The sequence below is a fragment of the Haliotis rufescens genome, unplaced genomic scaffold, assembly GCF_023055435.1.
Source record: "Haliotis rufescens isolate VD_foot unplaced genomic scaffold, xgHalRufe1.0.p SCAF_17, whole genome shotgun sequence".
NCBI classification, from domain to species: domain Eukaryota; kingdom Metazoa; phylum Mollusca; class Gastropoda; order Lepetellida; family Haliotidae; genus Haliotis; species Haliotis rufescens.
The window spans coordinates 3664222-3884945 of record NW_025963857.1 but is presented as its reverse complement, the minus strand read 5'-3'; the positions used below and the strand labels follow the sequence as shown (position 1 = coordinate 3884945).

The window sequence follows — 220724 nt, the reverse complement described above, 5'->3', positions numbered from 1 at the left end:
CCTCTGCAGCTGTATAGGGGGACGCATATTTGCAGCTGTACGGGGAGGGTGTGTGTGTGTGCAACTAGTGGCCACTGGTTTAGCATGTCACAGATAAATGCTCCCTCCTGTAACCAAGTTGCTTGATTACTCTCTTACACAATCCCCGGAACTATTTCCACTAGAGGAAATGTAACACCCCCCACCCCCATATCACCCCCACATTCCCACACTCGCGTATACTTTAAATTACACACAATGTACGGGTTTGAATATTTTCAACGGAGTTTGCCTCGCCGTTATATAAAACCCTTTCCATTCCATAAACATAAGAAATCTCTTTTAAATCCGACTATATGATGGACATTTCCCGTCTCTATGCCATATATTGCCTTGAGTGTTCTGTATGAGACTGCTGTGAGTGTTCTGTATGAGACTGTTGTGAGTGTTCTGTATGAGATTGCTGTGAGTGTTCTGTATGAGACTGCTGTGAGTGTTCTGTATGAGATTGCCGTGAGTGTTCTGTATGAGATTGCTGTGAGTGTTCTGTATGAGATTGCTGTGAGTGTTCTGTATGAGATTGCTGTGAGTGTTCTGTATGAGATTGTTGTGAGTGTTCTGTATGAGATTGCCGTGAGTGTTCTGTATGAGATTTCTGTGAGTGTTCTGTATGAGATTGCTGTGAGTGTTCTGTATGAGATTGCTGTGAGTGTTCTGTATGAGATTGCTGTGAGTGTTCTGTATGAGATTGCTGTGAGTGTTCTGTATGAGACTGCTGTGAGTGTTCTGTATGATACTGCTGTGAGTGTTCTGTATGAGATTGTTGTGAGTGTTCTGTATGAGATTGTTGTGAGTGTTCTGTATGCGATTGCTGTGAGTGTTCTGTATGAGATTGTTGTGAGTGTTCTGTATGAGATTGCTGTGAGTGTCCTGTATGAGACTGCTGTGAGTGTTCTTTATGAGATTTCTGTGAGTGTTCTGTATGAGATTGTTGTGAGTGTTCTGTATGAGACTGCTGCGAGTGTTCTTTATGAGATTTCTGTGAGTGTTCTGTATGAGATTGCTGTGAGTGTTCTGTATGAGATTGCTGTGAGTGTTCTGTATGAGATTGCCGTGAGTGTTCTGTATGAGACTGCTGTGGGTGTTCTGTATGAGATTGCTGTGAGTGTTCTGTATGAGATTGTTGTGAGTGTTCTGTATGAGATTGCCGTGAGTGTTCTGTATAAGATTGCCGTGAGTGTTCTGTATGAGACTGCTGTGAGTGTTCTGTATGAGATTGCTGTGAGTGTTCTGTATGAGATTGTTGTGAGTGTTCTGTATGAGATTGCCGTGAGTGTTCTGTATGAGATTGCCGTGAGTGTTCTGTATGAGATTGCCGTGAGTGTTCTGTATGAGACTGCTGTGAGTGTTCTGTATGAGATTGATGTGTGTTCTGTATGAGATTGCTGTGAGTGTTCTGTATGAGATTGCTGTGTGTTCTGTATGAGATTGTTGTGAGTGTTCTGTATGAGATTGCTGTGAGTGTTCTGTATGAGACTGTTGTGAGTGTTCTGTATGAGATTGTTGTGAGTGTTCTGTATGAGATTGCTGTGAGTGTTCTGTATGAGATTGCTGTGAGTGTTCTGTATGAGATTGCTGTGAGTGTTCTGTATGAGACTGCTGTGAGTGTTCTGTATGAGATTGCTGTGAGTGTTCTGTATGAGATTGCCGTGAGTGTTCTGAATGAGATTGCTGTGAGTGTTCTGTATGAGATTGTTGTGAGTGTTTTGTATGAGACTGCTGTGAATGTTCTGCATGAGATTGCTGTGAGTATTTTGTATGAGATTGCTGTGAGCGTCCTGTATGCTTACATGTACCTGTTTGTATGCTTTGAGCGGGATTTTAATGCGGATGTTGGTGTGGGTGTATGGGTGCGAGTGTGGGTGTGGGTGTGGGTGTGGGTGTGGGTGTGGGTGTGGGTGTGGGTGTGGGTGTAGTAATATACAAAGTTATAACTAATTTTTCTTTTTCTTTTTCTTTTTCGTTTTTATATTTTAAATGTACCATTATGTAATTAGTGTCTCGTAGGCCAACTGTCCGGGTGCTGTTTTTTTAAATGAAATGTTTATATGTCCATATATTTTGTACTGCAGCATGTGACACTCTAATAAAACAATTTTCTTCTTTCTTCTTCTTCTTCCACATATCACTGTCATTGAGCCGTTCCCCAATGCCATTAAATAAGAATAAAATAATAGTGAAAACGTGGTAATAGGCTCACGGGTTTATTATTACCAGATAGGTGTAAGCAGAGATGACAATGAAAAGGACCACAAACCAACTTTACACTGATTAAATCAGAACAAATATACATTCAAGCTGATTAGCTAAACAGTAAGGCAAAGAGGATAGCTAAATCAACACTTTGACAAGATGCACAGACAGCCAATTAGGTCGGCTGCGACCAATTAACTTCGGCTGGGTCCCCCAAAAGTACCCAAATTGTACTTTTCTAAGAAAGTGTTATCCTAAATATAACATATGGGACATGTTGGATATGGATCAAGATGTGGATTCCAGTGTTTATTTGTTTGTCGATGTACGAATCTAAGCGAGATATATTTTTCCAGCTAATTACAATTAAATAGCTAATTAAAATCCCAAATCCCAAATATTGATATAGAGCCATTTATATTTGTTTCACGTATTTGTATTAAGAAATTTTTAAAATGTTGAAAATGTTATATGAGCGCTGTGAGTTGTACCAGTTCCACTGCCATTACCCAAGAAACGTACCACAGTCCCGTGTTTTCATAGAACTTCAAATGAAACCACCAGCCTAATATTGATACCAGCTTATACATCTTTATCTCTGTGACGTACACAGTCCGCGTGGCATTTTGGTAATTGATATTGGCACTTCGTGGCACCAGAATTTGCAGTGCTCACGTAGTACAGGTGCTCGCATGCAAGTCACGAACTGACTTAATTGCCGCAGGTGTCACCGACTGGAAATCTTAGGACAATATGATGACTCAACAGATATCATTTTAAAGATATATTTGATTGGATAATCTCGCCGGTGACGTCAGAGAATCAGCAAGCGAGGACGACGCCCAAGGGGAAATAACTTTGCTGTATTTAAATAACGAGGATATTCGCGGAAGGAGATAAATGTTGTGCTTTCAGAATTCTTAGACTTACTGGATATTCGATGTCCCGACAATTAATTTGGATCTGATAAGTATTCGTCAAATGCCGTATATAACAGATGAGATATTCCAATTTGTTGCAAATTTGGGACATGATACAACAGTATTGAAAGCAATGAAAAGTCGAGATGATTCAATCCCATTAAAACAACGTTATTTTTAAAAATAGATAAATGCAAAGCACACTCCAAGGTGAAAACAAACAACTCCCAATTAAGATACCGCATACACATGGCACGTAATGGACACCTCAATAAGACTAGATAACGAGAATGCATGGAGATTTGTCGTGATTGGAAACGGATTTATTTCTATCTGCAGGAGGAGCTATTTCCGTGTGGCGTTACCGAACGGCCTAGGTATTTCCCCGAGGTGACATTGGGGATGACGCCATCATATCTCCCGGACACGCAGGCGATAACGGCAGATACTGCAGGGTACGGACGTTTGACGTCACCGGATTGTTGATTGGTCTTGTTTAACCAATCGCCTCAAATAAACATTTTATAATGAATGGGTGGGTGTGGTGCAATCGGATGGTTGAAAAACGTTGCCTACACAAGGAAGGATCCCATAATTTATTTCTGACGTTTCACAGCGTATAAATACTTTTTTGATGGGTCTTGTTTTCTAAAAGAGGCGTCTCGGCCACACGAATACGATATGTTTGTTTGTTTGTTCTTTATCGCCGCACTCAGCAATATTTCAGCTATGTGACGACGGTCTGTAAATAATCGAGTCTGGATCAGACAAACAAGTGTCTGGCATCACCAGCATCGATCTACTCAATTGGGATACGATGACATGCATCATCCCGTGAAGATCCGGGTTAGAATAGGTCTTCAGCATCCCATGCTTTCCGTAAGAGGATCGGGTGGTCAGGCTCGCTGACTTGGTTGATGCTTGTCATCATGTCCCAATTGCGTGGATCGATGCTTATGATATCAATCACAGGATTGTCTGGTTCGCACTCGATTATTTTTCAGACCACCGTCATGTAGTCGGAACATTGCTGAGTGCGGTGTTAAACAACAAACAGACAAGGTAACGGTAAACATCAAGCATGGGACTTATTCACCATTGTTACCCCCACCCGGGATACCATGAGATATGCTAGACTAACGCTTAGTCTCTGAAAATATATAATCTTGACAGAGTCAAACAACTAAATGGGAAGTGAAAAGGAGTCCTAGGCCTATAGCATGACAGTAAGGACTGGGCGAAAGGGAAAATATTATGGTTCAGGGACTGTGAGACAGGCTAGATACATAATGCACACATTGTTATCATAAAGTGCATACTTTACAAAATGACAAAATGTCTATGCAAGGTGATCTTTTCATTTTAAAAGTGAGTGAGTGAGTGATTTAACGCCACTTTTAACAGTATTCCAGTTATATCACTGGAATATCAGCTTAAAGTGGGAGGAAAGCCCGAAGTGATGCAGGTCTCAGACGTTTACCACTTCGGTGAAACCCATGAGCACGGGTATGGTGCTGACAAACCTGTAAACATAATCGGGGCGAACCGGGATTCGAACCCACAATCATAGGGACACAACTCTGCACAGCGAATCGCGGTGCCTTAGACGACTGGGCCGACCTTGTCCCCTCATTTTAAAAGATTATTGTCAACCAATTGAATAATTGATAAATACCTTATTTATCTTGAATAAACAAGCAAATACATGTATTTAACATGTCGATGTCCAAATGAAATAGCGGTGAGTGAGCCTGGTGGTTCAAGTGTTCGCTCCTTTCACTGAAGACCCGGGTTCGATTCCCCGCATGGGTACAATGTGTGAAGCCCATTTCTTGTGTTCCCCGCCGTGATATAGCTGGAGTATTGCTAAAAGCGGCGTAAAGCTATACCCAATCAATCACTCAAATGATATTATAATACAATAAACTACTGTTATAACGAACTCCAATAGACTACTTATTTTTGTTCGTTATAAGCGTAGTTCGTTATAAGCATATGTATAGCAAATAGACAGCAAATGGCCGGGGCAAAAACATAATAAGTTCGTCATAGCCGTCATTTCGTTATAAGCGTGTTTGTTATAAACGTAGTTAGGTGTGGGATCGGATTGTTGCTGATGGAAGGCTGCACGTACTCGTTGTACACCTCTATATTATTAGACCACTCTTTGTCTCTTAAGAATTCTTTACATACCTGAACACGACTACCTTCCGCCCATATAGAAAGGTGGTGTAAAGTATGTCACGGGAGTTAAGTGGGTCACGGAGTCAAGGTGAAGGGTGCTTTGTGGAATGGATGTGCTTTCAGTCAAACATGTTCACAATGACTAGATGTTCCTGATATGAACAGATCCGTTAGCTCAAGTTTTCAAATTCGGTCATTCGAGGAGGCTAAAGAGGTGCATATTGTGAGTATAGTTGATCATATCAGATAACGACGTATCGACACGCATCAGTGGAGCCTGTCGATAACAGCCCTACAAGTGTGTGAGTTCGGTACTTGTGCACTGAGACGTGGAGAGTCAACATACCACGTATGGGTATACAGTGACACCCCGTTATTCCGGATGTACTGTGCAAATTGAACTCTTCCAGATTCGCAAGTTTTCCTTTTAACGAACTCGGAGCGCTGAATGACGGTCATCATATATTCAGAGGCGGGTTCATGATTTAGAAATAAAGGTGGGGTGGGTACAGACACACACACAGACACACACAGACACACACAGACACACACACAGACACACACACAGACACACACACACACACACACACACACACACACACACACACACACACACACACACACACACACACACACACACACACCTACCTACCTACCTACCTACCTACCTACCTACCTACCTACCTACCTACCTACCTACTGACAGACAGACGGACACACAAACAAATACAGACAGAATCATACACAAACAGACAATATCACCACACACACATGCACACACATGCACACTCACGCACGCACGCACGCACACACATACACAAACGCACGCACGCACACACACAGGATCAGATAGTGAGTTCACATGTACTCGCTCGTTGTCGCTCCCATACACCGACGTCATATTACTTTAAATCCGTTGTTGACAACGTGGACATGTTTTCACGTAAGGCGTTGTCATTGTCAAGTATGGGTTGAATGCATGTACTTCAGAATGTGAGCTGCGGTAACGTTGCGACATAACTCTAATAAAGTCACCTGTCTGATTCACAAAGGCAAAGCCTGGCCATATTCAAACCGAACGGCCTTGAGAAACCCAGATGTTCAACCATTACGACGGGCCAAGACGTTAATGTTTCTTTAGCATAGTCAGCGTGGTTATATCTGTGCTTGTTTACTTCGAACACACGATGTAATAGAAGTAAAGAATAAATGCCTGTCATAGGAAATGCATGTTTAAGGATGTTTAACGACTTACCGATGTAATCAAACTGTAATAAATCATGTAGCTACTCACAGGTGTGAGAAATCACTCACTAACACACTCACATCGAATTAGAATACAGCTGCGAATGGTTGACTGTTCCACTATAGTTATCTGTGCCCTCTGTGGAGATTCCAGACAGACTAGGTTTCTAGTCTATGATGGGTCCTTAAGGTGAGTGAGTGAGTATGGTTTTACGCCGCTTTAAGCACTATTCCAGCGGCCGGGACATCAGAAATGGGCTTCACATACATGTATTGTACACATGTGGGGAATCGAACCATGGTCCTCGGCGTGACGGGCGAACGCTTTAACCCCTAGGCTACCCCACCCCCACCCCCAGCCCCCGCCTAAAAAAGGCACTTAGAATGACGTGAATACATGACACTTGAAAGCAACTTCTATGTTCTTTGTAATGACGTTTCAGGGCTACATTTGTGTGTGTGTTTGTATTTCGTCTGTCTGTCTGTGTGCCTGTGTGTATGTGTCTGTTTGTGTGTGTGTCTGTGTGCTTGTGTCTGTTTGTGTGTGTGTGTCTGTGTGTGTGTATGTGTCTGTTTGTGTGTGTGTCTTTCTGTTTGTGTTTGTTGGTGTGTCGTCTGTCTGTCTGCCTGTCTGTCTGTGTGTTTGTGTATCGTCTGTCTGTGTGTGCCTGTGATTGTTTGTGTGTCGTCTCTCTGTCTGCCTGTGTGTTTGTGTGTTTGTTTGTGTGTGTGTGTGTGTGCTTGTGTCTGTGTCTTTCTGTTTGTGTTTGTTGGTGTGTCATCTGTCTGTCTGTGTGCCTGTGTGTGTTTGTTTGTGTGTGTCTGTTTGTTTGTGTGTGTGTCTGTGTGCTTGTGTCTGTTTGTGTGTGTGTCTTTCTGTTTGTGTTTGTTGGTGTGTCATCTGTCTGTGTGTGTGTGTGTCTGTTTGTTTGTGTGTGTGTCTGTGTGCTTGTGTCTGTTTGTGTGTGTGTCTTTCTGTTTGTGTTTGTTGGTGTGTCATCTGTCTGTGTGTGTGTGTGTTTGTTTGTGTGTGTGTGTTTGTTTGTGTTTGTGTCTGTGTGCTTGTGTCTGTTTGTGTGTGTGTGTTTCTGTTTGTTGGTGTGTCGTCTGTCTGTCTGTCTGTCTGCCTGTGTGTTTGTGTGTGTGTGTATTTGTGTTCGTGTCTGTCTGTCTGTCTGTATCTGTATGTCGATAGTTGCTCATGTTGTCATCAGTTGCGTCCCTTGGGCACGCACGAAACCTATGATTGTGGCTTCGAATCCCGGTTCGGCCCGATTATGTTTCTAGGTTTGTCAGCACCATACCAGTGCTCGTGGGTTTCACCGAAGTGGTAAACGTCTGAGACCTGCATCACTTCGGGCTTTCCTCCCACATTAAGCTGACACTCCGTGATATAACTGGAATAATGTTAAAAGCGGCGTTAAACCCAACTCACTCACTCACTCATGTTGTCATCCACTAGGTTGAGGGGCTTAGGTTTGAACACACTGGCCAATGGTAAGTTGGGTAAATCTATTGTCGCCTGGCTCAAGGGTTGACCCACTGGTCAAATAAAATATGTCTGAATATAGGGGTCCGTTATGCTCTCACTGTTTCCAGGGTTAATCCTCTGGGCAGTGATGACGCGGGGGCGGTGGGGTAGCCCAGTGGTTCGCTCGTCACGCCGAAGACCTTGGTTCGACTCTCCACATGTAAAGCCAATCTGTCATTATTTTGCTTTGTCAATGTGGAACTAACGTAAAAAGGGCGCCAACAGTTTGTGTACGGGCTTGACATTTCCGCTAAAGGAGATAATTTAAGGGGAAGTAACCCTTGTATGACAATAGTTCCGTCAAAGTGTTATGTTCACTGCAGTGAAATATCAAGTGTTATGTTCACTGCAATGAAAATATCACTTTTCTCAACTTCAGAAAACTCAGTCTTTCACACTGAAGTACATGAAGCATGCTCTACCGGCTTAGTGACCGAGAGCTTATCCACTGAACAAAAGTAACCCGGATGTGCTTACGGTGTCACTGCGGCCAAAGGTATACACATGGTCAAAAGTGACCCGGATGTACCTACGGGCATATTGTGTCCAGGGTCAGTCCACTGGTCAATGATATCAAGGATGAATCTACAGGACATCTGTTCCCGTGGTCAATCCTCTTGTCAGTTTTACCGTAAGATGTATCTACGAGTCACCTGCAACAGAGGTCAGGTGACGGACTTGGACAGACACTTGTCATCGTAGACCTCATCGACAGACGAGTCCTGGTCCCGGGCCCTCGGGGTAGTGTCACAGTATGACCCCAGGGTAAGTGTGTGGGGAAGGGACCTTTGTCTTTCATCTGACTCGAGGTCAAAGTTGTCGCGCCAACTATGCATGTGCTAATGACAGATACTATATCGCATTGCCTATTGTAGCCGGAGGTAACAACTATAAAACGGACGTCTGACCACAAACATGTCTCTTGAAAATAAATATATGCCCACAGCAAACTGTAATTGAATTACATCAGACCAGCTGACTCTTCAACAGATAACATATCAGAAGCTGATCTAGGATTTTGAGAAGCCCAAAGACATCACTTGAAGCAAGGTGGGTAGGTTTGGTGACCGGTTTCGGCAGCCTAACTTTGCCCCACACAGAAGCACGTGCATCTTCCAGTGGCAAGAGAGTTAACTTACTATAAAAGTCCAGTTTCCACCCTTGCCTAAATAGGCTGGTATTATGGAGTTACATTGTGGCTGGACTAACGAGTCTATGCATAGTCCAATCAAATTCGCGCACCGAAATCGAAATCCGGTTCGTAAACTGTCGTGCAGATTTCGATCGATTGCAGGATTTGCAAAACATGTGCACCGCCAAATCGTTGTCAACAGATATTTTCGGAATCTTTTCATGTTTTTAATCAAGGTGCTCACGTGATTTGATGCATTTCGCGATGTAAGACCCGTTTTATCACAATATAAATCTTGATTATCGATCAGATCGTTTTGACTTGGCGCCACCATATTGTGTGAAGCAAACGCAAGTGATACGAGGGGTGGAATCTGATTGGCCCAAATGAGAGGCTTAGAAGGGACATAACTGGTAATAGCCACTGGTGGCACTACGATCGAGCCCAGTAATTACAGCCATATTAGGCAAGGGTGGAAACTGGGCCCTGTTCCACAAAGCGATCTTAACGGTAAGATGATCGTAAGTCCCATACTTTAACAGGCTTACGACAGTCGTAGCGCTAAGATCGCTTTGTGGAACGGGTCCCAGGTCTTTTATAGTCACTTAACTCTATTGCCTTGGGAAGATGAAGCACATGTAACTTTGTTCGAAATATGCCTCTGTTCACCCAGCAGTGAATGGGTACACGGTAGATGGTAATGGGACTTTTAACCTTCTAGCGCTCAAATGAAGCTTTAGTTGTATACACTTGAACATTCACACTTCACTCTGCTCAGTATACTGCGAAATTGCAAACCCCATGTTCCTTGAGAACACACTACCCCACGTCCTCACGTGCCTGTTACCTGTTGTGAAACACTCATTGATATGAAGCATATAATATCGCCTTTGATACCTTTTATTCAAATGCATCACCACTGAATAACCATATTCATGTTTAGCCACCACCAAGCATGGGTGTATAATTTCTTTTGCCCGGATGTTTATGTCGTAACATTCTGTTCACAGCGGCGATAAAGAAAATTTACACCCTTGTTGATGATGGCTAAATATTAAGCACGGACTCGCCCACGACATTCCATATGGGAGAAATAGATGTAAACTATAATACAGCCATACAGTGAGTTGGGTTTATCTCCGGCTTGAACAGTATTTTACGTCATATAAAATGATGGCGTTACATCCGACCTTGGTGAGGTGAGGTGAAATGGGGTTTAACGTCGCATCCAAGATAATTTTACACTTATATAGCGACGTGCATGTACATGTGTGTGTTTGTGTGGCTGCTTGTACTAGTCCGGACTGATGCCGATTTATAGTGCTAGCTCACTGAGATACCATGCCGCAGTTTAACATGAATACCCCACTCAGACACAGTATACTGACTCCGAGCCGACCAGTCCTTGTTTCAGCCCCTTAATGCCGAGCGCCAGACAGGATAACAACAAGTACCATCTTTTAACGTCTTTTGGTATGATGCGGCCGGGGATCGAACCCCGGACGTTCCGCTCTCCGGGCGGACGCTCTACCACTAGACCACGGAGGCGTACACATCCGACCTTGGAGCCCGACTTGTTTACATCTAGAAGCTACGTAAGTATGTGTCGTGAGTGAGCAGGTTAGTGTACTCGGTGACAGCTTGTACAGCTTGTTCAACAACAAATGCGATGTTGTATAGTCGAGTTTTAAATTTCTTAAGTGTCACTTCACTGTAATCTAAAAAATGACATGCATCTATTTCGCAAACTCGAAACTACGACATCGGCGAGTGAGTATACATTGGCTCTGCCTGTAAGCTATTACAGCAATATCACGGCGCGGGGCATCAAGAATAAAGTTCATAGTGCATTGGGAGCCTAGATATAATAAAACAAGGCAAACCCACTGCGTTTTACCTATATGGGGAATCGAACCCAGGTGACCCAGCGAAGGCTGTGACCCATATGCTACCCTAACGCCGCCTGCCTTAAAAATGTTATTACCGATACCAAGTTAGATTATAATAAATGTTATGCCAGTGCCAAGTAATACCCTATACATGTTGCTATATGTAAACAATGTGGATCGGATGACACCGGTGTATATGTAAAAGTATGTACAAATATCTAATACTGCGGTTTATATCTTGTTAAGACCAACTCGCAGTATGATTTAGTACCGAAGTTAGCGATGCTCATATTATCAATCACTGGTTTGTAGAGCCTCCCTCCATATGACAGAGCGGGGGATAGCCTAGTGGTTAAAGCGTTCAATCGTCACGCCGAAGACCGGGTTCGATTCCCCACATGGGCACAATGTGTGGAGCCCATTTCTGGGGTCCCCCCGCGGTGATATTGCTTGAATATTTCTAAAAGCGGCGTAAAACCATACTCATTCATTCACTGACTCCTCCAACATGAAGCAGACACGCCGTGATCTCAAAACTAATTCACGTGCAAGAAGCCGCGTGGAGTGAGTGAGTGAGCTGTTTTTTTTAGACAATTTTAGCCACAGCAATATCAAGGCGTGGACACTAGAAATAGGCTTCACGTATTGTACCCAGTACAATATCCGATCAACCTGCGTGGCGAGCGAACGCTTTACCCACAAGGCTACCTTGACGTCACCACTTCGGTGAAGTTGAGGGCATTCGTAAACAACTCGTGTTATTCCGGGACAAGCCGGATAGCCAATCGGGCCCCTCTCATTGCAGTTTTTGGGCTGGGTTCCGTCTAAGCGCAAACGGGCATAGCTAAAAGAACAGTCAACTCGTTGCGTAATGATTCACGTATATTTTCCCCCATATATCATATATATTCCAGATGATATTGAAAACAAATCGGGATTAACAGTATTATACAGTATGATTGAACACATTTAACTGTATCATGGGTATATTTTTAAATGCAAGACGTATGTAAAATACAAAATTATTCTTTGGGAATTCTTTGACCGAGGTACTTGAAGTCATACGCGCATTCTGATTGGTTTTCTCGTAGTTTCGCACTTCTCATTCATCGATAGTGGTGACAAAGGAAGTTGAGTGTATAGGTTCTACTACACTTAATCAGAACTGGTTGTGACAGTGCGGTTTTCGTAGGGAGCCTTCAGTACAGATCAAGAGACATATGCAGGCTGTGATTGGATGATATTGTGTAAGATTTTTATGTCTTTTAAATGCACATCCATCCAGTAATTAAAACTGCCCATATTTTTCAATATTTGGTGCTGACTTTTTGAACAAGATGACTTGTGCTTTATGTGAGCACAGATATTTTCAAGCAGGTGATATTTGGTGCGGAACTGGGGTTGGTGTGTTCAGCTTCCTGTACTCGGAAAAGGAGCTGGGTAACCTAGCCAAAATTTGTGTTTTTATTGCAGCTTTAAGGCCAGACTGTGCACATATGTAAATGTTATGGCTGTTGAATGCCTAGTTATTTTTTAAAAAGCTATAACGTTACTATAGAAGTCTATGGGAAAACATTTGGTTGTGTGTAACCTATAGTGACCTTCTATTGACAATGTTATAGTACTTTCATGCAGCTCCCAAAGCCTCGGTACCAAAGCGTGACCTGGTGAATGTGAAGTGTTCATAGGGTGTGAACAAACAACATAGTTGAATGTGTCAACACCTCGGTTAAACAGCGTGACAGGTCAAACGCATTGTATGACACTCAGACAAGCCGTTCTATGGTAGCACTGACGACGGTTGGGTTACCCACATCAAAGTGGTTTGGTTCAGGGCTACTTTTGTCACTGCGTGTCATCTTTATGTTGTTTGTTTGTTGTTTAACGCCGCACTCAGCAATATTCCAGCTATATGAAGGCAATCTGTAAATAATCGAATCTGGACCAGGCAATCCAGTGATTGACATCATGAACACCGACCCACGCAATTGGGATACGATGACATGCATCAACCAAGTCAGCGAGCCTGACCACCCAATCCAGTTAGTCGCCTCTTACGACAAGCATAGTCGCCTTTTACGACAAGCATGGGTTGGTGAAGACGTATTCTATCCCGGATCTTCACGGGTCGTCAGCTTTAAATAGGAGAAAGTCAAACGTGATGCAGATCATGTAGATGTTTACCAACTGTTTGACAACCACGACAACCTGGCAGAACGGACAGCACATGCTTCATAAACAAGTCGAGTCCCGAACCCACGAACGCCGGATCCTGGTACGACTAAAGAACGCAAATCTGCAAATTTGAGTTCAGACGCATTTGACCACTGGGCAAATCGTGCTTCAATATGTGGCGCTAAATTAAACAGTTTGGGTTTACGCTGCGTGTTCGGTCCCACATCCAACTTAGCGCCGTCAAATCTAAGGCAACATAGCTCATTGCTGAGTTTATCTCCGAATTCTTAGGGGCGGTAGGGTAGCCCAGTGGTTAAAGCGTTCGCTCGTCAATCCGAAGACTCAGGTTCGATTCCAAACATTGGTATCATTCTTGAAGCCATTTTCTGGTGTCCCCCGCCGTGATATTAATGGAATTAAAACCATGCCCCTCACTCCTAATTCTCTACAGAGCCAAACATGAAGTACATAACTGTGCCCCTGTTGATAACCCCGCAGTAGGAGTCCAGATAGTGACCAAACAATTATCATGGCTAGAGTGGGGATCAGGTGATCACATTAGCTGTAGATGACATAGATCACAATAAATGATCGTCTTCATTTTAAGTTACGTCATCACAAATCAAGGTTGTGGTTCTATTCTCACACCAGCCACTGAATCCATGGCACTTTTTGTGTGGATAGCAACCTTTAGTCTTTGTCACGTTTCAGAGCTACTTCCTGCTCCTTCATCAGGTGAATGCTTAGTAAGTGCATCGAGTTTACATACATATATACATGTATATACAAATCCAATCATGACATGACACAACACAAATTGTGATGAATGTATAAAGATAACAATACAATGACGAAGCCAATGACATGGGAATAATGTTAAAAGATAGTATAATGATCAAGCCAATGGGATTACATGTTATAGGAAAAGATTCAAATACGTACACTGGAAGTATAGTGATGACAAGGTGCTGGCTATTGTAACATAAGCAACAAGACAATCAAGATGTACATAAAAAACACACGCACGCACGCACGCACGCACGCACGCACGCACGCACGCACAGAGAGAGAGAGAGAGAGAGAGAGAGAGAGAGAGAGAGAGAGAGAGAGAGCAGATATTCGTGGTTGTCAAAACTATACATATAATGAAATAATAAAGTCCACGTTAGTCCAACATCTTCTTTATTTATATCAGTTTCAGACATAGTACATATATATATATATATATATATATATATATATATATATATATATATATATATATATATTTACTATGTCAACTCTATGCACTTATAAAGCATTCACCTGGTGAAGAAGCAAGAAGTAGCTCTGACACGCCGTGACATAGATTAATGAAGTCAATAAAAGGTGTCATGTATTCATGTATCTAACTTATAAATGCCTATCAAAGACTGGATAGCAACAACTGATTTGCCTGATCCACTTGATGTTGTAATCTCACCACGGCGTCGAGCCCCGTATATTCACTGCATCGATTTCCAAGCTGCGAACAGTATTTCAGTTTTATCACAACGAGTCAACTGAATGTTGGAAGGAAGCCAATGTGACGCAGATACGAATCTGGGATTTGTACACACGATCAGCGGATCCTGGCACGACAAAGGGGCTTAACTCCCCACAGCGAAATCCGGCGCCCATCCTCGCTCCCCTACATCAATGGTGTTTGAGGTACACTGTTATTTATTTGATCCGTACCAGACAGCGATAAGGTCGATGGGTGGGACTCTCTCAGCTATGAAAGCCCGTTTGTCACTTTACATTGACGGTGATTATTTATATTGGATCATGTATCGTACACATTGACCCAATTTAGCTCAAGTTTCATCTTGGGGGCAATGGGTCAAACGGATAATACCAATAGGGCATCGCTATTACATGGTATCTTTCTGATATTCATCGCCCTTCTTGATTCGGCGGTCGGTTGCATAAATACAATTAAAAAAGGTTTTAGTTCAGGCTGATGGTCTGATATTTTACATGCCCAAAACATATTCATGCTCACATCCAACTCCATGTCATCACCTGTGAATGAAATATTTCCTTGAAGATATGTATTTAATATTGAGGTGTATCTCTTAAAATATTGGGTAAATGTTTCCATTTAGAGGCATTCAATTTTGCGAGGTACAAATACAAGAATCTGTTCAGACAAGCCCCTCTCACGTGAATATACAATCAATAAGAATTTAAAAAAATGTTCCCAGCACGTTATTCTTGTAAGATACGGGTTAATGTCTCTTTCCGACATCTTCAGTTTTATCTTATCAGCTGTTCGTTGTATGCTTCCGATTGTCAATATAATCGACCGTGTTTATAACAAAAAATTGATATATATATATATTTTTAACACGACCACATATACAACAGTGCGATGGATATTTAAGAAATATATGAAACAAAATAGATTTAATCATCGGGCGGCTGGAGAATATACAGACAGCGGGAGATGGAAAACAAAACAATTTACCAGAGATATCATAAGAATAATGTGCAAATTTGGCCTGGTAGCACATATTGCTTAGAAATTGAGGGCCATTCGTTCTTTCCGGGGAAATGACTTCCAAATTATTGTTAAATGTATCTTCATAAGTCTTTGAATGGAAGATCTTAAATTTTTTAAACTATTTACTTGTGGTATTTTCAGATGATAATCATGCCGCGGTAACACCCTGCGTAACATAACAAGTTGTACATAGACATCACAGAGTTCTTTCCCTTTGTTATCGGCAACACAATACTTTTATAACGCTTCTTCTTTATCAAGTTGGTCTTTAAAGATGTATGTGTAGAACTGACAAACATCTACTTCTGTCTGCTTCGACAGCCACTCTGATGTATATATATATATATATCACTGCCGTGACTATTTCTCTCTCTAGAAAATACTTCGAAGCACAGTTCAGGGTGTTTAATACTAGCAGTTCCACATTTGCAGGAGGAAAACAAATGACATTTTGGTGAATGCATGTTCAGTCCGAACAGCATCACTTGATAAACAAACTTCATGTGTGACAACCTCTGACCAATATCTACAGCATGAAGAGAACAAACATTGGAGACTATTCCCGTAAGAATTTATTATTGTTCAATCTGTTCAAAGTCATGTCAAGTATGTTTCTTTAGCTTCCCCCAATCAGGTAATATATCATCTTCCCGAAGCAAGAGAGTTAACTGACTCTAAAAGTCCAGTTTCCACCCAGCCCAGTCGTCTAAGGCACCGCGATTCGCTGTGCAGAGTTGCGTCCCTTGGGTACGCCAGAAACCTATGATTGTGGATTCTAATCCCGGTTCGCCCCGATTATGTTTCTAGGTTTGTCAGCACCAAACCCGTGCTCGTGGGTTTCACCGAAGTGGTAAACGTCTGAGACCTGCATCACTTCGGGCTTTCCCCCACATTAAGCTGACACGCCACGATATAGCCGGAATACTGTTAAAAGCGGCGTTAAACCAAACTCACTCACTCACTCACTCACTCATGTTTGGGAATAAATCTAAAACCAATGTGTGAGTGAGTGAGTGAGTGAGTGAGTTTAACAGTATTTCAGTTACATCACGGCGTGTCAGCTTGAGGTTGGAGGAAACCATGAAGTGAGGCAGGTCTTAGATGTTAATAACGTTCATGAAACCACGATCACAGGTGTAGCGACTAAAAGTGGGATACGACCAGACCTTGGATGTCCACAAATTAGTAAAAACCCATTTTCTGCGATTTAAAGCTTCCGGTTTATACTAAACGATATCGCGATCTCTATGCGGAATATGATTTAGTTTCTCACAGGTATGGTACCGGTAGACATAGAAACATAATCAGGGCGAATCTGAAATAAAGGAGAAGTTTATGTTGACAGCCTTGACAATTAGGTGACAATACTGGCAGTGTGTGGGTAAATTGGACGGTAATCCTGGCGGTGTGCAGGTAAATTGGGTGGCAATACTGGCAGTGTGCAGGTTATTTGTTTGTGTGTGTGTGGGGGGGGGGGGGGGGGGGGGGGTAATACTGGCAGTGTGCGGGTAAATTTGGGGGTAATACTGGCAGTGTTGGGGTAAATAAGGTTTAATACTGGCCGTGTGCAGGTAAATTGGAGGGTAATACTGGCAGTGTGTGGGTAAATTAGGGGGTAATACTGGCAGTGTGTGGGTAAATTAGGGGGTAATACTGGCAGTGTGTGGGTGGTAATACTGGCAGTGTGTGGGTGGTAATACTGGCAGTGTGTGGGTGGTAATACTGGCAGTGTGTGGGTGGTAATACTGGCAGTGTGTGGGTGGTAATACAGGCAGTGTGTGGGTAAATTTGGTGGTAATACTGGCAGTGTTTGGGTGGTAATACTGGCAGTGTGCAGGTAAATTGGGTGGTAATACTGGCAGTGTGTGGGTAAATTGGGTGGTAATATTGGCAGTGTGCGGGTAAATTGGGTGGTAATACTGGCAGTGTTTGGGTGGTAATACTGGCAGTGTGTGGGTGGTAATACTGGCAGTGTGTACGTAAATTGGGTGGTAATACTGGCAGTGTGTGGGTATATTGGGTGGTAATACTGGCAGTGTGTGGGTATATTGGCTGGTAATACTGGCAGTGTGTGGGTGGTAATACTGGCAGTGTGTGGGTAAATTGGGTGGTAATACTTGCAGTGTGCGGGTACACTGGGTGGTAATACTGGCAGTGTGTGAGTAAATTGGGTGGTAATACTGGCAGTGTGTGGGTATATTGGGTGGTAATACTGGCAGTGTGCAGGTAAATTGGGTGGTAATACTGGCAGTGTGCGGGTAAATTGGGTGGTAATACTTGCAGTGTGCGGGTACACTGGGTGGTAATACTGGCAGTGTGTGGGTAAATTGGGTGGTAATACTGGCAGTGTGCGGGTTAATTGGGTGGTAATACTGGCAGTGTTTGGGTGGTAATACTGGCAGTGTGCAGGTAAATTGGGTGGTAATACTGGCAGTGTGTGGGTAAATTGGGTGGTAATATTGGCAGTGTGCAGGTAAATTGGGTGGTAATACTGGCAGTGTTTGGGTGGTAATACTGGCAGTGTGTGGGTGGTAATACTGGCAGTGTGTACGTAAATTGGGTGGTAATACTGGCAGTGTGTGCGTAAATTGGATGGTGATACTGGCATCGTGTGGGTAGATTGGGTGGTCATACTGGCAGTGTGTGAGTGGTAATACTGGCAATGTGTGGGTGGTAATACTGGCAGTGTGTGGGTGGTAATACTGGCAGTGTGTGGGTGGTAATACTGGCAGTGTGTGGGTGGATTGGGTGGGAATACTGGCAGTGTGTGGGTGGTAATACTGGCAGTGTGTGGGTGGTAATACTGGCCCTGTGTGGGTGGTAATACTGGCAGTGTGTGGGTGGATTGGGTGGTAATACTGGCAGTGTGTGGGTGGTAATACTAGCAGTGTGTGGGTGGTAATACTGGCAGTGTGTGGGTAAATTGGATGGTAATACTGGCAGTGTGTGGGTGGTAATACTGGCAGTGTGTGGGTGGTAATACAGGCAGTGTGTGGGTAAATTGGGTGGTAATACTGGCAGTGTGTGGGTGGTAATACTGGCAGTGTGTGGGTAAATTGGGTGGTAATACTGGCAGTGTGTGGGTGGTAATACTGGCAGTGTGTGGGTGGATTGGGTGGTAATACTGGCAGTGTGTGGGTGGTAATACTGGCAGCGTGTGGGGAGATTGGGTGGTAATACTGGCTGTGTGCGGGTAAATTGGGTGGTAATACTGGCAGTGTGTGGGTGGTAATACTGGCAGTATGTGGGTGGTATTACTGGCAGTGTGTTGGTGGTAATACTGGCAGTGTGTGGGTGGTAATACTGGCAGTGTGTGGGTGGTAATACTCGCAGTGTGTGGGTGGTAATACTGGCAGCGTGTGGGTAGATTGGGTGGTAATACTGGCTGTGTGCGGGTAAATTGGGTGGTAATACTGGCAGTGTGTGGGTAAATTGGGTGGTAATACTGGCAGTGTGTGGGTAAATTGGGTGGTAATACTGGCAGTATGTGGGTGGTAATACTGGCAGTGTGTGGGTAAATTGGGTGGTAATACTGGCAGTGTGCAGCTAAATTGGGTGGTAATACTGGCAGTGTTTGGGTGGTAATACTGGCAGTGTGTGGGTGGTAATACTGGCAGTGTGTGGGTGGTAATACTGGCAGTGTGTGGGTGGTAATACTGGCAGTGTGTGGGTGGTAATACTGGCAGTGTGTGGGTGGTAATACTGGCAGTGTGAAGGTAAATTGGGTGGTAATACTGGCAGTGTTTGGGTGGTAATACTGGCAGTGTGTGGGTGGTAATACTGGCAGTGTGTACGTAAATTGGGTGGTAATACTGGCAGTATGTGCGTAAACTGGATGGTGATACTGGCAGCGTGTGGGTAGATTGGGTGGTGATACTGGCAGTGTGTGGGTGGTAATACTGGCAGTGTGTGGGTGGTAATACAGGCAGTGTGTGGGTGGTAATACTGGCAGTGTGTGGGTGGTTATACTGGCAGTGTGTGGATGGATTGGGTGGTAATACTGGCAGTGTGTGGGTGGTAATACTGGCAGTGTGTGGGTGGTAATACTTGCAGTGTGTGGGTGGATTGGGTGGTAATACTGGCAGTGTGTGGGTTGTAATACGGGCAGTGTGTGGGTGGTAATACTGGCAGTGTGTGGGTGGTAATACTGGCAGTGTGTGGGTGGTAATACTGGCAGTGTGTGGGTGGTAATACTGGCAGCGTGTGGGTAGAATGGGTGGTAATACTGGCTGTGTGCGGGTAAATTGGGTGGTAATACTGGCAGTGTGTGGGTAAATTGGGTGGTAATACTGGCAGTGTGCGGGTAAATTGGGTGGTAATACTGGCAGTGTGTGAGTAAATTGGGTGGTAATACTGGCAGTGTGCGGGTACACTGGGTGGTAATAGTGGCAGTGTGTGGGTAAATTGGGTTTAATACTGGCAGTGTGCAGGTAAATTGGGTGGTAATACTGGCAGTGTGTGAGTTGGGTGGTAATACTGGCAGTATGTGGATGGTAATACTGGCAGTGTGTGGGTGGTAATACTGGCAGTGTGTGGGTAAATTGGGTGGTAATACTGGCAGTGTGTGGGTAAATTGGGTGGTAATACTGGCAGTGTGTGGGTGGTAATACTGGCAGTGTGTGGGTGGATTGGGTGGTAATACTGGCAGTGTGTGGTTGGTAATACTGGCAGTGTGTGGGTGGTAATACTGGCAGTGTGTGGGTGGTAATACTGGCAGCGTGTGGGTAAATTGGGTGGTAATACTGGCAGTGTGCGGGTAAATTGGGTGGGAATACTGGCAGTGTGTGGGTAGATTGGGTGGTAATACTGGCAGTGTGTGGGTGGTAATACTGGCAATGTGTGGGTGGTAATACTGGCAGCGGGTGGGTAAATTGGGTGGTAATACTGGCAGTGTGCGGGTAAATTGGGTGGGAATACTGGCAGCGTGTGGGTAAATTGGGTGGGAATACTGGCAGTGTGTGGGTAAATTGTGTGGTAATACTGGCAGTGTGCAGCTAAATTGGGTGGTAATACTGGCAGTGTGTGGGTAAATTGGGTTTAATACTTGCAGTGTGCGGGTACACCGAGTGGTAATATTGGCAGTGTGTGGGTAAATTGGGTTGTAATACTGGCAGTGTGCAGGTAAATTAGGTGGTAATACTGGCAGTGTGTGGGTAAATTGGGTGGTAATACTGGCAGTGTGTGGGTAAATTGGGTGGTAATACTGGCAGTGTGTGGGTAAATTGGATGGTAATACTGGCAGTGTGTGGGTAAATTGGGTGGTAATACTGGCAGTGTGCGGGTAAATTGGGTGGTAATACTGGCAGTGTGTGGGTAAATTGGGTGGTAATACTGGCAGTGTGCGGGTACACTGGGTGGTAATAGTGGCAGTGTGTGGGTAAATTGGGTTTAATACTGGCAGTGTGCAGGTAAATTGGGTGGTAATACTGGCAGTGTGTGAGTTGGGTGGTAATACTGGCAGTATGTGGATGGTAATACTGGCAGTGTGTGGGTGGTAATACTGGCAGTGTGTGGGTAAATTGGGTGGTAATACTGGCAGTGTGTGGGTAAATTGGGTGGTAATACTGGCAGTGTGTGGGTGGTAATACTGGCAGTGTGTGGGTGGATTGGGTGGTAATACTGGCAGTGTGTGGTTGGTAATACTGGCAGTGTGTGGGTGGTAATACTGGCAGTGTGTGGGTGGTAATACTGGCAGCGTGTGGGTAAATTGGGTGGTAATACTGGCAGTGTGCGGGTAAATTGGGTGGGAATACTGGCAGTGTGTGGGTAGATTGGGTGGTAATACTGGCAGTGTGTGGGTGGTAATACTGGCAGTATGTGGGTGGTAATACTGGCAGCGGGTGGGTAAATTGGGTGGTAATACTGGCAGTGTGCGGGTAAATTGGGTGGGAATACTGGCAGCGTGTGGGTAAATTGGGTGGGAATACTGGCAGTGTGTGGGTAAATTGTGTGGTAATACTGGCAGTGTGCAGCTAAATTGGGTGGTAATACTGGCAGTGTGTGGGTAAATTGGGTTTAATACTTGCAGTGTGCGGGTACACCGAGTGGTAATATTGGCAGAGTGTGGGTAAATTGGGTTGTAATACTGGCAGTGTGCAGGTAAATTAGGTGGTAATACTGGCAGTGTGTGGGTAAATTGGGTGGTAATACTGGCAGTGTGTGGGTAAATTGGGCGGTAATACTGGCAGTGTGCAGGTAAATTGTGTGTGTGTGTGTGTGTGTGTGTGTGTGTGTGTGTGTGTGTGTGTGTGTGTGTGTGTGTGTGTGTGTGTGTGTGTGTGTGTGTGTGTGTGTGTGTGTGTGTGTGTGTGTAATACTGGAAGTGTGTGGGTAAATTGGGTTTAACACTGGTAGGGTGCGGGAAGACTGAGTGGTAATATTGGCAGTGTGTGGGTAAATTGGGTGGTAATACTGGCAGTGTGCGGGTAAATTGGGTGGTAATACTGGCAGTGTGTGGGTAAATTGGGTTTAATACTGGCAGGGTGTTGGTAAATTGGGTTTAATGCTGGCAGGGTGCGGGTAAATTGGGTGTAAGAATGGCAGTGTGCGGGTAAATTGGGTTTAATACTGGCAGGGTGTGTGTAAATTGGGTTTAATACTGGCAGTTGGCGGGTAAATTGGGTTTAATGCAGGCAGGGTGCGGGTAAATTGGGTGTAAGAATGGCAATGTGCGGGTAAATTGGGTGTAAGAATGGCAGTGTGCAGGTAAATTGGGTTTAATACTGGCAGGGTGTGTGTAAATTGGGTTTAATACTGGCAGTTGGCGGGTAAATTGGGTTTAATGCAAGCAGTGTGCAGGTAAATTGGGTTTAATGCTGGCAGTGCAGGGTAAATTGGGTTTAATACTGGCAGGATGTTGGTAAATTGGGTTTAATACTAGCAGGGTTTTTGTAAATTGGGTTTAATGCTGGCAGGGTGCGGGTAAAGTGGGTGAACGAATGGCAGGGTGTGGGTAAACTGGGTGTAAGAATGGCAGTGTGCGGGTAAATTGGGTGTAAGAATGGCAGTGTGCGGGTAAATTGGGTTTAATACTGGCAGGGTGCGGGTACATTGGGTGTAAGAATGGCAGTGTGCGGGTAAATTGGATTTAATACTGGCAGGGTGCGGGTAAAATGGGTTTAATACTGGCAGGGTACGGGTAAATTGGGTTTAATACAGACAGGTGCGGGTAAATTGGGATTAACACTGGAAGGGTTTGGATTATACAGGATAAAGAAAATCTGAGGTGTCAGTGATCAGAGAAGAAGTTAGAAATCTGAGTTTGTTCTACAGTAACATATTTTGCAGTTGGGTCCCGACAGATATATTTGAATAGTGTCATCATTAGATGAGAACCGTCTGGTAAGAATTACCTCAGCAAGGCAGTCACAGTGACAGCGCGTCGTAATACATTCAAGCACAGGACGTCAAAATGGCCAACACAATAAGCGTGACATGATTTCCGAAGTTGTTTATGAACCTGTGGCGATTGTTAGTCACCATGGAAAGGTTATTATTACGATGTGCCAATGAGATGCTGGGGTACATTTATAGACTGTCTTCGCCTGTCACTGTCAGTCTAGACACGGATCGAGTCGATGTGCATGTCTTGGTTCTGGTCACAACGATGGGTCGCTGCGAGGACATTCGTGAACGGGCATGCGGTCGATCTCTCACAATCTATGCCAAAACGCAAGATAGCCTTGCTTCAAGGCTGTACTGAATGGGGAATCCATTGGTGTATAGTAATTATATCCTTATAATAGGCAAGTCCAGATAAGTAGACAGTCTAAGGACGCCAGTCTCTTATAAGGACAACGTGTTCTTAATATTTATGTAATCAAGAAATTATGATTTAAACTAATAATTATTGCCCTAGGGACTTGTGCAAGTCTAAGTTCCTGATTAAAGCTTCCAAATGACCAGAAACAACGCTTCTGTATGTATTCGTGCTGGGAAATTCCCAGAGGTTTCCCAAGAGATGTGTCGGTAGTCTGTCAGTGTTTACGCTTCATGAAAAACGTAAGAACGTCAAAATGTGTCGTTCTTACGCTTATGAACGTCAGTTTCGCGGTCATGTAACCGAATTCCCGTCCAACGGAAAATCCGTATATCGTGTAAACGTCATATTAATGACTTGAATAGAATCAAGCACGTTCATAAAGGTTCGAACTCGAAGTTCGAAGTTGTCCGACGAAATGGCAGACTGTCGCTTTCGGATTTGTCAATAATGTTGTTTGATTGACATGTGGCGATGGGTTATTTGATCAGGAAGCACCCACTTTGTCAGAGTTGGTTTGTGGATAGTGTGTTCGAATTCTCAGAAAGTCCGGGGTTCTATTCCCACCGTAGATACACTTTGTGTACCTATTGGATAAGTCGCCCTTCTTCATTACTCTAGCAACAACAGACCTTATCAGAAGATGTAATAAAGATTTATTAGACAATATCAAGATGTACAAATGTGATGTTTACATAGTGCGCGTGGTGATCACGTGAAAGATGTGCGCGCATGCAGATCATGTGCACGGTTCATACACAAACCTACCCGCTAAACCCCATCTACATCAACACGGGCATTAGTGACAACTCCATGTCCAGCAGTAAGAGTGTACAACAACAGACAGTCCTGGCTTCAGGTAGGCTTATACTTGAGTAAAGGATTCACGTATACGTCGGATGGGCTTATACCAGAGTGACGTATACATGTGTACGTGAGACGGCGATTATTCAAGTATACGCCAGACGGGTTGGCATATACTGTAACCATTTAATCAAGTATACGACAGACGGGCTTATATTGGAGTATATACATGTACAATTAAGACATAATATATTAAGTCATATATACATGTTTAGGTAAGACATGATTAATGTAAACCAACACAGCCATCAGTTTTAAGGAATCACATATACATGTAATTGTCAGACTGGTTTAAATACATGAATTGATTAGGAAACGTATACATGTATACGCTAGTCTGACACATGCGCACATATTTTACCACATGGGCTTATACCGGAACTTATACATACGTACGTCAGATGGTCTTACATGTATATCAAATGTGCTTATACTGGATCAGTAGTTTAAACATGTACATATTTGGGGTATATCAGATTAACATATATGAATATGTCAAATGAACTGATACCGGACTAACATATACATGTATGCGTACGATTGTTTTAGTCGGCCGTGTAGACCAAATGTGACCGGAGAAAATATGCCACGTGAGCTTGTGCTTGTCCAGAAAAGCGTATACAGATCATGTGTATATAGGTCAAATGCATATCCACATGGATAAACCCCAAGATGGCCTTACATAAAAATGCCTCTTAAAGTCACGTGGTCAACGGGTTTGAAGTAGCAATGTCATCGCGCATGAACGAATAATATTCTTAGAATATTTTTCTTCATTAATATCCTTAGCTTAACTTCCGACTAAAAATGTCTTTCAGCTTAGAAAAATGCCTTTATTGGAATATGGACTGTAGCATTGTCGTCATGGAAACACAGGTTTGCATTTTATCGAGTTAAATACAAACCAATATACAACGAAAACTGTGAAATCTCCAATGTCCCGAGTCTGTGACTGTCAATTAGAGAACTCACTTACACAAACCAAGGAACTCGACATCTACATCCTGGCAAAACATCACTACTAACTACTCCAAGACCTCCCAGAGCTGTCTGTTACTCGGGTCAATTCCGGGACGAGCCGAGTCATCCATTGGATAACGTAAACATTCGGCCATTTGTCAGCACTCGTTCCATTCGCCACCACTCGTCCCTTTCCGTAACCTGCAAGAAGACTCGTCCCCCTATCGATGAATGTTATGTGCGAAAATACGACAAACCAATCAGAATGCGCGTATGATTTCAAGTTCTTCGTCAAAGAATCTCTCAGAAATAATTTTTGATTTTACATATGTCTTGCATCTAAAAATATACCAAAGACACAGTTAAATGTGTTCAATCATACTGTATAATTCCGCACGTCCCGATGTGCTTTAAATTGCATCTGAAATACATATAATATATGGGGAAAATGTGTGAACCATTACGCAACGATTTGACAATTGTTTTAGGTATGCCCGTTTGCGCTTAGACGGAACCCCGGTCGCAAAAATGGCCACGAGAGGGACACGAGTCGCTATTCGGCTTGTCCCGGAATAACACGAGTTGGTCACGAATGCACTCGTTCCTTTCCGTAACCCACCATCGGCTTGTTCCGGACTGAAAGAGGGTTGTCGGTTTTCGGGCAGAGGCAAGGTGGGTGAGGAGTACCAGACTCCTGGGTGATGAAATGGCATCTACTGTATCAACAGTCGCGTCATCCAAAGTCGACCATGTCATTTCATTGACTAGCTATCCACACAGGGAGGGAAAAGGGTTGGGACGATGTTTGATAAAAAGGAAAAAAATAGGCGACTTCAAAAGTGTCTCTGAAAACGTCTCTATTATATGTACAAATTATTACATAAACAAATTCATGCTCGCATGGATTTCAGAGAAATATATCCTAGTGCAAAATGACAATTAAAAAATGGGAACATGTAAACGAACGAAGTCATCAGATAATATAAACTTTTACTGTGACTATTTTAATAAAACACAACCGTAAGAGTGGCAACGAGACGCTATTCGAGTTGACGCTGTCTATGGTCCTAAAAACCGATCACACTGCTACAAAATCAGACTAGATACTCACTACTGTTTTACGGAAGGAGACGGAGCTATACATTGTCTAATGCTTCCTTTAGTCTCTAAGCTTTAACTGCTCGTCAGCTAAATATGGAGGCACGCTGATAGCCACCCGAGTCGAAGACGTTTAACCTCTTGTGGAAACCGACCAGGGATCAAAATCCGAATCTGGGCTACCCATGACCAGCGGATCCTTCCATGGCTAAGGGCAATCACTCTGCAGTGAACAGCGGCGTCTTGGGCACAGGGCCACCCGAACACTATACGAACTACCAAAATATGTTAATGTGGGCCATGATAAGTGGGGATGTGCTTCAGTAGTACATGGGTCAATGTTTGAATAAAAGATGCAGTGGAGGGATACGTTATTCGTTATGCTGCAACTCAATGACGTCATCATAAACATCATGGATCAAACAACGTACTGTTTATAGTACAAAACGTTTTGTACTTTCTGGCGTCGGATGTTGGTGTGAGATCGCCTGACAATTATTTTGACATCGGTGATTCAAACACACTTAAGCGACAACAAAATAACCCCTAGTTCGTCAGATATATGTTCAGTTTTTTTGTTAAATTTGTTTATTCCCAAAACTTGGAGTGCCTTTTCAGGAATCGATCGCGACCTCCTTATATTTCATTATGAAATGAAATGACGATATTATATTATATTATGATAAAGTTATTAAACTTATTGGTTAGAGATGAAAATAGGTTTGTAGATACGTACAGTAATATGCCACATTTTTTGTGAATATGGTTAAGTCACTATAGAGACGGCTGGCACCAAAAAAATGATCTTCTTAGCTAAACAATAGGAGGCAATTCCGACAAACAAGAATTATATTTGTTTTGACCTCATGTGTTAGAAATGTTGGCATTTGTTTGGCTGCGATGAATGCATGAATTATGTGCAGTAATATTTACATTACAAGTATTTACACAAATTATGGGAAACACAATGTTAAAATGAAACACGAAACATAATGAGATCATTAACAAGGGAGCAATAAAAGAATGATGGTATTTCGCGTTATTCATAGGTATTCAAGCAACAGGAAGTGACGTCACGCAGGAAGTTCCGGCAGATACCACACATTGCGCATGTCAAATATCGTGGAATGATCAAGGTATACACGGGTCAACTTGTATAGTATTATTGGCTTCAGGTACAGAAATCTTTCGGAAATACCCGGTATGGGGAACATGGAAGCTCTATACTCATCCTTACTCAGTGTGTAGGTGTGGTTTCATAACTGGGTAAGACACAGTCGTTTTCAGGCTACCAGTGACACGGACGTTATTCTCAGTTAGTAGAACACACGTATGGGACTACAGCCAACCGGGGGAGGGATAATTAAATTACTATAAACTACACACTACTTTATTGTCCAAGATACTCTTAGAGAGTTGAACATGCAATTTTGAACACGCTGATCTTGTACTAATATACGGAACACAAAAGTTAGGTATAACACATATTAATATTTTAATATTATTTTGTAGTGAAGACTGCGTTTCTTTAAATGGGTACGGTATATTAAAATAACTTTTTTGTTCAGTATGTCATGTGCCCTAAGCACGCCGGCATTGTCGGGCGCTAAATGAGTTGTATTGGTATTATCATTGTTGTTATAGTGGGAAATGATTATCCTTCTCAGTACAACTGATACAGATGATAGGGATATAACGCCCTTGTTGCGGGTATCTACTTGTCTGGCTTGTATTAAGCAAGAGGTCATCTAACCTTGACGTACCACTACACAGGGATAGTTGTATCCGGTATACAACTTGTACATCTGCTTGGGCACACGTTTAACACAAAGGGTATTGCAAGATAGTGTTGCGCCACTCGGCTGATACACACCACAGGCTTGTATTACCACATCGTACAGCGCACCTTGCGTTAGCACGCTGTGCCGCTGCTGTGTACCGTTTCTTTGTAAGGACTTCGGCCTGTGACACTTCCACAGTTGCTCCGACACAGATGTGACATATCATGGACCTATTCCTTACACTACGACGTGACATTGTCATTTAAATACATGAATAACATTTTCGTAAGCAACAGTTCATTAGCTAGCATTGACCCCTGAGAAACGCTTGCAGTAATGTTTATATTCTTGTCTCATATCTGCCGTAGTCGCCGCTAGCGGTGCTGTCGGCGTCCCCTTCTCGTTCCCTAGTGGGCGCTTCCTGGTCCAGACCATACACTGGACCCTCGAGAGTGTCTGAGTACTGCTCTGGCATGGAGCGTTCAGCACCCTCTCTCAAACTGTGCAGCGACTCGGTTTCAGGGAAGAAAACAGTTGCCCCACGTGGACTTGTAGACCTGCTGTCTATCCATTTAGGACTCAGCATACTCATCGCTTGCATCCCAAGATCCCGAGAAGGTGCTTCACGACGTGTATGCACTGGGCTCAGGCCCATCAAATCGGTTTCGCTGCCCTGTCTGGACCGAGATGGGCTTCTTGTCCCTGCGTCATATCGAACTGGACTCAAATTCCTCACATATGGCTCCTCCGAGTCAAACCGAGATGGACTTGGCCCTCGGAAGAACCTCGGGTCTGCTTCATGCCGGAGCGGACTAACACTTCTCATCGTCCTGTGGCGGTCATGGTGGCGGTGGCGGTGACCACTGATAAATGCTGCATGATCAGAAATGCTTGGCCTCCGGTACATATCCGAATGATCCGAGATGCTGGGTCTCCGTATTGGGAAATCCGAATGATCCGAGATACTTGGTCTCCTCAGAAGATCCGAATGGTCAGTGATACTAGCTCTTCGCAGCTGGAGTTCGGACCCGTGGCCATGCTCGGAGATGCTAGGTCGGCGGTGTAGGGGCCCAAGCCCGGGCAGTGGGCTGAGCTGCATCATGCGATTGTCGTCAGTCAGCTGCGCGGTGGCGGCGGCGGGGGAGATCTGCATCAGCGGGTCTGGTTCTGTGGGGCCAGGGAGACGGGCTCGACGGCGGAATGATCCCAGACGATGTTTCTGCTCCCAGATCTTTTGACGCATTTTCTCTTCGCGTCTCTTCTTTTCCAGTTCCTTGGAAAGACAGAAACCATGGATGTAACATACGAGTATGTGACGGATAATAAAAACATATTTAATATCTAAAATTTTAAAATGACACCTTAATATACAGAATACCTTGAATATGCAACCTATTAGCATAGCATATATCGTGTGCTGAATACATAACCCATGAGGGCTGATCATTATATCTACGGAAGCTGTATGTATTGGGAGCGACATACGTATTACAAAATACAAATGGTAATACACTACTAAAAAAAGTTAAGAACCACCCGATTATGTTTATTACTACAGTTAATAGATCATGCGATGACAGATTAACTATAGTTATGTAAAACAATTGGGTGGTCCTTAACTTTTTTTGCGTAGTACATCTTCTGAATAGTAGGAGAGATATTGTAAACACAGAAAATAACAAGAGAAAAAGAAAATTATTTACCATTCCATGCAACACGTGTACCAAAACTAAATGAAACATCACCTGTTAACGATGAAAATGTTGAAATTATGTGACAGGCGTGAGTCATTTTAAACTGATATCTCCATGTGAAGAGAGATCTCCCTTACCTCCGTCCTCTGTTTTTCAACTATCGAGGTGACTTGGTACAGGAGGTCGTCCAGCTTGGTCTCCGTGGAGTCCTTACCCATGGAGGCCAGCGACAGGGCGCGGTCCAGTGGGAAGAAGTCGAAGTTTTCCTTACCAAGCTGCAGAAAGAGGGGTGAGTGAGTGAGTATGGTTTTACAACGCTTTAAGCAATATTCCAGCAAGTTCACGTCGGGTGACACCGGCAAATTGGCTTCGCACATTGTACCCATCTGGGGAATCGAGCCTGGATCTTTGGCGTGACGAGCCAACGCTTAAACCCCTAGGCTACCCCACACCCCGTAGACAGAGGAAGCAGGGTTGCATATTACCATGTAGTGGGAGAGGGGAGAGTCTGTTCTAGGAAATAAGCGAAATGTACATTGTTGGTGGAAAATGACACCATTATAATAATTCTTGTGCGTTTCTGTGTAAACATCCAGCTCCCATTTTAGTCGACAAGAATGCAAGGGACTTTGTCTGTCTTGGGACGCCCATCGGGAGTGAAGGTTTTGATTATAGAAATGTGAGTGACGGTAAATGGAAATCATGTGCTTGCTGATGTGATAGACAAGGGCCCAATTCCACAATCGACCGTAGCCCTAAGGTGATCGTAACTCCCATACCTTAATATAGACGTACGACATTCGTAGTGCTTAGGTGATCGTAACTGCCATTCTTTATCATAGACGTACGACATTCGTAGTGCTTAGGTGATCGTAACTCCCATACTTTAACATAGACTTAGGACAGTCGTAGCGCTTAGGTGATCGTAACTGCCATACTTTAACATAGACGTACGACAGTCGTAGCGCTTAGGTGATCGTAACTGCCATACTTTAACATAGACGCACGGCAGTCGTAGCGCTTAGGTGATCGTAACTGCCATACTTTAACATAGACTTACGACAGTCGTAGCGCTTAGGTGATCGTAACTGCCATACTTTAACATAGACGTACGTGGGTCGTAGCACTTAGGTGATCGTAACTGCCATACTTTTACATAGACGTACGACATTCGTAGCGTTACGATCACTTTGCGGAATGAGGCCCAGTAGTGTAATGTTAAGGCTGTTCTTATTTCAAATTCTATCATGATTTGGAAAAGACACAATTCTGATTTGTCAAATCACAATAACCACCCCTGATTGATACAACTGCGCGTTCGGTTCCAAATTCAATTTACCGCGGTTAAATCTCCAGGCAACTTTGATCTTCATAGAAAACACAGTATTGAGCTTTGAAGTTCAAGCGGGGCACCTACCAGTTTATAGACGTACATCTCCATGGCGGTGTAGTCGTTCACCTTGGTGCCGTTCAGGTGGATGAAGAAGAAGATGTATGCCCACATGTTGTGTTCCTGGCGGACATGGTGCTCAAATCCCTGGGAGTGCACAAAACAAGTTGTGTTATGTAAGACACTTCATTGACTGTGTTGCAGAAGGTCAAGTTCAAGGACGGAGGACCACCATGCTGGGTGTGCCCATACAAACACGCCGAGTGTCTCATGGACGTCTCTGATACAACATTCACTATAAATGTGTTCTTTATTCTCGAAACAAGTTATGTTTATGTTGGGCTACTGTTCTCACACGTACTTTTCAAAATTTAAAACAAACTCAAGAACCATGAGCGGCATATTGTGAAAACAAAATGAAACTTGCTGCTATTTTGAATTTGAATCGGCCAAAAAGGGATTTGTTTATAAATCACATGTTATATAGGGGAATGAAGGTTTATAACTGCCAGCTGATTAATATCGACATAACTTATAACTTAAGCTCAACGAAACGTGGTCATTTTGTTTTTGATTATCGTCATCTATTGATTGGAGCGGAGGAGTTACTTCCCTTACACAGCAATTCCGCAGCTTGTGGAACATTTATATTTTTATATTTGTCTACTCATTAAAATATCAACCTAATTGTATTTAGAGATTGAATGCTACTCGATGTCTGACCCAGAGGTAGATTGATGAAAGGGGCGGGATATGAAAATAGCCTCAACACAATTGGAAAAAACCACTATGCGACAATTACAGCCATACCTTCCCATGATGCTCGAAGTCGTAGCTGTTCCGGCTGCAGATGAAGCAGGTATCGCGCATGTCTGACTCGGCAGTCCACTGTCAATACACAATACATTATCTGTGTGAAGTGAATAGTCAATACACAGTACACGGTACATGACGTGCGCAGTCAATACACAATACATGTGACCAAGTTGAACGTTTTAGTAAACATGGAGAATCGAACTAGGTTTCCATGGTAACCAGCAAGCGCCTTAGCCTATTGGCTACCACTACGGCTACCACTGGAACTATTCCGTTGCTTATCCATTCAATATTCAAAACGTCATGTCTAATTTCACATCAAACGAATGTTTCATTATAACCGTTTGGCACTTGCTTCATACATGCACATACTACAGTAGACACACAGGTTATCTTCGGCACATCATGCTTTTAGAACCTTAATGCAGTCAGAGAAGCTTGAAATTGTTCATAATTTAAGCTTGTATGTATACAGTGTTCAGAGTTCATGCAGGTAAACTCTTCTATGATTTTATTATGGACTAGTAGCCCTATACCGAATACATTGTCTGTCTGTCTGTCTGTCTGTCTGTCTGTCTGTCTGTATGTACAGCGTTAGAAATTGACACTGGTCCTGTAGTCCTTGCCAAACTGCCCAATGGTTAATGTATCACAAGGACCAGTAGAAATTTGCCCTTTATAAGGCTTTAGCTACGTGTTATCATGATAAGGTCTAGTGGACTAAAACTGTTAATTTCTTCCACTGATGTATGTTTGTCTGCCATTGTAGTAGTGCATCAGAGCATGTGGATTTGTTTGAATATTATTTCAGTAATATCATCGAGGGAGGAAGTGATGCAGGTCTCAGACGTTTACCGCTTTGGAGAAACCCAATAGCATGGGCACTTTACTAACTGACATAGAAACATCGGATTCGAACCCACGATCATGTGTAAGGCACGCCTAAGGGAGACAACTCGGCCAGCCGGGCCCCTAAAAGTCATATATGCTAGTAACCCAAAACTGATCATGACAAACAAATAAACTGTGTGCGGATACCTTGAGATCTCTGAGCTCTGAGAAGGTGTCCACGATGATACCGAAGATGATGTTGAGACCAATGGTGGTGATGAAGATGAAGAAGGAGACGTGGTAGATGACGACAAAGCCGAATTTTTGGAATGTCTTCTCGTTATCGTGTGGGATGAGCACCTAGGAAACCAAACAGAACATTACCCGCTGAACAACACATTTAACACTAAACAGAATACAAGTGTACACTCAGAATAATCTTGACAATAATTAGATTTATCTTATATCTATATACATGATAACTCGGGGCAGAAATGATTAGCTTCCCAGTTTTTTTCTCAACAATGCTTCTTTGTTCCTTAAATACGTACCGTAAGTCAATAATGTTTTTAGTGAGTGAGTGTGGTTTTACGCCGCTTATAGCAATATTCCAGCAATATCACGGCGGGAGACACCATAAATGGGCTTCACACATTGTACCCATGTGGGGAATCAAACCCGGGTCTTCGGCGTGACGAGCTAACGCTTTAACCTCAAGGCTTCTCAACCGCACCAAGAAAGTTTTGAAAAATATTGCAAGTTATAATGGAGTGTCAGTTAACTGTAAGAAGTAATCCCAAAATGAAACTGCTTGTATTGAGGTTTCAGTGAAAGTCTTGAGCACGAGTAGGAGCTGGCCGACCTAGGATTACAGTCGGCATCATATTGACGACCAGCGGGTCCTGGCGCGGTTAAGGGAAGCTACTCTGTACAGCGAGTTTAACGCCTAACAGCACTGGCCCACCCGTCCCCGTATATGTCTGAAGTCATCCAGTCAGGGTACCTACCTCGAAGAGATCTCCTATCAAGCCGTATCGGATGACGGTGATGGTACATTGCCATAGCGTGTCACAGTACAGGTTGCTGTCCGGGTTGAACATACTCCTCATCAGCGCGAAGCCAATTATACCATACAGGTAAAACACCACCAGACCCAGGATCGCCACCCACACCAGGGACTTGGCTAAAACAGACAGTTAGTGAGGACATTTACACATTTACACAATGACCAGCTGGATCATCCTCGATCATCCAGGGTATTATATCTCCATTACGTTGTGATAAATATCTTGGACCCATCGCCACTATAGCCTCGTTTTGAACCGTGTTTGAAAGGCTTACCGCTAAAAATAGCTGCACAAACAGATTGTAGTGAGTGATAAGAGAGGTGGAGATGGTGACGAATTTCATCAATTAAAAAGCTTAAAAATAGGTCAATACAGGAAGCAAAGTAATCTTCTATTTCACACCACCTACGTATAAGGTTTGTGTGAAAAGTATTCCACCCAGCTACATTAATCAATTCCCCCATTTCAAGGGAAATCAACTTATCTACGTATTTATTCTTCTGAAAGCTGACTAGGTATGTTACAGACTGTGTGACTGCAGTGAGACTGGGATTTTTTGGAAAAAAAAAAAAGATGTCCCAGAAAATGCTTGAAAAATATTTAATATGCTTCAGACTACATTGTTGTGTGACGTCTTTGTGAAAAAATATATTCAGACTCATAGTTTTGATAAAGAAAAACAGGTGTTTTTTTGCAGCTGTAGGTCAGAATATCCAATGGTCGGTCTCTATGCAGCCTCAGCATACCTGGATGCGTGACTGCCTTGATGACTCCGCTCAGCAGCTGGTTGTTGTTGACGATGTTGAGGAGATGGAAGGCGAAGCAGTAGCCGTTTGAGAACGTCCCTCCTATCGACAACGCCAAGAATGCCTGTAGAACACAATGTAGTGGTTCAGAAGGTGTGTGAGTGAGTTGGATTTAACGCCGCTTTTAACATTATTCCAGTTATATCACGGCGTGTCAGCTTAATGTGGGAGGAAAGCCCGAAGTGATGCAGGTCTCAGACGTTTACCACTTCGGTGAAACCCACGAGCACGGGTATGGTGCTGACAAACCTAGAAACATAATCGGGGCGAACCGGGATTCGAACCCACAATCATAGGTTTCTGGCGTGCCCAAGGGACGCAACTCTGCACAGCGAATCGCGGCGCCTTAGACGACTGGGCCACCCGTGCCCCCTGGATCAGAGGGACCATCTTATAGAAACATAGTGAGGAGGACTTTCTTATAGAAGCAGTGTGAGGCGGGCCGTCTTATAGAAACAGACTGAGGAGGACCGTCTTATAGAAGCAGAGTGATGAGGACCGTCTTATAGAAGCAGAGTGAGGAGGGCCGTCTTATAGAAGCAGAGTGAGGAGGGCCGTCTTATAGAAGCAATGTGAGGTGGACCGTCTTATAGTAAAGACTGAGGAGGACCGTCTTATAGAAGCAGAGTGTGGAGGACTTTCTTATTCAAGCAGAGGGAGGAGGGCCGTCTTATAGAAGCAGAGTGAGGAGGGCCGTCTTATAGAAGCAGAGTGAGGACCGTCTTATAGAAGCAGTGTTAGGAGGACCGTCTTATAGAAGCAGAGTGATGAGGACCGTCTTATAGAAGCAATGTGAGGTGGACTGTCTTATAGAAGCAGAGTTAGGACAAAACTATCCCCGTCTTCTGTCTGTTTCAGTTATATCATGGCGGTATATAGTCTAAGGTATCACTTGAATCAACACCTCGCTCCTATTTAAATCTAACTGCCAATGCCTGGTGTTTAAACTCCCTACTGGTTGTTCAATACAGGAAGAATTCACCACGCATGCGCGTAGTAGAAAGTCGTTGTCATTGTCATTTGATGTCTGCAGATTCATATGTACCAGGCTTATTTGTTGATTAACGCCGCACACAGCAATATTCCAGCTATATGACGGCGGTCTGTAAATAATCGAGTCTGGACCAGACAATACACTGACTGACCACATGCACATCGATCTACTCAATTGGGATACGTTGACATGCTCCAACCAAGTCAGCGAGCCTGACTCCCTGATCCACTCTTCCCGGGGCAAGAGAGTTAACTGACTATAAAAGTCCAGTTTCCACCCTTGCCGAACTAGGTTGGTATTATGGAGTTACATACAGTCCAATCAAAATCGCGCACCGAAATCGAAATCCGGTTTGTAGACTGTCCTGCAGATTCCGGTCGAATGCAGGATTTGCAAAACATGTGTCCGCCAACTCGTTGTCAGCAGATATTTTCCAAATCTTTTCATGTTTTTAATCAAGGTGCTCACGTGATTTGATGCATTTCGCGATGTAAGACCCGTTTTATCACAATATAGATCTTGATTATCGATCAGATCGTCCTGACTGGGCGCCACCATTTTGTGTGAAGCAAACGCAAGTGATACGAGGGGTGGAATCTGACTAGTCCATAGGGGAGGCTTAGAAGGGAAATAACTGGTGATAGCCACTGGTTGCGCTACGATCGAGCCTAGTGATTCCAGCCAAGTTCGGCAAGGGTGGAAACTGGACTTTTAAAGTCAGTTAACTCTCTTGCCTCCGGAAGATGCCCTGATCCCGATACTCTCCTCTGTCAAGCCTTGTCACCTCGTACGGCAAGCATGGGTTGCTGAACTCCTATTCTAACCCGGGTCTTCATGGGAAACTCACCAGGTAGTAGAAGGTGGTGAAACTAAAGAAGCGGGCATCTAGCTTGGACTGGTGCTGCTTCTTCTTCCCATCCTCTTCTTCATCGTCCTTCTTCTTCTTCACCGCGCTCCTAAAACGTGGCACTGATTATAACACATGCTGCTTTTCTTAACATGAAATGTAATCGTCAGGATAATCAAAATAATTATGCATAGCGCAATAACAAATCGATATTGTATCAACTATGATGGTATTTCGTTAACATTCCGCTTTTTAAATAAGAGAATCGGTATAATACATTTTTGAAAGGGAATAATCAATGTTAAGAAAAATAAATTCAAACAAATTTAGAGCATATGGGCACATTCCGAATCACCTGGGCCCACTTGCACAAAACGATCTTAGCGCTGAGATGAACTCGCAATCTTTAACATAAACTTACGATAGTCGTAGCGCTGAGATCGCTTTGATGCGAGTGGGCCCTGAACCTTCTACAAAGCAATCTGAGCTGTTCGACGATCATACCTCTATTTTGTAGAATCAGATAGTTCCTGAATAAACGTGTAAACTAAATTCCATTTACATGTGACAAATTGTAACAAACTGAAAGTAGCGTTACAATAAAAACAGCCGACTACTGCATATGCGGGCCCTCATTTCACAAAGAGATCTAAGATCGCTTTCGGGAACAAAGCCTAAGACCTTCCCACAAAGCAATCGCAGGGCTTCTGAGATCCTAGAGCCACGATTATCTTAAATCTATTTCAAAGCATGGGAACTACGACAGTCGTAGAACTAAGATCGCTTTCGGGAACAAAGTCCTAACACCTTCCCACAAAGCAATCTCAGGGCTTTTGAGATCCTAGAGCCACGACTATCTTAAATCTATTTCAGAGTAGGGGAATTACGACAGTCGTAGAACTAAGATCGCTTTCGGGAACAAAGCCTAAGACCTTCCCAAAGCAATCGCAGGGCTTCTGAGATCCTAGAGCCACGATTATCTTAAATCTATTTCAGAGTAGGGGAATACGACAGTCGTAGAACTAAGATCGCTTTCGGGACGACCCTAACACCTTCCCAAAGCAATCTCAGGGCTACGACGCTTGCACATCTATGTTAAAGCATGGGACTCGTATTGATTTAGCGCTAAGATGTTTTAGCGGAACAGGGCCTGGAACAATCCGAACTACACCAATAATTTGAAGAGGAACTTGCTTGAGGCTAAGGAACATGGTCTTAGGGTTTGGCAGCCGCGGGTGGTTGCACACGAAGTAGCTGACGAGCACGAGGAGGCAGAGGACGTTGTGCGTGAAGCCCATACTCTTTAGCACCACGTCGTATGTGTCCGCACCGAGGTTGATGATTGCGGGCACGGGGCTGAAACAGACATTGCAGCATCCCCGACATTAGACATACACACAGGGCAATAAAGTGCACCCGGGCAGTGGAAGAACATGCTGATAGCAGTGTGGGTTCCAATCAAGGATTCGACCCAAATAGGAAATAGTATCTGTACTTTACTAAGAAAGTGTTATCCCAAATATAATATTTGTTACATTTGACCACTTTCTAAATGGCATTGTGTATTCATGCTTATGAAATCTATTGATACTGTTTATGGTGTTCAGGAGGTGATGAATTTATAACTACTTATTCATATGGACATATAATCAAGTCAATGTTGATACTCCACCAGGAGGAGGCAGGTAAACAAGGCAATACTCTTACCTTCTTACTCATAAAATGGCCGTGTGTTTGTGTGTGTTTGTGTGTGTGTGAGTGTGTGTGTGTGTGTGTGTGTGTGTGTGTGTGTGTGTGTGCGTGCGTGCGCGCGCAATTTAACATGGACACTCCACACAGAGTAACATTATCCTGACTCCGAACCAACCAGTCCTTGTTTTATATCCTGACTAACATGAGGGAATGTCCTTACTCTACAAGGAGCGGCGGTATTCCCGTGGCGTTTGGAGGGAAGATGTTCGGCGTCTCCATCGACCCCTTGGCCTTCCACGTGGCCAACATCAACATGTTGATGCCAAAACTCAGCAACGTCACAGCGTGGTTCCAGATCAGCCTGAATTGTTGAAATCGAGAGGCGTTATGCTGGTACAAAACTCAAGGAAAGGCGTTATTCTGGCACAAAACCCAGGAGAAATAGAGAGGCGTTATGCTTGTATTGAGGGATTCCAGATCAGTCTGAATTGGGGGAAATAGAGAGGCGTTATGCTGGTACAAAACTCAAGGGAAAGTGTTATACTGGTACAAAACCCAGGGGAAATAGAGAGACGTTATGCTGGTAATGAGGGGTATTTCTTTTGTCCATTGCTATTACCAATCAGCGCTAAGGAACCCCGCCTTCAATTTGTCCCTTGCATATTACCAATCAGGGCTAATTTAAGTCCTGGTTTCAATTTGTCTATTGTCAATCAACAATCAGCGCTAATTTACTGCTTCCCTTGTTAAGTTTCCACCTTTTGTTATCTTACAACTATTGTTTTCTTTTTACATGTACGTATATACGCTCTCCTGGCATTAATTCACCTCATGAAGGAGAAAGCATATACTCCAAAACGTTTTGTTCCTCATAATATTTAACATCCATTAACCCGCTCTCTTAGTTTCACGATAGAATGAAAAAAAAACCACACGAGTATTCAGTTAAACTTGCATGTAACTGAATAAATTTCGCTTCCATACCATATACTAGTATATGAATAGTTACGTAAAAGCTGCATGTTGGACAGCACTTGAGACAATACTCCATCGATGCTTTCTTTTCAAACTCTTAACGGATATATTTCGGAGAAAAAACCTACTGTGTTTTGAAATTTGATGTAATCCCACTGTAGAGTAGATAACTCTTATTTTACTCGTTTCTAAAATTTGCATGTTGGACAACACTTGAGACATCAATGCTTTCTTTAAAACTCTTAATATATATATATATATATATATATATATATATATATATATATATATATATATATGTGTGTGTGCTTTAACGTACCATCCCTTGGTGATGCAGAGAGCGAGGAAGTTGCTCAAGATCCGCTGCTGGTATGCAATGTCCTTCATGATGTCTTTACTCCACGCCATCAGGTCCCTAATCTTGTTGCTAGGTGACGATCTGTCCACACTCCATTTGAGTTTCTCCTTAATTTCTTCTCTTAGTACCCTCTGTCGGAGAAATGAAATGAAATTTGGATTAAACTAAATCTAAATTAGATTATTTGATTAATAAAGCAAAGATGAGACGATTCAACATGGATACCCTACCAAGCCGACCTGACCTTGTTTTAGCCCCTTAATTCCGATCGCCAGGCAGGGTAACAACAAGTATCATCTTTTAATGTTGGTATGACGCGGCCAGGGATCAAACCATTGACCTTCCGCGCAAACGCTCTATCCACTAGACCATGGAGGCGGTAATTAAAGATAGTGGTAAAAAGTGAATGAGTGAGTGTAGTTTTACGCCGCTTTTAGCAATATTCCAGCAATATCACGGCGGGGACACCAGAAATGGGCTTCACACATTGTACCCATGTCGGGAATCGAACCCGGGTCTTCGGCGTAACGAGTAAAGATAGTGCCGCAGACACATATAATGGGTTATCCTTACCCTTGTAGTGTTGTGTGGTGTAAGATTAAACATATTATGCATAATAAAAAAGCATTTAGAGAAAGAGGGGAGATAAATACGATTGGACGGTGAGTTAAAGCGGTTGCTTATCCCGCAGCAGAACAGGGTTCGATTTCCCATTAGGTACCTACTTACGTAACCGATAAACAATACTGTTTTGGGCACGATATTGACCTGGTGATATATGTAAAAACAAACATTCTGTTATATCATGAATTGCATGATTTAGTGTTGTCTTCTGTGTGACATGGTTTCGTCCCTCACCTTGTTCTTGACCCGGAAGTTCACCTTCTGTAGCTCATCGTCCTTCACGACCTCTATTGACATGCAGTTCTTCCTGTAGAAGGTGAAGGCTTTTTGTTGCAGGGGCGACATGCGCACTGGAACAGTAACACACTTCCTTCTCATATGTCGCCATCTTGGAAACATGTGTCATATGTATGTATTGATATTCGAATGACATTCAGACAACTGTTTATACATTGTATATCTAGATTTATTCATGCCTACCAAGTGCTTCAACGACGTATATGCTGATGAAATAAAACGATTCCTAGACCAGCAGAAGCATTTGTTTGACATAACACATACCTATTGGTGCCCGATATCATGTGACGGCTGTCAACGCACCAGTCATTTCACTTCAACTGATTTTAAGAAACTATATCTAACGCATCTGTAAGCTGTCGTCTGCAACAAGCGTTCCGTTATTAACACACGAGTATATGTGGGACAATCGGTTATTACGGTATTGTAGAAGAATGTTTGATAGTGCTACATGTATGTGCGTCTTTGTTTTCCCTGTATCTGAAACGGATACCTCACATACACGATAACGGTCATGGTAGACAGGCGAGCATCTTATTTCCCTAGACAAATCACCAGTTAATTCTCTTGTCTCGGGAAGATGTAGACAGATGTAATATAGGACGAGATAAAAATAACGAATGGGAGAAAATAAGTTAATTCTTGACACGATCGGGTGACCTTGATTTCACGAATGAATGGATGACTTTATGTGTGAATGAATGCTGTTTTACGCCGCACCAAACAACATTCGGTACGGCGGCCTGCTTGTAGTCGGTTCTGGACCAGGACATTCAGAGTTTGATAATGTGAGCCAAGACCCCTGCAGTCAAAGAATAATGACTCAGTCAACGTAACGGATTTTATGACACGTGGGATGCAATGGACCTATTGTCCCATTTGCGACCAACTCGTGTTATTCCGGGACAAGCCGAACAGCGATTCGTGCCCGATTCGTGGCCATTTTTGCGACTGGGTTCTGTCTTAGCACAAACGGGCTTAGCTAAAAGAATTGTCAACTTGTTGCGTAATAATTCACGTATATTTCCCCCATATATAAGTATTCCAGATGATATTTAAACACATCGAGACTTTCGGTATTATACAGTATGATTGGACACACATAACCGTATCTTGGATATATTTTCAAATGCAAGACATGCAAAATCAAACATTATTCCTGAGAGATTCTTTGACCGAAGTACTTTAAGTCATACGCGCATTCTGGTTGGTTTGTCGCATTTTCGCACATAGCATTCATGGAGCGGGGGACGAGTCTTCTTGCAGGTTACGGAAAGGGGCGAATGGTGACGAGTGCTCACGAGTGGTGGGCATACCCCCATCAATAGAACTCTACGTGTTCGGTGGGACGCGCCTGGTGTCTTCACTTCTTTGATAAGTATGAGAGGGCATTGCATTATTTCGCTTTCAGTTCAGTATGTCACATTTATATTCCATATGGATAAAAGAGCTCGTATTATATTGACATCTACGTTCCCTGGTGAATAAGTGTTCTCTTGTAACATACGCATGTCAAGGATCTTGGGGTCAAGGTCGACCATACGGGCAAGGATGAGGTAGAGGCTGAACCCGACGTCCATGTAGTCATCTGCATACTCCATCTTCTTCTTGTTCTGTGAAATAACAATGTCAGCAGTGAGTACATATTCCCCACCGTTGTGAACAATCTAATCATATACGCCCCCCTCCACTGGAGTGAGTGAGTGAGTTTGGTTAAACGCCGCTTGAATGTATTTCGATTATATTAGGACTGTCAGCTTGGCGTGGGATAAAAGCCTGAAGTGATGCAGGTCTTAGACATGTAAGGTGACACCCACGAGCATGGGAATGGTGCTGACTAACCATGGATCATAATCGGTGCAAAGCGGGGATTCGAACTCACGACCAGCGGATCCTGACACGCCTAGAAGGTGCGTTAGTCCACTGGGCCAGCAGTGTCCTGTACGGACACGTATCCAACAGCCACAGCAGGGAATGTCAACTGACTAGAGTACACCTACCTTCTCCCCCGGACACTACATCACTAGACACATCACAGACATCACAGCCATACGGCACGGCAATACACACATATTGAAATACAAGCGCAAAGTGACTAATATTAACCAGCAATAAATCAACATGTTTTCCAAAAATATTTATCAACATATTCATAAAAAAATACAGCATTAGAATGTTTCACAATTTATCACAGAGATATAAAAAAAACACCCGTTATGAAAATGAAATGTTTTTGCTCTCAAGATTTACTCACTATCAAACAATAGAGCTAAGGACAGTGCGGGTTTAGAACCGCCAAATGTACAGTGGCATGTATACAACCGAAAGGGTTAAATCAGATGACCTTATACCACGACTTCATTCTCATTCTTATATAATATATAATTTGTTTGTTGTTTAACGCCGCACTCAACAATACTCCAGCTATATGACGGCGGTCTGTAAATAATCGAGTCTGGACCAGACAATCCAGTGATTGATGTCATGAGCCTCGATCCAGGCAATTCGGATTCAGCAATTCAGCGAGCCTGACAACCCGATCTTGTTAGTCGCCTCTTACGACAAGCATGGGTTGCTAAAGACCTACTTTCTTCCTGGGTCTTCACGGGGCATGCATAATAAGTAGTTCGCTATAGGTTAGGAGTTTTTCTACAAGACAACGACAGTCACCATGGGCACAAAGTGGAGAAGAATGGAAGGCTACATACTCAGTGTTAAAGTGAGCCTTGTACATCATTCAGAACAGCAACAAATCCTCAGAACACATAGACTTGCCCATGTCTGTTTGGTCTAGTATATACTACACAAAAGAAGTTCAAGAACACCCGATTTTTTCATATGATTAATTTGACAAGGCTTGTGTGTATTGCAACACACAGTCTTCCAACTGTGGGTATTCTTAAGCTTGTTTGGAATAGTATATAACATCATTATTTCTTAACACTTCGTCCCTTCGCCCTTAATTCCCCTAACTTGCCGACACGCAGAGCTCCCAAGGGGCCCAGTTCGGAGGCAACAACGCACATTTTATTACGCTTCATTTCGTTTTGTCAGCATAACCTGCAAATCGAGTATAAGGGTTATCTCCCTTCAACAAAATATTGTTGTTAAGAAATATTGTTTACCAAACAGACTTGGTCAAGTCTAGAGAACACGCAATCAAATGCATGATGGTTTTGTCATATACACGTTTAACACAGTTGAACGTACTTGTACATGTTAGTGTTGTTGTAAGGCGATTATATGGTACAGGTGACTGGGTACAGGAAATATTATATGTGTGAGTTAATGGTTTTAGATGTGGATTTGAAAGCACGATAAAGCGTGATCACAGATGGTTAGTAAAGCGATGTAGATACACACACGTTCATTTGCAAATATCTATGGTCGCTTAATTAATTGGTTTAGGGATATTTTCCTAAAAAACCTACAACAAAAATGTGGCCTGAATAGTATTTGTTGCTGTCGTTATCTTTTAAAACAATGGTGTTTTCAGTGAAACAAAATTACAGAGTGACGTACGTCCCTTTCCAAATGGATTTATAAAGATTTTTGTTTCTCCAATATATTATAATTTCTGAATGTGAAAGAGGAAACTTTCATAAATTTAATGTATATTGTTTTTCTTGGTAGATCCGTAAACCAAGTAATTAAAGCAGCTTCATTTACAGAATATTACTGTTTACAGTATAGGAACCCGAAGCCATTTGAGCTGAATCAATAACTACACATAACCATTACTTCAATAATAATCATGAATGGATGATGTTATGAAGACTGCTTTATGAACTGGAACGATAAATAAATGCACGGTATAGGCTTTTGAAAAGCTTATTGAAGTTTATGTACGAAATATAAATGCAAATATATTTTAGTATTCCTCAGTGTAAGTGCCAGTGGCTGTATATCATCGTGCTTCATTAAGAATCAGACATAGTGATGACAATCTGGCCTCGTTCTATAAAGCGACCTTAACGCTAAGAGTGTCATAACTCTCATACTTAAACATAGACTTACGGTGGTCGTAGCGATGAGGTTCTACTTATCGAACGAGACCATAAGCGTGAGGTTACATCAACGTGAGACCGATCGTCGAAGTTGTATCTGAGGCTGAGGTTTTGGGACAGATATATGCGATTGGGTTGGACAGAGGGTGAGGTTGTTTGACATATTGAAAACAATGGCCCCGACAGAGGGTGAGGTTGTTTCACAGAGAGAACATATTTGGTTGGACAGAGGATGAGGTTGTTTGACATATTGGGATGACTGGCCCGGCCAGAGGGTGGGGTTGTTTGACATATTGAGAAGATTGGCCTCGACAGAGGGTGGGGTTGTTTGACATATTGAGAAGATCGAGTTTTAAAAGATTGTCGAGGTCCATAGTCAGAGACTGGCATAGCGATTGCTATATTGACAGTACAGGAAGTACACGAATGTGCGTTAGTGACGGTAGGGTGACAATTAGTGGGTTTACTTACTGCCATATACCACGTTGAACATTGTAATTTGTCCAAACATATCAACATTTGGTGTAAAAAGTGAGTGACTAATCTCCACATTGGAGGCATGACCTATCACAGTGAGTGAGTGAGTGTATCACGTCACAGTATACCAACACTACTACAATGGACAGCATCATTGTATTCAAGCTTGTACTCATGTAAGGAATAGACGTTATGAATTCTGCGTGACGAGCGACCACTATCCTCTGTCATCGCCTGTCGGCCTCTTACGAAGGAAATGAGTGAGTGAGTGAGTGGGGTTTTACGCCGCTTTTAGATATACTCCAGCAATATCACGGCGGGGGACACCAGAAATGGGCTTAACACATTGTACCCATGTCGGGAATCGAACCCGGATCTTCGGCGTGATGAGCGAACACCTTAACCACTAGGCTACCCGACCGCCCCTTACGAAGGAAAGGTGCAGTGATAACACATAATGTATGCTCTCCAGTTCTTATTGAGGGTGGGTGAGTGTTAATGACGATTGAAACAGTATTTCAGTTATAACATGGTGTGTCAGCTTAATGTGAGTGGAAAACCCAACATTGCAACGTCAACCACTTTGGTGAGATCATGTGAAACGGATTTAATGTCACGTTCAAGATTATTACACTTACCGTATTTGACGTAATAAGCGCCCAGGGCGCTCTCAAAATTAGAAATAGGGGGCTCCTATTAGAATATTATATTGGTGGAAAAACAGAGTTGAAAGATAACTTTCGTGGTTTATGCTGACAGACTAAAATGTTTATATGCGACAGATATATTTTTCCAGAATTTAATTGCCCATAATTAAGAATGCATATAACACACGAGTGCGTATTATACGCGAATAAATAAGTCTTGTTTACACTGATCACGGAAGGGGTGCTAAATGGGATTGTTCACAAGCCAATATATTAGCAAATATCGCAGTGGGCGCTTATTAGAGCGGGGCGCTTATTACGTCGAATACGGTATATAGCGACGAGCATGCACCGACCTTCCAATCACCAGAGAGCCACTCTGTACACTACACTAAGCAGTTTACCACTTTGGTGATACCATATGAGCCCGAGACAACCTCACAGGATTGTGAGTCCAGTTATAAGGTAGGTGATTGCCCATTACTTGGTGGATTTAGTATCTAATCTATACACCACAACTACACACGTCATCTCAACTAGTCGGTTGTACAGTCCCTAGAATACAACATGACACGGAACACAGAACACAGCCCGAGACAGCTACCCATATATAGAGACATTTAGAATCTACCACAAAACACACCCCGAGACAGCTACCCATATATCAGACATGGTGGAATCTACTGCAGAACACGAGAAACGGACGGTCTAAAGATTAGAACAAATGTATTTCTCGGAGATTTCTGTTAATATGTTTGTTGACATATTACTTACAGCTGCATCCTGCAAACACAAAACGAGAGACATTACACGTCTAGATAACTTCTGAACAATGAGACCACGACAGACACACACAGTAACACATGTAGAGTCGGAAGTTGTACAAATTAAGTTTCTACATATATGTCAGTAGGCGTCTTTAACCCCTGAGATTAATGGTTGCAAATGACATAATAAGATACGCCACTGCATATGAACATAATAGTCACAAACTCCATCGTTATTACAGTTCTACATCCAAACATAGAAAAAACAATGAAGTTGTTTTCCATAAAGTTGTACGTTTTCTTATTTTCTATAATAGTCACAAATTAAACTAAGCACGTCTCCATGATGCGCAGGCTAATATTGCGCTACTAACGATGAGCCATTTTACTGGTAAACACAATGCTTCGTTATCTATAACAGTTTGTTAGGAGTTATGAAGAGACTTAATTGATGAATTCCTCTATCTAATGAGAGCTCGAGGAAGCATGAGTTGTTTAAAAGAAAACTGAGACGGTTAGACTGTGGGTATATAGAACCCCCTTACGGGAGTCAGTCCATGCTAGGGTTATGATGGGTCTATTCAGATGCTTTTGGTCTAGTAAATGGGATGAATCAGTTAGTTCGAGTCACGGTAATGTAGTTAAAGAAGATGAAGTGCAGGGAAAGATGTGTACTTACTTTGTCCTTTAAAAGAACAGTAGAACAGACAGTATCATAATAGTATCAATACTGGAACACAGTATAAACACTAGACACATTTAAAAAACGGATTTCCAGTGTTGTGTTTTATAGATCTAGCTTGAACAGAACATTGATGATATGAAACAATATAACAACACGTACTGGTCTCCTTATACTGGGAGACACTATGCATCTAGTTACAAAGAAATAATAGCATGCAATAATATTCTCGTCAAGCATCAGGCCATGCATTGTTATCATTTATTCTTTTTGAGCTTTTACACAAGCATGCTGCTTTGAAATTAACATTTTTGATAAATAAATCAACAGCTTTCGAATAATCTAATATAAGCACATGCTTTCAATGAAAAAAACGCAATACATACCATGACCCCTGATAGGAAGCTGCCTCCAGCAATGGCGAAAGATTTTGCCGTTGCTAGGTAACTCTGGGACCCCGTCTGCGGCGCGCCCATTATCGGCATGTTTTTCAGTTCCTCAATGGCTTTTTTGTCAGTCACGTGATTCTCGTAGCACTCCGTCATTAAGGCTAAAACTGCTTTCTTGTCCAAAGTATCTTTTACTTCCTACAAAGAAAAATGTGTTTTTATGTAATGAACATAGCATCGTCCCGAGGCAAGGTAGTTAACTGACTTTAAAAGTCCAGTTTCCAGTTTCCTTGCCGAACAAGGCTGGAAGTCTGGAGTTATATTTTGGCTGGACAAACGAGTCTATGCATAGTCCAATCAAATCCGAGTAACAAACTAGACATCCGGTTCGTAAGCAACATGGATTTTAACGTGCAGATTTCAGGCGACCGCAGGATTTGCAAAGCAAGTGTACCGTCAATTTAGCGTCAACAGATATTTTCCAAATCTTTTCACGTTTTTAATCAAGGTGCTCATGTGATTTGATGCACTTCGTGAAGTAAGACCCTTTTTATTACAATATGGATCTTGATTATCCATCAGATCGTCTTGACTGGCCGCAGCCATTTTGTTTGAAGCAAATGCAAGTGATCTGAGAGGTGAAATCTGGTTGGTCAATAGGATGGACACTAATAGGAAATAACTCGTTATAGCCACAAGTGGAGCTACGACAATTCTAGCATAGTTCGGCAAGGGTGGAAACTGGACTTTTATGGTCAGTTCACGACCTTGCCTCGGGAAGATGTGAACATAGGAGGTATGTACATTACATGGGTATTAAAGGGGGACTACTCTATGCAGCCTGGTACCCATTTCCGGTCTGCATCTAGAGGTAGTTATTAGTGACTTGTGTCAAACAGGTATTGTCTGTGTGAATTGTTGGTAATCACCAGTTGCCACAATGAAATGTTTTAATTAAGTTGGTGTTTTAAGAAAAAAGTAAGATGACTTGGGATGTGTTAAATGCCGATTATATAGTGAATGCATGTCCACTGAGATAACACGCCCAAGTTTAACATGGACAACCTACTGAGACACAGTATATGGACTCCGAGCCAAACAGTCCTTGTTTCACCGGTAACAAATACCACCCATTAACGTCTTTTGGTATTACACGACCGGGAATCGAACCACCGACCTTCCGCTCTCCGGGCAGATTAAACTTTCTAGCCCCTACCCCCCTAACCCCCATCCCGCAACTAGGACGAGCCTAGCGTCAGTTTAAGGAAAGGAAATCCAGAGGCGAAGAAAGTACACTTCTAGAGTTTCAGTGCAGAAATCATAAATATTCAGAAGTTACGTCATCGACGAGTGAGTTGGTTATAAAGTTTATGAAACATAACGGTATGTCGAGAACGAATTTAATCCTTGACTGAGGTCGAAGTTGAACCATCGCCATTTCGTGACAACACGTTAAAGCCCTGACCTTGGAATCCGTCGTCCTTTATCGTTTCGGCTTGGATTGTAATTGTCCTTGACAACAAGGTGTACGCTTCAATCACTTACCTTTGCGACTTGTGAAGCACCTGGTCCATTTTCTTCAACCAGGGACATGACCAGGTTAGCAATACTACTCCGCAGTTCCAGGATCTGTAAGGAATAACACACACATTGCCATCATGAATGACACACACATTGCCAGCATTAATGAAACATACACACACATTGCCATCATTAATGACACATAAACACATTGCCAGCATTAATGACAAATACACACATTGCCAGACTTAATAACACACACACATTGCCAGCATTAATGACACATACACACATTGCCAGCATTAATGACACATACAATGTACACACATTGCCAGACTTAATGACACATTCACACATTGCCAGCATTAATGACACATACACACATTGCCAGACTTAATGACACACACACATTGCCAGGATTAATGACACATACGCACATTGCCAGCATTAATGACACACACACATTGCCAGCATTAATGACACATACACACATTGCCAGCATTAATGACACACACACATTGCCAGCATTAATGACACACACACATTGCCAGCATTAATGACACATACACACATTGCCAGCATTAATGACACACACACATTGCCAGACTTAATGATACATGCACACATTGATACATTGCCAGCATTCAGGACACATACACACATTGCCTGACTTAATATAACACACACACTTTGCCAGCATTAATGACACATACACACACATTGCGAAAATTAATAACACACAAACATTGCTAGCATTGATAACAGACACACACACACTTTGACACACCGCCGTCACATAGCTGGAACAGTGCGGCGTGAAACAACACACACACACACACACACACACACACACACACACACACACACACACACACACACACACACACACACACACACACACACACACACACATTGCCATCCTCCTCCCCCTCTGTATCTCCAAGGCTTAGCATTTCGGTAAACGTACACTAACTCTGGATCCATTCCCGTGCTTCTCGTGTTCTCAAATTACCCGCCCTAAAATTTTCCTGAACCAATTTGGGTTGTGGAGCATGGACAACGTTTTACGTAACAAACAAACAAAAACAAAACACTGATGGCAGTGATGTACATTGCTGCTTGTAAAATAGGTTTGAACTGATACCATTACGATCATACATTCAGTTTCGCTCTTTCTTATAAGTTGCATTCAAGTTCTTAAACAGTAACAAAATCAAACAGAAGAATAGTTCCAAGTTTTCATAGGTTGGGACTTTGGTCACAGACAAATACACTGCTGGGCAAAAGAAAGTATACACCCATGTTTGACGGTGGCAAAATGAAACAAACAAGAAATGGTTATTCGATACTGACGTATTTGATACGGTATCACAGGCGATGTTTCATGCATCACATCGATCAATGAGCATCTCACAACAGATCAGCCTCGTAATGTTATGATAACGTTTGTAATTTTTGAGTCAAATCCAATTGTCAAGTGTATACTTTCTTTTGCTCGGCAGTTTACATGATTTGGTTAGTTTTGTCAAATTACAGCGATTCATAAACACATGCTTATTATTAAGTCAGGTGGACTCGCTTTTAGCGGGGTTTCCTTATGAATATTGAAATGATTTTTCTCCATTTTGTTTCCGTGAGGACGAACAAATATGTTTATCATATGTAACAATTTTATTGATGTGATATTTAGTGGTGAAAGTGGACATTTGATTCCATTTTCCTTTTGACACTTCAATTAATCGGAAAAAACGTGAAAAAGAATAATTATTTCAGATTCCTCAACAATCGTCCAACCTTCTCAATGGAGCAGTTCTCGAAGTCGCCGGCTCTTAAGATGAAGTTGATATAGTCGATGATCTTGTTGTCGTAGATGACGATGCGGTTGTCCTGGTTACCCTAGAAGGAGAGCATTTAACATATACATGACAATTTTCTGTGGATAACAACTCCTTCATTCGATGTAACGACGTTTCAGGGTTACTTCTTGACCTTTCACCCCATGAAATGTTACACTTAGAAAAGAGTCATGTATTCATGTTCTTCCAACTTCTAAATGCCTATCAAAGACCTCATTGATTGTATATGCCGTTATATCCCGTTATTCCTGTTTGTTTGTTGTCTTAGTATCAACAACATTTAAGTTATGTAACGTGGGCCTGCAAATTATCAAATCTAGACCATTCAAACCAGTAATTGATATCATGAGCATCTACCCGCGCTGTCGGGATAGGATGACACGCAATCAACCAAGTCACCGAGGCTGACCATCCGATCCCATCTTACGACCACCATAGGCTGCTAGGGACATATTCCATTCTCGTTACGTTGGAGTGAGTGAGAAAGTTGGGTTTTACGCCGCTTTAAACAGTATTCCAGTTATATCGCGGCGTGTCAGCTTAATGTGGGAGGAAAGCCCCAAGTGATGCAGGTCTCAGACGTTTACCACTTCGGTGAAACCCACGAGCACGGGTATGGTGCTGACAAACCTAGAAACGTAATCTGGGCGAACCGGGATTCGAACCCAATCATAGGTTTCTGGCGTGCCCAAGGGACGCAACTCTGCACAGCGAATCGCGGCGCCTCAGACGACTGTGCCACCCGTGCCCCCCGTTACGTTGGAACCGTTTCCAGCTAAAGCATTTGTTTTCATATGATTTCGTATAAACGAAACAATAATACTTTATAATATTTATATAAGTCTTCTGCAGTAGTGGTCCGAACAGTAACGAGATCAATATCTGTTTATAACTTACGGCAGTGAACTCATTCATGGACTCAAACAGCTGAATAACGAGGTCAATGCTCTTATCGTTGATGTTGGAGTACACGACGTTGAGGAAGCGGGTCACCTCTGCGATGATGTCAAACGATTTGACGTTGTCAGGTTGTTCACGGAGATAGTCCTGTCAACAAAAAACCCCAACGATTTGTAGTTCTTAACGACCTACACGAAGAAAACGATAATCGTGAATGATATTACCGTATTTCCTCTATTAGGCGCCTGGGAGTCGATTAATTTCGCACAAGTCGTTGACCCTGGCCCGGCGTGTCTTCTGTTTAATGTTGGCACCGAATTGATAATTCTAGCCATTCAAATGGTACATTTGCAGGAAAAAGTCATTATTAAGCGAGGGAGTTATCATCATACGCCGTAAATTTAATGTGATAGGGATCATACATTTCATCAACTAATGGACCCTGCTTTTGTTTGTTGACGTTGCGTATAACCTGGGGTCCATTAAAGGCCGGTGTTTATTAGAGAACCGGCGTCTAATAGAGGAAATACAGCATTGTAATTTATATACAATAGAAGCAAGAGGTCACATTTCAAATTAACCTTTGAACTACCCTAAAATGGTTTGGCAATGTAGTTAAAATAAATATAATGAAAAAGATTTTTATTCAACATCGAAGTTATAAATCTGTGTTAAGTATTACGTGGTCTATGGACTTATGTGAGGATGAAACGTGAAAACAGTGCCATGTCTGCATGAATTAATCTATATGGTAGACATGGTGCATTATTAGCACCAGTGATTTCGACGAAGGTCGGAGTGTTGTCGGAATGATGTTGTCGTTATCGTACAGTGGACCCTGCTTTTGGTAGAGAGATTTCTTATGAATATGTAAAGGGTCTGACGCTAATATTTGCAAGTAATGAACGGGAGACTTAAAAATATTAGGATGAATATTTCATAAACACGTGTTTTGTACACCCTGAAGGGGAAAGAGGTACTGGAATCGGGATCAGTTGGCAGGTCCAGACAGTATACCTCTAGCTATTCAAACACCTATTGTGTGTCTTGTCAGGGGAACAATTGACTTGCCTTTGCATGTGTTTGTGACGGGTGACATCGATAGGACAGGATACGCTCACCTTTTCGCGAACATCTGGTGTCATCGCTATTTGATAGTGATTTACTAACACATGCTCATGATATGGTCCGAATCGTAAATCGACTCTGCTTTAAGCAGATATTTCTATTGGATATGGAAATGGTTTTGTCGCTTTATTTAACTAATCGCAACCTATGAAAAATGTCACCGTTTTTGTAGACAGGCGCCCAGTCAAGGAGCCATACCTGCAAGAGCTTGTTCTGCCCGTCACACATCCGGGCCATCACCTTGAGAACCAGTTCGATGTAGCCGTCGTTCCGGTACTCCATGGATGTGTCACCCTCCGCCGCGTCATCCTCCTTCACTTCCGGTTCCGGGTCCTTATGGGAACACAACAGACACAAATATTAGGAACGTAACTATTACTGATGGTATTCTAAACACTGAACACAAAGAGGCGACTATGTTTGTCGTAGGAGATGACTAACGGGGTCGTGTGGTCAGCTGACTTGGTTGATGCATGCTATTGTATCCCAATTGTGTAGATCGATGCTCATGCTGTCAATCACTGGATTGTCAGTCCCACATACGATAATTAACACACCGCCGCCATATACAGTAAACTACGGTTATAACGAACTTAAAGGCACCACTGATATAAGTTCGATATAACCGTAGTTCGTTATAAGCTTATATACAGTAAATGACGTGTGTGTGTGTGCGCGTGCACAATGGGGATTTACAATGGTTTCTGTAGGTTTAACCTGGTTGTTGTGAGACGCGGCTATGTCTACTCCTGTCTCTAACGTCATGAAAATCACAACAACAACTACTACTACTACTACTACTACTACTACTACTACTACTACTACTACTACTATCACTGAAACTACGCCATCCAATGTTTACCGTGACCAGTATTTCAATGACATGAACATGAACAGGTCTCTCTCTATCTCTCTCTCACAGACTCTCTCACTCACTCTCTTCTTCACTCTCACTATCTTCCTCTCTCTCCTTAATACTCTCTCATTCCCCCTCTCTTCCTCACTCACTCACACACTCTCTTCCTACCTCACCCTCTCTTCCCTTCCCCCTCTTTCTCTTCCCCACTGTCTCTCATTTTCTTCTTCCCTCACTCTCTCTTCCTCAGGGGCGGTCGGGTAGCCTAATGATTAAAGCGTTCGCTCGTCACGCCGAAGACCCGGGTTCGATTCCCGACATGGGTACAATGTGTGAAGCCCATTTCTGGTGTACCCCGCCGTGATATTGCTGGAATATTGCTAAAAGCGGCGTAAAACCATAGTCACTCACTCACTCACTTCCTCACTGTCTCTCTTCCTCACTCTCTCTCTTCCTCACACACTCTCTGTCACTTTCTCTTCCTCTGTCACTCTCTTCCTCTCTCTCTCATTCTCTTCCTCACTCCCTGTGCGTGTGTGTACGTGCGTGTGTGCGTGCGTACGTGTGTGCGTGTGCGTGTGCGTGCGTGTGTGCGTGCGTACATGTGTGCGTGTGTGTGTGTACGTGCGTGTGTGTACGTGCGTGTGTGTGTGTGGTTGGAGCTGGGTTGTAGGTTGTGGAACACGTGTACAGGACGGCACGCTCACCTCTACCTTGACAGTGAGTTCCATGTCGGTGTCCTGCACCGTGTCTATCAGGGCTTCATTCTCCTTCACCAGAGGGTTGGCGAAGTTCACCTCCTTCTTGATGCCGTTGGCCTGGGCTGCATCCTTCTTCGACTTCTTCGGCTCCTTCTTCTTCTCTTCCTTTGGTTTCTTAGGCTTCTTGGCCTTTTTTTGCTTCTTCGTCGAGGCTGATGCCTTCTTTTTCGTCTGTAAACATGATACTGACAGATGACTCAACTGCTTTTGATGAGTAGGTGAGAAAGTTTGGTTCAGCGCCAGAATGAACACGCGACGCAAGTCGTGGCGTGTTAAGTAATGGCGTAATTATGAGAATATGTTGATTCCGGAAGTGGAATCAACGAGCTCAAAGGTGATTTCTCTGACTTCTACAACACACCTCTACTCCTACTCCACAGCGTTTGGACTACTGCGTCACCCACGACCGAATTTTATGTCAGAAACAGTGAGATGCCAATGCCATTACTGTGACCACTGTAAAGCCACTGAGAGGATGGTGTGATACGTGAGTATACGTGTAAGGATAGGAACTTCAACTGAATAACAGACCTCTGACTGAGAAATTGAGAAAAAATGTAACGTTTGGCTGACAGCCAAGGATGCCGTTGTGTATTTCCTGTGACTAAAGGGGGCTGCGCTAATTGAGAATTCTTAAAAGTAACTGACAGTGTACAAACCTACACATGTTCCGTGAATGATTAATATGCTGTTATAATGAAACATGACAAGTGGTTAAAGCGTCAGTAGAAGACCCGAGTACAGGCCTCTCAATGGGGTACGGGTAGAATGAGGATCTGGGGCGATTGGGAACAGGGGAATGAGGATCTGGGATAATGGTGAACAGGGGGATGAGGATCTGGGTCGATGGGGAACAGGGGGAATGGGGATCTGGGGCAATAGTGAACAGGGGGATGAGGATCTGGGGCAATGGGGAACAGGAGGAATGGGGATCTGGGGCAATGGGGAACAGGGGGAATAAGGATCAGGGGCAATGGGGAACAGGAGGAATGATGATCTGAGGCAATGGAGTACAGGAGGAATGAACATCTGGGGCAAATTGGAACAGGAGGAATGATGATCTGGGGCAATGGAGAACAGGAGGAATGAGGATCTGGGGCAATGGGGAACAGGAGGAATGAGGATCTGAGGCAATGGGGAACAGGAGGAATGATGATCTGGGGCAATGGGGAACAGGAGGAATGATGATCTGAGGCAATGGGGAACGGGGGGAATGGTGATCTGGGGCAATGGAGAACAGGAGGAATGAGCATCTGGGGCAATGGGGAACAGGAGGAATGATGATCTGAGGCAATGAAGAACAGGAGGAATGATGATCTGAGGCAATGGGGAACAGGAGGAATGAGCATCTGGGGCAATGGAGAACAGGAGGAATAATGATCTGGGGCAATGGGGAACAGGAGGAATGAGGATCTGGGGCAATGGGGAACAGGAGGAATGATGATCTGGGGCAATGGAGAACAGGAGGAATGATGATCTTTGGCAATGGGGAACAGGAGGAATGATGATCTGGGGCAATGGGGAACAGGAGGAATGATGATCTGAGGCAATTGGGAACAGGAGGAATGATGATCTGAGGCAATGGGGAACAGGAGGAATGATGATCTGGGGCAATGGAGAACAGGAGGAATGATGATCTGGGGCAATGGGGAACAGGAGGAATGATGATCTGAGGCAATGGGAAACAGGAGGAATGATGATCTGGGGCAATGGGGAACAGGGGGGATGATGATCTGGGGCAATGGAGAACAGGAGGAATGATGATCTGGGGCAATGGGGAACAGGAGGAATGATGATCTGAGGCAATTGGGAACAGGAGGAATGATGATCTGGGGCAATGGAGAACAGGAGGAATGATGATCTGGGGCAATGGGGAACAGGGGGGGGGGGTGAGGATCTGGGGCAATGGAGAACAGGAGGAATGAGGATCTGGGGCAATGGGGAACAGGGGCAAGGAGGATCTGAGGCAATGGGATCAGGAGGAATGAGGATCTGGGGCAATGGGGAACAGGAGGAATGAGGATCTTGGGCAATGGGGAAGAGGGGGAATGAGGATCTGAGGCAATGGGGAACAGGAGGAATGATGATCTGGGGCAATGGGGAACAGGAGGAATGATGATCTGGGGCAATGGGGAACAGGAGGAATGAGGATCTGGGGCAATGGGGAACAGGGGCAAGGAGGATCTGAGGCAATGGGGAACAGGAAGAATGAGGATCTGGGGCAATGGGGAACAGGAGGAATGATGATCTGGGGCAATGGGGAACAGGGGGAATGAGGAGCTAAGGCAATGGGGAACAGGGGGAATGAGGATCTGGGGCAATGGGGAAGACGGGGAAGGAGGACCTGAGGCAATGGGGAAGAGGGGGAATGAGGATCTAGGGCAATGGGGAACAGGAGGAATAAGGATCTGGGGCAATGGGGAACAGGAGGAATGAGGATCTGGGGCAATGGGGAACAGGGGCAAGGAGGATCTGAGGCAATGGGGAAGAGGGGGAATGAGGATCTGAGGCAATGGGTAACAGGAGGAATGAGGATCTGGGGCAATGGGGAACAGGAGGAATGAAGATCACGGGCGATGGAGGACAGGAGGAAGGAGGATCTGAGGCAATGGGGAAGAGGGGGAATGAAGATCTGAGGCAATGGGGAACAGGAGGATTGAGGATCTGGGGCAATGGGGAAGACGGGGAAGGAGGATCTGAGGCAATGGGGAAGAGGGGGAATGAGGATCTAGGGCAATGGGGAACAGGAGGAATGAAGATCTGGGGCGATGGAGAACAGGAGGAAGGAGGATCTGAGGCAATGGGGAAGAGGGGGAATGAAGATCTGAGGCAATGGGGAACAGGAGGATTGAGGATCTGGGGCAATGGGGAAGACGGGGAATGAGGATCTGAGGCAATGGGGAAGAGGGGGAATGAGGATATAGGGCAATGGGGAACAGGAGGAATGAAGATCTGGGGCGATGGAGAACAGGAGGAAGGAGGATCTGGGGCAATGGGGAACAGGAGGAATGATGATCTTGGGCGATGGGGAATCCAACAAGGACATGTCTTACCCATCCACTGAGCCTCTGCTGGCGAAGGGCGTCCTCATAACTTTGTATTTGCTGCAACAGATCAAAGAAACAACTTGTTTAGTTGAACTCGACAAGTTCAAACGGATGAAATCTATCATGCAAAGGATGCAGAATTGCAAAAATAAATAAACAACCAATGATGAACATATCATTTCCGTTACAGCTTCTCTTAAATCTCCTTAATGTTGCATTTTCTAATACACTAGAGTACACATTTCTGACAATACTGAAAACAATGACTGATGTATCTTACTCCAGTGATGCATGCGGAAATTGAAATCATACATATCACATGTGAATTATTGATACCAAGCAGCAGCGACTCATGTCTTTCATCTGCATAAGGTCAAAGCTTCCCCCGAACACTGAACCATGCTTAGAATTAAATTTACTGCCATGGGAAATCCATTTATGTAATTGTGAAGTTTGATGAACACAAAGTCAAGAGGTAATAGTCACCTGGGGAATTGTGATTTATAGCAGTGTATTAGTCTGCACTGGCGCATTGTTGACGTATACTCGTGGCTCCTTTTTCAATTAAGCCAAGTGAAACTTTTCACCCGTGGTCATTTATCAATTTGGAATTAAAATGTTCCATGATTGTGTGTTGAACTGTCAATGATTATCGGGATGTAGACTAGCTTACTTCAGTGATGGAGGGTATATTGGTACGTATACATGAAGCAACGCGAATACGTTTGCCCTGAAAGTTAGTTCATGTTCTGAACGAGAGTATATGTACTATCGCGATCACTGAACTTTCATACGAATTGTCTTGCAATACAATCGTTTAAGGTTCCTGAGCTACATTTGATCTAGTAGACGAACGCATAGTCTCTGAAAATATATGATATTGATAGACACAAATGAATCCATTAAAATTGAAAAGAAGCCCCAGTGAGATGGGAGATGCATAAGCAAATCTAGACTTGCTTCATTTAGAGATTTTGCATGACAGTTAGAGACGGGAGGAAGGGAAAGATTATGGTTCAGAGACTGTGAGACAGACTAATGATCTACATCTAGAACTCTGGACAGGGAGAGAAAATAGATGTTGCGTTGCATTTGCAATTAACACTAAAGTGAATGGAGAATTAATTTGCCGCTGGAAATGTTTCATTTCAATTCAAATAACCCATTAAATGTAACTGTGCACTGATATTCAACATGTATTTGCATAGGTATTGACTCAAAGTTGCTTTGCTTCAGTATGGTATTAAGATTAATCGAAATAACCACGGAACAATGTTTTGTATTTCTGAACTAGGATACAACATATTAACATACCCTAGCATACATGGATAGTAAGGATAAGCTACTGTTCTACTCTACACGCCTAATAATATAACATCTCACAAAGAAGATACTACATACTTCACGGACCATGTAACACTGGTGCTGTGTGGAAAATTATGAAATGTTGGAGTTGGTTTCAGTACCGAAACTTAACATACAGATCCGTCGTGTGTAACATGAACTACCTTGAGAGCCATGAGACTGACGACGAATGTGTGAGTTGCCTTCTTGGCAACGGCCTCGGGAGTGTCCTTCATCTTGGCATCCTGCTGCGCCTGCAGGGACCGTCTGCAACAACACGGTCACCATGTGTGAGAGAGGGACAGTTTAAAGATTTGAACAGTTTTCTGTCACAGAACGGGGTGTCACGTTCTGAGGGTATGATGTGACAAACCAAAGATTACAATGTGTATAAAGTGAGATTGTTTTTTATCAGCGGATACAAGACTCTGCAATATGTTAGCGTTTGTCTTTGACCATGTTTTTGTTTGTTTGTTTGTTTGTTTAACGTCGCACTCAGCAGCATTCCAGCTATATGAGGAAGGTCTGGAAATAATCGAGTCTGGACCAGACAATCCAGTGATTGATGTCATGAGGATCGATCCACGCAATTGGGATACGATGACATGCATCAACCAAGTCAGCCAGCCTGACCACCCGATCCCGTTAGTCTCGTAAAAGCATAGTCGCATTTTGCGGCAAGAACCAGGATCTTCACGGGTCTTGACCCTGGTGCCCCACCTCCCTTCACATAATTATATGATCCAGTACAACCTTGTGTGATATATCATGGCACTGACCCACCCCGGATAGTCAATACCTTGTGACAAGAGAGAAATACCTAAAAAATACAGTACACTAGATTACACAAGAGCGACTAGCTCACCCATAGAGGTGCTTGTTTTCATCACCCTAAACAACTAGTTCCAGTATCAATACAGAGCAGTATACTGTTTCACGGCATTTAACAATATTCCAGCCATATCACACCACGGAAACACGAGAAATGGGCTTCACACATGTTGGGAGTCGAACCCGCGTTTGGCCTGGCAAACAAACGCTTTAAACACTAGACTACCCCATCACTGCTCTGACGGTTTGGTATTTTGGGGAATACTATACAGTAAATTACGGTTATAACGAACTCAATGGGACAACTAATTTTAGTTCGTTATAACCGTAGTTCGTTATAAGTACATATACAGCAAGACTACAGCAAGTAGTCGGGACCAAAAAGTAAGTTCGCTATATCCGTCAGTTCGTTATAAGCGTGTTCGTTATAACCGTAGTTTAGTGTATATATTTCAACTTGTACTGAGAGTGTCTGATGTTATGTCCAGCCCTTACTTCTCCTTGATGGAGTTGGTGGACAACGCCATTCTGTCTCTGACCGCCATGAAGAATACCTCCTCCCTCGTCGACAGGAAGTACTTCAACATTGATTCCTGGAAATAATACATTTACAACGTCAGTGCACAGATATTCTAAAAACTGATTGTCCAACCTTTTCGATTATCCAGTTTATATATCCTTATGCTCACAATGCAATGAATATCTGATACACTGGATTAACGAGGTTCAAGCCAACAATGTGGGTTGGTGAATTTTAAATTATGTCATCATCAGCAACATTCCAGTTATCACCAACTTCCTCCAAATGATGAAAATGGTAAAACTGTGGATGACTGAGTGAGAAGCCCGGGCACAATGGGGCACAATGGGGCACAATGGGGCACAATCGCATACAGAAAACCACGCCACATTTTGTAACTACCATTTTAGCGAGCTCCTAAAAAACATGGAGTTCTAAGTCTGCTCGAGAGTCTCAGTGGGTCTAGCAATGATGGAGACGACAGTCACGTTCGTGATGTCCAATGCAAAACGAGTTTCTGAAACTTCCATCTATTTTGATGATGTCATAGTGGTATTTTATCTACATAATTAACTGTTTATATTCCCAAGTATCATCTATATATATCAGTATATATCTGTTAATGTTCTCGACAAAGCAGCTGCAGTATAGTGAGTTAATGTGGTTTAACGCCGCAGATTAGTGTGTCATATCACGGGGTCTATATGTAGGAGGAAAGCACATCAGTGACAAACATGATGTCCGATGCAATTCCCTATTTTCACTTGTACCGTATGTTCCCGTGTTTGTTTCAGGTGAACAATTGATTTGCCTTGGCATGTGTTTGTGACGTGTGCCACCGGTGGGGAAGGATACGCTCACCTTTTCTAGAACACCTAGTATCTTCACTATTTAATATTGATTCATAAACACATGCTCATGATATAGTCGGAATCGTACTATCGACTCTGTTTTATGCAGAGATTTCTATTGGATATGGAAAGGGATGTTGCTTTATTTAAACGAGCACCACTTTGGTGAAACCCACAAACAGGGATATAGTGCTGACAAACCAAGAATCATAATTATCAATTTGATCATCGGATTCAAGCTGACTCATATTAAGTAATCATATTAAATAATCACGTAAAAACAGTTTATATAAATATTTTTGACAGAAGCAACATACACATATATCACCAAACGAAACGTTAATGGGCTATCTGTATTATTAATTAGTAAGGTGAGTGATAGGAATGTTTTGCGGTGACTCACCTGAACTTGTTGGTTGGCGTTGAACAGCATGATGCAGAGGAAGCCAAGGACTTCCTTGGCGATCTCATCATTTCTGGACGCCAGGTGGGGAAGCGACTTCTTCATGGCGCCGTTACACTCGTAGAAGTTCTGTACACAGGCTATGAGCTTCAGGGATCTGGGGACACAGATTATGTCATGGTAATTGTGGGGTGAAGTGTAAGGAGGATTGACGTGGCGTCCAAGATTATTCCACTTAGATAACTACGTGCATGTAGGTGTTTGTGTGTGTGTGCGTGCGTGCGTGTGTGTGTGTGTGTGTGGTTGTGTGTGTGTGTGCGCGTGCGTGCGTGGTTGTGTGTGTGTGTGCGTGCGTGCGTGCGTGCGTGTGCGTGTGTGTGTGTCTCTCTGTCTGATTGTCCGGACTAATGACGGTTTAATAGTTAGCCTATGAGAACAATATTGGAATATTGGAAACGCATATGTCAATGCAGTTAATGCTTGTTCAAAAGCACCGTGAACCTCTTTATGATATATATATATATACACAAAACAAGTTAAAGAACATTCGACATTTTCATATGACTAAAGTCAATCTGTCATGTCATGAAAGATTCATTGTAGACATATGAAAAAAACTTCTTTAACTTCTTTTGAGCAACATATATGTACAAATTAACCTATATTTTTATTGTTATACATCATAAGGATATTTTGATTTTTGCATTTATCTTTTGTATCGGGTAAACTCGGGTAAGTCATAGAGGTTACTGTTACATGTTGCTTCTGACCTGAGGATCTTGGTCTCTGTTGTTCGTGTTTCCCAGTCCTCTGGTAGCTTCCTCTCCTCGTTGTGAACCAGGGCCCTGAGCACCTGGAGACACTTGATGTTCAGGTCGTCCATCTCCTGTCGGGCAGCCTCCGTCAGCCTCTTGTAGTCAAGCGAGATTCTGTAGGTGGACAGATGAATGATCAAGTGAGTGGTGTGTAACGCCCCAGTCAGAGGTACGCCGGTCGTATCCTTGCGGTCTGGGAATAATCGTGTCCGAGACAGACAAAAACCTGTGACTGATAGCATGAGCAACAAACAACGCCGTCAGGGTACCATGACACTAATGGGCCACGTCAAACATCATAACCATCAGATCTTCATTTTAGTCGGCTCTCATGACACGCATAGGACGCTCGTATGGCGAGCCGTTTTCACATTTATTACGGAATTACAGATATCTTCAATTGTTTTAAAGATATCGGTATTTTATTTAAAGATATCACTAAAGTTTATAAGATATAAAAAAATAATTAAAGATATCTTAAATTCATTTCTGATATCCGTAATACAATTACTGATATCTTAAAATGTTACGGTGATATCAACAAATTAGTTTGTGATATCTCTAAATGTAGTTAAGATTTCATTAAACAATTACCAGTACATAAATATATTAGAAATAAATTCAAGATATCTTAAATTCAATTCAAGATATCTTGAAATAAGTTATACATATCCACAAATGAATTACAGATATCTTTAATTCAATTAGAGATATCTTTAATTCAATTCAAGATATCTTTAATTCAATTCAAGATATCATTATTTCTGACCGTTACTGATATCAAAAATCCAATTAAAGATATCATTAATAATTTTGATGATATCTTTATATCAATTATTGATATCAGTTATCTAATTTAAGTAACATTATTAATGTAACATCTTTAATAATGGCAACACTTGTTATTTATTTATATCTGTATTTAGTTTCAAGATATCAGGAATTGAATTATTGATATCATAACAAAACATGACATTTGATATCTATAAATTATATTTTGATATCAATAATCGAATTTAAGATATCAGCAATTCTTTTCAAGATATCAGTAATACGCTTCACCATATCCTTAATTCATTTCGTGATATCTTAAATTTTATTGCAGATATCTACAATTATCTGCATTTAAGATATCTTCAATTCAATTCAAGATATCTTCGATTCAATTCAAGATATCTTTAAAACAATTGAAGATATCTGTAATTCCGTAATATAAGGGAAAACGGCTTGCCATACGCTCGGACCCATTTATCCGAAACAAAACCAAACAAAAAATCTTCGTGTTAGTTGGCTTTCACGACAGGCAAGGGACACTCGGACCTGTTTTATCCGAAACAAAACAAAAAAATAGTCTTCGTGTTAGTCGGCTTTCACGACAGGCAAGGGTCGCCCGGACCTTTTTTATCCGAAACCAAACCAAATAAAAACTGTCTGACATATACAATTCCATAAATGCAGTTACATTACACTTTCTTGGTTTTGACATATGAACATATCTGGTAACTCCGACAATCCTTTAATGGTTTTCTGAATGATGTTTTGCAATATCAGTGGAACTTACGACAGCTCCTCAATGAGTTTCCCTGACGGGAAGAACTTCTTCTCCGGCTTCTTCTCGTGAGAAGCAATAAAACAGCGGACCAGGCTCTGGAACTCCTCTCCCAGGGGCAGCTCCTCATCTCCTCCGAGGATCGTGTATTCTAGACAGGGACATGCGAGACACTTTACTTCCGGATAATAGTGTGCTGACGAAGTGCGGGCTGATACGTGTTTAAACTGATTGTTTCCCTAACTACCATAAATAGTTAACTCTATTTTCGTTTCAGCTGGTGATTATTTTTAACAATATTCTAGTCATATTACGTCTGCTACTTCAAGAATGGACATTGTTTCAAAGTAGGAATCGAACCCGGATTTTCAGCGTGACGAGCCAACGCTGTAACCCCTAGGTTGTCCCATGGTTCCTCTTAGAGCTTTAGGAGTTACAAAGACTTTTAAGACAATTACCAATTTGATAACCAATAATATATGATTACGTCTATTCATGTTTGATGCTTGATGTTTTCAGATGAACACTTACAAAATTTGGAATTCGAACCCTCCACCAGCGTCGCCTGATACTACAAAGGGGCATAACTCTGCCTAACGAGTCCCCCATGTACCTGTCTCTTGTATATGTCGAAATAGACATTGATTAACAATTCACCAAAGAAAACATGTTCCTGCTTTCCAACTGACCTCTCTTTGACTTGAACTTGAGCTGAGCCTGGACAGTGTTGTGTCCGGCGAACACAACAGCACACCCTTTGGCAAATGTCCGGAACTTGGCGTTCAGTTCCACCTCCGACGAATAGTACTCGATATTACCCTGAGACGGAAATGATGTGATTAAGGCCAATTCTGCGAGGTCAATTACAAGGAATGTAATATCTGCACCAGCTGACCGCCACACAAACAGGACAAATACCAATTATTCGAGTGACAACGCATCACCTAGGTGCGTTCAGAGATCCGAAATATACCACCTTTAGTGTTTCCGTGCTGTGGCTCGGGTCTATAATAGACTTAACATTAGGATCGTTTTATTAGAAATGGACTTTTGACATATTACAAGGCTATGTGCAACTGAATCAGTGACACGCCCGGAGGCTGGTACACATCACAGGTAACATTCGTTGGGTTGGCATCGCAGTGGTTCGTGCGGGTTTATATTTGGTTATTAATTTTTAATAATTTGAATATTTATCTTGATTTCACATATTACTCATACGCTTACCCTCCGGATGGCGCTGGACGTGTCCTCCACCGTGATGCCAGACGCAAACCTCTCCAGGATCACCTCGAGATTCTGCAGGGAAAAGGACAACAATGTTTACAGTAAGGTGGAAGCGTGAGTGAGTGAGTGTGGTTTTACGCCGCTTTTAGCAATATTCAAGAAATATCACGGCAGGGGACACCAGAAATGGGCTTCACACATTGTATCCATGAGGGGAATCGAAACCGGTCTTTAGGCATGGCAAGCGAACGCTTTAACCATAAGGGTACCTACCGCCCCGACGCATCACGGCAATCTCGAATTCAACTACGGAAGAGTGTTGGACAATTGGAGTCACCGAGTTGGGCATGTTGGACACGGGGACTCACCGAGTTGGGCATGTTGGACACAGGGAGTCACCGAGTTGGGCATGTTGGACACGGGGGCTCACCGAGTTGGGCATGTTAGATACAGGGACTCACCGTGTTGGGCATGTTGGACACGGGGACTCACTGAGTTGGGCATGTTGGACACGGGGACTCACCGAGTTGGGCATGTCTGACACAGGGATTCACCGAGTTAGGCATGTTGGACACGGGGACTCACCGAGTTGGGCATGTCTGACACAGGGATTCACCGAGTTAGGCATGTTGGACACTGGGACTCACCGAGTTGGGCATGTTGGACACGGGAACGAGGACGGTCAGACAGTTGACCATGTTCTTCATGTGGCCGGGCTTGTACAAGAGAGGGCCGACGATCTCGCTGAACATCTGCAGCATAAAGAAATATTGAACATCTTAAGTAATTTACATTTACCATCTAAGATATATACACCTATATGTACATTGGCATTCATCAAGCTTTGCTTCAAAACGGTAACATGTTTACACGCACGCACGCACGCACGCACGCACGCACGCACGCACGTACGCACACACACACACACACACGCCCGGACTGCTATCGTCATGTGACCAGATCAAACTACCAATACACAACGCTAGGCACAACCTAAACAGAGGAATGCCACCGTTACACAACACACAAAAAACATCTATACCAAGCCCCTGGAAAAAGATAATGTTGTGTGACATGACGTTGTACAGGAAAGAGACGTGACAAGAGAGTCACAAAGTAAACTGCAATGTCCTCACCACTCCGGCCTTGGCGAGATGGTCAGTTTCGTCTATTTCATTCCCGGCTGGGTTGATCTGGTCAGGGAAGTAGAAGTCACGGTAGAACGTCTCCAGGAACGGACACACTCCTTCAAGGATATACAGCACCGTGCCGTAGGCCGAGGACTCGAAGAACTGGGTCTGTGCCGTGCCACTGTCAGGGAAGGAGGCATGGGGTAGAGGGTGACACTTTGACTCAATATAAATTAACACCACATTTTTTTACTTATCTGGGGCGGTCGGGTAGCCTAGTGGTTAAAGCGTTCGCTCGTCACGCCAAAGACCCGGGTTCGATTCCCGACATGGGTACAATGTGTGAAGCCCATTTCTGGTGTCCCCCGCCGTGATATTGCTGGAATATTGCTAAAAGCGGCGTAAAACCATACTCACTCATTGTTTGACTTATCTAGTACAAGCACAAGCGGGTTAACAGATAAGTGATAATTGCGAAATCAAAAATGAATGGATATTTATAGTTCTGCTCAGTCAGGCTATTCACTTGACACGAATTATATCACACATCAGTATGGTGATAGATTTAGGGTCATTCTTAGCATCGAGAATACATTAAGTATTACAACGGCATGGACCGAACCCTCATTAATCAGTGATGACACCAGGTGTTCGCGAAGGGGTAAGCATGTCCTTCTCTAAAGTAACTGCAAACAATCAGATCTAAGCTGCAACTGAGTTTTTTTCCAGATGAACACCGCACCCACCTTTTCTCAGGTGCAGTCTTGAGATAGATGGCAATCTTGTCCGGATCCTCCTTGATGCTGTCAGTCAGTCTGTTAATCTCGATGGACAGGGAAGACAGGTAGTCCCACAGCTCACTGAAGGGACAGAAGCAGGTTTCCACATTTTGCACAGACAACACATATCTACCACTAAGGCCATGATGTCAACACCGGTGCTTTATTAACGTCGTAATGAATATGATTCACATCATTATGTATTTTAATGAGTATATTGAAAGAAAGAAGACATGCGATAATGAAATATATAATCATAGTAATGCGGACACGTTAACCTATTTTTCTACGCCAAGCTGTGAAAATATCTGATAAAGTACTGAAGATACTCCCTACGAAATCAAGTCAAGATAAATGGTAAATATTTCTTCAACAATCTCAGAAAGCGTAAGAAAGCAAACTGCTGTTCTATTCAGCTCAAACCTGAAAATACTAGGACTGGTAACTCAACAAAACGTCATACCTAGCAACTAGATAATTCCTTCTCGAGACTAGTAATGTCAGTTCAATTATTATTTTGACTATAGCCTGCCATGCAACATTGTTACATACTAGAAGTTAATTTCAGCACTGTCTACCCTAGCCAAGACATGGTGTGTCTAGATGAAGTCACACAGCGAGTCCAAGTCCTACTCTACAGTTAGTGAGTAAATGGGGTTTACGCTGAGTCAGCAAAATCACAGCTACGTGATGGTGACCTAAACTACAATCAGGTCTGAAATGACCAACATGTCGGTAACGTCATCTAGCTACCTAAGCGACTGCCACGACGGCGTGGTGAACAGCAACATCATCTACTCGATGGCGGCCTACAGTGTGCAATCAGATCTGGAGCGGACAAACCAGTACATAGCAACGTCAGCATCGATCCTCAGCAAAACAACCCTCACCGTTGATAAATAACCTTCACGGTGATTATCAACAATAATGTAAATCAACCGTGTCTTGGGTTCTTTTTGGGAAATATCTACTGGGGTCATCGGTGATGTTTCGAATGAGTATGTTATCGGGTACTTAATGCTGTCTGGTGATCAACCAATTCTGAAAAAGAGTTCGTAATGGCGTTACATACCAAATCTAAATAGAATTCAGAATATTACCAACTATATGGAACCATAATCTGTTCGTTGTATACAACGATCGTTAAAATGAATATTATCAGTGACTGCCACTGGAATTGGGTTCACTGTCATCGACCATTCCTATATACGACTAACCTATAATGCCGTTTGACCGTAGTTCGTTGTCCCGTAACAACTTCTTTTATTCGGCATAACCGATCTGCGGTATATCAGATTTCATTACATCTAGAGTTGACTTGAACCTTCATAAATTACCCTCTCTATTACCGATTATTCGCTATATCAGATTGAATTATATGGTTCACAGGAATAGAAAGGTTATTCTTCCAAAGTGTTTAATCATGTCCCGAACAGTTCCTTATGAATAAAATTCGTTTTTGAAATCCTCAAATATCTTTGATCACAACTGAGATGAAAAGGAAATAATTTCGTTACAACCAACTATTGGTTATATCTGAAGTTGATATGTTCAAAGTACGTAAGTTCACATTAACATAGTCATGCGCCATGACTGTAGCATTTATATGTTTCAGGTATTTTATTTACTAAACGTCTAGGCAAGTCTAGATCAAAGTAAACCAAAAAATATATAAATATTTTCAAGAAATGTTTTCAATGACTAAGTGTTAGTCTAACATTAACATAATGGCCTCTCTGGGCCGTATTGCTTCAAGATGACCATAACTACCAATACAAAGGCTAGGCACAACCTACAGGTCTAGGACGTGTCCGCTGTGGGTTGTGCAGGTGTGACGGTGTACCGCCGCTACATAACACTGGAAACAACTATACCAGGCCTGGCTGCTGACTACCATGCCAGGATTCGCTGTGCCAGGATTTGGTGTAATGCCGGGGAACAACGGGATGGGGAGCGTACACACATTCTCAATGAAGCAGTCTTACAACCGCTGGGCGTCACCTACTCTGGTATGCACAACAATGAGTCTGCAGTGATGGTTTGATGCATGCACATTGATTGCACTCGGGTAACATTGCATGATAGTTGCATGCGTTGTCTGCACACATGCACAAAAAACACTCAGATTTACCATCGGAAAAAGTCGTGTGCAGGTCGTGCTTTCTGTAAACTGTTAGAAAATGTTAGTAAATAAACGTGGGTTCAATTGTGACATCTTGGTTCATGGCATTTCCGGGAATATGACGTTCTTATTCCCCTTCATCCATGACCTTGAGTTAAGGAATGTAGGTCGTGCTACTGGTTTCTTCAGCAGTTAAACTGCCATCGAACCGGAGCTGGTATCAATACACGTGACGTATCCCTTAGGAGCCAATAAAATATATATGCACTTTTGAGAGAGGACAATGAAGATAATGTTAAAATATGAAACACTTTAGTTTCTTAGACATAAACGAGATTCAAATTTGAGTCCAAATTTATCATAAATATTGATAACAGCTCTCTGATGACACGTGGTGGGTGTTACCTGTGGAAGGTAAGGGGGTGGTAATGGTGTTAGGGGAGAAAAACACGGGTGAACACGGGGGAGGTGGACAGACCAATGCAGAATGAAACTATGTCATGTGTGTCATCTTGATGGCCGTGCAGCGAGCACGCGTGGTCATTGTAGAAAAGTATCAAGACACATGTTTTCGTGATTCCCGAAAACCAAACATTACTACCGGAATAGAACATGCTTATGAGAGTCGTGAACACCTGGTGTTATGTGAGTTCTCTGCCGTGAGAGTGTTTCATGTAATACGCCGCACACCGATGTGTCAACGATCCAGTTTACATACATCTTTAGGAATGATTTTTGAATTGCAAAACAAATGCTCAGTTATAAAATAATGAATGTGTATTACTAATTTTTCAAAGGATTGTTTTAAAACAAACATGATACTGAATAGTCGACCTTTACGAAAGTTCCATTACATACTGTATGGTCATTCTGCATAGTTCTGACAAAAGGTTAATTACAAGGTCAGTGGCAAGGTCATTGGCAAGGTCAGATACAAAGTCAGTGGCAAGGTCAGTGGTTCAAGTACCATGGGGACATCTCACAAACGCCGTGTAAGTTCGGGATAACTGTCAAACACATAGAACTCGGAAGCATTTCCAGGGCGACGACTGTGTTATATCAGAGTGTTATAAGACTTGAGTAGTAAGGTGAATACAAGTCCTACCATACCATTAAAGACAAACAACCTAGAAATGCTTCTGCAACACAACACTGAAATATGGTAGGCACACATCACAGGTGGTAGGGGTCATAGGGTTACTCCAACAGGTCAAGGTCACAGGGGTCGCCATCTTACCACGGGTTGTCAAGAATAAGAGAGGGGTTGCCCTCCTGAGGTCGGCTCTTGAATGAGGGCCTGGATCGGGTTGGGGTCCTTGAGATTAAAGTGAAGGATGGTTTGACGTGGATAGGGAACTAACCACATAATGACCAAAGAAAAGAAATTTCCAAACGAATGTTCACAAAAACTTTGTTGTTTTGTAGATTTACTGTTTGTTAGTTTAACATTAACATTATTCTAGCTCTTCACGAAGGCCTGAATATAAACGCCAGGCCAGTGAGTGATAGCATGAGCAACGATCCGCCGTCAGGGTACGATGACACATACTCACAAAGGTCACGCATTGTGACCTCCAGATCCTCATTCCTCGGTTCTTACGACAAACATGAGATATTGGTGAATATCATTCTTCCTTGAAACCCATGGGGTAACAATCATGTTGTTATTTTTAATCGAGTTCTTTAATGAAAAAAAACATTGCAAAGATAAGTAGGTAGAAGCTGGGCGAGTAAGAAGCAAGTTATTGAAAACGTGGCGTTTCGGCGCAACTTCTTGCACCTTCATCAGTGAATGAAGGGACAGAAAGTAGCCATATACCGTCGTAATACAGAACCAATAAACCTATTCATAAAAGTTAATGTCTTCATATTCCTCCAACTTGTAAATGCCTATGAAAGACTTCAGGTTGTTTTTGTCAGTTCGTAGGTAAACTTTATATTTAATGAACACATTTTTTACAAGATCACAGTTACATACATATATGTACAGGTACATGAGACGGTACATCACAGGCATTGAGCGCCAACATTACGGAGTAACATTAATAAGAGCAAAGACATGCATCTATTGCTTGAACATACTTTAAAACGGTGTAAAAGTGGAAAGTTAAAAAATCCCTTTGTACTAAATGCAAAGATGTAACATTAATTCCTATTGATGAAGTGTATCACGATTAGGATTTCATATCGCCATGCAGAAGTGTTAATGGAATTAGGCATGAGTGTGTCTATAGGCCTGCAATATTGGCAAGTAGAAGCGATGTTATAGCATAGAAGGTAGAATAGAAGATGTCGGTGACTACAGAGGAGACGGAGGAAGTAGGTGTCATCAATGTACCTGTCGTGCGGGATCTCGCTGTTGGCCATGTCCACCGAGGAGCCGTTGCTCTTCATGTAGACGTGGTGGAGGCAACGCAGGAACGGCTTCTTCTGGACGTTGTCGACGTTGGGGTTGTTGAGCACCCACAGGAGATCTTCCATGGGGAGGATGGTCTGGCACAGGGACTCAATGAACATGTTCTCCCCCTGAGAAGGAACACGTCATTTCTGTTAGCAGTGCCACGAGGTCAATATGTCTCAAATGAATTTTGGAAATGTGAGTTCAGTTCATGCCAGGACACATATATTAAACAGGTACCGTATTCGACGTAATAAGCGCCCCGCTCTAATTAGCGCCCACGGCGACATTTGCTAAGATATTGGCTAGTGAACAATCCCAATTAGCACCCCTTCCGATTGATCAATGTACACAAGACTTATTTATTCGCGTTTAATACGCACTTGTGTGTTATACGCACCCTTAATTATGGGCATTTAATTTTGGAAAAATATATCTGTCGTACATAAACATTTCAGGCCATGAAATGTATCTTTCAACTCTGTTTTTTAAAATAATATTCTAGAGCCCCCTATTTCTAATTTTGAGAGCGCCCTGGGCGCTTATTACGTCGAATACGGTATGTCAGCCATTCAAGGTCACCGGTTCTGCACGGCTAAACTGTATGCCGGTTAATAAACTGCTGGGCGAAAGAAAGTATACACTTGAAAATTTGATCAGACAAAACAATTACAAAAGTTAGGAGAACGTAACGTGGCTCTAAACAGTCGCAGAAACACTGCAAACCCAATGTCCAAAACACATGTGTAACCTGGGGCAAATAGTTCGATTCACGTTTTTAGAGGTAGCCTAGTGGTTAAAGCGTTTGCCCGTCACACCGAAGGCCCGGGTTCGATTCCCCACATTGGTACAATGTGTGAAGCCCACTTCTGGTATCCACCGCCGTGATGTTGCTGGAATATTGCTAAAAGCGGCGTGAACTCCAACTCACTCACGTTTTTAGAACCATATGGCATACTGTTCCATGTAGTGAGAATGAGTGTCATACAGGAACTGATCCAGGCGGTACCATTCCTGGTCATAAACGAATTTCAGGAATCACGAATCATGGGTAGATAGCTATGTTCATTTAATAATATCCAGACGTTGATCGTAAACATGTAGAGTCACAGTGCTCTATTCTATTAGTGCCCTGTGTCACAACATGAAGTACAACACGTCGTGGCCAAGATCTCACCTCAGCGCATGCTGCCAGAAGATCCAGGAGACTAAGGTAGTACCTCAGCGTGGATATACGGTCTTGATCTGTCAGGATCTTCTCCCTGTAAGACATGAATATATAATAATAATAATAATAATAATAATTACCAGCCTGACTGTGCCAGTGTTATAATGTTAATCTCTCTCTCTCTCTCTCTCTCTCTCTCTCTCTCTCTCTCTCTCTCTCTCTCTCTCTCTCTCTCTCTCAAACAAGTTCAATGTGTTTGTTAAAACGGTGAGGCAGGCTAGCCATGTGGTTTAAGCACTTGCTATGTTAAGAGGTAGCATAACACACGGACTCATTCAATGTGCATCATGTGTGGCCTTCGCCATGTAGAGAGTGGGCCGTTACTTCTGTGTGCACCCCAATAAAGCACAACTTCACCTTTCGTCACGAGACTGATCAAGCACGTAGGCCAGCTTCTTATAGTTCTGCATGATGTACTTCATGACGTAGGCCTGGTTCCGCTTCAGAGTCAGTCCGGTGCCCACGACCTTGACAATCATCTGCAGAAGGTCCAGGAACTCGGGAGCCTTCTCTCTAAGTTCTGCCGCTCTGTTGACCACCTTCTGGATCTGGCGGGGGCTGATCTTCAAACACGTGTTCTGGTTGCCGTAAAACACCTGAAGCAGACATAAGTAAAACGCATCTGAAGACATTGGAACACTCGATAAAAGTATCAGAAGATCATTATTAAGCTTCACTGTTGGTCCAGGTATGATGTCAACAACGGTGGAAGCTCAAGACAGATTTTTTTCCGGCCTATGAGCTATACACAAATATATTCACTTGTCTGACTGTGTCAAAGCAGATCTACCTACCGCTCTGACTGTGTCTTCCACCTCTCTTCCTGTAACAAGTCAGATGTACCACCTATCCGACTTTATCAAGACAGATCTATCCACCTCTCTGACTGTATCTACCACATTTCTGACTGTGTCAAGGCAGATGTACCACCTCTCTGACTCTGACTGTATCTAGGCTGATCTACCCACCTCTCTAAGGGCTACAGCTAGGTCAGACTCCACGACTCGGACCTCGAGGAGGACGTCCAGTCTCTCGAAGATGTGATGCTGCACTCTGTCGTTCTCCTTGGCCAGCAGCTTGAGGAGGTAGAGTGTCTTCCTGAAGATGTCCCGCATGCCCTTGTATTGTTCCTGGAAGATGCAGTGACTGGTTAGGATGTAGTTTCAATTTGTACCTCATACACTAAGGCCTTCTACATAATGTGAGAGAGTAAATTGTGTGCAGTATTCCAGCTGCATATTCCGATGTCTGGGACAGGCAAGCCGATGATTAAAAAAATATATACTTACCAGCAGTTTGACGTCGATATCCTGGACCAAGATGTCAAACAAGATGTTCAGTATTCCTGGAACAGTGAAGAGTGAGTGAGTGGGCTGGGTTTAACGCCGCATTGAACAGTATTCCAGTTATTTCACAGCCTTCCAGCTTAATCTTGGAGGACAGATCGACGGTTTAAATGTTTACCACTTTGGTGAAACCCACGAACATGCGTGTGGTGCTGACAAACGTAGAAACAAAATCAGGGCGAACCGGGAATTGAACCAAAGATCACAGGTTTCCGACATGCCAAAGGGAGGCAATTCTGCATGGCGAATTGCGGCGTCTAAGGCGGCTGTGCCCATGGAACAGAAAGTCCACTTAAAGAGTTGAGGGTTCCAACTGATACAACTATCAAATGTGAATGCACGGTTGGGATTTGCTGTTATTATAAGGATGATGGGGTGATTACACCAACCGTTACTGATGAGGATGTTCTGGTTCATTGGATGAGGTTCATCCGGCGTCATAGGCAGATGGCAAAACCTGCAGAACACAAAAGAGTCAATTTCTTTGGAAATGGTTGGTCACAGACTTTTGGTTTCTAAAATAAAAAATCTAGTTTTCCAAATGCTCAAATACAACTTTGCAAATTTAATAGGGTTATGTAAGGTCCTTTAGATAACGGTCGAGATGGACACTGTTTCAATTTTCTAGTCGTGAGTGAGTGAGTTGGGTTTAACGCCGCTTTTAACAGTATTCCAGTTATATCACGGCGTGTCAACTTAATGTGGGAGGAAAGCCCGAAGTGATGCAGGTCTCAGAACTTTACCACTTCGGTGATACCCACGAGCCCGGGTATGGTGCTGACAAACCTAGAAACATAATCGGGGCGAACCAGGATTCGAACCCACAATCATAGGTTTCTTGCGTGCCCAAGGGACGCGACTCTGCACAGCGAATCGCGGCGCCTTAGACGACTTGGCCACCTGTGCCCCCTCAATTTTCTAGTCACTGAGTTTATCTCGACATGATAATATTTTCTGTTGATATCAATCGCTTAGGACAAAACCTTTCTATCCAAACTGGTTCCTATTTTCCGATTCAATACTTGATTATGTTCTCACTCTGCTAGATCGTCCAAGATATCGCTCATGAGTTTGACCTGCTGGGCGTCCAATTTTGCACGTGCAAGTCGCCGAAGGATTGGCATATTCTTGAGGACCTCTCGGTGGACCCGTGCCGAGTCCTGGGTCAGAAGCACCTGCAATATACACACACGTGCAAATCACGAGGGATACTGTCAGTGTCGAGCGGAATATAAATATGCATTTAATTGTGTGTAAAAGAAAAATTGATTGTATATAGAAAGGTTTAATTGGAGATGACTCTAGTTGTATTATCGTTTCAACAACGTACCTGAGCTTTGCTGGAGAGTTTGAACATGTTGGTTTTAGAGGAGTAGACTTTATTGAGGATGTTAAGAGACTTTGTGATGATTTTGTTGTACTTATACTGCGACAAGTCCTGAAAAATAAAAAATGCATTTGGGATGTACACTAAAACCTTCAAGTCTTGGGAACAACCGATAGTATGCCCACTTTTCGAGGCAAGCGGAATGTCGATTTATTAACCCGAAATGCCGATAGGTATAATGAGTGAGTGAGTGAGTGAGTATGGTTTTACGCCGCTTTTAGCAATATTCCCGCAATATCACGGCGGGGGACACCAGAAATGGGCTTCACACAATGTACCCACGTCGGTAATCGAACCCGGGTCTTCGGCGTCACAAGCGAACGCTTTAACCACTAGGCTACCCGACCGCCCCGATAGGGATAATGATGGCACCATAATTGCCTAAAACGGTTCATTGAGATAACGGAGTTCAAATTGATGAGTCACTGTATGATAGGACATCTCGCTATGCCCGAAACGGATTATACTAAAAATGTTTAGACCGATAATGTCGTTTTCTTTACTTTTCTTAATCAGGTGACAAATTGACTTGCCTTTGCAAGTGTTTGTGACGGGTGCCATCGGAGAGCCAAGATATGCTCACCTTCTCGCGAACACCTATTTTTATCACTATGTGATGCTCATGGCATGGTCGGACTTGTACAATGGAATTCTTGTAGCCATGGAAACGGTTTTGTCGTTTATATTTAGAATGAAGCTGTTTTTAAGTTTCATTTAATACATTAAAACCATAAGCCACCAGAAGCCAAGTGTATTTCTAAACGCGTACGTGTACACACATATTGGAATTAGTATAAGAACTATGGGTTTCTATGGTAACAAAACATTTGTATTGTTTCGTACGAAAGTGTCATGTCAGAAGTTCTAACAGAGATGCATAAAACAATATCTTGTGACGTCAGGGAGACGCGTGTTTTTCGGGATAATGACCATTTAATAATCGACCACAGATCGAGGAGTAGGTCTATAATATATGCAACGCAAATAAACACGATCTTTTAACCAACGTTGTAGACTGGTTTGGCGGCGATGAGCCGCCAAAGCCAAAGCCCCGTACTCCTACCTCTGTGATCACACAGGGTGCTTATAACGCAAAGAACGCTTCAGTATTACATTACATTAATACGCTTTAAATGCAACATGGCTTGAGGAAATTAGAAGCCGCGCTTGATCTGAAAGCTGGTAATTTGACACAGTAGTGTGAGTGGTCGTCCCCCAATCACAACTCCCATCCCCGCATCAGATCAACCTTGCCCCAATCCACCAGAAATACAGGGGATAGAATTCAATATAACGGGACATAACGGACGTGTGATTTAATGACACAATCGAATATAACCAAATATTTGTTAAATCAGCCGTTATGCCAGCACCGAAACCCAGGGATTGGTTCTCAGCAAAGTAAATGTTATTCAATAAAAACCAAAAATCGTTGCGCTTTCTGATAAAGTTATTACTGATAGATTGCACTTAATTAGGTATATTAGAGATAATATAATTCAGATTAAAGACGGAACAAGTCAAACTTTCAAGCTCTGGCTGTTCTGTTGTTTAACGAAACAATAGGTTTACAGGGATATTAATGTGATACAATATACTCGATCGGGGCCCAATATCGGCACGGCTTAGCCCTGATTAATCGCCGTTTTCATACGCTAGCTAAACATCGGGCGTACTCGGAGGGAAGGTCGTATTGGTGTGTGCTTGTGTTCCAAGTCTAATCCGGCATCAGAAGCAAGGGAATCCATAACGATAGGAACGTTGGATCAATTTAAAATTACACAGCATGTTTACTTTTCACAGGATTGTGCGGTACTATTGGGGACGCCCGGATTGGGGTCCTTTAATTTGTGTTAATAAAACAGAAACATTAATTCAGTAAGTTGTAATATAAACGATTATAATGTTGATGAAAGAAATACGTATGGAACAAGACGGTTCGCGTAGATGAACTCTCTATTCTAGACTGTCAGCCATTTTGCAGAAATATTGCTTGTGGGTTAAACTGCAAACATATTTTCTTAAACAGTCTAATTTGATTTATGCAGCTTTCATGTTCTGCATATAGAAAGAAAAATCAATATATATGATTTCGTTTAACCGTGGGTATAGTTTATAGGATAAGACGGAACTCGGTACCCTTTGGCATGAAAGTAAACTAGATTATCAGTGACCCGGCGGTAATTCACATTCGACTAATATATACCGATAAATTAGTAAAACGAACATGTAATAATATTATCACCCGTCATCTGTCAGCTCTGGATACATAGTGACCTTACATTCAGCTCAGGATATAAAGTGCCCTCACATTCAGCTCTGGATAAATAAGGACCTCACATTAAACTCCGGATATATAATGACCTCACATTCAATTCCGGATATATAAAAGCCTCACATTCAATTTTTAAGATATAATGACCTCATTGTCAACTCCGTATATATCATGTCCTCACATTCAACTGCAGATATATAATAAACTTTCATTCAACTGCGGATATATAATGACCTCTCATTCAACTGTGGATATATAATGACCTCATTGTCAACTCCGGATATATAATGACCTCACATTCAACTCCGGATATATAATGTCCTTACATTCAACTTTGGATATATAATGACCTCACATTCAACTGCGGATATATAATGGCATCATTGTCAACTCCGGATATATAATAACCTCACATTCAACTGCGGATATATAATGACCTCACATTCAACTGTCGATATATAATGACCTCACATTCAACTGCAGATATATATTGTCCTCACATTCAATTGCGGATGTATAATGTCCTCACATGCAACTGCGGATATGTAATGGAGTCAATAAATCAGCACTGATCATACAATAGCCAACAGCAACAGCTTCGAGAGGTCCGTTCCAGAGATTGATACATACATGTTGAATTCTAATAATACTATTGTCAGTTTCAGCTGCTGGTGGAGTCGTTATAATGTAATAACGGATTTTTATACCCGGGTTGTGGGTAAATCGAGGTGATATATCCTACCATGAGAACTTTGGTGAGAAGATCCACATCAAATATGGCTGACACATTAAACATGTCTCTCAGCTCCTTCGTCACCTTCTTCTGGTGGGCCAACCCCTTCCTGGAACAAACAACAAGTCTCTAGAAGTAGTGAGTGGTGGGCCAACCCCTTCCTGGAACAAACAACATGTCTCTGGAAGTTGTGAGATGTGGGCCAACCCCTTCCTGGAACAAACAACATGTCTCTGGAAGTTGTGAGATGTGGGCCAACCCCTTCCTGGAACAAACAACAAGTCTCTAGAAGTAGTGAGATGTGGGCCAACCCCTTCCTTGAACAAACAACAAGTCTCTAGAAGTAGTGAGATGTGGGCCAACCCCTTCCTGGAACAAACAACAAGTCTCTGGAAGAAGTGAATGGTGTATTGTCGTTTTCGGCTGCTTGTGAAGTATTTAAGTTTATATTATTAATATAAAGGCATGTCAGCTTGACGAAAAAGAGCAAATGACGCTGGCTAAGGACGTTTATATCGTTGAAGTAGCCACGAGAACAGGGATGAGGAAAACACCAAAGGTCATGAACGGGGCGAATCTTGGATTCGAACTCACAATCAGTGAATCCTTGAGGACTGTGTAAGTTCATTAGGACCCCTAAGACCATTAGACCAGCCTGTTCCCGTGAGAAGTGCCACTGAACTCTTGAGCTAATAATTTATGGGATCGCAAAATAACGCTTCACGTTTTTCTGTTTGTCGTTTTAACCCCTGATGATGGTTTTCTAGGATATAAATACTAAATTACATGCTATGTTAACTATTATTTTCAATTTCAACCATTAAAATAACCATTTGGCCCATGTAAAAACAACACCCCACCGCGAAAACAACAAACAGCCACGTTCAATCGAACGTCACCACTCGAGTCACGAGAGTACCTTGAACAATGTCAATTATCACGTGCTATTTTGGAGATAGTAAATTCCGATAAAAAGCTTGAAGTGAACATAGCATGTCAACGCCTAAGAATAACCACTCTCCATTATCCCCCGAAACAGATTCCAATGGGCGTAAAATGGGTGGTGTCCATGTACGACCACGCTGACTTTTACTTGCCAGGGAGACACGCTTCTATCAGTCATGTCAGAAATCTTTATTAATAAATGGCGGCCTAATCGCTGAAGATCTGTAACACAAGCGTTCGACATACTTTATATAAAGTGTCATTTACTTAAGGTTTTACATGTCTATTGTTGAGACATACAATTGCATTTTTTCATGTAATTACCAAACAAATAAATGGCATAAACACGATAAATACATTACTTATACATGGAATATACACGCTCTATCAAACAATTGGTTTGCGACGTTTTCCTTACGATGAGAACTGAAGTTGATGGGCTAATTGTAATCGATCTCAAGCCCATCGTCCCCAATCAAGCATGAAGAATTAGGGTAACTAATTCCCCACTCTACTGTATATTTAATTACAGACAACGGTTTCTTGTAACGATACATACACGCAACAGCCTCATCTTTTAGGGAGATGCTCCATGAACGTGTTTCTATCAAGCGTAGGTCTACGTGTTGTTTTAAAGTAGTAAGTCATACGATACATTGAATTCACTGTCACTGTGACCTGTGATCTTCAGCAACCGATGCTTGCCGTAAAAGGCGACTGACTATGCTTGTGAAAAGAAGCGACTATCGGGATCGGGTGGTCAGGCTCGCTGACTTGGTTGATGCATGTCATCGTATCCCAATTGCGTGGATCGATGCTCATGATGTCAATCACTGGATTGTCTGGTCCAGACTCGATTATATATAGACCGCCGGAATATTGCTGGGTGCGGCGTTACACAGCAAACAAACAACAATACTGTCATTGTCTACATGGCCGTCTACACAGGGATGTAATGAGCTCATCGGCTGTGTTGTGTAACACCACCCTTAGCACTATTGCAACAAAGAAAGCGACCTGTCAATAATCAAGCCTGAACCAGACAATCCAGTGATTGATACTATGAACAATGCTGAGTGCGCAGCACATGTGAGTGAGATGATGGTTTTACGCAGCTTTCAGTTAAATCCCCTCCATATCACGGTGTGGCATACAAGGAATGGACATCAGACAATGCACCCATGTTGGGAATCGAACACTGGTCTTCGACACGTGAACTCTCTTACCACTAGGCTATCTCATCGCCCCTCTTTCATATCTACCACTGAAACGAAGTCAAAGTACACCCGATTCTTTTATATTACAATAGTTCATCTGTCTCGACACTTCTAAAAAGGACACCGTTAGCCATACTACTCAAAATAAGTTAAGGAACACCCGTTTCTTTCATATTATCGTGTGTTGTTTGACTTATTATGGGTAGTGTAGTTAAAATTGTCCCGTGTGTCAATATATTGATTTTGGATAAACAGTACTCGCATTATTTAAAAGAAATTAAAAAAATTAACAAATCCTATAATTTTATAATACATACATTATATAAAACGGCAACGCCAGAGAATTACCAATGTCGAATAAGGGCCGAAACAGATTCCACTTGGCGTAAAAGACAAAACAGTGATGACAGTTATATGAATCGATTACTGAAAGTCAATGATACACCTACTTTGTGGTTTCGTGTGGGTTGTAGACATCGAAGAGGAGTGGTATAAGTGAGGTCTGCCCGCTCCTCTTCACAGCTGCCGCTTGTTCTGCCACCTTAAACTTGCCCATGAAACTCTGCAAGGAAGTTTCATATAATTCAGTAGCACTCCTAGAACCACTCAGAAATCATTCACAGAGGAAACTATTAGACATACATATAGGCTTGTAAGGAAAATACTTTTCATACAGATATTGCATACCTGTGTTTAATTAGGTTGAAGTTTGACATATTTCGTTTCAAAATAAAAAATAATTAAATAAAAAAATAAAAAATGCTTTAACCTTTAAAATTAAAATTATGACTGGCAATGAATACCCCACTTGTAAGATTTAGGAATACTGATAAGTTATTTTCTGTCCCCATTGTATGTATACAGCAGTTTGAACTGCAAACACGTTGAGATATAATCTTTGTTAACAAAAATACGCAGCACAATGTCATTAAGTTACCCTGGTCTCTTGGTCCGGTGCTCTGCTGTTTAAACAGGACACTTATCATTCTGTGAAGCCTTATCATTACCTTTATACGATCAGTTATTTTTGGAGATGAGTATACCAATATTTTAACTCTGTTTTGGCTGAACCTTATCTGTTATATAGTTTGGCATTTTGCATTGAATATCATCTTGTGCTCAGGAAATGTTGACACAAGTGTACAAAAAAGTAGTTTAGAAATCAGGATTATTTTCCTTAGACTATCCGACGTTAAATGTAAAACGTCAACGCCAGAGAATAACCAGTCTCGATTATCCGAAAGACACAAAACAGGTACACTGATCAGTGTTGTTGTTTACCTGGAGGCGGGAGTTCCTCTGATAGGTGAGCAGAAGGTCAAGAACCTCCAACACTCTGAAATGTCAAACACTCTATGTAGGAAGGCACACATACAATATGGGGGTTACAATTCCCAGCAGGTAGTGACTATATCTAATATATCTGAGTATCTTAACAACTGACACCGTGTGCTATAAACATAAACATCTTTTAAGTGCATGCATATTAACATTACTACAGAAAATATCCAGAAGACATCGCTTCAAGTTCGTTGTATGCAGGACAAAGAAAGGGTAGACACAATTTTGGGTAACAACTTCTTTATACTGTAACTGATTCAGTCTTGCTTGACAACGGTATAAGGATCTATACCGAAACGTCACTTTTTACAGTATTAAAGAAGTTGTTATCCATAAAATTGTGTCAACCTTGTCATCCGTCAACGTCTAAGTAAAGCCTATCCAACAATTTAGGACAAAGAAAGACTATATTCATCTTCTATCCCATAGTTAAAATCGTGATTATCTTAGAGGCATATCCTCTGACAATCATTAGCCTCATTATTCCTAAATCGAAGTCCAGCCAATCTTATCTAACATGTATATTGTATAAGTATTTTCTGATCTGTTCAATCTTCCTCTGGTTCCAACAAAATTTAAATTTCTATAAAAAACGATACCTGGAGTTCTTGTGCGAAAATCTATAAAATATTTTTATTGAATAAACTCAAGAAACTCTTATATGTGACATAAGATAAACGGTCAGCAACGGGCATGTTTACAGAGCAACAGCTTTATACACATATAACATTTGACATATATATCGATTATTTGAATGTAAAAAGGCAACATGTTGTATACCTTTCTACCTTTAAGAGACCATTGCCGGTGTAATAGGATTGGACTACGGTCTCGTTTAACTGTATAACTGTGGAGAGGGTAGTTCCTTGAGGATAGGTACATGCAATATGGAACAAATCTCTGGTACAGTTTAAGGCTCTTATCTGGGGAACTTAACTGTGTGCAATAGAGCAGCATTTTGCAGAGGCTCTTATATACCTGACCGACTCCGTGGTCTAGTGGAAGAGCGTCCACCCGGAGAGCGGAAGGTCGGGGGTTCGATCCACGGCCGCGTCATTAAAAGATGATACTTGTTGTAACCCTGTCTGAAGCTCGGCATTAACAAGGCCTGGTCGGCTCGGGGTCAGTATACTGTGTCTGAGTGGGGTATTCATGTTAAACTGCGGCATGGTATCTCAGTGGGAAAACACTATAAAATCGGCATCAGTCCGGACGAGTACAAGCAGCCACACACACGTGTATACACGTCGCTATTTAAGTGCAATAATCTTGGACGCGACGTTAAACCCAATTTCACCTCATCCCTTATATACTTGTGCTCGGAAAGGGATGCAGAACTATCCCAAGAAGTACAGTAACCTCGATGACATGTATCTCATCAAGGTATGTTAAATGCAGGTGGCGTAGACCACCGGGGATGCACGTTTAGTATAATGAATGTCTACAGCCTCACGAATTAGGATTGGCTGACGACAGGTCCTCGAACATTGCCATTCTACCAAAGGAGTGTACTGGAATAAGAAACTCGAGAGCGAGATGGGTCTCATAAACTCAAGTTGAATATAAGAACTAAAGACAATTAACAAGAAGAAAGCCTCGTTGCATACGTATCAGACGGTTGGAATCGTACAGAGGACTTTGCTTGAAGCAGATGTTTATTGTGATTATTGAAATAGTTTCGTCGCTGTTATATACTGAGGGGAACGTACTGGAACTTGGCGTTGACGATAGCTTCCGTCTCTGTGTGTTTCTCATATCTGTCTATCGTTTGGTACTGCGTCACCTGCTTCATCGCCTCCTTGGAGTAGCCTGCAACATTAGCTACTACGTCAGCATAGATTATGCACCAAACCATTAGCCTTTCACTTTGTCTTAATTTCACAGTGTTCTGGGGCTATAAATACATAGTGGACTTGATGCTTAACCGATGCAAATGCTGTCATTTCGTGTTGTTATTGCTTGGTTTACGAAGATGCTGATCCCAATTTTCACAAATGAGGAATAACATATAAAACTCCTAGCTTTATACCTTTTGGGTCTGTTACCCTCTTTCAGTCATAATAAAACCTCCGACTTTGGAAGGGAAGTAACTCTTTCTATTCGGATTCAAAGACAAGACACCAAGGAGCATGTTTGTCTTTTGAGATTTAATTCCTCTGATTCCTCTGATTAGCCGTCACATGTGACTTTCACATAAGAACAAGATTCATGATTTGGACGCGTAACACCAACACTTTGTTGTAATGAGTTTTCCCACTGTGTATATACAGAACAGTCTATCGTACACACCCTTTTCTTTGTCCTTTGGGAAGGGGAAGTCGTGTCGGCCGTCGAGGAGGTTGAGGAGGGGAGGCAGAAGTTGCAGAACGTCTTCAAGGTCAAGGTAGTAGCCGAACTTCACGAGATGGTACAGTAACCTCAGCACCTAGGAAATGCAGATACATTTAGTGACAGACATACCATGCACAGCACATGGGGTTGTCTTACAAGACAGTGGGTGCCAATTTGCCAGGAATATTGTCAGAATAAAGATGGAAATACAGTTTAAAAAATATATACCGATTTTGAAACAGATGTCCCGCCTACTTTTGACGTCATCGGAACGCGAGGCAAAAGCAGCCAATTTAACCATCCGATCCTCAATTCTGTCGGCAATAACAACAAGCGTGGAACGCAAGGTGTGTCATCTGAGTTGCGTTCACCACGACACTTCCGCTGGAGATGTAGCTCCATAGTCGTCGACTTGTGGGAAGAAACGACTCACATAGTGGATCAACAAAGTGACTAAAGTTTCACCCCATTATTCCGGAAAGTGACCACTTATCTCCCTTTCCAGATGCCATTTAAATATGGCAATTGATCGGGACTATTTTCCTTGGGACAGCACCGCCCGGATTAACAGGGGTTCACTGTATAGAATATACATCACTCCTCTTTCACCATTCCTTAATCCGGACACTTGTTAATCCGCATGAATGCCTTTAGTTCCTATGAGGTATGACTGCTGCTTGTGCAACAAAGGCCAGTTTTGTGTTTGCATTTAAAAATGCAGATTATATATTGCATGTAAAGTTGCTCGACATCTCGTAAAGATATCCAATTTAAGAAAAAATTCTTTGGCATTTTACTGCAAACTAGCAATGGGATACATCATGTAGTTCGTCGTTGCAAGGCGAAGATTCAAGGCTGGCTGTAGTCCTGATACAAGTATGACAAGAGGAAGAATGATACAAATGTTCGGAATGAAGGCATGTCTGTATGAGATAAGACACACCGTGTTAGATGGTAGAACCCACACTTTGCAAACAACTTAGGGATCAGTTCGAGGATTACCTGTTCGACGAGCATGTTGTGACCGATGTCCGAGGCAATCATGCAGGTGTTCTGGGACAAGAACTCCGCGATCCAGTCTCTCAACACGGGGAAGATAGCGACCAGCTCCTTCACAACCTGAGACATACGTATAAACCTCAACTACACTGTACGAAACAGAGGATAGTTAACATCGGTGATATTAAGTCGATGAAGATAGGTGACTCTTTGTTGCAAAATTAGATTTTCAAAATGGAGTACGTTAATAATAAGATCAGCAATTAAATAAACACAAGGTGTCAACATTATTTTACTGTTTGTCGTGTTCTTATTCTACCTTTGCTCTCTTCTAAGCTAAGATAAGCAACCAGATAAGACTTATGATCCTTCTGCCAAGTTACCCCTTAATGGCTGGCTCAGTTGTGTTGGGCGCAGTGATTCGTTTTGCAGAGTTGCGTATCTTTATCAAAACAGGAGCCGCAGCTCGTGTGTGCAAATCTCACATTCGCACCAAATAGATCCTGTACACAATTTATGGATAACAACTTTTATATTTACTGTAAATGCGACGTTTCGGTAAAGATTCTTATACCTTTATCAAGCTTGACAACGGTATAAGGATCTCTACCGAAACGTCGCCTTTACAGTAAATAAAGAAGTTGATATCCATAGATCGTGTCTACTTTCTCATCCGTTAACAAAATTATGATCCTTGGTTTTAGTGGACATACCGGTGCTGCAGGGTTAAACCGACGTCTTAAACATAATTCTGAGCATTGTCATTTTCGGTGGCCCACAAGCAGTTGATATGCCCTTACTTTAATGCTGTTCAGAGGGATGTTCACCTCCAACGTACTCACTCACTCTAAGTAAAACCACATAATACCTAATATGTGTATACGGAAGCTGTAATAGAGTTCAACATCGGGCACCTCTAAGTCATTCGGTCAACAGACATTCGGTTTAACGGCGCATTTAATTATCTGCACGGACCAACTTGTTTGGTTCCAGATCGGACTCTTTCACTAACCGACTTCAGAGTAAACCCGAAGGGTGCTAACTGACAGTTAGTCAATGAACAGACACTTTCCCATTGGAACAAGTGTTAGTATGGTGATCATAGGCACGGCCCTGGCATAATTACGTTGCGTTATTTCCCAGTATACACCTGGGCTACACAGTGCCCTCTACCGAGCATCCTGTCATGGATAAGTCCTTGTAACGGGGATATAATCGTTAAACATGCACTTCACGATTAGCCGCAAAACGTCCACATAGCACGTTAATTAAAACGCTTTCTTTGATTTATACACAGTTATAGCGCTTTAGCCCTCCGCCGATGAAGTCGAGCACACATGACTTATTTCATCAATACAATGCGTTTCACGGCGGTTATTGTGATCAAACACATTATTATCATACTGAGCGGAGATCAAATTACGGGTTGGTACTGTCAATATGGACTGTGTTGGCCAAATGTACGAGAATCATTATACGGTTCATATCGGTGAATAGTCCTAAATTTATACACACTCTGGCATGCGAACGAAACCCTCGTAATACCACAGCCGAGGCCGTCTCTACTTTGAAGTTGAGGAATTCATCGTCTCTCATTTTTTGCAATCGTTAACTTAAACTTGTGTCAAAAGCGTTTCATTACCTTTCTTCGAGAATAATAGGACTTACGTTTTAATGGAAAACAAACAAAGCCGTCTTTTAATGTCGTTGGGAAATATTTGCTTAACACTGTAAATACTCTGAAGCTTAATAACAATGATGAATGGGATAGCTAGGGGCAATATCCAGTTTATTTCAAAACATGTTTTGACCTCCTTCGTGCTATCTCAGTGCTGGAAACAGTAATAGTTCACACAATATAAATGTTAGGATTCCAACGGCCAGATGGACAAATACTCGTATATTTAAATATGTTTTGTCTTCTTTTTATTTTTAATACATTTTTGTCATATTACTATATTGATTCACGTGTGAAATATCGCATTACTGGTGTGCTTATTTTAATTTTCCAAATTTATTTAAAGGGACTACTCAAATCAAATAAACAGGTACTGTTTGTGAGATATGTGCATGCTTATCGCAAGCTCTGACATTCATACAGTTTGGCCCTCACTCTAAGAAGGGTTCATAGTTAACGAACTCACACACAATGAAAGTGAATTCTTATAATCTTTTGTATCACTAGTTTTACCTCAAAGAACGGAGACCTTGTCTTTACACAATTATATTTAGTACATGTGACTTCATGTTTACACCGACAGCTATACAACAACCAGATGTATCTCTGAATAAAATAGTTCCTCAAAAGGAGAGGTGACATGAGCTTTTGTATGCTCAACATGCTCAACGGTGACAACTTTTGTAGTTTCTGTACAACAAATGTACTCAAATAATATCCTCAGACGAAAAAGGTCTGTTACGAATGACATCAGTAAGACAGTCACAATGACAGCGCAATACATTTACATCAAGTTCAAGACGTCAAAATGGCCGACACGATAAACGTGACGGGAGATATTTCGGAAGTTGTTAATGAACCTGTGGCGGTTACATGTGTTAGTCATCATTGATCAACTGGCCGACCATGGAAAGGTGATTAAAGATGTGTCAAACAGACATTAAGGTAGGTAGACTGTCACTGTCAGTCTAGACACGGATCGAGTCGATACTATGGCAGTTTGGATGTGCATTTCTTCGTTTGGTTCATTAGGATGGGTCGTAGCGAGAATATATGTGAACAAGTCAAACTCTCTGACGTTTCTCCATGTAATTTAAATGTATGTATTCGTGCTATGGAATTCCCAGGGTTTCCCCAGGAATGTGGAAGTAGTCCGTTAGTGTTTATGTCATTTCAAGAACACGGTCTCGTTAAAAACGTATGAACGTCAAATTGTGTCGTTCACACACTTATGAACGTCAATTTCGCGGTCATGCGACCGACCTCTCGTTTAATGTTTAAGCCGTATATCGTGTAAACTTCGAATTTAAAAAAAGTATATGTATATGACCAACAAGCCACTGGCAATGTTTATGAGGTAATCGTATATATGAAAACACGAACTATTTAAGTGATTATTTTCAATTTAGAAGGAAAGATCAAACAGGTGCTATCGGTAGGGCTGGCACGATTTCAGGATTCTTTACATTAATTGCTTCTATATTTTTCACTGTTTTCCTTCATGAAATATAATAGAGCACACCATGTTTTGATGTCATGGCATTAGGATCACCTTTTTCGAGGACATCCGGTGTCATCACTGATTTCAGTTAACCGCTCATATATTTTTCACCGCTATTTGCTTTTTGCTGATATTTCTATTGGATATGGAAAGGGTTTTGTCGCTTTATTTACATGGTTAATACGTACTGATGTTCATGAACACCGATGACCACAATCTGACAGGAACACTTACAAAGTCGCCTTGACTTTTCTCCTCATCCTTGGAACCGACGTAGTCGTAGACGAAGCAGATGTTTGGATGATCTAGCACCGAGTAGTTGTTGCCGACGTCCACGAACAAACCTGGGATGAAAATGTAAGGGTAGTTTATAACACATACTCATGCACGTTCATGTCTTTAAATTTTATAATCAACAAATTAAGCTTGTGGTGATTGTTGTCTTGGAAATTTAGAAGTTCCTGGGCCCATTTGCACAGAACAATCTTAGTTACAATCAATCTTAGGCGGCTACAATCAACTTTACAATCATCATACAATGGTCCTATTCCACTTGCACAAACCGATCTTAGCGCGATTGTAGGACGGCTTGGAGTTAAGATCGCAATCTTAGCTAAGATTGAAATCTTCAACGGTGGAAATACGAATATCTTAAACTCGACTCTTGTCTGCAGTTGTCAGCAAACGCGCATAGCGTGCTGCGCATACAATAAGTGGAACCGGTAACGACAAACAACACGTGCCCCCTCCATCGCATCTTGAACAGTTTCAAGAAAGGTCACAATTATTTAAAGAAAACGATTACTAGAATGATGGCATATATTCTTGTCGGCATTAATACTGTCGTGATTTAGGAATTGTTTTCTATTGCAACTAGACAAATACCCACTCATGTATTTTTATTAAAAGTATTGAAATACGAATAAATACATTATTTAGTGACACAATTTTTATTTTTCGTAAAATTCTTGATATATCCTTCATGTTTTCGTTTCGTTGCTATAACAAAGGATGTTATGACTACCTTTTCAAAACACAGAAAGAGGGAGAATTTCAAAAACACAGAGACGGGAAATAAGAATAATGAATAATGTTTCGAGAAAGCAGTTGTTTAATGTGTATTCACTTGGTAATAATAATATTTTTTAAAAAGTGTGAATTTTACTTTTGCTTTTTATTGGATAATTTACACAAATTTTAAATGTCTTATCATGTGTATTTGCTTGTGTGATGAATACTTGTATTCATTTCTTTAAAATTCAGATATTTAACCGCTCGTCCCCGTCTCACTCGATTTTAGATTTAAGCATGTATGATTTTGCTCTTCAACATGTATTTATTTGTACATTAATTTAATGATAAACTTAAGACAAAATGACTGACACGAATGTGACCCCAAAGAAATATCGGGGGAGCTCAGCGATTCAACAACATTAATACACAGGGTAAGGTAGATTGTACTCTACGGGCTTATACAAAGGGAAACCACTCCCATCTACAGTATAAACTAAGATTTGCTGCCCTTGATTTATCCAAAAGGTCACGGACGTTACAAATCGCTTGCAGACGACTTAGGCTTTTATCCTTCCCTTGTTTAGCGAAAAGGTATGTTGTTTCACACTTCTTTCAGCATTGAGTCGGATGGGATTATTCCTTTTGGCTATCGACTCGATAGTTATGTGGTTAACTAGGGCAATTAACGATATTTCTGACGTTAAATCTGTGGTGCGTTTTTCATGTTGTTAAAGTGTCGATTCGAATCATAAAGTTTCACATGATAGAGACGCAATGTTTGAACTTAAGCAGATTATTTATGTGAAACAGACCAAGTCTTGCACACCATTTTGTCAAGTTTATTAAGGGACTAAAACGATCTTAGCTACTTAAGATTTGTCCGGACCAATTGTAAGTTTCGATTGTAGCTTACAATGATCTTAGGCTACAATCGTTTCAGCGCTAAGATGACCGTAACTCCCATACTTTAACAAAGGCTTACACTAGTCTTAGCGTTAAGATCGCTTTGTGCAAGTGGGCCCAGGTGGATGACGATTGTAGCCGAAGCCTAAGATCGCGATCTTAAGGATTTACAATAATTGTAGCGCTAAGATTGCTTTGTGCATGTGGACCGGGCAGTCTTGAATCAAATCTGACAGAGACTTACCATAATGGGTACACACAAACCATCGTGCTACAGAATAATATATTCCCAAATAACAGAGGGAAGCAAGGGTAGAGTTAGACATACACATACCTTTATTAATATAAGTATCATAGACGAACTGAACTAAAAACACACGATTATTAATTTGTCAATTTATCTTATTATATCTACTAGATTGAGCCAAGTGAACCAAGAATATGAGGAATCGAACCTAGAAATTCGGCGTGACGAGCCAACGCTTTAACCACTAAGCCATCACATTGCCCCATTTGACATCGTACTTAAATCAACATGATTTATAACGTGCACACACATTACTGATGCATATTTTACCAAATTCAAATTACAAATCTATCAATATCTCAGAATATGTTTTTTCGACTAAAATGAAGGGAGTAATAAAGAAAAACCCAATCAACTGATGAATCGCGTCTGTGTATTAAAGATAATAACTTTGTGCCTTAAAAGAACCAGTGAAAGAAGTAATGTGAAAAGTATTGATTTGATATAAAGTTACGTCATAATATTTCATGAAATCAAATTTTTGATATGGAAATATGGCAGCATGACTAGAAATTAGTCTGAAACTTGGGGCAACAATTAATCACCTTATACCCAACATCATAGAATTTCAAAAATAATTCAATCACTCATATCAGCAGGACCTACCTACACGATGGGGAAATTAATCGAGTGGAAATTTGATTTTCTGATGGACATGTAAATTTGTTATTGACAGATGCAAGATAGATTTCAGGAGGAATCTGTTTGATTTATCCCGGTTGATTTCACCAGATGAGACTGACGGGCTTTTTATGTGACAAGAGCAAGTAATCAGCAATCTTGTTAATTACACCAAAGTGGCAGCGGGCATAGATAGACGAAAATAACAAAACACTGCACTGGCATCTTGGACAAAAATCAATTTTACAATAGCCCGTAGCGGGAAATATGAGATAGTATCACGGAATATAGCCATTGTCTAATGGGATTAGAGCGCGAGGCAGAGTACCAGGCCTGTAAGGGGCCTCACATGTGGTAATAGTGGTCATAACGGTCTTCCATATATTACTGATCCAGGCAAAGTGTTAATTTGTTCTTAGAAACCTTAGTAAACGGAGATATGCAAGATACGAGTGTTTGAAGTGTTGTAGCAAGACTGTCATGTTGTTTATGTCGATGAAAGAGAGCGGGTGAATGGGATGGGGTGAGGCTTCACAAAGACACACACGTACAGTTCAAAATATTACGATATTCACACAGAAACCAAACAAGTGAAAATAATGATGTTGATGATAATACCGTCAGGTCATATCAAAACAGTCATATCATTAACGAAGCCTTTCCCATTTGCTTTTTTGCGGTTGGTTTTTTTTACGCATCAGTGACAAAAATTATGTCCGATGCAATTCCCTATTTTGACTTGTACCAAATGTTTCGGTGTTTTTTTCAGGTGAAAAATTGACTTGCCTTTGCATGTGTTTGTGCCGGGTGTCGGATACGCTACCTTTCCGCGAACACCTGATATCATCACTATTTGATAGTGATTCATAAACACATGCTCATGATACAGTGGGAATAGTACAGAATGCAGAGATTTCTATTGGATATGGAAAAGGTTTTGTCGCTTTATTTAAGATTAAAATGAAAAAATGATAATTATATTTTAAACGTGGTTGAAGACATCGGCCTTTGGGCGTCGCGGTTATTCTATCAGCCATAATCTTGCGTAAATGAATTACTGATATGGACCAGATGCAACGTGTTGAACTCGCAACAGCACATGAACACATTAACATGGGTGAGCCATGTTTATGTATCAATCCACATGGCAATATTTCTTGAGAAAAATGAACAATAATAGCCCTTCTACTCGCAGACCCACAGAAGCTGTCTGTGAAACCTTTTAGACTAACTCTTTCAAGCACAGGCGAGCACATCTACAGAAGTTCCCAGGAACAACAAGCAAATACGCCCCGACTGATGATCGGACAGAAAGCAGGTATCCTTGTAATTATCTGGGCACGGAAAGAGTAGGGCAGATGGCCCTACGGGGCTGGAGCAGGACTGTTGATATCCCCATAAAGTACGGAGTGGGCCCAGTCACTCAAGAAACCTCCATCATATCTGGTATCGTATTCCCAGCCAGGTCGCATTAATCATCATGAAACATGCGCTGAAACACTATAACATTATATGGAGGGTGATGAGACGGACATTTTGTCCTGTGTAAGATAACGTAGGTGGTGACTACCTTTCGTTGCTGCACATGTTTCTCATCTTTCACAGTTGCCAACCTTTTTCTAACACTAATCCTCACCGTCACCTCGGCTAATTGTGTGAATGCATGTATAAAAAGGTACGTTTTTCACAGCGTGAGTGTTTTTACAATATCGGATTGTAATGCACTCATTAAGATTACGATGCAGAAGGGTAAACTTGGCTGCATCTGGTTCTTATCTGCCTCTTATCCTTCCACATTTGTGGAAAGTCTTCATTGTGATAATGTTTTCATTTCGTCTTTGTAAACCTGCTTTCTCTAAGCAGCGATAAAGGAAAGGAAACACCGCGTATGTAGGGTTCCAACTTCCAATGCAATTAAAAAAAATGCCAGTGGTTGATGGCACCTGGCCTGCACATCCAGCAGACAAACTGTTCTTCATTGCAACAGACGTATCCCAGATATCCTCTTAAAGAAATCAGTGATGTCTCATCACTGTGACTGAACCACATGCTTTCACAAACTTTGACACATGTGCGGCTGGCCCGTGAAGATCCGGGGTAGAATAGGTCTTCAGCAACCCGTGCTTGCCGTAAAAGGCGACTATGCTTGTCGTAAGAGGCGACTAACGGGATCGGGTGGTCAGGCTCGCTGACTTGGTTGATGCATGTCATCGATCTCAATTGCGTGGATCGATGCTCATGTTTTCAATCACTAGACTGTCTGGTCCAGACTCGATTATTGACAGACCGAAGGCATATAGCTGGAATATTGCTGAGTGCGGCGTAAAACAACAAATAAACACCACGTGCGGCCATACACAACATCGATTCATACATTTATAGAAAAGGACATTTTTGATAATTTCCGTAAGATTGATAATTTACTGTTATTAAACAGAGTTACGATTTGTACAAATTTGATTTTTTAATAAGGTCAAGGTCACGTTTGTTCTTTGGGGATTGAAAAAAAGACGCATGAGCAGAATGTTATTCAACACAGTATCCTCTAGATACAGAATGTGCATTTTCTATCAAGTGACGGTTAAAGTTAAAGCTTCCCGTTCCAGCTGGAAGTTTATGCTTGTGGTCCGGACAATGAATAAAAAATAGAGAATTGTCTTACATAACATGTTCACTTTGCCGTAGCGTGTTTCAGATGCCGTCTCAAACACATTCACGCCCCGTGTCACGAGGAAGACACGTGAACAATCCCTGTTCTCTGTGATTAATCATCACGTGCAGCAAAACATAACCAAATATGCTCGAAGAATCTCAACCAAGAAATGAAACAGAGAAAACGCATGAGAGCTATCATGAAGCACCAACTGCAGCAAGACGCTGTCACGTGGCGAGGAAATATTTTCCTTGAATGTTTGTCTTCTTACAGAAGAGAGGGAAAAGAGGTTTTATACCATCATCTGAGATCGAGAATGTTCTTTCGCCATTAGGAACGACGCAATGAAACGTAACCTGTATGTACGATTTTTAAAATGTCGATTGTCTTTCTTCTCATTGCCTGCGTAACAGGTGCGCTGCCAGATCGCTGACGTTTAGTTGCAAAGATGCGCACTCACATGTTTATTTCAACACACTTTTTAAGCAATGACATACAGTGAAATACGTAATGTGTATATATCTAGGCGGTGCATAGCCGTGAATTACAGAAACACTGAGGATCATGTTACGGACCAGGCAGAAAAAGAAACACAAACGGGTGTAGTGTATTCGCCATGTTGTAGGTGGGTGGTTCCTATATATGATGTTCTGAGTGCAGCGTATGCGGTTATTGGTACTTTAGAGGAATCATACACCGGGTAATCAGGTTTATGTCAAGTACATGTCAGACATAGCAGAACGTCTTGCCATGTGTGACATGATCCTTTCACACTATTGTAGCACTACTGGTGTGTAGGCCAATTTCGGAATATTCAAACCATAGATCACGACGGGGGACACACGAAAAGAGTTTGGTTGGTTGGTTGGTTTGTTGTTTAACGCCGCACTCAGTAATATTCCAGCTATATGACGGCGGTCTAAATAATCGAGTCTGGACCAGACAATCCAGTGATTGATATCATGAGCATCGATCCACGCAATTGGAATTGATGACATGCATCAACCAAGTCAGCGAGCCTGACCAGCCTATCCCGTTACTCGCCTCTTACTACAAGCCCAGTCGCCTTTTACGTCAAGCATGGGTTGCTGAAGACTTATTCTACCCCGGATCTTCACAAGAAAAGAGCATCCAACGTATTCGTATAGTAATTGGAACTCGTTTTTTTTTATATGACGAGCCAACGATGTTGCCATTGGGCTACCAGGTCGTCGAGTTTAAATCGTTTCTTTAAAATAATTATCAAAGGACTGTCTGATGTTTAAACCGACGGAGTCATCAGCAAGGTGAAATAATTGTAAAACTAGCAACCGTTTGAAAAAAACCCAAATTGTTAAGATCCAAATTGCTGACATGTACATCCATCTCACTCAACCACGTTTTGGAAGTGTTGAACACAGGGGAAATACATATTTTGAATTGAAAGAATTTTGGTTCGATCGTTAACAGTAGGCGAATTGGTAAGTAGGGTCAAGTGTCCAAACGGAAGGGTGGCTTGTGGGTATGCAACAATTATCTTACTGGTGGTGAGGTCGCAGTACTTGGCTCTGATGGCGTCAGGCAGGATGTCAGAGCCGATGGACAGGAAGGTTTCTTCCCAGGTGAGATAGCGTAGCTCCTTTGTGATGATGTTGATGGCGAAGTCGTTCCGGCCCTGGCGACAAGGAACACGGCATTTGACGTAGAGTACAACAAAATGTAACGCAGTCCTCAATATGCAAGCTATGTAACGACAAAACAATGAAGTGAGCCTTTGTTGCACCAGCAATCGGAGTACGATGACGCCCAATCAGTCACGGAGCCTGACCATGCATTGCATGGCAGTGGACACTTACGACAACATAGATTCTGGTCACCCCGAGACCCCACATGGTTTTACATCAGAATGATACTGAGGTATTTGTCTACGATAAGAAACATTTTTTGAGAGTGCCAACAAACGGTTGCTTCACAAAGTCTACAAGTCCATGTAGTTTTAACGCCTTGCATGTTCTACATGTAATGCTGCCATTTGTCTGAAGTTGGAGCTCGACTGCAAACATGCAAAGCATAAAAAAAACCATTTTCACCATTTTGAATCATATCTAAAAACATTCCACTGAAGTTGATGCGACAAAGGTTCACTTCTGTCACAAGATGAGTTCATGTATTATCGTAAATGAATATGAAAGACCATGTGTCACTATATTGCTTTTACGAACGGGAATCTGGATAGAAAAAACATCGTAATGTTCAAACACATTCCCAATAATCTTCACTGAAAAGGTCTGACAGTTAAAGCGTTCTATTACAGAGTTCTATTACAGAGATCCATTAAAGAGTTCTATGAAAGAGATCTTTTAAAGAGTTCTATTAAACATGAATTCTATGGATCGGCACAGCGCCCAGTGGTGACATCGCAAATCACTAGGCCATCGAGAGGCCATTTGCAGTAAGGTATTCATAAAAAATAATTATCAATCCAAGATTCTATATTGAAACATAATTGCAACGTTGTGACCCTTGATACAGCCATATTGGAATTAGGAACGTCAGTGGGGACACTTAACACCGGCAGGGCGTACCCCCATCACTGGCCGCACATTACGAATAGCGACAAACCCCTTTCCATAATAAAACCGAAGGTTTTTGCATTACAAAAAAACCACAAGGGGCTACCACTACACACTTCATTGGAGACGGTATGAGTTAATAGATACTGTGGTACCCCTTGAGATTATGACATTTAGTGCCACTATTCATAAACGTTGATCTGCATTACCTTACGCCCACCTCATATACAATAAGACATACATAGAAAATGAGGTGGCCTAGATATTTAGTGGAACACTATTTCTACACCATGAAATTAGAATACGAATTACTATCTCTCCTAAAAAACCAAATACAATCGAATTGAATGTTTGACGACAACAAACCAAGGTCTTCACGGATTGTTTGAACAAGACCTTAGTCAAATATAGTTGGGAGAATAACCCCATAGGCAACAAATGTCAATTTCAATTTTTCAGTAGTATCTTGAGGCATATTTATTTACTCTCTGATAACAGCTTCTGTCTATGGACAGCTCGCCAATGGGACAATGTTATTATACAATTAGACGATGAGGGAGAACATTTCTGCAATAACGTATTCACGAGAATTGTTCATTTCATTGTATTGCGTGCTTTTGAATATTCCACCTGATGGGATATTGATAAAGCCCGCACATACACACAGTATCTAGTGGTGCTGCAGTAGGCACGAGACCATGGGAATAGAAAGGATCAATCTTTCTTTATCAATGTGTCGGTGTTAAAGATAATAACCGTTTTGTTGGAATATGTGCAAGGCAATCTTTGACGGGAAGCGTTCTAACCAATCCAAAATATTGACTCACAGTCCGAATGAAGCTGTCGAGGTTTACAGACTAGTTCATTGTAAATGGCAGTTGTGGTTATACGTATAGTTATGGTTTAAGGAATAAAAACATTTGGTTCTTAACATTAGATTGGAGTGAAGGAGTGAATGAGTGAGTGTTTTTAGTGCGCCGCTATAACAAAATTAAGTTCGTACCCTGCCGGGCAAAGGAAAGCACGAGTATACACTTTTAAATTCACACTGTTAATGTGTACGGTGAAATTGGAATCCAATGTAGTTTTGTAAGATATTCATTGATATAATATATGTCATGTCGCCTATGATACCCGTATCAAATACATCACCATCGAATAACCATTTCTTGTTTGTTTCATTTTCTGGCACTATCAAACAACGGTGTATAGTTTATAATGCTTGGCCGTTTGTATGTGGGCGGGACACAAAGAATGAGCTGTGCATATCTTAGCAATATGGATGATCAAACCCGAGCCTTTTGAGTAAAAAACTGTAACAATATATCTTTGTGTATACATAAAACATGTACACCACAACCTATACCAAGGCTCCCGATGTTAATAGTGATAACCATGCATTATGAATACATAACAGCCTCCCCATATTGTTCATATTGTTTATGCGTTATATAGCATAGCTTCGTGATAAATCGCAAAGAACAATGAAGAACAAAGCGCGATTTATTTTACGATAAAACATTGTCCTATCGAGACGTCATTTCTGGAGATTCGAATATGCGCACGCAACTTAATGACGTCATATATTGTACGTTATTTTGATAGGGAAGTTTTCAGTAAGTTTTTCCCCACAGATGTAGCTGGGCTACGCAGATAAACGCAGTGGCCGAAAGATTGCATCCAAAAGTGAGAGAGATATGACAATCAGTATATCGGTATTTGGAGAAAAGGTACATATAATAGACATTAGGATTGTGAGAATATGCGGGAAATACCACCCATACTTAACCCACCTTTTCGCCAAATGGACTTGTCCGACATTACCTTGGTTGGATTCTATTCAGGAACTCATCATTATGAAAATTGGGGAAAATATTTTTAAAGCTTGAACATTTTTTCAACATCCGTAAAGGGGCTGTACACAATGTTGATATCTTATAAGAAATAAAGGACTCGTGATCGTTGTTTATCGTAAAATAGAATACTGCAGGGAGAATTGTTTATTCTCCCTGCAGTGTTGTATTGTCCGATAAACAACTCCAACTCGTCATTTATTTCTTATATACCAGAGGTTCATGTTTACATACATGGGCCCACGGGTATACTTATATACAAGTCGTTTTACTTACATAGCAGAGCGCCTTGTACAGATCCAGCTGATGGATGAGGAAGTCGTGAGTGTCCTTGTCATATACAGCAGATTCCTCCTGGAACACAAGTGGGGGTATACAAGGTGAGTGAATGACGGGTTTAACGGCGCGTTGAACAGTATTCCACTTATATATCACAGTGTATCGGCTAAGCGCGGGAGGAAAGGGGGAAAATAAACATGTTTTAGTTGTGTACTACTTTGTACTACCTTCGATCACGGACATGGTGCTCATACAGAATCATATCTGGGCGAATCTGGGATTCGAACCTACATCATTGGATACTGGCACGCATAAGGGGCGCAACTCTGCATAGCACATAACTGCGCTTTAGACAAATGGGCTATACGGAAATATTACATGGTATTGTTATATATAAGGACAATGTGGAAAACATATGTAGGTTTGTGATATATCAGACATCGTTGGTAACATTACATTTTGGTTTGTGGTATATCAGGAAAACGTTTGAAATTTTATATCTAGGACTGTTGCATATTAGGACAATGTGGGAAATATTGAAGTGAAGACAACGCTCGTTAACTTAGATCAACATACTATTCACACACATACACAATATATGTAGCCATCTTGTCATTGCTAAAGGATATCACATTGAGACTGGCTTTAAGAAGACAGTGTTGAGGATGGGCCAGTGACATCAGCAACTGACACCGCCGTTAACGTGTTCCTCCTCTGATTGAGCGACATGGCCACCGACTGCTGAAGCTGTGGGCCGTTACAAGCAACACTGTTATATCCCAATCCAGGCATATTGACTGACTGGGCTGTGCCAGATTGAAGCTTCGCGAATTATTTTCTCGTTTGCTGCAGGCTATAATGACCAGGTTATGAATAATGGTTTCACAATGTCAAATTAACGATTACTAGGCGAATGGAATAATTCATTTAGATTTTTAAAAATATTATTGTTAGGCGTTAATGAAAAGGGGATCTATCGTCAAACTGATTAAACAGATTACAATAAACAGCAGCGTCAGGTGCTATTACCCTTGTCCTGTCATATCCCCCTTCAACCATATCCTCTGAACAAAGCTGTTATGCTTGATGTTTTGAGTTTGGAAAGGTTCCGCTGTATGGTGTGTTTTTCGTAGGGTAAGGATGCATTTTCAGAATAGTCGACCAAATAGGAATCAGTTGGAAAAGAACGGAGAGAGACACAGCTGCAGGTAAAAGTAAATTGGCTGTTGTTGGTTGAAGAAAGTGGGCTAGATGATACCGCCGTTCTAACGCTAAGTAACACGTACTGGCAACACCTGTCCGATGAAAAACTGTTTAAACTTACATCAACAAATTCATGGAGCGCCACCCACGTCTTGCCTGCAGTTGTTGATATATACAGGATGTTGGGCTGCCGGTTGATGTCCTGCCCTCTGGCGGTCAGGTAGGCACCATGCTGGACAATGACAACATATACTCATTAAGTCAAACTTTAAAAAATATCGAGTTACCTATAGATCGAGAGAAGAGTGCCAACATTAAAAGTGACGATTGTGAATTGAAAAAATAAATCGTGTTAAAAACGATTTTGTTTTTCATTTTTTATTGTTGAAGTGCAAATTCATAGGCATACAAGTTTCTTTTTAACCTCATTTAGGGCGCAACCCCATAGTGAGTGGGGTGACAGTGAATTCCTTTTGACCATTGGTCAGTGTGACATGGCTAGTACGGAGGTATTTATCAAGGTTCCCTGTGGAGTTTCTGTACCTGTTTTTTCTGCAGCCATCTCTCCACGATGTATGATTGGTTGTTTGGGATGGCTACAAAGTCGCACACACACAGCACGTGCAGCAGGTCGAGGAACCGGTGATTCTGTAGATTCACGACACATACTCATAAAAAAAGTAAAGGAACACATGGGTGAAGGAATATTAAAACATATTGTTTACTGCGTTTAATAAACATATTTCATTTCAAGAGAATATGACACAGATATCAAATTAGTGTCTGAGGATGCGTCACTTTTGGGTTAATAGAATTTCATACCAAACACACGCCTCCTCTACAACCGTTCCCTTTTTTCTGGGGATTAATGACAGTAAACTACGGTTATAACGAACTCGAGGGGACCACTGATTTTAGTTCGTAATAACCGTCGTTCGTTATAAGCATGCATACAGCATATATACAACAAATGGTCGGGACTAACAAATAAGTTCGTTATATCGTTCAATTCGTTATAAGCATGTTCGTTATAAACGTCGTTTACTGGAGTATATAAACACTTTCATTCGAGTGAGTGAGTTGGGTTTAACGCCGCTTTTAACAGTATTCCAGTTATGTCGCGGCGTGTCAGCTTAATGTCGGAGGAAAGGCCGAAGTGATGCAGGTCTCAGACGTTTACCACTTCGGTGAAACCCACGAGCAAGGGTATGGTGCTGACAAACCTAGAAACATAATCGGGGCGAACCGGGAATCGAACCCACAATCATACGTTTCTTTCGTGCCCAAGGGACGCAACTCTGCACAGCGAATCGCGGCGCCTTAAACGACTGGGCCACCCGTGCCCCCCACTTTCATTCAAATTCCCACATGGGTTCAACGTGTGAAGCCCATTTCCGATGTTCCCCGCTGTGATATTGCTGGAATGTTACTATAAGCGGCGTAAAACCATACTCACTCACCCACTTTCAGCATATATTTTATACCAGATCTGTGATACCAAATACATGTTCAGTTATCATTTTATTTTTGTAAGGATTCCTTGTGAAGATTATTTTACCTGTGTGTTTTCCAATAATCCGACAAACTCGTTGATCTGCGCATGCGTGATCCTGTCAACGATCTTCCTCTTGTCTCTGATCAGCTCAACAATCATCTGCGCCACATTGAGACCAATCCCACCCTGGAGGTGAAGGCGAAGGAGATGTTTAATACAGGCAGGCTGGCAATTGTGGTATGCTTGGTTTCACGATAGGATGACACATGTGCGCAAGAAAAGCATAAAACACAACACGACTCTGTAATAAACATATCTAAAAACGCAATGCACTAGAGAACGTAATAAGAATATGAGGCTGAAAAATACACTCTTCGGGATGATTATATCCCAAGCACAATGTGGGTACGCAACGATGTCTTGAGGAATGTGTCGCTGCCTTGAAGATGTTTACTCAATAGGAGCTTCTACTCCATCGCTGCCACCATGGACGTTGACTGAAATACTCAACCGCCATGAGGGTTGTTTGTATTACTGAAATAAAATGTTATCAGGAATGTTTTACTGAAATAAATCCTTGTCAGGAGGAATCTTTTACTGTGTGCAATGCTGATATGACGAACGTTTTTTTAAATACAATGCTGTTATGACGAATGTATTACTGAATACAAGTCTGTCTTGACGTATCTTTTACTGAAATGCAATGCTGTCACAAGGATTGCGTGTTTCGCTGAAATTAAATGTTATCATGAATGTGTTACTGAAATAAATCTTTGTCAAGGGGAATGTTTTCCTGAAATTCAATGCTGTTTTGACGAACGTTTTTTTCTGAAAGACAATGCTGTCTTGACAAATGTGTTACTGAAATACAATGCTGTCTTGTCGAATGTTTTACTGAAATACAATGCTGCCTTGACGGATGTTTTACTGAAATACAATGCTGTCTTGACGAACGTTTTTTTCTGAGAGACAATACTGTCATGACGAATGTCGTTGCTCGCTATTGTGGGGATAGTGTTACTGAAAGGTCAGGAGGGATGTTTGGCTAAAACGTAATGTTCTCACGAAGGGCGTTTTACTGAAAAAAAATTGGAAGCTCTCAAGAAACACCTCTTCCCGAGGCAAGGGAGTTAACTGACTATAAAAGTCCAGTTTCTACCCTTGCCGAACTAAGCTGGTATTATGGAGTATTTTGGCTGGACTAACGAGTCTATGCATAGTCCAATCCAAATCGCGCAACGAAATCGAAATCCGGCTCGTAAACTGTCCTGCAGATTTCGGTCGATTGCAGGATTTGCAAAGCATGTGCACCGCCAACTTGTTGTCAACAGATATTTTCCAAATCTTTTCATGTTTTTAATTAAGGTGCTCGCGTGATTTGGTGCACTTCGCGATATAAGACCCGTTTTATCGCAATATAGATCTTGATTATCGATCAGATCGTCTTGACTGGGCGCCGCCATTTTGTTTGAAACAAATGCAAGTGATACTAGAGGTGGAATCTGATTGGTCCATAGGAGAAGCTTAGAAGGGAAATAACTCGTAATAACCACTGTTGGCGCTACGATCGAGCCCAGTAATTCCAGCCTAGTTCGGCAAGGGTGGAAACTGGACTTTTAAAGTCAGTTAACACTCTTGCCTCGGGAAGATAAAGAAACATGTTTCACAAATCACATGAGTCTCAACATGTGGCAGTTAGCATGGCTTCTACCTTCTGCGTGAACTGTGTCTGGAAGAAGTCGATGTACTTGGCGAAGTAGAGGGCGTTCTTCCTGCTCTTGCCTATCATGTAGGTGTACAGTATTTCATAGGCTTCCTTGAAGATCTGTATGAGGTTGGACTCGTCATGGACACCGTCTAGCGGGCACTGGAGAGTTCGAACCAGCAAGTCGATCACCTGGCGAAAAAAAGTAAATTGGGTAAAAATCATTTTAAAATAGGATAATAAAATAAAATAAGGTAATATAAATGTCACGAGAAAACACGTACGAGAAAAACGAATATCATAACTTGAAACAAATCCTTAACATACGTTCGATATATCCGAACTCGCTATTCACATGACTATCGGGTTATACTGTGTATTCATACACTTACTCTACTGAAGTACACTGTGTACTTATATACTTACTTCATTGATGTACACTGTGTACATTTATACTTACTCTGAGATTCCTCATGAGCTTCTGTCTTCCTTTACTCGTCACACCCTTCACATACATGAACTTCCTGAGCTCCTCCATGGCCTGAAACATACCCAGTACAATGACTAATACAGGCACTGTAACACTGCAGTAGGTTCGACACTAAGTCCTGTGCAGACTAATATCTAGTCCCCAAAATAACGTTATCTTATCAAAATATATGTATCTACAAAATATAAAATAAAAACCTTATAAAATAAGATCCCAGAACAATGATTAATTTCAGAACAGGGGCAATCTAGACTTGAGTTGGATTCCTTTTATAATTTATTTAGAAGACTAATAGGGACATTGATTAATGGAGCTCTGATTATTATAATCTTATGAACGTGTTTTGAAAGAATTTCTTAATTCGGTATATTTCTGATTAAAAAACCATCAAAGTGTAAACCATTCGTTCCATTTTCAGCCATCTAAGTATATTGTTAAATGAAATACTGTCGATCTAAAATTGTCCTATCGTTATGCAATGTGGTATGTTATGTTGTAGATGGTGCCAACTCCTATATGTAGTTGTGAGCTGAGTGTACATCAACATCGTTGTCGGTCCCCTAAATCATTACATCGTATTCATATTTGGGTACGGAATCGCATCTACCAAAATTGAGAAGATTCATTGATCTGCGGCAGTTACTGTGCTCGAGAAACAACATTCTTGAAACTAGCTATAGAATAACATGTGCGCCTTCACATATGTTAACAACACACTCATGAGTAATATATGTCAGTTTAGGCCACAAGACAACTTACTGTTAGGACTGTGTGCGTCTTCTTTGAGTTCAACAGGTGACCTTCTTCTCTCTGAAATAAGGTTCGAGATACAGCTTAGCCTGTTGCTGACTATAAAGTGCACATCATACGTTCATCAACACACATACACAAAGATACACACACAACATACACAGACACACACAAGCGCGCATATGTTAATTCTCATGCATTTTCACTTACACATGTTCATCAACTCACAGATTGAAAAAAACCGCATGAACGCAGGCACGCATGTACTGGCCTCTATAGAGTGAGTGAGTTGGGTTTAACGCCGCTTTTAACAGTATTACAGTTATATCACGGCGTGTCAGCTTAATGTGGGAGGAAAGCTCGAAGTGATGCAGGTCTCAGACGTTTACCACTTCGGTGAAACCCACGAGCACGGGCATGGTGCTGACAAACCTAGAAACAATTGGGGCGAACCGGGATTCGAACCCACAATCATAGGTTTCTGGCGTGCCCAAGGGACGCAACTCTGCACAGCGAATCGCGGCGCCTTAGACGACTGGGCCACCCGTGCCTCCGGGCTTTATAGAACTGTGTGAATATTCGACACATAGAACTGGCCAAATATTGACAAACATTCTGGGGCATCATTGTTATATATATCGTCAATGCAAGAGAATAAACAGTCCAGATCACATAAACAACATATTTGAAGCGTTTGACAAACAAGAACCGTCCATGAAATACTTAAGTTTGCTTTCTGCATTGTGATATTTAAAAAAGAATTAAATAATAAAATTTCTGTTGTCTCCATAAAATCGTAACATGATATTACAAGGCGTTTGTGGGATTACGATAGCACGACATACATACAATACCGATGGCTCAAGCGTTTACAGTCATTTTAGACGTGGAAAATTTTAAAAAAACACGTCACGTTCCTTTTTCAGTCGAAGACAATATGTTAGCTTAGTGCATGTAATAAAATATCCTTCTTCGTGAATAAATTTTATTTTCCTTTGATGCCAAATACATAATTACCAAGAAAACAGTTATGTTCCTAGAAATATGGACATGTTGAATAAATCTGTCCACCAGTATGTCCTATACGTGATAGTGTTCAACCTCTAAACACACCGTTCTTCCTGGCCATACTTTCAATAACGTTAAATGGAGAACCTGATTGCCCACTATGACTGAGTGTTTCACCTCTCATCTGACCTCATGCACATCGATACTAGCATGTAACATTAAGGCTAGATCTAATCTGTAATCACTCCGACGTTCTGAAATGCCATGCAAATTTTTCCAGGCTAGCTATGACATTAGAATCAGTGTCTTATTGGCCCTTCCCTTTGTGAAAAAGTCGCGTTCACATTTCGTGAGCAATTTGGACAAAGTTGTCCGGAAACTCGAGGCGGTATCAGCTGATCACCGACTGTCGGGAAATAGAATGAAATCGATCATTTCCGTTAACAGAATCGTAATAGTGGCCATGATATTAACAAACATAGTCATGATTTGCAAATATTTATTGCCTTGGGTGCAATGTCAGGTAATCAATATAAGGATGCATAATTGAAGAGATTGCAATCAGAAACAATTTCCAATAATTATACAAGAAACTAACTAAAATACAAACTGTTAGGAGCGTTTGTAATAAAGCATCAATGATAATCTCTTTTGTTTCCTTCTTGAAAAACTATTGCAAAACTTATGTTACAATTTAAGATCTGGTTGAAAGTATCTTCTTTGAAACAGAGAATGTGGATGATTCCTTTCAACTATAAAGAACATTTCTTCTTCACTGGAACGACATTGATGTATTTCCCTGTTCTGGTCAACAGATTAGCTTGTTCTACACCCATTGATAAGGGGGATATAAGCCACCATTGATGCATCCTGTTGGAGATTGAATGCAATGTAACTGATCGTTCGAATGCCGATGGAACAGTTTCCAGGCTTGATGAATACATGGTCCTGAAGCTACAGAGAGGGATGAACATACGCGGGTAAAGCCTCTGGAACTTGTTGCGAGATAAAACTGAAGCGACGTGGTGACATTGTTTTTCTCTTTTATCACCACAGTTAAGGTGTAAACATATACGTGCAGTAGAGAACGTTAGGGGTGATCTATAAGGCGGAGAAATGTCCAATGGTAACAACATTAATAGTGCCACCAAACCAAAATACGATATATACTCTATTTACGATGGCATGCATCAACCAAGTCAGCGAGCCTGACCACCCGATCCCGTTGGTCGCATCTTACGGCAAGCATTGGTTGCTGAAGACCTATTCTAACCCGGATCTTCACGGAGTACACTCTCAGTGGGACCAATGTTCTAAACACCAGTAGTGGAATCCATGTTCTATACACCAGTAGTTGGATCTATGTTCTTTTCATCGGTATTTGAACCTATGTTTTATACACCAGTAGTAGGACCTATGTTCTATACACCGGTACTGGGACCTGTGTTCTATACATCAGTAGTGGGATCTGTTGTATACACCAGTACTGGGACCTTAGTTCTATACACCAGTAGTGGGAAATATGTTCTATACACCAGCACTTTGACCTATGTTCTATACACCAGTGGTGGGAACTGTGCTCTATACACCAGTACTGGGACCTGAGTTCTATACACCAGTAGTAGGACCCATGTTCTATACACCCAGTGGAACGAACCTATGTTCTATACACCAGTACTGGGACCTGTGTTCTAAACACTAGTAGTGGGAACCATTTTCTATACTGGGACCTATGTTCTATACACTAGTAGTGGGACCTATGTTATATACACTAGTAGTGGGACCTATGTTCTATACACCAGTACTGGGACCTGTGTTCTAAACACAGGTACTGGGACCTATGTTCTATACACTAGTAAAAGGACCTATGTTATATACACTAGTAGTGGGACCTATGTTATATACACTAGTAGTAGAACCTTTGTTCTATACACCAGTACTGGGACCTGTGTTCTAAACACAGGTACTGGGACCTACATACACAAGTAGAAGGACCTATGTTCTATACACAAGTAGATGGGCCTATGTTCAATACACAAGTAGATGGGCCTATGTTCCATACACAAGTAGATGGGCCTATGTTCCATACACAAGTAGAAGGACCTATGTTCCATACACAAGTAGAAGGACCTATGTTCTATACACAAGTAGATGGGGCTATGTTCTATACACAAGTAGAAGGACCTATGTTCTATACAGAAGTAGATGGGCCTATGTTCCATACACAAGTAGAAGGACCTATGTTCCATACACAAGTAGAAGGACCTATGTTCTATACACAAGTAGATGGGGCTATGTTCTATACACAAGTAGAAGGACCTATGTTCTATACAGAAGTAGAAGGACCTATGTTCTATACACAAGTAGATTGGGCTATGTTCTATACACAAGTAGAAGGACCTATGTTCTATACAGAAGTAGATGGGCCTATGTTCCATACACAAGTAGAAGGACCAAAGTTCCATACACAAGTAGAAGGACCTATGTTCTATACACAAGTAGACGGGCCTATGTTCAATACACAAGTAGATGGGCCTATGTTCCATACACAAGTAGAAGGACCTATGTTCTATACACAAGTAGATGGGCCTATGTTCAATACACAAGTAGATGGGCCTATGTTCCATACACAAGTAGAAGGACCTATGTTCTATACACAAGTAGATGGGCCTATGTTCTATACACAAGTAGATGGGCCTATGTTCTATACACAAGTAGAAGGACCTATGTTCCATACACAAGTAGATGGGCCTATGTTCTATACACAAGTAGAAGGACCTATGTTCCATACACAAGTAGAAGGACCTATGTTCTATACACAAGTAGATGGGCCTATGTTCTATACACAAGTAGAAGGACCTATGTTCTATACACAAGTAGATGGGCCTATGTTCTATACACAAGTAGAAGGACCTATGTTCCATACACAAGTAGAAGGACCTATGTTCTATACACAAGTAGATGGGCCTATGTTCTATACGTTCAGAGTAAGGTCAAGGGTCCTGGAGTAAAACCAATGTCCCATACATTCGCCTAAAATGCCAATATTTTAAATCAGGCACTCCGGTTCAAATGTCTCAGTGTTTGCAGAAACTCACGTCCTTGATAAGGCTGTGCAGGAACGGCACCATCCCGCCGACGTAGTTAAAGTCATCCACGTACTGTTGTTCCACCCACTGTATGGTGAAGGCGTCGTCGTACATGCTCTCCCCACTGGCGGCAACCTGCATAACAAGACAGGCATAGGGTCATGATGGACTTGAGCCACTTACAAAATGTAAATTATTACTGAAATTAGTTTAAAAAAATAAAAATGCAATAACATAGATACAATATGAAAATTGTTTGAAAATGCTTACAGGTTTTATACATACATACATACATACATACATACATACATACATACATTACACATATATATATATATATATATATATAAAGGTTATTACGCGAGTGTGTTAGGGGATGGTAAATATCCTGCATTAGGAATAAACATTGTATTTAGCGAGCCTTGGCAAGCTAAATACATAGTGTTTATTCCTAGTACAGGATATTTACCATCCCCAAACACACAAGCGTGATAACATCTTTATCATATAATGTCATTCTGTGCTTCAAAATCGCTTTCCCTCTCTCACAAACATAACCGAAACATTGCGAGTTTTCCTCGAATGCGCGCATTAATATTTATTACGTCACAGGATAAGTGATGTGTCAGTCGGACAGTGACAGTAGCCAATATAGTTCCAACTGAAATCTGTTTCTTACACAGTGGCGAAGCAACAAATACGCAAAACAACAATTGTTTTTAATTGCCTTTCGCGGCAATCCATCGGTCTGTGCACTAGAGTAACTGCCCTTTGCCAAAGGGAAGCTACTCTAACCCTAGTCTATGAGACGTCACGGCCACGGTCAGACGTTCTTGACAATCGGTCTGTCCTGTCATAACGTTAAGAAGTGTAGTCAGATGTACACACAGCGACAAAACCAAACAAGGTAACACTTCAAATATATTTCGGCCAAATCCAACTATTTTAATTTGTGGAGAAGGTTTCAAGTCGCAGAGGTCTACAAGCACAGATATGGCTACTTATCCCGCTTGGCTAGGCCTCGTGCCCTCGCTACGTCACAGTTAGACACTGATTTTCAGTATACTAAACTGTTCTTTTGATAATGATAGCAATTATCCCTGTAGTGTATCCAGATTCCCGATGCTTAATTCTGATTCGATCGCCGAATGACGAGGGCGACGCCATGTTTGTTTATAAACAGTGAAAGAAGTCCCTACTTGACCTTTGATATTTGCATCTCTTTCCGCATATGACCGCAACGGATATCGTTTTTATCCGTTGGCTTTATCCTGCCGAGAAACCTACCCATTATATGATAAATATATATATGTGTAAATAAATAAATAATCCTGCCGAGAAACCTACCCATTATATATATATATAGATATATATATATATATAGATATATATATATATAAATGAGTGAGTGAGTGAGTGAGTGAGTGAGTGAGTGAGTGAGTATACACACACATACATATTTATTCCATTTATATATAAATATAAAATTCATGTTTGAAACAAAAATGCCTGAAGTCTTCGGGCGTGGCTGACATCCCAACACCCTACAATCATGTCCTCAGGTAAAGTTCCATCATGTCATTAATCCTGCTCTTTGTCTCGCTGTTTGTATTGCATTTTTCTGAAAGGGGTTATTTGCTATGGTTCCATGCCTAATCCGTTTCCTAATTTCATTTCCTGTCATTCATCTTCAAGGTAAAATGACGTCATGTCATCTACTATTGATTTCAAGTTTCCTATTTCCCTTGCTCAGCTGTGTAACGGTAAACACATTGCTTTAGGACGTTGGGTATATCATATAGACAATCACAGTGGTATATGTGAATGTAGTGCAACCCTTTCCGTCGCTGGTATTAAAACCAATTGTTATACCTCTATTAAGGATCTCGCAATTCTATTGGTTAATCCGTAACACGTGACAAAACAATACATTTCAATGTGGGCCCCGAAATCATGTGATTGACATTGACCTCGAATATTGACTCGTCACATGATCAGTATTGACCTGTCACGTGGTGAATATTGACTCGTCTGCAAGAAAACAAGATGGCGCCCGGTACGAACGTTTCACGGTTCTCAGCTAAGTCACAGTAATTAAACAGGGGACGGTATAAAAACGTTACAACTTTAAGTGAATTTCGGTATAACTAAACGAATAATTACTCCAGGCGAGGTTATTATGCGAAAACAAGGCCCCTCGGACCCGACTCTTCGGCGTCCTTGCTCCGATCAGACCACCTTAGGGGTCGCGACCTCAGGGCCGTGCTTTCGCATACTGACCTTGTCCTTGACCTTGACCTTGAGTAATTATTTGTATACTGCTGACCTGTCGGACTTGAGCGGTGTCCCAGCGAAGTCCCCGCATACTCTGGTCCTGAGAGTCATCTACCTGGCGAAACTGCTTCCTGATGTAGTCCTCATCTGTGAAAAAAAACACGACAATAAAAACGTCAATCCGTAGTGACACCTTTAACAGTGCTGAAACAAGATTGAAGAACCAAATTCCTCAATGTAAACAGAAATCAGTGTTAGGTTTCAGTGATGACACCGGGAGTTCGCGAAACGGGTGAGAATACCCTGAGCTGCAGGTAGTTTCACCTTGAGATGAGGTCAAGGTCAAGGTCACGGTACTCTAGGTCTTGTACAATTCTACCGTTCAGGAAGTGACTTGAAACACACAATCTATCTACACAACAGTAAATCTATAAACCATGAATAATTAAAGAGTTGGCTATTAAAGGACGCCAGAATTTAAGGTGACGTGAATGTCTTAATTGTTTTGATAAGGAAGCAAACTTGCCTTTCCATATATACTAGTATCTTAGAGTACCCCGTGCACGTCAAAAGTGTATCATATTTCAAGGAAGCCCAAATTAATTTACTCGGGAAAAATACATGTTCTAAAGACGTTAGAAAATAAATAACCAACTGCATGTTTAACTTGGATTAAATAAGCAAACGATCCAAAGAGAAGGAGCTTTTAAATTGATTCTACGCGACCACGTTCTCAAAGGACTCTACAAAAACAAATAGACAAACAGTTTAAGTTGAGAAATACATGATGGATCATTGCGATCAATGTCAAGCTGTGTTTTTTTTATGGAAAGAACAACAGCTCAGCATAGCAGTTATGTCTCTCTAACACAAAGCGCCCATTTAATGAGGTAGTTTATATTTTGATACAGCACGTACACACTAAAAGCAAAACAAACATTTCAACAAATGAAACGAAACGTTTGTACTTTTAAAAAGACAATATGTAGCATTAAGCATTAACAAACCGTCTTTGTTTGAACAAATATCAGAAAATAATACACCCGATCGTTATGAATATTTCTGTGACTTGTTAACTGGCTCTTTTGAACAAAGTACTCAAGGAACTTTGATAATTGGGACTAACACGTGTATTGGCTGGACCAATCAGCGATAAGTACCGACCTTTGAGCGCGTGCAGCCAGAAGCCCGTGAGCACGTGCTCAATGCGAGCATAACTCTCGAAATGGATCTCATCCCTCTCCTGAAACAGTGGGAATGACACGGTAATTGGACACAATTGACTACCGTTCACTTTCTTGCCATATTCTTAATGGGCATAAATATTGGTAATTTACTATTTTGTTGAATGCAGTCCAGTTTTGGGCATGTACGTTAGACTTAATAGCATCAATTCAAAGGAAAATGAGGGTAAGATAGAAACGTTTCCAGTCTCTAACAATTGTCGGAAATGAAACCTATTCGTGTGGAAAAATCGATTTCTATAAACGATCAGATTTCTTCAGACATTTCCGATTTTTTTGTAAGGACAACGTGAATGATAACAGTGTATTGTGTGGAGTTTTGTCAATAGAAAAATATACTGGCAGTGTCTGAAGGTTTTTCTGATTACCACTGCATCAAATATAACAAGGCTGCTAGCAAATAACATTCCGGCAAGGAATGCACTATAGTCATCGTTCTGGGACAAAACTAGATGATTATTTCCTATTGTGAATAACGAGGAATAACAACTGGTAACAATGTTCATGGACTTGTTTTGAGACATTGGTCTACAGGCTTCTGAGAACCTATTTCACAGGAACAGTTCCTGCATGTGAGTGAGTATGGTTCTACGCCGCTTTTAGCAATATTCCAGCAATATCACGGCGGGGGACACCAGAAATGGGCTTCATACATTGTACCCATGTCGGGAATCGAACCCGGGTCTTCTGCGTGACGAGCGAACGCTTTAACCACTAGGCTACCCGACCGCCCCTGTTCCTGCATGTATTGTGCCTATATGATTGTGAGTGATTTTAGCAATATTCCAGCAATATCACGGCGGGGGACACCAGAAATGGGCTTCACACATTGTACCCATGTCGGGAATCGAACCCGGGTCTTCTGCGTGACGAGCGAATGCTTTAACCACTAGGCTACCCGACCGCCCCTGTTCCTGCATGTATTGTGCCTATATGATTGTGAGTGATTTTAGCAATATTCCAGCAATATCACGGCGGGGTACACCAGAAATGGGCTTCACACATTGTACCCATGTCCGGAATCGAACCTGGGTGTTCGGCGTGACGAGCGAACGCTTTAAACACTCGGCCACCCGACCGCCCCTTACATGGTTTTGAGTGAGTGAGTTTGGATTAAGTCCCGACAGATTGATACACCGTGTACAGCATTGCATATATACCACGACTTTTATACCGCCTCCTTCGTCCTGTGGATAGATCGTCTGCCAGGAGAGTGGGAGGTGCAGGGTTCGATATCCTAGCCACATGATACCAAAATACGTTAACATATGGTAATGTTGATACCCTGCCTGGCGCTCGGCATTAAGGCCTAAAACAAGGACTGGTCGGCTCAGAGTCTGTATACCCTGTTGGGTATCCATGTTAAACTGTGGCATGATATCTCAGTGGACTAGCTCTATAAAACCAGCATTAGTCCGGACAAGTACAAGCAGCCACACACAAATACACATGCGTGCCACGTCGCTATAAAATTGAACGCGACGTTAAACCCAGTTACCTCACCACTGTGTGATGAGTAAGGCAAATCGTAAACGTGTATTATCTTTTGTGGTGACATGGCGCTTACAAACCAAGGATCATGATCCACTCAAGTCCAGGATTCGATCCACGAACAGCGGATCCTGTCACCTAAGGGACATAACCAAGAGCTAAGCACAAAGAGGACAGCTTACACTGAGAACAGAGTGAAGCCGGAACACTGTTCGGGGATCTTCGTTGTCCTCTATGAGGGAGATCTCACGGTTGCCGTCGATGCAGAGGTAGCGTCGCGTCGTCATGTGGCGCAGTCGTATCTGCTGCTCCCACCGAATGACTTCACCTACAAGACAAACTTTACGTCACAGGGCGCATACGCATAGTTTCTATCAAACAATGGGGAAGCGACTTGTATTATTTTCAGGTAAAAACGTGGCGTTACAATTTGGCAACTAAAGATAAGTAATGATAGAGGACAAATGATGACGTCACAAATGCCTATCGAAAACATGAAATACTCTTTTCTTCGTCGTTTTACTCAACGTACACATATGTATCTATCTATCTATCTATCTGTCTATCTGTCTATCTGTCTATCTATACAGTCAAACATCGTTTTGTCGTAGCTGAAGGCCTACGTAAATACTTCGAGTTATCCGAGGTTAGAGGTTGTATTTTGTCATTTAAACTACAATAATGCGTTTTCAAACTTTTAAAGTATACACGTAAATAAAACAGGACGGAATGAGATGATTATACCCTAATGGCACAGAATGCCAGACTCTTCAAACTACAGGTCAGGCACTCCCTGCTCAAGGTAACGTCTGTTGATAATTGGAAATACCACACAGGCAGGAATAAAATACACTGACACTGGGTAGATAACGTTTCCAATCGAAATAAAGTGTCAATATTATACTTTTGTAATAACATTCTCTCGTTCGTAAGATCTACAGTTTGTTGCCGACTGTGCAGTTTATTATGATTGTGTTAGTGTATTGTGGGCGGACGCAGAGGCCGCGTATCAGTCTCCAGGCGAAATGGGATTCAATTGTAATAATATGTCAGAGCAAAGTCATCAACACAATACCATGCCATAGAAATCGTAAGAAAACGATGTTCCTGTCACATTATTTCCCGACAGTCTGCATCAGCTTGGCCAATAAACAACATTTATTCTGCACTTATCAAACTGTATACGCATCCTGTTGTGTTTGTTCCTACTCCATCATAACTTTTTATAGCCGACCAAATTAGAAAGGAAGTATTTGATAATCAATCGTAATTACCTGGCCTGATTTATACATTAGCTCGCAAACTGGAGGCCCCTTTGTTCCCCATATTGGAACAAAGAGACAAATAAGACGTGATCAAAGGATATTCAAGTTCTTATAATGGTCCTATATCTAGGTAACACACTGCTGTTTCTTTTGTTGTCCAGTGCGCGTTTAAACTCTAGTCTGCCTGCACGAATATAGAACAGCTTGTTCTCTGTACCTGAGGGAAAACTGTTCTTATGATTGTGGGAACCATCAACTTACCAATGAAAGAACTGCTCCCGATCGACTCACTATTTAGACAACTATTTCCCATCAACTTACCATTGTCCAAACTACTGCCGACATCCCACCATTGATGCACCTAATGCCGTGATATTCCCGTTGAGAAAACTGTCCCCACCGTCTGACAAACGAGGCAACGATTATGATTGAGGCACCTAATCTACGTTAGCTAACTATTGTAACAAGCGTTACCGTCATCTTACCGTCAAGCCAAGTGTTCCCATTAAAGGTACCTGTTCAAAAGCATCTGGCCAATGCATCGTACCATTGATAAAACTGTCTTCTCTATCTTACCCTTAACTTCCCCACCACTTTTCCAGTAAAACAACTGTCCCCATCATCTTTGCATTGAGACAACTTCCATACAGTCTTACCATTAAGATAACGGTCCTCACCATCTTACCATTAAGGCAACTGCCCCTCATCTTACCTTTGACACAACTATCTCCCCATCTTACCATTGAGATAGCTGTCCTCTCCATATTACCTTTAAGACAACGGTCCTCATCACCTTTCCGTTGAGACAACTCCCCCTCCCCAATCTTACCATTGATAACACTGTCTCCCAATGTTACCACTTATAAAACTGTCTCCCCCATCTTACCATTGTGACAACTGTCATCACCATCTTACCATTGAGACAACTGTCCCTGCCAACTTACCAGTGATAAAACTGTCTCCCCATCTTACCATTGAGACAACTGTCTCCCCCATCTTACCATTGAGACAACTGTCCCTGCCAACTTACCAGTGATAAAACTGTCTCCCCCATCTTACCATTGAGACAACTGACTCCCCATCCTACCATTGAGACAACTGTCCCTGCCAACTGACCAGTGATAAAACTGTCTCCCCCGTCTTACCATTGAGACAACTGTCCTCACCATCTTACCATTGAGATAACTGTCTCCCCATCTTACCATTGAGACAACTGTCCCTGCCAACTGACCAGTGATAAAAGTGTCTCCCCCATCTTACCATTGAGACAACTGTCTCCCCATCTTACCATTGAGACAACTGTCCTCACCATCTTACCATTGAGACAACTGTCTCCCCATCTTACCATTGAGACAACTGTCCTCACCATCTTACCATTGAGACAACTGTCTCCCCATCTTACCATTGAGACAACTGTCCCTGCAAACTGACCAGTGATAAAACTGTCTCCCCCATCTTACCATCGAGACAACTGTCTCCCCATCTTACCATTGAGACAAATGTCTCCCCATCTTACCATTGAGACAACTGTCTCCCCATCTTACCATTGAGACAACTGTCCTCACCATCTTACCATTGAGACAACTGTCTCCCCATCTTACCATTGAGACAACTGTCCCTGCCAACTGACCAGGGATAAAACTGTCTCCCCCATCTTACCATTGAGACAACTGTCTCCCCATCTTACCATTGAGACAACTGTTTTCAGCCTCGATCTGCCAGAAGGTGTTCCCGGAGGAGGGGGGAGAGAGTGTTCGAGGCTTGTGCTGATCCATCACTCTGATCCGGAAATGGACTGGAAGAATCACATCACACAACTTGCTGATTGCAATTCAAACATATCAAGTCGATTACACCAGGGCATCAGATCATATCAGTACATATCAGAACATACCAGAACATATTAGAACATCCCAGCACATATCAGAACATAGTAAGGGACGCTTATCATCTCAAAAATTGCTACATTGTAATTCGTGTTCCTAACGACACATGAACGTTCTTTATACGAGTCAATAGTACAGTGTTTATTTTCACCTTTGTCGGTGGAAAATAAATCGAGACAAAAGCTGTCTTAGTAATCATCATGACGACTTATCTTTACAATCTTCCTCTTTCATCTAGTTGCACTGACATGAGTAATTGCGTTCACAACGATTGCACAAACATACTGAAATGAACCAGCATCCCAGTCTCTGGTTATAATGGTAGCTGATCGTAAAATTGAAAAATGTTCGCATTGATTCAGTTTGCCACGAAAATTGAATATTATTTGCTGCTAGAAACTCCCATTTGTCATAGTCGTCTTGTCGTGGATGTTTTCATACAATGGTTTATACCAGACGACCCTAGTGCCAAAGGTGCTTCCTTGAGATTACAATATCAGACATAACCAAAATAGAGGTTACATGTGCAAATTAAAATGTCTCGAAACAATCCAGCGAAATGAAAAAAATATTCTATAAATACATACCATCCTCGGTAACCTCTTCGTCAAATAATCCCTCGGCGACTAAATACGCCTCTAGTTCTTTGTGGAACAATCGTATGGCACATCCACCCTGAAACAGAGGTACAGTGCAGATGCAGAAACAATTGATTGTAAACAAACAAGTTTGAAATTTAATTACTAATATTCTGTCTTTATCTTAAGAAAATATCCAACAGTGAAATATATCTTAAAGTGATATACACGAATGGTTATATACTGGTTATATAAAGTGTGATGCTCACAGCGCCGTGGTTTATACAGGAGCATGCATGCATATGTTTATATGGTATTGATCACATAGACTGGGGGGGTAGCACTGAGCACACGGTGGACACTGAGTCGGGTAGGCTCCCCCAGTTGGCCTAGGCTTGTGAGTAAAGAGTAAACCTGTCACAAACAACTACTGGTTAAGGTTAGACATAATGCTGTTAGACACATATAGTTCTGGTTAAAGTGACATGGTATGACACACAGGGATTTGTACATATGGCGAGTAGCACATGGGGTTGACAGGTGGAGTACGGAGTTCTTCCAGATCCATCAGAGATACCTCTGGGTGTTAGTTCACCAATCACGCACATCTTAAAAAATTATATAAATTTTAATTTTAATTTAATATTTCAAAAACTTAATTTGAAGTTTTAAATTTCCATTTTTATTAATACTCGTAATCTATTATAAAATAATTACCAAAAAATATATGTGTAAATTTTACAAGGTATTTCTCAAACTCTTTTCTTATTTTATTTAAAGTGTACGTGTTGTTTGTTATTGTTTGTTTTCATAATATTGTCATCAGGTTGACTGTGCGTGACAGGATATAGATGGTACAGTAGAGAGGGGGTTAGCCGACACCAGGAGATAGGCTACATGACCCATGCCTATACACGATTGTTACGAGTTTAGGTCCCAAGTGAAAGAGCCGTGACGAGGACGGACGTGTGGACGGACAGACATATTGACATATACTGAGCAGAACACATAGTAGTATACCCATAACAGCTACCTTGACGTATTTGGGAATTGTACAAATCCCACGCTGCAAATAAAATCATCGGAGTACTATCTGAATATTAAGTCTCTAAGTTCAGAAGAAACAATCTCGAAGCATGCATCACAACACTAGCTCTCACATACAATAGTGCATATACATTCATAGAAAACAATTAAGACAGAATAGAGCTCGTTTGCTCTTTATCTACGTAGAAATCAATAGAAGAGCGATCAGATGTAAAATAAGAGCATAATCAACTTTCTTGGTCGACTCGGTTACATATGATATAATAACGTTAACCTAACCGCCGAGAAGACTTCCTGGCTAGCTGGTACATAACCTTATACAGACTAAATAAGGCTGTACCCTAGGACTGATTACAAGTCTAGTTCAGCTAAGAATCACTGGGAGATGGTGTGGATACGCACTTTGACAAAGAGGTCGAGTTCTGGATTTTCTTTGCAGAAACGGACAAGGGTAAATCCGGTCCGCTCGACCCCAAGGTTAAGTTCCGACCTGTGGGAGAAACATGTTTATGCATTAAACTTTGTGATACCGTGAAGTTTTTTACTGTGAGACATTTCAGCTATATAAGAAATATATATGAGAAATATGATCTCTAGTATAAGAATGATGATGGATGAACTCGCATGATGACTGTTTTTGTACGACCAGTTGTTAACGATGCTGTCGTACATGTTTTACACATTAATGTTTCGTGGATGCGTATGAATATCACCTCAAAACAATTACGTTTAGAAATTGACAAGATTATTTGCATTTATGGAGATTTAAACGCAAAAACCGGAGTACCTACTGCGTAACGGAACGAGTGTACATCGGCTTTATTTCACGTTTATACCTCTATAAGCACAAGAAAAACATATTGATGTCAATTCTTGTAAATTCCTCAACAATAATAACCACACAGATTGCTTATTTGATGATTAACACCCATACAACTGTAGACAACACCAACACGAACGCAGTGACACCATCGTTCAGTGCAATAATATAACAAAAGCCCCGCCCATAATATCAAGAAAAAGTAGTCCGTTAGCGGGCGTATCCAAAATTCGTTTCTATGTATGGAAAAATAAACGCAAAAACAATTGCTTAGGAAACCAATAGAATGCCTTGGAATCATATCAATTTATTTATTAACAAATAAACAAGTTGATATCTTGAAGCCAAATAGTGAAATCGGACGATGTATTGTCCCGTAGAAAAGTCCGTTTCAAAGACGTTTCAGATTAACGAATCATTCATATGTAACCATGGACATCCTGACAGGATACGTGCGGAAAGCCGGGTTCTATGTGTAAGGGGTTCATTTCATTTCATTTCCAATACATATAGGCCACAGGCCTTTGTGTACAAAAGTTGAGTACAGACAGGTTTTAAGCTTTCAGTTTCGCATTTCTTTCTTCATTTGCAAGGGGTTTCAGTGTAAGGGGTTTCAGTGTAATATATTCTCGGAGAGGGTTTGATGTCAATATGTTTTCTTTGTATTGTGGATAAATAATTCTTCCTCGGGTTCCATGTAACGTAAACAATTGTTGAACATGTGTGTTATGAAAATAATTGTTTTGATATTCTCCTTTCAAGGTAGAATTGTGTATTGTGCCTTGAAGCAGTGATCTGAAGTATAATCTGACTCACACTGACTCACACGCACACACACTCACTTACACACACACACACGCACACACACACACACACGCACTTACACACACACACACACACACTCACTTACACACACACACACGCACACACACACAAACACACACATACACACTCACACACACACTCACTTACACACACACACACGCACTTACACACACACACACACACACTTACACACACACAAACACACACATACACACTCACTTACACACTCACTTACACACACACACGCACTTACACACACACACACACTCACTTACACACACACACGCACACACACACACACGCACACACACATACACACTCACATACACACTCACTTACACACACACACACACTCACATACACACTCACTTACACTCACTTACACACTCACTTACACACACACACACTCACTTACACACACACACACACACTCACTTACACACACACACACGTACACACACACACACACACAAACACACACATACACACTCACATACACACACACACACTCACACACACACGCACACACAAACTCACATACACCCACACACGCACACACCCACACATACTCTCTCTCTCTCTCTCTCACACACACACACTCACACAAAGACATACGTACACCATTAAGAAGTTATTTTGCGGTCCTAATCCCCAGCCTGTATTTGATGTCTTTCTACTTCCTATTTGTCACGTCAGTATCTCAGTAACAGACTTTTCACCCAACTGACGATGAACTTGTCATTGATACACTCGTCGGCCCACATGGTATGGATTATACAATAGACTGTCTGACCACTAAGTGATGGACTGTCCATCGATTATATATATCGATAACTAACTTGGTGACAGACAGTGCGTTATTAGATGTGATAGCAATTCATTGACGTAACCACTCCGTTTGTGGTCAATCGATCAACCTCACTTTATACTAATTGATACATTGTCCATCGGACAGTATGGCTATCGGTCAATTGACCCTTACGGTAATTAGTGAAGGAATACTTATCCACAAAACCAATGGTCTGATGGACATTCTGTTTGTGTAAACAATGGTAAGCTGTATCAAGTCTTTGAATGGCATTTAGAAGTGATACACATAAGGAAGAGAATTTATGGATCAATTTCTTTATAATGATAAAAAATAAATAAGTTGACATCCATCAATTCTCTTCCTTACTGGTAAGCTGGTTGCAGAGGCTATCGTTAGATGATGAGACAGTGCACAGTGTGCATCAAGATACAGTTACGTGGTTACAGTGTCCGTTACTATATGATGTGATGTTACAGTGGCAATCTCTATATGGTGTCTCTATATGGTGCTCCCATTCTTGCTGATCTGGTTCTTTATGCATATGAATCAGAATTTCTGCTCGGATTGGCAAAGTCCTCGTATGTCGCATCTTCCTAAGGCAAGGGAGTTAACTGACTTTAAAAAGTCCAGTTTCCACCCTTGCCGAACTTGGCTGGTATTATGGAGTTACGTTTTGGCTGGACTAACGAGTCTATGCATAGTCCAATCACAATCGTGCATCGAAATCGAAATCCGGTTCGTAAACTGTCCTGCAGATTTCGGTCGATTGCAGGATTTGCAAAGCATGTGCACTGCCAACTCGTTGTCAACGGATATTTTCCAAATCTGTTCATGTTTTTAATCAAGGTGCGCACGCATTGCGCGATGTAAGACTCGTTTTATCACAACATAGACCTTGATTATCGATCAGATCGTCTTGACGGGGCGCCACTGTTTTGTTTCAAGTAAATGCAAGTGATACGAGAGATGGAATCTGATTGGTCTAAAGGAGAGGCTCAGAAGGGACATAACTCGTAATAGCCACTGGTGGCGCTACGATAGAGCCCAGGAATTCCAGCCAAGTTCGGCAAGGGTGGAAACTGGACTTTTAAAGTCAGTTAACTCTCTTGCCTCGGGAAGATTCGTATGTCGATTATCTGATATCATTCAGTTACTATCAACTAGCCAATTCCTTTCTACTAACTAAGCCACCTGAGCTAGAAATAAAGGAGACGAGTGAGACCAGCTCATCTGTTTAATATTTAGATCTTTGCATACAGATTCAGAGTGAGAAAATGGTGTTACAGTGTCCATCGCTGTGTGGTGCGGGGGTTACAACGTCACTGTATGGTGAGGTCGTTCCTGCATGATTATGTGGCTTCAGTGTCCAACACGATCTAGTCAGATAGTTCCATTGTCTAACACTTGGATGGATACATCACTAGCATTGAGTGGTTTGTGGATAAATGGCTATCACATTTCAATTAGCTGGGTTACCAAACATAATGTGGATAACTAACCATCGCTAGTTGTTAAGAAGACAGTGTGGCCACCTCAAAGTAGCTACACGGATACACTGCTCAGTGGTTAAAGGTTTGTCGGATATAACACTTATCACTAGAAATTAGAGTCGATGGCTAAATTGAGCATCACAGCGGTGCCTAATCCCTACAGTTCGACCAACTGGGCGTATAGCTGACAACAGGCGGTGCAACGGTTTGTGACAAAACCGCCGGGAGACAATCAACCAGGCACACCACTGACACAAACTCGGGTGGGCATGACATTTGTCCAATGTAGCAGATATATTATTGGACCGATTCGCATCATATATTTTAACTGCCAAATTTCCTTGTTCCGATCGCTAGAAGCTGTAGGGTGCAAGCCATAAAATGAAAACTTCACTTGATATACAGATGCAAATATTATCAATTCCACTTCATGATCAACGGTTGTCATTGTAAAATTACACACAGGGGATATGAAGGTACACTGGTACGACGCCATGGATCCATATATACAGCGGCTTTTACGTGGATTTTATTGGTTGTACTCGCCTTTGTTCATAACTTCAGATATAATCCATTTGAAATCCCATCTATTATTGGCTGAATATTTGAAGTGTCAATTGATATGCAGGCATGTGAAAAGTTCAAAAATGAGGGCAGTTAATACGATTGCTTATTCCGATAATAATCTGGTCGGGGGCGGGGTGCTAGTGATCTGGTCACTTGAAAATAAAGAAACATCCTTTTTGCAAGGCCTTGCAAGCGTTATGCCATTTCTGCCATGATTATTGTATGAGTGAGTGAGGTGGGTTTGACGTCGCTTTTAACAGGATTCCAGTTACAACACGGAGTGACCAGTTACATCACGGAGTGACCAGTTACATCACGGAGTGACCAGTTACATCACGGAGTGACCAGTTACATCACGGAATGATGCAGGTCTTTTACGTTTATCACTTCGGTGAAACAACCATGGGTATGGAGCAAACAAACCTAGAAACATAATAAGGGTGATACGGGATTCGAACCCGCAATCATATGTTTTTGCGTGCCCAAGGGACGCTACTCTGCACAGCTAATTGCGGCGCCTTGAGCAGATGACAGGGCCACCCGTGCCTCCCCTATTTTATGACTACTGCACTGCGTGTCCAATAAACAGTTGGTATTGCTAGCTGAATTATCTGTAATCTCTTCTAAGAGGTTGAGTCCTGCTCCTTTAATAAACGTGGCAACCAAGCAAACAGAAAATTCGTGTTGACAGATCCGCCCTCAGAAGCTCATCTGACAAACAACAAAGTGTCGTTTTCCGCCATAAAATCTAATGGTGCAGTTTATGTCTAAGACTTAATCAACATTTGCTCTAACGATCCTTTACTTCCGTGTTATTTCCGGGCAAGCTTTGATCAAATCTTTAATTTCACAAGCCCGAAGCCATCTTAGTGTTGGTTCCAAACAATTGGGAGTCAGATCTTCAGGCATCTTCAGGAGATGTCGTGACTGGATGAGCAGGCCATATCCTGGTACACGAAAGAGTGCAGGGAACTGACTTGCGGTTGATATAGATTCAAGGGGCTTGTTCAAATGTTGTCTAACGCCATCGCTTTATATGGAATGATTGACCGATAAACAAAACGGTCTCGTTACGTAGTTTACTTTTGATGGTTATCTTGTATCTGCCATAGCTCCCACAAAGAAACGCCTCCATTCTTGACTTTAGGATGTTACTCTTTGAGAAAGTAGAGCCACGCGAATAATTGCCTCTGACATTGATTGAAGAAATCATTCTAAATATAGAACTAACATTATTGTCGATATCAATTTTGGAGTTCACTTCTGACATAATGGCTCGCATTCATCATTCTGTCCTGCCTAGTGCTGTAGAGACATAGCAGTTTCCGTTTGTCTGACAGAGGGACATGGCGGGCTTGACTTGGTAATAGAGTGGACAATGTACCAATACCAACACCATCTGTTTAATTTGTTTTGAGGCATGAAACGATCTCGATGGGTCTGTGGGCAAACTGTTAACCCCATATCCTCGAAGATCCGCCTCAGAATAGGTCTTCAGAAACTCAAGCTTGCCGCAAAAGGTGACTATGCTTATCGTAAGAGGCGAATAACGGGATCGGGTGGTCAGGGTGGCTTGGCTGCATGTCATCGTATCCAAATAGCGTGGATCGATGCTCATGAAGTCAATCAGTCTGGTCCAGACTCGATTACTTACAGACTGCCGTCATATAGCTTGAATATTGCTGAGTGCGGCGTTAAACAACAAACAAAACAAACTGTTGACCCGAGTCGTGAATGTAACCCTATATAACTACTGCATTGGGTTCCAGTGTGTGATGTAGGGCGTGGTGGTTGTGGTGGGATGTGTGTGTGCATATGATAAGAAGTCATGGTTAATCCTGCACGGACAAGGGGTATACAATAAGGAGTCATGGTTAATCCTGCACGGACAGGGGGTATACAATAAGGAGTCATGTTTCGTCCTTCACGGACAGGGGGTATTCCATAAGGAGTCATGTTTCGTCCTGCACGGACAGGGGGTATACAATAAGGAGTCATGTTTTGTCCTGCACGGACAGGGGGTATACAATAAGGAGTCATGTTTCGTCCTCCACAGACAGAGGTATACAATAAGGAGTCACGTTTCGTCCTTCACGGACAGGGGGTATACAATAAGGAGTCATGTTTCGTCCTTCACGGACAGGGGGTATACAATAAGGAGTCATGTTTCGTCCTTCACGGACAGGGGGTATACAATAAGGAGTCATGTTTCGTCCTGCACGGACAGGGGGTATACAATAAGGAGTCATGTTTCGTCCTTCACGGACAGAGGGTATACAATAAGGAGTCATGTTTCATCCTGCACGGCCAGCGGGGATACAATAAGGAGTCATGTGTCGTCCTGCACGGACAGGGGATATACAGTAAGGAGTCATGGTTCGTCCTGCACGGACAGGTGGTATACAATAAGGAGTCATGTTTCATCCTGCACGGCCAGGGGGTATACAATAAGGAGTCATGTTTCGTCCTGCACGGACAGAGGGTATACAATAAGGAGTCATGTTTCGTCCTGCACGGACAGGGGGTATACAATAAGGAGTCATGTTTCGTCCTGCACGGACAGGGGGTATACTATAAGGAGTCATGTTTCGTCCTGCACGGACAGGGGGTATACAATAAGGAGTCATGTTTCGTCCTTCACGGGCAGAGGTTATACAATAAGGAGTCATGTTTCGTCCTGCACGGACAGGGGGTGTATAATAAGGAGTCATGTTTCATCCTGCACAGAGAGGGGGTATACAATAAGGAGTCATGTTTCGTCCTGCACGGACAGGGGGTGCATAATAAGGAGTCATGTTTCGTCCTTCACGGACAGGGAGTAAACAAAAAGGAGTCATGTTCCGTCCTACACGGGCAGGGGGTATACAATAAGGAGTCATGTTTTGTCCTGCACGGACAGGGGGTATACAATGAGGAGTCATGTTTTGTCCTTCACGGCCAGGGGGTATACAATAAGGAGTCACGTTTCGTCCTTCACCGAAAGGGGGTATACAATAAGGAGTCATGCTTCGTCCTTCGCGGACAGGGGGTATACAATTAGGAGTCATGGTTCATCCTGCACGGACAGGGGTATAAAATAAGGAGTCATGTTTCGTCCTGCACGGACAGAGGGTATACAGTAAGGAGTCATGTTTCGTCCTTCACGGACAGGGGGTATACAATAAGGAGTCATGGTTCATCCTGCACAGACAAAGGGTATACAATAAGGAGTCATGGTTCATCCTGCACAGACAGAGGGTATACAATAAGGAGTCATGTTTCGTCCTGCACGGACAGGGGGTATACAATAAAGAGTCATGTTTCGTCCTTCACGGACAGGTGGTATACAATAAGGAGTCATGGTTCATCCTGCACAGATAGGGGTATACAATCAGGAGTCATGTTTCGTCCCAAAGGTGCAGGAATTATACAGAGTTGTCTAGATCTGGGTGCCGTTTTACACAACAACCTTTGTGCTACGACTGTCGTATTTCTATTTAAGGTATGGGAGGTAGGATCACCTGAGTGCTTAGATCGCTTTGTACAACGGACGCCATCATGGGCTGAAGTTATACAGAAATGATTCATGTTTAGACCTGCTTGGGCAGGATTTATACAAAAAGGAAACATGTTAAGACCAATAAGGGCAGCAGTAATACAGAAATGATTCATGTTTAGACCTGCTTGGGCAGGATTTATACATAAAGGAAACATGTTTAGACCAATAAGGGCAGCAGTTATACGGTAATGATCCATGTTTAGACTTGCACAGGCATCCGTTTGGTAGCAAGGAGTCATGTTTAGACCTACCCGTAGTTTGCGGTGTCTATCTGGAAGGGCGTGCTGGCGTGGAAGTAGTGGCCTGGGGACTTGATACTCTCGAAACAGATCTGGTCGTAGATTTGTACCTGGAAAATAACAATGACAAACAGTATTGATGTGCGTCGTTGTACATTGAGACTTACAAATTAGGTTTAGGTGATAATCATACTGTGTTTTCAACGTAGAGCTAGGTAGAATTAACAGCGATAAATGAAATTTGAACGAAATACGCAGCATACGATTTCTATCGTGTTTTCTGCCCATAATGTATTGCCGTACGTAGTATTTCTACGAACATACTCTCTGTTTCACCGTTTTCCTTCCGTTTCTATAATGTATATAGTTCCTATTTCTTCTTTATCCTTCAGTTTCTATAATGTATATAGTTCCTATTTCTTCTTTATCCTTCAGGTTCTATAATGTATATAGTTCCTATTTCTTCTTTATCCTTCCGTTTCTATAATGTATATAGTTCCTATTTCTTCTTTATCCTTCAGTTTCTTTAATGTATATAGTTCCTATTTCTTCTTTATCCTTCAGTTTCTATAAGTATATAGTTCCTATTTCTTCTTAATCCTTCAGTTTCTATAAGTATATAGTTCCTATTTCTTCTTTATCCTTCAGTTTCTATAATGTATATAGTTCCTATTTCTTCTTTATCCTTCAGTTTCTATAATGTATATAGTTCCTATTTCTTCTTTATCCTTCCGTTTCTATAAGTATATAGTTCCTATTTCTTCTTTATCCTTCAGTTTCTTTAATGTATAAAGTTCCTATTTCGTCTTTATCCTTCAGTTTCTTTAATGTATATAGTTCCTATTTCTTCTTTATCCTTCAGTTTCTATAAGTATATAGTTCCTATTTCTTCTTAATCCTTCAGTTTCTATAAGTATATAGTTCCTATTTCTTCTTTATCCTTCAGTTTCTATAAGTATATAGTTCCTATTTCTTCTTTATCCTTCAGTTTCTATAAGTATATAGTTCCTATTTCTTCTTAATCTTTCAGTTTCTATAAGTATATAGTTCCTATTTCTTCTTTATCCTTCAGTTTCTATAATGTATATAGTTCCTATTTCTTCTTTATCCTTCAGTTTCTATAAGTATATAGTTCCTATTTCTTCTTAATCCTTCAGTTTCTATAAGTATATAGTTCCTATTTCTTCTTTATCCTTCAGTTTCTATAATGTATATAGTTCCTATTTCTTCTTTATCCTTCAGTTTCTATAAGTATATAGTTCCTATTTCTTCTTTATCCTTCAGTTTCTAAAATGTATATAGTTCCTATTTCTTCTTTATCCTTCAGTTTCTATAAGTATATAGTTCCTATTTCTTCTTAATCCTTCAGTTTCTATAAGTATATAGTTCCTATTTCTTCTTTATCCTTCAGTTTCTATAATGTATATAGTTCCTATTTCTTCTTTATCCTTCAGTTTCTATAAGTATATAGTTCCTATTTCTTCTTAATCCTTCAGTTTCTATAAGTATATAGTTCCTATTTCTTCTTTATCCTTCAGTTTCTATAATGTATATAGTTCCTATTTCTTCTTTATCCTTCAGTTTCTATAAGTATATAGTTCCTATTTCTTCTTTATCCTTCAGTTTCTAAAATGTATATAGTTCCTATTTCTTCTTTATCCTTCAGTTTCTATAAGTATATAGTTCCTATTTCTTCTTTATCCTTCAGTTTCTATAAGTATATAGTTCTTATTTCTTCTTTATCCTTCAGTTTCTATAAGTATATAGTTCCTATTTCTTCTTTATCCTTCAGTTTCTATAATGTATATAGTTCCTATTTCTTCTTTATCCTTCAGTTTCTATAAGTATATAGTTCCTATTTCTCCTTTATCCTTCAGTTTCTATAAGTATATAGTTCCTATTTCTTCTTAATCCTTCAGATTCTATAAGTATATAGTTCCTATTTCTTCTTTATCCTTCAGTTTCTATAATGTATATAGTTCCTATTTCTTCTTTATCCTCATTTTCTAAAATGTATATAGTTCCTATTTCTTCTTTATCCTTCAGTTTCTATAAGTATATACTCTCTGTTTTCCCTTTATACTTCTGTTTCTATAGGTATATACTTTCTATATTCCCCTTTATCCTCCTGTTTCGATATGTATTATACTTTCTATATTCCCCTTTATCCTCCTGTTTCTACAAGTATATACTCTCTTTATTCCCTTCTGTTTCTACATCTATAAATCTTTGTATTCCTCTTTTTCCTTCTGTTTTTATATGTATATGCTATCTGTATTCCCCTTTCTCCCCCTGTCTCTATATGTATATACTCTCTTTATTTCCCTTTATCCTTTGGCTTTTATGTGGAAATACTATCTGTTTCCCGTTTATCCTTCTGTCTCTATATGTACATACTATCTGTATTCCTTTTGTATTACTGTGGGGGTGAGTTGTATTACTGCGGGGGTGAGTTGTATTACTGCGGGGGTGAGTTGTATTACTGTGGGTGTGAGTTGTATTACTGTGGGGGTGAGTTTTATTATTGTGGGGATGAGTTGTATTATTGTGGGGGTGATTTGTATAACTATGGGATGAGTTGTACTATTGTGGGGGTGAGTTGTATTACTGTAGGGGTGAGTTGTATTACTATGGGATGAGTTGTATTATTGTGGGGTGAGTTGCATTACTGATGGGGTGAGTTGTATTAGTGTGGGGGTGAGTTGCATTATTGTGTGTGTGTGTGTTGTATTACTTTGGGTGTGAGTTGTATTACTGTGGGGGTGAGTTGTATTATTGTGGGGATGAGTTGTATTATTGTGGGGGTGCGTTGCATTACTGATGGGGTGAGTTGTATTACTGTGGGGGTGAGTTGTATTAGTGTGGGTGTGAGTTGTATTATTGTGTGTGTGTGTGTGTGTGTGTGTTGTATTACTGTGGGTGTGAGTTGTATTACTGTGGGTGTGAGTTGTTTTATTGTTGGGGATGAGTTGTATTATTGTGGGGGTGATTTGTATAACTATGGGATGAGTTGTACTATTGTGGGGGTGAGTTGTATTACTGTAGGGGTGAGTTGTATTATTGTTGGGATGAGTTGTATTATTGTGGGGGTGATTTGTATAACTATGGGATGAGTTGTACTATTGTGGGGGTGAGTTGTATTACTGTAGGGGTGAGTTGTATTACTATGGGATGAGTTGTATTATTGTGGGGGTGAGTTGTATTACTGTGGGGGTGAGTTGTATTACTGTGGGGATGAGTTGTATTACTGTGGGGGTGAGTTGTATTACTGTGGGGATGAGTTATATTATTGTGGGGTGAGTTGTATTATTGTGAGGTGAGTTGTATAACTATGGGGATGAGTTGTATATACTGTCTGTATTCCCTTTGTATTACTGTGGGGGTGAGTTGTATTAATGTTGGTTTGAGCTGCTTACCACTTCCCCTTCTGACTTGACCTTGTATTGAGGTAGGATGCGAAATTGGGCATTTTTGGCGTTGAAGTCTTGTAACATGATCTGAAAAAAGACAGACATATTAGCTCAAGTTGTCATGTACTTTTCATCGCCATTTTGCCTTTTTCTTCGCTCAATGGAATCTGTTTCGGAGACTGGTACTTCTCCGGCGTTGACGCTTGAATATTTACTTACATAAGAATGCTTAGTTTTTACGATATGGCAACATACGAGGGAGACACTATATTTTCATATGTCATTCTTAGAATAATATACCATACTTTCATTCACAAAATTAATTCAAGGAACCGCGCAGGAATACTATGTCTGAGTGAACAGACTCATTTATTATATCGTTATTATGCCAAATGATTCAGCCATGCTTGTTCACAAAAGCGCTGGAAAAGCTAAAGTATCGAGGATAGCCAGACAACCATTTTTGTTAAAGCAAGTAGGCGTCGTATCGATGAAGGGGATTATTAATAGTAGTTCCTGGATACCAACCTAATTTATATACTTATCAGGTAGTGATACCAAGTGTATCGGACTGTTTTTTCGCATCGATAACAATATTCATTAGAGAGAACAACGTATAGCAGGTATCGCAATAATTATACCACCATACTGCTATATTGGCCTCACATGGTGCTAAAGCTAGGCAACTAGTTAATTAAGGCCTTGGATACACGTGGCAATTTAACAAATTTTAGTGATGACATATGGAATATCAATTTACATTAATATCTTATGTCATTAATCCATATCATCATTATAGATAGTTTGCAATTATTGCCTCCATTCAAGACCCGTGAAGATTCCGGGGTAGAACAGGTCTTCAGCAACCCATGCTTGCCGTAAAAAGTGACTATGCTTGTCGTAAAAGGCGACTAACGGGATCGGGTGGTCAGGCTCGCTGACTTGGTTGATGCATGTCATCGATCCCAATTGCGTGGATCGATGCTCATGATGTCAATCACTGGATTTTCTGGTCCATACCCGATTATTTACAGACCGCCGTCATATAGCTGGAATATTGCTGAGTGCGGCGTTAAACAACAAACCAACCAACCAACCTCCATTCAAATATTTCTACTCTTCATTGGTTCACTTTATCCCCCAAGTAGCTATTCATCTCAAGTGAGTGTACAAGAAATGTCGTTTTGGTATAGGCTTACTTTCACTTGTAAAGTTACCCAGTAATATGTTTGGCACAGTTTTGTGCCAGTGTAGTTTCATTGATTCATGATATCATTCCATGAATGTTTTTCATGTAACAAAAATCCTAAATCGCAGCAACCTAGACTTTTTGATGCACCCCAGATGACGGCTATCACAATGTCGGAATGGGCCTGCGTAATTTTAATTCAGAAAATGAATCGAAAATCGGATTAGCATCGATCCCAATTTCGAACGTTCCCAACAGGGATGCGGTTTAGCGTTATGGGATGCTACGGGGGAATATCAAGCTGATTAAGACGTGTTATTAAAGCTGAGATTCAGACCCAATATCTCATTACCATTGCGGTAGTGAGAAGTCACCAGGCTTACTCCTAACATAACGCTCCTATTGCTGATCACCCCGCTCATTGGATTACGTTAATCACTTCCCAGGTACTCGACTTCGTAGCAGCACGATCAGCAGTTGTTTAAACACACATGTAGGGAGGTTCCTTGGATTACGTTTGTGGTAGCTGCGAATGTATCGGGGGTGTGTTTGTTTTCTCAGTCTGTCAGTTGGAAGAGGGTACACATGTAAGACAGACACTCCACACGATTTGCCACCCAGAAAATGTTTTACTATCAATCAATACACTTCGTGGGCCGGCGACTTTGATGTCGTTTATATATAGCCACTCCAGCGTACATTCATTATTGCACTCGCGTTGGAAGACCAAGACACATGACTTTTGATAACACTGAAAAAACATCCCAGGTTTGAACAACGGAGGGGGTTGGTAGACACAATTAGTTTTCAAAGTAATATTTCCGTTGCCATTGGGAAAACGAATTAAGAACTTATGCACATAATTCTTTAAGGCTCCGTAGAAGCATCCATCAAACATGCCTTTGTTAATTATATATTACCTTGTACTAAAGTACGTTCTGGGCGTTTTCATATTTTTCAGAAAACTTTGACATTGAAATTAAGACAAATATTCAAAATGTTTCATGTAAGTATCACTGGATAAGTTCGTGATGTTTTTCATCTCTATTATCTTCTTCAAAGAACTGTGTTGGAGATCGTGATGATGGGATGCTGATGCATTTGAGGAATGTCTCATCACTTGATTATACCTGTCATGGGCTGTTTGATATACATGGAACACGTCTCACTGGGCGACTGCGTTGTGAAACACTGATGATAAGATGGGGATTCAGAGAACGGGCTAGAGGCAACAGACTCCGCGACGAAGGAGATAAAGCACGGTTTGATTGGCGGGCCAAGTATTTCAAAACATACTTTGCCCGCTTAATCGAATTTTGTTTGTGTTTTAGAGAAAATGTTTCTATTTTCTATCATTATCTTTACGACATAATTATTTGTTTCTTTAATTGTTTAACGCCGCACACAGGGTACGATGACACCTTTTCTGGTGGGATTGACATTAATATAATATATTATATAATGTGTGTGTGTGTGTGTGTGTGTGTGTGTGTGTGTGTGTGTGTGTGTGTGTGTGTGTGTGTGTGTGTGTGTGTGTGTGCAATTGACAAAACCCGTCCGAAATCAGAAATATATGATAAATCTAGCGTCCAGTGAAGGATTACGACTATATCATATGCTTGTGTGTATGACTCACAATAACATAGTGATGATACCAGGTGTTCGCCAAAAGGTGAGCGTATCCTGCCCCGCCTCATCCTCCCCATCTGTATAACGTTCCTCCTTGCCAAAGAGGTAAAACCGTTGAGCCATACACATCCATAACACAACACATGTGCTGTTACATTACACATGTACCGTTACACTACACGTACCGTTACGCTATACGTACCGTTACGCTATACGTACCGTTACACTACACGTACCTTTACGCTATACGTACCGTTATGCTACACGTACCGTTACGCTATACGTACCGTAATGCTACACGTACCGTTACGCTATACGTATCGTTACGCTACACGTACCGTTACGCTATACGTATCGCTACACTACACGTACCGTTACACTACACGTACCGTTACACTACACATGTACCGTTACGCTGTACCTACCGTTACACTACACGTACGTTACGCTATACGTACCGTTATGCTACAGGTACCGTTGTGCTATACGTACCGTTACACTACACGTACTGTTACGCTATACGCACCGTTACGCTACACGTACCGTTACGCTATACGTTTCGTTACACTACACATGTACCGTTACGTTATACGTACCGTTACATCAAAGTACCGTTACACTACATGTACCGTTAAGTATATATGAACCGTTACAATACACGTACCGTCACGCTATACGCTACACGTTCCGTTACGCTATACGTATGACTATAGATGACGTAACCTACCATCATGTTGTTCTTGTCTCGCTGACTTGTCTGTGATGTACACATGTGAATGTACTTGTTGGTGAACGTGTGCTTCAGCTGCAACCAAGACAACAGTAAACAAAACCATTGTGAGTATATTGAAAAACATCTAAGTGTTATGATATATACTACTAAAAACGATTTAAAAACCACCCGATTCTTTCATATTACCATAGTTAATCTGTCATGGCATGACATATTAACTATAGTAATATAAAAGAATCCGGTGCCTTTAACGTCTTTGGACTGGTATACAAGTGCCCCTGTGTCTTTAATAATAATAATAATAATAATAATAATAATAATAATAATAATAATAATAATAAGTCCATTTATACTGCGCCAGATTCCATTCACCAAGATAATGCTCGTGGCGTTACATAGTTTTCATAACCTGATATAAATATTCTGTTAATGCAATGGAGGAAATAGCTTAAAGACAGGATCCTGATTTTAAGAAAGTCAACTGATTCGAATCATTCATCTAATGATAAAGAATATTCTGTCTAAAACGAATATAAAGTGTCTGGGAAACAAATCTAAAACACCCGTTACATACGACGTCAAAAGGTATCCTTTATAATATAAAACAAAACAAAAATAATTACGTTGTACCTCTTTTATATCATGCTTTTATCACACATGTCTCTAAACAGCCCATATTGACAGTGCCCATTAAAATGTATTCACCTCCGACAAACACCATGCTGCTTTATGCGACAACTGAGACCCCCCGCAGTAATTTCTTTAGGATAATCTCTGGTTACCGTTAGGAGGAAAGATGGTGAAAGCAATATATCAGATGACAATCGATGCCTTTTGTATCAAATACATGTAAACAAGCCAGCATAGCCGAATAATTCAGATTGAGAGTGACGATGTATTTGCAGTCTCTGCTCTGAAAATCCCATTCTTTTAATGAAAGAAAGCAGTAACGCTTTGTTCAACTGGAGCACTAAAAGCAATTTTTATCTCTTTATTAAGCGTCTTATTGAGTCTTTACCAGAGATGCGTCTCGGCTTCATCGTTACAGGGCATTAACCTGACTGAATGAGGTGATTAATTGGTAAGAATAACGTTTGTAATGACAGTTAAGGTACACCGAACCTCATCTATAACACTCTCTTAATACAGATTCGTGCTTCCCAATACTGGAAGGTTATAGCGGACTAAATACTGCGGACACAACCTGCAGACAAAACCTGCAGACAAAACCTGCGGACAAAACCTGTCCACGAGGAGGAACACATTGCTCACCTAGTTGGTGTCACTTAACGGTTAATCGTGTCCCACTAGTCACTTCAATATAGGCCGAGTAAGGTAGTTATCAGTGATAGTGATTAACTGGTATTTTATTTTACATCACCATTACCTGGACTATTTCGCCGTATCGTACTTTCTTCCCCAGCTGTCTCTTCTGTTCTGCTGCATTGTCCGCGTTTTCTGCATCCGCTGCATGCTTCAATGACATTATATGGGTAAGTTAGTAATCCTAGACGCAACATTCATTTGCAGTTTAAAAATAAATAAATTAATAACGTCAATGTATCAGAAAGGAACAATAATTGAATAAGCAATCTGGTGAAACACCACCCCGATTAAATAGAACCTTATACTACAGACTCTACGTATCAGATACTTAACACGTGAATGAGTGAGTGAGATGAGTTCAACGCCGTTTTGAGTGATATTTCAGTTATATCAAGGATAGTTTAATGTGGGAATAAAGTCCGATGGGTTGCATGCCTTTGTGAAACCCACGAGTAGCATGCTGACAAACCAAGGATCATAATCTGGGTCAATCTGGGATTCGAATACACGATCATAGAATCCTGGCACGGCTAAGGCAGGTAACTCCACGCAGCGATTTCCGGCGCCTTGGACGACCATAGTAAGGATGATTAAGAGTAGTGACAAGTCCGCCGAGTGCAACAGGGCCTGACATTTACATATTTCTGTTCTCTTTACAAAATACATATCTTCATGCAAACATCGCAAAAAACAGTAATAAATGCTTTTAACGATCCTTTAACAGTGGATACTCTTTCAAGTTTTTAATCTAATAATGTGTACACCATTATACGCTCTTACTGACCTAAATTGAATTATTCATCCTATTCCACTAGACACATTTTTTTCCTTATTGTAGAAGTATTCACCTTTGTGAAATGATCGGAAATAATCAGAACGCCCTTGTTGTCAATCACCAGACATGTTGATGTAATGCCTAGAGAGATGGCACAATAGCTCAGTGCCTACCCTAGGGTCGTATCACCAGGCTTATTTAATTTGTTTAAGTGGTGTGAGTGAGTGGGGTGTGTTTAACACCGCTTAAAACAGTATTTCAGTTACATCACGGCGTGTCAGCATGATGTGGGAGGAACGACTGACCTCTAACCCTGGATAACCGACTATTATCATTCATGTCAGCGTCTGTCTGTATCTCCCTGCCAATGCATATTTCCACCAGGGCCAATGTCTGTATTTGTGTATGTTAGTAACTGTTGTTTAGTCTGTTGTTTAACGAATCACTCAATAATATTCCAGCTATATGACAGCGGCCTGTAAATAAACAGATAAGCCAGTGATTGATATAATGAGCAACGAGCCACGCCGTCGGGAACCATCTAAATAATCCGATCAATTTAGTCCCCTTCTACAACCAGCGGAGGCTGCTTGGAACCTATTCTAACCCGGATTCCCCACGTCAGTCAGTATTGTGTTAGTGTCTATATTACTGTCAGTGTCTGTATATGTGTGTCAGTGTCTGTCTATCTTACTGTCAGTGTCTGTATATATGTGTCAGCAACCGATGCTTGTCGTAAGAGGCGACTAACGGGATCTGGTGGTCAGGCTCGCTGACTTGGTTGATGCATGTCATCGTTTCCCAATTGCGTGGATCGATGTTCATAAATGTAAGTCACTGGAGTGTCTGGTGGAGACTCAATTATTTACAGACCCCTGTCATATAGCTGGAATATTACTGAGTGCGGCGTTTAACAACAAACAAAACAAACAAAAAATGTATGTGTCAGTGTCTGTCTATATGTGTCAGTGTCTGTTTATATGTGTCAGTGTCTGTCTATATCTGTCAGTGTCTGTCTATATCTGTCAGTGTCTGTCTATATGTGTCAGTGTCTGTCTATATCTGTCAGTGTCTGTCTATATGTGTCAGTGTCTGTCTATATGTGTCAGTGTCTGTCTATATGTGTCAGTGTCTGTCTATATGTGTCAGTGTCTGTCTATATCTGTCAGTGTCTGTCTATATGTGTCAGTGTCTGTCTATATGTGTCAGTGTCTGTCTATATGTGTCAGTGTCTGTCTATATCTGTCAGTGTCTGTCATTATGTGTCATAGTCTGTCTATATGTGTCAGTGTCTGTTTATATCTGTCGGTGTCTGTCTATATCTGTCAGTGTCTGTCTATATCTGTCAGTGTCTGTCTATATGTGTCAGTGTCTGTTTATATCTGTCAGTGTCTGTCTATATGTGTCAGTGTCTGTTTATATCTGTCAGTGTTTGTCTATATCTGTCAGTGTCTGTCTTTATGTGTCAGTGTCTGTTTATATTATTGTCAGTGTCTGTCTATATTACTGTAAGTGTCCTGCTTAACCTGCAGTTACCTACCTTGGCCTGTGCCATGAGTCCCTTCTCCTCCGTACTCTCCGGGCTGGCTGACGACTGGGCTAGCCATTTCCTTAACTTCTTGTTTAACTTGTACCTGTTCTGGATACAGATCTGAAATACCACCGCTGTGGAAGAGAGAGAGAGAGAGAGAGAGTGTCTGTAAGTTTGTACTTATTCATGGTATGAGTTGAGTGAATCGTCAAAGGTTTTGCATTACATATGCTATCTGCGCAACGCTGTCTCAACAGCAAGCGTTCATGATATATATCATTGCTGTTATCATAATCCTCGTTATATCATCATCATCATCATCATCATCTTTTTCTTCTTCGTCATCATCATCATCACTATCATCATCATCATTAGTAGTAGTTAGTAATATTGTTCAATAATGTTCACCTGGCAAATGAACAAGGATATAAACACTCATTGAAGTTTGTTTTAGGAAAACGAGAAACATCCTGCAACTGTTAGACTAATAAACTAACGGTCAAAAGAAACGCCACCAAACAATTTTCTGGTCTAAAACAAAACAGTCGCAAAATTTGGTAACAGTTGATGTTTTATTATAAAAGCAAACAATTATTCAAAAACGGTATTTAAAAATGACAAGATAAAAAAGCATGTACTTAAAGTTCTGCTGACACGTTTATCATGCCTGGTGCACTGTCCAGTATTCGATCACACCCGCAGAATCGACATCGATCTCTTTTAAAGCCCCGTGTTACACAGATGGCTCAGTATCGGATGTGATCCACTCCAGCAACGATGCAGGCCCTAACACGACGTCGAACTAAGTACGCGAGTCTCCTGACATCCTAATTAGGGATCCTACGCCATTCTTCCTGCAAGGCAATTGCCAAGGCATCCTTCGCCAATGACGGCTGTTGACGCCTCCGATATCCTGCGTCGTGCGTCCAAGTTGGTCCCAGAGGTTCTGTGTCTTTGCAGAAAAGGCAGTACTACAGGCCGCAAAACCTCATCAATGTAACGACGTGCAGTGAGATTTCCGTCGATTATGATCAGATCTGTCTTCTGGTCCCAGCGGATGCCACCCCAGACCATGACACTACCACCTTTCCACTTCTTGGACGCAACAACTTGACGTCCGTTCATCACGTCGTCGGTAGATTCGAACCCGCCCATCGAATTGAAGAGCTGCCACCTACTCTCGTCGCTGAAGAGCACTCTTCGCCAATTTCCCTGCTGCCACTGCTGTACAGTCCTGGCCAATCTCAGTCTGTGACGTCGGTGTAGAAACGTTAACGTCATGCCCTTGAAAGGTCAATAGGCACGGAGGCCATACCGGCGGAGTCGTCCAGCAACGGTCCTTCTGCTGACTGGATGTCCAAGGTTGTTTGCGGATGATGACGTCACAGTTAGGAATCTGGACCGTAGGTGAAGCATCCTTAAATGCCGGTCTTCCTGCGGGGTCGTGACCTTGGGTCTTCCACTCCTCGGCCTGTCTGCAGTACTGCCAGTTTGCCTGAGACGTGTGACAAGTCTGGCGATAGTGCCATTGAAGCAGCCCATGATCCTGGCAACGTGCTCCTGCATCGCTCCCATTTGCAAAACACCGATGGCTCTCTCCATCTGCTCTGCAGTTATTCGAGGCATGTTCGTTGTTTTAAACGGTTTCATGTGACGAGAGAGTACAATCCTGTCATGTTTTATACCAGAATTTCATACAGGTAACTTTGTGCACATTTTTCATTTTTTTAGTGATTAAATTCACTTTTCTCGCAAATCACGCGAAGCACGTGCACATGTTCACAGGGAAAAGGTAAGTTGCATTCAAGTTATGTGTTCCCAACAGTTTTCGTGCTGTTTGGCAAATTTGTTGAAAACTAAGACAATAATTTATTTGGTGGCGTATCTTTTACCCGCTAGTTAGCCATTACATTTTGGCAACCGAGTCCTTGACCTACTATCACACCTACGTCTGTATCCGAGAACAACTGACAAGAAAACTCACTATCGCTCACACATAGCTCTGTGATGGTGTGCATTTAGAGTTATCTCCCTTTGCATCTCGACGTCACCACCAACGCCACATATATAACGTTGAAGAATGGCTGTGCTGTTTTCCCGCCATTTAGCCGGACACTGTACGTCACAACACATCAACAAATCTGTCATCTCTACAAGCTGAACTTTATCAGGATTATATGAGAGGAGTGTTGGTCGGGTTATTTGATTGGAAGAAAGATAAGTAACTTTAGATGGCGAGCATACTCGGGAGAAGTGTCTAGATGGGCCTTTCAGAAACGGGATGATGGTATTATGATTTTATTTTTGTTTCATATAGCATATTACTTGCCTTGTTATGTTCTACGCTGGATAGGTCCGGTATATAATCAGATTAAAGTATAGAGTACTGCCTTTACATCGACTTTAATACACTTTAATTGACTGATTAATCTCGAGGTAGATTTCCCATAGGACATAATGATATATCGACCGTCGGGAGAAGTAAAGTCCGTTTTCAGATGCTGCTCTGCAGCTGATTGAACGACATTTATTTCTTCGTGGGAGAAATTGATTGATTGGAATTTGATGTCACTGGTCATCTAGGGCTTCGAACCTGACTGAATAGTTGAGAACTTTGGGCGTTGCTACCAAATACCCCCACCCCAACCCCAACCTTATATTGTCAAATTGATTTGTCCGTTATTTGATTCATAAATTTTTCATGAAATCAAGACAAAAAAAAATCGACTACAGTGAAAACTCATTAACTCGATATCGATGTAGCTTACTGCATTAGCAGAACATTTATCGAACCATATGGTACGATAGCGATACTCCGCTTGTCTCGAAATACTGTTCGAAGAAAATAATCGAGTTTCGAGTTTACGGGCACGTCAGTCGGGTACGTTTAGATGTTTTCAAAATAATAGTAGTTGCATCAGTTCAAAAGTACTCAAACGTACAATATCTTTTATTGCCAACTGTACAATTATTTTTTGTTAATCTGAAAGAACAAACGAGAATTTCAGAATTCATTTCATGTGGCTAATATATTTGTTTCCTTGTTGGTTTAAGGCCGTATTATTATTTTATTTTACTATTCTAGCTATATGGCTGTGCTTATCGCCTGGACCATACAACCAGTGATTGACATCATGAGCATCAATCCACGCAACAAGTCTCCGAGCCTGGCCATCTGATCCTTTGGTCAGCTCTTACGACAGGTATGCACGTAGGTTGGACCGTCTCCGTGGAGCGTCCGCCCGGAGAGCAAAAGGTCTGGGGTTCGATCCCTGACCGCGTCATACCAAAAGACGTTAAATGATGGTACATGTTGTTACCCTGTCTGGCACTCGGCGTTGAGGGCTAAAACATTGACAGGACGACTCGGAGTCGTATACTGTGTCTGAGTGGGGTTCATGTTAACCTGGTATCTCAGTGAGCTAGCACTATACAACCGGCCTAAGTGCGGGATAGTACAAGCAGCCACCCACACTTGTGCATGCACGTCGCTTATAAGTGCAATTTGCGGGGTGACGCTAAACCCACTGGATCTCAGCTGGTACAGGAATATTTCTTATTCAGCGCATGCCTTTCCGTTTCTGTGCTTTGGCAGTTTATATACATGTAGTAAAACCTCGGTAACTCAAAGTGTTTCGAGCTATGCGTAGTTCGAGACAAGCGGATTATGGATATTGTGCCCCTTTTCATCCCACCTCACCTCATTGGACAACGCGCGGCGTTGTGTCGATAATGTTCTGAAACGAGTCATGAACTGTTCTTAAACACTAACAATTATCATGAAATTGCAGCTGCACGTAATGCACGTGCATCACCCAACAGTCATATGACATGAAAATATATATCGGGTTAAAATACACATCACGTGATCCCATTGCGATGTCTCATTGCACAAACGACTACAACTTTGCTTCAGATACATACAATGTATGACACATCAGTAAAATAGCCTCATCTAACTATCTCGTCTCATGTATATAAACCGGTCGGCTGTGCGCTCAGGCGGATATAACTGCACTAGTTCTGCATGACTCTCTGGCGCTCTGACGGGAGCGTTCGTTAGATCTTGTCATCAACCCAACCATAAATAGCCATCAGAAATCACATCAAATAGCTCCTTCCAAGATTCTGGATCTCCCGAGTGAGACAAATTTCTTAATTTCTTTAACTTCATGTCCGCATGTTTTTTAGCTGTCTCCTACAATAAACATCCATTCATACAGATTTAGTTGAGGGTTTTGATTGGCAGATGTGACGCCACTCACTGGCTTTCGGGCAATGCGAATCTATCTATAGACGGGCTTCTCGTCAAACGCTGCGGTTGTATTTAGGTGCTGTGCCCTCCCTGACTGCGATACCCATAATCTGATCTTTTTGGATGTTTAAGTTTAAAGAGACGAGCAAAGAGGGCACATTATCAAATAGTGTGATTACAGTTCCCGTATAGATGTTTCCCTAATGTGATATACATTTGTTCAACATGCTTAATGGGTAAAGCGCTTTGAAAGATTACACGCCTTTGGGAGAACCATGTCTTAATACTTTCTGTCAGCAACGGGAAATACATGTTCTACTTTAAAGCTCTCTAGGAAACAGGTTTGTAAACACTTTTAGGGTCTTTTATTTGAACATTCGGCTTCTTCCTCTAATTAGTTACAGATTAATCTAGACACAGTAGAAAAATAGTACATTCCAAATCCGATTTCGCTCGAGAGCCGACAGTTGGCGCTTTCTTGTGAGCGGAAGAAACACGCGGATACATCTGATGTGGTACTGTAACAATAGCATCGTCTTCAAGCCTGCATGGAGTGTGAGTACAGACTGGCGATAGGCCAAATCACCTTCACAAGGCGTTTCTTAATTTTATTGTTTACGTTTCCACCCACTCGCATTTTCAAAATTGTTCTGAAATTAAGTGTTTGAATGGCGTTTAGAATGAGAACTTATGGGTGCCAACTTCCTTATTATGAGGAACTCAACGTTTCGAAGTATGTGCTCACTCCCTCATCAGGTGAATGCTCCGAAACGTTGTGTTCCTCATAATAAAGAAGTTGACATTTATAAAATTTCTCTCTTATGTTCTGTAATGATAGTCTTTTTTTAATCTGTTAAAAAAAGTTGCAATTGGTAATGAAAATAGTTCAAAGTAGGTCAAAATTGAAAGAGAAATAACCATTTGACTTGTCTTTCAATTAAATGGAGTTAATTATATTTTGTTTAAAAAAATAGTCAAAACGTTTAAGAGATTCTTGAAAAAAACTGCTTTTTTAGTTTTTTACAAGACAAGACACACCCACGCACGCACGCATGCACGCACGCACGCACACACTTGCATGTTAAGGATAAGTATGTTAATATATGTCACAGCAGTGTCTTCTGTAGTGGTGACCGTTTGGATTAGTATGTCAATATATGTCACAGCATTGTCTACTAATGTGATTTACTGTTTGGGTTGTTAATTGAATACATTAACGGCATTGTCTTCTGAAAAAAAGTTGAATGTCAGGGTTTAATATGTCACTATATGTCACGGCACAGGTAATATGAAGTGGCTTACCATTTGGGTTTGGTATTTTCGATGGTCTGTCCCGGTCCTGATTGTTGTAGAGGTTTATCGAGCTGTGACTGGAACTGCAAGAATAAACAAACATCTTTTGAATACATGTTGAGTATAAAACGCGATGTTAAACTGTCAAAATAGTTTATATATTTTTTCTTGGTCAGCCATACGAGACCTAACCTAAATGTCTCTGAAACTTCACGTCCAATGCAATCAGGAGCATAAAATCTGGTCGTTGGGGGCGAGTTTTCAACCCAAACAGGTTCTGTCTTTGTTTGCTTGTCAGTTATTCAACACCACATTCGGAAATATCCCAGCCACAAAACAACTGCCTTTAAATAATCGAGTCTGGACTAAACAATGAATTGTTTGTTTGTTTATTGTTTAACGCTACACTCAGCAATATTGCAGCTGTTTGATGGCGGTCTGTAAATAATCGAGTCTGGACCATACAATCCAGTGATAAACATCATAAGCATCGGTCCACGCAATTGGGATACGATGATATGCAACAACCAAGTCAGCGAGCCTGGCCACCCGATCCCGTTATTCGCCCCTTACGACAACCACAGTCGCATTTTACGGCAAGTTGTTGAAGACCTATTCTAGCCCGGATCTTCATTGACTGATATTATGAGCAACGATCCCTGCTGTCTGGGTGCGCAGTCAAACAAGTCATCGAATCGATCTAAAGATCTACCCGATCTATTAAGTCGCCTCGTGCAAGGATGGGTTGCTGAGGACCTATCCTAGACAGAAATCAATTAATTGTCACTAAATCTTTCGTTCAGATGAGATGACATCAAAAATGACATCATACATACCGCTGTCACGCAAACTGCATATTCTGTCAATTGCCAAAAATATTTCTAGTCCAACGCAACGTTTAGTAATATTCCAGTCATATCTTAAGTGAGTGAGTGAGTGAGTTGGGTTTAACGCCGCTTTTAACAGTATTCCAGTTATATCGCGGCGTGTCAGCTTAATGTGGGAGGAAAGTCCCAAGTGATGCAAGTCTCAGACGTTTACCACTTCGGTGAAAGCCACGAGCACGGGTATGGTGCTGACAAACCTAGAAACATAATCGGGGCGAACCGAGATTCGAACCCGCAACCATAGGTTTCTGGCGTGCCCAAGGGACACAACTCTGCACAGCGAGTCGCGGCGCCCTAGACGACTGGTCTTAACAGATAAGCTTCACATATTGCACCAGTGTGGGGAATTAAACCCGGGACCAGGACGTTACAAGCGAATCTTCTAACCACTGAGCTGCGCTAGCCTCCGACCTGGCTCATGTCAAGACGTCTCACACTCCAGATCAACCATCGCAAAAGACCATAGTGAAATACAAAAATACGTAATTTACATATTTCACTAATATATTCAATCGTGGATTGCCGCCTGTCTGCTGAATACATGCCTATCAAGATTAGGGAGCAAGGCGCCAATGGACGCTGGAAGTGTATAGCCATGTGCAATCACGTCTTCGACTGTTGCGTCTGCGTTTGATCAGAAACAGTATTTAATTGAGAACTGAAATTACACATTTTGATGTGGGCCGCATGTGAGAGAGAGCCCATCACCTAAATACGAGATTTCAAATCGACTCTCGTTTTGATTCTGCTTCATTGAACAAGGAAGTGCAGAAGGTCTATAAATAGAAAGCCTCATCAGGGGAACGTTTGATAAAAGACATTATTGGCAGAATGACATTGAAAATAGAACTATTCTCCCCTTTTTATGTACTCTGATGTAGGTAAACCCTTCCCGTCCCCCCCTTGGTGAATTAAGTCTAATCGCCGGTAACGGGGCCAAACAATACCAGGAATAGCTAGGAGGCTTTTCAAAATCTTGAATGTCGAGGGGCATACGCGTCCCTGCGTCCCTGACGAAAACCCTAGCATGCAATCCATTATTTTATCGTTTTACACTCCTGGGTATGAAAGAATTTCACAAAGCTCGCTTTATGAAGTCACGAGAGGCTTCTAGAATTGTAGCCAATCAATGAACCACTTTCCATTCAGTGCAGGCCATGGTGGCATTTCCTTTATATTGTCTATGGACAAAGGAGGTCATTGCCGTTAAAGAGGGTTAAGTCTCCGGCCCGAAGAAGATTTGAGCTGGATTCTTTATTTGTCGATGAACACTTTTTTCATCAAAGATGTTTGATGTTAACACAAGGAATATTCATGAAACACCACCATGAGAAATAATTCTAAAGTGATGACAACTCCCGCCACAGACGGATGCAGAGAGTTTTCATGAGACAAATTGTACTTGTAATTTGTCACTTGGATTAGCAATTTTAAAGGGCATCGTCGTTGTATGATGTTAGGAAAGTCGTCTCGATTTACCAGGGTGCTATCAGTTAAAGACGGACTTCGGAGAAGTAATGGTTGGTTATACACGTATTCATCTCATAAATGAACAATTTACGCTTCTTCTGGCATTCAAATAAGAAACGGATGGGGATGGGGACAGTAGCTGCAGTGGCGGCCATCTTTGTGCAATCTTTCTAAAACTACATGAACTGCCCTCATATGAAAACACTGACGCGCCATTTCAGTTGTACTATGATATACATCACATACGAATCGGGGTGGTCGGGTAGCCTAGTGGTTTAAGCGTTCGCTCGTCACACCGAAGACCCGGGTTCGATTCCCCACATGAGTACAATGTGTGAAGCTCATTTCTGGTGTCTCTCACCGTGATATTGTTAGAATATTGCTAAAAGCGGCGAAAACCATAAAACCATACTCACTCACTCACATACAAATGTAGACGTGACTTGTAGTGGGGCAATATGAATAATTGATGTGTGTGTTCAACAACTGAAATTTAGAATTGGTTTTGATGCGAAAAACAGTAATATCTGATGCACATCAAAGAGTCGAGAGACAACCTTGGGTTGATGCTATTGAAGTTTGTGGAAATAGTGACCACGCGGTGTCATGTTTTACACTGGTTATTAAATGAATTCGAAAAGTAATTGCTTCTTTGCTTCCAGCGCTTATGGCCTGATGTGTAGTGAGGTAAAAAGGGGCTTAACGTTGCGTATAAATCGCATAGCTCGAAACTCTTTAAGTTACCGATATATTTCCTCATGTATATAAACTGCCAAAACAAGAATCTGAAGGACATGCGCTGAATAAATAATATTCCTGTTTAGGTGAGGTTAAATGGGTTTTAGCGTCACCCTGGTAACAGGGTAACACGTACAGTAAACTACGGTTATAACGAACTCAAAGGGACACAGTTTTTTGTTCGGTATAACCGTAGTTCGTTATAAACATATATACAGTATATATACAGCAAATGACCGGGACCAAAAAACAGTTCGTTATATCCGTCAGTTCGTGATAAGCGTGTTCGTTATAAACGTAGTTTACTGTACCATATGTTAACGTCATTTGGTATGACGAGGCCAGGGGATCGAACCACCAACCTTCCGCTCTACGGACAGACGCTCTATTCACGGTTTATGATAAGAAATGCCGATAGAGTAGAGCCATATGCCTAAAATCCTTTACCGCCTAACAACCGTTGATGGTCATGCCTGACTGGAACACACTCAGGTTGACAGGACATTGTTTCCTGCAATATCAGTATCCTAGTGTCTTGAGCACCGAACTATCTCCCCCTCTGGTCCTTGGCACATTAATTCTCTTCCATTTATGGGTATAATAAATACATTGCCTTATCGGGAAGACAGTCAGGGCGGCATTAACGTGGTGGCGTGACAGAGTTCCTGCGCGCTGAGAAAATGACGCATATCAATCATGCCAGAACACATTCCTCGAACAGAATATGTGTTTATGCCTTTAAATAGCCAATTCCCTTCCACTGATTTACCCATCTAAACTAAAATTAACAGGGACACGTTAAACCTGCCTCTTCTATAGTTCATAATTAGATAAATGCATAACGTTTCAGAGTGCCAAAAATATCTACAAGATTGTATGACAAGGGGGATGACTTCAACTTTCCAATAAAATTTCCGTTTAAGTGCAATTGAGGATGCTCTGTCTACGAAGATTCAGAGGCAGTCAAATGACTTCAATTTTTTATGGTAGACATGTGGAGGACATTTCCAAATTTGACGTATCAGTGACAAATATTATGTCCGATTCAATTCCCTATTTGACCTGTACAGTGTTCCCGTGTTTTGTTCTGGTGAACAGTTGTCTTTGCCTATGCATGTGTTTAAAACAATGAGGCCACCTGTCGGGCAGGTTACGCTCACCTTTTAGCGAACACGTGGTGTTATCACTATTTGATAGGAATGACGAATCGTACAATGGCCCCTGCTTTTGCAGATATTTGATAGCTTGTTGATATATTATACATATGCATTTAGCTTCTAATGGTAGCATAGTTAGTATATTGTTATTCGTTTAAGCCCTTTGGAACTTCTTAATAATTTAAGTCAATCTGTATTTGACAGATGGACAGATTTTCAGTCAATTTGTAAACTGATTAAAATATTTAGGCATTTTGTAAATTGCCCAAGTGAATCACATTTTGCACATTGACATTGACACAGAACGTGATAGGGTGGTTGGGTTTGTTTATATGGACTAGGGACATCCATAGAGTTTGAAGACATGATCAGAGACACTTAGTTTAAAGGTGAGGTGAAATTGGGTTTAACGTCGCGTCCAAGATTATTGCACTTATATAGCGACGTGCATGCACGTGTATGTGTGTGTGTGGCTGCTTGTACTAGTCCGGACTGATGCCGATTTATAGTGCTAGCTCACTGAGATACCATACCTCAGTTTGACATGAATACCCCACTCAGACACGGTATACTGACTCCGAGCCGACCAGTCGTTGTTTTAGCCCCTTAATGCCGAGCGTCAGACAGGGTAACAACAAGTACAATCTTTTAACGTCTTTTTGTATGACGCGGCCCGGGATCGAACCCTGGACCTTTCGCTCTCCGGGCGGACGCTCTACCACAGGACCACGGAGGCGGTCCTTAGTTTATATGTATACACGACCAAGGCTGTGTCTACACATCGGGAATTGTCAGGATATACATGTATGTCTTTGTCTGTCTGTTGTTTAACGTCGAACTCAGCAATATTCCAGCTATATGACAACGGGCTGTTAATAATTGAGTCTGCACCAGACAATCCTGTGATCGATCTCATGAGCATTGATCTACGCAAATTGGGTTCGATGACATGCATCAACAAAGTCAGCGAGCCTGACCACCCGATCCCGTTAGTCGCCTTTTACGACAAGCAACAGTTGCTCAAGACCGGTCCTGGATCTTCACGAATCGGATATATGATTCACATCGAGAGCTGCCAGGATATATGTGATACATCAACTACTGCCAAGCTACAACAGCAATTTTACCACGTGTTCACGAAGGCATTGATAGCAGCAATGAGTTTTAATTAAGGTTCAGGGATATAACACCTACCCGTCGTTACTTCAGCTCATCTTTAGTTGTGATAATTGAGCAGTTGTTTATCAAAATATACATAACGCACTTGCTCAAGTAAACGCCCGTTTCATGTCTTACTCCTATGAGTAGTGACAGAAGCATCTACTATCTGTCTGCTGACATAAATATATCTGTCGTTGAAAGCTGAATTTAAAGGAAACTGCAGACCCATGTGGTCTATCAAGAAGAAATATTAAGCAATTTCGTTCTTGTGTATTTGGCAATTATTATAATTATATATTGTCTGTGGGCATATCTACTGAGGCCATGAGTTCAGCAAGAACAGGCATGTGAATATGAATATATTTATTATTGAGTTAGTGTACATCTCATTGTGAAGCAGTGCAGCGTTCAGGATGTTTTATAGATATAATTATACATGATAAACAGTATTATGCATGAATAGCATGGTATTCCTATTTTTTGCTTTGAATTGTTTTGACTAAATACCACAGGCGATAAATTACAATTGTCCCAATGCACAATGAGACGACCGTGTTAAGTTCGTCATAACGAATGGTTCGATTTATCCGACGTATCTATGGTGTAGCGAGTGAAACGGGCAATACCGGCCAGTTAGTACAGCTTAGGTATACGCATGTTCAGTCACTACACAAAGTAGAAATATGATTATTAAACAGTCATGAAACAGGAGAACATATAGCCAAGCCTTATAGTGTTTCGGGAGAATGATTGACTTTCCTTTGCATGTGTTTATGACGGGTGCCCCCGGTGGGACAGGATCTGCTCACTTTTTCGCGAACACCTGGTGTCATCACTATTTCATGGTGGTTCATAAACACATGCTCATGATATAGTCGGAATCGTACAATCGATGTTTTTGACAGAGATTTTCTTATGAACATGGAAAGGATTTTGTCGCTTTTATTTGACGAATATTCTAAGTAATTGCGACCGCCCCCATGGCCAAGTGGAAAGTTGGGGATTCGATGCCATGCCGCGTCATGGTATTTGTTGTTACCCAGCCTGGCGCTCGGCATTGAGGTAATAAAACAAGGATTGGTCCCCTTGCAGCCAGTATGCCGTGTCTGAGTGGGTGTCCAGATTATGGCATGGTATCTCACTAGTCTAGCACTATAAAACCCGTTCGTATAAGAGAGCACACACACACACACACACACACACACACACACACACACACACACACACACACACACACACACACACACACACACACACACACACACGCACATATACACTTACTATTGCTCATATCTTACAGCTGCATCAAACTGGTCATCTTGACGACGTCCATTTACTTACTTCCAACCATGTGACTCTTTCCTAGATGTCACTATATCCCCTACTGCGGGAGTTAATGAACCACAGGGCCGTTTTACTCCACAGCTAAAACGACAGGCTTATCATGCCCCGAAGCAATCAATCAATATTACTTTGATATTAGTTCACTGTAGCAGTGTACAATTTTGTAAGTAAATTTTCATGTTTGTTTAATATACACGGCGCGGCCATCTATCACTGATGGGAGTTTAAGGCTAAATATGTTCAAGCCGAGAGCCCGAAGGGTGCACTTAGAGCTCGATAGGAGCTCAGTTTGACGTCACAGCTGGCCCACTTGTCAATAAAATACCTCTATAGCCTTTTTTTATCTGTTTGTTATCATGCTGACACATTTTAAGATTATTAAAAATAGGTCCTCATATCTGTAGGATCCACCAGCCCGTGTTCGTCTTGCTGTGCAGAATTTCCGTACCAGGATCCGCTGATTGTGGGTTCGAATAACAAAGGGACCTATATTTGTTTGTTTGCCACTCTGAGCAATACTCCTGCTATATGACAGCGGTTTGTAAATAATCGAGTCTGGACACGACAATCCAGTGATTAACACCATGAGCATCGATCTATGCGATTGGGATACGATGCCATGCATCAACCAAGTCACCGAGCCTGACCACCCGATCCCGTTAGTCGCATTTTACGACAAGCATTGGTTGCTGAAGACCGATTATTGATAAGTGAGCGTCGAGGTTGGCGATGCCAAGTCAATGAAAATATACCAAGTTTATATATGGTTATATCTTCCGGTCACAAGGTTTGACGTTAAACGGTAAAACAGAATTCTGGTGAAGTGTTGTCGATTCGTAACGGATGATGCCAAGGCGAATTTGCAGCACTAGAAAAGTTTAATGAGGTTATTCACACATAATTCTCTGATGGCCCATAGACCATTCATGTAGACCATTATTAAACACAGTGTCTCAGCTGGTCATAACACATTCATTACACGTATTGCACCATTAAGGTTATTCTTACGTTTGGTTTTGTTCCACTTTCAGGGATGTTCCAGCTATTTCACAATGAAGGGTACAAAGAATCGGACACACACAGTACCATGAATCACTACTATCAACTTTTGACCTGACTCTAAGACCTGAAGACATGTCTGTTCCTTTGTACTGCATTCCAAAGCTCATTTAAAAGTTGTACAAAGAAAGATATATACCAGCAAATGACAAAGATTAACCATAACCCTTTATGCAACCAATGAGTACTGTCTTTATTGTCACAGGAAGCATTTCAAATAAGTGGAATTGATACCATGTGGATTCTAAAAAACTACGAAGATTTGCTTAAATCTTTGTATTTCAGAAAAGAACCAAGATCTGTAATGTTCACCACTTTCTCATCGGACGAACTTATGGAAACACTTGATCAGTCCTTGGTCCACGGGACATACCGTTACATCTCTGTCTGCAAGACAATTTGTTAAGAATGAAAGCGAATGTCATCTAAAGTTTACTGAGAAAACGATAAGTGAAATACTGGACTTTCTCATTGTGAGCATCTGTGTCAAATCTGGGGATGAGACATTTTGGCAAGAAGTAGGCATCCCCATGGCAAACAATACTTGCTGATTTGTATCTATATGAATATGAATAAGAATTTTTATTCGGATTTGAAAGATAAAAACATGGGAATTTGGCTTCACCTTGATCTGATGATCTGATATCGATCAGTAACGAACAAATGGGTAAAACCCTTACACTGATTTACCCACCTGAACTAGAAATAAAAATGTCCAGCGAAACTGCTTCATATTTAGAAGAAAGATTCAGAAAAATCTCTCTACAAGAGGACTGACTTCAACTTTGCAAAAGTCAACTTTCTCTCTATGTCGAGCAATATTCCAGCAGCTCCAGCCTTTGGTGTTTACATTTTACAACTTTTGAGGTACAATCGAGCATGCTTTTTCTACGATTTCAAAGAGCGCCATACGGCTCTTGCTCAAAAGAGTCACAATTACCTTCACTATTTGATATTGATTCATAAACACATGTTCGTGACACACTCGGAATCGAACAAAGGACTTTAAGTTGAGATTTCTCATGATTATGGAAATGATTTTCTCGCTTTAATTTTACAGACTAAAACATATGTGGGGGAATAAAAAAAGACCTATAGTCTAACCAACCGCCCCATTTCCATGACAACCGCGGATGTTAGTACAGATTGGTGGATGCGAGGAGGCACGACCCCATGACATGAATATGTATTATCATTATGGGTAATGACCGTCTGTATATTATTAAGAATATTGTATACGCCACGGCATTGTGTTTTAACTCAAAATAGAGTTCCATGGAGATATCATTGTCCATAGCCTACAACCATGTTTCTGAAGACTTACAGATGTCATATCCCTGCTCGTACAGTACACATCTTACAACAGCTATTACGTATCTATATCTCAAGTCAAATGTTTGCTTTGTCCATATGTGCTTAAGTGGTTTCTAGACCAATAACTCTTGAGAAAGTCCAACCACAAAGACAATGAACAAATAATTAACAATCTTATCTCTGTGTGCAAGGATTGATACACTCAACAGACTAGCACTTCGGACGAAATTTATGGCTTGAAGACGTTACTTTTGTCATTTAGTCAATATATAATTAATATGTAGCATTCATAGCGACCTGATTGATGGGATTCTCCTATTAATCTGTACAATTATGATACTATCATTGTCAGGTTATGGTTGAGAGTCAGGACTATGTCAAGTAAGGGATGTAATTGGCGTTCTGGGATTGATAGGGTACTTTAACCATTCTCTATTCACCAGGACGTTCATAGTTAATATATAAATGACAACGATATAACTCTGGCATTACTGATACATGACTCAACAATTAAAATAGAAACGCCCTTAATCCCAGTGACATCGTCCGTATATGCAAATGTCCTCATTAACCAGGGTGAATTAGTAATCAACTGAAAACTGGACTTACCTGACTAATGAAGTTTCATCATTATATACATAAACAGAAAATTAAATCATTTTTTACTCCTTTTGTGCTTCTTTCTATTCTGACTATTGTTAAAACAAAATATTATTCAGATATTCAGAACACAACACATTTATGATAATGTATAACAGGATAGTTAATATGAGCTGGAAAGGTGAATAGAATGGCGCATTGTATATTTTATTGAAACTTAATAACAATAGAGTTGCCTTATCCTTACATTGGCCAGGCCTGAGTCTCTTTAGATTGAACCCGTGAAGATCCGGGATAGAATAGGTCTTCAGCAACCCATGCTTGCCGTAAAAGGCGACTATGCTTGTCGTAAGAGGCGACTAACGGGATCTGGTGATCAGGCTCTCTGACTTGGTTGATGAATGTCATTGTATCCTAATTGCTTTGGATCGATGTTCAATCACTGGATTGTATGGCCCAGACTCGATTTTTTACAGATCACCGTCATTTAGGAGGAATATTGCTGAGTGCGGCGTTAAACAACAAACAAACAACACAACACTTTGGGTTGTCCTCCGAACTCAAGTTATAACACCGCTATTGAACTGAAATACTCTTCAAGTCAACGTTAATCTAACCCACAGTCGACAGTCGATCCAGTCATAGTTGTACGGCATTTTTAAATAACAGTTCTAAGGCACCAGGTGTTCGTGAAACCGGTGAACATGACCAACCCCCTCTGTAGCATCCTTTGTAAGTTTCAAGGTATCGACCAAGGTCATGTTACCGTTTGTTGAGACACATATCGAGGAACGTCCAAATATACTGAGTCAGATTTATATAGTCATAAGAAATTACACTTATTTTCCACCGATTTCATGTTATTAGATTGGTACATTCAAGGAAAAATACACTTACACTTCAGTGAACAGTCAAATGAAAACTGCAGTGGTTGTATTAACCTTATATTGACACGCTACTTCCATCACACCCCAGATATGATTACAATAGCCTTTGAGAAGGTAATCCAATAAGCTGTCACGACATTATCCGCCAAATAAGGTGTATATGCCACCATTCGGTGCTAATAGCTTAACATTAAGGCCCTGACAATCTCGTTTGTGTCTAACAATAAATAAACGACCATTCGGCCTCGTTCTCGTGTCAGGTGGCGTCTTGTGCTATTTGTCTGTCAACTAAGTGAAACCCATTTTGGTCAGTCAACTTGATGATTTGAACATTGTTAACGACGTCGTTGTAATGACGTTCTCGAGATGTCGTTACCCATAATCCTTAACACTGCTCATTTCATCTTATCTTGGCAACCGACTCTCTTCCATTATTACAAGAACAGCTTTGCCCACCTGAGACCGACTTGGAAAGTGCTTCACAAGAGGTTGTTGTGAAGATGGTAGTATTTCTCAGCTTCATAGGACTCTCTGTGGCTTATTGCCAGGTAGTTAATAAAGAATAGAATGCCTCCTTCGATTGGAGCAGTGCAGGAAATACTTCTATTAACAGGACAGAAGTTCGTCGACTGAGTCTGTACGTTACATCGATATTTGTTGAATAAATCCGGTTGACGCTAGAAACCAATACTCTATTTATCAACACAAAGCATTAACACTGATGTTAAGTGACACTGTTAAGGGTAGTTAAAAGCTTGATGATATGAAAGGTGGAAAAATGTGTAAAGTTTTTTATCGTGAAAGCATGAAAGGGTTTATTGACAACCAATGGTTGTTTCAAGTGATTCACAATCATTGAACAAACTTGTCTCTTTACTTCAAACAGTCAACTGAATAGGCATGAACAAAACATTCAGAAAGCCGAGATAATGTTCTTTCCCAGCACTGATAGAGTTTCATGTAATGCACGTGTAATCGTGCACTTTCATCACATTGATCTCCCCATCTCAACACAATGGAATAGTCCTGTGATTGTGAAAACATTGTAAAGGTTGGTGTACCGTTAGATTTAAAGTGAGGGATTGGTATGATGTTTCACACATTTTGAAAGTATGTCAGTGATATCAAAGCAGCCAGTCATGCAGGTCTGGACGGTTACTTTAATGTGAAACCAATGACCACAGGTAGCGAATCTGTTTTAACACCGCTATTTAGCGATGTTTTGGCCATGTAGATTTCAATCAAGGTACCCATGTGTGTGTGTGTGTGTGTGTGTGTGTGTGTGTGTGTGTGTGTGTGTGTGTGTGTGTCTGTGTGTGTGGAGGTGTGTGTGTGTGTGTGTGTGGAGGTGTGTGGCTGTGTATGGCGGTGTGTACGTGTGTGTGTGTTGTAATGTGTGTGTGTGCGTGTCACTGTGTGGTGTGTGTTTGTGGTGTGTGTGGCTGTGTGTGGTGTGTGTGACTGTGTGTAACTGTGTGTGTGATGTGTGTAACTGCGTATGGTGTGTGTGTGTGACTTTGTGTTGTGAGTGCTGTGTGATTGTGACTGTATGTGTGTGTGTGGTATGCGTGACTGTTTGTGTGGTGTGTGTGACTGTGTGTGTGGTGTATGTGTGACTGTGTGTGCGTGGTGTGTGTGACTGCGTGTGGTGTTTGTGTGACTGTGTGGTTTGTGTGGTGTGTGACTGTAACTGTGTGGGTGTGCGTGTGTGTTTGTGTGGTGTGTGTGGTGTGTGTGTGGCGTGTGTATCTCTCTGTGTGTGGCGTGTGTGTCTGTGTGTATTTTGTGTGTGCCTGTGTGGTGTGTGACTGTGACTGTGTGTGTGCGTGTGTGCTTGTGTGGTGTGGTGTGTGTGTGTCTATGTGTGTATGTGTATGACTCTCTGTGTGTGTGTGTGTGCCTATGTGTGTGTATGACTGTGTGTGTGTGGCGTGTGTGGCTCTGTGTGGGTGTTGTGTGTGCCAGTGTGTTTCGGTATTGGGTGGGTTGGGATGGGATGGGATGGGATGGGGATGGATTCAGGTGTTTAATAAAACAATTTAACACTTTGAAAACGAGACTACCCCATCCCCGACCGCCAACCGACAAACCAAAGCTCATATTCAGCATTAATAAGACATTAAATTTCAATTACAAGCGGATCCTGGATACAAAGGGACACAACCCTGCACAACGTGTTGTGACGCACTGGGGGCACCCTTGCACCACACCTACTTGCGCCACACCTCCTCAGTTCAGCATGCCCCAAACAGTTAATTTCAAGACGCATTTTTTTGTTTCCTGTCTAACGATCACGGATCGAGACAAACGAAGATATTTCTAAAAGCTGTTGTTTATTGGCAATTATAAGAGTCGTTAACAAACTAATGACGCAACTATTTCTCCCTCGTTGACTTTAACATGAATACGAATGGGACCTAAATAGGGGCACCACAAGGTTCAGTCCACAGTTTGAATAAACTTTCAATAAATGAAACTAGAAAACTCTTCAATTTCAAATGCCATGCACTATATATGTATTTAACTGCTTCATTTGGAAATTAATCAATGCTCATGGAAAAAAGATGTTCTGAATGTTAAAAATTGGTTAGAATATAATTTCCTTCAAAGTAACCTTTCTCCACGGTTTGACACAGTGTGTTGAAATGGATCCTGGTTCAGTGTACAGTGTAATTAGGCGATTGAAAGCAGCTTTACGAACGTTGGAGTACACAAACCTCAAATAAAGTTATGGATTTAATTTTTATGTAGTGCTGGAACTTCTTAAATCGTGTCTTTTTTAAAAAATAAAATAAAATGTATATTATTAGAATACTTATATATTTTATTTATGAAGCGAGCAAGAGAGATAAACTATTTTGAATAATAAAAGTTAGTAAATTGAAAAGGAGGTGTTTCCGGTATTCCCCGGTAGTCTCCGTTTGTCGGAGGAGTGAGTGAGTTGTATGTTACGTCGATATGAACCGTATTTCATATAAGCTGGAGGACAAAAGTGTGAGTGAGTGAGTGAGTTGGGTTTAACGATGCTTTAAACTCGGACAAAAGAAAGGATAACCTTAAAATTGGATTTGACCAAACAATTTCAAACGTGTTCAAAACGTTAGTAGCGTGAAAACAGTCGCCGAAACACTGCAAACCTAAGATAGTAAATACAGGTACTTCACCATGGAATAACCATCTCTTGTTTGCTGCATTTGTAGCCAGAATTTAACAGAGGTGTAAACTGTCTTTTCCCCGGCAGTGTATATGACAGCGCTTCAGTTTGAGATGTAGAAGTGTAGTGGGTACTGATGCGGGTTACGGGCGTTTTCCCCACGGCATAGTGATGACTACTGATCCTTTTCAGGGCGAATCTGAGATTTGAACCCTTGATCAAAGGATCATAGCACATCTAAGGGACGCAACTCTGCGCAACAATTTTGGCAACTCAGAAGACTGGGTCATCCCTGTCCCCGTCATGACCCCGCAGTTTAAAGTTACCGCACCATTCATTCTTTCGATCTGTTGTCATGTGCATTTTAATGACATGTACATGTGGAAGTTTATCCGAATAAGGGGGCACGGATGGCCAAGTCGTCTAAGGCGCCGCAATTCGCTGTGCAGAGTTGCGTCCCTTGGGCACGCCGGAAACCTATGATTGTGGATTCGAATCCCGGTTCGCCCCGATTATGTTTCTAGGTTTGTCAGCACCATACCCATGCTCGTGGGTTTCACCGAAGTGGTAAACGTCTAGGACCTGCATCACTTCGGGCTTTCCTCCCACATTAAGTTGATACGCCGAAATATGACGGGAATACTTTTAAAACCGGCGTTAAAGACAACTCACTCACTCACATAGTCCGAATAAAGGATATGTCAAATTTCTATTATAACCGCAATCGAGATGACACATGAGTGAGTGAGTGAGTGAGTGAATTCGGTTTAACGCCGCTTTGAACAGTATTTCAGTTATATCGCGATGTGTCAGCAGTTGTGGGAGGAAAGCCCGAAGTGATGCAGGTTTTAGGTACAGCTTACGGGTGTGATGCTGAGAGACCGATGATTTATATTTGTGACAAGAGGATATGTATGTTTGTTTGTTTGTTTGTTTGTTTGTTGTTTAACGCGGCACTCAGCAATATTCCAGCTATACGACGGCGGTCTGTAAATAATCGAGTCCAGACAATCCAGTGATTGACAGCATGACCATCAATCCACAGCAATTGGGATACGGTGACATTCATCAACCAAGTCAGCGAGCCTGACCACCTGATCCCGTTAGTCGCCTCTTACGACAAGCATAGTCGCCTTTTATGGCAAGTATGGGTTGCTGAGATCTATTCTACCCCGGATGTTCACAGGTCCCAGCGGGTATGTACACGTATGATGTTTCAAGTATGCATCTCTGCAAATTTGAAGCGCCCGAGGCCAGTAGGTCATTCGTGCATGTCTCGTACACCGAGTTGAAGGCCTGTGGTTGCACTGTCGATGTATGATGTTTGCGTGTCTCTATCTATAATGCATTAAGTAAAGAAACGCTATGTTCATGTAAAATATAAAATCGATATCACATTCGAGTTAAACACCGCTTAGTACTGAAACCACTTTCATTCTGCCTCAGTGATAGGACTCAGGAAGACAATGATAAACAGAACATTCACTTGTTTCGTCAAATAACATGTGTTTCATATCTCGTGAGCTGATACAGTTAACGTTTAAAATATCCACTTCAGGTCACGATATGAAATAACTGTGTACACCGTTTCCGACCCATTTCAGCAAGGACTGAGATGAATAAAATACAACATTGGGGCAATCGAGCGTTGGAAAATGTCGGGGAAAAGAAAGTTTTGTTTGTTTGTTTGTTTGTTGTTTAACGCCGCACTCAGAAATATTCTACCTATATGACGATGATCTGTAAATAATCGAAACTGGACCAGATAGTCTAGTGATCGACATCATGACCATCGATCCACGCAATTGGGATACGATGACATGCTTCAACCAAGTCAGCGAGCCTGACCATCCGATCCCGTTAATTGACTCTTACGACAAGCACAGTCGCCTTTTACGGCAAGCAAGGGTTGCTGAAGACCTATTCTACCCGGATCTTCACGGGTATACACCCATAGTTAATGGTGGCGAAACATGAAATATACAATAAATGGTTATTCGATGGGGATGTATTTGATACGGGTATCATTCTTGTATTTGGGACCTTGCGTTTGCAGTGTTTCGGACTATTTTCAACCTTGCAAAGTTTTGATGAAGTTCGTAATATTTTTTCATCAAATCCAATTTCCAAGAGTATTCTTTCCTATGCCTGGCAGTTTAACTCTTATGACAGGCATATGAACCATTTTCAATTGTGCCCGTTTTTTCAGGCTACGTAATTGACCAAATATTCTCCAAAGCAATGACGTTTAAATTGTCCATAATACGTGTATGAATGATGTTCTGCATCTCTACCCATGACAGTGCTCCATCACATACAGATCCATTAAGTCGAGAATATTCACATTCATATTTCCTCTAGTTTTCCACATACAGTATCATTTGTAGGTTTCATTATCAAGCATAAAACTGCTTATGCAAGCGCTTTCTGATTTTTAGGTATTCTTTGGCCTCTAATATTGGTATAGAGGTTAGTACTGTTCATTCAAACGTAATGCAAATATGTACTGGATAGTAGTGGACATGGTCAACTAGCTGTAGACAAAGGGACAAAGTCTAACCTAAAAATCTATCACCTTCTACTAATTCACCTAGAAAACCACTCAAATTATCTGTCTACACAATCCTTCATGTTGACCAGCCATTGTTGGCAGTCAGTGGCTGTAAGTACTATTATCGGGGGAATTGATTGTTTGATTAACTAAACACATCCTTGATTTTTTTCCATTGACAACATTTACGCATTTGTAGAGGAACATAGCAAACCTATATGTATATATTTATTCGAGATGCGAAAATCAATATCCCATTTAGTCGCTTGTATGCGAGGTGAGATCCCGAGACAGTCATGTTTGATGGTGTCTATTTTGGGCGCCCGTGTTGAGTATGAGTGAGGTGATATTAAAACATGCAATTGACATGGCACATGATTGACAGCTGATTGACAACTGTGCCAGTCGAACTGGATCGCTTTTGTAGCTCGGATATCGTCGCGTATATCACCGGACATGGTCCGGTAATAGTGCCAAATATACTCCAAAATGAACGCGAACCTTAGAAAACATATAGAGAAGTATGTACGTTATGAAGAGATGCTTCCAATGTGTACCACTTAATGACAAAACTAACTATCAGTCAAGTGTTACACCACAGAGTGTCTTTATTCCTATCGCGATATGCTGCACGTGATTTCGAAACTTTACACGCGAATCCTGCACGAGACAAATGGTGCATCTCGAGTCATGGATCTATGACGTCACATGTGATACGTTCATGGGCGTCGATTCACACAACATACAAGTTCGTATGTTCATCGAACCTAACTAATGGGTTGCTGAAGACCCATTCTGACCCGGATCATCACGGGTCCACAAGCTGAATGAGGACAGCCTGAGCGATGCCGGCCTAAGACGTTTGGCGAAACTAGCTAGCACAGGTATGGTGCTGTCAAACTAAGTTATTTCAACCAGGTCAAATCTTGGTCCCAGCTCTGCGCACTAATTGCGGCGCCTTTGACGACGAATTCAGATTGGTCCAAAAGTGTTACACCGTCTTCATTACACACTGTGTCTCGCTGTTTATATTACGAAGTAGGACTAAAATAGCCTACTCACAAGTGTACGTTTGCCAAAATGTTCGAAGTGCAATTAATTTCATTCAAATCCATAACGACCTTCCACCGGGAGGAAGAAATCAAAATGAAATAGTAAAACAAGGTCAATATTTGCATGTAAAAAACATAATGGGCACTTGGAACATCCTCTTCAACATTCATGTTTGTATTTGAGAATATCCCCGAATTCCTAGTAACAGGACCCACATTGCATCTCTGACAAACATGAGTCATTGTCACAGCTGCATCACTGCAACAACGCTGCAACAACGCTGCAACAACACATCAACAACACCACTCATGGAAAGAGCATTTACCATCAGTCCCAACCTGGGTGCAAATGTTGATAGATGTAGCTGCTAAGACCTGGCCAAGCTCATCGATTGTGTTAACTTTGTTGTAATTAATTGAATAAATACGCAACTTGTACAGGCAATTGTTAAGTGGTAACGATTTTCGATATGATTCGGCCAGTATGGGAATTCCTGCTTATTCTTGCTGAGCAAATTAGGGCAGTTGAATCACGGCGTGTCAGCTCAATGTGGGAGGAAATCCCGAAGTAATAGAGATACATGTAATTCGACTCCTGGAATCCTACGAGCACGGGTATAGTACTCAATCATAATTAGAGTGAGTCATAAGATCCTGGCCCTATTGAGGGGCGCAACTCTGCAAAACAAATTGCGGCGTCTTATACGACAGAGCCACCCTATGACAAAAGCGACAAAACCTTTTTCCATTTTCATAAGAAATCTCTGAAATAGCCGAGAGGATTGTACGATTCCGACTATATCATGATCATGTGTTTATGAATGTCTAACAAATAGTGACGATACCAGTTTTTCGCTAGAAGGTGAGCGTATCCTGCCTAGTGCGTACGCGCTTATTATTGACACAAGCTGCTTGATAGAAAAACAATAAATGGTTTTCAAAAGTGATGTACATATTCAGCCTTCATCAGTTTTTAACATTCCGCTACGGTGGAACAGGAAATTATCGCATACTTAGTGGACAGAGCGTCTTTTCTGAGATCTACTGCGGAAGGTTGGTGGTTCGATCCCCTGGCCTTGCGCTATCAAAATACGCTAAAATATGGTACTTGTTGTTAGCCTGCCTGGCGCTCGGCATTAAAGGGATACAATAAGGACAGGTAGACTCAGTGTCTAATGTGTCAAAGTGGCGTATCCATGTTAAACTGTAGCATGGTGTCTCAGTTGGCAAGCACAAATCAGTCGGACTAATACAAGCAGCCAAACACACACGTGCATGTGCATTTCACACCGTGTTGGCTCATGGTCCTATGCACAGTGCACAGGTCACAAATCAGGTGAAGTTAAGCAAGGTCGAGGAGAGTCCTTGGACGGGTGACCGCGTTTCGGCAGCTTGGCTCCTGAGAGTTTCTAGGGCTTCGGTCCTGTCCCACACTGAAGCACATGCGACATATTTGGCGTCTTCTTCGGCATGTGACTTGTTCAAAATGTGCCCTGTTCACCCAGCAGTGAATGGGTACCCGGTAGGATGAGGTGGCAATGTGGTTTTTAACCGTCTAGCGCCTGACAGATAGCTTTGGTTGTATACTTCCCAGGGAAGACTGCCCGTGAAGACCCGGGTTAGAATTGGTCTTCAGCAACCCATGCGTTTCGAAAGAGCCAACTTGGGTGGTCAGGTTCGCTAACTTGGTTGATGCATGTCATCGTATCCCCATTGCGCGGATCGATGCTCATGGTGTCAGTCACTGGATTGTCGGGTTTCAGATACGATTATTTACATACCATGTCATGATTCTATAGCTGGAATTTTTTGAATGCGGCGTTAAACAACAAACAAATAAAACATACCGAAACAACAGAAAATAACATCGCCTCGAATGATAAATCCAGACAACCGAGTTCGAGTTAACGAGAATACATTCCTGAAATAACGTAAGTCAACAGCTTTCATAGATGATTGAATAATTAACTGTGACGGAATTCTAGATTATTCAGATGAAGGATATGAGCCGTAAATAAAAAAATACATTCGGTTATGATTATTCAAACAGATGCACAAATTGATACACTTGGAAAAAACCTCCTAATTTCCATAATAATTGAATGTCATTTTATCAATGTAACCCATGTCACGTTCGAAACATTCATATACTAGAACAAGGCTGCAGTGTAGGTTATGAGGATGCTGTTGTATAGTCAGCACCACTGCATAAAACTACAGTTCATAACGGTATTGTGACGAGAGGTTCGCACTGGCTCGGTACACCACAACACTGTTTTTACGCTGTAAGGAGCGCACGCCAGTAACAAGTGGGTGCTGGATAGGTTTACAATGGAGTCGCTACTTACTGTCAAGTTGGATCACACGCTTAGACGGTAACTCTGAATTACGGTATCGCTGTCAGTAATTATCTGGGTACAGGAGGAAACGAATATACATCGTAATTTTACCATCACGTCCCAAATAAAATCAAACGACGTGATGAATTGAAATTGAGCGTCACATGGTATGATTACACCGCCATTGGGCATGGAAACTCAAAAGGCTTCGCTCTGACGTCAAGGGAACTCAATAGTAGACAATGTGTACATACAAAACCTTCGTGTACACACTCATATCTAGATCACATTCAGAGTATGTATGTGGGGCATGCACGGTTGAACTGAAAGAAAAACTCGATCAAATTAATTTGTAAGCATCAAGGGTAATTACTAAATCCTACGCTATTTACGAAGCGGAACATTACATTTGAAATCAACACTAGAGACTACAGCAGGGCTGAAATTGCGGTGATATCAGTGAAAATGTTCATCATCACGTTTTAAAAAATATAAAATAAAAAAAGTAGTGAGTGAGTGAGTGAGTAAGTTGGGTTTAACGCCGCTTTTAACAGTATTCCAGTTATATCGCGGCGTGTCAGCTTAATGTGGGAGGAAAGCCCGAAGTGATGCAGGTCTCAGACGTTTACCACTTCGGTGAAACCCACGAGCACGGGTATGGTGCTGACAAACCAAGAAACATAATCTGGGCGAACCGGGATTCGAACCCACAATCATAGGTTTCTGGCGTGCCCAAGGGACGCAACTCTGCACAGCGAATCGCGGCGCCTTAGACGACTGGGCGACCCATGCCCCCTAAAATAAGTAAAAAAACCAAACAAACCCAAAACACATTATGGTTTAGAAAGGTCAATAGAAAGGACAACTCAATAACGCTGTGAACAATTTTTTCTTCAGACTTCAGAATTATACACATGGTTCTTAATACAGTGAAACCTCGATAACTCGAACTTCATGAACTCGATGTATCGTTCACGACGAAGTATCTCATCTGCAGTATGGTCTCACATCGAACCACGCTTGTCTTGAACTATGGATAACTCGATGTATTAAGGTCGAGTTCGACTTATTGAGGCTTTACTATGTTGCAAGGAATATAGTTTCCACATAACGGTACACTGTTGTCATCTTCTAGATTCACTGTCCGGGGAGAGCCGAGGTGAAGGTGTATCGGCCACATGGCGCAGTTCCAGCATTGTACTGAGATCGTGGAACTGGGAACGACATGGCCCCGACAGTTAGCGATGCCAGATGCCGGTACGGATTATTATGATGACTTATTGATTGTTTATTATTGCGTACAACGAGTACACGATTTCGTATACTGCAGGGAGTGGCGTTGGGCTTATAGCCGATTGTAACGTTATTTCAGTCACACAGTTACAGCGACACATGCGATGTATTGAACTGAGTAGAACTTTTATTACTGATTATACTAGCTTTAACTGTTGATACACATAAATATGTCAATACTGTTCAAACGGGCTAGTATTTCAGTTATAAAGTATCAGTCAACGTCATTCTTAATTGCCTTCATCTAAAGTCGATCTGATTCTAAATGTCATTGGCACAGACTTGACTAACAGGGCGAGGGTGGCTCAGTGGCACGTGGTGCCGCAATTCGATGAGCTGGTTTGTGTGTCCCTATCCTTACCAACATCCATATGGAATCTATGAGACAATGACCTTTCTTAGGTTTATCTGATCTAGTCACCCAGTACCTGGTCCATCCATTGAGTCTCTGGTCTAACCAAAGACACCCTATTATATCCCAAGGGTCTCCGATCTAGCTTCTAAGTCTCTGCTCTGTCTTTGGAGTGATCACGCTTAGCATGACTGTGGTCGATCCTAGGAGTCTCTGGTCAAACCTAGAAGACTGTGGTCGATCCTATGAGTCTCTGGTCAAACCTAGAAGACTGTGGTCGATCCTATGAGTCTCTGGTCAAACCTAGAAGACTGTGGTCGATCCTAGGAGTCTCTGGTCAAACCTAGAAGACTGTGGTCGATCCTAGGAGTCTCTGGTCAAGTATAGAAGACTGTGGTCGATCCTAGGAGTCTCTGGTCAAACCTAGAAGACTATGGTCGATCCTATGGGTCTCTAATCATACCTAGAAGACTGTGGTCGATCCTATGAGTCTCTGGTCAAACGTAGAAGACGGTGGTCGATCCTAGGAGTCTCTGGTCAAACATAGAAGACGGTGGTCGATCCTAGGAATCTCTGGCTAAGCCATGGAGACTGTGATATAGCCTCTGAGTTTTTGACGCAGACTCTCTCTCTCATTTAACCTAGAAAGCTCTGATCTAACCTAGTACTCTCTCGTCCAGCGCAGAAGTCTGATCTAGCCCAGGCATGTCCGATAAGTATGTGATCTAGCTTTCAGGAGTCTCTGATCTCGATTAGAAGACCCTGATCCAGCACACGAGTCTCTGATCTGGAATATTAGACTCTGACCGAATCTAGTTTGTTTGTTTGTTGTTTAACGCCGCACTCAGAAATATTCTAGCTATATGACGGCGGTCTGTAAATAATTGTGTCTGGATCATTATCAACGATCTATGCAGTTGGGACACGATGACATGCATCAACCAAGTCAGCGAACCTGACCACCCGATCCTGTTAGTCGCCTCTTACGACGAGCAAAGTCGCTCTTACGACAGGCATGGGTTGCTAAAGACCGATTCTAACCCGGATCTTCACGGGTCGATCTAAACTAGTCGCCGGGATGAGCTTCTTGGCAGAGAACCAGTACAGTGTAGCGAGGCAAAGCGTTCCCACGTGTGCCGCTACCACGAGGCAGGTAAGGTTAAATGCTCCCTCCTGCCCACTGCAATGATTTTTCTATCAATAAATGTCCAGAAAGATCAACAGCAAATGTATTTCAAGTTTGAAATGTCAACATTACATATGTCTTCCGCTGAGCAGGAAGCACTGGCGTTCGGATGTGATGATTGACATTTTGTATATAAATTGTTGTCCGTCTCTGCAGGTTTAGTCTTACCTCGAAGTGAGGTCTGTTTTTTGTTTATAATTAAATTACTGTATACTGTAAATTGCACAAAAAACATACAACTATTTTCTTCAGCTTACGTAACACATGAGACCATGAGATGCTGCAAAGTTATACATTACATATGGTTGGCACTGAAATACGTGTTACTAACAAGGAAACACAAATCATGTAAATTAATGAGGAATGTGTCTCAATAAACCTATTCCATATAACAGCGCAGGGTAATGGTTTGTGCAACACGTGTATCTAATAAGGTGATTTCAAATTGAGCGTCTGTGTCTTCCTTTGAGGGTCAGAATTCATCGCCGTCAGATCTCTCCCTCGCTAAAAAAGCTTTGCCATTTATGACGTTTGTTAAATGTAACAGAAAATCTGGTAACAGTCGCTCTTGTGCAAGAGTGGTTTAACTGCATCAAAGTAAGCAGATTTTTAAAGAAGATGAAGAGTTGAAAGGGGTTCTTCTTTTAAGCATTTAGTATGGATCTCTGGCACCAGCGATAATATTTTTTCAATTTCCGATTTTTATGAGTGTAACTAGTAATCAATAGGATGGAATCAACGTACACGCTGTCTCACTTTGGAAATTGTGTAGTGTAGAGCAACTCTTTCCGTATCAGCCTGCTGTACAGTTGTCAATATTTCAAACACTTTAGGGGCGGTCGGGTAGCCTAGTGGTTAAAGCGTTCGCTCGTCACGCCAAAGACCCGGGTTCGATTCCCGACATGGGTACAATGTGTGAAGCCCATTTCTGGTGTCCCCCGCCGTGATATTGCCTGAATATTGCTAAAAGCGGCGTAAAACTATACTCAGTCAATTAAAACACTTTAAGGAACCAAGCATTGTACTAACGGACCGGCAGTTGTTGATTTGACCATAATAGAACCACAATCCGGAAAGGGAATGGGAGTCTACACAAATACATATAAACAGGCTTCACTTTACAAACAGTGTGAGGAATGTTAAGCTGCCATGCAAAATGAAGTTTACACTTAAAATAGACGAGAAAATACAAACGTTATCAAAACGTTACAAGGCTGGAAACAATCGCCGAAACACAGCAAACGTTGGGTCCAAAGCGTAGCCATGACATCCGTATCAAATACGTCACCATCGAATAACCATTTCTTGTTGGTTTTGTTTCAGTCACCATCAAACATAAGTTATACTTTCTTTTGCCCGGTAGTTTAGTATAGACAAAATAGCCAATGCTTTTTAGTGCGTTCAAACACGTCTAAAAGTCAGTTATTTATTTACGCTGAGACCTAGTTAACTGGAAGTCCTCGGGACATCGCAAACATATCGATTTACCCGTAGTTCGAAACAAGTGGAGCATAGAAATGTTGATGTTGATAGGATATATAAGTACTTCGTCTTAAACAATATATGAAGTTATTGTGATGTACTCGAGTAGGATATCCATTAACCTGTAGTCTCAGAGAAATTCCAAATCAGGAACATCACGTTAATAATCTGTTATAGACACAGCCTCACTAACCAGAACGGGTCATCCACTGAAAGCGTCTGGATAAAAAAAATCCGGGTTTACGATATGAAATTTCCTTTATCTATATGACGACCTTCCTAGCAGTACCGTCCGGGGAGTGGTGTTTTCCAGATTAACGGGGTCCGGGATTACATGGTTTCACTAAACATGAATTTTGACGGAATAGTGTAGAACACATAAATAATTAAATGATGTTCTGCATTTCTACAAACGACTCCAACATTCATATATATCAGATTCTGTAATAATGCCTATACCTTTTATTCGGTTAGACAGATCTAACCTGGATTATAAAAAAGGTTGGAAAAAGCGGCCATGTTGAGTGTGGCAACGAATTGACCTTGATGCTGACTATGTCTGCCATCGTCCCTCCACACAAGACTCGACATAACATCGACAGATTGAGTTTCACACGCTTTGAATCATAAAGTCCCTTCACCCAAACATAATAAATGTCTTTCGAGGTCACAGAAAGGCTTGTTTTTGGTAAACCAGACGTTCCCTGGGTTTTGATAAGGATCATCAGTAGAAGCTCCATAAGTGTCCAGGGGAAGGAGATCCCAGCAGCATTGATGACACATATCACGATCAGTTTTAATTCATCTCAAGTATTTAGGTCAAGGGAAACTTGCATTCGTCAGTGATTATTTTTTATATATAAAATTGGCATGTCCTTTGGACTCTACAAATGCAACAGTCTTCATCTGAAACGTGGTTAGATTGAAGGGAGAGGATCGGTCAGTTTACTTGGGCGAGGAGTTATTGACCATCTCGTGTAAGGTCCCGTCTATACGTACTTAGGGGTGCACGTTAGAGACATACTCCAGCCAAACTTCGGTCAGAAAAATCCGGAGTTCAGAGCTGAACGCTCGCAATAAAGTCAAATTAATCTGTACTCGACCGTTCGTATTCTTTTGGTGTTGCTGATTGGACGAAACAAGAAATTCACGATATTGACACCCTCACACGAAGAATCATGTAAGACACTAGATCCCGACAGCCTCGTTCTTCCCCTATATTTACCAATTATAATGGGAGGGCTCGTCTCTTCTTCAGTTTGATTACCGTAGAGGCACTTTGTGAATTTTATTTTGCACTTATGCACACATTTGTTTGTCTGACCCTCTTGTGATGCATGTCAAGACAATGCATTCCACAGTTTCCTTAAACGAGCTAAAGATGTGAGGCATAATCTCAATGTCAATGCTGATTTTCTTGAAGGTTCTGTACTGCAGGGCGGTGCAGATATGAATGTCAACCAAGAGAAGTGTCATATCACATCGGCCCAGACTCAGTCTTCCAGGGAGAAGCTTTCTGTACTACCACTGCATCGAGTTTATGCCGAGTATGTTGAGAGGTTAAGCAACCCTGCAGAGTCCTTTGCTTGGATGAAGTCATCAGGCCCGAAGAGTGAAACGGACGGATTTGTTTGCTGCTCAGGACCAGTCACTTCCCACTAGAAACCGCCAATGTGTGATTTTGCACCAAAGTGTAAGCATGAAATGTAGATTATGCAATGAATGTATGCAATGACACTGTCCAACACATTGCCAGTGAATTCCCGGCTTTGGCACAAACATGGTATCTTAAGCGACATCATGGAGTGGCTCGATCATTTTATTACCTTCGTCATGCTTGTTGTTTTCCATGATACGACCCGGAATATGGAGTAGAGGGCGTCATGGAAAATGATAAATATAAAATCCTTTGCAATAGGCCCGTATACAGCCTTAGACCTATCCAAACCGACATACCTGATCTTGTCTTTTTCGATAAATTCATATGAAATCATATATCATTGAATTTTCTGTTGTTTTTTACACTATTGTGATTGACAAGAATCAGGAATAACATAGCAAATATGCGGACCTCTCTTTCAAAAAGTCACGCTTGCATCCCAAATACCAAGTTGTCCGACGACACCAGGGCCCACTTGCGCAAAACGATGTTAGCTCTAAGATGATCGTAACTCCCATACTTTAACATAGGCTTACAATGGTTGTAACGCTAGGATCGCTTTGTGCAAGTGGGTCCAGGTGTTTGCGAAAATGGTAAGCAAGCATGCGCCACACTCAATACACAATGCGATCATGAACCAGGCAACATGGGAAAACGTAGGGAACCAAATTTACCTCATGGGTTCAGCAGTTTGTGAGCCTGGCCCAGACTCGATTAGTTACAGACCACCATGATATAGCTAGACCTGTATTGGCGGCGCTAAACAAGATGCACTCTCTCAAAGCATTAAGAACACGTTCTCTCTAGTATTTATTTTGTGCACTGGCAAATGGTCTGAATATGACAGACAAGCACGAGGACGATGGGGAGGTATCGCCACCTGGCTGATCTACCTAGAATAGGGGACGACACGTTCCTAGCGAGAAAACCCCCTTGAGCGCCAACACAACCCGGAGAATCACGTCCGGGTGAAGGAGAGACGACAAGGCCGATGGAGCTGCTCAGCCAGTGACACCCTTTGTCTTACACCCTCCGCCCTAATTTACTCAGCAAGAATAAGCAGGAATTCCCATACTGGCCGAATCATATCGAAAATCGTTACCACTTAACAATTGCCTGTACAAGTTGCGTATTTATTCAATTAATTACAGCAAAGTTAACACAATCGATGAGCTTGGCCAGGTCTTAGCAGCTACATCTATCAACATTTGCACCCAGGTTGCGACTGATGGTAAATGCTCTTTCCATGAGTGATGTTGTTGATGTGTTGTTGCAGCGTTGTTGCAGCGTTGTAGCAGCGTTGTTGCAGTGATGCAGCTGTGACAATGACTCATGTTTGTCAGAGATGCAATGAGGTTCCTGTTACTAGGAATTCGGGGATATCCCCAAATACAAACATGAATGTTGAAGAGGACTTTCCAAGTGCCCATTATGTTTATTACATGCAAATATTGACCTTGTTTTACTATTTCATTTTGATTTCTTCATCCCTGTGGAAGGTCGTTATGGATTAGGATAAAATCAATTGAACTTCGAACATTTTGGCAAACGTACACTTGTGAGTAGGCTATTTTAGTCCTACTTCGTAATATCCACACCGAGTCACAGTGTGTAATGAAGACAGTGTAACACTTTTGGACCAATCTGAATTCGTCGTCAAAGGCGCCGCAATTAGTGTGCAGAGCTAGGACCAAGATTTGACCTGGTTGAAATAACTTAGTTTGACAGCACCATACCTGTGCTCTATACTTTCACAAAGGGAAACGTGTAAGGCCCGCGAAACTGACATAACTGTAAATACTGAAAATCGATGGTTAACCAAACTGGCGCTTTCACCCCTCCCCTATATCCCAAAGACATACCAACAGTATATTAAACACAAATGTACCGACGTTCAATAGCAGACAAAAGTCAATATCGCGAATGGAAGCTTAAGATCTATCAACTTTAAAATGAAATCTAGCCTATAGTTAGTTGGAGAGTGAATTAAAGTTGGCTATAAATTGAACGAATAGTACCGTTAGCTTCGTAATGGGAGAATAGTATACATTTCTCGCCATTTAAGTGCATAAAGTTACAATGAAACAGAATCATATTGGATAAGGTTGAATGTCAGGTCTTTATATCCGTTGCAACAGATGTGGCAGGATATGCATTACCCCGGAACCATTTTCAATTGTCAGTCATGTGCACCGACACGTCTTTTGTGTGCATGTCGGTGTGGCAAGTTCATATTGATAAACATATTAAGATTCAAAGTATGCGGAACTGAATGGTACTTGGTATTCAATATTAACTGACTGACTGAGTATGGTTTTACGCCGCTTTTAGCAATATTCCAGCAATATCACGGCGGGGGACACCAGAAATGGGCTTCACACATTGTACCCATGTTGGGAATCGAACCCGGGTCTTCGGCGTGACGAGCGAACGCTTTAACCACTAGGCTACCCGACCGCCCCTATTCAATATTTAAAATCGGAATAAATAAATACTGTGTAAACATGTTTAAGATGCGTTCATACGTTTAATGAACCTGAGTTTCCATATTCAAATTGCCACTTATATGCTGGTTATTTATACAGTGATGCCCGGTTAACTCGACGTCACAGGGCTATACAATATGTCGAGTTATCTGTTGTTCGAGACAAGGGGAGTACCGATATTTCACCATCGTGTCATTACGGTTCTGTCGGGACATCACGTCCCATCGTCTTAAGCGATAAATCTAATTGAGGAAGTTCGAGTTAAAGTTCACAGTACATGTATATATTCTTTACTATCAAAATGTACGTGAAGGTAATTGATTATAACGCTTTAACAATTATAGGCTACCCGACCGCCCCTTAAACAATTATAAGAAATACAAAATAAAAGATACAAATTCCATAATCATAACAAATTTGTTCATAAGTCCATTATACCTTCCCGATTTTATCCTGTTGTGAATCACTATAAAAAAGTGATGACACCAGGATTTCGCGAATCTTTGTGTAATACTTGACGTCATCAATTTGTTTCAAATACAATATGATTCCGTTATTCCTACATCAGCAGCATCGGCAATAATAATATACCCAATGAAGAGAGCAATACGGAATACCATTGTAGCACTGTGATAGGAGAATCGAAAATCTTACGATACCTTAAACAATCTTAGACAACAAATGGTACAAATATCACTCCCTGACATTCACGAGACAGAAAACACCGACGCTGTCTTCTTAAACAACACCATAATTTGCCATCTTACGACATTATGTATATGTCGCTGTTAACGCATCTTGACGCCTTCGCCCCGCGCTCACGCAATCCAATCAAGCCTCACTTGCAGTGGAAGGTAACCAAAGGCATAAAACATGCTTCCAGTAACGACCCTGTCTCCACGACGTTGTCCTATCTATCTTAATCAACGTCTACGTCAACGGCTACGTCCCGACCACAACCAACCCATGTGAACACCATTAAGTTGTCTGCATTTAACAGTGCAGCGTTAAACTGCGTCTTAGTCAGTTAACAAGTCGATCAAAAGCATTGTTCAGACTGGAAGTGATTCCCTACCGGGCGTTGTGTCCATCGCGTCTGGACTGAAACAACGACTCACGTAATGAGTTATTGATTGCAAACGTTTTGGGGAATTGATTATTGACAGACTGAGTTTATTTCTGACATTCTGTCAACTCTTCAAAAAAGAAAAGAATATTTAAAAACATATTAATCAATGGCATTACTGGAATCAATCCGTTTCATGTCCCATCTGGTTTCAATTCTGTTTCGCAATTGTCTGTTGTTTGTTGGTGTGTGTCAGGTCTACAATACATAGAATTGATTCAGTTGATGTTTAAACTTTTTAATAAATATTTTTTATGATATTCACCACTTTATGCACGTACGTATAGTTTTTTAGTGTTCATATGCATGAACTAGAATACGTATATTTTGATATGAGGGATACAATTTATGATATATATGAAAGAATACTTTTGTTTGCTTTGTTTCTGGTTTAACGCCGCACTCTGCAATATTCCACCTATATGACGGCGGTCTGTAAATAGTCTGGACCAGACATTCCTGTGATTGACATCATGGGCATCGATCCACGCAATTGGGATACGATGACATGCATCAGCCAAGTCAGCAAGCCTGACCACCCAATCCCGTTAGTCACCTCTTACGGCAAGCATAGTCGCCTTTTACAGCAAGCATGGGTTGCTGAAGACCTATTCTAAGGCGGATTTTCACGGGAAAGAAGACCAAACACTCGTACAGTATATACAAAACTTACGACGTTTCTGTCAAAACTGTAATATTTAGTCATAACTGTGATAAGTGGAAGATCACAACCATGCATTCTTTCTAAATATTCTGACACGACAGGCTTTGACCTCCTGAGACTGATCTGCCGGACGAAAGAAAGTATACATACATCCATGTTTTATGGTGGCTAAAAATGAAACAAACAAGAAATGGTGATTCTATGATGATATATTTCATACGGGTATCATTGTCGTGTTTTGAACCTTATGTTGTCAGAGTTTCGGCGACTGTTTTGAGCCTAGTAACATTTTTAAAACGTTTGTCATTTTTATCAAATCCAATTTTTTTGTGTATACTTTCTTTTGCCCGGCAGTTCATACCACGTCGCAAAAAATGTATATATGTTAAAACGACTAACCTTAAGCGATAAAAAAAAATGTGTTTTTTTAAATTTCAGAACCTTAATAGCTATTATACATGTATGATAGAAGAATGGAATGTATCTGTTGTGAAGCTGTTACAGATCTATCTGTAGTGTACGGTTAACAATGATAATCAAACCATAAAAACATACCGTAAAATATGATGTTATATTCATTTTTTTTATAAAAAATAAACTGTAAAACAACACATGGGTTAGCATGCACCCAGCTGTTCTCTTTAGGCCGCAAGCTGAATAGGCTTGTAAACAACGCATAATTGATTCATTATATTGAACATGCTGCTTCATAATTTGAATGAGTCATTTGTACTAAAATGCAACAGACTGTATCTGAATGTCAGTTAAGTTATCAAAGTATCGACAACTCGGCTTGTACACTGTGACATGTTTAATCCCCAGTCCAGGTGCATATTGATGATACATTATTTTTAGCAGTAGTTCCGCTTATAAACACTTATAGATGTTATCTAACCTTTGTGAATTCGGCGCCAGCTTGCACATAATATACTTAACAATATATATACAACATGACTGTAAACACAGGCGAATTATAGGGGCACTTCTGGTTAATTTATACCAACATAAATCTATATTCTAAAGAGCTTGCAGCTTATGGAGTTTGTATGGGTGGATTAACACCATTCAAAGCTGATACCAAGGAGTTTAGGCTCCTATTAACCTGTCATACAGACCCTGAAACAAATATATCCTATACAGCCTATACAATAGTTGTCAAGTCTAGATTACTGAAGTTTCAGGTCGGAGAGTCTCTATGCTCATTTTTAGTTATATTTTTTGAGATAATTCAACAACTGTTTCTTCAGACAAGGTGTGAATCTAGGCGTGTATGACTGCGCTTAATTGTGTGAGTACACTGCAAATTTATTCTGAGATAGAGATACACATATAAGTATTATTAATCTGTAAATGTGAAAAAATGGAGACCTCGTGAATTCACCGGAACCATTGAAAGTTCACCTAGTTATCAATCAACTGGCGGAGTTCGGTGAACGTGTACGATAATATTGTGCCCATTGTCACCGGGACCGCACAGCAACACCTTAACCAAAATCGGTTTCAGAGAGATAAATACAACGATGTTTCATTGTATTGACTTATGAAATGACGGGAAAAAATGTTATACACTTGGAAACTGGATTTGACCAAAACATTACAAACGGAATCGAAACGTTTACCAGTCTGAAAACAGTCGCCGAAACGCTACAAACGTAAGGTCCAAAACACGACTACGGATACATCACCATTGAGAAACCATTTCTTGCTTGTTCATTTTTAGCCGCCATCAAATATGGGCGCATGTTCTCTTGGCCGACAGTTTGTTACCAAGAATGTATTGTATCGCTCAGAGGTCAATAAATAAACCTTAAAGCTAATCCATTTTTGATTATATTTATTGAGTGGTAACCGACCTAACATGTGAATATAATGTATTATTCAGTCATTCATTACTCATTAAACAGTCCCAAAGGGCGAGTGAGTGACCATCTGGTTCTTGTAGGCCCAGTGTAATGCTATCTCTCCAACATGCCTTCACAGCAGAAACACGTCATTCTGTCACGCTCAACCAACACGCACATCATTGAACTCTTAACATCCCAGCACTCTCAAACCCGTATTAGCTAATTAATACTTTGGAAAATACGACGTTGTGTTGTGTAATCTCGTCCATGGCGGGCCACCTTGGACCGACACCGTGCCACAGCATTGCGCATTACCCTGTGGTCGTGACATCCTAGCCACGTGTTCTTGTGTCCACCCCCGTTGACCGGTATGTTCTGACAATCGGAGATACAACTTCGTCTCGCTGACTAAACTAGGACTCTGTTTTTGGCAGTTTTGGCTCTGGCGGGTTGGTGTCATACCTCGACGGCGTGAATGTCTTCTCGTGCTATAAACCGCTGGTTCCCCATGTCAGGTTCCTTTGTCCAGGGGAGTTTATTTATGTTGAATGTTCATTTACCCATAGGAGTTTATATGTGTGGAATTTTCAGTTACCCAGGGGAGTTTATATATTTGGAATGTTCATTTACCCTTTGGGAGTTCATTTATTTATGCCGAATGTTCAGTTACCCAGGGGAGTTTATTTATGTGGAATGTTCAATTACCCAGGGGGGTTTATTTATGTGGAATGTTCAAATACCCAGAGGAGTTTATATATGTGGAATGTTCATTTACCCTTTGGGAGTTAATTTATTTATACCGAATGTTCAGTTACCCTGGGGGGTTTATATATGTCGAATGTTCAATTACCCAGGGGAGTTTATTTATGTCGAATGTTCAGTTACCCATGTGAGTTTATATATGTAAAATGTTCATTTACCCTGTGGAGTTTATTAATGTCGAATGTTTAGTTACCCAGGGGAGTTTATATATGTGGAATGTTCATTTACCGTGTGGAGTTTATTTATGCGGATTGTTCAGTTACCCAGGGGAGTTTATATATGTGGAATGTTCAATTACCTATGGGAGTTTATATATGTGGAATGTTCAGTTATCCAGGGGAGTTTATATATGTGGAATGTTCAGTTATCCAGGGGAGCTTATATACGTGGAATATTCAATTAATCAGGGGAGTATATATATGTGGAGTGTTCGATATTCAAAACGCCAAAGTTTTACATCTTAATTTTCCGTCAGATTGACTAAAAGTAATTAAGAAGTTCAAACGGGCTTTCAAACATCGCAATAGATCAATGAGAAGCCTAATATTAAAGGCATATTCATTGACTTTCGTTTCTTGTAATCCAATCATTTTTAGTCACTGGGTGATGAAATAGAGTACAGATATGTTTGGAATATTTTTGTAAATTGCCTGAGCGAAAATTTCAGTCACTTTACACATGGACTGTAACATTTATACACGTTGAATGTTTCTGACTGTGACGTACAGCCACTCCTTCTCACACATTCACTTAACAACACGTTTAGGTTGGAGGAAAGTTACAATTTACTGACACATATATAAAAAGTGTTTTATGATCAGTTGACCAAGGATCAATGTTAATAAAATGAAAGCGACAAAACCCTTTCCATATTCATAAGAAATCTCTGCTGAAAGCGCCTCCCTAGGCCTATGTCCATTAACCGCTATGACAGTCGTTAATATATCCCATGCCATAACATAGGCTTACACCAGTCCGTTAAAGATGCAACGTTCTGCAAGAATGAACTTAATACATAATCTGTCGTAATTTACGATATAATAGATTATATAGATAATAATATATATTATGATATATATGTATTATATATATAATCTGAGAATGTGACAAAAGTACTTCTGATCTACACATCCGATCAGCGTCGAATGCTGTAATAAATACTATCAATGTGCATATTTAACACCAATGACTGCTACGGTTACAAAGTAACCATAGACGAGAAGTGAACAACTTCAACGTAACCCAGATTTGAATGCAGGAATATCAGGGATTCCAAAGAAAGACCTTTAATCAGTGCATAATTGACCATTGCAGCTGAAGGAAAACCGTTGTTTGTATTGACTGAAGGAGAAAGTCTGCGTTGTCGTCACTGATTGATGACTTAGTCTCTTAAATACTCCTGACATGAAGTTTAATCTCTAAACATCTTAGTCCCATGGTCATAAATCCCACATCTTGCTGTTCCTGTTTTCACTTGCAATGCTCATGAATCATCAATAGACGGCAAGACAGTCACTTAAATACTTATTGGAAACATGGTTGGACATAAAAAAAATGAACGAACATTTCCATATAAATGAATATTTCAGATCTCTGTTATGTTGTCAAAATGATGGATATTTAATTGAAGATCAGCATGAAGGACATACGGTCTATTTACCCGTTGTCTAGTAACGTGCTAAAGTATCCTCAATGATCATGGTTTCGACCTTAGAATCGACAGTTATTAAGCACGACAACGGACTTGACAGAACTGAGGTTAGCAAACTCCCATTACAGATGGCTTCCGATCTGCGCTGTAAGTGGCGGAGGGTTTCACCTTTAAAGCGAGCAGCGTTTATCTCTTGAAAGGTGGACATCGTTATTGTTAATGGTCAATTTCCTCCACGTCACCTGAGCTGGTGTCCAGTCACACTGACGGTGGCTGTTGGTGGACTCCAGGTAACCGTGGAACTGCTAGGAAACCTCCCAGTGCCAACCCTCAGTGGCCTGTAGGAGTAAACACCAGTCTCTGAGACGCAACCCACTGCAGAGAGTTTTGTCCAGATGAAAGAACGGTTAATGGAGGGCGTATCTATAATTGATCACAATCGTGGAATGCACATGTCAAAATGTCGGAAATTTCACAATTTTAGAAAAGATTGTAAAGTGATTTTAGTTTTGGGATTGGACCTCATATTTGATTTAAGGGAGTATATTCCTCTGATACACTTTGATGGTGGTGATTGAGATGGAGTGTAAATATAAAGTGTCAAGTATGCAAGAGAATAATCAGCCTTGATTTTTTGCCGAAACAGATTCCACTTGATGTAAAGGGCAAATAGCTGTGGAATTTATATGAATGGACCACTAAATATTAGTGATGACACAAGGTGTTCGCGAAAAGGCTTATCATGTAACCTCATGTATTTCAATTATACCACAGTGTCACAGTCCAGAGAAGAGGAAGCCCAACTCGTTGTATGTTGTAGACTTTTACCACTTTGCTGAAACTCTCGAGCAAGGCATGGTAGAAACGCACCTAATGTTAACACGAGATTTCGATACTCAGTATGTGAGGGGAGTTTGTGTGACTATAATGGCAGTGTTGCGTTAACATGTACCAAACAAATACAATCCACGTACTGACCACATGCTATCCACGCACTAACCACATACTATCCACGTGTTAACCACATATTATCCACGTATTAACCACATACTATCCATGTGTTAACCACATATTATCCACGTACTAACCACATGCTATCCACGTACTAACCACATACGTTCAACGTAACGACCCGTGAAGATCCGGGGTCTTCAGCAACCCATGCTTGCCCTAAAAGGCGACTATCCTTATCGTAAGAGGCGACTAACGGGATCGAGTGGTCAGGCTCGCCGACTTGGTTGAAGCATGTCATCGATCCCAATTGCGGGGAGCGATGCTCATGATATCAATCACTGGATTGTCTGGTCCAGACTCGATTATTTACAGACCGCCGTCATATAGCTGGAATATTGCTGCAAGCAAGGAAGCAACCAACCAACCAACCAACCAACCAACCAACCAACCGACCAACCAACCAACTGACCAACCAACCAACCGACCGACCGACCGACCGACCAACAAACCAACCAACCCACCAACGTACCACCCCACATACTCTGCACCTACTACCAACGCACTATTTGAACATTATTGAACGATAACAGATCATCAAATGATGTCTGAAGTTTACGAAATATATTTGAAATGTTGGACTTCCTCAGTGATAACATCTCTGGGAACCATCCCATGGGAACCAGTTCTGCTCCCCTTCTTGCTTATCTGTTACTTTGTGCATATGAATTCCTGACTCGGGCTGTCAACTTCAGCTTCAGGTGTATCAGTGAGCTGATGTCGTTGAATACAGCCAATTCCCTCCCACTGATTTACCCACCTGATCTAGAAAAAAGGAGACCAGTGCTTCATAGTTTGATCTATGCATAAATATTCAGAGTGACAAAAGACTGCAAGACCGCAAGACTGTATGACAAGAGGGATGACTTCAGCTTTCCAACAGTCAACTTTCCCTTTATGCCGAGCAATATTCCTGCAGCTCCAGTCATTGGTGTTTACATTTCACAACTCTAGCATCGAACATGCTCTTTCTTCCAAGATTTCAAAGGGCGTTATACGACATTTGCTCAAAGGTTCTTTGATAAAGGTTAAATCATTCAAGGTCTTAGTAAAGCTTTCAATTTTATGGAAGACAGGTGGAGGACATTTCCAAATCTGACGCATCAGTAACTGTCTGATTGGCATTCTTGAAGTTGGTGAGTGAAGCTGGAGTGACTCTTGCTTTATAACGGTGTGAAAAGATACATCGAAAAGTCGCTAAAAGCAGCCAGTAGTTGTCATCTATAAAGTTTTATGTTTTCTTATTGACGCAACAGTGATAAAACTATTTTCTATGTCTGTTTTTATTATATTCCAGTGTTTTGTTCACTTGATCTGCCGGTGCATGTGTTTGTGACTGGTTCCCCTGGTGATTCATAAACATGTTCCTCTTAGAGTCGGAATCAAACAATCTCTTGTCATACAGTTTTATTGAGATGTTTTGTCACTCTGAATCTTTATGACAAGAGGGGTCAGGTGTGGCCCAGTCGTCTAAGGCGCCGCGATTCGCTGTGCAGAGTTGCGTCTCTTTGGCACGCCAATAACCTATGATTGTGGGTTCAAAACCCGGTTCGCCCCGACTATGTTTCTAGGTTTGTCAACACCATACCCGTGCTCGTGGGATTCACGGAGGTGGTAAACGTCTGAGACCTGCATCACTTCGGGCTTTCCTCCCACATTAAGCTGACACGCCGCGATATAACTGGAATACTGTTAAAAGCGGCGTTAAACCCAGCTCACTGGATCACTCATGAGAAGAAAATCTGATTCATGCATAAAGATCAGATCAACAAGGAGTTAAACATAGTGCCTACAGGGTTGTCTAACTCTTGCCTTAATGCCCTAACCTCAAAATGCCACAATGATGAAATCTCTAAGGAAGTCCAAAACTTTCGACATTGTTTTCTCTTTAAACCTCAGATGACATTTGCGTTCCTTCGTTTCCTTCCAACAATCATTTTCCAGGAAGAAATCACACAATCAACGCATTGCCACATTTCCCAATCGATAACTGTATATGTTTAGATAAGCATCAACTGAGGGCATTGATAGAGAATTCAAAATCATTATATGAACATTATATTTCCTTTCAGAATCAACCTCTGATGGAATGTTTCCGTGACAAGAAAAGCGTTGCACCATAGGCTGAATAGGAACACGTAAAGACAACACAAGCCTCTGTACGTGCTGGGTCACCGTGACATACAGAGACATACATATTTATGCAAGGTCGTGTAGCTACATACGGGGACATACATATTTATACAAGGGCGTGCAGCTACGTACAGGGCATACATATTTATACACGGACGTGTAGCAACATACAGGGACATACATATTTATACAAGGGCATATAGCTACATACAGGGACATACGCATTTATACAAGGGCGTGCAGCTACATACAGGACATACATATTTATACAAGGTCGTGTAGCTAGATACAGGACATACATATTTATACACGGACGTGTAGCTACATACAGGGACATACATATTTATACAAGGGCGTGCAGCTACATACAGGACATACATATTTATACAAGGGCGTGCAGCTACATATAGTGAGATACATATTTTTACAAGGGCATGTAGCTACATACAGGACATACAATTTCATAAACGGATATGTATTGGCATCCAGCTTGAAACGAACTTTAAGCTCCTTATAGAGATCTACAGATATACATAAGGCTTTAGAGATTCGTACACTATTCAGCTTAATGCAGAGACACACGACAACATACAGTTTCAAACAGGCATACATCGGCAAATTGGACATATTGGAAAATACAGCTTCATACATGACATAAAGGTGTTGTTCAGTGTTAGTAATATTCGTGGCGCCAGAAATATTATAAATATGTCTGTAGTAATTATCAGTGGCAACAAATGATTGAAATGATTGAGAAAACATAACGGCTGTTGTCGTGGCCACATTTAACAGCAGCGTGTAATGTACCCGAATTTTGAGTTACCCGGGTGGCACAGTCGTCTAAGGCGCCGTGATTCGCTGTGCAGAGTTGCCTCCCTTGGGCACGCCAGAAACCTATGATTGTGGGTTCGAATCCCGGTTCGCTCCGATTATGTTTCTAGGTTTGTCAGCACTATACCCGTGATTTTCACAAGTTTTCGTGGGTTTCACCGAAGTGGTAAATGTCTGAGACCTGCATCACTTCGGGCTTTCCTCCCACATTAAGCTGGCACGCCGCGATATAACTGGAATACTGTTAAAAGCCGCGCTAAACCCAACTAAGTACTCCCTCACTAGACTTATCCGTCCCAGCTCTTCATATAAACAGGCAAGGATTGGACAGCTTCTAGACGACTCTCTGTCCCTATATAAGAGCGAATTGTATTACTTAAAAGTAATATGAGGATGACAAAGTAGACACAATTTATTTAATTATTTATTTACACTGAAGGCGACGTTTCGGTATAGATCCTTATACCGTTGTCAAGCAAGGCTGAAAATGAACAGCATGTGTTAACTGTCCATCATGTTGTTACAGTATTATGCTTCTGTTGTCATTATTTAACCAACTGTTAATCTCCCTCATGTATGTAATTGTTGTTAATCCTCCACCTACTATACATATTCTGTACCATGTTCATTTTTCAGGCCTGGTTGACACCGTTAAAAGGGCCTATACAACAACGTCGCCCTTACAATAAATAGAGAAGTTGTTAGCCATAAATTGTGTCTACTTTGTATCTTAGAGCCACAAGAGGGCGAATCGCGTCCATTTTCGTCCTGAGTTGTTTCTACTCACTAAGTGTGGTTTGGGCCCCTGTTTGGAAACACCTGCCCATTCCCGCCAGATGTCAGCACTTTTCTGGATTCGAGATCGGAGACGTGTGTGTTTCAAGGCATTCGACAATGAAAAAGAATTTTCTGGACACACGTTAGTGCAGTAACATAATCAGCGGCCTATTGCTGCCACCACTTATTTGACCCTTTGTCTTGCCCTTTGGATTGTAAACCTTAAACTGTGTGCTTCAATATAATTTATTGATCAATCATTGATCTGGTGTTGTGACTTACTGATTTCACAATTCAGTTCTGTGCGAACCGATTTCTTAGTTTCTCTGCGTTTCAATTTGGAAATCCCTTCGCAGAACTTTATTCAAGACACATAGCTTCAATCAACGATGCATTTCATACAGCATACAGCTTCATATAAGAAGATACAGCTCCATACAACTCCATACAGAAACATACAGCTCCATACAGAAACATTCAGTGGCATCAGAAGTGTCGTTAATCAAATAAACATCACTATCGTGTATTTCAAATATTTAATCCCATGTCACAACATCCAACAACCTTTGAATTGGCTGAACTCGAGTCAGCGTATCGGATAAAGGCTTCAACTGGTAAATGTGCAGTTGAGCGAGATATTAAGGACCTGTAATATTTCCATGTATACTGATAACGTAAATGGCGTTACATAACGTTGGGCAGTTTAACGTTACACTTGCTGCTGTCAGCCCAGGTCGCCCATCTACCACCTTGAGCAATGGGTGTGCCGTAGGGCGTGTAATGTGTCTGTTCTGCAGTTGGCAACTTCAGGAATAAGTCACGCTTGAATTGGTTCGCCAGCTGAGTAACTGTCTGATATCCAGTGAGCCGTTGATACAGTTTACAGTGTCTGCTAGAAATAAAAATCTGTCCTTAACAGTGCCATTACGGGGTAGGAACGTCCATGCTGTTCATAAAACGCCAATGAAAATTAAACGAACTTGCTTTGGCGCCAAGAGAATCATGGCATTTCAATGCGAGAAACATGACCACTTCATTCCAAGCGATGTGGATGTGTTGTGCTGTGTATCTAGTAACAACATTACAAGTGCACACGGAGACTGAAACATCTGCAATATGCTGTCACTATCGGGGACTACAATTTAGCTGATTCGTGTTGTCTTGAAATAGCCAAGGACAACAATTCAAAGCCACATGCTTTGGATAACATGAAGCATTCAACGTGCATGAGAGGCATTGTAATAAAACTACATATATACGGAAAGGAATTCAACAAACATCGATACCACGTCTCTCAGGCAAGAAGCCTATTCATTATACCATCTATTGTTCCCAAAGTTATTTTCAAGACCCACATACTTCAGCGTAGTCTAATTAGGGAGGCATGGTGTAGCCCAGTGGGTATAGCGTTGGCTTCTTCGTTGGTTAACAAGAGCGGTGTAAAAACACTTAGCTTCATAGCTCTCTATAACACGATAATGTATTCATTCGTAAAACTAGCTTTCCTTGTGTCATGGGCGGGGAATGCAATAAGTGTGTTGGGTTTAACGCCGCTTTTAACATAATTCCAGTTATATCGCGGCGTGCCAGCTTAATGTGGGAGGAAAACCCGAAGTGATGAAGGTCTCAGACGTTTACCACTTCGGTGAATCCCACGAGCACGGGTATGGTGCTGACAAACCTAGAAACACAATCAGGGCGAACCGAGATTCGAACCCACCCTTTATTTGGACAATCACATTTGTGACTGTCTACACATAACCAAACAACTCATAAAGATATTCGTATCACTCCATATTCAATTCTTCGTGAAACTCGGAACCTCGGATGATACAGAGGACTACTGAGGAATGGTCTCCTTAACCTATACCACTTATACCTCAGCAAGACAATGCCACTAGACGTTATGAAACAACAATTCCATACCTTTAGCAAGACAGTGCCACTAGATGTTATGAAACAATACAATATCATTACCAAGAAAATTACCACTAGACGTTTTGAAACAATGCTTCATCATTACCAAGACAATACCACTAAACGTTATGAAACAATGCTATATCATTACCAAGACAATACCACTAAACGTTATGAAGCTATATCCTCAGCAAGACAATACCACTAGACCTTATGAAACTATGGTACATCCATAGAAAGACAATCACACTAGATGTCATGAAACGATGATACATCGATAGCAAGACAATACAACTAGACGGTATGAAACAATGCCATATCTATAGCAAGAGGAAATCACGAGACGTTATGAAATACATTCATAGCAAGACAGAGTAATCAACACGGTCACAGAGAAGGATCACAGTGAAACACAGTATGACAACTGTGTCAACACTCGCTGGTCCCAACTCCCCCAGGGAAATCAGGAACAATATGGTTCTGACTGAGTGGTCTTCAATTGTTAGATCCGGAAGATCCATGGGTCTTCAATACACAGAATTTGATTCCTGCCGATCTCGTTATTGGTCTTTGGACGAAACTCTGGTCTTTCGGCTGAGTGCATATTGTATTTATAGATGGTCATTACTGTCTGTAGAGATATACACTTGTCGGAAATTATTTTGGTCTTTTCATGTGGAACACTAACTGGTCTTCGGGCGTGAGAGAGTTCGGTGTAACTTGTTTCTGCAATATCACGATGGCTTAGGAACAATACCAGATTGTATTGAATGCAGCTATATATATTTTAAGCAGAAGCCTTTTAAATCACCGATGGGCTTCGGAACGTAATTGGTCAATCCTTTTCTTTTGGCATGTCCATATATCATTCAACCATCGGGTATTCTTCAAATTAATGTTTAAAAAACTACAGCTTAAATCCTTGAACATACCGAGCAACAGCATAGCTGCAAAACTCTTACGGAACAACAAGGCTGTCTAAATATGTATTGGGAATATGATACAAATATATTCTATGAATAGATAGCGAAACGAAACCCACCACGGTGAGTTATTGAGATAGGAAACCATCAAAGGTTAAAGAGACTGTTCTGATAATGTTCTTCTTTGACGTTCTGATGTTTAGAAACACGTTAATCAGAACCCCTTCCAGTTTGATTAAAAAAATTAAAGAGAACTCTTGTTTATTTGAACTGAAGATGGCCCACATGACCTTCTAAAGATTTTAAAAGTTATCAATCAAAATATTTTAGAATTTCAAATTCAAATACAGCCACGACAGTTGATGTTCTGAAGAAGAGGACAGCACATTTTACGGTGTGGCTTCGTTCTGACCCAATTCACCGTCAAACGGCATTAAACTAACATGGCTGTCATGACAAGTGATTACCTGTGTAAACTGTTAAAACGTCAATCTGTAGAACCATACAGTCCATATCATCACAAGAACAATCAATGACCAGTTAGCAATAAATCTATATAGATACCTATATACATTACAGATACTTTTGCCTCTGTGTATTTAAGCGCTAAAAGTATGTCACTCCAACACGATCACCATTCTCAATTCTCCACACAACGGTGTATTGATACAGTCGCTGTATAATAACAGTAGTGCATGTACAAGCTATAGTGTCCATTGGGCGTTCTAACACACCCGGATAATTCCCTCCTTGATCAGCTGCATTCATCATCAGCATTCATATATTTCCACAGCAGTTCAAGAACATGGCAACTACTTCCTCATAACTCTCTGAGAGTAGAAACACCCCGAGCTTACACTTGGTATTGATTTGGTGATGAATGGAATTATTTGATTGCTTGTCAATATAACGAATATGAAATCATGCCACGATCCTTGATTTTTTTAATTATCGGGTATAACTCCCAGAAATTGTTGACGTATTTGGGACAGTTGGCGATACGGTGGCACTGTGCCAATCTAGAATAATGATGGTGAACAACTTCTGAAATACCATCTGAAAAATAAATTGTGAGTTTTCAAATGTCACTTTGAACAGAGGTCAGAGAACTCAAATCAGATTTTTTATTTAACGGTATTAACAAGTATTCAGTTTGTAATTTTGTCATCTTGTCTAAGGTCATTCCTGGAGTTGTTTTAGAGTTCAGGTTGATCAAAATGCAAACGTCCCATAAAACCATTGACCCCATCACACTGTGTTTTGCCTGGAGGCAATTATCAGATGAAATAAATTTGACCTGACAGATAAGTTTGAACTTGTGTTAAAGTAGGAACTGACGTCATGCCCAACTCCCATAATGCAATGTCACGTCAACATTGACATCTCTCGGGAGTTGAGTCCAGTAGTACCGGCTTAAGCCTTAATACCTTGTACTTAATACCATATAATTAACATCCCTGCAGTCAGAATGTACTCTGCATTAGTCCCTACAGTTCGCAGTATGTCCCAGTAACGGTGTGGACTCTAGGTCAGTGGTGCTGGAGTATTTGAATGCAATGTTTAGGGGATACCAATAACACGTCATGCAGTGTTAAAATACAAGGGGAGATTTAACAGCAATCACTCGTTGCTGTGGGAGAGGAGGTTTCTATGACAGACAGACGGACATACGTGTTTATTTAGTATTACGCCCTTGTGGCCCAATTCAATGAACAAAATAAAGTTGGTAGTCACGTGACTGTCAGGGCATTTGCTAAATTAACAACTCTTTGAAATCTTATAAAACATGTGTTTGATAAAGATGGCTACTGACTTAATAGTTTGTACATAACTTGAGTGAACATATCTTGGTGATTTACGTATGTATTTTCAAAATGTAAATATATCTTTCTTTGGGAAGCAAAGACATCGCTTTAGCAACAGACATAACGGCGGTGGACACGAGAGCGAGCTTCCTACATTGAACCATTTGTATATTCGAACCGAGATCTTCTGTGTCATGAGCGAACCCTTTTACCACTGGACTACCCAATCGTTCGACGAATAGTAACACAGGATCATTATTCACGAAGTTACAGCGGATCAATCATGAAATGCTACAGTGCGTAAGTGAGTAGGTTCTTGTCAATTAAATCATAGCGGATCAGCTTAATATTGGATGAAAGTCAAAGATGACTTTAATCGTATATATCACCTCTTTGGTCAATGCATTGACATACGAAGGGTCATAATCTGGAGAATCTGGATTTGACCAGTAAGTGAGTTGTGTTTTGCGCCAATTTGGACTATACTCCAGCAGTATCACGGCGGGGGCAGAAATGAGCTTCACAAATCGTACACATGAGGGGAATCGAACCCCGTTGATCAGCGTGACGAACAAACACCTTAACCACTATGCCAACCATCCGCCCCTGTAGTGCAAAAAGGTACGTCTATATGTGTCACTGATGGTCTCAGAAGCCCGACTCCAGGAATGATAAAAGTGTTGCTATGGGAATATCGCTCTTCCGGTAATGCCATTCTGATTGAATGGACTACCCTCCAACGACAAGCGACAATGACAATACTGTAAGTATTGACACATGGGACGGGGATTGACCCTGTGTGTCACATGGTCTAATGAGTTTCCAGTTCACGTGATACACAACATGTTCTGATTTTAAGATGATTGCTACCAACATTTCGGGGCACATCTTACCATTAACGCAATCAAGTTCTCCCCATTGGAACATACAGTCAACTTCATTCCATTCAAATGCAAAACAATGGCAGTGTGTAATTATTGCATGTTAAGTGCCGCTCTGCTACTGCATACAGTAAACCAGTGTGTGGTGGCTGTAACACTGTAACACATTCCGAGACAAATAAATATAGCCACCGAATATTCAAAGAATATTGAAGTTTCCTTCATTTGGTGAGAATGCACCACAATACTCCTTATCTGAATGAGTTACAACACAATGACATACAGCCCACACCAACATGTCCATGTTTGCATATCTGTACACCCGTGTGTACATCTACTGTACACATGTGTACACCTGATATGCATATACATGTATGTATGTACTCATATGTATGTACTCATAATTTTAGTCCAGACCATACCCGCTGTGGGTATGTAAATCCGGGTACTCAATATGCATTCCAAATGGTATGAACATATAAAATCAACATGCATTCAATATACCTGTCACAAGAAACCACAATACGATCCTTGGTAGTTGGTCATTACTCACCTTTGTTTAAGAATTCAACCAATCCGACTCCAGAGAGAAAATTGGGATGCTGTTATATAATGCCACAAAACATGGCATACAATCATCACAGGGTACAATGCAACATATAGTCATAAATGCCATCCTTCACATACAACAGACTACGTATATCCAAACGTATCCTGGCAATACAAACCGTATACGCCGCGATTAACAATCATGGCCATTTTATGATTTCAACATCTGTTGTGTACAGGGCAAGACGGGCCAAATACAAACGGACATATGAATAGTAATCATATGTAACGCCATACACAATCAATGCAGCTATATTCGTTCAGTATATAATCTATAGAGTACAACGAAAAATATACCCTATATACCGCCAACAACACTCCATGCACTTTACAACGAGACCATAAGAAACTATACCATATATACCGACATAAACACTCAAACCCACTTTACAAGAAGTGCTTAAGAAACTATACCCTATGTACCGACATAAACACTCAAATCCACTTTACAAGGAGTACATAAGAAACTATACCATATATACCGACATAAACACTCAAATCCACTTTACAAGGAGTGCATAAGAAACTATACCCTATGTACCGACATAAACACTCAAATCCACTTTACAAGGAGTACATAAGAAACTATACCCTATGTACCGACATGAACGCTCAAATTCACTTTACAGGGAGTACATTAGACACTATACCCTATGTACAGACATTAACACTCATATCCACTTTACAAGGAGTACATAAGAAACTATACCCTATATACCGACATAAACACTCAAATCCACTTTACAAGGAGTACATAAGAAACTATACCCTATATACCGACATAAACACTCAAATCCACTTTACAAGGAGTACATAGGAAACTATACCCTATATACACTCAAATTCACTCTACACTGAGTACTTAGGTAGATAGACCATATATAAGGCCATAAACAATAAATCATTAAAAGTACCTTCACCATACTCGACATGGAAATATAGAATTCGATATAGCGCCATGTCCACTCACCTGGTCTCCTGCCATTTGTATCCAGAGAGTGTCCCACGACAAGGTCTAATATAACACCAATACACTCACCTTGACTGTACATCGCAGGTAGTATATCCCCACGTATCCACAGATGAGGGGCTGACTCGCTCCACACCCACACCTACTCACCTGTAATGTTGGAAATATTCCTTTGTATCCATGTACCACATTGTTTGGCCTCGATATACTGCCACAAAGACTCACCTGGACTGAAGACTGTAGATATATCCCTCTGTCTCCATGGAATACAGGGCGATATAGTCCCCGATATACAGCTGTTCCCCCACATTGCTGTTGGACATCATATTTAATCCGGCGGGGTCAGCTACAAAATAAGAAAAAATAGTTTCAATGTTTTTTAATAAATATAATAAGGACATGATACTCGTGTCAATAACCACTTTAAAAGATACCATACTAATGTGCATATTATTACCATGGTCACCAGATCACTGTGGATTCTCATCTCCAGGGGATGATACTAATTAACGAAACTGTTCTGCTGAGGTTTTCAATCTACATTGCCATCACTTCCTACCGGGTACCCATTCACTGCATGTGTTGCTAAGGTATAATCCCGCAACATGAGAACTATAATTGATGTACATATTCATCAACAAAACGGGACCTTAAAACGGGACCTTAAAACGGGGCCTTAAAATGTACATGTATTTGCCATAATATTACAAAAGCATAACATCATAAAACTGAATTCTCATATATAGTAACATTTCGCCCAGTAACAGCCCACAGAACAACGATTATACAAGGATTAACACAAATCTTATCAAAATAAGTACAAACTATTAAATAATTATGAACTAACGTCAAGTAAAACATTATCAAAAACCTGATACAGCTCATCGCTATCAAATTGCTTCTGAATCGCTGAATCTCACGATTTGTAATCCGTTTTTACAATTCATAACAAGATCAAATAGTATGATGGAAATACAGCATCTCCTAACCTGAGTTGTAAAATACATGTTAAATACCTCCTAAATACCGCCTCAACTCTATTCGCTAACTCTAAAGACCACGTAGCCATCCCGAAGAGCTCCAACAAGAACCCCTTTCACAGAGAACATGTCGACAATCATAGATGGACGGGCTATGGCCCGCCAGCAGACAGGCGATAGTAACGTCGAATTGACATGTAAATATCCGGTACTAAAGTCTACATCGACCACGTCTCATGCTTCGTCTTCAACACATGCAACAATACGTACGTCTACTCGGCAGCTCAAAACACTTTACAACAGGTAGCGACAGTCTTGGTGATGCGTGAGTGGACATCTTGGAGCAGCCCTGATTTCTCTTATTTGCCAGAGACCAGCAGTGAAGGCGTAACCAGGTCAATAACAATATTTTCAATGATTAGCTGTATTAGGATATGTACATGTGCACCCTCGTCTGTGTTTTGAAGACTAAACTGACGTTAAAGCAGTTAGTGGTGGAGGTTTGTGAGATCGTGTCAGCAGAGAGATATAAACCTCTGAGCAAAATAAATATGATTAAAACGTCCTTGGAGGCGCTGAACCTAGTCGGTTCTACCCCTGAGTCCGCCTCATTGACGGGGGCTCTTTAGGATAGAATGGTGGCTGATTGCAAAGCGAAAGCTTTTGAAATTTGAAACACGAGGTAGAAGCAAGGGGAACATGGTCTCTGCATTTATTCCCATCAAACCAACGTTTTTACAACCCTCTTTTGACCCGCCTATAGGATTGTTGGCATAAATGAAACGGAGAGTAATTATGTTTGAGAGTTTATTTGAAATGACGCTTCACTTAACATCATTTCTTTAAACGACCTGTCACCTTACACGAACGAAAGTCATCAGCAGAAGAACAAGAAACACATATATATGTCCATTATTGTGAAACTGCAGTGAGGAAGAGACAGGCTTCGTTGATCAATAACTCTCCAAAACTGAAATGAGCTAACACCGACGGAGACACAGATAAACGTCAAAGCATGGCCCAAAAAAGAAAACCAATTTAGCAGAATTTTTTTGAGCAATTTTTAGAAACACCCTTTCGTCTGATGTCGCTTCATATACAAGAAACTGTTTACTGTGCTATGAAACGGGACGTTTAATACATCGGTTACTTCTGTCTGCACAGCCTTATTACCACGGAAACCGGTTCATACCATCCCCTTGCCATTGCGGGACGTTCTCACAGATGCGTCATGGAGCTATTCGCTAACGTATATTAATACTACAACGGTAGTCGGTCGATTGCTTGTTTATAATCTGATTGTCAGTTTATATATATAGAAATCAATACTAAGAGATGTTATTTTGTTGCTATATTTGATGGAGGAGTATATCCTTAGGGTAATTACCCAGTCGTGGTAATGTATGTGGCACGTATTGGAGGCTGTGCCTCTATTGTGTGAATAATATGAATTGTTGATTACAGTACAGCGGGACAGAGGGAAATATAAGATATCTATATAAGGTAAATCGCAAAGAACAATGAAGAACGAAGCGGGTTTGTTTCACGATAAATCATTGTTCTATCACGACGTCATTTCTGGAGAACCGAATATGCCCTCGGAACTTGATGGTGTCATATATTGGAGGACGTTATTTTTGAGATGGTACTGTCTAGAACGTTGTTCCCATAGATGTAGATGGGCTACGCAGATAAACGCGGTGACCAAACGATCGCATCCAAAAGTGGGAGAGATATGACAATCGGTAATAGGTGAAAAGGAACAGATGATCGACTTGAGGATTGTGAGAATATGTTGGAAATACCAAACTTAACCCCCCAGTTCGTAAAATGGACTTTCCGACATTTCCGAGGTCGGATTCTATTCACGAAGTCATCATTATTAAAATTTGGTAAATATTTTAAAAGCTTGTACATTTTATCAACATCCTTAAAGAGGCTGTACATGATATTGATATCTCATACAAGACATAAATTGTTTATCGTACAATAAAACAATACCATTTTATTGTTAGATAAACAACTCCCACTCGTCGTTCATGTCTCAAGTAAGACACCAGTGGGTTGTTTACGGTAGGGTGTGTTTACGTGAATATTACAACAGCATCGCAAAAGGCCTTTGGAAGGAAAATCTAAAAATGGATATCGACATTGGTAAAAGATATGAAATATGGTTAATCAGTTTAACACTTGGAGTGAGTTGGGACTTATTCGGAATCTGCAGTAAGTGGTCTCCGTTAGGTGCACTTACACTGAAACATTTTACGTCGATATCCGAAAGAGAATTATCAATAACTGGTCCCATTAAGATGTCCATAATGACATGACACAACGCCGCAACACTCAAGCACCTGACCATGTGTGCCCTCATGCTAAGCGTAGAAGAATGTCCTCTCTATATATGTCTTCATTTATTGTTGTACTCTCTTGTATTATTGTACTCTCTTCTATTATTGTACTCTTCTATTATTGTACTCTTCTATTACTGCACTCTCTACCTTGTTTAATCTCATGTATTGATGTCCTCTCTTCTCTCACACATGAATCTAGAACTCGTCCTTTCTGTATTTTTAATGAAGTCATTCTAGCAGGCATTGATTACTTGAACATCAACAAAGTCAATGTTGTGAATTCTCAAATCGTCAGATCGTGGTGACAGCTCTGGGATAGACGCATGTCTTGAATACATGTGAGTATTGTTGAACGTCTTCAACAGTTCACAGTACATAAGATCCCCGATCGTTGGTCTGCATCAAAGCAATGCTCGTGGGTTTCAAGTGGCAAACGTCTACGACCTGTGCTCCTTTGGGCTTTCCTCCACGCTGCCACGCCGTCATACAATACAACTACTGTTGAATGCCGCGTCAGACCCATCTCAATCACTGATTCACCCTAGAGAATCCTCACATATTTCCCTGTCAACAACATTCTACGATGTGTATGAAGCAGAAACATACATACATTCAACTATACTACTCGACGATTGTTAGGGGTAGTGAAATACGCCGTACTCCTTACTTATACATCGTCATATAAATATCATATAGAAATGCTTTTCGTGGAATAAAGGAATACAGCTGTCTAGCATTGTATATATGAATGTGATGAATACTACACAAAAGAAGTTAAAGAACACCGATTTTTTCTTATGATTATAGTTGATCTGTTGTCACATGAAAAAATCAGGTGTTCTTTAATTGACGTTGGAAAAGTAGACTATACCCATCTTGATGTTCTTATATACCACTTAAAAGAAGTTAAAGAACATCCGATTTATTTCTTATGATTACAATTCAACTGTTCACGGTCACATGAAAGAAATCGGGTGTTCTTTAACTTCTTTTGAGTTGTATATAATGAATACAACAACTATGGGTGTGTAGTCTACTTTCAAAGTCAGTCATCATCTGCATAATAGATTCAGGATGATGGATGATTTATCCCCCTCATAAAATCATCCTTTCCTTTGTCTATGTTGGGTGTCTTTATCCCCCAGCTGACAGCTCATTCCACCTCATTATAAATATGGTGGGTGCAGCTGTTATCTGCATCATAAAATCAACCCAACTCCTCCAATAAAATTTCTTCTGATTGAAGGCAGGTGTTGTTTCAAGATGATGGCCTCGGCTATATTTGTTGGACAGACTGTGATCTGAGCAAGGATGGAGGCTAATATGCTAGATTCGCAGTCGTAATTGCATAACAAGCCAATATAATTCCTCCATCGTCAACTGACGTGCCCGTTGGTTTATAGCTTAAATAACCTACTTAGTCAATATAAACTGCCGGGCAAAAGAAAGTGCAGTAAACTACGGTTATAACGAACTCAAAGGGACCACTAATTTTAATTCGTTATAACCGTAGTTCGTTATAAGCAAATGTACGGAATATATACAGCAAATGGACAGGATAAAAAACAGTTCGTTATATCCATCAGTTCATTATAAGCGTGTTCGTTATAAACGTAGTTTACTGTATACACTTGAAACTTGGATTTGAATAACAAATTACAAACGTTATCAAAACGTTACTATGCTGAAAAAAGTCGCCGAAACACTACAAACCCGGATATCAAATATTCACCATCGAATAACCATTTCTTGTTTGTTTCATTTTTTAGCCACCCGCGGGGGCACGGGTGGCCCAGTCGTCTAAGGCGCCGCAATTCGCTGTGCAGAGTTGCGTCCCTTCGGCATGACAGAAGCCTGTGATCGTGGGTTCGAATCCCGGTTCGCCCCGATTATGTTTCTAGGTTTGTAAGCACCATGCCCGTGCTCGTGGGTTTCATCGAAGTGGTAAACGTCTGAGACCTGCATCACTTCGGGCTTTCCTCCCACATTAAGCTGACACGCAGTGGTATAACTGGAATACTTTTAAAAGCGGCGTTAAACCCAACTCATGCACACACACATTTAGCCACCATGACACGTTGGTGTATATCTCCTTTTGCCCGCCAGTTTAGATGGATCACACAAATGGGGAAACATCTTTAAACTCTTAGCATATCATAAACGCTGTGTAATTAGATATCCAGATTCCAGGGCGTCCGATTAAGGCCCTTGGTCTGTCATATGTTCCCGTGCTCGTGGTTGTCACCATAGGGGACCACCTTAAACACTGAACTCGCGTGATAAAACTGAACGAATGTCTCGGGCGGCGTTGGGCTCGCTTATTCATCGTCTCATGGCGGAATTCCATATTTTCACATGCAGTACTAACAGACACATGGGATACGGAACAAAATAGGCAGACTTTGTTTCGGTAATTGAAGAACCAAAACAGATTACAATCCGTCTCATTCAGGACATATTGTCAAAGAATTCTTTACTTCATACTAGTGAGAAAAAGTGTTTCACTTAGAATATTATGTGACAGTCCTAGAATCACACAAATAAATATAAAAGTCAATGCCAGAGAATAACCAGCCCCAATTTTACGACAGATTCCATTGGGCGTGAAAGGAATAGCAGTAAAAATTATATGAATGGATCACGACAAATCAGTCATGACACCAGGTGTTCGCAAAAGGGAAAGCACGCATTAGGTATTTTAACAAATGCCACATCACGTAACTGCTGGATTAATATACAGCATATTATATGAACCATTATTGCCAGTGCTGTGAAATATCCAGAGCCTATCCCCTGATAGGCGACTTGACAACGCAATTACCTGCATCCAGTGATCATGATTAATAACTGTTTATTGCTATCATATCTATATTCATGGCCGCCTCCGATGCTCACCGATAGGCACACAAGGTCAACAACAGCGGGTGTTTCGGGCGGGTATGTTTCAATATAGAAATGATGTGGAAAGTGAATGTGCACTTAACCAAGGTTGTCTCTCCATCCCTCTGATGACTGCTTGGGGCCCCTGGGACTGCTGACAATGCAGATATTTCCACATGAAATGCATAGTCACATCACAGTGTCAACACGCTACAATGATAACATTATGCGCCGGGAGAACTACCGGAATTCAATTTGCATTTTAGTTTTCTGTACAAAACTGGCAACCGTAAAATACAATATTGTAGTTTGCTAAATAAACATACGTGATGGTAGCCTTGATAATGTCATATTGAGGACCATTGTCAGACATTTAGCCATGCATAACACACAGAAGAACACTCATATCGTTCTGAAGCACCTACTCGTCCGCTGATGCTAAATCGTCAATGATGTCGTTTGTGACAAAAAAAATGCTTAATCGTCAATGATGTCGTTTGTGACAAAAAACAACAACATGTGTTTTTGATTGCCTTCATTAGGCATTATTAAGGTTTGTTTAGATCATCAGCAAAAAGTATGATTGGCAAAAAGATGTGATGATCAAAAGTGATCACATGATATGCAGTAGTATTCGTTTGATGTGCAATAACAACCGTTTCACGACAGTGATAGTCGTGATCATCTTCATGATTGCAGTAGAGATGGCAGATTAAGAATAACAGATGTCAGCTTTGATCAAAAGGAGGCGCCAGCAGAGGGTCAAAAGTTAAGTAGATGCAAATTTCACAAATACATCCTGAAGGCAGTAGCAATTTGTATCCCTACATGTCAACCTGACCGACAAGGGGGCGACCTGGTTTGTTGGTACATGTTATTGTGGTCGGTTCCCGTGTACAGTAAACGCCATTCTGATCAGACAGTGCAGGGGAAGGGGAGATATTAACATAAATCGCCTGGGCGAGATATCGCTACAATTAAAATTCCATGACAGTGCTTTGCAGACCCTTGTGAGGTCATCCATACCATGACGTCAAAGCAAATAACATCACTCACTCTGCCACTAAAGTTCATGAGCTGTATTTTTCCACCCAAGACTCTGGTTATTACTATTTACTGGCTGAAAAATTTGGAAGAATGTTTTTGGATAACAAGAGAATCTCATCGTCACGTGTTTAGGTATCAAATATATAAACACTCGTCGAAAAAGCCTTTAAACTGTTATTAACGACATGTGAGAGAAATGTCCAAACGGATGTAGGTCGGAGGTGTTTACCTTTTTAATTCTACCAACCACCACGTACGAGTCCGGTGCCTTCGATAACACAATGAACATACTATTTATTATTTACTCCAGCGTGAAAGACTGAGTTTTCTAAAGTTGAGAAAAGTGATATTTTCATTGCAGTGAACATAACACTTGATATTTCACTGCAGTGAACAAAACACTTGATATTTCACTGCAGTGAACATAACACTTTGACGGAACTATTGTCATGCAAGAGTTACTTCCCCTTTAATTGTCTCCCTTTGTCGGAAGTGACTAGCCCGTAAACAATTGTTAGTTCCACATTGACAAGGCAAAATAATGACGGATGGTCATTTATTGAGTAAATATCACTTCCAGCCGTGTATTCAATGATTCAACTGTGTCACGGCATGGCAGCTTATGGTGGGAGGAAGCCCATAAAGTGATGAAGGTCTTACACGTTTTTACTTTGGAAAATTCACATAAGCACAAATATGGGGCGGACATACTGAGGAATATAATCACGTATTTTCGCAACACAAAGACGTCAATATTTAGACGCTGTGGAGATTTTGAGCTAAAATATGCCATCCTTAACTAAACTGACATAGAAAAGAGACAAATAAAGCGACAAAGCCCTTCCATATCCAATAGTAAACGCTGCATAAAGTCAGAGTCGATTGTACAATTCCGACTATATTCCATCAATATTTCCTCAGGGGACACCAGAAATGGGCTTCACACATTGTACCCATGTGGGGAATCGAACCTAGGATTTCGTCGTGACGAGCGAACACTTTAACCACTCGGCTATCCCTAATTACCCCTCCCTAATTACCAAACACTTAGAACGCGGTGACATTGGCATCGTGTGACCACGACCTGATTGATAGCCGCATCCTGTCTTCTACACAGACGGACAAGAAGATGTGGAAATCTCATCAGAGTGGACGAGGGAACCATGATGCAAGCAGGATACCAGAAACGGCAGAGACATCAATTACAACGGTATGCGTGTCGGGTTTAACGCCGCTCGCGAAGTATTGAAGTTACCTCACGGCGTGTCAGCGTGTTGTTGGGGGAATGCCGTGGGTGTTGCGGGACGTTGACGCTTGCCACACTGGCGCCGAGAAACATAGGATCAGTATCAGGGCGATTCCTGAATTAGAACTCACGATCGTGGGATACTGGCACGAGTAAGGGACGCAACTCTGCATGACGAATTGCGACGCATTGGTCGACTGGTCACCAGTGTTCACGTCAAGCACAAGATTTGCAGCTAAGTGGGATTTATCTGAATATCACCAGGCAGCTTTATTCGCAAACACATCTGTATCCTTTATCCTAATGTTATGATATGGGAACTGATAATGCAGATTGTTTTATATATCTACAATCTTTTGGATAACAGCTTGGATTATACAAATCTGCACTGTAAATCTAATTTTGCACTTTCCCCGATTTTAAATCTACGCCATTAACCTAATCTTGGATTACATCCAGTTTCAAATGTTAGTTCTCTGGAACTAAAACCGTCGTCACGTCTACAAGTTCAGTATCATCTGGTTTCACATTATGAGTCAAATCTAAAAGTACAACCGGTTTCAGATCCACAGTGTCAGTCTGATCTAATTTTACAGTATGAGTCAAATCTAAAAGTGAAACCGGTTTCAGATCCACAATGTCAGTCTAATCTGGTTTTACAGTATGAGTCAAATCTAAAAGTACAACCGGTTTCAAATCCACAGTGTCAGTCTAATCTGGTTTTACAGTATGAGTCAAATCTAAAAGTACAATCGGTTTAAGATCCACAGTGTCCGTCTAATCTAATTTTACAGTATGAGTCAAATCTAAAAGTACAACCGGTTTCAGAATCACAATGTCAGTCTAATCTGGTTTTACATTATGAGTCAAATCTAAAAGTACAACCGGTTGCAATCAGGTTCAACAAGTACTGCTAGTACCACCATACTTCCCATAGCACCGGGTGTCGAGGGTTATGTTGGAAATTCAACGTCGACGAAATCTATATAATATATACATATAAAATATGACAATAAAAGAGTTTAAACCCTTCCCATATTCACAAGAAATATGTGCTAAAAGCAGAGGCGAATATATGTAAACAGCAATCGAAAGAGGCGACTAACGGGATCGGGTAGCCAGGCTCGCTGACTTGGTTGATGCATGTCATCGGATCCCAATTGTGTGGATTGATGCTCATGATGTCAATCACTGGATTATCTGGTCTAAACTCGATATTGACAGACCGTCATGATATAAAGCTGGAGTTTTGTTGAAAGTATTAAACAGCAAACAACATAAATACAAACCCGATGACAACATGCCAACTCATGATATTTGCTTCATCGATAGATACGTGGGGATTCGGACAAGACAGGTCCCAAGTATCCAGAGCTTATTACAGGAGCCGACTAAAGAGGATGGAGAGTTGACGCTCGGTGGCCGAATGTGCGCCATCTTGCTTCGATGTAGTTGACCATTGTTCATGATTTCAGTTACTGGTCTGATAGGCCAACAGTCGAACAAGACTATGGCTGACAGGGAGGTTAAACACCATCCACTCGCTCGCTTAACATACAATACTTCCCTGGCTAACTGCAGAGTGTGTTGGGTGTTTGAGCATGATTTTTTACATGATTTGCTTGGTGTGAACGTTCCCTTCTTATGAGTGAGTGCGTGAGTTTTGGCTTTACGCCGCTTTTAGCAATATTCCAGCAATATCACGGTGGGGGACACCAGAAATGGGCTTCGCACATTGTACCCATGTCGGGAATCGAACCCGGGTCTTCGGCGTGACGAGCGAACGCTTTAACCATTAGGCTACCCGACCGCCCCTCACTACTGATGAAACCTACGAGCACTGTATATTATTGATAAACTTAAGATCATAATAGAATCTAGGTTCAAGCCCCGATCAGCAAATCCTTGTATGATGAACACAATATTAATACCAAGCAATATGTAACACTGAAGCAAATCAATGTCTACCTTGTACCTAACATACGATCACACACCAACGCCTGCTTGTTGGTTGAAACTACAAGGATCATTTAAAATAGTGTTGACGTATCAGATGATACTTAACGTAATGTAGTTACGATTCATTTCAATGATAACAGAGCCCTTCAGTTGAACACTCTTCATTACAAAATGGAGATTGTATTATCATAAGCCCTCCTACACATGCACACCTGTTTGGAAAGAACATGTTTTACAAAGTTGTGTTGTGTTTATCAACAAATCTGAACTTTTCTTCCAAGAGTAAAATACGCGCGACTGTTATGGGCCCACGTAGGATAAACACGCACTACGGATGTTTACTGACTGGGGCTGTTGAACTTCTTAGATAAAAAATGAAATTTCAACACGTATAAAGCAACGGAATGCCCTTCATACAGCGTCTTCAAAATAAGAGGTTGATGAATAAAACATCAATGTGAAAAAGGTACTGATGTAATAATCTATAGGAGCATATGTGAGAGAATAAGTCTCAGCCTTTCTAGCTGCTTGATGATGTTTGAAATTTTATGCGAGTGCTATTGACACAGCTTCAGAGGACGGTTGACAAATCGATCAATTCCAATCCATAATCGGTAAAACCATGTATGATTGAAGCTCTGATCTTGCATTTCGTGGTTTTCGCGTTTCAAACTTGGGATGTCAAACTCTGATATGATCTAATTGAAAGTATGTCTTTAGTTAATGCTACTAGGCTATCCACTAATGAGAACCTATTGGTTGCATAAATATCAACTACAAAGTTATTATCACCACAATTATCATTGGCATGTAATCACATACGCCCACACGCAATACTTCCATGCAATGAGTTTTGAAACAATCTTGAACTGTGTGCAGTGTGGTTCAATGTATTCTGGTGCGTGATATTGACTTGAATAACCTTCAATATTCCTAAACAATGAAGGTGGCTTTTTTTAAGTTTTATCGCTTGTGACATCAATTACAGAACTAAAGTCGTAAGACTTCCACTGCTGTTGGTTCATACTATGCCAAATCTTTAAACCGTCCATCAACCAATTGCGGTATGAAAAAGATGAAAAAAACCTAAATTTTAGTTTTTAGGTTTGTTTACTTTGGTAAAAGCCAGGTAAAGGTAGCACTAATGAGTTCATGAATCTCCAGCCATGCCGTTTACAAGGCATCACTGTGTAAACATTAACATCAATATTTGCGTGATTGTTTTAAAATTCCCATCGATTTACATTTTTTAGCACCAAAATACGATTCGAATCTCGCTACAGCTTTGACGTTTAACATCACTTATATATCATCAACATCTTAGCTGTTACATATTGACCCCATGTGCATACAAACAGCTATATTATAGAATGACTGCGTTCGTGAGTGAGTTCATGAGTTTGTGAGTGACTTCGTGAGTTATCGAGCATGCTCTTTCTTCTAAGATTCAAAAGAGCGTCATACGACTCTTGCTCAGAAGTTGTTTAATCAAGGTTGCAACATTCAAGGCCTCAGTAAAGCTTTTAAAAAGTTTTATGGTTGACATGTGGAGGACATTTCCAAATTTCACGCATCAGTGACAAAAATAATGTCCGATGCCATTCCTTATTTTGACTTGTTCCATATGTTCCCATGTTTTTTTCAGGTGAACAATTGACTTGCCTGTGCATGTGTTTGTAACGGGTGCCATCGATGGGGCAGGATACGCTCACCTTTCCGCGAACACCTGGTATCATAACTTTTTGATAGTGATTCATAAACACATGCTCATGACATAGCCGGAATTGTACAATCGACTCTGACTTTATGCAGAGATTACTATATTGGATATGGAAAGGGTTTTGTGGCATTATTATTATTATTATTATTATTATTATTATTATTATTATTAGAGCGACAGGTCCATTACAGTCCCTGATAACACGGGAAGTATTCTTTGATGTTACGCGTCCTATGGATGTTTAATGGCCCAAAAGAACGTGGTAAGTCCGTTGTTGGTAACGACGCTGTATCTAATGTCACGGTGATATGGCAAGTGTTAAAGGCACTGCTGATTCCAACTCGTAAAGGTTTATTCAGTAGCCGCTGAAGCGATCTAAATCCCGATTTGTATCAAATATGCATAAAGGCTTCCCCCTTTGTGGATGCTGGAGGCTGATATATTCGACTCCATCCCTCATCGTACAGTAACGTTCGAGGTATTGGCCCCCACGCCCCAGGAGCTTTAGAGGCTCATCAACACACGAATTTCGTAGCATTTCTACAATAGTAATCGATATGTTTTTAGGATAAATTGAATTTTGTTGAACTATTATGACTTAGTTTGGAGAGGAATTGTCGGGTATCAAATTGAAGACTGTGACTTTAAGATCTGATGCTGTAGAAACTCGACGATCGAATCATCAAATTTTCAATCTATTTCTTTCTTCACCTTGGTGATAAAATATTGATGTGCGTTTCTCATGATTTCCCATATCTGACTGGATTTATGTTCAGGAAATGGTTAATAGAATTGATAGAAAAGATGACATTATATGTGATAGTCGGTCATTTCATTCATGTGTCTCATGCTTGTCCGTCATCATTTTGTGTGAAATAACCAAATATGAGAATTCGCTGACAAAACGTCAAGAGAGTGAAACTAACACTATGATGTGTGCCCTTAGCGTCTGACCCAATCTGCTTTGCACATTTCCTATATCGAATTCACGTATGACCTGTGAATAACACTTCCTTTTCGTAATGTAGAAAGGCCGTGCAATATACACATGTATAAAATAAATAAAACTATTTTTTATTTAGATACCCTCTATGTGTTAGAAATCGAAATGACAGCTGATCTACAAAATTGTTTAAAACAGGGGGAGTTGTATAAACGAAAGCTAATTACAAACATGGATTGAGGTTAGTTCTACATAGTCGATGTAAGTAATGTGACTCTTTTAAACAACCTTTAAAAAACAGTAATCAAAATCTGATGAAATAAACAGAATGTGTACCTCAATTATATATTATCTTAAGTAACGAAGAATGATAAATTATATTTAGATATACCTGTAGACCATCCGTTTATATTTAAACTATTCTGCCCGACGTCAATCTCCCCTCCTACCAATTTGGATCACAACTTTTAAATTATTATGGATGCTGTCGAAGCGTATGCTGAACATGGGCCAAAAGGAACATGTGCCCGTTGAACGTCTTTCAGAGTGATGTTGTCTTTGGTAGAATGCACAAACTTAAAAGATGAAACGGAATTGGAATTAACCCATCCTGTCCCAACCAGCTGTCATCCGAAGTCTGGCTGTCCTAGACGAAAAGTTTGTAGTTGTTCCTACTGACAAGACCTCAAACATAACCATTATATGTAAGCATCACTACATTATATGTTTGACCATAGAACTTATGTAAGTATGTAAACTGTGGAGGGAATCTGCCCAAATCATGCAAATCAGTATTATCAAGTTTCGACTTGACTCTAAAACCTGAAGACATGTCCATTCCTCTTTGTACGTGATTCCAAGGATCCATAAAAATCCGTACGAAGAGAGATATATTGCTGGGTTCCGCAAATGTACCGCCAATTCTCTGTCTCAAAGGCTAACCATAATTCTTAACACAATCAAAGAAGGACTTTCTTTATATTCACAAAAAGTATTTGAGACAAGTGGAATAAATAACATGTGTATTTGATTTTTCAACTTTGTGCACCACTATCCCACGTGACAAACTTAAGTGAAAACTTCATTCCTTGATCCGTGGGGCTTTTGCTACAAAACGTGGTGTACACAGATGCAGTTACTATCTATGTTCAGAGATTCACGACAATTTGTCAAAAATGAAAGCAAATGCCATCTGAAGTTTACTGAGAAGACAATGTGTGAAATGCTGGACTTCCTAATTGATAACATCTACGTACAATTTTGGGGTAAGCTATTTTGGCAAGAAGTAGGCATCCTCACGGGCACCAACTGTGCTCCCCTTCTTGCGGATCTGTCTACTTTATGCATATTTCGGAATTTCTGCTCGGATTGGCAAAGTCAAAACAAGGTATCATCACTATTTGATAGTGATTCATAAACATGTGTTCATGATATAGTCGGAATCGAACAATCGACTGCTTTTAGCAGAGATTTTTTTATGAATATAGACAGGCCTTTGTCGCTTTTAAATGTGAATCACTATGAAATAGCGATGATACCAGGTGCTCGAGACAATGTGAGCGTATCCTGCCCCACCGGTGGCATCCGTCACAAACACATGCAAAGGCAAGTCATATGTTCTCCCGAAAAGACACGGTAACACATGGTACGCATCAAAATAGGGATTTGCTTCGGACATCATTTTTGTCACTGATGCGTTAATGGAAATGTCTACCATTATTACGGCCAAAGACGTGAATAGCTGCCTATGCTATGGCACACTGGTTTGTTTAGTCCAGACTCGATTATTTACAATCTAACGTGATATACCTGAGATATTAGCGAGTGCGGTGTAAAACAATATCGCTAATGAACTGACTTTTATCTACAAATGAACCTTGAGCAGCTAAGAGTGAGTGAGTATGGTTTTACGCCGCTTTTAGCAATATTCCAGCAATATCACGGCGGGGGACACCAGAAATGGGCTTCACACATTGTGCCCATGTCGGGAATCGAACCCGGGTCTACGGCGTGACGAGCGAACGCTGAGCAGCTAAGAGAGAGGGAGCGGTCGGGTATGGTTTTATGTGTGTATATTAACAGCAGAGTATTTCACGGATGCAATCAAGATATGGGTTACCTCTGGGATGTCAAGAGTGAGTGAATATGGTTTTACGCCGCTTTTGGCTCTATCACGGTGGGGATCAGAAATGGGCTTTACACAATGTACCCATGTGTGGAATCGAACCAAGGACTTCGGTGTGACGAGCGAACGCTTTGACCACTAGGTTACCCCACCGCCCCTGGGAGGTCAAGAAGAATATGGTAATTAGCACTTAAAGACATCAAGCGCTATGTACATGGAAGCTGGTACTGGCGCCACGTCACCATTAGTATCGAGTTAAACCTTTGTACAGAAATATCAGGAATAACCTTGGTCACCTTCTGAGTTCTAACCCAACCTTGAGTCATGGGTTTAGGTGACCTAAATTACTCCTTTCATTTAAATGGTCATCATTCATTTAAAAGGTGATTAAATGACAATGTTGACACAAGGCCCATATACTTTTCAATGTAAACATGTAACCAGCAAGATATGTCTGGTATAGAGGGGAAAACGGCATAAAAACATATTCACTTTAGGAAATATACATTTGCTACATTTTATATCAAATCGATCGATACTGTGATTTTAGGGTTGTGTGTTTCGCAAGGCGACGTTAAATGATTGGGTTTATGGTTTTATAATATCTATCAATGTGTTGTCACGCTGTATAGCATACCAATGAATTTGTATAGACATTTATTAAATTTGCTTATGCTGCTTAAAACTTCGTAAACGATTTTTGTGAATGGTTTCACATTCATGTTGTTTGTTTGTTGTTTGTTGTACTAAGCAACGTTACAGCTGCATTTAATCGAGTTGTTACCGGACAAACCAATGGGTGAAAGCATGAGTACCGATTCACGCCGTCGGCGTACGATGACATGCAATCAACCAGGACACCACCCGATTAATTTACGACCAGCATAGGTAACCGGGGACCTACATTCCCGCTGGACTCCCTAGGGAGCTAACCTATATATCAGTTAACGATTTGTTCATTAATTGATAATTGTAGACAAACAGTCCATGACATTTGGGGGGCAGGGGTGGCCCAGTCGTCTAAGGCGCCGCGATTAGCTGTGCAGAGTTGCGTCCCTTGGGCACGCCGGAAACCTGGGTTCGAATCCCGGTTCGCCCTGATTATGTTTCTAGGTTTGTCAGCACCATACCCGTGCTCGGGGGTTTCATCGAAGTGGTAAAGGTCTGATACCTGCATCACTTCAGGCTTTCCTCCCACATTAAGCTGACACGCCGTGATATAACTGGAATATTGTTCAAAGAGGCGTTAAACCAAACTTACTCACTCACTCATTCACTCACTCACTCCGTGACAGTTGAACAGTACAACACAGAGGTAACTACCCCAGAACGACCCATGTACCAGTTGTTGTTTTTTCCTCAAGTAAGTTTACAAACAAAATCCTATTTATTCTTAATTCACGATATATCAACGACACATAATGCTATATTAAAGGATAAATGTATCTTAAAAACTTTCGATTTGTTTTCCACATAAAAGCCCAGACGCATTTTTCAAAACACCTTTCGCCTGTGCGAACAAGCATCTTCAAGAATATCCTGGTCAATTTTAATTACACCTTAACTGAAAATCAATATATTCAAACGAACCTGAAACGGGATATCTTCACAGCAGGTGTCCGAGAATATTAGAATCAAATAATTTTACTTGATCCAAAATGCGGAATACTTAATGTCATTGATACCACACAGAGAAGACCGAGGATTTTAGAATAAACGAATTTTACTTAATCCAAAACGTGGAATACTGATTGTCACTGACACTAGACACAGAATGCCTGCATAGACTCATTAGTTGCAGTTCAGTTTTCAGGTTAATCTTAATATTAATAGACATCTGAGCACATCGATCTATACATAGTCAAGCGTTGGTGTCGGGCTTCGGGTTCCCGCGAGGGAAGGGCTTGGCCTGGTTGTTATGGAGTACCTCATTGTACAGCATAAAATAACAAGAATCGCAGGTTACATGTGTTAAAGGTGCCGTACCGAAACGAATGGCACCAACGGGAGATAAGCATCTAAATACAGTAAACTACGGTTGTAACGAACTCAAAGGGACCACTTATTTTAGTTCGTTATAACCGTAGTTTGTTATAAGCATATATACAGCATATATACAACAAATGGCCGGGACTAAAATATAACTTCGTTATATCGGTCAGTTCGTCATAAGCGTGTTCGTTATAATCGTAGTTTAATGTATGCGAATATAATTAACAATAACTACACAATGCCATTTAGAAAGCGGTAAAATGTTCTAAAACATTTGTTACACAGATAATAATGATGGTTATGCATGCGTACAGTGGTATTTTCATGCTGAATTTGTTAAGCCTACAATGCTGTGCGAGCGGTTTGGAATTTTACGCCGTTATGACAGCGTACATTCAAACATTAGAAGAGAATAATAGGCATTTTTAGGTGACAGGTGTATGTGAAATTAAGCATTATATTTACATTATGTACTTGGGACGAAGAAACAACGATACAATACCGAAAAATTAAAAACACAATATCAATAATGAGCGAAAAATGTAATTATGAAAACAATAATTAGTCTCTCCAAATTTAAATGACATGCATGGTTGGACATTGTCATAATACACCACCATCTATACGCTTGGATACTGTAACAATAGCATGTTAGCATTGTAATTTTAAGGATATAGCATACGACATAAGTGAGCCCTGGCCTTACATATACGCGTGTACAGTGGTATAATATTTACCAGGGTACAGAACAATTGTCGTGAGTGAGTATGGTTTTTCGCCGCTTTTAGCAATATTCCAGCGATATCACGGCGGGGGACGCCAGAAATGGGCTTCACACATGTCGGGAATCGAACCCGGGTCTTCGGCGTGACGAGCGAACGCTTTTACCACTAGGCTACCAAACCGCCACTGCCATTGTACATACGAATAGTGTTGTTGTATATGTACGAGGGTGCAGCCTCATTACTAAACGGTAAAGAATGTACACATATCACCATGTTGCCAGTGTATATGGTGAGTGTCACTGGGTTGTGAATGGATAAAAATGGAATGTTGTCTACAGGTATTCACTGGTGATGGCTTACGCACAGTAACAGTCGTAAGGAGCGCCATGTCAGAGAAGGCACACGTGTCACACACTAAACTAATACAATATACGACATGGTGTCAGCAGCTCTCGGTTCGCACTGGACACACACGAATGCATTATTCAATAGAGACGTCAAACATGGTCCCGCGAGAACTCCATACTTGGTTATTTATACTTCAATAGCTACAATTGTTGAACTGCACAAGCGAGAGAGGAGGGAGTTACACCTGTATTCGGTGCACTGCCATCGATGCCAGTCGACATGCTCTCTTTCTGTATTTGCAATGGGCAAAGACTTATAGATTATACAATCACAGGTGAAGTGTTCGTAATTTCAACATACCCAACGCTCCCTGCTTGGATACTAGACTATACAACATATTGATGTTTATTAGCATTGAAAGGAGTGTGTTGTTATTATATCCCTTGGTGTGAGTGAACCCTTTAGAAGCACAGCTACATCCCGACAAATGGGATTCGAACTCGTACTTACATGCCTTGAATCATATGGGCTGACATGTAAATTAAATTACCAAGAAGAATGTTTATGTCGTATCAGATCCTATTGCATTGTGATAAAAAGTTCAAATCTAATAAAATTATTAACAGTATCACGGGAGAATAGTGATAAAAAAATTGTACAACATCAAAAACATAATGTCATCATGTATATGGGTTTACCTTCATCATTGTCAGTGATCAGAGTACCAAGGGGAGATAGGAATTATTGTTTAGCATGCTACACCAATGCATCTGGGAAATGCTTGTGCACCTCCAGCTGTACAATAATATAAGTAGATATAATGTTATTAAGACTTAGTTAAAAGAATTGATTGACTCGGTTCCCACGAGCATGTACAGTGTGTCTGTGATGTTATATAATACTCCCACAAGAGTCACAAAACTTTGTCCAACTTATAGTTTACCTACCGACTTGTAAACTCGACGTCAGGTACAACACGTGCTGTACGTGCCTACATTCTCCGGGCGGTAGAAAATCCGTTCGTTACCTCCTCAGAAATATCACAATTGTAAAAAAAAGTCACACAAACATAGGCGTTAAATTTACATCCCAAACTCAGCAATGTTGTGACTTGATCACTACTGAAGTCATCTCTTTTGCCACAGGAGGAATCGAATTTCACAAATTGACGAGCGGCCAATCAAATCAGCCCGGCAGATGGCGCACCAACAGAAAAGGGAAACGACTGGAAATCGCTCATCAGCCAATCAAACGAAACAGCCAGTCCATTACTACCAACATTCATCTCAGGGTTGGTAGGCTTTTCACAATCACAAGGAATGTGTCTAACGCAACAATTACTAGCTTACTCGCATCGCTAATAGCAGTGGAGTTGGAGCAACACGGTGCGTGCTGTGGGCGCGCAGGCTCGCCTGCCGTGTGCTTTGTTTCATCAATCGAACATGGCCGACTCGGGGGACTGGTCATAATTGTGTTGGTGAATTAATGCCGCTTCACTGTTTGTGATCTGTTAAGTATCGTCATATCATAACAGATATCTAGGGGAATTTATCAAACAAAAATTGCGTGTGTGTTACCACAGGCATTTCACAGCATCGATCCGTGTTAAGACTGCGGATGTTCTTATGAGATTGGGTGTGTTAGGTAGTTAGGCGAGACAGTAAAAGACCACTTACTGACTGGATTCATCTTTTCAGTGGAAGTCAAGCTGGGAAATAACTGAAGAATCCAATACACTTTGGCAAATACGCTATGTTTAATATGGGATGTCCTATCAAAAGACAAAGAACAGCACTTTTTTTTTCAGTGCCACTCAAACGTTAACTGGACAATGCATAGGACGTGTCGATACGAATCTCTCTCTAACAGTGTGTTCCTATCGCGTGTACTTTCTGCATTGATCGTGTTTCGTGTTTGCTAGATGCTACCAATCATTTCAAATGAAATCATCTGGACACTGTTCCTGAGTAAGGAATAGATTAGTTCATTATCAACTCCAATGAATATTGGACAGTTGGCGTCTTTCCAGGTAATAACTACACACCAGCTCAGCCTGTAGAACTCAGTACCTTTTTAAAATAGAACATTGTGACGACAGAGTTAATACGTATATGTAAACCAACCCTGGGAACAATTGAATTAAGAAAAGGATTAAATTCAAATACAAATGCTTGTTTATTTACACTCACGTCGACTCTGTCCTCATTTCAACGTTATATTCTACTAAAAAATAACAAATAAATTTATATTTATAAATATTGATAGGTGCTTTAACTTTAAGTTTTACGCGTTCCTTTGTAGAATATGAACTTTTAAAATGTCTTACGTCAGTGTGAACACCTGGTATCATCACTATTTTATTGTGGTTAACAATCACACCGATTCCGACTATATCATAAGCACGTGTTTATGAATCACTATAAAATAGTGATGCTAGCAGGTGTTCGCGAAAAGGAGAACACACCCTGTCCCACCAGTGACACCCATCACAAATACATGCAATGGCAAGTCAACTGTTCACCTGAAAAAAAACATGGGATGATACGATACAAGTGCATCGGACCTTTTCATTGAAGGGTCGAATTTGGAAATGTCTAAAAGCAGCCATTGGTAATATAGCTCTTATATACAAATTAGCATAAGGATGAATAGAACTGAAGACAGTTCTCTCTGTTTTTTGAATGGGTGAGTGAAGCTTGCGAACAACCGCAGTCGGCAATATTTTAACCAGTCATGACGACCTGTAAATATTCTAGACAAACCTGTGGTTGTATTTAAGCCTCAAAACCATTTCTATGTCATAAGAAATGTCTGCAACATCATAAGCATGTATTTATGAATAACATGAGAAGCGATCAATGAATCGGGGTACGATGACTACCAATGCTCTGTACTCTGTTCTTACGACAAGCATATCATGGGGTGCTGGAAATCTCTTCTTCCGAGGAATGTACAGTGAGCCTGTTTATTGCGGAAGTGATATAATGAAGTCCCTGTCACGGCGGGCATTCCTTCTCCGTTGAATGTATTGCCTTGTCAAGAGGTACATAAAATGACAACACCTTTCCTTATTCATAGGAGATCTCGAGTCGATTGTACGATTCCGACTACTAGAATATGAACAGTGTTTATGAAACACTGTCATACAGTGATGATACCAGGTGTTCGCGAAAAGTTGGGGGTATCCCGCCCCACAGGTGGCACCCGTCACAAACACTTGCAAAGGCAAGTCAAGTGTTAACCTGAACAAACACGGGAACGAATGGTACAAGTTAAAATAAGGACTTGCATCGGACATCATCGGAAATCTTTTCAAGAAAAGGTTTAAAGTGTTTATTTATTACAAGAGGATAAAAGTACTTAGAGGCGCAAATACGAAATGCATACGGAATGCTTCAGATATAATGTTTGGTGGTTTAATAAATAACATTGATTTCGTGATCATATTTCGTGATATTATTAATCATATTTCACATAATATCAAGTACGGCTAATGGCGATAATATACGTTTATCGTTTGTTTATTTGGGATTTCTCAGTTAGTCATAGTTATGAAATAGATATGAAACCACATGCATTTTTCCGTATTTGCCTCCAGAGGTACAGGAATACATACAAGGCGGTTTGTTATTAAAGTCTGACGGGAGACGATGTGAAAGAACATGCTATGTCAATAACGTTCCAAGAGAAAAAGTATAACTGACTCTCCGTACTGTGGACACACGAACTTGTCAAGATCTTATCAGAATATTTCCTGTACATACAGGTGAAATTGGTTAAAGACCCCACCATACTGACATTCACAGGACACAGAATGGTATCACAAGTCGTCATCAGTCGATCCAGCTCTAAACACAATACAAACACACATGTGCCATTCTACACCAGTCTGAGTCACGTTAACATTCAGATTTTTACAATAGGTCTTCACCAACCAAGGCGATGGAGTGAGTCAGGAGAGTTCTTATGATTATCGAAAGGGTTTTATCGCTTGTATTTGATTGAAACAACTTTTCATTCATATCTTTCGAGATTCGGGTAAACGGTATTTCCCTGCTGACTATAAAGAACAACCGATACCCACGATCCGTAACGGCATGTTATGTCCGAAAATCCTCTTTCACATGTCCTTGTAAACTAAACGGATCGAGACGTGAAAACAAGTGGTTGATAGTGCAAGCAACTCACAATGACAAACGTAGACAAAGTAGAAGATTTGTCTTTCACGTCGTATCCAATTGTCCAGCCATCTCTGACCAGCCAAGCAACATTTAATCGCCATTAACGGCATAATGAAGTACCTAGATAATAACGTTCAAGTATCCCCACGCGGCAATAATATGTGATAGACACCACCATTGAGATATATAACGTACCAGTGACACTGGAACGTCTCAATAAACATTTTGTATCATCAAAGAGTGGCTTCCATGGAAGGTATCGTTTGGGTGAGATCAATAAGTTGTATCACAAAGCTTTGTAAACCATTGTGACGTCATCGGTTACATGACGTCACAATGTCATCACTAATCTATTGGCCACTAAAGTTGGTCTTAGTTATTCTAGCATGAATTTGGAATTTACTCGATTCTGATTGGTCAATCAGAGGCTATTAAATCAGAATAAACCCCCTCTGAATGAAACTGCTGGTTTGACGGCCTCACCACCGCGGAAGCTAATATTCATAGTATAGTACTATTTTCAGTCATTGTCGGTAGGCATATTGACTTAATTATATCTACAATTACAGGTTACAAAATGTACAGATGCGGTTACTACAATATTCAAAGGATGTGTGGCAATACATTTCGTGCAGAAAACACGATAGAAATCTACAAAGGGAAGGTATTTACGTTTTGGAGACAACAGAGAGCTTGGAATTTTGGCGCTTTTCTATATACGCGACTGTGGCGTGATATCTTCTGCGTCACAATGAGCGATATGACGTCATAATGGTCACGTGCGATGTAGAACGAAGGCCTTCCAAAGCTTGCTTAGTTTTCTTTAGGGATGCCCACCTCATGTTAGCTTACCAGTTGCCGTGCTTATATGCTTTCAATGCCTGTCATATGTTCGAGTGAAGTATTACGGTGTAAACAAACTGCTTGAGTATATACAGCGCCATATTTTGTTCGGTGATTCCGTAATTCAGATCGACAACCCACTCAAAACACTGGACTCAACCCGTGCCGCTTCACTCAATACATTTGCTAACACCAAAGAGTTCGCGTTTTATTTAGTCATGGTAGAATGGAGATGAACATACTGTGTTTTCAATGTTGAGCTAGGTTACCTGAAGATTTAACCGTGCTAAAAAAATTGTTTGTTGTTTAACGCCGCACTCAGCAATATTCCAGCTATACGACGGCGGTATGTAAAAACTCGAGAAATGACCAGACTATCCAGTGATTGATGTCAAGAGCACCGATCCACGCAATTGGGATACGATGACATGCATCAAACAAGTCTGCGAGCACGACCGCCCGATCCCGTTAGTCGCCTCTTACAAGCATAGTCGTTATTTGCAGCAAGCATGGGTTGTTTACAGATTGAAAAGTTGTGGATGATTTGGAATGATGAAAAGAATCTCATCCCCGGACAGTTGAACTGTTATCGACTCATGTTGTTTGTATGGTATCAAAAACTCTCGGTGAGATTCCCTGTATTTACTCCGTAATACTCTGTTCTTTTCTTTTCACTTAACACGTATTAACGGGGTTCATCTATGTAGCTATATAGCTATGTTTAATTATGGCTGCAAATGGAATTATACCAAAAGTCAAAGTGTTGATTTAGGATATGCTAGCGGCGACAGTAGACGGGAGTGCAATAGCGTTATTGACCGCCCTGCATCAATACAATGTAGTGAATGATGCGCCAATATAATCCCACCCCTTCCTACCCTCAGGCGTGTTGACAGAGAAGACCGTTGCAGCAATATTAGAATGTGTGGGAGGGTAGGGATGGACGTCGGGAACATACCAGGCAATGAATCTCCGAGAGACAAGGTTAATTTATAATTGAATCATAAAACACATTGGTATCCAAGGCAACCTGAAAGCCAAACATATGACAAACGCGGGAGTAATTTGATCACGATGATTAAAACAATTTTGAGAGTGATTTCGATATGGGAAGGTGAATATTTTTGATGTGATGAGAATGTTATGACAGTAGAAATGGCATAAAATTATAACACCCACATGATATTGTCACTGAATCATGAGATCACCAGTAGGCTATCTAATCCTCCCTGTACTTTCATCCCTACCTAGATGGGACAAGCATTTATAATGTCATAAAGTAGACCCGATAACATTGTTCATTCACTCGTCTACACATATATAAATAACACCACGGGCGTTTTAGCAACATATGTGAGTGAGTGGGTGATCATTGTTTTACGACGTTATGAACAATATTTCACGGCGTTCCAGCTCATAAATAAATATCAGAGGAAAGGCATATCACGCAGGAGACACCCAAGGGCACGCGTGCACAAAGATCCAAGGTCAGGATTCGAACCAAGGACCAGCAAATCCTGCTACGGATAAGGTCGACAACTCTGCATAACGTATTCGCACCCATTGAACGATGTGAGTTTTCCGAGACGTCCTTTTCATGGTATGGTGGACTCGGATAGCCGACACTGCTTTTGGCAGAGAATGAATAATTATGGAGTTTTGCAACTTATATTTTCATGTACAGTCTAACCCAAACATACGGAATCACAAATTCCCTCAATAAACATCAAGAGAAGACGTACAGATTACACAATATTCAACACCATTGTACTGCAACGATGTAAAGGAGGCAAGTTTTGGTAACGAAGTACACGACGTCGCCGGAAGACGCCAGAAACAAGGTTTTGTGGAGACGAGGGATGTTCTCACACCAGATAATAACCCTTGATTTCGGCAATGGCTGTCCTGGGAAACACTTCACCTGCTCTTCGCCCGATAGTACGGCAGAACAACAAACCAACCCTCCCTGTGTAGGAGACCGTCCTGGTCACTCTAGACTGTAGGCGTCAAGGATCCTACTCGCTTCCCTCTGTCTTACGATAAACGCTCCTCAGTCAAATATTTGTCTCAATTTAAAAGGCTGCTTCAAAGTATCGATGACATGAATTCGACGTTCAAAACGCGTAATAGCATGATGTCGGGTTTTAAGTTTCCTATTGAGCCTCATCGGCAACTAGATGACAAATTCCGAAGTACAAACATTTAGACATAACTGATTTAACAATGCACTTGTATGTAAATCAGAATAACGCTGATACCTCAAAGAAGCACTATTGTGAATCTGTATACATGTATATATTGATTATATGAGGAATGTGTGTATTATACTGAATTTATGAAACACGTTCACAATGGATTGTGACATGTGTTTCATACAATTCAGTAATAATTGTAAACAGTATTCTAGGATGTTTTAGGTATCGATGTATATTTTTTTTGCTAGCCATCTGCAGAACATGCAACTCTGTGAAGAGCAATATTTGAGCTATACCCGCAGCGCGATTTTACGATTACACAAGAATGCAATATTTACAACATGGCCAAATTGCACTTGCTTTTATATCTGATTTATACCATCATACCAACATTATTGTCCTTAGAGTCAGGTTGTTGAATATACATATATTATGTGCCAAGACATTCTTTTCTTTTTGTAGTTGTACCATACGTTTTTTAGATGAACAATTGCCTTGCCTTTGCATGTGTCTGTGACGGGTGGCACTGGTGGAGCAGGATATGCTCACCTTTCGCGATCACATGGTATTAATATTATTTGATTTCACAATGTTACCATAATTCCAGAAAGCTACCACTGTGCAACATGTTTAAATATAATTGATGCTAATTTATGAATTCTCAATTTTTCTAAGTTCATTTCGATGCAAAAGTATCACTGTTTGTAACGTTGCATGCCGTCATTTGAAGGTAATGAATCAATGTTTAGGCCTGATATCGACTGAGGTCAGTGGTACAGATTCATAGATGTCCTCGGCCAATTTCATACGTTATGTTATTACTCTATCAATCTATGGAATAGTATATAACGCTACCAGTGCAGTCATCGAAATACATGCAATAGTGTGTATCACCCAAATCTGTGAGACTGACCCATACACATGCGCATGTAGAAACCGCCCCACATTAAATATCATCCTATGTTTGAACTACAGCATATGAAGTTCAACACCTTTACAAACAATGTATCACACATGATACCATATAATAACAACCACATACATAAACTAAATGTGACAAATCCCTTTCCATATTCATAATGATAAAAGCTACAAAACAATTTCCATAAATAAAGAAATGTCTTCTAAAAGCGGAGTTCATTATGTCACGCGCCTGTGTTTATGAATCACTATCAACCAGTGATGATGCAAGGTGTTCGCGAACAGGTGAGCGTGTCCTGCCCCACCAGTGGGACCCGTCACAAACACATGCAAAGGCAAATAAAGAAGAAGAAAACGCCACTGTACGACTGCATCATGAGCATGTGTTTATGAATCACCTCTCCAACCAGCGAAAAATCACACATATATGTAACACACACATGAAACAATCACACATATATGTAACACAAACATGCTAAAATCATACGTTTATGTGACACACATATGAAACAATAACACATGTATGTAACACACATGAAACAATCACACACATATGTAACACACATGAAACAATCACATATGTATGTAACACACATGAAACAATCACACCTGTATGTAGCACACACATGAAACAATCACGCATGTATGTAACACACACATGAAATAATCACACGTGTATGTAACACACACATGAAACAATCACACATGTATGTGACACACACATGAAACAATCACGCATGTATGTAACACACACATGAAATAATCACACGTGTATGTAACACACACATGAAACAATCACACATGTATGTGACACACACATGAAACAATCACACCTGTATGTAACACACACATGAAATAATCACACGTGTATGTAACACACACATGAAACAATCACACATGTATGTGACACACACATGAAACAATCACACCTGTATGTAGCACACACATGAAACAATCACACATGTATGTAACACACATGAAACAATCACACATATATGTAACACAAACATGCTAAAATCACACATATAGGTAACACACACATGAAACAATCACACATGTATGTGACACACACATGAAACAATCACACATGTATGTAACACACATGAAACAATCACACATATATGTAACACAAACATGCTAAAATCACACATATAGGTAACACACACATGAAACAATCACACATGTATGTGACACACACATGAAACAATCACACCTGTATGTAGCACACACATGAAACAATCACGCATGTATGTAACACACACATGAAATAATCACACGTGTATGTAACACACACATGAAACAATCACACATGTATGTGACACACACATAAAACAATCACACCTGTATGTAGCACACACATGAAACAATCACACATGTATGTAACACACATGAAACAATCACACATATATGTAACACAAACATGCTAAAATCACACATATAGGTAACACACACATGAAACAATCACACATGTATGTGACACACACATGAAACAATCACACATGTATGTAGCACACACATGAAACAATCACACCTGTATGTAGCACACACATGAAACAATCACACCTGTATGTAGCACACACATGAAACAATCACACGTGTATGTAGCACACACATGAAATTCACACACACACACATGTTAAAATCACACATACATGTATATGTAACACACACACACGAAACAGTCACACATATGTGTGACACTCACAGGAAATCTTCACATACATACACAAACAACACTACGGATGTGTCCCTGGCACAAGACATTCACACACATATATGGATCTTACATGGAAACATCATTTACGGCACACATGTAAACAATTAACTGCACTAAGAGCCGCAGTTCAGCGAAACAGAAAAGCATGTCTAGTCCTGTCATGACTCATTCCTGAGTAGAAGAAACATTAAACATATTAGTGGAAGCTCATTTGCAGTTGAGACATGTTGTTTTTTAAGAACATATTTTGGCATCGTTTGGATATTTGGTTAGGTCAGAGAAAGGATGGTGCTGACACCATATTGTTGAAAATGAAATTCAAGTGACAATAAATAAATATCTGCTAAACAAAGAGTGTATTGTACGATGTCAACTACATCAAAAGCAGGTATTTATGAATAAGTATCAAAAGGTAGCTCAATCCTACCCCCGGTAGCACCCGTCACAAACACATACAAAGGCAAGTCAAATCAGGATATTGCCTTGGACATCAATGTCTAACGCAAGGTGGGATGAGGACTTATTTCTCCATAAATCTATATTTCATATTTCCGTCTGACATGTCAAGAATAAAATATTAATCATTCATCACCTAAAAGACAAATGTAAACGCCATAGCATTGAGTGCAGTAACTCTTGTATCTCACACAGGGCTATAACAGTTGGAACCGACACGTTCCGACAGAGAGAGAGGGGAGAGAGAGAGAGAGAGAAAAGAGAGATAGTAAGAGAGAAAAGAGAGAGGGAGAGAGAGAACGGAGAGAGTACGAGAGAGGTGAGAGAAGAGAGTAAGAGAGGAGGGAGAGAGTGAGAGTGAGAGAGAGTGAGAGTGGAGGGAGCGTGAGAGAGAGTGAGAGTGAGTGGAGAGAATTTGAGAGAGAGAAGAGAGAGAGGGAGAGTGAGAGAGGGGGAGAGGGAGGAGAGATAGTGAGAGTGAGAGAAAGTGGGTAGGGAGTGAGAGAGAGAATGTGAGAGAGAGTGTGAGAGAAGAGAGAGAGGGAGAGAGGGGAGAGAGACGAGAGAGAGGGCGATAGAAGGAGAGAGAGACAAGAGAGAGAGAGGGAGATAGAGGGAGGAGAGAGAAAGGGGTGAGAGAGTGTGAGAGAGAGGGAGACAGAGAGAGTGAGGAGAGAGGGAGAGAGAGACAAGAGAGAAAAGGAGGGAGGGGAGAGGAAGGGGATTGAGTGAGTGAGTGAGTGAGTGAGTGAGTGAGTGAGTGAGTGAATATCACGCTGCTTTTAGAGGTTTTCCAGGATTATGACGACGGTAATATCTGGAATTAGTGTCGTAAACTACCAGGTCATAGAAAGGATACACCATGTGTGATGGTGGCTAAAACTGAGACAAAAAAGAAGTGACAATTCGGTCATTGGATGGTGATATATCTGACAAGGGTGATCATCAATGTATTGTACCTTTAGTTTGCGGTGTTTCGGTGACTGTTTTTAGCCAAGTAACGTTTTGAGAACGTTTGTAATATTTTTTATCAAATCCAATTTTCAAGTGTATTCTTTCTTTTGTCCGGCATGTTATAATGAATACAGTAAACATAGTGTGCCATGTGCACGTGTATGTGTAATGTGTATGTCATGCACGCTATCACACATGTCGGTGAAGCGTCAGCCACGCCATATTCAGATGAAATAGAGAGGCTTCACGGATACAGTTAACAGTGAATACATCTGCAGGAGTCTCTATGACAAGTAGCAATAACATGCATTATACGATCTGAAACTTGAGAGATTGATCAGCTCCGGGCGATCCTCTTAATATGAAACAAAGATGTCGATCACCACGTAATGAACAAACGACGTCTTAAGTGCTAGAAAAGATGTGTTTTAGGACGGGGGTAGTTTTCAAATGGGCACACGCTACTAAATAAACTTGACTGACGAGCCTCGTGGCTTCGGTAATATTCAATAGATCTTTCCTTGTGTCTCGTATTTCATCTCGCATTTTACACTGAACCCGAACCTTTGACAGTTAGTACATTAAAGGAGCGCATAAATCCACTTTAGCATTGGAGTTATCTTGGGTTGATGGTTTTGATGGGTTTGCAAAGCTTTGATTTGACGTTTGACACATGGCGAACAATTACAAGAATTGATCTCCAAATATATGAATGGTAAAGTGAGTGAGTGAGTTGGGTTTGATGGAGCATTGAGCAGTATTTTAGGTTTTTCACAGCGTGTTAGCTGGATGTGGGAGGAAAACCCGAAGTGATGCATGTCTTAGATTTTGTCGTTGAATCGTTTCGAGGTTTTTGCCTTTGCGTGTGTTTGTGATGGGTGACACCGGTGGAGCAGGATACGCTGTCCTTGTCATGATCACCTGGTATCATGACTATGTAATAGTAATTACTAAACACATGCTTCTGATATAGTCGGAATTGTACAATGGACTTTGAAGACATTTCTTATGATTATTGAAATGGTTTTGCCCTTTTAAATCTTTCGACCTGTTGATATCCACAAAACTGATTCTAAAACGTTAGGGGCATGGTGGTAGTCTGGGTATTTTACGTCATACCGCACTTGATTCACAAAAACAAATGGGGCGAATATTCTGCCGTTTGTTTGTACGCAAATAGTTAAAACACATTTCCAGAGTGTTCGTCGTGGCGCTATCCTGTCGCGAGGGCACGTTTGTTTCAACGGTAGAGTACGCGTAGATTCCAACTGCATTAGCGTTGATCTTACCAAACAAAAGCGACAAATACATTTCCATAATCATAAGAAATATCTATGTAATTAAGGATGCTCTTTAGTTACAGTATGTACCTGGGCGGTGTGGTTCAAAGCATAAAACGTCAAGCATAAAACCATCACACAATTCCTCACCTAAATCGCATATTGAATAGCTCTGAGTGTCAATTTGGGGATTATCAAAACCTACTTCAAAGTTCATTCACGATGTTATGAATGGAAAAACAGGCATACACGTATCTTAAAGAATGAAACTATTTTGAAGGACAATGAAACAGCCACTCCTGGATGGTGGCGAATGAAAACCCGGGACGTCGGTAGGAGAGGATGGAATAGGCTTTATCTAGACAGGTGCAGCAGGGACGGACTCATTCCTGAAGATAATGGCCCCACATTTACCTGTACTGTACCCTGGAATCGGCACATCACTGACAAGAAACTTTGCTCTCAAGAATCACTCATCGTATTCACGTTTCAAGGTTGCCAATTAGAGCAATTACGTTCAGGAGTTCTCGTTGCCGCATCTGACACGCTGGGCGCAAGCACTGTAGGACGTGGTGCGGTGTTTTTACCGAGGCTTCAGGCTACTGGCATTGCTCCTTCTGTTTAAGTTTTGCATCGATTTATTCCAGATAATACGTGCATCTACATGCACAGTGCTTAGAGAGCCAGGTCGATTGAATTACGAGGGTAACAATCAAACAAGATTTAATATGAAACTTCCATCCTCAGATCTAAAAATACTGGCCTCGGGAAATGCTCAAAATGACATATAATCTTAAAAAAAATAACAGTAACCATTGATCGCGGTTTGATGAACGCACGAAGACAACACTTGCTTAAACCAACAGCTACAGGCTTGACTAAAGTCGACATAATGTTACAGGCGATACGACATGGCATTTCACTTTCTCATTTACTCTATCGTGCTGGTGTTAATACTACCGGATCGATGTGTG

General features: G+C 41.3%; 1 protein-coding gene across 6 annotated transcripts; it reads right to left on the bottom strand.

Moving 5' to 3' along the window:
* Positions 1-28006: 28006 nt before the first annotated feature.
* Positions 28007-208356, bottom strand: LOC124145828 (inositol 1,4,5-trisphosphate receptor type 3-like). 6 transcript variants are annotated; one of them, XM_046515808.2, is made up of 71 exons: positions 208151-208356; positions 189113-189233; positions 142821-142894; positions 137273-137397; positions 135019-135105; positions 133626-133703; positions 130087-130167; positions 126683-126780; positions 118783-118870; positions 118367-118399; positions 117343-117430; positions 116557-116664; positions 113787-113932; positions 112034-112112; positions 110922-111016; positions 108605-108730; positions 104508-104558; positions 103719-103799; positions 103265-103450; positions 101617-101739; positions 100602-100706; positions 100180-100290; positions 98853-98930; positions 95693-95825; positions 88908-89017; positions 85498-85614; positions 84454-84589; positions 83874-83973; positions 82105-82159; positions 81273-81385; positions 78671-78770; positions 75597-75704; positions 75305-75441; positions 74656-74723; positions 74210-74265; positions 73889-74050; positions 73278-73516; positions 72870-72954; positions 71633-71820; positions 67140-67253; positions 66400-66574; positions 65911-66015; positions 65264-65335; positions 64726-64855; positions 64049-64187; positions 62443-62601; positions 61673-61829; positions 60394-60491; positions 59232-59334; positions 57730-57780; positions 54623-54847; positions 53258-53392; positions 51929-52078; positions 50970-51071; positions 49200-49283; positions 47652-47852; positions 47263-47268; positions 46591-46599; positions 42193-42298; positions 40623-40738; positions 39726-39895; positions 38652-38792; positions 37934-38095; positions 36740-36848; positions 34839-34962; positions 34033-34208; positions 33233-33385; positions 32189-32266; positions 31406-31525; positions 30126-30263; positions 28007-29567 (listed from the first exon to the last, which is right to left on the bottom strand). In XM_046515808.2, exons 2-71 carry the CDS (start codon positions 189211-189213, stop codon positions 28635-28637), a joined length of 8790 nt encoding a protein of 2929 aa, XP_046371764.1. In that variant the 5' UTR covers positions 189214-189233; positions 208151-208356; the 3' UTR covers positions 28007-28634. The 6 variants fall into 6 exon arrangements, with proteins under 6 accessions (XP_046371764.1, XP_046371841.1, XP_046371919.1 ...); XM_046515885.2 differs by having other exon boundaries at positions 54629-54847; XM_046515963.2 differs by lacking the exon at positions 46591-46599 and having other exon boundaries at positions 208151-208355.
* Positions 208357-220724: the final 12368 nt, after the last annotated feature.

Coding starts and splice junctions, on each gene's coding strand:
- LOC124145828 (XM_046515808.2), bottom strand. CDS start 189,213: ATGATGTCCAACAGCAATGTGGGGGAACAGCTGTATATCGGGGACTAT. Junction 66,575..67,139: donor AAGACTGCACCTGAGAAAAG/GTGGGTGCGGTG, acceptor CTTCCCTGACAG/TGGCACGGCACAGACCCAGT. Junction 32,267..33,232: donor CAGAGCTCAGAGATCTCAAG/GTATCCGCACAC, acceptor GTGTATTGACAG/TGGACTGCCGAGTCAGACAT.